General features: G+C 38.3%; 13 protein-coding genes and 4 long non-coding RNA genes across 35 annotated transcripts; 6 read left to right on the forward strand and 11 right to left on the reverse strand.

Annotated features, from left to right (window-relative positions):
- The first annotated feature begins 3,801 nt into the window (after window positions 1-3,801).
- Window positions 3,802-28,617, forward strand: LOC114151530 (NT-3 growth factor receptor-like). The gene is made up of 18 exons (XM_028028798.1): window positions 3,802-4,088; window positions 8,872-8,946; window positions 9,890-9,961; window positions 10,452-10,523; window positions 11,241-11,395; window positions 12,274-12,416; window positions 14,513-14,651; window positions 15,473-15,585; window positions 16,562-16,745; window positions 17,664-17,675; window positions 18,712-18,758; window positions 19,156-19,258; window positions 20,494-20,682; window positions 25,519-25,649; window positions 26,214-26,386; window positions 26,836-27,079; window positions 27,282-27,440; window positions 27,538-28,617. Exons 1-18 carry the CDS (start codon window positions 3,802-3,804, stop codon window positions 27,721-27,723), a joined length of 2,484 nt encoding a protein of 827 aa, XP_027884599.1. The 3' UTR covers window positions 27,724-28,617.
- Window positions 28,618-41,286: 12,669 nt separating this feature from the next.
- On the forward strand, window positions 41,287-46,516 carry ska1 (spindle and kinetochore associated complex subunit 1). Of its 2 annotated transcripts, XM_028033053.1 has the most exons (8): window positions 41,316-41,403; window positions 41,568-41,793; window positions 42,763-42,848; window positions 42,932-43,047; window positions 43,189-43,283; window positions 44,093-44,209; window positions 45,016-45,185; window positions 45,381-46,516. In XM_028033053.1, the coding sequence occupies exons 3-8, from the start codon at window positions 42,767-42,769 to the stop codon at window positions 45,527-45,529; spliced, it is 729 nt and encodes a 242-aa protein (XP_027888854.1). In that variant the 5' UTR covers window positions 41,316-41,403; window positions 41,568-41,793; window positions 42,763-42,766; the 3' UTR covers window positions 45,530-46,516. The 2 variants fall into 2 exon arrangements, with proteins under 2 accessions (XP_027888846.1, XP_027888854.1); XM_028033045.1 differs by lacking the exon at window positions 41,568-41,793 and having other exon boundaries at window positions 41,287-41,403.
- Window positions 46,517-47,702: 1,186 nt separating this feature from the next.
- On the reverse strand, window positions 47,703-64,854 carry LOC114154155 (zinc finger protein 609-like). Its single transcript, XM_028032985.1, has 10 exons — window positions 64,510-64,854; window positions 62,189-62,325; window positions 60,353-61,200; window positions 58,398-58,626; window positions 56,068-56,155; window positions 53,031-55,173; window positions 51,268-51,643; window positions 50,633-50,977; window positions 49,734-49,812; window positions 47,703-48,303 (listed from the first exon to the last, which is right to left on the reverse strand). The coding sequence occupies exons 3-9, from the start codon at window positions 61,070-61,072 to the stop codon at window positions 49,739-49,741; spliced, it is 3,975 nt and encodes a 1,324-aa protein (XP_027888786.1). The 5' UTR covers window positions 61,073-61,200; window positions 62,189-62,325; window positions 64,510-64,854; the 3' UTR covers window positions 47,703-48,303; window positions 49,734-49,738.
- A 2-nt stretch (window positions 64,855-64,856) lies between these two features.
- LOC114154195 (uncharacterized) lies at window positions 64,857-66,782 on the forward strand. Its single transcript, XR_003597517.1, has 2 exons — window positions 64,857-64,985; window positions 66,625-66,782. It is a non-coding gene; the product is annotated as an uncharacterized LOC114154195 (long non-coding RNA).
- Window positions 65,131-67,767, reverse strand: LOC114154200 (uncharacterized). The gene is made up of 3 exons (XR_003597518.1): window positions 67,655-67,767; window positions 65,564-65,661; window positions 65,131-65,296 (listed from the first exon to the last, which is right to left on the reverse strand). It is a non-coding gene; the product is annotated as an uncharacterized LOC114154200 (long non-coding RNA).
- Window positions 67,339-94,286, forward strand: LOC114154166 (uncharacterized). 5 transcript variants are annotated; one of them, XM_028032996.1, is made up of 11 exons: window positions 67,342-67,516; window positions 71,255-71,335; window positions 71,795-71,928; window positions 73,126-73,309; window positions 76,787-76,884; window positions 79,853-80,036; window positions 83,473-83,570; window positions 86,328-86,511; window positions 89,548-89,645; window positions 91,970-92,153; window positions 94,166-94,286. In XM_028032996.1, the coding sequence occupies exons 1-11, from the start codon at window positions 67,427-67,429 to the stop codon at window positions 94,265-94,267; spliced, it is 1,437 nt and encodes a 478-aa protein (XP_027888797.1). In that variant the 5' UTR covers window positions 67,342-67,426; the 3' UTR covers window positions 94,268-94,286. The 5 variants fall into 5 exon arrangements, with proteins under 5 accessions (XP_027888815.1, XP_027888824.1, XP_027888833.1 ...); XM_028033032.1 differs by lacking the exon at window positions 94,166-94,286 and having other exon boundaries at window positions 67,340-67,516; window positions 89,548-89,602; window positions 91,970-92,103; XM_028033014.1 differs by lacking the exons at window positions 79,853-80,036; window positions 83,473-83,570 and having other exon boundaries at window positions 67,339-67,516.
- Window positions 92,454-93,566, reverse strand: LOC114154206 (uncharacterized). The gene is made up of 2 exons (XR_003597521.1): window positions 92,934-93,566; window positions 92,454-92,864 (listed from the first exon to the last, which is right to left on the reverse strand). It is a non-coding gene; the product is annotated as an uncharacterized LOC114154206 (long non-coding RNA).
- Window positions 94,287-97,366: 3,080 nt separating the features above from the next.
- Window positions 97,367-152,952, forward strand: LOC114160013 (integrin alpha-11-like). 2 transcript variants are annotated; one of them, XM_028042353.1, is made up of 30 exons: window positions 97,367-97,514; window positions 112,909-113,020; window positions 123,363-123,472; window positions 125,397-125,488; window positions 127,250-127,364; window positions 127,462-127,589; window positions 127,867-128,015; window positions 128,894-129,038; window positions 131,239-131,404; window positions 131,507-131,577; window positions 132,803-132,947; window positions 133,412-133,560; window positions 134,663-134,806; window positions 135,155-135,358; window positions 136,394-136,524; window positions 136,956-137,128; window positions 137,632-137,771; window positions 137,865-137,975; window positions 139,016-139,098; window positions 139,180-139,384; window positions 139,461-139,559; window positions 141,556-141,632; window positions 142,623-142,706; window positions 142,968-143,067; window positions 143,953-144,066; window positions 144,825-144,911; window positions 145,014-145,124; window positions 148,246-148,341; window positions 151,311-151,424; window positions 151,977-152,952. In XM_028042353.1, exons 1-30 carry the CDS (start codon window positions 97,466-97,468, stop codon window positions 152,055-152,057), a joined length of 3,585 nt encoding a protein of 1,194 aa, XP_027898154.1. In that variant the 5' UTR covers window positions 97,367-97,465; the 3' UTR covers window positions 152,058-152,952. The 2 variants fall into 2 exon arrangements, with proteins under 2 accessions (XP_027898154.1, XP_027898161.1); XM_028042360.1 differs by having other exon boundaries at window positions 144,828-144,911.
- On the reverse strand, window positions 98,824-100,244 carry LOC114160087 (uncharacterized). Its single transcript, XM_028042510.1, has 3 exons — window positions 99,688-100,244; window positions 99,276-99,444; window positions 98,824-99,141 (listed from the first exon to the last, which is right to left on the reverse strand). Exons 1-3 carry the CDS (start codon window positions 100,160-100,162, stop codon window positions 99,012-99,014), a joined length of 774 nt encoding a protein of 257 aa, XP_027898311.1. The 5' UTR covers window positions 100,163-100,244; the 3' UTR covers window positions 98,824-99,011.
- Window positions 152,953-154,836: 1,884 nt separating the features above from the next.
- fem1b (fem-1 homolog b) lies at window positions 154,837-161,947 on the reverse strand. Its single transcript, XM_028042420.1, has 2 exons — window positions 161,217-161,947; window positions 154,837-157,654 (listed from the first exon to the last, which is right to left on the reverse strand). Exons 1-2 carry the CDS (start codon window positions 161,462-161,464, stop codon window positions 156,019-156,021), a joined length of 1,884 nt encoding a protein of 627 aa, XP_027898221.1. The 5' UTR covers window positions 161,465-161,947; the 3' UTR covers window positions 154,837-156,018.
- Window positions 161,948-165,585: 3,638 nt separating this feature from the next.
- rxfp3.3b (relaxin family peptide receptor 3.3b) lies at window positions 165,586-167,644 on the reverse strand. Its single transcript, XM_028042496.1, has one exon. The coding sequence runs from the start codon at window positions 167,274-167,276 to the stop codon at window positions 166,149-166,151; it is 1,128 nt and encodes a 375-aa protein (XP_027898297.1). The 5' UTR covers window positions 167,277-167,644; the 3' UTR covers window positions 165,586-166,148.
- Window positions 167,645-175,651: 8,007 nt separating this feature from the next.
- Window positions 175,652-185,472, reverse strand: LOC114160059 (mixed lineage kinase domain-like protein). 6 transcript variants are annotated; one of them, XR_003598708.1, is made up of 13 exons: window positions 183,781-184,288; window positions 183,000-183,086; window positions 181,894-182,068; window positions 181,300-181,400; window positions 181,093-181,228; window positions 179,976-180,060; window positions 179,746-179,900; window positions 179,348-179,397; window positions 178,769-178,915; window positions 178,265-178,649; window positions 178,108-178,150; window positions 177,425-177,521; window positions 175,652-176,953 (listed from the first exon to the last, which is right to left on the reverse strand). XR_003598708.1 is itself a non-coding variant. In XM_028042455.1 (11 exons), the coding sequence occupies exons 2-11, from the start codon at window positions 184,226-184,228 to the stop codon at window positions 178,600-178,602; spliced, it is 1,434 nt and encodes a 477-aa protein (XP_027898256.1). In that variant the 5' UTR covers window positions 184,229-184,234; window positions 185,339-185,472; the 3' UTR covers window positions 177,971-178,599. The 6 variants fall into 6 exon arrangements, 3 of the variants coding, with proteins under 3 accessions (XP_027898256.1, XP_027898267.1, XP_027898233.1); XR_003598706.1 differs by having other exon boundaries at window positions 178,108-178,649; XR_003598707.1 differs by lacking the exons at window positions 175,652-176,953; window positions 177,425-177,521 and having other exon boundaries at window positions 177,971-178,150.
- A 1,414-nt stretch (window positions 185,473-186,886) lies between these two features.
- On the reverse strand, window positions 186,887-191,003 carry LOC114160073 (vegetative cell wall protein gp1-like). 2 transcript variants are annotated; one of them, XM_028042476.1, is made up of 3 exons: window positions 190,908-191,003; window positions 189,123-189,200; window positions 186,887-188,580 (listed from the first exon to the last, which is right to left on the reverse strand). In XM_028042476.1, exon 3 carries the CDS (start codon window positions 188,572-188,574, stop codon window positions 187,261-187,263), a length of 1,314 nt encoding a protein of 437 aa, XP_027898277.1. In that variant the 5' UTR covers window positions 188,575-188,580; window positions 189,123-189,200; window positions 190,908-191,003; the 3' UTR covers window positions 186,887-187,260. The 2 variants fall into 2 exon arrangements, with proteins under 2 accessions (XP_027898277.1, XP_027898283.1); XM_028042482.1 differs by having other exon boundaries at window positions 189,119-189,200.
- A 1,159-nt stretch (window positions 191,004-192,162) lies between these two features.
- On the forward strand, window positions 192,163-200,337 carry tmed6 (transmembrane p24 trafficking protein 6). Its single transcript, XM_028042523.1, has 4 exons — window positions 192,163-192,487; window positions 192,752-192,878; window positions 196,553-196,710; window positions 197,472-200,337. The coding sequence occupies exons 1-4, from the start codon at window positions 192,275-192,277 to the stop codon at window positions 197,697-197,699; spliced, it is 726 nt and encodes a 241-aa protein (XP_027898324.1). The 5' UTR covers window positions 192,163-192,274; the 3' UTR covers window positions 197,700-200,337.
- On the reverse strand, window positions 192,889-195,273 carry LOC114160101 (uncharacterized). Its single transcript, XR_003598716.1, has 3 exons — window positions 195,177-195,273; window positions 195,011-195,095; window positions 192,889-193,546 (listed from the first exon to the last, which is right to left on the reverse strand). It is a non-coding gene; the product is annotated as an uncharacterized LOC114160101 (long non-coding RNA).
- ankrd27 (ankyrin repeat domain 27 (VPS9 domain)) lies at window positions 198,793-231,043 on the reverse strand. 5 transcript variants are annotated; one of them, XM_028042398.1, is made up of 28 exons: window positions 230,729-231,043; window positions 223,586-223,708; window positions 221,743-221,853; window positions 220,283-220,591; window positions 220,049-220,108; window positions 219,563-219,616; window positions 219,318-219,383; window positions 218,224-218,312; window positions 217,659-217,780; window positions 216,680-216,758; window positions 215,338-215,470; window positions 215,152-215,244; window positions 213,649-213,770; window positions 212,912-212,994; window positions 212,721-212,836; window positions 212,532-212,624; window positions 211,161-211,358; window positions 210,620-210,673; window positions 209,555-209,671; window positions 209,325-209,369; window positions 209,126-209,239; window positions 208,848-209,042; window positions 206,973-207,092; window positions 206,718-206,891; window positions 202,633-202,726; window positions 202,462-202,540; window positions 202,303-202,366; window positions 198,793-201,402 (listed from the first exon to the last, which is right to left on the reverse strand). In XM_028042398.1, exons 2-28 carry the CDS (start codon window positions 223,685-223,687, stop codon window positions 201,220-201,222), a joined length of 3,069 nt encoding a protein of 1,022 aa, XP_027898199.1. In that variant the 5' UTR covers window positions 223,688-223,708; window positions 230,729-231,043; the 3' UTR covers window positions 198,793-201,219. The 5 variants fall into 5 exon arrangements, with proteins under 5 accessions (XP_027898199.1, XP_027898191.1, XP_027898184.1 ...); XM_028042390.1 differs by lacking the exon at window positions 230,729-231,043 and adding an exon at window positions 227,060-227,178 and having other exon boundaries at window positions 218,236-218,312; XM_028042383.1 differs by lacking the exon at window positions 230,729-231,043 and adding an exon at window positions 227,060-227,178 and having other exon boundaries at window positions 198,793-201,399.
- A 681-nt stretch (window positions 231,044-231,724) lies between these two features.
- On the reverse strand, window positions 231,725-273,177 carry tdrd12 (tudor domain containing 12). 3 transcript variants are annotated; one of them, XM_028029110.1, is made up of 37 exons: window positions 272,768-273,177; window positions 272,453-272,495; window positions 271,188-271,352; window positions 270,367-270,503; window positions 270,141-270,260; window positions 269,982-270,037; window positions 269,806-269,891; window positions 268,823-268,997; window positions 264,000-264,064; window positions 263,389-263,504; window positions 262,950-263,015; window positions 262,809-262,854; window positions 260,445-260,516; window positions 259,528-259,634; window positions 258,116-258,184; window positions 257,924-257,986; window positions 257,322-257,379; window positions 255,627-255,734; window positions 254,430-254,615; window positions 254,203-254,356; window positions 253,974-254,101; window positions 252,851-253,042; window positions 252,015-252,143; window positions 250,632-250,749; window positions 250,172-250,311; window positions 248,413-248,630; window positions 246,943-247,024; window positions 246,635-246,816; window positions 244,869-245,076; window positions 243,740-243,832; window positions 242,837-243,000; window positions 241,368-241,432; window positions 237,940-238,006; window positions 237,509-237,622; window positions 235,804-235,957; window positions 235,496-235,556; window positions 231,725-235,390 (listed from the first exon to the last, which is right to left on the reverse strand). In XM_028029110.1, the coding sequence occupies exons 2-37, from the start codon at window positions 272,474-272,476 to the stop codon at window positions 235,320-235,322; spliced, it is 4,059 nt and encodes a 1,352-aa protein (XP_027884911.1). In that variant the 5' UTR covers window positions 272,477-272,495; window positions 272,768-273,177; the 3' UTR covers window positions 231,725-235,319. The 3 variants fall into 3 exon arrangements, with proteins under 3 accessions (XP_027884911.1, XP_027884895.1, XP_027884902.1); XM_028029094.1 differs by having other exon boundaries at window positions 257,319-257,379; XM_028029101.1 differs by lacking the exon at window positions 272,768-273,177 and having other exon boundaries at window positions 257,319-257,379; window positions 272,453-272,572.
- Between the last annotated feature and the right edge of the window lie 6,160 nt (window positions 273,178-279,337).

Raw genomic sequence — 279,337 nt, forward strand, 5'->3', positions numbered from 1 at the left:
TAGGTGAGACACATCTCAGTTATATACAGCAGACAGTAGCACATGCACATTGTGCTGCCCTTCCATTTTATTGATAGCTGCAAAAACATTTCTACAGACTGATGTATATCACTGATCTTAGTGGTATACAATCATTTTGTAATCATTACTTTGCGCCAGATTCAAGTCAATCAGTCAGATAGTAAAATGCATCTGTTAAAAAAAATGTTTCACTGATGTTTCTTCTGAGATGGACTAGTAGCCTGTCCAGTACACTACCTCTTACCCAATGACCACTGGAGACGCGGACCAGAACCTCTACAACCCTATGGATGAGTAGATATAGACGAAGGATGGATGGATGGATGGATGGATGCTCTGACATTTTTTAGAAACTATTTAAGAACTACAATGAAAATAGAAAGTCTTTGTTTTTTTTTTAGCTACCGTTTCCATTCTTTTGTTTCGCTGGTTAAAAAACAACAAACCAGCAGAGTGCTTGTGTGTCTTGCATGATGATGTACTGCGTATTAAACCAGTCATACATTAAATCCAGTAATGCTCCTGAGGTGCTCCTGGTGGTTTTAGATGCATGTGGTTTCAGGCTGTGTCCTGATGTGCTTAGCTGTTTAGCAGGCCACAACTCATCTACACAGACCCACAGGAGGCCCCGAGGACAAATGAAAGGCCCCAGACAGGCAGGAAACCTCCTGCTCCACCTATAATAGGAAATAAGGCTCCATTAGGGTGTGTAACTGTGGTTTTTGTGCCTCTGTGTTAGTTTTGCAGGACTAGATGTAATAAGCCATGGGCTTGTATTCTGAAAAAAACAATTAAGTCTTTTTATTTTAGTGTAGCTATCTACTGAATAAAAATCACCAAAATACAGTGATGTGAAAATTACACACTGTTCGAGCGAAATCTCTGTTAGAATCTCAAAACCATAGGATCTTAAAACCTTGATCTTATTTTTGGTTTCAGGTCAAAGCCCTAAACAAAGATGATAAGAACCAAACATGAAAGAGATGGATCAGAAATGGTTAATATTCCTTTTGATTCACAACCTCTGAGAAAAGCAAAGGGTGATTCTGACTCTAGACTGTATGAGGAGTTGATCGAGAAGCAGAAATAGACATGTGATCCGGTCAGACCTACAGAATTTCATACAATCCCCCCCAAAGAATAATCATTCATCTCAGGATTCATATGGGGCATTTTCTATAATACGCTGCATACAAAATAACAGAACACTGGGCTTACAAAATCATCAAGGAATATCTAATCAAGTTAATTGGTCACAATTACTGATCAGTGATTAAACACAAAGGGAGAGTATGTGTGTGGGGGTGTACATGTGTGTGTAGGGATAGAAATAAGCTACTCTTATCTATGTCTCATAAAACCATAGCCTAGTCAAAAAGCAGTGCATTAACCGGTCACTATGAATCAATAATTCTCCCATAATGCATTACTGTCATGGGTACATTATGAAGTCATGCCATCTGATTAGTATCCTCTAAATGACAGAGGGCCAAACCCCTTTGTTTATTGAAAAGCATGATAAGCTCTCTGGCCGCAGCACTGTAGTTATTTCCAATAATTTACTAAAAGAGAAAAATATGCCCATTTTCATGTAATAGGATTTTGTTATCTTTTATTATATTTTAATGCATTTAAAGAGAACTTGCACAGCAGCTCAGACGAGTTCTATCATTCTTCTCCATAGGATCTTTGTTTTTACTATAGAAGTTTATTTGTACAGCAACACTCAGAAACAAGGTCATTCAAGAAAGAGCTTCACAGTAATACAATGAAATCATATAATAAATATAAAATAAATTTGTCATGAAGAGGACCAAAAAGCAGCAGGCAAAAAAATGTGAGAATTTAATGTAACAAAGATGAACCCAACTTACAAAAAGGGATTTCAGGAGGACTCAAGGAGAGTGCCAAGCTGTGGCTAGGTAACAAAACGAACTGGCGACTACTAACAGAAAGAGAGGAGTTTAAATACTGGGAGATAGGGTGTGGAAGCAGTGGCCTGACTGATGAGTAAATTGAGAACAGGTGTGAGAGCAGGCGCTAACTGAGAGAGAAGGCGGCACAGGGGAACAGAAAATAATTCAAACACTAACTTAGACTAAAGAAAAGTGATACACAAGAACAAAAAATAACTAGAAACAAGAAAAACGTAACTAGAATCACTAAGAAAAACCAAAAGTGGAAAACAGGGCAAACTAAATAAAGAGATTTAAGGAACACCAAAACTGGCAAAAATAACAAAAATCCAAAACCAAACTGAAACAACCCCAGATCCCAACAAAATTAAAAACATTTGTAAATGCATCCTGATTAAGAGTTTTCAAGGCTTAATGAAAAAAATTCAAACAAATCAACAAAGAAATCAGGAAGATTTGTGCAGCTGCTCCAGTCTGGTTCGTCCTTAGGAACAATTTACTCATGCTTGAAGGTGCCGCATCATGCAAGTGCAGACATGATGGGAATGTCCAACCATCTTAATTCTCAGAAAGGAGACAGGTTCTGTGTCAAAGAGATGAACGGGTTCTGGTCTGAAAGGTGCAGATTGACACCAGAACAAAAGTCAAAGATCTGATGAAGATGCTGCTGAAGCTGGTAAGACAGAGTGAAACGTGACTGGTACCATCATGAGCTAAATGGTCACTCAGCAAGGAAGAAGCCATTACTTCAAAAGAAACATAAAACAACACACTGCAGTTTGTAATCGCACAGCAGGACAAAGATCTTCCTTTTTAGAGATACGTCCTGTGATCTGTGGCTGTCACAAAGTCCTGATCTCTATCACATAGAGAGTTTGTGGCAAGACCTGAAAAGGCCTGCCTACCAAATATACTCATTAGTTCCAGTCAGGAGGAATGGCCGGAACTCCAAGAAGTTACTGTGAGAAGCTTGTGGATGGAAACCCAAAAGGTTTGATCCAAGTCATACGTTTTAAAAGACCGTTACCTTTGATACTGATCAAATGTACGTACATTTCTGAACTCACTGACAGTTACAAAAATATTTCTAAAATATGTTCTCCCCATGTTTTCTGGCTTTAAGTAGGCAGAAATAATTTTGGTAATTCTAACTAAGCTAAAATAACAAAGGTCTGGTCTGATTTAACTTCAGACAGTGAGAACAAAATGTGTTTGTGTCTTCTGATTCAATATATGTAAATATCTGGTTTTAACTGTAAATGCATATCTAAGTAAAAGGAAAATCATGAAAATAATGTTAATTAAAAACATACATATCATGACCTGAAATATGTATATATGAGAGTCAATTAAATGATAAAATATAAGGTAAAGTAAGTTAATTTGCGTATTTTGAGTGTATTGAATTATTTATTGGGATGTTTATATACTTCTACTTTTTTAAAATTCTGTTCATTTCTGTCCTCTGTGCCTCATTGGTTGGAAAGCCATGGGCCTCGGTGTGTAGGTGGAGCTTAAAGTTCACCAGATGGTGACAACAGGGACTCACAGTGGGAATATCAGCTGAGGCAGAGAGGGAGGGGAGAAATGGAGATGCTAGGATGAATGACAGAAGAGAAAAGCAGAGGGATGGGGTCTGAACCCTTAGATCCCTTTCAGCCATGTAGCCAACCTGGAAGACTGTTCATGTTTGTTCTGCAGTCTTTGCATTCCTACAGATATGATCCACGCAGGACCCCTGGACGAGGAGAGGTTCTCTCTGCTGGCATTTGAACTGTGCTGAGAGAGGAAAGTACAGCTTCTACCAGATAAACTGAGGAAAAGTTCTTTTCATTGTTTCCACAGAGAGGAGCAGTGCAGGAAGATGAAGGATGTTAGTGATCCCGACACGGAGGTCCGGAGAACATCTTCCTTTGATCAGACTGTGAGGATCTGCAGCCGCTGGAAGGTTTTCCTTCTGCTGGTCTGTTTGTTCCACAGCAGCCTGAGCTCCCTGCTGGACTGTCCGCCTACCTGCACCTGCTCTTCCACCGAGATCTACTGCAACAAGTCGGACAACAGCAGCATTTCTCAGCTGCTGTCCTTCCACATGGCGGGCGCGGAGAATATGAGCGAGAGCATCGTGGACCTTTTCCAGAACATCACCAGCATGTAAGAGTTCTTTTAGACCCAATTCACCAGCAACAGATTGTGACTCTGTCTGTGTTTATTTACATCGTCATAAACAGTATAAAGAATGGAGAAAGAAAAGTTGAGTTTGTAGGAGTTTACTAAATCACATAAAATTGTTTCACATTTAATCAATTTGATCTAATTTAGGGTGAAATAAAAAGCTAATGTTGAGAAATCTTTTATTTCGAAATATCACTACATTTTTTAAGGACTCTGCTGATGGTGAGAAAAGCACCAACTAAAGGAAACCAAAGCCAGGATGCTATCCAATGTCTTCTCTGCTTATAAAGGAATTTTAGTATTAGCCCAACATGGCTCCTGTTAGTTTGCTAGTCTCTCATTTCATTTGGAGAAACATATTTAGGCTTTTAGTTCTTTTCATGTAAAGCTTAAAAAGAAACTAAAGTAAAGCCTTTGCTCCTATGTTGCAATTTATTATCACAACAGTTAAAAGAAGAGGGAACCAAACCAAAGACTTTCAGCTGTGCAGATAATCAAAGGATTATTTCCCAGTTTTGACCTCCATGTTTTCCACAAACTCTCCATTTCACTCAACTGGTATGCCCGTCTTTTATTTCTTTGGCTTTTTTAATATGGAATATTTCTTCCTAAAATGGCATCTTATTCACTGGGAAAGATCTACTCTGTTTTTGTTATGGCTGCCATTAAACAATCTTACAAAGGAGACCAATACAAGTCCAATAAGCACCAAACAATCAGACTTTTTAACTTTTTGTCGAAGAGTCATCACTAAATGATTGTTACAAGGGAACCAATATTTTTGCTTTTATATTAAAAAACGTTTAAAGTTTTAAAGTAAATGTCCTTCATGTCGTATAAAAAGTAAAACAAGATCCATTTAAAAAATATGATTTAAGGAATTATTTTACTGGCCAAATATTTTGGCTTTTTCTTTCGGTGCATTTTCTTTCTAGCTTTGCAGGAACCACAGACCATAGAACCGGGTCGGGCCGATGCAGAGTTCTGCTCAGCTGGAACCTCTCACCCTAATTTGAATCTCACCTCTGGACTGCTGTTTTCTATTGCACTGGACACTCACTTTGACTTTCTTATTAATTAAAAACAGTAAAAATTCAAAGAGGTTATGCTACCAATAATAAAGCTGACCAAAAGGATGCAACAGAGGAAGTGTTGAATCAGACTGTGGTGACAGCTGAAAATGTAAAGAATTTTATTTTATTGCAACAGATCTGGGGTAGGCAACTATAAATTCTATGAGATTATTTTCCTAAATGTATATATTACTTAATGTAAAGTCACAAAAAGCATTTTAAAATTGTTATTTTCTCTCTTTATTAAATCAATTTAATATAAAATGGTCGTTTAAATTTACATTAACACTGATGAAGTGAATCAAGCTTATTAAGTCATTTTCAAAAACCAACATCACACTTATATGATGCAAAAAAGCAATGACTGGATTGTGTTTTTGTTTATTGTTTTACCTAAACTCCTGAGTCTATGCATTCAAGCTCCAAAGTGTTTTAGCAACCTAGTCCAGCCGGAGCCGTCTCTGAATCGCAGAGCTGATAAGCCGGTTTGGATTTTTGGGTAGCCTCTGTCACTATGTTCTCCATCACGCTCCTCCAACAGTGAAACAAACTGTCTGCGATTCAGATCTTTTAGTTATAGCATCAACAGCGTGGTTCATTTAAAGACTCACATGCACAACATCTCTTGATAAATGATTCAGTGCAATCATAGGTTCTGCTCTTGGTTCATTTAAATTGACTTAAATTAATTGATCTAAAGTCCAGGATTTGCCCCCGTCCAATCTGCACAGCCATCATCTACCAGTTTGTCTCATTTTAGTCCCGGCGTCTCAATGGATACATTAACCACTGTGAACAAATCACTCCCTGTTGTAGAGCCTTTCATTGGTCACATAGCTGTCAGATGCTCTGCTAAGTGTTTAGTTAATAAACGAACAAAGATAAGTATATAACATCCTGACTGCTCCGTCATTGGATGACTGGAGCTTCATGAAAACATCTTCATTGTTTTCTCAGTAGCTAGCCACTCTTCTGATACTCAGGTATGCTCTATATCGCTCAACCCATGTACTTCCCTCTGTGTTTACTTTCATAATGGTAGTTGAAGTTGTAATCTTGAAATACCTCCAAGCTCAAGGACAGATTTCATCAAAAACAGATGTACAGTATATTAAAGTCCAGGCCTTGTTAAAAAGCTATGGAAGAGGATCAGGTCCACTTAAAAGTCTTCTTCTGTACAAAACTCTGCATTCCACGTCTAATATTTTTAGCTGACATATGTAGTTGCACAGGGCTAAGCTAACTTCTTGAAAGCGATTCAGCTCATTTGCTGGGCCACATAAGTCCACTGATGACATCAAGAAAGCAGGAGTAGTCTTCAAAATACAAGTACTTTTCACATTTTTATCAGATTATTAGGATTTACACTTTTCTGACAAACTCATGCCAAAGGTTGTCTGAGCTGACAACCTTTGGATGGATGGTGGCTGTAAAATGCTACAACAGATAATGTATGAAGTATACTTTGACATACCGTGAGGTTATTGCTGTGACCCATAATGAGCTGATCACAATGCCAAACACACACCAACTTATTTTAATGTTCACATAATTAATAGGGAAATAATACATGATAGATTAAAAACATGTCAAACTCACTACTGCTGTTCATATTTTGCTAAAGGACCATTGTCAGCTGCAGTATGAGAACGGTGCTTCTGTTCATTGTGCTGGACGCATACTGCAGTGTTTTATTGTTTAGGTTATTGTTAATTTGGAAAAAAGATATTAGAGGATGGATGGATCAGAAAGAGTTTTCATCATGGACACATGATGTGGTGAACAAATAACTTACAAACAGCCCTTCTTTTAGGCATCATATTCATTACTGATGTGTATGATCCTGTAGTCACAGAGGTCATCAACCTTTAACTTTATTTTTAACACATATATAAATTACTAATCAGACTGGCTGCTTTTGGTTGAAGGTTAAGTAGGAACGGTAACGTTATATGTTGGCAGAATAGATATCTTTCTGATAAATCAGTAGGTTGGCAGCATATTTAAGAGATTCCATATCTTAGTGTAGGGTCAGCAGTCCACTTTTCTATTTTCACACAACCTCTCCTTGAAAAAATAATTTTCTTTTTAAATTAATAAATTAGCTGGTAAAGATAATTATCAATTAAGCTTTAATCATTGTTGCTAAAATGTGAAAAAGAAATAAATACCAATAATCAATAATGATCACCTCTGCTACCTTATAAATGAAGTTACCATATAATTTTATCAGTAAGAACTTTTGTAAAGTACAGCCTCTGAACCTCATTTCACATGAAGAGCATTAGCTTCAGTAGAGCTCAGTTATACGTATGGTCAATTTAATGACTGTTTAGAAGTCATGAATTTATTGAACATTAATGCAGGTTTCCTGCAGAGGTGAGTATCTGTCTCTCATGCTCCCTCTCTCTCTCTTTCTCTGTGTCTCAGGTTGATTTTACACCAACACTGCACATCACAGGGAGGCATTTTACACTTACTGTTGTTGAATTAACCCTTATAGAGTTCACGTGCTCCGACACTGCTTATCTGACACTTTACTGGATTTTACTGTGTAACTGAAACACATTAATAATTCCACATATAATGTACAGATCCTACATTCCTGCTGGCCATAATGATTATCAGAGGAAACCTAGTTAAGTTTTACATATACTTTATTTTTGGCATTAAGAAAACTGCAATCTAACTGAACTGAGCTCAGCTGTAATTTTGGTTTTGCTCCCAGTCTAAAGTCATATGTGATTCTGCTGAACAGGTTAGTCCAACCCAAGGTCAATGCTGCCCTTTGACCTTCACTTGGCTGTGCTGCTAGTTGCTGCAAAAAATTTAATTACTTCATGTTTATTTTGATAGTATTTTTGGAACCAGTTTGACTAACCTTATTACCAAGCTTTTTGTAAGCAAGTCTGTCTACATGTGTGAACATGCAGTATAACTCCTGTTAATGCGTTTCTAACAGCTTTCAACCAAAGACATTATGACAAGAAATCAATATATGTGGATCAATCCTTTCCTAATGCCAAATTTAAAATGCTATCTATTATAAAAATGAAGAAAAAAATCTATATGTCCTGTCTTTAATGCATTAATTATGTCAGAGAACTTCAGTTATATATGAACTCATAGATTCCAGATAAATCTGGGCTGTTTAATGTATCAGTGATTGAGGCCTACAGCACTGTTAGCTTTTAATGTTGTACCTCCTTTATCACAGGAACAAACCTTGAATCAGGACAAAAAAGTATTATTTCTCTTGTTTGGGCGTTTGAGCAATTAATGACCTTATTTCATTTAGCAATTATCAGCAAGTTTATTTTAAAATTGATGAACGGTTAGCATAATTAACTACAGTACATCAGTCCTTTGGATAAAATTCTGTAATCTGATACACACCATGTTTGGGAATAATACCTAAAAGTATTTGTTTCTCCTTCTTCTTAGAGTCAGTTTTAGCCGCTTTTAATATTATGAATGTTTTAATTGTCTATATTATCTTGTGAATTTATGATGCATTTATTTCTAGCTCTGGTGCTGCCTCTCAGAACAAATTAAGACAAATATAATAATAATTAATACCTAGAATTAGTTTTCAGAATCTAGAAGTTTCTTCTATTTCTGGATTTTTAAGTGAAAGACAGGAAGTTTTTTACTTTCTCTTAGTTAAATTTTGTGGTTTTTCCCTGCAGATACCTTGAGAACTGGATAGGTCTGAAAGTACTGAAAGATGTGGATATGGAGCTGTACCCTGGCTTACAGAGACTGTGAGTACTAAAGTATTTCTACACATGTTTCCTTATGCAGAATTACATTGTTTGTGTTTTAAATAAATCCCCAGCTGGCCATAACATTTTTCTCATTTTTCTTTGCCTCCATTCATCTGGTTCATGGCCAGCAGTTGCAATGCATTTTACTGAAAGTGAGCTTGATGACTAGAAATACCCCACCCCCCTCCAAAAAATAAAAATAAATAAATAAAAAACTTCCAATATCGTCTTTATCTAGAATATTTTCATTAAATGTTAAACTATGTGACAACTAGCTACTTTTAAGAAATTATAGAGTTTGACAATTGTTGAGATTTTCTGCATAACTGGTAAATTACAGCATGGAAGCCTCTTTCAGAAGGAGGGTTTTACCTTTCAGAACAAACTAAAAATAACCTTTCAGGACCAAGTCAAAAGTATTGATTATTAATGTAAATCTTATATCTCTAGTGAAGGAAATTAGCCTCCTCTCATGGTTACATTCCATCCTGTCTGCCAAATTTACCAAACGTGATGTTAAGAAATTTTTCCTGCCAACTGCCATCACCATCTTCAATAACTCATTGAATAATCTAAATTAATGAATTACAGCAACATTTAATTTCTCTTTGGGATTAGAAAAGCATTTTTGAAAATGAATTTGAATTGAACTGAAGTAACTCGGCCATCTGCTCCTGTTAAAGAAGTCTTGAGGTTCATTCAAATGAACCTCCGAAAGCTGAACCTGTGCTGGTGTTTCTGTTTAGACAGAAGAGGCGTTCTCCAGGGAGCCTTAAAAAAGGAGGCATGATAGTTTAGGTTTTTAACATTACGTCATGATTTCTTACATTTACCATGCTAACTGAGGCCAATCAAGCCTGAGATAAACCCTTCGGAGTATTTATTGTATTAACACGCGCGTGATCTGTCTTCTCCCTTTTTTCAAATGTGTGTTGAACAGAACTATCACCCGAAGCAGCCTGCACACACTCCATCCTCGGGTTTTCTCCAAGAACCTCAACTTGCGCTTCATGTGAGTCCACAAAGTTCTGCTGAGCCTTCTGTCTGAACTTTGGAGCAACACAATGCTTTTGCTTCACTTAAACGAATGCTTTTGTTTCAGTGATGCTTCAGTATTTATGAGCTTTGCAAATGTGTTTCATTTCCTCAAACTTGTCCACATTTGCAAAATTTCCTCCACAAACGTATGAGCCAGACGAACACAACATACTGCTTTACTGTAAAGTGGAAAAAAGTGACTAACATCTAAAAATTCTGCCCCCTTTCTGTGAAACCATTAAATTACATTCAAGCCAACCATTTGCCTTCAGACTTACCCTGAGAGTAAACAGGAAATTACTGACCAATTCAATTGAAATAATTTTGACCACCCAACAGAGATCAAAGCAATATTCTGTTTTTATTTATGATATTTTTCTCTACTTGTTCTCTAAACGTTAATTTTTAAATTTCTGCCATGTACACCTTTCCAGTCTCTGCCTTTTTGTCGCTTTCTCCCTTAGAAACCTGTCTATGAACCCCATGTTGAAGACACTGTCCTGGCATGTCTTTGAACATCTGCAGCTCACAGCACTGTAAGTCAGCCCTGGATTTGTTTTTTTCACTGACCTGCTGTTAGTACACCTCTAGGTGTATCTACATGATAATAGCTTCTCCTTTACTCTGATTCAATCCTCCTGCCTTACATGCTATAACTAATGTCAGGCCCTGATCCAAACACAAAAGATATTTATTCAGTCACGTTCAGGATGAAACCAAGCTAGCATTTTGGGCTCACATTTCCAAAATATGTATTTGACACAAAGATAACACTGAGCATCACCCTAAGAATATGGTATCAACAATACCAGCATTAAACTTCCCCTAGTAGATCAAAGCAAATATGTTTTAAATTAATTTTATGCATAGAAAGTAATATGCATATTACTTTCCTGTGTCTATGAGAGATCATAAATCTCTCACAGGCATACAAATATTTAGTCAGATAAAATCTTTTCCCATTTTACTTCAGACAGACAGCTGATTCATCCTTGACAAAATATTTCAGAGACAGATCTTCCATTTATGGCTGAATTTAGAAACCCACATTAAGTCCCTTCAAATTTAATGTGCACCTGTCCATTTTCTACGTTTTAAGATAGCTTGATAAAGTCTTTCTTTACTGTAACCTTCTTGCCATCTTCAGTGAGTGCCCTATTACAAAACTGACTGAAAATCATTTGCAGGCTTCTTATTTTGTTTGGTAACATGTTTAGCTTTGTACTGATTTGCAGTGACTGCTGTATCTGCAGGCATCTGGAGGGAGTGGTGTTTTCCTGCGGGTGTGAGATCCGCTGGCTGCAGCTGTGGCAGCAGAGAGGAGAGGCGGGCCTGAGCAGCCAGCAGCTAACCTGCTCCACTGGACACACACACATCCTGCTGCTGGACATGAACGTCACCAACTGTGGTGAGAAAAGTCTCAAATCAAATAGAGTAAAATTTAAATAACAATGTCATAAATTCTAACTTTTCCATTCATCTTGATTGCAAATAAATGTAGTTCTTTGTTGGTAAACATAATGGTTTAGGATATATCAATGTTTTGAGATGTCCTTTTCTTTAAAGATTACACAACTATTTTAATTTGTGGATGAAATAAATATTTAGCTTTTTGTTGGATAAATAAGAAAAATTCCGTTTTTGTTACTCTGATGACTCACATTACTGGGAAAAACTTTCCAGTGATGTGAAAAACCTCTTCTTTTAAGCTAAAAGCTATGTTAGCTTAAAAAACATATGATCTAAAAAGGATTAGTGATGTTATGTTAGAGCAGATTGATAAACTGACAAGAAGACATACAGTAAGTGTGTCAGTAAAATTATGATCATGATTTTTACTCTGATTTACTCTCGTTTTACCGCAACTCAAATCTGTTTTTTTTATTAAGCTTCTAAATTACACATAGCCCTAAAACGTTATTAATGTACACAGCTTCTTTTTTAATTTCTGCATCTTTGACATCACAGGAAAGCTCAGAATCCAGACTTTCTGACATAAATCACATTTAGCTTTGTTGTAGCCAGTCACATTTACATGTAGCTAGTGTAGTTTCTTACTTATAAACTTGTATGCCGTTTAATAATTCCACTTAAGACATAGAGAATTTCAAATAAATGACTGAAATACCCAATTATTATGAATTTCAATGTCCATGATTTTAGTTTTGAAAAGACTTAAAAATGTGAAGGTAAGTTTTTGTTTGTGCACTAGAGCAAGAAATCCCAGTTTAATCCGGATCAGGTGTTTCATCATTTGTGAACTCAACCTCTGCTTTTCTGTTCCAGACCTGCCAGTGGTCAGCGTCAGTCACAGCAACCTGACAGTTGTGGAAGGTGATGAAGTAACAGTGATCTGCAATGGCTCTGCACTGCCAATACCTGAGGTGGACTGGGCTGTTAATGGCTTACACTCCATCACCACACAACAGGTATGCAGTAGAGAGTGCATTCATTACATAGGGGGAAATTATTTCATATACCGCTGATTTTTCTAGTTTCTCCACTTGCAAAGGATTGAGAGATCTGTGACTTCCATCATAGAAATACATCAACTGTGAGACAGAGTCAAAAACAAAAACAAAAAAATACAGAAAATCAAAAATCACACTGTATAAATTTATTAACTGATTAGCATTTTATTGCATAAAATAAACATTTGATACAATAGAAAAGTAGTTAGTTAATACATAATTATACCAGGTAAGACATTAAGGGCAATTTCTTAATGAACGTGCTAAAACATGCAAAAAGGAAAGGATAACATTTACATACATTGAGCAAAATGTTCGCTCTGCAAAACAATTACATGACTTCTTAAAAAGGTCCTTTAGTCTGTGTTTAAAAGCAAGAAATGAAATCAAAGGGTTGAGATGTTATTTTGATGAAAATTTGAATTATTTGCAGCAGCAACACAGAAAGACATGAGGCCTGAAGAATATTTGGCTTTAGGGATTTTCAGTTTAATACATTAGGAGTGAGTATTGTATCTAGAGGATTTTAGTAACTGGACTAAACAAGGTGGAAGACCCAGCAAGGTTTTATAAATGAACAGTGGATGTTATGACGAGGCCAATTAACCTGAGAGTACAACAGAGAGTGATGTGTTTTATAAGGGGCTCTAATAAATTTGGTAATAAATAAAACTTATTTGGTACATAAATCTTTGTTTCTCATAGGTTTTATGTAGATCCTGCATGGTCACTGCATGTGACCTTCATTATTCCGCTCCCTGTCTATGATACATAAAGCTATATACATGCTGGTTTCAAAGACAAAAGACAGAGATGATGATGACATGCCTGTAACTTGTTTTCTAGTGCATTCTGAGAAATGTGGTTAAAAAAAGACACATTCTGACCAAGAACGGCGCCTGCCTGCTCCAAGATCTGGCCAATAACATAATATATCAGTTTAAAAAAACTGTTGCTGACTATCTTTCTTCAGGCCCTGCTTGTGCTTTGTGTTCAGTCTTTTTTCCCTTTTATAATAAGCTCTTGTCTTGTAATTCCTAACACCGTTTCATTTTCTCTTGAGAGTATTCACTGGGATGCTTTTTTTTCCCACAATTTCTTATTTCAAAATGGAATACATTCATTTTTATTCTAAACACAATATTCTACACACACAATATTCACTAATGGCAAAGTGAAAAAAGTTGGAATGTTTGACCATCTATTACACAAAATAACATGTAAATAGTTATTTTGTGTTTTGTTGGATTAGATTCAAAGATTTACACATCAACACTAAAAACGACAGGAGGTTTGAATGTCCAGCTCTGCATTAGATATTTCATTTCTGTTTAAAGTAATTAAAACAGTAATGAAATGCCACCCCCCAAAAGATGCCACCTTGGAAGGTTGCCCATGTCGCCCATTACAGAAACACTTGCCACGTGGTTTAGTACTAGTCTTATTAGGGGTACCGATGGCGCAGGTGTGAATGTGACAAAATGTACAAAACAGGTTTGATTAACTTATAAAATAAAAAAATGTTTTAATATTAAAACTGTTGAGTTTTTTTTTATTTTCTTTGTAAAATGTAAGTACTGTTATTTATGTTAAAGAGCTTAAGTGTGTACTTCTGCCTATACATTTGGGCTCATAATCTCTATAACCATTACTGACCTTATACTTTTTTTCTCATCAATTAAAACAGAGTGCATTTCTGCAAACATCAATATTGTTCAAAGTATCGAAATATGATATGTGATTTGTAATATTTGATATTATATGATTACCACCATCCAGGATGAAATTCAACAGGAAAAGCATACAACTCACTTTGACTTTTCGACCTGTTTTCAGTAAAACATCTGATACACCAAACTCCTACCGGAACATCAGTCATTGAACCTCTCAGAACGTGTGCACTTTGATAACATTTACCCAGATATGATTTTATAGATATAGCTTTGATTCAGTCAGTGCTGCATGAATGTGAGCATGATGTGAATCCAGACTGTTTCAGAGGTCTGTTGCTTTTATCAACCTGCTGGTGTTCTTGTTTTCTGCTGTCCCTTCAGGATAAAGTATATAACAGTATTCACTCCATCACCATAATACTGGCCAATGTGAAAAGGGAGGACAACAATTTCTGGCTAAATTGCACCGCCAACAACATCGTAGGCTCCGCTAATGCTTCTGTTCACCTAATCGTTCACTGTAAGTTGACCCTATAAGACAGACACAGAGATCAGATTGAAGATCCAACACTGTTCAGAGTTATGTGAATAAGTCAATATGTATCAGAGTTGACTGGGGACAAACTATGCAACTGCTATGAGTAAGTGGAATTGTAAGTTCAAATTGCCACATGGGATAGACTGATAAAAGCATGTTTTTTGTATAATCTATTTATTAGTTTGCATTCAAAACTCACGTTTGAATTAGTATGTCATATTTTGACCAGAAGAAGTTCCAAGTCATATTACTGTATAGAATTTATTATGAGCAAATTCAAAGATTCTAGAAATTATTTCTGTAGTCTATTCCTGAAAATGAATGAAAGCATTTGCCTCAACAGCTTGGATTATATCAGGGAAAAGTTTGCAGTGAAAAACATTTGGGAAGAACCATAATTTATTTTTAATTATCTTGAGTGATTGGATGTCAAAAAAGATGAGCTTTCCAGTGGCTCAACTGAAAATCTTGCTTAATGGTTTCTTGCCTCATTAAGCAAGCTCTCATTGTGTGGAGTTTTAAAGATCGGAAGCATGTGTTTTTTTTTGTTTGTTTTTTTTTTTGCTTTGACAGGGTTTTCAGGACACACTGTCCAAAACAGTGACCAGAACAGGAACCTTTCAAATCAGTAGCAAGAACTGTTGTGTCCAGTGTATGATCCCTGCTCAAATCATTCATTCTTTACATTCATAAATAAATTAAGAAATGAAAGAAAGTGAATGTTTAATTAGGAGTGTAAATAACTTCAAAAGCTTTGTGTGAATTAAATTCAACACTGATCTTCTTTTCCTGTGTCCCTTCAGTTCCTCCGTCCATTGAGAAGCTTAAGGAGCCAGAACGCCGTCATGACACGTGTATAGAATTTACTGTTCGGGGTTCACCTCATCCAAGCTTAAGATGGTTTCATGAAGATAAGGTATGACAGATCTTATTGTAAAAGAGTTATCATCTACGTATCTATTAGAGCACTGGAATGATCTTACTAAGGATGTACACTGTGTGGTGGAATATCATTGGATAGAGGAATATCTGTGTTTACATCCATCTCAGATAAGTGGAAAAACTATCTGAAAAAAAACCCACTACTGTTGTGTTCATCCGGTTTAACTTCTTATCTAAGCAAAGATTCTGTCTAGAAATATGTTCAACAACAAGTATATGTGTCAACAAAGGCTGTTCATTTACATTACATTCCAATAACTCCACTCCCCACAGTTGACTGTCAACAGGAATATTTGAGAAGGTATGTAGACAAACACTGTCAAAAAAAGTCAAAAACAAGTCAAAAAAAGTATTTGTCTTGAGAGTTTTGTCTGGTTCATCTAGCAAGAAATATATAATTTTATATGATATTCTTGTCCATTTTTCTACAAGGTTGTGAGGGCCTGGCTTGTGAGCCTTTACCATGGAATCATCTGTGAACCTTGAACTTTACTGGAATAATTAGATAGTAAATAATATTTTAGGTGTTATAGCTACTAGATGCAGTTAGTCAGTGTGGCGCGCACCACTGGTCAGGCAAGGGCCACCCGGTCACGGTGTTATAGTGCACTCAGTGAAGTCATAACATATTTCCAGGACAGGTCACATGCAGGGTGCAGTGAACCAGACAAGGCTAATCAAATCCATCATATTACGATGCAAATCTTGAAGACATTTCATCAAAAATGACCTAGTGCAGTGTAGTGTATAACAATAAAAGTTCTGACACTCACCCCATGAGAAATTGAACAGTAATCCTGCAGACTTCAATGTATCCGATCATATAAGAGCTCCTGGCATATTTTTTCTCCACCAGTGACTTTATGGTGGATGTGGTCTTCTCTGGAGTAATTCTATTCTATTCTATTCTATTCTATTCTATTCTATTCTATTCTATTCTATTCTCTCAGGAGATTTCCCACAATGAGTACATCCGCCAAGATATGGATATTTACAACGACGACTTGGAGGGTTGCCTTCTTTTCAAAAACCCAACGCACTACAATAATGGCAACTACACTTTGAAAGCAACCAACTATCTGGGTGAGGTCAACAGGACAGTGTATGGACACTTCCTCGAAATGCCCCCTCCTGGTAAGCTGGTAACATCCAGAGCTTATGTCTGTTGTCATTATGGCAGGAAACTTAATACAATTTATATATTTGTATTCCTTTAACATTGATAAAATTAACCTGATTGTGTGTAACATCAGTTTGTTATGTAAATGTTATGTAAATGTAACAGTTACCAACGTAACTGAATTATAAAAGAATGCACACAATGGTGGATAACTGGGGTGACGGCAGTAGGAGTTTGTCTTGCTGTCGGTGGGCTGATGGTTCAATTCCCACTTCTCTCGCCTCTGTCGTTGTGTCCTTGGGCAAGACACCTGATCCACCTTGCCTGCTGGTGGTCAGAATGGCATGAAACTACAACCTTACCTTTGTCAAAGTGTCCCAGGGCAGATAAGGCTACAAACCAGTAACTTGCCATCATCAGTGGGTGAATGTGTGCATGAATGGAAATGTCTGATTTAATTGTAATTGGTAATTACTACTAAACCTTTAGAAGAGTAGTACTTCATAAAATTAACCTACGAAAAAGCATATGCTGTATTGCTACCATGTACTACGTGACCTACAGAAACACCAAAACATCCAGTCGATCCAGCTGATGGGATCTGATCCCTTTATTATAGAAGACCTCTTAACTCTCATACTTTTTGTTACTTCTGCAAGTTACTTCACTTTAGTCATCTGTCAACTTTACAGCTTCCATTACAAGCAGTGTGATGTTTCTCTTTAAAAGAAAATTAAAACTAATAACCCATGTGGGATCTTCACCTCCTTAAAGACTATATAACACGTAATTGCAATTATGTTCACTGATCAGGGTGGTATGAGAATTGTCTTAGAGCTCATGTTGTTGTCTTGATATAAATATTTGTAGAGTATGTACACTGCCTTACAGTTTGCATTTGTCTTATCTATTTGCTTCTTCAATGGATTCAGATTATGACTATGGTAAGTACCTTCTAATGTCAATCCTACTATATTATGTTTTTGGCACAAATTTCTAAGCCATGTCAAAACTAAGGGATGTTTATGCATGTCAGATAGTTTCAGTGGTGTAGTGGTCGACGTAGTAAGTTTTTTCCCCAACTGTTCTGTATGCCATCATTTTGGCATGGCAGATAAATTATTTTCTATACTGGCTCTCCTTATACATTTTTTGCTGATCTTTCTGATTAAGAATACATGTCTCATTTTATGTCAGACACTAAGTTATTTGTTTAAATGAAAACAAAACATCTAATTGTACCAGGTTTGTAAAACTGACCATAGGTGAACAGTCAGTTTGTCTGTTTTCAGCTTTTATTTCCTCTTCATTACCGTTGCTATTCTTTCTGGCCTATTGAATATGAAACTCAGGATGTACCTCTGACTGAACGGGACCTTTTTATTTTGACAGATAAGCAGATTAAAATCTCTTTGATTTCCAGCCACAGGTTCAAAATATTAATGTTCTGATTATTAAGCCACTTTGTTCTCACTTTTGCCTTGTGGCACAATGCTATGTCATGCTGGAAAATACACGTCATTACAACATTGTCCCTGGTTTGTTGAACGAAGTTGCTAAGGGAGGACATCTTAATCTTGTCCTTTATACATATCAGTATATAGGCCTGAGCCCCTCTGTCATAACATTGCTTACTTTTGAAAATGAAGCTGCCATCGACCATCTGTGGATGGATCACATCTAGCTGTATATTAAGAAGAAGTAATATTTAGACTCACTCATCAACCTAAACAGGATAAATAGAAAAGGCATCAAAATGTGGTTGAATGTTATCCAAGAGAGGCAACGTTATAATGTCTCAGTTTTGTCAGTGGCAAATTTGGATATGTATCAGATTCCAGAAACAACCTCTGAGGTCTCTGTAAAAAAGAGGTACTTTTCATGTATAAAGATAAATGCAGTTCTATCTTGGTCTAACACTGTTGGTTTATTAGTGTTCTTGTAGACGTTCTGAGCAGAAAACTTTGCCTTTTTTCCCAGGAACTCCAACTGCAGAGACTCACAAACCTTTGGAAGATCCTTTTGGGGTGAGTTACAGAAGTAAAACGTCGTTACCTCAAACTTTAAATGTGTTTTAAATAACCGCCACTAGGGAAAAAGTCAAGACTTCAAAATTTTGACATCGTAAAACATATTGATCAAGACAATTTTTAAAAAAATTAAATTTAGATATTAGGTGTCAGTTTCTTTACTACTACCTGTCATCACATACGTTGCAACTCACTTTAGCCAAGTTGCTGTATTAATAAAGCTGCAAAAACAAATGGATTTGGGAGAAATTACTCAAAGGAAGTGCAGACCCAGAACTTTAGACCCTGGACACTCACATCAGAACAGCAAAGTTTGTGTTCATAACTGAATTCTCACTTTACCATAAACTGTATGTTAGTGTGCGTGGATTTAGAACTGGCATTGTTCCCACAGGTCTCCATGGCCGTAGGTTTGGCAGTGTTTGCCTGTGTAATCCTCGTGGTTCTCTTTGTTCTGATCAACAAGTATGGACGACGTTCCAAATTTATCATTAAAGGTGAGTATTGTCCATTTCACGAGGAAGTCATCAATAATATGTGTTAATAGAAAAAATTGAAAATTGGTATTGAACTGTTAATAAAATGTTGCTTTCATTGTGACTTCACTATTAAACATTCTGAATTAAATGAATACTAAATAAATATGAATTTTATTTATTATTTATTTAGCTGTTTTAATATTTAAGCGTTTCTTTGGAAATGTCTTCTGTCAAGCAGCTAAAACACAATATTTACCTACACTGTATGAACATACTTTTTTTATTGTCTGCTGTTACATACAGTGGTGACTGCATGCATGTTTCTCTATTTCATGTTGCTGATGAGCTCCTGCTACATAAGCAGGCACAGCTGGTTCCTCTCTGCCTCAAGGAACACAGCAGAAAGCTGGGTGTGGAACTGACCTCAGGGCCTCTTGGGCAGCATGTGTGTTGCAGCTTTTTGGTGGTGGTTAGTGTGTTGCAGGAAACTGGATGAGCACATCTTCCCTTAATGCAGAGTGTGCTCCCCATGCCTTTGAGGAGTGAAGTCTAAGAGTTGTAGACAACTGGTTGTTCCAGCTGTAGCTGAGTGGGGCTGAGTGAACAGTCCAGTGTCACTCACCAGGTTACCTGTTGGAAGATCTTTTATTCGAAACCCTAGACTGTTATCACCAAGGACTCGTTTTCCTTCCACCCAACCCACTAACTACCATCAAAGCACCAAAAAGCTGCAACACACATGCTGCCCAATGGTGAAAAGGTCCAGAGATCAGTTGCACACCCAGCTTTCTACTCTGCTCATTAAGAGACAGAGTGAAACCAGCGGTGCCTGCTTAAGCTCCAAGAGCTCAGCAGCAGCTTGAACCACTGCATGCAACATCTGTCATTAAACCAGACCTCCATTTGAGTACATGACAGAGAATTTATTGCAACCTTTTTCAAATTCTATTTTTAGTTTTTGGTTAGCATTTGTTAGAATTGCTTTTTAAACTGAATTAGACAAGGGGAGAAAGATGAAAATTAGACATTCAATTGCTACAAACAGATTTAATGAACTTTTAAAGTTCTAAAATGTGTAATTTCTTGTGCCTCATTGTAGAAATTGTCAGCTGTTCATAGAATGCTTGGTTTTGCTGCCTGTCAGGTAAAACCAGGACCTGAAAAAGCATGGAAACCAGAGCTGGGCTAATATCTCAATAGGCTCATTATGCCTTGAATACCAAATGAAATCCTTCCTCTCTGTCTCTCTCCAGGCCCAGGAGCAGTGATGAGTGGGGAAGAAAACTCTGCCAGTCCGCTCCATCATGTAAATCATGGTGTTATAAGCCCCTGTGCTCTGGATGTTGGGTTAGATTCCGTGGTGATTGGCATGTCCAGGATCCCCATTATAGAGAATCCACAGTACTTCAGACACGGGCACAACGGCACCAAACCAACCACTTGTGAGTAAAGACCTCTCAAAGCATTTTTAATCAGAACACATGCAGCTTGAACAAGAAATTGATCTTGAGAGTTGAAAATTTGGACTTGGGTCATACTGTCACATAATCTTCGCACTTGATTCAGATTTGTGCATTAAAACTGGAGACTTAACTTGGACTTGTTCTGGGATTTGTGTCTTGTTGCCAGTCTTTATCTCATGTCATCAGGAGTGAAAGGAAGCTACTACTTCATACCAGCTGGTGGTTAGTAACAACATTTTACTGATAACTTTAGCTTAAGGACAAAATAAACATAATTTACAGTGACTTTTCCAAACAAATATATTTCATTGGAATTTTATGTGAAAGACCAACACAAAGTGGTATGCAACTGTGAAGTAGAAAGAAAATTAAACATAATTCAAAACATTTGTTTTTTACAAGTAATTTTTTAAGTGCTGGATGTGAAAGTATTTAGTCTCCCTGAGTCAATACTTTGTGAATCCACCTTTCGCTGCAACTCCAGGTGCAAGTCTTTAGGGTTTGTCTACCAGCTTTGCATGTCTAGTGACTGAAATTTCTGATCATTCTTCTTTACAAAACAGCTCAAGTTCAGTCCAATTAGCTGGAGAGCGTTTGTAAACTGCAGTTCTATTTCATCCCCGTTGACTGCTAGATCATTCTTGCGCATGCGCAGGTCGGGTGTTAATCACAACAAAGTCACCTGTAACCTGCCGGTGACCCAAGAGACTATATAGTCACATGACACCCGGCGCTCAGTCCCTTTCGTTCTTCAAGTGTGTTGAGTACAGTTGTGGTTTTTGCGAATCTGGTAGAGTCTGTGTTTACCACTGTTCTCCTATCTACAGTACTTGTTGATATTCACCCGATACATTGCAGCGACTCTCTCTCCTCTGCAGACACAAGGATTGAAGATCCTCCCATATCTGGAAGACTGGTTCATTTGTGCAGCAACACAGGACCAGGTGGTCCGAGACACTCGATTAGTGTCCCACATGAAGCCCAGGCGTCCCACATGACGCCTGGGCTTGCAGGTGAACATGGAGAAAAGCAGTCTGACTCCTTCACAGGAGACAATCTTGTTTTTCTGGCTTTTCTGAGTTTTCTTCCGGGCTTGAAAGACAAGCATGTGCTGGTCATGTGAGGTCAGACAACACCCCTGTCGTTTTTCTCATCAACCACCAGGGCTGGACCAGATCAAGAAAACTGTGCTTGACTCATCGGCTTCTGACCTGGGCAGCTCCATACGTTGCCTGCCTCAGGGCAGCCTACATCCGAGGGCCACAGAATATGCCAGAGGATTTTCTGTCTTGTTGGAAGCCGCTTCAGGGAGAGTGAAAGCTTTAGGTGGTGGAGTGTATCTGGAGGGTCTTTGGCAGAGTGTACATAGACCTCTTTGCCTCAAAGGACACAGGTCACTGTCCCCTTTGGTTCTCCTTGGACAATGCCAGCCCCAGTCGTGGGGTTGGAAGTGGACCCCAGCCACTTTCGACTCTCCTGAGGGTTCGTCAGGTGAGTCGAACCCTGACTCTCCTGACAGCCAAGGTTCCCTTGGTGGTCGTCTCCTTCTGGCCGGTGAGGACTTTTCTCTAATGTGCGAGCCAGCTTACCAAAGTGTCTGCCCTACAATAGGGATCTTCTTTCCCAGATGAGAGGCCGAATTTTCTGACCCCAGCTCTGGTTTGGCCCCTGCAAGGCCAGGGTCCACTTTCTCAAAGTATGCTGGGCCAGTAGGGCATGTGTAGAGCCCTGGAAATATGTTAAGAACGTGATAATGTTAAATTAATAGGTATAATTATCTTATTGACATCAGATAATGTCAATAAATAAGATGTCACTGGAGGCAGGCAGTACCCAGCCACTCCATCTTGCCTTGTTTGATGCGGGAGGCCTCTCTGAACCTCTATGCCCTGTTTGCGCTCTTGAGGCACATATCGATTCCATGGTGTCTTTCTCAAAGACATATGACAAATGCCTGCTACACAAAAAAGCAGCAACTTGCGCACTTGGATATGACCGCTAAGGCTTATGCCTTGCAGGTGGTCAGTAGGAATGAAATGTAAAGAAAATTATGACTGTAACTGCGGTTCTATGAATCTAAGGTTGATAGCCAGTGTGCGTGGTCTTTCAGAATCCTTGAGCTGAAAGAAGGTTAAGGGATTGAGCGCTGGGTGTCATGTGACTATATAGAGTTATGTGGGTCACAGGCAGGTTACAGGTGATTTTCTTATTAACACTTAATCTGCACATGTGCAAAAATGTTCATTCAGTGCTTGAAGCACAGCCTCTGGCAGTCATCCAGTCATCATGTTCCAAATTATTGTGCAATTGATATTTTCTCAGATTTTCCTAAATGGTCAATACAAATGATGGTCAGTATAATTTTCAAGTCCTGAACTATTACAGTATAAATCAAATTTTACTGAACAAAGCTCCCCATGAGAACAGTATTCTTTTCAAAAATAAAAAACTCAAAATGCTCTGTTCCAAATTATTATGCACAGCAGATTTTCCAAACATTTTATGGATTATAATGAACTGCAAAAGGTCATTCTTTCAATGTACAGCATTGGTCACATGTACTAAAATCAAAAGCTATTTCAATCAAAAACATCTCAACAGACCGAGTTACATGTTAACATAGAACCCCTTCTTTGATATCACAGCACAATTCTTGTTTCATTGAACTTGTGAGTTTGTGGAGTTTCTGCTTGAATTTCTTTGCAGGATGTCAGAATATCTTCCCAGAGCTGTTTTGATATGAACTGCATTAAACCCTCAGATCTTCTGCTTGAGGAAACTCCAAAGGTTCTCAATAGGGTTGAGGTCAGAGGTCAGAGGAGGATGATGACCACACCATGAGTTTCTGCCCTTTTATGCCCATAGCAGCCAATGACACAGTGGTATTCCTTGCAGCATGAGATGGTGCATTGTCATGCATGAAGATGATTTTGCTACTGAAGGTTCGGCTCTTCTTTTTGAACCATGAAAGAAAGTGATCAGTCAGAAAGTCCATCTACTTTGCTGAGGTCATTTTCACACCTTCATGGACTCTGAAGAGGCCGACCAGCTCTCTCTCTCTCTCTCTGTCTCTCTCTCTCTCTCCTCATGATTTCAGCCCAAAAAATGACTCCACCACCTCCTTGTTGATGTCACAGTCGTGTTGGGATGTGGTGGCCATCCACCACTAATCCACTACTGCGTCCATCTGGACCATCCAGGGTTGCACAGCAGTCATCAGTGAAGAAGTCTGTTTGAAAATGAATCTTCATGTACAGCTGGGCCCACTGTGACCGTTTCTGCTTGTGAGCTCTGGTTAGGGGAGGCTAATAGTAGGTTGATGCACCACAAGCCTCTGGAGGATCCTCCACCTTGAGGTTCCAGAGGCTCCAAATAACTGTTTGCTGTTTTGTAAGGGCATTTTAACAGCTGCTCTCTTAATCCGATGAATTTATCTAACAGAAACTTTCCTCATTCTGCCTTTATCTGTACAAACCCATCTTTGTTCTGAATCAGCCACAAATCTCTTCACAGTACGATAACGCTTCATTTGTCGTTACATATCTAATGTTTTCATACCTTGTCATACGGCACTACACTATCTGATGATTTTCATCAGCAGAGAGATCCTTTCTCTTTCCCATATTGCTTGAAACCTGTGGCCTGCTTAATAATGTGGAACATGAACATCCTTCTTAACTAGATTTGCTTTAATTGAGCTCACCAGACAAACTAATCAACCAGCTCTCTGAAATTAATTATAGTGATTGAAAGAGCCATGACACACTATACCATCTATGCATTTAATAGCACTACAAAATATTTAATCTTTACGACACTTAAATCCAATTTGCATAATAATTTGGAACACGGTGTAGAACCATAGTTACAGTCGGAACTTTTGTTTTCAGGTCTAGCCACAGATTTTCGAATGAGTTTATGTCTGGACTTTGACTGAGTCGCTGTAACACATGAATATGTTTTGTTTTAACCCATTCCACTGTAGCCCTGGCTTTATGTTGAAGGTGGTTGTCTTGCTGGAAGATTAACCTCAAAACAAGAAAAAGTTAAAGGAGTATGAATACTTTTGCAAGCTATTGTACTTTTACATCTTATTCTGTTTCTGGTAAGAAACAGAATAAGCTGAAAGTGTTTTTGCATCATTGCAAAAACACTTCCAGCTTATCAGAATAAAAGCAGTTCTCATTCTGTTCATTAAGAAGTTTGATATTATCTTACTCAATTGTTACTGGCTCATTATCTTGTTTGTAGCAATGTACATTTATAGCAAACATGCTTACTGTTTAGACTTGGCAGCCAATGTTTTCAATGTGGATTAAGAACAGTTTTAATCTCATTAAACATCCAACTTGGAGTAAAAAGTAAACTTTTCAAAACATATGCAGTGAAGTAAATAGTAGCCTCAAAAAAACAGCCCTTTGTTTTACGAGTCTGAGCCTTTGGATATTAAGCACTGATTTTATTCCACTTAAACATCTGATGCAAACATTTTTTTTTTCTTAAATGAATGTGCACTTAAGTTAAGTTCAAAATACCATTTAGTGGTTGTGCTTGAACATGTCAGTGTTCAACAAATGCCAAGTATACGGTATACACCAAATACCACCAAAAGACACACTGGTCACACCTGGAGTGAGTTATTCTACTGTATATTGTTTAGAATTTCATCTAGAGAGATGAGTGCTTGCATTTCAAAATGAGATGCATGGATGCTTTGCCAGTGCACAAATGAAAATATACAGCTAAAAGCATGCACTTAATATGTCAAAAAACATTTTATAAGCAGCATACTCAGTTACTTTCTATCATTCTCAGATGTTCAACACATTAAGCGTCGGGATATCATTTTGAAGAGGGAGCTTGGTGAAGGTGCCTTTGGAAAGGTCTTTCTGGCTGAATGTTATAACTTAAGTCCAACCAAGGATAAAATGCTGGTAGCTGTAAAGGTAAGACCAGTGTGTGTGTTGCAGCATCAGGGGAGTTTAACCTTCTGAAGCCAGGATAGTCTGGAGTGTTTTGGAAACAAACCTACAGATGTTTGCTCTCTGAACAATTAGCAAAGCTAGTCAAGATTACAATTGACATGTGAGCTCCATGTTCACAACTAGACAACTCCATTAAATTCTTTTTTTACTATTAATTATTATATATTGGAAATGTCTCAGATAAAAAAAATATCTAAGTGCAGTTTAAATTTACTTTTGTCTTTTAAGGTCTTGTACATTTCATGTGCAAAGCAATGTGATTGGACTTTTTTTTTTGTCTTTGACCAGGTTAATATGTCTGTTCTCTGGGTCATGGGTTGTTGATGTGCCAACAAGAACTCTGTCCATCTTTTTATTTCCACAGTGTCCTTTGGCTTTTTGTCGCATTTCTGATTTTCTTGCCAGAGAATTCTGTTTTAATCAGTGACCATATATTTATTTTTCAATGCTAAGTCTGCTCATAGTCAACACTGTGGTAAAACACACGGAATATTTTGGAAATGCTACATCTCTTGCTGTTTCCAGACTCTAAAGGACCCCACACTTGCAGCTAGGAAGGATTTCCAGCATGAGGCAGAACTGCTGACCAACCTGCAGCACGAACACATAGTCAAGTTCTATGGAGTGTGTGTGGATGGAGACCCTCTCATCATGGTTTTTGAATACATGAAGCATGGAGATCTCAACAAGTTTCTCAGGTCAGTGATGCAGTCTACTAAACTCTGAGCTGTAATGAGAATTCTTGTGAACATAATTATGTAGCTTATAGAAGTTGTTTATGCTACTATGCTAAAAAATTATAAGAACCATTTGCTTTTTCCTGATTTTGAAAGAAAGTGAAACATTTGGAAAACTAAAACTCCTTTTTGAGGCTGTGCAGCTACATCTTAATGTAATTATGTTTATATTATATTGTAAATTAATTAAAAACATTATTATTGCTGTTATTAATTTAAATATTTTTGTTATTTGATTATTGCATTTGAATGTATAAAAAAGTTTCTGTTCTTGGTATAAATCATTTGTATAGTATCTGATGCTTTTAGATTTGCATTATATTCTAAAAATGGTTCATAGTATAAGAAACACCAAATCTTAAGCCTGAGTAACAATGAAAAGAAATATAACGGTGAAACTGTCCCCTCAGAGCCCATGGACCAGATGCCACAATCCTAGTAGATGGGCAGCCTCTTCAGACCAACGGGGAGCTGGGTCTGTCCCAGATGCTTCACATAGCGAGTCAGATCGCAGGGGGGATGATCTACCTGGCATCCCAGCACTTTGTCCATCGTGATCTTGCAACAAGGAACTGTTTGGTGGGGAATGGCCTTCTGGTGAAAATAGGAGATTTTGGCATGTCCAGAGACATTTACAGTACAGATTACTACAGGGTAAGAACACACTTGAATATTCCCCACAACCTTTAGTCACTTTCATATATTTAATCAAATAACCTAAAATGAAAGAACCTATAAATAGTGTTGTTTTTTTTTAACTGGTCTTTTTAAACACACATCATACTGTATTAGTTAACTCAAATCATAATTTAATTTTTGCTTTACATTTCTCATGTTCATAAACCTACTTGTTTAGGTTGGAGGTCACACCATGCTTCCCATTCGTTGGATGCCCCCAGAGAGCATCATGTACAGGAAGTTCACCACAGAGAGCGATGTCTGGAGCTTTGGAGTTATTCTGTGGGAGATCTTCACATATGGCAAACAGCCGTGGTTTCAGCTCGCCAACAATGAGGTACCATACACACAGTTATATTAGATACATTTGGATTTGTTTTTTCTTTTCTTGCATTTTTCTTTGTATTTTCTAACCACCTTTTTGGCCTTTTCAGGTTATTGAATGCATTACCCAGGGCAGGGTACTAGAGCGCCCAAGAGTCTGTCCAAAGGAAGTCTATGACATCATGCTGGGCTGCTGGCAAAGGGAGCCACAGCAGCGCCTCATCATTAAAGACATTCAGAAGAAGCTTTTGGCCCTGATGAAATCCACACCAGTTTATCTGGACATATTGGGATGAGAAAAAGGTTCAAATGTAATCGTGGAGGCAAAGGAACAAAACTCTCATACAAGACCCCAATCAAATCAACATGTGCAGCAGGATAAAGACTCACATCTGCTCTACATCTGTTTTACTTAATAGAAGCCAAACTACCTTAAATAATCCTGGAAATTAGGTAGACCAAAAAGAACCTAACATTCATACAAAAGATATTGTAGATTGTTTTTTTACATGAACTCAAAGCATAAGACTCATTTAGAAGTACACATTGTATCAAACTGGAGGTAAGTTTGTCAACAATATTGCCCTAGTCTGGATTATTTTAACATCATTTTGAATAAATTGCTCCACCCACATGCATAGATTATTGCAGCATTGCTTTTTCAATCCTGACCTACAGTAGTCATTTTTGTAGTTTGGTGATTTGTGAGATATACTGCCATAGATGTCACTGTATGTGCATACATGTTAATCAGAATTAATTTTTCCACTCTCTGTTGTGTTCAGTACTCAATATTCCAGTACTTTGTCATTTTATATGCATAATAATAAAAAGATTACATACACTAAACTCAAATAACATTCGTCTTCAGTCTGGTGATTCTATAGCTTCATGAAGGACATTATCGAATGGTTCTTAAAGATGGCAGAAGGTTAGTCACTAAGTCTGCTAGTGCAATGTCTTAAAATAAAAACGTACTCTTTCTGTATAAAAATTTATTTTAAAAATGAAAGTGAGATCCTGATGAACTCAACGTTTTACCTTCATGACAGAAAAGTCTCAATACATATACTAACACTGAGAAACCATTAGTAAATATCAACTTTGCTGATTACATTGCATTTTGGCAATATGGCATTGGAGATGTTCAGGAAAGTAAAGTTTTTGCACACAAATGTACAAAGTTTCCATCTCCCCACTTGACCATGATATTACTATAATTTGAAGTAATCTTTTTGACATTAAACACATAATGTAAACATGTGCACAATGTATATACATGATAAACGATATGCATAATCTGTATACATAATGTGTATAATGTTGCACACATTATGAATAAACATAATGTGTATACATTGTCCAAATGTAAGAAACATTTGGACCATGATTCTTACATGAAGCTGATATGATAGACTCTTTGCATGTTGTTCGGTTTAGTGTCAATACATAACCACATTATGAATGTGTGCAGTTTGGCATTCCTGACTTAGTACAAAGCATTGTGTGTGACTCCAGATCCCACAAGTCATTACACATTACACTTTATATTTTACATTAAAAAGTGCGGAGCGCTGTACAGTATTCCCAAAACTGTCCTGAACGCTCTGACCGAGTGAATACCTTACGCCTCTTCAAAGAACTTCAGACCCGAACCATAGACCAGGATTTTGTGCAACTAGCAGCACTGACCACATACTGTCTTCCTGCTGCCATGGTAACAACCTTACCTGTAACCACAGATGGAGTACTGACCCAATCATTCAGTTCCAGCCAGCTGTTTTCTTAGTGTGTTCTGACCACCAATGTAGCAAGTGCACATATGAACATAAATAGGCGACACAGCAGGCTAATTTATCAGATTAAAGTTTTTTTTGTTTTGTTTTGGGGTTTTTTAATAAGGTACTTTTGATGAAGCAGACTGAACATTTAGATTCTTCTGTCACAAACACAGATCACAAGAATAATCTCATTTTACTGTAGGTACATGGTTAACACATATTTGTTGAAGATTTAAGTTAACTTTCAAGTGTAACAAGTATTGGTGTTTCACAGGGACATTTCTGTAAGTCTGTGGGATTATCAGAATAAACTGAAAGGAAAAATATTGGAAACCAATTGATTCAAAACTACAGCTTGTTGCATACAGCCAGGCATCAAAATACACCATTTTACTAGCTCTGCTAGCTTATAGCATCACTCAGATCTATTCTTTCTTTAGCACTTTGTTAATTTTGAGGACAATGATGTCTAATTTACATAATTAAACACAAATTTTACTGTTGGAAAACATATGTTCTGCTAGATATGAAGCTGAGAAATCCAGTCAATTTTATTAATTTGTCTTCATGTTCTTGTTCGACTGAGAACAAGACGATATTGTTTCAGAGGCGACCTTCACTGTACAGTCATATTCAATAAATTAGAATATGCACTCTAATGAGGGTTGTTAGATTAAAAGTACCCTTTGAAAATAATATCCTAAAAGCAGGTATGAAACATACTTTTCATTAAGCTCACATTTCTGTATTAAAAATATTTGTTGATTGGTCTGATGTAATATTCATACGTTAGATGTCTATTTGTATTAGCTTTAGATGGAAAATTGTTATTTTAACAGAAATAAAGGCTAATCTATGTCCATCTAATGTCCATCTATGTGTAATTAATCTATATTATGTTTGACTTTGTGATAAAGTTCTTAAAATAAATTGACTTTTCAATAATCTAATTTATTCAATGAGTCTGTATTTTTTTTAACTCTATAGATAATTTGCTGAGCCAGAAAAGCTTTCCAGTAACTATGGCAAATCGTTATTTACTTAGTTCCTAATACAACAAGTAAATATGTGTAATTTTTTAAAACGTTCTAAATGTGTGGAATAGGATTTCACCTGATCAGCAGTCTGGTGTCATTATCAAATTCTTCTCTTCTTAATGCACCACACATTTCCATTATGAGATTGATCTGAACCGTTGGCATGTACTCTACTCAAGCACACGCACTCTGCCTTGAATTAAGCCACACTATTGCAAGTCATGCAGAAGGTCTGGAACAATTATGTTAGAAAAGAAAAAACTTTAATTGTAGCATGACTTTCCAGTCATGCTACAATTATGTACGGCAAGAAAGTTACAGCTTTTAACATTACCGACTGTCTTTTTTTATCCTTATTTCGTAGAAGTTAAACAGTTTTTTTTTCTTTTTCAAGAAAAAATTGAACATGGAGTAAATGCTGCAAGTCAATGATTCGATTCAATCTGCTGGGTTTCCTTAAATAGAATAGAATAGAATACAATACAATACAATACAATACAATACAATACAATAGAATATACTTTATTGATCCTCAAGGGGAAATTGCTTATTTGTTCAAAGCTACTCTTCATCTTAGGTAATAAATACAAAGTTTGTTTTGTATTATATATATATATATATGAAATGTTTCTTATATACCTAAGAAACATTTTTAACTTTTTTGAATAATTTATTGACTTTCTTGATAACTAGGATCAGTTTGAATGTATTTTGATTAAATTTAAATTAGTATTAGTTTTTTTTTGGGGGGGGGGGGGGGGGGGGGGGGGGGGGGCAGAGTGCCTTGAGAAGACATTTGTTGTGAATTGGCACTGTATAAATAAACTGAGTTGAATTAAAACTGAATTAATTTTCTCCAAGTATTCCAGCTTTCTGCCACAACCCAGAAACATGATTGCTATGTTTACTGGGCTTTCTAAGCTGTCTGTGTGTGAGCAGGGCTGAGGTTAGTAATGAACTGGTAACCTGTCCAGCATGTACCCCGCCCGTCACCCAGTGACTTCCTGTCTCGGGTTCCTACAGGAAACCACTCCACATCATGATGCTGCCATCCCTGTACTTCTCAGATCGAATAGCTTTCTTAAGTTTTCAAGCTTTGCCCCTTTTCTTCAAATATAACAAATGTTGGGGTCATTATTTTACTTTCATCTGACAATAGGACATGTGTCTAAAATATATATCGTCTTGTATTTAAGTGGGTTTACAAACTGTAATTGAACATATTTTTATTGAACTCCAAAAGCAGCATCTCTGCGTGGCCTTTTAGCTCATTGTAGTATAAGACTGGTTTAGATGTGGTTGGCTTCTTACCAACTTCAGCCAGCATATTTACAAGGTCTATTTGGCTTTTGCTCTTTGGTTAATTCACACATTTTGCATAAAATCATGTTCATATCTGAGACACACAGAATCTGTTTCTTTCCTGGATCTGACTGCTGGACTCTCCCTTGCTGTTTATACTTACCTATTATTGTTTTGCACCTTCTGGAAATTTTGCTCAAGAATGAAACAACCTCAAGTTCAGCATTCTCTTCCTCTGACATTTATCCTGATTTCTTTAGAGGTATAATAATAAACATTTAAAATTTAAATCCAAAATAAATTTTTGGTGACACGAGATCAAACCCTGTCAATCTCACTATGGCACTAATCCAGAAAGTTTAAATTACAATGATTGTGCTGTTGTTAGCAAACTGTAAGGTTGTTTCTGCAAAGCTCATGAAGAAGAATTATACAAATAGTATTAATTTCCCCCTGAGTACTCAGTATTTGACAAAGATTAAAAAAGCTGGTCTGTAGTTTGTTCATAATTTGTTTTCAAGGCTTTTTTTTTAAATACCTCATGTTAAAGATTAGTAATATAAATATCCTGCTTTTGTTGTTGGGAGTGATGAATCAGACAATTTCTATGTGCATAAAAATGGATCTAAAGGTTAAAAAAAAGTATTTAATAAATAAAGATAAAATGCTAAATAGATTAGGGGGAAAAAAGAGTTGCTTTCAAACAATGCTGAAAATTATTTTACATACTGTAGGGCTCAAAGGATTCCTATTTCTAGATAGAAATAGACTCCTCACTGACTGGAAGTCAGAGTTGTACAGGCTGAAGAGAAATGGTGAAGGTCCCCTGTGGTAATCCAGAGCTGGTGACCACCCTCTCCGACACACAATCCCTCTGTCACACAAACTGCTATCAGTCAGCTGGTGAATAATTCAGGAGGTTTTGGTGGAATCCATCTGTATCTGTTGGACCTTCTCACATGGCGGTGCAGGCTGAGCTGTGTTCATAAAATCATGATACTAACACTGCTGCCTTCTTTGCATGAATAGGAGTGACAACAAATTATACTCTGAAGATCCTGAATCACGCAGATGAGATTAAAAAAAACTATCAGTTGCTCTCAGTTAATTCACTCATTTGCATATTTGAACTTGTGTAGATTTTTGAGTGGAAAATACAGATTACAAGACAATTCCTATTTTATCCTTAACAAAAATCAACCCACAAGCATTTTAAACATATATGATGTAATATTTACATGTTATTTATTAATTAATGGAATGTATATTGAAGTAACATGTGAAGGACATCAGTCAAGAAGTTAAATAGAGTGAAAATTAGTTTTCCAGATGGACAATTAGACACTTTGTAACTTTGTTACAGAGTGGCTGAAGGACAAGAAAGTCAATGTTTTGTTGAGGTCATCACAAAGCCATGATCCGAGTCCTGTCAGGAGAAATGGGCCAGAATTCCAGCAACCCAAAAGGTTTTATACAAGACAATGCTACAAAATACAGAGGAGATGTATGTAAACTTCTGATTTTGAAAACATTAATAATTACATTTCTGACATATTCACATTCTCATTATTGTTGAATTTAGCTAATTGAATTGATCTTGGTGTACTTCTTTTGGTTTCAACTGTAAAAATGGCTGAACCAGAGTGAAGTTGACAGAAATCAACATTTATTTGCATTTTGGATGATTTGTAGCTAATCACACCAATGACCCTGTTTGGGTAAAAGTTGCGTTATTGCTTTAAATAATGACAGAATAAGAAACATGTTTCAATGGGCTGGTCTTGCTAGTGATTGGTTAAACTGGTCTCTAAATAGACATGGCTAATTCTGCTAGTTTTGTGTTGCCCCGCCAGTTCTGACCCAAACGCAGCGCAGTCTGTTTTCCATCTGTTCTGGTTAATTGCTGCACAGCTTTTTCAACCTCTTTAATTCTAACAGAAGCTTATGCTTGTTGACTCCATTAATTTAGGTGTTTAAATGATCTTGGCTCAGAGATGAAAGGTCCTCCCCACACATTACAAATTAAGTTATGGCCCAAGTCATAAACACTACTGCATATTAACACCAACCAGAGTTTCTGTTAGTATAAGACAATATGTGGCATAAAAATGACTTCATTTAGGTCTTTGTAAAAGTGTCTGTCGCTAGGTGAGCTAGTATTCCATTTACATGACTCACAATTCCCTTCGGTCTTTAAGGAGCTTTCAGACTACTAAATAATTCACTCTTCACAAATCATAGAGCAGATTTCAGAGCAGATGCTCAAGTTTCATATTTTGTTTTGTAAAAACCTGATATAGGTTTTTTCCAACCTCAGAGGAACAGCCCTGTTCTCCTGCTCTCATCTGTCCTGTCCTCCTTATCGCGGCCTCCCAGTCCCTGCAGAAATGTTTCCAGTGGAACATGATGCGTGGAGTCGACTTCTCTGAGGGTTTGGTACAATTCTCCTACACTGCCTGTTTTCCTAATTCAACGCAATGGTCTGACACCTTATTTAAAAAGCCATGAGAATCAAGCTAACTTTGAAATTACCTGTGATACAGAGACAGTATATTGCAGTATTCCTATTTTTTATTGTCAAATTTTATCTATTTTTATTTTTGAAATCACTTGCAACTGTGTATTGATGAGGTTTTTTTCTTTTTTCTTTTCTCCATGTTTGCCTCTTCTTTTTTTGTTATTGCATTACTACTGCATTTTATTTTCTGAGGACCTTTTCTCTGTTTCTGCAGACCAAACTGTTTCTCATTGCAGATGTTGGTATCTCAGTCTGCTGATGTTTGTCTCAACCAGGGAATTTTTAATTCACCTAATACTGAGTGTTGAATACAGAGTATTTTCTTATTATTCTTTAAAAGAGACATCTTAAATACACGAAGGCTTATATGGCTAAATATTCTGGTTATAACTTTAGAGAAGACAGACGTTGTCATCTTTGAACCAGGAGATCTTAATAAATATTTGGCCTCCAGTAATATTGTAAAGACCTTCACAATATATTTTTTTACTGAACAGGTTTCCAGGATGTCCGATATTTACCTGCCCATATTCTCCAAATAAGAAATATCATGTCCTTGAGTGATTCATATAACTAGTCCATACATTTCTTATTTTTATTTTGATTCCTGATTATCAGGAATGTTAGTGAAAAGCTTCTAGCTCCCAAACACTGCAGTAGGAGTTCCTATAACATTTAAAAGGAGAAATCAAAATCTCCAATTTAACATCCCTTCATTTGCTCACTTTATGTTCACAGTAGAATTTCTCATTTGGTTTGGTTCACTTTCACTGTGAGCTCTTAAAACCAGACCAAGCTGACTGGACAACATCATGCACAATAGCTGCTTGTTAGTTCCACCTTCACAAGTTGCTCAGTTTGAGCAGCAGGCAAGTCAGCAAGCTGTTCTGTATACATGAGATGAATGCAGAGGTACAGAAAAATAAGGGAGAAAGCAACAGCAGGCATACTGCAGCACATCAGTCTGAAGCATGGCTGACCCTGCAGTCTGACTGAAAACATTTATTCATTTCTCTTTCTTTCTAATATCTCTCTCATACACACACACACATCCAATGGTCAGAATAAAATACAAAAATCAAATCAGCAGATACCCTAACAAGTTCACCTAAACAAGAGCACAATTCCAAATAGAGCATGAGACCGTTACCAGCTTGGTGATTGGGCCTGTGGGACACTTAAATGAGCATTTAACTGAGCCGATCAATATAGCTTCCTCCTGACAAACCTTATTAACTGCTACTGCAACAAGAGAGCTGACACACTCTGGGCATGTTTACACTAACACACAGATTCTGGGTGTGAGGAGATGGAAGGTTTATATTACTTCTGGGTGCTGACTTCAGCTGTGTGAGGATAAGAAGGAAAAGCTCATTTGATTTGTTCAGCTGTTCTGCACAGTGTATTTGTCAAATCTATTTAATTCACACAGCACTGTTTGTACGTATTGGTAATTTAAAGTTTGTTATATAAAAAGTAAAGATGGTAAAAGAAAAAAAAACACAGTGAGCAAAATAACATCATAACACAATGGGTATTATGGGTTTATTTATGAACATTTTGATGACTGGCTAAAAATAAAGAAAAGGTTCAATAAAACTAAGGCAACTAAAAATTTTGTGGCAAGCTATAATCAAATGCACAGATATAATTGGCTAATATTTATCACTGTGTTTAATAAAACAAAATAACATGAGTTTCCCTTGTCCAATTCAATTAATAAAAACCTATTATTTTATCTTCTAATGAATTCATATGGGCATGTATATATTATCAGACTTTCACAAAAGACTAAGACCTTACAAAGTTCCTAAATTATCTAGAAATGGCGTGTTTTAACACACCTGAAAAAATGCATATGAAGGAAGTTATGACATTACCACACTGTCAGCATTTACCAAATAATTTTCCCCTGCTGTTTCCCACTTCCTGGTGATCCTCATCTACACTCTCCATGCTCTCTGCATTAGCAGTGCCTGATCCTGCAGCAAAAGGCTACAATCAAACCAACCAGGACCCATGCTGGTCCTGGACCCATTAGAGTCAGGATGCAGCTACATGGCATGCTAGCATACTGAATCGACTGGAGAGTTGGGTCAGACTCTCCGGTCCAGTGCTTAACTGGTTTGAATCTTACATAAAGAACAGGGATTTCTTTGTTTCAATTGGAAACTTCTCATCAAAGAGGTCAAAGGTCACATGTGGGGTACCCCAAGGTTCAATCCTAGGACCCCTCTTATTCAATATTTATAGCTCAGGTTATAACAGAAATAATATTAGCTACCATAACTATGCAGATGACACAAAACTCTACATTACGATGTCACCAGGTGACTCAGAGCCCATCCAATCACTGAACAGATGCTTAGAACAGATAAATGTGTGGATGTGCCAAAACTTTCTCCAGCTGAACAGAAACAAAACTGAAGTTATTATTTTTGGACCTAAAAAGGAACAATCTAGAGTCAATGCACAGCTTCAGTTATTACAACTGAAAACCAGCAATCAGGCCCGAAACCTGGGAGTAGTGATGGACTCTGACCTGAACCTCCAGAGCCACATAAAGACAGTTACAAAGTCGGCCTTCTATCACCTGATGAACATTTCCAGGATTAAGGGACTAATGTCTCAGCCAGATCTAGAGAAACTCATTACTAATTCATGCGTTTATCTTCAGTAGCATTCATTATTGCAACAGCGTCTTCACAGGTCTCTCCAACAAATCAATCAAACAGCTGCAGCTGATCCAGAACGCTGCTGCTCACGTTCTCACTAAAACCAGAAAGATAGAGCACATAACACCAGTTTTAAAGTCCCTCCACTGACTCCCTGTAGCTCAAAGAATAGACTTTAAAATACTGTTGTTAGTTTATAAATCACTGAACGGCTTAGCATCCCAATACATTAAAGATCTGCTGTTGTTGTATCAACCTTCCAGACCTCTCAGATCTTCTGGTTCTGGTCTGCTCTTCATCCCCAGAACCAGAACCAAACGAGGAGAAGCAGCTTTCAGCATCTATGCACCACAAATTTGGAACAAACTTCCAGAAAACTGTAAAACAGCTGAAACACTGACTTCTTTTAAATCTAGACTAAAAACCCGCCTGTTAAGGATTGTATTTGAAATGTAATCAATTACACATTTAATGATGGAACTTGACTTAATGTCATGGTTTGACTGTTGATTCTATGTTGAAATTGCACAAAAATCCGTGAGGGACGACGGAGTCCCAGAGCAAAATTCAGTGAAAGAGGTGTACGGAGCCTAGTGCCGGAAGAAAAACAAAGAGTGACTGAGGGTCACTGCGTGTAACACAAACCCTGTAAATTCTAGACACTAACAGGTACCATAGAATTGCACAAAAATCCGTGAGGGACGGCGGAGTCCCTGCTCAAAATTCCGTGAAAGAGGTGTACGGAGCCTTGTGCCAGAAGCCCATTAAAATGCTGTCTACATCGTTTTAAACTGTGTGATTGTGAGAGTGAGTGGGAATAAAAATAGTAATAGGTATTTTGTTCCATATAACACAGTAGGAGTGTAACAGGTAAACCTTTTATGGATGCAAGCTCAACTAAAACCCACCTGTTTGGAATTGTATTTGAAACGTAATCAATTACAAATTTATTGATGGAACCTGACTTAATGTGTTTTGATTGTTGATTCTATGTTGCATTGTGTTTCTGTGTTTGATATGATGTAAAGCACTTTGAAATGCCTTGCTGCTGAAATGTGCTGTACAAATAAAATGTGATTTGATTTTTGATTTGATTTTTGCATCACACTAAGTCAAGCCAGTAGCCACTGCAGAAATGCTGCTATCACTAATCGCCACTTGCCACCTCAACCTCCCTCACTGCCTCATCTGTGCTTAAGCCAGAACTACAGTATATTTTAGCACTAAATGAGCCTTGAGAGGCAGCACTGAAGGATTCTTAGGAGGTAGCACTGAAGGAGTCTATTCAGTGCTAGAGGTGAAAAGAAAAATCCGCAATAGTTTTATTGGTGCATAGCAAAGACCCTCAACCTTCTTCTGCTGTGAGATTTTGCAGCAGATTCTGAGTTGAAGTTAGTGGCTCTACAGGAGAAAACCGCTAACTTCCTCAGGTGATGAGAGAGTTGATGTTGAATGTGCTGGTGATGAGTGGAAGGAGAAAGAGGAGGCATTGGTGTACAGGCATCAGGAAAGGCGGCAGGTGGTGCCTGGGTTCTGGATCTCAGAGGAAAGCCTTTGGCTTTAGAGTGCAGAGAAGAGGCTTGAGCTCTTCGGCGCAGTGGTAAGGAGCAGGCTGAGGCTGAGGCCTGAAATGAAGAACAGCCTGTGGAGTTGTTAGCCAGTTAGGAGCATAAATATAATCAGTCTGGCTACGATAAAGACAGCAGGACCTCATGGGAAGATGGGATTGTGAGCAATTAGACTCCATGTCAGCTGAGGCTGATTGAGGCTTTGAGGTACACAGAGCCTGGGGAGGCTCAGGGAAAGGTTTGATGAGGGCAGCTCTTTGGTCGTTCTCTATTTACCAACATTTCCCCCAGGAAACAGCAGAAGCATCGGAGCTCACCTCTGCAGCTCATCGGAGGAATGGCCTGATGCAGCCAGACGCCTCTGGGGGGAATAAAGATGAGCCACCGTGACAACCTATACCCTCACCACTGATTTTAATCTACTGAACTCCTCAGTGGTAAAGGCTTCTGCTGAGTCCTTTTGGCCAAATTCATCTTTCTGAGAATTGATGGATGTTGGGCCAAACTGTTGCAATATCAAAGGAAGTCTCATTTTGCAGATGGGACAAGATAAAAACACAAATACAAGTTTAAATACACATAAACAAGTGGCTACTGACTGGTTGAGCCATGCTGTTATCCTGCTCCTGGGCCAGAAGCTTTCTAGTATAAATTACCATGGTAACAGATGTGTGATTGCTTTTGTGAAACAGATAGAACAATAGGAAACCCTGACTTAACCCCAGATGTTTGCTTTGGGGCAATAAGGTAATAATATTTTTAATTATCACAAGGTTTTTACAGCAACAATGTGAGAAAAGAGAATCATTGGGCTTAAAAAGTTAAAATATGTTTTAACTATTACACATAACAAATGTAGTTTAAATGATTACTCTTCAATACAGTACTATTGTTGATATGGTTACTTGCATACTGGTCTTATGCAGACGCAAGATTTAAACATTGCAACACTGACATCAAGTGTCAACATTTGATAACTGCATGGCAACAAAAATATGTTTTATGACTTATTTATGTTTGTTTTAGAAAGTATAAATCACTTCTTTAATAATTCTGAAAACTCTGTCAATATGAGTTGAAGAGCTTCTCTTCCATTTGAGAGTCTTTCTGGAACAAAGCTGTATTTTCTACCAAACAAAAATGGATCATACAAACTTAAGGACCAACAAAAACACTTCTCTACACAGAACCCGATGTATATTTTTTGGGGTTGCATCTGTGGAAGACTCTGTAAGACTGACTTAAATGAGTAAAAACATTTATTAAGTAATTCGCGTATATTTACAGATTAGGCAAACCCAAACTTTAGAAATTGAGTGAGTCAAAACCTAGAGACTGATAAGAGGGACAAAGCCAAAAATTTCCCCTGCCCCTCTAACCTGTGCAGGCTGTGGTGGGTTGTGTGAAAGGGGACAGGAGGTGGAGTACAGGACATTGTTGGACAATTTTGTGACGTGGTACAGAGAGAGCAAACTTCTGCTTCTGCATGGTTGTCAGTGGTTCTGCAGTAATAAATCACATTTGCTCCTAATCTCCATCTCAGGGGCAGATGTGGAACAGGTTCAATCTTACAAGTACCTTGGTGTTACACTAGACTGGAAGTGAACACCCATGTGCTCTACAAAACGGCCATGAACAGACTCTATTTTCTGTGGAAGCTCAGGTCTTTTAACATATGCAGTAGGATGCTCTTCATGTTCTATCAGTCATCAGTGGCTAGTTCCATCTTCAATGCAATGGTGTGTTGGGGTGCTGCAATGAAGGTGAAAGTCTTAAACAGACTAAAACTGATAAGAAAGGCTGAGTCAGTTGTGGGAATCAAGCTGGCTCCACTGGAAGAGGTGATGAGAGACAGAATGCTGAAGAAGAGCAGAGCTATGAAGGATAATGCCTTTCACCCCCTCTACAGCCTGGTGGACAGCGTGAGGAGCAGACATAGCCAAAGATTACTGCAGCCCAGATGAACTAAAGAACGCTGCAGCAAGTCATTTCTGTCAGAGGCTATCAGACTTTATAATTCCTATATAGTCCTAGAGCTGTGCGTTTTAAATGTTGATTATATATTTAGTAATGTACTGAGCAGTATGTGTGTGTCCTTAGGATTATAACTGCACATTGTTATTTATTATTGTTTTGTGTTTATTTTTATTACTTTATTTATTTATTTTAATTTTTATTGTGTACTATGCAGGGACAAACAAAATGCCCCCTCTTTGGGGGCTCAATAAAGTATTATTATTATTATTATTATTATTATTATTATTATTATTATTATTATTATTATTATTATTATTATTATTGTTGTTGTTGTTGTTCTTGTTGTTCTTGTTACTTTTAACCCAGAAAAAGAATTAGAACAAACTTAGAATCCAGAAAAAAATTATTCCGGAACAGGAACATTTAGTTTTTTGGGCTTTTTTGTTGTATTTAGTTGTTTTTCTTTTAATTACTTAGAAACTGTGGAGTGCACATTACTTTTACAAATTTAGAGCAGACTTAGAAAGTCCAGAGAATACATATACTTATCTAGCAACCCAGAAGTCCAGAGGATACTTACTTACTTATGTTTATCTAACAACCCAGAACAGGGATTAGAACAAACTTAGAATCCAGAAAAACTACCTTTAGCTACTACTTTTTAGTCTCCTATCCTTCCAGTCCAGAAAAGGACTTAGACCAGAGGATGGACACTTATACTCTAGCAACCGTGCCTGAACAGTTTATATACTTTGGATCAACATTATTAGATCTTGTTTATATTTCCTTTAAATCCTGTAAAGCACTTTGAATTGCCTTGTTGCTGAAAATGTGCTATATAAATAAAATTACTTTTAACTTTAATACTACTAATAATAATAATAATAATAATAATAATAAACATTTTTGCTTTCTCGTCTGAAACATTTTTTATGTGTTGTAAAAATAAGCATTCGTAATATAATTTTACTGGTGTGATAATTTTACCCAGTGTCTTTGAACGCAACAGTACCACAGCGCATGCGCTAACATTTGACGTATCACCTGAGCTAGCTTTCAAATAAACCGGGAATATCTGTTTATGTCTATTTTATTTGGAAAAAAAGTGTGTGGTCTGTGTAAGTATGGGTTTTATTAGGATTCTTTTTACGTTTATTGACACACAGATAAACTTTATCGTTTTATGTCCGAAGATTTGCTTACTTTAGGTTCCGTTTAGAGCAGATTAATACATATATTTCTCCTTGAAAGGTCGAGTTCATTCTTTGTTTTCAATTTTCAGCTAGCTGGGGTTCAAATGAAATTAAAGCAAAGTTCTCCGGTGAGACTATACGGTCCTTAGAAGATGGTAGAATGCTCCTGAAGACGCCACAAAATCATCACTAGCAAAAGACCTTTTCACACATGTTCGCCTCGCATCTTGTTATTAATGAGTTTGAATGGAAACCTGTTAAGCCTGAAGGCCAGATATAATCTACGGTAATTGTATGTACTGCTTAATCGAAAAGGTAGTTTATTTCAATAATTCATCTTTCAAAGTCAATTTATTCCACACGAAACCGGAGTGTTTATTTCTATTGATTTTGATTATTACAGCTAATGGAAAACCCAAAATTTGGTTTCACGGGAAAGTTGAACAGTGCATCTGATTATTAAAAATGTATTTCTCTTTCAAAAATGTGAGGTTGTTGAAAGTATGATCATAGACTGAACAGCAACCTATCAGTGTTTGGTTGAGGCTCCTTTTGCATTAATTGCTACATCAGTGCGAGTTGGCATGGAGGCGATCAGGTTATTTTAAAGGCCCTCGGTTAAAACCAATGTTAGTTGAATTTTGTGCATTTATTTTTTTTAAAAAAAACAACACCTTGATAAACAATTATTAAATTACAATTCAGTATGCCATTAAAACTGTTTTTGTGTAGTGAGTTTTCAGACTACTGGATGAAAGGATCATAAGGCCAAAGAGCAGATGGTTCTTATAGCTATCTATACATGTTCAGCATATGTAAGCATCATATTTTGCTGCTTGCACCAAAGTTATAAGACAGGCCAGCACAATAGTCATACAGATGATGTGAACAGTCAGGCATGTTTGACCTCTACAAGCTTCACTACATCCTAACTCACCTAAGGCTTTTATGATGGGAAACTTTGCTTCCCTAAAATCTTAAGTATCCATATCTTTGTTTTTACCTCTTAAGAATATTTAATTTGTTGTTCAGAAAGCAATGATTATTTATTGGCCAATTAAATGTTGCCAGATCTGTCTTGTAGTGTAAAGTGCTTTGAGTGGTGAAGAACTGCTATTGCTGTTCAGTTACCATTAACTAGAAGAAAAATGTCTCTTATCATGCAATCTGTTTCTCAATAGGTTTTACAGTTTGGGCTTTTGTGCTGGCATTTGTTCACTGTACATTTTCCTTTGTTCTTTATTTTCATTGTGAATGAATGATTTTAAAATGTCTGTGTTCTAGGACAATGGCTGACCTGGAAGAAATCTGCCAACACTTTCAGAATAAACTGTCATCCTTACAGTGCATGCTGGATTTGTCTGCTGCTGGTAGGGCAGTGTGTTTTGGTTAGTAGTAACCATGTAAAACTATGTTTGAAATTATGACTGGGCTTTTTCTTCTCCACATTTAGACTTTCCCCAGCAGAAGATAAAGAAACTGGGACAAGAAGTATTGGGACTAGGAAGAATTCTGGAGGAGTTTGAAGAATGTGTCGATCAGCAGAAAGAGCAACTAAAGCAGCTAAAGGTGAAGTTTTTGCTGCTGTGGTTGATGAATGAACAGTGCTTGGTATTCAGAATTCACAGGACAGTTTCAGAAATAAGTCAGTAATTTTTTATTTTGTGCCTCTGCTATGTTGTAATTAAAAATATGCTTTTATGCTTTCAGGAACTTGAGAAGTTATTTCAAAATGATCTGGAGAGTGTTCAGCACATGAAGGACAACTTTCCTGCACACATTCCTAAAAGGAAAAGTCCTGTCAAGTAAGAAGATGATGAAATTCTTGTTTTGTTTATATGAAGAGCCATTAATATATTGGGTATGGGTTATTTTATCATTTTCATTGTTGCCATTTATCTGTATAGTTAGTTATTTGTTTTGTGACAATAAGAAAAAGAAGCAAATGTATCTACAGTCTAGAAAATGTTTTTTGTTTTTTCTTTAAAAAAACCCTTTTTATATTATTGAGGGCTTCAATATTTTAGAAACCTTAACAATGCAGTAATCATCAGTAGTAAAAATAGATACTGTCCTACTTTAACATCGTGACGGGGGACACTAACTCTTAATTGACCATAATATTCTGTATTTCATTACATTAATTCAACGTTTCAGGATTTCCCCAGAAAACTCTCTATGCTCTATGGTAGAGGCGCTAGTGCAGCTATCTAGCGGCCTACTGTTTATTTGAGTTAAAAATGTTCAAAGTTGACAGGAAATTTGAAAGTAATCTGACGTAATTATGTATTATTGGAAGACAAATATTAACAATACTTACACCAACTACAAAGTTTTAACTGTTTCACCAAAGAGACTCTTTAACCCGTCTTTGCCATCACTGGTACTGGTAAATAAAAAACCTATGATAAAAGAACAATGCTTAGCTTGCAAAGCCTGTAGGACTAATATCTGACGGCAGTGTTAATTTTCAAGGGTGTGCATTAGCCCTGATTTAACTGTGGCAGCCTCGTTGGCAGGACGGGGTGCCCACCTTGAATAATGGCAGGAGAAACACCATAAGGATCTATTGTGCGACTTTGAACGACTGAGAATTATTATATTTGGTTTGCAGGGACAACAAGCCAGCAGATGATCAGCCAGCCCAGGCAGAAAAGACTAAGAAGATCAGCAGGAACTTAGTGAAAGAGTTGGATTATATCACTGTGCAGGAATATGAGAGCATCCCTCAGTAAGTCGTTTTTTAAATTCTAGTTTTCCGTGACAAAATCTTATGATATAATTGTGGTGTAGTATTCTATCAAAATGAATATGAAAAAAAAAATTACTTGGAAAGTTATATAAATAAGGCTTTCTTCCAATACTTGGTTTAATGCAAACTAACTACATGGAGTTGAAGATGGCATCATATATCTGCTTCAACAAACTGTCATCTTGTCAAACCACTTTGAATATCATGTTCTTTATAGTGTATGTAACACTATTCAGCCTAATTTACTTTGCCAGAAATTCCAGAAGACACAGGTGGAGGCCTCAAGAATCACCTGGATCAGTGACTACCTGACAAACAGACCACAGTCTGAAACTGTAGGGTCTTTTGTGTAACCAAGTGGCCAGCAGCACAGGAGCACCACATGGGAATTACTCACTCTCTCTTTTTTGCACTGTACACACTTTGCAAACTTGCAGTACAATATAATCAGCAGAAATATTAGTCATCTGGTGTATAAGAAAAGGACAAGAACTTGTGTACTTGGAGGAGAGAGTGAACACCTCGGTGTTCATCTGGGCAGCTGACTGGACTGGAGACAAAAGAAGGGATGGAGCAGACTGTAGTTGAGGAAGCTGAGGTTCTCGTGTTAGCAAGAGATGAAATCAACTTCCATCTGTATTTTATGATACGTCATGTTAAAATCTCATTTGTCCCCAGAGCTGATTTTGTGTGTTCAACAATGTACTTCTGAGTTCATTTGTCCAGAACTGTTTCTTTAGGGGTTTTTTTCTTTTGCATGACTGATATGCATGTTTGTTTTTCAGGTACATGAAAGGACGTGTTTCATATGAGCAGCTCAATGCTGTGGTAGAAGGCATTAACACTACTGTAGCAGCCAAGTATAGGATCCTCTGTCAGCCACTGAAGGCTCTTAATAATCATTCACGCAAGTTGCAGCAGCTCTTCAAGGACCAGGAAACCAAAGATACAAAAGGTATGCTGCAGGCCATACGCCCCTAAGCAGCTGTGGATAAGAAAATCTGCATGCATTACCTCAGTTGATAAAATTGACTGAATTGTTTCTCTTTTGTTGTTTTCATGGAAACTCTCCAGATGAATCTGGGAAAGCTTGTGACGCCTCCATACAAAGACACTGATTAGTTTTCCTCTTTCTTTTCTGTACCTGCAGGACAGTTTTTTGTCGTGGAGGAGGACATGCGTGAATTCACCCAGATGAAAGTGGACAAACGCTTTCAGGGGATTCTGAACATGCTGCGACATTGTCAGCGTCTCCGTGAGGTCAGAGGGGGCGGACTGGTCCGTTACGTGCTGATGTGAAAGGACACATTTCCTTCTTAGACTTAACACCATGACAACACTGTAGGCTTTAATTATGTATGTTATAGTCAGGGAGACTGTTGTGGATTCTATTGAGCATTTGTCACATTACTTGTGTTAATGAGACAAATTTTGTTTTTGATTTGGATTGAATATTTGCTAAAATTGCGAAACCTTTGCAGTATTAAAGCATTTATTTTTTCTCTGCTGGGGTCAGTACAGTTTAGTGTCTGTGTACGTTGTAGCTAAATTATGTCTTTCAATGAACCAATGGGACGCAGTTAACAAGCCTTCATTTTGTCAGTGACCTTTGATGTAAATTGAGATGAAAAGAAATCTGTTGAACCAATATTTCGCTCCTGTTTCGAACATGGCTTTTGTTTTCGCTGAAAGTTGTTGTACTCTTAGGATCACATTTTTCTGCAATTCAGGTATTTACTAGCCATTGCCTTGCTGTGCAATTCCACTGGAAAAATGTTCTCTCTTTCAGCACTATACGAAGCAAAGTGTAGCACAAGGGGCTGGGTTTTTACCAGGCTAGGTATTTACTGACATATTCTAAATAATAATTTAACACACACTAGACTGAGACATGGCAGAGGGGTGAGAAGTCCAGAACTTTGCAGATATGTTATCTCTCCACAAATAACAGAAGACACGAAGGAAGCGTATGCACCAGCCTTGCCTCGGTGGGACTGCCTCGCTGTGTGAATGGGTGAATGACTGAACGCAGTGTGAAGCGCTTTGGGTCCTCTGGACTTAAGTCCAGTCCATTTACCATTTCCAAGCAAGTCCAGCTGGAAAACAAAATCAGCAACCGTTTGAAGTTTGTCAGCAGAAAAAGCATGAAGTGCTCTAAACTGTCCCAGTAGATACTGCACTGACTTTGATCTTATGTGACCAACCATGCACAGATGTTGATTTTCATCAGCTTTAAGCCAAATTTGTAGAAACCAGTTTTTGAAATACATCACTGTTGGAAAAAAGGATTCAGCCTCTCAGTTTTTGCTCAGATTGTAATTAACCTTCACACAACAATCTACACCTGCCTTCTCAAACTGTGGTCGGGACCACTAGTGGTTAATCAGGCGCCCCCTGCTGGTCTTTAAGGTACTACATGTTTATTCCACTTGACGTGAGCTCAAAAGTGAGAACCACACAGTTAACTTACCAAGGGATTGTTTAAAAATGTGACTTAAGACCTGGTCATTCAAAAGGATAACTTATATGATCAAATGAATTCATGTGGGCAAGAATGTTTTAGTTTCTTGGGCTAAGTTGCAGAACTTTCGCTTTTAGAACACAATTCTGATACATAACATGCTGCAATGAGTGCAGTATGATGGGAACAAGGCAGTGAATTGCAGGTATTATCAAACTTTAAAAAGTTACGTAGCTTTGCGTTAATATTAAATTACTCTATCGTTTGTTGTTAGTCTTAACTTTTATCATGTAATTGATCCTACAGTATTCCAGTAAGATGTCCGTATAGCACGCATGAACTTTACATTTGAAACATTCTGAGCCTTCGCTGGACAAAAGTCACACTGGGTTGATTGTTTTAGTCTTGACTGTTTAAAAATCACTCAAACCAGGCAGTTAATCACAGGGGTAAAAAAGGCTGCAACTTTATTTTTAAGGAAGCCAGATTGAAGCTGGGGACACAAAATACAACTACAGACGAAGACTATGAAGATGAGGCGTTCTCACAGATGGGTTCTTTGTCCCCGACTGAAAGCCTGGGAATCCTACTGAACAACTGGACCAGCAGAGGGATCACTCAAAAGAGGACGCTTCCGACCAACTACAGCCAACAGCGCATCAAATTCTCATGGGAGTCCAGTCTGAAATATCTGAATTGTGTTTTTTTTTGTCAGGATTGTAATTAGTTTGGTTATAGTTCTAATTAAGTCCACCACATTTATGTTCATTATGTTGTAGTTAAAATTAAAATAAAAAAAACAGTCATGACCAGACTTTGGTCAAATATGGCTGAAAAAATTCAAACATATTTGACTGCTCAGGTCAGTTTCCCTTCATCTCACACCAGCATTTCTGTTATGATTTGCTGTGCAGCAGGTCCAGACTAGCGCTGCTATGTTGCAGATTCAGGCATTAGAAAGGCGTCTTACTGTACCAGCGTTCTGGTGGAAGAAATGACGCCGAGGTCAGGCAGCTTTCCAACAGCTACAGGTTTAATATCAGATCAACAACAGTAGAAAAACAGAGGCTAACAGACAAAAAGAAGAGTAAGAAATTCAACATCATCCAACAGACTCTTTAAAATAATTCCTCTGTACAATATTTACACACACACATGCACACACCCGCACACACTACATTACATTTACACACGTCTCCTCAGCCAGCCTCTGGATGTCCTCAGTGAGTCCTTTTTTTTCAACGATGCATCCAGGTGAAGAAGTGATGACGGCGTTCTGAGTGGGGAGTGAGAGGACTTTGACATGTATGAGGATGAGAGGAAAACATGAACCGGTGAGACGACAGAACGACGCCGATCGCTCATCACACCACCTCCAGTCACGCTTCACCATCAGAGCGTCTCTGTTTCCACCTGGCAACTCCACAGCGCCCCCTGTCTGAGAACCAGTGTGGAGGCAGCTGAACCGCCCAGAACCAGCAGAACTGTTTTGGTCCGGTCCAGCAGGGAGTCTGCTGGATGTGGAACATGAAGTGATGTCACAACAGAAAGATGCTTTCATGTGATCCAGTCACATAACTAGGATGGGTGGAGTTCAGCCAATCAAAACTACCTGCAGAGAGTTAGCAAAAAAACAAAACAAGATAACCGCATGAAAAGAAATAAACACTAAAACGACTCATTTCAAAAAGTTATTGGTTTCTGAGGATCTCAGGTTTTCATTAGTCATTTCTATGATTGTCAAAATAGTTTTGATTCATCATTACAACAATAAAATCTATAATGGTTTTTACAAAACCCCAAAAAACAAATATTCTCAGGAATGAGACTTTCACCATTTTCTTCACTGTTGGTTCCATGAGAGTAGCAATGAATATGTTTAAAAAACTAAATACAGTTACTGTGTGCTGATTAAAGTTACACAGTAACTAGTGTCTTGTATCTGTTTAATGCAGGTAAGCTGCTTCATTTCTATGGGTTTAGTTTTTCTGTTTCTTTAAAGAGCATTATTTGCATTTGTGAGCCTTTGACTGCAGTGACAAAAAGCCCATAACGTGTAGTTAAAATAGATTAAATGGATTTTGAAAATATTTTACCACCACTTTATTATGTCTTGTATTTATTGCAATAAATACAAAATTGCTCATCTGGATTTTCTAGCAGTTAAATTGTTGGTTCCCCTCTGATGATGGCTTAAACCCCACAGTGGCACTGCGCTGGCTTCCTGTCTGTAAAATCATCTTTTGTAGACGTGTCAGCATTTTTCCTCATGCCTGTTTTAGTAGTTTGTTTTTTCTGTTGAGCCACAATTCAAAACCAATGTCCACTTTTCATTGGTTCATTTTCAGTAAAATTTTATTCATCATTACTTCTGCCAGTTTCAAGTTATTTTAGTGACCATTAACTGAGGGAACCAACAATGTAGTCCAGGGCTGTAGCTCTAGAGCTACAGTAACTGAACACAGTGATGACCTGACGAGTCTCCACCATCAACTCTGAAACGGATTTCAGTACACCATTCGGGGCCTAAAAGACTAGTAATATTTAACATTTTATAATTTTACAGACAGGAAGCCAGTGCAGTGATTTAGGAATAAATAATCAAAATACCAGGGAAAACCTGCGAAGACTTGTTCAGTTATTATCAAAAAAAGGGGTTGACTGGAGTAATGTCAGTAAAGATTATTCCACTGAAAACTAAGACATTTGTAGCATGCCATTTTAAGAAAATGTATATAAATTAGAAAAAAATAGCATTCGCTGCAAAATTTTTAAAAAGTAAATTATCACGAGGTACAAAAGCAGAACTGCAATTCTGCACTTTAGAAAACCAATTCCTGTCTAAAGGACGCAACTATAATATGCGAAACAAAATCTAAAATGAGCCATGCAGTTTAGAGGGATTCATTCAGAAACTCTGTGATTCCATTCATTTGTCTTTGTGAGGCGAAAGAATCTGTTACTGAAGACTGCCACAGAGCTGTGTTCCTGCTGCTGTGTGAATAAAATCAGGAACCTTATGGAGGCCAGTTTGGATCTCACCAGTTTCACCTCCGTGGAGGGGGGTACATGGATGGGGCCGACGCTTGCTGACTTGCAACGATGGCTGAAGAGGAGAGGCCTGGAAGGAAATACCAGAAACGTTCAGCATCAAACTCCTGAGCCAGTCACTGACGAAAGGTGAAGATGCCTGCAAATGGCTCCGATCAACCTGAGAATCAATGTCTGGTGATGTAGCGAAATGCTCTCAGGTGGAGGTGACCTTTAACCTCTTCTCTGAAGTTATAATGGGAAGAAATCTAACCCTAACCCTCTCATTCTTTCAGGAACTGTACTCACAGTTTGTCCTGATGTCACAGGGTACTTATAGTATTTACAAGGTTCAAATAGTGTCTGTATTATACTGGAAAAATGGCTGAAAAGTAGAACATCTGCCTTGCAGTCTGAATGGATCAATTCCAAAATAAAATCCAATCTGTGCCTCTTCCATATGTGGAACTAATTCTGACAGGCATCCAATAGTTCTCAAAGTGTCTGATAAAATGTCACATGAGCGTTCAGACTGCAGACTTTTACATCATTGATGTGAGACATGGATCATAATCCTGCACCAGAAGAAGTCAGACGGTAGATCTAGATGTAAACAGTGGCTGAAAATTATGAATAAGCATATGTATGCATGGATGGATATGGTGAAACCATTTATGTTTTACTAAAGGGTGGATGAGAGATTGGAACATATTTTAACTTCCTTGATTTTCAAAGAGATAATAGTTCCTATCAACAGATTTTTAAAGTGTAAAAGTCTTGAGCAAGCAGGTCTGCAAAGCATCAGGACAAGATAATCTCCCCTATTAGGAAGTAAATTCAAAACTTGATTATCAGGTTGTTGTGTAAAATGTTTGACATATTCGTACTGCGTGGCAGCATGAGGATCTCACCCGCAGCGTAGGACAGGTCATACTGTCCTGACAGCAGAGGGTATCCCAGGTGATGATGGGGAGGAATGACGCGATGTGAAGGAGAAGACCGAGGCCGAGCGCCCTCTCTCTCACGCTCCCTGTCCCGTTCCCAGTCTCGTTCTCGTTCCTGCGCCGTTTTGTTGTCTTGTACGGAGGGTGATTTGCTTTTGTACTGGCTAGCATGCTGTTGCAGCAGGTCCAGAGCTTTGGCCTCGCTGGGCGGCTTCACAGTTGGACTTGACCTGGAGGGTTTCTCCCCGTCCTCCCCTCCTGCCACTTTCCCTCCATACGAAGAAAAAGGGTAACCAGCCTTCAGGTATGAAGCTGAGGACAAAGTAAGCAAAGTCCCAGTGTGAGACTACTTTCTAACTACAGCAGGGAGAACAAGTATTTTATCAACTTCATAAAATAATGGCCAAAGTCATTTTTGTGCCAAAAGCGATTTTGGCAAAAAAAAAAGTTGCTATCTCAGAAAAAAAAAATCACTTTTGGCAAGAACTGATTTAGTGTTCTATTTTTATTATATTTTTCAGAAGCAAGTTAGAGGGTGAAAAACAAAAACGGTGCCAAAACGACGCTCCGTTATTCAGATAACTAACATTAACCAACATTACCTGGATAGTTCTGCATCATGACTGCAGGCATGCCTCTGTAGCCGGGGTGGCTGGGATCATAGCCCTGGCTGTAGCCATAAGGTCCCTGCATGTAGGACATGTAGCCCTGATGCTGGGCCAACGGGGAGGCGAACTGCATGTGGGGGACGCGGACCTCTTTCCCTCCACCTTGGTGCTCCTCTGGGGGCAGCAGCGTTCTGCCCTCCACCCCTTCTTTCACCTCATCCTTCTGAAGGCTCTCCTTTACCCGCGGCCTGTCCTCCTTGGCCTTCCTCTCTCGCTCCCTCTCATCTTTCCACCTTTCTTCTTCTTGCTGCCTTGCAGCTTCTGAGTATTTACTGGGATACACGTAGGGCCACAGGTGAGAGTCTGGCTCCTGGGAACAAAAAGAAAACCTGAGAAAAGTACTGTTTTTTGACAGTTGTATAAAGAACTACAGCTGCTATCTCTGAGGGCTAATTCTCATTTCTGGAGCTGCTGTCACTTTCTCTACTTGTCATGTGTGCCAGCAGTTTGAAAACCATGTTTCAGGTGGGTTTAATTGTGAATTTAAGCACTTTTTGTGGAACATTGATATAGAGGTTTGTGTTTCAAACATAATTTGCCTCCATTACTATATATGGTGTAGGTGTATTGGGTTAAAGGAGGTATAATCTACACTGCTGAACGGCAGCAAAATATCATGGTACCTTTGTTGTGATGTCAAAGTCTCACTTTATTTTTAGTCCATACTTTGTACTCACCTGATGAAAGATCAACAAGTGCCCCAAATGGTTACTGCGGGTTAGGGTTAGCCACACCCACAAAGGTCAGAACCTACTGTTGAGTGAGCTTCGCAATGTGCTAATTTCAATTAATTAATGACAAAGATTTAAACATGTTTAAAATGTGTGATTTAAAAAAATATATACATAGGTTCCAGCCACCATCTATAAATTTGATGCACAGGCACCACCTGCAAACATTACAGTGATGGATGATGAAGCTGCTTCTCGGTTAATTTTTGCTTCAAAAAGCGATCAGATGGGACGCTGGAAAAGACTGCTGTTCTGGTCATGTTGTGCTAAAAGACGTTAGCCTATCAGAGAAGCTATTCTAGCCTAAAGTAGCATCTCAATGCTAAACTTGAAGCAGCAGCACAGACGTCCCAATGCTGATGTCAGCATCAACAGACACATTCCTAAAGGATTTGTTCAGGAGTTCCTGGAATCCTTGAAACATGAATGGCTAGAATAGCACTTTGCAGCAATCTGATGGTTCAAGAACCTAAATAGCAAATTAATAACAATAATAATGTATGTATTTGTTGTTTAGCTCATATTCTACTCTATTTAAACCATTTTATTTGAAAATGTTCTGTTGACATATTGTTTTGATCAAAATGCGACTAAATACAGACACTGCAATTAATTCAATTGAAAATACTGCTAAAGTTAAACTATTAATATTAATATTTATAATGGTATGTTATATGTGAATCTAAAATTGACTTCAAGACATGACCTGTTCTGACATATGAAATTTTCTTAAAAATAACATCAAATTATACTCAAGTGAGGAAACATCAGTAATGTCAACTTCAAAGTTGCAAAACAATTAGAATGAAACAGTTTCTCCTAGCATTAAGGAAGCCTGCAGTTATTAAAATTAAATGATATAATTGTTACATTGCATTATATAAACAAGTACTGCAGCCTAACTTGTACAGTATTTCCTGAAACCTTCTTATAAAACTCAGAACACAACATGCAGAAATGCATTACCTGTCTGTACCACATGGTGGAGTCCACACCTGTTGGTCTGCCTAGTTCTATCCCTGGTTTGGCCTCTTCTTTCCCATGGTGACTCGTTTCATGAAGTTTCATCTTCAGCCCTTCAGCCTGGGTGCTGGGGAGCTTCATCTCCTCTCCTTTAGCCATAATGACCGACTTGGCCTGTTCTGAAGCTGCTGCAGGATCTTTAGATTTGGCCGGAGTGACCAATCCTTTAGACCCCAGGTCTGTGAGGCCGGGGGCGCCAGAGACTGAAGGGGGGCCTGAGGTCTTCTGCTTCCACTCATCTCTACCAATGGAGTCACGGTCTTTGCCTTCCAGCTTCTTGTCAGATTGCCGCTGCCTCTCCTCATATTGCTGACGGTAAGCTGGGTTAGAGGCCAGCAGGTGATTATGGTAGGCAGGATCAGAGGCATAGGAGTAGGGGGCCACATAGTACTGGTTGTAATACAGAGGTTGGGAGTACATGTTGGAGCGCGGTTGGATGACTGATGGCTGCTGAGGACCCAGTTCTGCCTTCCTCTCCTCCGGAGGCTCCACCTTAAGTTTGCCCTCCTCTACCACCTCTAAGTCTTCCTCCTTCTTCACCTTCACCTGTGTTGCCTCCATATGAGCAGTTGCTCCTGGTACTGCTCCTGGGCTGGGGTTTGGGTAGCTTGGAGAGTAGTAGGAGTCATAGTTGGGGTAGTATGGTGACTCCTTACTGGGAGCCTGAGAAGGGAACAGTGTTTTCTTGGCACCTTCGCGCGGCCCCTGATCAGGATCCGGTTTGACCTTCACGCCCTCTGCCTTCCCTTCTCCATCTTCGCCTGCATCAGAGATGTCAGAGTAAGCGGGGCTGCTGGTCTTCACAGACACATTGTCAGCACCGTTCTGGTTCTGGTGCAATGGTGTTGCTAAGCCAGCCTCTATCCTGCTTGCGACGCCGATGGACGGACTTGGAGCATTGTCGGAAAAACTGTAGACCTTGTCAGCCTCAGCTTTGATGCTTGCCAAACGGCTCTGGTGAGCTTCCATGCAGCCATTAAGCAAACTATCTGTTGTCTCGGAATACGGACTTTTTCCCTCCTCCAGCCGCCCTATCTTGTTCATTGCTACAGGACTATCCTCCTCCTTCCAACTGTCCCTCTTCTTCTTGTCTTTCTTTTTCTTGTCTTTCCCGAGGGTGGGGCTGCAGGAAGGGTCAGAGAGTGGAGAGGGTTTAGTTTGGCTGTTTTTCAGCTGGGGGCTGCTGGGTACAGACTGTACCACTGAGCTCAATGCCGGAGATGGTGCCTGGGGAGAGTATGATGATGCAACACCAAGGGGCAAAGGCCGGCCCATCTTCGCACTTTTCTGACTTGATTTATCAGGTTTGCTGTTTACTGACATTCTTCTGGCCTTTCTGTCATCCACTCCATCATTGCTGGCCTCATCGGTTAAACATCCCCCCTCCTCACCGCCGTCAGTGGCCTCAGGCTCCCCGTCCCCTGCCTTCTTTTTTCCCTTCAATGTCTGCTTTCCTGACGAGGGAGAAGGGGCATCGAAGCCTCGTCCTTTGGGAGTATTGGAGCGGGCAGGAGAGAACGCAGCACCATTACAGGAAGTTGGGTCATGCTGGAGTACAGAGTCATCCCCATATTCACTGTCCCCATCCTGGTCCAGTCGTACATCGTGGTCATTATGGGCACGAGCCTGGTGGTACTTCAGCCCGTTAATGTGTTTGTATTTCTTGTTGCAGTTGGGATAGGGGCAGTCGATAAGTACAGGAGAAGGACAAGTCCGCTCCAGTTGTGGGGGGGCCAGGGCTTCTGTTTTCCCAACAGGGACCAGGGTCCCCACACCAGAAGAGTTGGTTCTCATGCGCTTTGAGGCTTTAGAGTCCTCAGAGCTGGAGGTAGGTTCCATGTCAGACACAGGTTTAGTTTTCCTCTTGGCAGAGGATGGGCTGGCCTTTGCATCTTCACCACAACCCACCACCACACCCCGTCGCCCTTTGCTGGTTGCAGCAGCTCCACGAGTCTTGCTCCCACTGCCTTTGCTGTCTGATGAGTTGCTGTGGTCATTCAAAGGCGTGTTGGTGCTGGGACGCATCCTTTTTCCCCGCCCACGGCCACTTCGCATCTCCATGTCACTGGTGGGGGACTCACAAAACCTGTAGGCAAACAGTTAAAGCATTTAGACTCCATTCTCCATCATGTGTGGTCAACCTTTTCTTTACTTTATGAAGTTCAGTCTATGCGCCCATCTAAACCTCTCTCAGTTGCAGTTTAATGTAAAGTCATAGTAAAAAGTAGTTATCAGGATTCCTTCAGGTTTCACCAACTCAAATAACAATGACGTCTGAGCGTTATTCAAATTTTTGTGTGACAAAAGTCCAACAAAACCCCCCCCCAAAAAACAACTAAATATAAGGTATGAGATTAAACAGTACTGTCCTGCCACAACAAAATCTAAGACCTGAGATCGGAGTATTTTTGGCCAACCTACATTTTTTAGTAAATTTAAGACGTTTTAAGGATGTGTGTACACCATGTCCATCCATCCATCCATCCATTTTCTGTACACCCTTATCCCTAGTGGGGTCAGGAGGGGTGTGGGTCCCTATCTCCAGCGAACGTTTCGGGCGAGAGGCGTTTGTCCTGCCAGTCCTTTAACCTGACAGTCATGTTTTTGGACTGTGGAGTACCCAGTGAGAACCCATGCATGAACAGGGAGAACATGCAAACTCCATGCAGAAAGATCCCCAGCTTGAATCGAACCCAGGACCTTCTTGCTGCAAGGCAACAGTGCTACCTACAGCACAACTGTGCAGCCCTGCACGTACACTATGTTAATTTTGCAATCTAGGAAATTCCTTCTTTACTTTCAGAAACAAACTTTCTGATTAAATGAAAACTTAATCAGCCCAAAATTGATCCTACCCCTAGAAAATTTGTGTAGTCAGAAACGGTTAGTTTTTTAAATAGATCACCGCGGAAGGCAATATGCATCTCCTAATTCAGTAAGCTGCTAACCAGTGAACTGTAACTGGAATGTGTTTACATACCTCGGCGGGGCCCAGTCGTGTCTTGTGCAGTCCAGAAGGGTCCCAACATATGTCTTGTTCCTCCAGGTGATATTAACCACTAGCATCCCTGCAGAAAGGAGAACACAGTAACTAAAGTATCACAATGGAATCAATGCAGACAGTTTAAAGACTAGTAGCTATGACTTGTTTTAAGCGTTTAAAAAAAGAACAAAAATTTTCTTTTTGTTTTTTAAAAATAACAATTACATAAGTCTCTATCTTTCATAAAAACTATTTTTTTTACATATTTGTTGAAATTGTCACTATGTCGTGACAATTTGGTAGGAGACAAATAAGCTTCACTGCCTTCTCCCAGTGCTATCCAGAAAACAACCAATCAGAGCCAGGAGGCGGGTCTTATCATTCCACCCCTTTGTGTGATGTTGCATCCCCTCCCCTCTCTCTCTTTCTATGCAGCTAGCACAGCATGTCAGGAATGCATAGGTTACTAAGCATAGACACCACTGACGGCAAATAAACAGTTTCCCTGCAACAGTAAGTGGTTTCTCTGAAATTAATACAGAGCAGCAAGGACATAAGGTTGATTGACAGCGCCAAACCTTCCTCCTGGCTCTGATTGATTGTTTTTGGTTGGGACGACACAGAAGCGGTGCATTTCGTCAGACGGCAATACTCGCTCAGAGAGAAGCACCCCACTTAGAGGACCATTTCAACATGAAATACCTTTGACAATATGTCAATTGATTTATAAAGCAATTGAAAACAGAAATTAACTGCTCTTTCACTCTCTCTCTCCTACTGTTCGCTCCAAAACCGTGATGACACAGTTCCGTTAAAAATGCTGTTGTAGTCCAACCATTGCGCCACGCAATTCAGAAATGCTTATCTGCCCCCAAACTCTGACAAAACACCGAACAATTCAACATTATGCCGCTAGATAGATAGATAGATAGCATTTATTGTCATTGAACAGAATTCAACGAAATTTCCATTGCAGCTCCCGTGCAAAAGGTCAAATATATACAGTATAAATAAGCAAACACACAATAATAATAATAACAATATATACAACTAAATTAACTAAAGGCACTCAACCACACCAAAGAAGTAGCAGCAGGTCCAATTATGGCAAAGTACAGATAATGTGACAGTGCAAAGTGCAGAACAATATGGCTGTGTGGGGGTGGGGGATATGTATGTGTGACTGCGAGGTTATGATATGTGTGGGAGGGGGGGGCGGCAGGGAGTAAGAACTTCACAACAACTCATAGGCGGAAGTGAGAGTGCTGCCCACCACAAATAATGATCCGGGCGGAACACGGTGCACTACATAATAAAACATAATTTAACAAAGCTTCGGGGCAGATAAATTTTTCTTGAGGAATTGTAATAATCGAGGCACTCGAATCATTCGAGGAATCGTTTCAGCCCTAGCTAATTGAAACCAAAACCCCAGACTGAGAACTTTTGTCATCCAGTTTTTGGTGGGAAGAGAGAAACAATAAATTATGCAAATAGAAATTATTGAGCTTGCTTTAACTTCTCATGCAATTAATTGATTTATTGTTTATTGTGACATGCTTATTCACACAAACTTCAACATGACAATTAATAAAACAAAGATAAGAAAGTCCATCTGAGACAAATGTCAACAAATTAAATAAAACTAATAATACATAAAAAACATGAAACAGAATTGGGCTGCGATGATTCAATACCGACCTTAAGTCAGGGGATTAAAAAAAAAAAAACAATGACTTGTGTCTTTATTGTCCTATGAAATAGTCTTCCTCTTTCAGTTACCAACATGGTCAACATTAAGGCTTGTAAATCTTTTAATATTTGCTTGGCTTCCTATTTTCAATCTGCAGAAACTATGCATTAATGTTATACGACTGCAGTAATATCTTTACAATTAGAGTGCCATCTTTAAATATTCACAGTACAATTATTATGTAGAGTAAGTATTATACCAGAAACTAGAGACCCACCAAATTCTGGTTTTCTTGTAGATCTGATCTTCCTGTTCTAATTTCTTTAAAAGAACGCAATCTAAACTCTGCTGACACATCTATCATAGAAGGAGTAGTTGTGAATCCAACTGAAAATCCAGGAATTACAATATTATCCACAGTTACGTATCCAATGATCTATCCTTCTACCCTGTATCTGATTTTCATTCTTAAAAAGGTGCATCAGTGTAAGTGCTGTTGGGTGATGCACTTCTACACCAAACAATGGTGGTGCTCTTAATTTTGTGTTGTTTAATGTAATAACTCCACATGATTACTCGCTGTAAAGACAGCCATTGACAGAGTCATTTGTTTTATTCGTGTTAGGCTGCTCACCATCTTCGGTCTCCTGCCACACAATTCCTTCCAGGTTGACGCTTGTGCCAGGCTCACAGGGTCCCAGACATTCCGGCTCAGTGGCCAGAGCTGCTTCTGCTGTGTTCACTGCAACGGAGCGCGTGCGAACCATGATTTGCTCACAAGGGGACGAGATGTCGCTGCTGTTAGCAGGAGGACCGAGGAGGTGAAGAGGAGGAGGAGCACAGGTGGAAAAGGGAGATTCCATCTGTAGGAAGAAGCGGACAGAGAAGCCCTGCTGTCAGTCACATTCACAAACCGTGAGGTTTCAGGCCAAGAAACCCTGTCATCCCCCGTGTTCAGCAGATATGCAACCAGACTTTAAAAAAATAATAAAAAATATTTATACACACATCACCAAGTTGATTACTGCTGAACAAAGTAGAGCAGAAATAATACACCAGAAGTCCCATCTTACTCCTCTACAGCCCATGTCATTTTTTAGCTACCAACAAATGCAGATGCACTGCTTCTGTCCTGTTCCAATGGAATATAATGTAAAATGTCTGTGGGACCAAGACGTTTGTTTTTTGTTTTAAACCAAGGAGGGTATAAACGGGTTCATTTTTACTTCAAAAACTATCTGATAAAACACTGGAAACACTGCTGTTCTGTTCAAGTTGTGCTAAAAGGAGTTAGCTTATCAGAGAAGCTATTTTAGCCTAAAATAGCATCTCAATGCTAAACATGTAGCAGCAGCACAGATGTCCCAACACTAACATCAGCGTCAACAGTCACATTTCTAAAGAAGATGTAGGAATGTTCAGGCGTTGCTGGAACACTGGAAAGCTGAAGATGCATAATACTTTGCACCAATCTGACAGTTTAAGAACCTAAATAACAGATTAAAAACAATATATTTGATTTTGAGCTCATGTATATATATTTATTCAATAATTTAGCAGCAAAAAGCAGTTTTGAACTGAAAATGTTACTTATGTTGATATATGGCTGCAATTAATTCAATTATACATTTTAAGAGTCCCCCCTCTAAAGATGAGGACACGTTTTAGATTAAATATAAAAACTGCAGCATAATTTGAAGGGAAAAACTGATTTCACAAACTGAAATCCTACAAGAGTCTCCATGCAACTTTTTCACTTCTGATACAATATCGATATTGCACCTTTGAGTATTGGCCGATACCAATATTGACCCAATACAATATCAGCACAAATCATTATTACTTATTTTGTAGTGTGAAATGTTAAAATTGTGAAAAGTGATATTCAAACGGAGAACAATAGTCAACATCAATAGGTGTGACAACAACTGACACATTTATCATTAGCTAATGGGTTTGCATATAGGACATAAGAAATGCTGGAGCAGACTAAATGATGGGGAAGACTAATTGCTGGAGCGATGTGCTTCTATCAGCATGCCTACCTGAGATTTTAGATGTAGGCCGATGTAATCCAAAACTCGTTTTTTGCCTAATATCAGATGGGACACCATAAAGCTATTGTAAAGCAGAAGATATTAAAAAAATCACCACAGTACTAAAGTCTTTCCACTGAAGTTGAGAAAATATACTTTAAAATACTGTGGTTAGTTTATAAATCACTGAACCGCTTGGCACCACAAAATATTAAAGATCTGCTGTTGTTTTATCAACCTTCCGGACCTCTGAGGTCTTCTGGTTCTGCTTTGCATCCCAGAACCAGAACCAAACATGGAGAAGCAGCATGCTGGCTTTGGCTCCCAGTAACACAACCAATTTATTGCTTAGGTTGGTGTTTTCTGTTGCAATAGCTCAGAGAAACAGGGCAATAACCCTGACTATGTTAATATTGAGCAAATTCAGTCATCTGCTCTCTATTAACATTTTGTCCCCAAACAAAATGTAAGCAGTTTAGATACCAGAAACCACTTCATGTTTATTTGACAATATTACAACAGTTCCATAGGAAGAAACAGAATGTTGCATTACCTTCTCATTACTGGCAACTTTCTTCAGATTTCGGCAGTCTGCGTCATCTACCTCCTCCTGCTCTGTCATCATGGCGACAGCCTGGCCAATCCCTGCAGAGTCCAATGCCAGGTTCCCAAACTGGTCGGCAGGGTTTAACTCTGGGTTTTGTTGATTCTCGAAGGAGCTGTTACGAGGGGCTCCAAGAGGCAGAACACCAGACTCCTTCTCAGTGTTGACCATTCTTGTCGCTACAGCTTCTATTTTCTCCTTTTTAGTTTTTCCGCATGCCACATCTTTGTCCTTTTTTATAGCTGGGGGAATACGAGAGGCTTTACCAGACTTATCAGTCCCCTTAGTTAGGGTAGAGGTAGTGTTCTGGGGTGCCATGTCTCCCTGGGCCCTGCTTTGGGCCTCCTTCTTAGTTCCATCTGTAGTCTTTCCACTTTCTTTGGAGTTTTTACTGCGCTTCGATTTGCACTTGCCATCTTTGCTCTGCATGGCAGCAACAGGACTGACAAACTTTATGTTGTCAGGTAAAGCAGCTACAGCACCTGGAGGGGCAGCCATGCCCCCTCCTTCCTTACTGCTTGACATCTCTAACTTGTCCTTTTCTAAATCAGCATCCAGGTCAATGATCAGATTCCCAACACCAATATCCCATTCGTCACCACTGTCGTAAGTGTCCACCGCATTGGAGTCCACACCTTTCCCACCTGCAGGGCTGCTGCTGAGGGACATCTTAGTTCAAGCGTCCCAGAGGGCCACAGAGGGCCGCAGGGGGTGGGGGGCCGTGCTCCTCCCTACAGCAGTGCACCTGCTCAAGGCTGCAGCCTGTGTCTCCTCCACACCGTTTCCCACATCGCCTCCTGTAAAAGAACAAAAATCACAGATTGAAGGTTGGCATTTAACGTGATCAACTAGAGATTAATTCACCATTTCTCACCCACAGACTAGAATATCATAAGGTGACGAATGGAAGGAAAGTTTCCTCTGAGTATTAATATACAGTCTCCCCTGGATACTTTATAGTTTGGCAGTTTTCACAGAAAAGAAAAACTTTTTAATATTTCAGCCCTGGTAAAGATAAAATCCGCTTATACACTATGCGCCTTTTAGCAGTTTCTTTTACACCACTTAGCCAGGACAAAAATGCATGAATAGAGCAGCACGATATATCGGCACCGCAAGTAAAGGCTGGGGTATACACTGGGGTAAACCCTGCATCCATCAGGCAGGGTGAAATATTTCAAGTCCACTCCTGGTGAAGCTCCTCCGTGGATTTTCCTTGACAATCCTGTCAGCGGTGCAATTATTCATGGAGGATCGTAAGAAGGATTCAGTTTTAGTTAAACATGGCGTGAGAAATCTCAGACTCATTGCTTTCTTGTGTCAGCTGGTTGATAAGCATCATTTTCAGATAGCACAGAATGTTTATGTATTCTAATTTCATATTATTGTCTGAGTTATTTAGTCTATTTCATTGAATTAAAAGGTGTTGGGGGTGAGGCGCTGGGCGGCGTTAGTAGATAGGAGGCATCAGGGGAGCATGAAGAGTCAGATTTATAATGCATCATAACCTTAAAGATCATAACTCAATTATGAGTTAACTAAAAACTCTCACCCACCCTGGGTTAGTTTGCGTGGGAAGTTATTCTGAGATCAGTTTTGAGTTTAGTAAACTTGTTCTTCATTGTTATTACTAGCAGCAACTATTTACCGTGTTATACAAGGCAAATAAACCTTGTCCAGAATGCTTTGATAAAGATCATTTCTCAGAAACCAGGAGGAGTCATGTAAAAACATCTCGACTTGTTTCAGTCTCATCAGGTTCATAAACACTCAGGGAACTGATACCTTGACCTGAAGAGACTGGGGCTGACCCATCTCAGACCTCAGATGAGCGCCTCCTTAGAAAGCTCCAGTCTGCTGTTCATCCTCAGATCAGAATTAATGACCGCATCGTCCTCCTGCTTCAAAAAGCCCCTTTTCACCTGGAACAAGCAGAAAGCAGTTACAAAATAATTCTGGGATCGTCTCTCTTTGTGTTTAATAAGATCTGTTTGGCTTCAGACAGCCACTCTATTGTGAGGCGGCATAAGGATAGTTGCCTTTAAAGGTTCTTCTTCTGAATGGTTGATATTTTTATATAAATGTCACAAAAGATGTACCTGACAAGACGTCAATTTGATCAAATATTACATTAATGTCTCAGTGAGAAAAAGGCCTAAAACCAGAGCATAACAATATATGGACCTTTATTATCATTGTTCAATGTACAACATAACTGTGATCGGAGTGACTAATTAGCAGTCTGAATATAATAAGAATGTGTGAACACTGTACACAAGAAACAGAAATAGACACAGAAGTTAAATCAAGTTGAACATTTAAAATAGTTTTTAAATGTACAACTTCAATAGTAATTGAATTTGAAAAGAAAAAAAAACATTTAAAATAGTAAGAGTCAAGATGGTCATTACTAATAGACTGATGTAAAACATTTCTGGGTGCCATTTGATTCTTTGCCATCCTCTGTGCTGTGAGTGCAGTGTGTTCACAGCCTGTGTGTGTGGGTGCTCAGCATTCTGACTGCCTGACAGGGTGAAGAGGAAGAAGAGGATGAGGAGGTGGCTCCTAGGATGTGTGGGATCATGTCAAATTGTTGTGGCCCTTGTGAAGGGGTCACTTGAGTTTTCCTCATCAGGTTCTTCTTTTCTTAGTTTCTCCTGTTTCAAGTAAAATCAATGGATCCCCACATTTCTTTGCACTAATTCATAACTGTAAATTTGTAGTAAAATTTATGCAAAAACGGTCAAAAATATATTTATTTATGTGCTATAAACGAAAAACACAGTTGAAGATTAGTGCTGAAGTTTTGGTCAGACATAATCATTTAATAAAATTTGATTAGTTTGATAGTTCAGCTATTTGATATTTTATTTGTCTGCACAAGGTCCGACTAATAAGTGACAATTATTCTAACTACTAGAGACAGAGAGAGAGAGATATTAATATCGTGGTAATGTGCAATCACAGCATTATTAAAGTCAGAGGTAGAATGTCTGTGGCATGAATATTATGTCATTCACAACAGTGGCAATCTTTGAATAGTGGAATATTACTTCCTCTGCGAACTTAACTCATATTATTGATGTATCGAAACTTTGGAAATTAGGGGTAATGTAAATAAAACATTGTCATCACGTAGCGCTGAGAAAAGCAGCCTAGTTCCCGTTAGCCTGGTGCAGCTAAGTAGCTGCAGCTGACGCGTCGGCCCCACATCTTTACCGCATATTACCACAAAGCTAACGAGCTTTGAAATGTGACATCATAGCGGATTTATTACAACAACGTTAGCGTCAGTCACGCATAAACAACTAAGATCGACTGTTTGTACGGAGTCATGCGAACGTGTTCGTCAGAATTTCTGCAGCTAATATGAGGCCCATCATGGCCCACTACAGGGCTAACGGCATCCATTATCGGACGCAGCTTATTCAGATAGAGTGGCAGAATTTCCGTAACGACCGTCAGGTTTGACACAAATACCCTGCGCCTGGTAGATAAATCATTCTTTCAAGATGTCAAACTATATGTGATCCCATGAGTTCAATGTTGCAGACACGGGTAATATTCGCGTTAATGTAAATTGTTGTTTGTTGTGTATGATCAAAGAACCAAAGCAATAAATATCATTTGCAGACAAATGATTGTACAGTGTAAGCTGTTTTAGACTTTGTATTCCTTAGACCAATTAAAGAGCAGCCATACTTTAGATAAAGACCCTCTGAAGCAAACTAACATGACACACTGGAAGCTTGATAAATACTACAACAACCTGAAAACTTTAAAATACCTGCAACTCGAGCTTACTGATGCCAAGACTACTTTCTCAATCAAACAACAACAACACAAGTTACATGTCCACCTAAATACCCTCAGCGATTAATGAATAATTGAGTTGGAGTTAAAGATGCATGTAGGGTCAAAAGAAACAAGCGGGTCACAGGAAAACGTGTCCGATGACGGAATCCTGTCCCTTAGCTTCGAGGTCTCCAGACAAAGACAGCAGCTAGCCTGCTGAGCTAACTCCGGGGATACCAGCCTAGCATTCTCTAAAGGACAAAACTAAAGTTCCTCTAACAGAGACAGCGCAGTCTAACATTACCACTTACCAAGTTAAGGATCCCTTGCCAGTAAATATTCATGTACACTTCACAGGTTGATTTACTTCCAGAAATGATAATCAAGACAAGTTGCCCCAATGTTTAACTGAGGAGTCAACGTGCTCCCAGTTCAATGGACAGCAGCCATCACAGTCATATCCCGGAGAACGCTTCAAAACACCAGGGAACAGTCACAGCCAACAGTCAGCGCTGCGGACTGAACGGAAACAAAACAAACAGCAACAATTCCATGACCAAATGGGATAATCCAGCGATTCCAGGTCCAGGTATCCTAGTTAACAGTCAATGTAGACAGGAACACACCAGTAGCACTACGGAGCTAAATGGCTGTTGGCGACAACGCAACCAAACCCCGGAACAGTGGATCAGAGAAACGAGTGGAGCCGGAGTGACTGGATCAGTGGACTTGGAGTCAGTAATGCAGCTCTCTCATATCGACCTGAAATGCATTTAAAACACACTCAGTACGTATTTTGTGATTTAGTTTAGTGGCGTTTTCTTGAAGTATGTAACATATTTGTCTTTCCTATGAATAAGACTCGGTTCTGGGGCCCTGCTTTCCACACATTCTTCATTTCTACACAAGGTGTCAGCATAAATATGTTTACTTCTACAGCATTCCTCCATATTGAATCTTTAAGTTCTGCTCTTAACACATCTTGCTTTACAATGTCAGATAAATTGTTTTTTCTAAAATGATCCTGGGTTCAGTCAGCTGAGGATTTTATTCATCAATTCCATAGGATCCTCACAGCAGTTTGGCAACAGCTGGATCCTAACAGACAAAAGTAAAACAAACAAAAAGCAACAAAACATAAGCCATTTTACAGTTGCTGCTTAGGCAAAGTGACTTGTGCGTTATAACTTCTTATTTCTTTCTTAAAACAGCTTAGTTTTTTTCTTATGCTAATAACAATCAAACAGTTTGGCCAAAATCTATTTATCAATAGGCAAAAATAGTTAACAGTAATAGTTACTATCATTTTGAAAATCAATCTAAAATCAATTAAAAAAAAGAAAAGAAAATAGCTGCAACACCTACAGAAGTCCTGAAGAAAGCAGAATAATTTTCTTCCACTATGTCTGGCGGCCCGCTGGAGACAAAGACCCCTGACCTCCGTGAGCTCAGTGGTCTGAAATCTATCAAGAAAAGTTAAAACCTCTTAATATTTATGGAACAGATACGGAAACCTATACCCGATCAAAGTTCAAGTTTTTCAACTCTTTCTTAAAATGCATTTTTCAACTAATTCTTTTTGTTTTACATATTATCTGTCTCATACTATGCTGTCATGACAAAGTGACAATTTTAACAAATTTAAAAATAAATGTTAAAAAGTCAATTCAAACTACAGTGAAGGATAACAATGACCATAGACTATTTTCCATTGAAACAAGTATTTGGGAATCTACTTTTACAGCATAAAATGTATAAATGATGAGTATATGTGTTGTTTTTTTGTGAGCAATGCAAAGAGAATAGCACAGTAATAACTAGAAAATTTCTAAAGAAATTTAAACGGGGCCTGCCAAAGTGTGCCCGTCAGTTTAGACCCAGCGTTCTGATGCTAAAAATTAGCATCAATGCAAAAGAAAGCTGCAATGTACTTAAAACCATGTGGAGAATCACAAGCATGTTGAGTAACATGGACGTACTGTATGTCATTCAGTATGTTACAATTAGTGTATAAGCTAAAGTTAGAAAAAATGCTAATGTTAGCCTAAATGCTGTCAGTAGCATGTGGGGCGTCACTAGCATGTTGTCTGACATTTACTTCCTCCATTCAATATAGTAAACATGGCTAATAAGTAAGAAAAATAGCTAAAATCTTATTTTAGGTAACAGGCTAATGCACTGCCGGGACGAGCCGCATTAACGGTAACGAAAGAAAAATAAATTATTATAATAAAGAGACATTCTATTTAGTGTAGAACAATAGGTGCCTCCCTATGAATTTCTAAAGCAGGCCCCAGCAAATTGATCTGGAGGCCATTAATACATATCCCATAAGCCTTTAATTTGTCGTACCCATTGATGTGCCAGACATACTTTGGTCCCCGACTGACATATAAGCTTCATCTCAAGCGATTTTGTGCACACAGGTCAACCCCGTTGGGATCCAATAGGCGCATCAAAAGAAGTACTGTTTCCCTGTCTGTGACTATGCCAGCCATCCAACATTTCTGGTGCATCCTCCTGTAGCCGTGCTGTCTCCCAGACCCTTGTAGTTGTTGCTCAATAAAAGAGGCCACTTCTGCAACATCTGTCTTATTTTTTCTATGCCAAAGGCGCTTCTTTTGCAGTCTTCTCTCCAGTGTCCGGAGACTTAATTTAACATTATGGGTTTCTTCCAAAACTCGCAAGATTTCAAGATTAGTAAAACCACTTCTAAAGTATTGCTCAATGTTATTATCAATATCAATTTCTTTCTATCAAGTTGAGCATATCTCAAACTATAGAGCCAACTCAAGTTATCTCAATATAATGAGATAGTATCTCATTATTTTGAGATAGAGTTTCTCATTATAATGAGATAGTATCCATTATTTTGAGATAGTATCTCATTGTAATGAGATAGTATCCCATTATTTTGAGATAGTATCTCATTATTTTGAGATAGTATCTCATTATTTTTGAAATATTATCTCATTATAATGAGATAATTTATAAAAAAATTTTTACAGAATGGCGGAAACGGGCTTCCATAGATTTATTACCCCAGCACCTCGAGCATACTACTGTCTGCCACTGTATATTCTTTATTTGTAAATAAAGTTTATTAAAAATTTTTTTTAAAAAACTGATCTGGTGGTGCGGTGGGTGAATAACGTCTCTAGGCAACAATGTGTCAACACACAGCAAGTACAGACAGCTCCATCGATGAGAGGTTAAATTAACATCGACATGTACAAGAGCTACCAGCCCTTTAATCCTATCGCCAACCATTTGCAGCAGAAATGGCAATCCAGACGCTATTCAAACCACCTCGACAAGGTAGGATGATGGGAAAAGCCTGTAGCAAGAGGTTTAATTTGATGACTTTTTTATATTAAGGGTAATGTACCTCGGTGTATATTAATATTTATGCAATTACATCAAATGTGTTTCTTTAATGACGTTTATGTTGTGTACCTCTGTTTCTTTATTACTGGGGATTTGGTCCTCCAGTTCCGCCTCACTTTCCTCTTGTGTCCAGTGTCCTCCGTGACCGTTATAAATATCACGTTGTCCATTTCTTCTTCCCGTTGATTATTTGTTCCACTGGGAAGATGCAATCTACGGAGCCTCCTAGGGGACATAGAGAACATTTTTTTTCTTTTGCGTTACCTCACAATACTTTTGCGTTCCCTCGCAATAAGCGCCTGTATACAAAGTAGACCAGCTTGTCAAATTGACATTTGTGTATATAGTCAGAAATGTCAATTTCAAATTTCAAATATATACACATTTAAAGAGCCTCAGTGAAAACGTGTTTATATAACTCTTTGTTACAAAAACTGATTGAAAATCGATTAATTCGCTGCATGTTATTATGGAGGACCAAAACTGACAAAAATAAAAGGATAAATATATATTTATACTTTTATTTCTTATATTATTTCTTATGTCAGTTTTGGTCCTCCATAGTTTATTTCTGTTCAATGTGGAACTCTTACACATTGAGTTCCATCTCAGTGTGTAAAATTGAGATGGAACTACACATGAAAACGGCCCTTTATTAACCATTCAGACTACCAACACAAAAAAGACACAATCAAAACTGTCAGATGTGACTTTAGTACACCGTATACTGTACTAAGGAACTCAGTAACTCAGAAATAATCCAAATAGTTTGGATGTGTTCTTTTTTCTCTTTCCTTCTTTCTGAAAGTTTGTTTAATCTACAAATCCAAAGTTTGTAAGATCATAACCACAAGAAGAAGTTTTTGCGTTTCAGTCTGTGGTGTGAAACTATGGAACATGAATTAAAACAACATACGAATATTAAATACCGTATTTTCCGCACTATAAGGCGCACCTAAAAACCTTCAATTTTCTCAAAAGCCAACAATGCGCCTTACAATCCGGTACGCCTTATATATGGACCAATATTAAGCCACAACAGGTCTTGCAAATACGGTAAGCAGCTGCCGACTTCATTTTCCCCCGTAGAAGAAGAAGCGCGCGGTGCACGCTGGGTTTTGTGTAAAGACCCCAAAATGGCTTCTATTAAGAGACACGCTTACGACGCAGAGTTTAAACTCAAGGCGATCAGTCACACAGTAGAACACGGGAATAGAGCAGCAGCGTTAGAATTTAACATGAACAACTCAATGGTGCAGAAGTGGAGGAAGCAACAGCTGTTCATTTTGGGAATGAACAGAGTTTTCAGAACGCTGGTTTGTAATCTATTAATAAAGTTTTACTGACCTATCTGACTGTTTTGTTGACATTCCCTTTAGCGCAGTTCCATCTAATGGATGCATAACATAACCCCAGCCTCTACTGTAGCATCTATTCTATGCGCCTTATAATGCGGTGCGCCTTATATATGAAAAAAGTTTTTAAATAGGCCATTCATTGAAGGTGCGCCTTATAATGTGGTGCGCCTTATAGTGTGGTGCGCCTTATAGTGTGGAAAATACGGTAATTCAAACTTTTGTATAAGGAAACAGTTTGCACTAAATATGAGAAACTATCTTGATGTATTATGTTGTTATTACAGCGCATTGTACGGTGGCCCTGAGGTGCAAACCACTTCAGCAAATTGAAAGCACAATTACAAATTACAAAAGCACTACAACATTAACAAAACGGAAAGGGTATGTCCCAGTTGGAGACCTGAGAGATCGCTGATTGGACGACAGTGCTTTTGAACCGGAAGTTATCGCTTGAGCGTGTCGGCCCGTTGTTGCGATACGTTATAGCGTCCGCCATATTGAGAGTGGCTTATCTACCAGCAAGCTAATACAAGTTAATGGACCGAACTTCATAAGGTGCCGTTCTGCAAAGTATTTCAGGTTTATGAATGCCACTGATACAATCTCTCACACATTATTATATATAGGAATGAAAAAAACAAAAACAAAGGACAACATTTCGAACTTTTTGATGTGATTATTTAATTGTTTTGGGGCACAATAATTACATTTGATACAGCTGATTCTGATAAATTGTTTTTATTGATGAACCCACACACATACCTTTACAGTGATGTATTCATGAACATATTAACACTATTCTATAATTCAATGTGCATTTGCTATTTCAAGATATGAATTGAAAAACGTAACGTAAAGGCAGTGGGTCCACTTTGTACAGTAAAAACGTTGAAACTAGTCCACGTAGCACGTTTTCTCCACTGCCACTGTCAAGATGGCGGCGACGTAATAGGACTCTGCGTATAGTATTCATGCCTATTGTCCAACCAGCGATTTCTTAGGTCTCCAACTAGGACATACCCTTTCCATTTTGTTAATGTTGTAGTGCTTTCCTTAATGTTGTAGTGCTTTCGTAATTTGTAATTGTGCTTCGTTAATGTTGTAGTGCTTTTGTAATTTGTAATTGTGCTTTCAATTTGCTGAAGTGGTTTGCACCTCAGGGCCACCGTAGTAATTGTAAGAGTCAATATTGTCATTATTTTTGTAGTAAGAGTTGTTATTAGCGTATTATTGAATGAATCGTACTAAGCAGGAACCTGAAAGTAGAATGAAGGTATACTGATACAACACTTATAAACATGATGTTCCTGGAGAAGGGTTGCGTTTTAATAAGTTTATATTTCTACTCACTCCTTTGGCTGTTTATTGTTTATTGCATTGCTGTAATTTTATTGTAACTTGGCGCGTTCAATAAAATAAGAATAGACAGACAGACAGATAGATGTTATTTTTAGGCCTCTTGATGGGACCTGAGTCTGAATTTCGTACTGAGCTGGTATGACAATTTTTGAAACCTTGAATCCCCCATATAGATAGATTTAAAGTAAATTACATACATTTCAGTTTTTGCTAGATATTAAATGATCCCACAGTCAAGTTATGTATGTTATGTAAATTAGGAAAATCTTTTCTGTCTGGAAACCTAACCAACTACATTGAGTCATAGACTTTGAAGCAACCATTCTTCCAAACCTAGCACATACAGATAGTGGACAGTCAACTGCATTAATCACTAACTTTGCAACAATTTCTCCTGTAGTAATGGAAAAGAAAACTCTCCTTTAACAGAACAAAAAACTCCATCAGAACCTGGATCAGTGTGAGAAACAGTAGTTGTTAGTTTGAGCTACAAAAGCTAGAGAAAGTCTTGACATTTCATGCCCCTTAAGCAACACAAGACACAGTGGAGAAAAACCCTGCTATTAACGACTGTCAAACAAGGTTGCGCTAGCTGTTCAAAACTTAAATCCAAGCTGCAGTTAAGATGATTTTATTTTCCTCAATATCATCAAAAATCGAAGGCAGAACATAAGTGAATAACAGACATTCGTGTCCAAAAGCAGCATTAAAAACGGATCCGCAGGTTTAAACAGTGATCAAAGACGAAAAAACATACAACCTTTGGTTACAACCTGCATTGGTCAGCAAAAAGTAGACTTCCCCAATCACCCACTCACTAAAGTCACCAGGTGAGCAACATGTGATCTACTATACAATCACCACTAACACCACGTGATCCAGCGCTACATCTATCCGCAACACCTGCTACAAACCAAGTTCAAGTCGGTTTTCTTTGCTTCTACCTGCACAGGTGCAATTTGCCCACCCTGTAGTGGACACCAGGAGAAGGCGCAAATCAGCAAATTCCCAGTGTAAAATGAAGAGATTGCAGGTCAGTAAGCAGACACACAAACACAGATGCAACAAGTCATAAAGCCAGCTATATGCAACAGTTTCCTGACCAACTGTACAGTATTCTACAAATCATATATATACCAAAACAAAATCAATGTGCAGAATATTTGAAAGGCAAAGAGGGCAAATATTGACAAATGAAGGTTTGCATGTTGACAGACCAAGAAAACTGAGTGCTGTAAGGAAATGCAAAAGGTGTTTCTATAAAGTCTTTAGTCTGAGGTTTTATTGTAGGTTATTTTTAGCTCAGATGGCTATTTCTTCTAAAAACTGAAAAATAATTTGATAGGTTTTCCTCCTCTTTCTACATCGCAAATAACTGTCTTCAAATTGTGGAGACACATCAGTGTATGGACTGTAAAGACATTCTCTGAAAATTTAAAAATTGGTTTTAATATGTTTCCATGTTAAATTTCTGGTTTTTAACTTGGTGAAGGATCGACGACTGTCTGCTGCCAGGAGAGACAATTGTCTTTTGGCTTCCAGGATGAGAGACGATCGTCTTTTGGCTTCCAGGATGGCTAACATCAAAAGCACAGTGAATGACAGGAATGAATACTACTTTAAAAGGTTAGACATTTTGGGATTACTTTAATATAATATAAAAGAAACAAATTTATAAGTCACCTATATGTTTTGAGTCACTTGACAGTTGATGTCATGAAAGGCTTTGCTATTCTTTCATTTCATTCTTAACTAAATATTTATTTTACACAAGCACATCTAATATGTTAAGTAGAAATTGATATCAATGTAGCTACACTATATTGCCAAAAGTATTTGCTCACCTGTCGTGACTCACATGAGTTTAAATGACATCCCCTTCCTGAACCACAGGGTTCAATATGACGTTGGTCCACCCTTTGCTGCTAGATCAGCTTCAACTCTTCTGGGAAGGCTGTCCACAAGGTTTAGGAGTGTTAATGGGGATTTTTGACCATTCTATCAGAAACGCATAGTGAGGTCACATACTGATGTTGGACTAGAAGGCCTGGCTCTCACTCTCTGCTCTAATTCACCCGAAAGGTGTTTTATAGGGTTGAGGTCAGGACTCTTTGCGGGCCAGTCAAGTTCATCCACACCAGACTCTCCATCCATGTCTTTATGGACTTTGCTTTATGCTCTGGTGCACAGTCATGTTGGTAGAGAGGCAAAGCCCATGTCCTGAATAACAACCCCACACCATAATCCCCCGTCCACCAAACTTTACACTTGGCACAATGCAGACAGACAAGTACCACCAAGTCTAGCAGCCACCAAACTCAGACTCGTCTATCAGATTTCCAGAAGGAGAAGTGTGATTCGTCACTCCAAAGAATGCCTCCATTGCTCTAGAGTATAGTGCCTTTACACCACTGCATCCAACACTTGCACAGGGGGGGTCCCATCACAGTTCCACTCTCACTGAGCTCCTGAGAGCGACCCGTTATGTCACCAATGTTTGTAAAAACAGTCTGCATGCCTAGGTGCTTCATTTTATACACCTGTGGCCATGGAAGTGATTGGAACAGACTTTGATCATTTTGATGGGTGGGCAAATACTTGTGGCAATATGAAATATATATGAATACTGAATATGTAAAAAGTCCACTAATGGGTTATATAGAATCCAGAACAGGTTAATGATTTACTGTAAGTGAAATCTCTTCATAACCTTAGATACAGATGCTATGTGATGCATTTGTCTTTAGGTTAGATTTTTGGGGACATTAGAGGACAAATAGGAAACAAAAGAACACTTTTGTTTAAATTTTTCTGTATCCTCAGTATGAATACTAGAAAAAGGAAGCAGGATCTTATGGTTATCAGTGAGGAAAATCAGGCCATGTACCAACGAATCTTATCCCGAAAGTCGGTGTACTGCCGAGAGCATTTTCTGGGTGACTGGATGAAGACAAAGATCTTGCGACAACACCTCTCCCGGTATCCCAGGGAACAAGCAACTAAACAGGTGAGACCACACTATCATCATGTCTGAAAGTTTTACTCAGAAACAAAGAATTCTTAAAAGAATCCATGATTATTTGTAATAATATACTTTATTTGAGAAATATTTAGGTTGTTTAGTTTTTCTGAATTATAAAAAAATATTGTTACATGAACGTTGCCATGTTGGTCACACTGCAATGCATTCTTTGTAAATAACGTTTAGAGGTCCGATTGCTTTAGGTTCATCTAGCCAAAATAGCCATGGGCAATGTTTTCAAGCCTTTTCAGAATGAACCAGAGAGCATTGAAATCAATGGGAATGTAGAAAACACAAGGAGTAATGATGATGGAGCTGGTGTTTTGGTGCTGCTCCCACTTTCAACATCATAAATGAAACAATGAAAGACACATATCTGTGGTCAGACTGTGTGATCCGTAAGCAAGTAGCTCTCTAGCTCAGTGTCTGGTCCAGTTACAGCTGTTTAGGGTCCGGTGTCGGTTTGGTCGTACATATTCAGTACCAACGGCAGCAGCAATTAGCTCTGTTGGCATTTCAAAAAGTTTCCAGCGCTGCATGTCTGATCTTCCTTCCAGCATTTTTCTCTGTTTAGCCGGCGGCAATACTGTAATACTGTAAATCTTTATTGTCATTGTCACAAGGACAACAAAATTTAAAAGGTGCCATCAGTCAGTGAATATGCTTAAAAACAAAAAATAACTGTCTCACAATTCACACACAATGTAAGAATTAACAAATAACTGGTAAAAAATAAATTAATTAATTAAACAAACAAAAAAATAAGAATAGCCACATTCTCACATACATCAATCATGTTGATTAATGGTTGTTTTCGATTGCATTTAGTTTTGTTATTGCTATCGGGTAAAAACTGTCTCTGAGACGGTTGGTTCTTGTTCTGATTGCTCTGCATCTTCTGCCTGAAGGCAGCAGTGTGTACAGAGAATGTCCGGGGTGAGAAGTGTCCTTTGTGGTGTGTTGTGCTTTTCTTAGACAGCGGTCGCTGTGCAGGTCCTCCAGTGAGGGGATTTTTTGGGCTGTATTCACAACCCTTTGGAGAGCTTTCCTTTGAGCCATAGTGCTGCTGTTATACCATACGCAGATACAGTAGGTCAGTATGCTCTCTATGGAGCACTTGTAGAAGGACACCAGCAGCTTCTCCTTGATGTTGTTCCTCCTGAGAACCCTCAGGAAGTACAGTCTTTGCTGGGCCTTTTTTATCACCTCGAAGGTGTTCATGTTCCATGTGAGGCCCTGCTCAATGTGGACCCCCAGGAAACGGAAATCAGCTACCCTCTCCACACATTTTCCCCCAATGGTTAGTGGTGTAATGTCCGTTTTATACCTCCTGTAATCTATTATGAGTTCTTTTGTCTTTGAGTTGTTGAGGAGCAGATTGTTCTCCCTGCACCACTGCAACAGCCGCTCCACCTCACCCCTGTAGGCGCACTCGTCGCCTCCTGAGATGAGCCCCACCACTGTGGTGTCATCAGCAAACTTGATGATGGTGTTGCTGTGGTGGGCAGAGGTGCAGTCGTATGTGTACAGACAATAGAGCAGGAGGCTCAGCACACAGCCCTGTGGAGAGCCAGTACTAAGGCTGAGGGCAGTGGATGTATGTTTTCCCACCCTAACTCTCTGCTGTCGGTTGGTCAGTAAGCTCAGAATCCACATGCGGGTGGAGTGAGGGAGGCCCAGGTCCCCCAATTTGTCCACCAGTCTGTGAGGGAGGATGGTATTAAAAGCAGAGCTGTAGTCCACAAAGAGCATCCGCACATAGCTGCCCTGCTGCTCCAGATGTGACAGAGCAGCAGGGAGGGCCGTGATCACGGCGTCCTCTGTGGATCTGTTGGCTCTGTAGGCGAACTGGTGGTGGTCAAAGCCAGGAGGGAGAAGTACTGCGATGTGACCCCAGACCAGTTTTTCAAAACACTTTCTCACCACAGGGGTTAGTGCCACTGGCCGGTAGTCATTGAGGCAAGAGATGTGAGGTTTCTTGGGTTTAGGCACTTTGTGGATAAAAACTGTCACCTGTTAGACCCCTCGTCACTTTCGCTCGTACAAATGACTCAGTCGCCTGGAGTGAAATGTTGAGGGCACCATTTAAGGCCTTCGGAAGTTGTGTTTGGCTCTCTCGCGCTCCTCTTCTTCCCTCTGACTATTGACCCAATCTTTGTCCTTCCACTGTCAGGACATGCACTTTCCAGTTGAAGGTTCATACCTCTGAACTATTTCAGAAAACTGGTTGATCGCGCTTCTTTACTTTTTCAGTCTGGAAATGATCCAGTCTGACCTCACTGTTGTTTTATTTACAACCAACAGTGATACAATGTGGCATTATCTAAAATTACACCAGTCAAGCACAACATGATAAACAAATTAGGTAAAGTTAGCCTTCCTGTGTTTACTCTGTAGATTCTAGTACAGAACTGTCCCAGCAACGTCATTAACCCATCAGGTGAGAAAATGGCAAACTCCATGAATGAAAAATATGACAACAGATATGCATTTGAGTTTTAGCATATCACAAATTTTTTAGTTAATCGGAAAATTACAACATATTTAGGCCAATATGTTCAACTAATTTTGGATCAACTAAAATAAATTCATTGGCAAAACAGTAAGCATATTTCTCAAAATTATTAGTAAAGAAACAACATGGATTACCTGCAAAATCCAGTTTCTTAAAATTTGCAGTTTATCTCTCAATGGTAAAAATCTGTCAGTGAACATGTCAGTGCCTCAGAATGGCAAGTCCTTGTTTCTGTCATGAAGTGTGGTCATGAAGGTGGTGAGGCAGACTCGGCGGACCCAAGTTGGAGAGAATAAATGGTAATTTAATGGTGAAAATACAAATCCAAAGTCCAAAATCCAGGCAGCACAGAATGCGTGGAAGGTTAAGGCTCAAAACTGGTAGCAAATGGTAAACAACAGACATCTGGATGAACAGGACAGATAAGACAAGGACCAAGGAAAACAGGTGGGTTTAAATACACAGGGAGACAATCAAGAGAAACAAGGAACAGGTGTAACTAATCAAGGGGTAGATGGGACAACACAGAGATTCTACAGAACACAGAAACCTAAATAAACACACAGAAACAACCAAATCCTTACAGTTTCATTGTGTTCGAATAAGACAGTCAAATTGATTTGTCATGTTGACAATATAACAGTGTGCTTTGGAGGGATGTTCTGTTGTAAACCATGACTAAAGTTTACATGGCAGAAGGTATTGTGAATTGTAATTGTGGGCTATCAATTGCAAGAGATAGGACAAGATTCACATTCATGCTGCTATTGTAATGTGTTGACAGGTCATGTCATTTTGATTCCAAAAAGAAAAAAGATCAATGCAGAGCACAAAAAATCTTAGAATAGAAATGGGACATAAGACAATCACAAGGAAAAGTGTACATGCAGTGCCACAGAGTTCAGCTGTACATGTGTTTGTAGTCAGTTCTATGTTTGTGTTTGCAGAGACTGGAAAGGAAAGAGAAGATGGTGACCTTTGACAAACAAGACCAGTCTTCAAGCAAGTCAACCACTGGCAGAACCAAAGAAATTCCTAGAGACCAGTAAAGCTCACAACTTATATGGAGATGTTTTGCAAATTCTGCTTTGACATTTTAAACAAGCAACATGCTGCCACTAGGCCTCAGTGTCTAAAACCCTTAAGTGGCCTACATCATCTACATCAGTGTTTCCCAGTTCCGGTCCTCAGGCCTCCCTGGTCTGCATGTTTTAGGTGTTTCCCTTCTGCTACACACCTGGATTGAATATATGGGTGATCAACAGGTTTCTGCAGCACTTGATGGTCATGCAATCATTTGAATCAGCTGCTCTGGAATAGAGGCACATCTAAAACATGCAGAGCAGGGGGGCCTGAGGACTGGAATTGGGAAATGCTGATCTACATCACATGACATGCAGCAAATGAGACATCACAAGTGTTATTTACTTCATGGAAGCAAATAAGACATAAGACAAGAAATAATATTTTTTATTTATCATTATGTATCTAGAACAGGATGAATGCATGAACAAGAATATAAAAAAGATATGGGTACCACATACACTATATTGCCAAAAATATTCACTCACCTTCTTCAGTGTTTCCAGGTTATTTTCTATCATGCCACCCCTAGGGATAATAAAAAGATTTTACGCCAACTGACCCCTGTCCAAATTGAAATACTATTCAGAATCTGATAATATTTAATAATTTATCTGTACTACCCACTGGCTCCACCATTAAATGACCCAATTATCAAAACAACTGAAATGAGAGGTAGTCGCTAAATTTATTGTTTTAAGTTTATAAACAAGTTCCCAGTGCAGTTTATTAACTCAAGACTGCTCAGTCTGTGGGATTCTCAATAGAGAAAAAGTGCAAATGATCATCTTTGACGTACATTTTTACAATAAAATTTTATTATTTTTACAGCTTTTTCAGCTTGTAAAGTTATATAGTTTTAAAAAATGTTTGTGCAAAATTTGCAACAATACTGCTTATTACAGCTTGTCAGAAGAGATGAAAAGTGGATATTTTACGTTCAGAAAAAATAGGCCTTATCTATGTCTTGGGCTTTTTCTAAGAGCTGTTACATTCTTAATGCCGAGTTAGGGCCTGACTAAGAGTTTTTTTGTGTGTGTTTTTTTTTCTTTCTTTTTTTTTTTTTTTGCCTGTTTGCTTTAATTGACAACAAAGTTGTAATGATACGAGAATAAAGTAAAAAGAAAAGTTATGAAAATTTAACACCACACTGTTCTACAGTAAGGAACACTGAGGGTCTTGTACAGTTATAGTTGGTTTTGTCTTACAAATAAGGAAATATTTAATCTTAACAGATCAGAAACAAATCTGATCTATTAAGACGCTTGAAATAATCAACAACTATTGATAGAACTGTTATTTCAAAGAACGACTTGCTGAGATGGCCATGTCATATCTTAATCACACTAGCAAACTTTTTTCTTATTAAAATTAAGTTTTAATAAGAATCTCGTCTTTTAACAACTAGTAGTATCTATTCTCGTAATATGACTTTGTTCTCGTAATATTCAGACTTTTTTGTACAGTAGTTTAACAAAAAATCTTAGTCGGGCCCTAACAGTCCGTCATACTTGTTTTGCTAACCTCTGCTGCGGTTTTTTTTTCACTGTAATTTTTCCATCTCTCCTGTATGGCAGTAGAAATGTTTCTAAACGTCCAAGCTTGTATCCTCACTGAGGAACCACTGGTCTTAACAGAGCTCTTAGCTCAGTGTACAGTAGATTACCTCTTCTACTACCTCTTCTTCTACTAAACGGGAGCCTATTGATTAATTTGACAGGAGGTGTCTCTAGGTGGCAGACTGCTTCTTGTTTAGCAGTCAAGAATAAATAAAAATAATTATAAAGTCTTGATTTTCTCCACACCAGGCTCTCCATCCATTTCTTTGTGCACCACTGCACAGTCATGTTGGAAGAGAAAGGGTCCAGCTCCAAACTGTTCCCACAAAGTTGGGAGCATGGAGTTGTCGAAAATGTCTTGGTATGCTGAACTATTCAGAGTTCTTTCACTGGAACTAAGGGGCCAAGCCAAGCTCCCGGATAACAAACCCACACCTTAATTCCCCATCCACCAAACTTTACACTTGGCACAATGCAGTCAGACAAGTACCGCGGTCTAGCAACCACCAAACCCTGACTCGTCTATCAAATTTCCAGATGAAGAAGTGCGATTTGTCACTCCAGAAATGCCTCTACTGCTCTAGACTCCAGTGGCGGCATGCTTTACACCACTGCATCCAAAGGTTTTTCCAATGCATTGGTAATGTTAGGCTAGGATGCTCCTGCTCCACCAAGGAAACCCATTCCATAAAGCTCTCTGAACAGTGTTCCTGAGCTAATCTGAAGGTCACATGAAGTTTGGAGGTTTGTAGTGATTGAATCTGCAGAGAGTTGCAGACCTTGTCGCACTATGTGCTTCAGCATTCGCTGAACTCACTCTGTTAGTTTACACGGCCTACCACTTCATGGCTGAGTTGCTCTCTTTCCCAAACACTTCCATTTTCTCATAATACAGCTGACATTTGACTGTGGAATATTTAGGAAGGAAGAAATTTTACAACTGGATATGCTGCACAGGTGGTCTCCCATCACAATTCCACACTCACTGAGCTCCTGAGAGTGACAGCAACATGATTGGTGACCCGTTCTGCCACCAATGTTTGTAAAAACAGTCTGCATGCCTAGGTGCTTCATTTTATACACCTGTGGCCATGGAAGTTATTGGAACAGACTTTGATCATTTGGATGGGTGGGCAAATAATTTTGGCAATATAGTGTATAATATGAATTGCTGAATATGTAAAAAGTCCACTAATGGGCTATATGGACTCCAGAACAGGTTAATCATTTACTGTAAGTGAAATCTCTTCATAACCTTAGATACAGGTGCTACGTGATGCTTTTTTTCTGTAGGTTAGTTTTTTGGGGAGATCTTAGAGAACAAATTGGAAACAAAAGAACACTTTTGTTAAACTTTTTCTGTATCCTCAGTTTGAATGCTGGCAAAAGGAAGCAGGATATTGTGGCTATCGGTGGGCAAAATAAGGCCATGTACCAACGGCTCACACCCCAAAAGTCTGTGTTCTCCCGAGAGCTTTGGTTGGGTGAATGGAAAAAGACGGAGATCTTGCGACAACACCTCTCCCGGTATCCCAGGGAACAAGCAACTAAACAGGTGAGACCACACTATCATCATGTCTGAAAGTTTTACTCAGAAACAAAGAATTCTTAAAAGGATCCATGATTATTTGTAATAATATACTTTATTTGAGAAATATTTAGGTTGTTTAGTTTTTCTGAATTATAAATAAATATTGTTACATGAACGTTGCCATGTTGGTCACACTGCAATGCATTCTTTGTAAATAACGTTTAGAGGTCCGATTGCTTTAGGTTCATCTAGCCAAAATAGCCATGGGCAATGTTTTCAAGCCTTTTCAGAATGAACCAGAGAGCATTGAAATCAATGGGAATGTAGAAAACACAAGGAGTAATGATGATGGAGCTGGTGTTTTGGTGCTGCTCCCACTTTCAACATCATAAATGAAACAATGAAAGACACATATCTGTGGTCGGACTGTGTGATCCGTAAGCAAGTAGCTCTCTAGCTCAGTGTCTGGTCCAGTTACAGCTGTTTAGGGTCCGGTGTCGGTTTGGTCGTACATATTCAGTACCAGCGGCAGCAGCAATTAGCTCTGTTGGCATTTCAAAAAGTTTCCAGCGCTGCATGTCTGATTCCTTCCAGCATTTTTCGCTGTTTAGCCGGCGGCAATGGGGTTTAGGTGCTTTGTGGATAAAAACTGTAGATCACCTGTTAGACCCCTCATCAGTTTTGCTCGTACAAATGACTCACAGTCGCCTGGAGTGAAATATTGAGGACACAATGTAGGTCCTTCAGAAGTTGTGTTTGGCTCTTTCCCACTCCTCTTCCTCTTCTTCACTGACTATTGACCCCGACCCAATCTTTGTCCTTCCACTGTCAGGACAATTACTTTCCGCTTGAGGGTTAATACCTCTGAACTATTTCAGAAAACTGGTTGATCGTGCTTCTTTACTTTTTCAGTCTGGAAATGGTCCAGTCTGACCTCACTGTTGTTTTATTTACAACCAACAGTGATACAGTGTGGCATTATCTAAAATTACACCAGTCAAGCACAACATGATAAACACATTAGGTAAAGTTAGCCTTCTTATGTTTACTCTGTAGATTCTAATACAGAACTGTCCCAACAACATCATCAACCCATCAGGTGAAAAAAAGCCAACCCACATGGATGAAAAATATGACAACAGATATATATTTTTGAGTTTTGGCATATCACAAATTTTTTTGCTAATAGAAAAATGACAACATATTTAGGCCAATATGTTCAACTAATCTTAGATCAACTAAAATAAATACTTTGGTAAAACAGTAAGCATATTTCTCAAAATTATTAGTAAAGAAACAGCATGGACTACCTGCAAAATCCAGTTTCTTAAAATATGCAGTTTATCTCTCAATGGTAAAAATCTGTCAGTGAACATGTCAGTACCTCAGAATGGCAAGAACTTGTTTCATTGTGTTCGAATAAGACAGTCAAATTGATTAGTCATGTTGACAATATAACAGTGTGCTTTGGAGGGATGTTCTGTTGTAAACCATGACTAAAGTTTACATGGCTAAAGGTATTGTTAATTGTAATTGTGTAAAATCAATTGGAAGAGACAGGACAAGATTCACATTCCTGCTGTTATTGTAATGTGTTGACAGGTTATGTCATTTCTATTCAAAAAAAAAAAAAAAGAGCAATGCAGAGCCGAAATAATAATTAGAGTATGGAATAAATAAGACAATCACAAGGAAAAGTGTACATGCAGTGTGCAGCAGTCTCGCTCTTCTTCGTCTCTCTCAGTACTAACCCCGTTCCAATCTTTGTCCTTCCACTGTCAGGAATGTAACATTGTGTTGTGCTCTGGCTATATACACTATGTACTTGCCAGCTGATGGTTCATACCTCTGAACTATTTCAGAAAACTGGTTGATCTAATATTTCACATATTTACCGATGTAGGAGAAAGTCAGGATTCACCTGGCAGCAATTTACCAATACAGGACAGATTCAGAAAACACATTAAATAAAAATGTATAGAAAATATGCTTGGCATATTATCAAGAATACCTTTATTAGTCCCCCAGGAAGGAAACTGACATTCTTGTACAGGCCCATCCAAAAGAACAAACAAACACCATATGAGAAGAAGTGTCTGAGGCTGCAGCCGTGGAAGGTAATGCCCTTTCATTAGATGAGAAAAAAGAACACTTTTAAAGAGGAATGACCAAAATTGACAACTTGTTTAAGCATTTTGCATGTTAACATTTGTATGATGAACTTATGCCTAAATGTTTAGGATTTTGAAACTATGGACCTTACCAGAGGAGCTGTGTTTCATTGGCTGATGCCCATTTTATTTTTAGCACGGCTACCACGTGCGTGGCAGTCTCACAAACACACGCTTCCCGTTAGCTAAGTACAACATAATGGCAGTATTGATACAACTTCTACACCTTGAAGCCTGTCTGCTACACAGTCTTACGTTAGCAAAACAGATCAATATGCAATGTGTCTGTATCTGACATACACTAAAGATTTTATTTTAGCAGAAAAGGCTTTGGACTAAACTGTTACTCGTGTTAGCCACTCTAGCACCAAGTACAGTGTATCAGGCCTAGGCACACTTGAACATTTGCCAACAAACCACAGGAATCGCCCACTGATTTCAAAAGTAGCCTACAAAACAATGAATGCCCGACTTACTCAGCCTTGCAAGAACATTAGGCATCAGTGATCTTGTCCACAGCTATATTGATATGGAGGATGTGTGGATCTGCCATTTTCCTCATCGAGCGAAAGCATTTTGCTGTGACGTGCCCAATGTTGGAGGCATCGCGTGGCTCAAACCCCTTGATCCCATCCAAAAAAGGTGACATGAACTTGTTAGTTCCTCTGTCCATTGTAGTAGCTGATATATTGTGAAAATCCGGTAGAAATTATGCACTAAGTCAGAAATACACTGCAGAGAATCAGTCGAAGTGGAAGACGCCATGTTTACATAGAAACAACACGCCGCGAGGCTATGTTTGTGAGACTTGCGGCCATGTGGGATTTTCTAGGTCAGCTGTGGACGGAGCTTGGTGAGGTCCATTCAACAGAGACCCATATAATACATTTTGACCCACATGATATAAGTAATTAAAAACATGTAGGAAAGAGAAGGGAATTGTACATAATAACTTGCATTGATGTACAAAAGCATTTGCAACTTGTTCACAGAAACTGCTTTTTTTGATGTACACAAGTGAATTACAGATTGATCAAGTAGTTTTGAGAATTTAAATTCTGTTCTGAGAAAAGCACTGAGAAAACTGTAAATGTATCATAACATATGTCAGGCAGCATCATTGTGACCTGAGTGATGCCTGTTGAACTATGAAATGGTGGAAGTAATATGTAATTACTAAATACATTGTAAAAGTTTACAATAAACCAAATTATACATCTGTTAGCCACAGAGTTCAGTTTATAAGCTGTACATGTGTTTGTAGTCAGTTCTATGCTTTGTGTTTGCAGAGACTGGAAAGGAAAGAGAAGATGGTGACCTTTGACAAAAAAGACCAGTCTTCAAGCAAGTCAACCACTGGCAGAACCAAAGAAATTCCTAGAGACCAGTAAAGCTCACAACTTATATGGAGATGTTTTGCAAATTCTGCTTTGACATTTTAAACAAACAACATGCTGCCACTAGGCCTCAGTGTCTAAAACCCTTAAGTGGCCTACATCATCTACATCAGCGTTTCCCAGTTCCGGTCCTCAGGCCTCCCTGGTCTGCATGTTTTAGGTGTTTCCCTTCTGCTACACACCTGGATTGAATATATGGGTGATCAACAGGTTTCTGCAGCACTTGATGGTCATGCAATCATTTGAATCAGCTGCTCTGGAATAGAGGCACATCTAAAACATGCAGAGCAGGGGGGCCTGAGGACTGGAATTGGGAAACGCTGATCTACATCACATGACATGCAGCAAATGAGACATCACAAGTGTTATTTACTTCATGGAAGCAAATAAGACATAAGACAAGAAATAATATTTTTTATTTATCATTATGTATCTAGAACATAAAATTACGATGGTATGCTCAGTTATGAATGAATAAAGGATGAATGCATGAACAAGAATATAATAAAGATATGGGTACCACATACACTATATTGCCAAAAATGTTTCCAGGTTATTTTCTATCATGCCACCCCTAGGGATAATAAAAAGATTTTACGCCAACTGACCCCTGTCCAAATTGAAATACTATTCAGAATCTGATAATATTTAATAATTTATCTGTACTACCCACTGGCTCCACCATTAAATGACCCAATTATCAAAACAACTGAAATGAGAGGTAGTCGCTAAATTTATTGTTTTAAGTTTATAAACAATTTCCAAGTGCAGTTTATTAACTCAAGACTGCTCAGTCTGTGGGATTCTCAATAGAGAAAAAGTGCAAATGATCATCTTTGACGTACATTTTTACAATAAAATTTTATTATTTTTACAGCTTGTAAAGTTATATAGTTTTAAAAAATGTTTGTGCAAAATTTGCAACAATACTGCTTATTACAGCTTGTCAGAAGAGATGAAAAGTGGATATTTTACGTTCAGAAAAAATAGGCCTTATCTATGTCTTGGGCTTTTTCTAAGAGCTGTTACATTCTTAATGCCGAGTTAGGGCCTGACTAAGAGTTTTTTTGTGTGTTTTTTTCTTTCTTTCTTTTTTTTTTTGCTTGTTTGCTTTAATTGACAGCAAAGTTGTAATGATACGAGAATAAAGTAAAAAGAAAAGTTATGAAAATTTAACACCACACTGTTCTACAGTAAGGAACACTGAGGGTCTTGTACAGTTATAGTTGGTTTTGTCTTACAAATAAGGAAATATTTAATCTTAACAGATCAGAAACAAATCTGATCTATTAAGACGCTTGAAATAATCAACAACTATTTATAGAACTGTTATTTCAAAGAACGACTTGCTGAGATGGCCATGTCATATCTTAGTCACACTAGCAAACTTTTTTCTTATTAAAATTAAGTTTTAATAAGAATCTCGTCTTTTAACAACTAGTAGTATCTATTCTCGTAATATGACTTTGTTCTCGTAATATTCTGACTTTTTTTTTAGTTTAACAAAAAATCCGAGCTTGTATCCTCACTGAGGAAACATTGGTCTTAACGAAGCTCTCAGCTCAGTGTAAACTACCTCTTCTACTACCTCTTCTTCTACTAAACGGGCAGCCTATTTATTAATTTGAACACTGCTGCCACCTAGAGACAGGAGGCTTGTTTAGCAGTCAAGAATAAATAAAGACAAATTATAAAGTATTGATTCTCTCCACACCAGACTCTCCATCCATTTTTTGCGCACTCCAAACTGGTATGCTGAACTATTCAGAGTTCTTTCACTGGAACTAAGGGGCCAAGCCAAGCTCCTGAATAACAACCTCGCACCATAATCCCCCGTCCACCAAACTTTACACTTGGCACAATGCAGTCAGACAATTACTGTTGTCTAGCAACCACCAAACCCTGACTCATCCATCAAATTGCCAGATGAAGAAATGCGATTCGTCACTCCAGAAATGCCTCCACTGCTCTAGACTCCAGTGGCGGCATGCTTTACACCACTCCATCCAACGCTTTGCAATGCACTTGGTAATGTTAGGCTTGGATGCAGCTGTTCCACCAAGGAAACCCATTCCATGAAGCTCTCTGAACACAGTTCCTGAGCTAATCTGAAGATCACATGAAGTTTGGAGGTTTGTAGTGATTGAATCTGCAGAGAGTTGCCGACCTTGTCGCACTATGTGCTTCAGCATTCGCTGAACTCACTAGTTTACATGGCCTACCACTTCATGGCTGAGTTGCTCTTTTTCCCAAACACTTCCATTTTCTTATAATACGGCTGACATTTGACTGTGGAATATTTAGGAATGAGGAAATTTCACAACTGGATATGCTGCACAGGTGGCGTCCCATCACCGTTCCACACTCACTGAGCTCCTGAGAGCGACCCGTTATGTCACCAATGTTTGTAAAAACAGTCTGCATGCCTAGGTGCTTCATTTTATACACCTGTGGCCATGGAAGTTATTGGAACAGATTTTGATAATTTGGATGGGTGGGCAAATAATTTTGGCATTATAATGTATGATATACTGCATAATATAATATATGAATTACTTAATATGTAAAAAGTCCACTTATGGACTATATAGAATCCAGAACTGGTTAATGATTTACTGTAAGTGAATTGACTTCATAACCTTATGTTACCTGATGTTTTTTTCTTTAGGTTAGTTTTTCTGGGGACATCTTAGAGACCAAATACGAAACAAAAGAACACTTTTGTTAAACTTTTTCTTTATCTTCAGTTTGATTGCTGGCAAAAGGAATCAGGATCTTGTGGTTGTCGGTTGGCAAAATCAAGCCATGTACCAACGACGCCCAACCTACAAGTCTGAGTTCTCCCGAGAGCAGTTGTTGCGTGATTGGAAAAAGAAGCAGCTCTTGCGACAACACCTCTCCCGGTACGCCAGGGAACAAGCAACTAAACAGGTGAGACCACACTATATGTTGTGTGACAACGTTGAAATTTACACTTACTACACCTGTATGGACCTGAACAACTTAAAAGAAATTTAAAAAAATGTCATAGTTCTTTATTTTCTTCTGATACATCATGTCTGAAAGTTTTACTCAGAAACAAAGAATTCTTAATCGGATTCATGATTAGTTGTAGCAATAGACTTTATTTATTTTATATGTGAAACAATACAGTAATTATAATGCAGGCTGTTTAGTTTTTCTAAATTGTGATAAAATATTGTCACATGAATGTTGTCATGTTGTTCACGCTGCACTGCATTCTGGGTAAATTACATCTGTAGTTCCGACCATCCAGCCAAAAGAGCAATGAATAACATCTTTAAGCTTTTTCAAATTGAACAAGAGCATGTTGATTTCGATGGGAATCTAGAAATCACAAGTGGTAATGATGATGAGGACCAAACGGAGGAAGAGGACAGTTGGCCATAGGAGCTGGTGTTTTGCTGCTGCTGCTACCTTCAGCTTCATAAATGAAACTTTGGCAGCCTGGGATGGGTTTTCTCTAAGGTTATAAAAGATAGAGGATGTTAAAGTTGAAATGAGTGAAAGAAACCAGCCTGCAATAATACTCGAGGAAAACTGAATTATAATAAGGGCACATGAAAGTTCTACTGGAAGCAGGAGACAAGATTCAAAAGTTCTACATAATTTATTGTAGTTACTTCTGGTTGGACTGTGTGATCCGGTAAGTAGTTCTACCGTTCTATGTCTGGTCTGGTAACAGCTGTTTAGGGTCGGGTCTTGGTCTAGTTTGATTGGTGGTTTCATATTCAGTACTGGCAGCAGCAGCAATTAGCTCTGTTAGCTAAGACCAGCCAGCGAGCACTGTGAGAATTATGTTCTTTGACTTCTCGAGTGCATTCAACACCATCCATCCAGCTCTACTGGATGAGAAACTGACGCCGATGCAGGTGGATCCCCCATCTTGTGTCCTGGATTGTGGACTATCTAACTTGCAGACCACAGTTCTTGCACCTGCGACACTGGATGCACTGTCTTGTCAGACAGTGTTGTCAGCAACACAGGAGCTCCATAAGGAACTGTCCTCTTTCCCTTTCTCTTCACGCTCTATACATGCGACTTGAGCTATTGCACTGAGAAGTTCTCAGATGACTCAGCTGTGGTTGGTTGTATCAAGAGGGTGATGAGACTGAGTACAGAGCTGCTGTGGACAACTTTGTCACATGGTGTGAACTGAACCACCTGCGGCTCAATGTGGCAAAGACCAAGGAACTGGTGGTGGATCTGAGGAGGAGGATCAGGACACTGGTGACCCCTGTTACCATCCAGGGGCTTAGTGTGGACATTGTGGAGAACTATAAATATCTGGGTGTCCACATTGATAAAAAACTGGACTGGGTCAAGAACACTGATGCGGTGTACAGGAAGCCAAAGTTACCTCTACTTTCTGAGGCAGCTGAGGTCATTCAACATCTTCTGGATTTTGCTCAAGATGTTTTTGCACTCTGGTTGTCAGTGCCATCCTGTATGCTGTGGTGTGCTGGGGCAGCAGGCTGAAGGTGGAGGACACCAGCAGACTGAACAAACTGATCCGGAAGGCCGTTGGAGTGGAGCTGGACTCTCTGACAGTGGTATCAGAAAGAAGGATCCTGTCCAAGATGCAGGCCATCTTGGACATCAAGTCTCATCCAGTCCATGACTTGCTGGCTGGATACAGGAGCACCTCCAGCTAGAGACTCAGTTTGCCAAAGTGAACCACAGAACGCCACAGAAAGTCATTTCTGCCTGTTGCCATCAGGCTTTACAATGCCCAAGTCTGTGCTAATTGATTCAAATTTTTTCTGCGCTCATTTATAGGTTATTTATTGATTAATATATTGCATGTGATTGCTTGTTATTTATTTATTTACTTATTTATTTGTTTGTTTGTTTATATTTAGTCATTTTGAACTTATCATTCTTAGGTATATACTGTTTATCTATATATATTACAAACTTTGTAGTTATTACCTAAGATGGAGTAGCTTTCAACAAATAACAAATTTCCCCTTGGGGATCAATAAAGTACATTCTATTCTATTCTATTTCAAAGAGCTATTAGCATTTCAGTAATGAAACTTCTTTCTACTGGAAGGAGCTTAAAAATATCTGATTTGAGAGGATCAGATATTCAGTGAAAGGCAACTCTGCTAAATTCTATAACTTATGGCATCCTTTCATGATATTCTTTCACTCCCTTCAGTCTCTTTTTCTGGATTGAGTGATGCCTCCCACTGTCCCTGTCACTTTTTTCCACCTTTTCTAATTTATCATCTTTTCATTGGTTGTGTATTTGTTTTGTCCTATTCAGTTATGTAAGAAAAAGAAAAATACTCATAGAAGGTGAATCGTTTGCCTTTTTCCATCCGTATACTCGGTACCTCTTTTGTGCCAGTGTTTCCTCTTTTCTGTCAATGTCATGGAGAAACTGTGTACTATGTGGCATACTGTGTCATTGGTAGTTAACATTTCTCTTGTAATGTCTCCTTTCTTCATAATAAAAGTATTAATAATAAAAGTATTACCTACAGAATCCAGTTTTTTTCTCTCAAAATCCGTGGTTTATCTCTCAAAGGTAAATATTTGTCAGTGAACATGTCAGTGCCTTAGAAAGACAAGGAAACAGCAGGGAATTGAAATAATCACTTGCATGGATGTACAAAAGCATTTGCAACTTGTTCACAGAAATTGCTTTTTTTGATGTACACAAGTGATGCAATGAATTAAAGATTGATCAAGTAGTTTTGAGAATTTAAATTCTGTTCTGAGAAATGCACTGAGAAAACTAAATGTATCATAACATATGTCAGGCAGCATCATTGTGACCTGAGTGATGCCTGTTGAACTGTGAAATGGTGGAACTAATATGTAATTACTAAATAAGCTGTAAAAGTCTACATAAAGCCAAAATATACAGCTGTTAGCCAGAGTTCAGCTTGTAAGCTGTACATGTGTTTGGAATCAGTTCTATGTTTGTGTTTGCAGAGACTGGAAAGGAAAGAGAAGATGGTGACCTTTGACAAACAAGACCAGTCTTCAAGCAAGTCAACCACTGGCAGAAGCAAAGAAATTCCTAGAGACCAGTAAAGCTCACAACTTATGTGGAGATGTTTTGCAAATTCTGCTTTGACATTTTATACAAACAACATGCTGCCACTAGGCCTCATTGTCTAAAACCCTGAGTTTTAGACACAGAGTTTTAGACAAGTGGCCTACATCATCTACATCACATGACATGCAGCAAATGAGACATCACAAGTGTTATTTACTTCATGGAAGCAAAGAAGACATAAGACAAGAAATAATATTGTTTATTTATCATTATGTATCTAGAACATAAAATTACAGTGGTATGTTCAGTTATGAATGAATAAAGAATGAATGAATGAACAGGAATATAATAAAGATATGGGTACCACATACACTATATTGCCAAAAGTATTCACTCACTTTCTTCAGTGTTTCCCAGTTATTTTCTATCATGCCACCCCTAGGGATAACAAAAAATGTTTACGCCCCCCCCCCCCCTCCCCCCCCTCCCTGGCCCCTGTCCAAATTGAAATACTATTCAGTCGCTAAATTTATTATTTTAAGTTTATAAACAATTTCCAAGTGCAGTTTATTAACTCAAGACTGCTCAGTCTGTGGGATTCTCAATAGAGAAAAAGTGCAAATGATCATCTTTGATGTACATTTTTACAATAAAATTGTATTATTTTTACAGCTTTTTCAGCTTGTAAAGTTATATAGTTTTAAAACATTTTTGTGCAAAATTTGCAACAATACTGCTTATGTTTTCTTTTTTTTGCTTGTTTGCTTTAAATGACAGGAAAGTTGTAATGATACGTGAATAAAGTAAAACAAAAAAAACTTATGAAAATTCAACACCACACTGTTCTACAATAAGGAACACCGAGTGTCTTGTAAAGTTATAGTTGGTTTTGTCTTACAAATAAGGACATACTTAATCTTAACAGATCAGAAACAAATCTGATCTATTAAGACATTTAAATAATCAACAACTATTTATAGAACTGTTATTTCAAAGAACGACTTGCTGAGATGGCCATGCTATATGTTAATCACACTATCAAACTTTTTTCTTATTAAAATTAAGTTTTAATAAGAATCTCAACTTTTAACAACTAGTAGTATCTATAATCATAATATGACTTTGTTTTTGTAATATTCCGACTTTTTTTTAGTTTAACAAAAAATCCGAGCTTGTATCCTCACTGAGGAAACATTGGTCTTAACGGAGCTCTCAGCTCAGTGTAAACTACCTCTTCTACTACCTCTTCTTCTGCTAAACGGGCAGCCTATTGATTAATTTGAACACTGCTGCTACCTAGAGACAGGAGGCTTGCTTAGCAGTCAAGAATAAATAAAGACAAATTATAAGGTCTTGATTCTCTCCACACCAGACTCTCCATCCATTTTTTTGCGCACTCCAAACTGGTATGCTGAACTATTCAGAGTTCTTTCACTGGAACTAAGGGGCCAAGCCAAGCTCCTGAATAACAACCTCGCACCATAATCCCCCGTCCACCAAACTTTACACTTGGCACAATGCAGTCAGACAATTACTGTTGTCTAGCAACCACTAAACCCTGACTCATCCATCAAATTGCCAGATGAAGAAATGCGATTCATCACTCCAGAAATGCCTCCACTGCTCTAGACTCCAGTGGCGGCATGCTTTACACCACTGATCCAAAAGTTTTTCCAATGCACTTGGTAATGTTAGGCTAGGATGCTCCTGCTCCACCAAGGAAACCCATTCCATAAAGCTCTCTGAACACTGTTCCTGAGCTAATCTGAAGATCACATGAAGTTTGGAGGTCTGTAGTGATTGAATCTGCAGAGAGTTGCCGACCTTGTCGCACTATGTGCTTCAGCATTCGCTGAACTCACTCTGTTAGTTTACATGGCCTACCACTTTATGGCTGAGTTGCTCTCTTTCCCAAACACTTCCATTTTCTTATAAGACAGCTGACATTTGACTGTGGAATATTTATTAATGAGGAAATTTTACAACTGGATATGCTGCACAGGTGGCGTCCCATCACCGTTCCACACTCACTGAGCTCTTGAGAGCGACCCGTTATGTCACCAATGTTTGTGGCCATGGAAGTCATTTTAACAGATTTTGATAATTTGGATGGGTGTGCAAATTGTTTTGGCAATATAGTGTATAATATGAATTGCTGAATATGTAAAAAGTCCACTAATGGGCTATATAGAATCCTGAACAGGTTAATGATTTACTGTAAGTGAAATGACTTCATAACCTTAGATACAGGCGCTACCTGATGTTTTTTTCTTTAGGTTAATTTTTTTGGGGACATCTTAGAGAAAAAATAGGAAACAAAAGAACATTTTTGTTAAACTTTTTCTGTATCCTCAGTTTGAATGCTGGCAAAAGGAAGCAGGATCTTGTGTTTATCGGTGGGCAAAATAAGGCCATGTACCAACGACGCCCACCCTACAAGTCTGAGTTCTCCCGAGAGCATTGGTTGCCTGAATGGAAAAAGACGGAGCTCTTGCGACAACACCTCTCCCGGTACGCCAGGGAACAAGCAACTAAACAGGTGAGACCACACTATATGTTGTGTGACAACGTTGAAATTTACACTTACTACACATGTATAGAAATGAACAACTTAAAAGAAATTAATAAAAAATGTCATAGTTCTTAATTTTCTTCTGATACATCCTGTCATAATATCAGGCTTTACAATGCCCAAGTCTGTGCTAATTGATTCAAATTTTTTCTGCGCTCATTATAGGTTATTTATTGATTAATATATTGCATGTGATTGATTGTTATTTATTTGTTTGTTTGTTTATATTTAGTCATTTTGAACTTATCATTCTTAGGTATATACTGTTTATCTATATATACTACAAACTTTGTAGTTATTACCTAAGATGGAGTAGCTTTCAACAAATAACCAATTTCCCCTTGGGGATCAATAAAGTACATTCTATTCTATTCTATTTCAAAGAGCTATTAGTATTTCAGTAATGAAACTTCTTTCTACTGGAAGGAGCTTAAAAATATCTGATTTGAGAGGATCAGATATTCAGTGAAAGGCAACTCTGCTAAATTCTATAACTTATGGCATCCTTTCATGATATTCTTTCTGTCATAATGCGAGGTTTCTAGGACTCTTAAGGCAAGCAACAACTATGGACACCCAAACAGTTTTAACAGATTTATTTGGTAACTGAATGTGCTGGAGAGTGTGTGGAGGGTCGTCGATCAGCGGCAGCAGGGAGGAACTGGGCCAGCGGAGGAACTGCAAAGGGCGAGCGGTTAAAGTGGGAAGTAATGAAGGGAATGATGGCGTGACCTGATGGTGACTTACGGGCTGCGGGTTGAGGTAAGCAGAGGAGAGTACATGGGAGTCCGGCAGGGTTTTCCAGATGGGGGAAGTTCCAGCAGGCAATTGAGGGTGGACAGACAGCAGCTGAGTGGCGGGCGTCACGCACCCAGGTGCAAGGCCAAACAGAGCAGCTAGGATCCGATTCTTCAGGTGGGGCCGGTTCAGAGAGTGTACAGCTCGGGTTCACTGTAGAGGGAGGAGCAGACAAAAAGGAGTCAGAACAAGGAGAACACTGGGAATACAGCACTGACAGCTAGAGAGTACCACTGTAGAAGCGGAACCATCTGGCATCCGACTCTGGAAGCCGCTCCCCTTTGAGGACCTTGCAGATTGGAGGTGATGAGCAACAGCTGGATCCCATCAGCCTGCCACCCTGTGAAGGAGAAGGAACCACCCCCTGCCGAACCCAACACTTTCACTCCCTTCAGTCTCTTTTTCTGGATTGAGTGATGCCTCCCACCGCACCTGTCAATTTTTTCCACCTTTTTTAATTTATCATCTTTTCATTGGTTGTGTATTTGTTTTGTCCTATTCAGTTATGTAAGAAAAAGAAAAATACTCATAGAAGGTGAATCGTTTGCCTTTTTCCATCCGTATACTCGGTACCTCTTTTGTGCCAGTGCTTCCTCTTTTCTGTCAATGTCATGGAGAAACTGTGTACTATGTGGCATACTGTGTCATTGGTAGTTAACATTTCTCTTGTAATGTCTCCTTTCTTCATAATAAAAGTATTAATAATAAAAGTATTACCTACAAAATCCAGGTTTTTTCTCTCAAAATCCGTGGTTTATCTCTCAAAGGTAAATATTTGTCAGTGAACATGTCAGTGCCTTAGAAAGACAAGGAAACAGCAGGGAATTGAAATAATCACTTGCATGGATGTACAAAAGCATTTGCAACTTGTTCACAGAAATTGCTTTTTTGATGTACACAAGTGATGCAATGAATTAAAGATTGATCAAGTAGTTTTGAGAATTTAAATTCTGTTCTGAAAAATGCACTGAGAAAACTGTAAATGTATCATAACATATGTCAGGCAGCATCATTGTGACCTGAGTGATGCCTGTTGAACTGTGAAATGGTGGAACTAATATGTAATTACTAAATAAGCTGTAAAAGTCTACATAAAACCAAATTATACATCTGTTAGCCACAGAGTTCAGTTTATAAGCTGTACATGTGTTTGGAATCAGTTCTATGTTTTGTGTTTGCAGAGACTGGAAAGGAAAGAGAAGATGGTGACCTTTGACAAAAAAGACCAGTCTTCAAGCAAGTCAACCACTGGCAGAAGCAAAGGAATTTCTTCAGACCAGTAAAGCTCACAACTGATATTGAGATGTTTTGCAAATTCTGCTTTGACATTTTATACAAACAACATGCTGCCACTAGGCCTCATTGTCTAAAACTCTTAAGTGGCCTACATCATCTACATCACATGACATGCAGCACTCTGTGTTTTGGAAGCAAATAAGACAAGACATAATATTTTTTATTTATCATAATTTATCATAAGGAACATAAAATTACAGTGGTATCCTCAGTTATGAATAAATAATTTTTTACCAAAATATAATATTTATATAACAACAATATATTAAAGATGTGGATACTACTTACATTATGTCAGAATGTGCTGACATTTGACAAGCTAGGATGAAATGTGACATAAGTTTCTTTGGAAAAATATCAGGTGCTTATCCAATTTCAATTGAAATTATTTCTATAGCACCAATTCACAACAAATGCTGGCTTGAGGCACTTTCGTCAAGATGGCGCCGGCGCAGCTGGCTGCCTGCAGACGCAGCTCCCGTCGTGTGTGTTAATCTGTGTATATTTGCTGTAACCGATTAAGAATCCGTGCTTAAAGAACCCATAGATCATCAGTTAAGCTTTCCACAATGGCTGGATGTGGTTCTGTCGCTGTTCTCCGCGTTCTTCTGCTACTTTTTATACTCTTGGTTGCGGAGAACCTCGCGGAATGGAGTAGCGGCATTGTTTACTCGCGTGAACAGCTGATTGCGCTGTGTAAGCCTCTGCTGCTGCCCGGAGACAGGCCTGTGGTCCCAGAGGAGTTACGGAGGAGACGACGGGGCTGCAGGTCTGGAGTTAAACGGAGGGAGAAGAGGAGACGGCACAAACCAGCGGTACCGGCGATTATTGTGGGGAACGTGAGTTCTTTAGGAAATAGGACAGACGAACTCACGGCGCTGGTTAAGACCCAGAAGGAGTACTGGCAGTGCAGTATCTTCTGCTTCACGGAAACCTGGCTGCACTCGCTTATTCCGGACTACAGCGTGGAGGTCCCTGGATTTTCCTTGGTGCGGGGGACAGGGACTTTTCCAAGAGTCAGAAGAAGAGGGGCGGCGGGATTGCACTTTATGTGAGTGAGAGGTGGTGTAATCCCGGTCATGATAACGTGAAGGAACAGATTTGTAGCCGGGACATTGAACTTCTGGCTGTGGGAATGCAGCCGTATTATTTACCGAGGGAGTTTACATCCGCCATTTTGATCGCTGTTTACATTCCACCATCTGCTGATGCAGCGGTGGCCTGTGACGTCATCAGCTCCACCGCAGCCAAACTCCAGACTCAACACCCGGACGTTGTTATTGTGTCTTGTCTCTTGTCTTGTCTCTATGCTGTAACTGCGAAGTAATTTCCCTGCTGGGATGAATAAAGTACTTCTATTCTATTCTATTCTATTCTGTTCTATTTACAAGAAAATCTTTTCAATTCAGTGGTGTGTACATTCCAACTGATCCTATCGAGCAGTAAAGCAATTCCAGTTCATTACTGAAAGGAGTTTAAAAAGTTTTTATTTATTTGTTGTACAGGGGAAAATATGATTGTGTTTTTGTTTTTATTTTTGTTGTGCTTTGCATGCTTGGGGTTTGTTTTTCTTTTTTTCCCGTTAACAATCCAAACGCACTAGACTGAAGGTGCTTGTCTAGGGAGGCGGAGCGCACTAATTGGCCGCCGATACAGGTGTCAGCAGAGGCTGATTAAACCCAAAATAAAAGGAGCCTGGATGGAAGGAGGGGGAGAGAAAAAACAACCTGTTTCTGTAGGCTACAGAAACCGACACGCTGCGGAGCGAGGGGAAGACGGAGCGGGGATGCTGGCGTTTTCCTGCTCTTTCTTTTAGCTGGATCGGGCGGAAGAGGGGCGTTGCACGCCGAAGAGTGGAGCGGTGATGGAGCATCGTCCCGTCAGCTGGGGATTGGCAACGGAGTGCGCTGCAGACGGATTACCTCCACCAGAAGCAACCTAAGAAGCGGAGCCCAGCCCGTGGCCTTGGATTGGTGACTTTTAGACAATTACTGAGCCCTGGATTTTATTGAGGACAAGAGGGCGGTTTTATTGTGTCACTATTCGTGACTTTTATTTTTTTTGGTAATAAAATACCTTGCGCCTGATTGCTTTGCCGTTTGGGTTTTTGAGTTGTTTGCTCTCCCTTGTACCAAGGACAGAGTGTAGGGCCATATTGGCTGTCAACATATTTATCTAAGGAATCCCAGGAGAGCATCAAGTCATTGACTTACAAACATAGCAACAGTAGACAGTTGCTTGCTTTGTCTTGTTGACTTTTCAGCAATCCCTCATTCTGTGCGTTCATGTAGTGACAGTGGGGAGTAAAACCTCCTTTTTAACAGGAAGAAACCTCTAGGAGAACCAGAACCTGTCTCAGTCCATCTGCCACAACTGACCAGGCCGTGGCAGATGGAAACAGGTAATTTTGTAGACACCAGCAGAACATTTAGTAAATGGCTGGATTTTATTGTTTGTTTGTTTTTGTTTTTTTTTTGGCTCTTAGCTGTTTTAAGAAGCAGCAGATACTCAAAGGGAAGAACAGAAACATGCAAAAAGTGAATTTTACATAATAGTTGTCCAGTTCAGAAAAGACTCTAAGCCCACTTCTGCTGAGTGTATGGATTTCATTGCACATAAGAAATATTTCACACATTTCATTCAAGTACACCCCAAGGTTAACTGGCACAGTGATCTTTTGCAACGCACTGAACTTAAACATCTATTTATTTTACATGTCATTCAAAAAGGGGAAAAAATACAAACTGTATTTTTTGCAAATTGGGCTTTTAGGAAGTTGCTAAGAGAACCAGACCTTCAGAGTGTGTAGCCTACTGTTCACAGACTGAGCAAGAAAAAAAGTTCTTTAACAGGTTACATTAAAGCACATCTGGTCTTAAGCACAGTGAGCTGAATCACAGACAGTTGGAGGAGTTTCCTGTTTTTGCAGCACCACAGACATTAAAGCTAATTTTTGAAAGAGAGGAGATAAAGAGTAAGGCCATTTAGAGAACTTGTCTGTGTGAGCCCGGCAGACACATGAGTCAGGAGGAGGTCTGTTTACTACTTAGAGCGCCTCCTCCTTCTCTTCCTCTCTGTTCCGCCCCGTCTGTCCCACATCAGAGCAGCAGAGTGAACAACCCATTCTGGGATGAGACGTGCTTATTCTCACTCCGTTCTTCACTGTTTGTCTTTGACAGCAACTCATGGATTATCACCACATTCTTGTACTGTGGATGTGCACCCTGCAGCCAGGTGAGTGAACATGCAACACATGATACAGAGTTCATTTTAAACAAGAGCTGCAGGTGATTTTAAGGACATGTCAAATTGCAACATTTGAGGCATGTATTTGAAATCCCTCCAAGCTGTCAATGGAGGGACAGTATTTTAAAACATTTAGCAAATTGGCCAAGCTTCCTTTGATTTACTAAGTAATCTGCCTCAAATGTTCCACATTTCAAGGTGCAGCATTAATTAGAACTAAACAGACAGACTCCAGCTTATGAGACTGAAGAACTTGTGTCTGTAAGCAGGAGGTCAGCAGCACCGGAGCACCACAGGGAACGGTACACTGTAAAAAAAATTCTGTTGTTTTTACAAAAAAAAACTGGCAGCTGTGGTTGCCAGAATAATTCTGTAGAAAACACAGTGAACATGTAAACTGTTTTACTGACCAAACAGTAATTACAACAGTGTTAAATTGTGAAATGAACAGATTTTCCCATAGTTTTGCACAAATTTTTACTGTGATTTGAAAAGGGTTATTTTTGTAATAAAACAGTTTTATCAAGTAATTTTAACCAACTTTTTCTGATGAATTATCATAATAATGCTGTTATTTTACACTTTTTTCCAGTAAGATTTACCCAGTTTTTGTTTGTTGTACAAAAAAACTTCATTTAGTCCTACTGATAAAATACCTTTAAATAACAGATTAAAACTGTTAAAATGTCAATTTAAAACATTTTATTAATACTTTCTGAAAAACAGAAATTTGCTCTAAATTTTTTTCTTTTTACTAATAATTATATTTTTAAATATCTATAAGCATCAAATTTCAACAAACATTTCCCACTTAAAAGAAACTTTAAAACACAAGGAAGCCCAATATAAATTGTATCTATGATAATCTTAAAAAAATAAACATACACTTACATGCCTTTGAAATATTTATTTTCTCATTTGTCTTTTCTGAACATCATGAAGCACATGAAGCAAATGCACCTGCTGAATAGATATAAATTTCTTCAACCTTTTTAACTTTATCAGAAACAGTACGAGAACCAATGTTCACCCCCTTTTTTTGGAGGGGGGGCTTGAAGATTATAACATACAATACATTTCTATTTCCAGTATACATTTTAATAATAATGTTTGTTTGCTTCAAAAGTTTTTCTTTTTTAGAAACAATTCTATTTTCAAATATCTATAAACATCAAATTTCAAACATTTACCAGTTAAATGCAAATTTAAAACTCAAGGAAGCCCAATATAAATTGTATCTATAATGATAATTCAATTTTTTTTAGAAACAAATAAACATTTTAATTGAAAACATATTTTCAATGAAATTCTCATTTGTCCTTTCTGACATTGAGCAAAATTCAGCCACTGAACAAATATAAATATGTCTTTTCAACTTTTTTAACTTCAGCAGACACAGTGTGAGATGCAACATACATTTACAAATCTATTCAGCTCTGTTAAGATTAAACACTGTCTTGATAACTCACTGACTTTAGTCCTTTCTCAAACATCACGCCACTCATGATCCAAAAGTTTCTGGATCAAGGTGAGTACACGGGGGTTCACACGCAGTCTGGGTTTACGGGTTTCTTCCACCTTACTGCCCTTGTCTGGGTTGATTGAGAAGAAACACCTTAAGATAAAGAGGACAAACAGAAAACTACATCAAAATGTGCTTCACAAAAAAATAAACATTTTATTCAAGATATAAAAGTTGTCAAAAGTCAAATTTAACTCCCTACAATTAAAAAAAAAAACAACTCATACCTCTGCAGAAACTCCAGTGTAGACGCCAGCCCCGATGGATAATGTATGTTAAAACAATAATAGCTCCCAAACATCATGCAGAGGGCAGAAATAAAACAGGAGATGTTGTTGTTTCCAATCTGTTGATCCACACTCAGCATGAATCGTTTAGCATGGAAGCAGGATTGACCTAAGGAGAAAGAACAAATAAATTTAGACTCCTGATACAACAAAGCAATGACATTTATATGAAAAATAACAAATTCAGTAAAAAGTACAAAAAAAAATATTAGTATAGTAAAAGCATAAGAAAATAATTGAAAAAAAAAACACAAAAAAAACAATATTAAACAAAATGCCAGATGGACAAAAGGGCAAAGAAAGGGGACAAGACAACAGGTCAAAGAAACTGGAAAAACAAAAAGGAACTCACCACACACAATGATAGTGGGAGTCAAGGAGACATTCTCCATCTGTACTTCTTCAGCTAGGCATGTGTCCTCCACACAGAAGAACATTGCTTCTTCATTTTCATTGAAGTAGCAGAGAAGTAGGAGCATCAGCTCTTTAACATCTTCAGAGTAACCGTCCAGTTCTCCCCTTAACATCTTCAACTTTGTCGGAGCCTGGAAAAACCTTTTGTTTTTGTTCACACAAACAGTGTTCATGTAGTTCAGCAGTCTTTTTCCCTTCATATCCATGTTCCTCATGAAGGTTTCCTTCAATCCAAGTCCAGTAAGTTCCTTGTAGTGTACAGCCATCCCAATATCATGAAATAAAACAGGCCAGGCTTCCAAGACATCTTGAATGCTTTTCCCCTGGTTAATATCTTTGCGCTGTGAGTAGAAAGTTGTCCTCAGTAATTGTTTCATCTCCTCAGGATTGGCCTCCTTCTGCAGAGAGATCATCTTGAGCTTGTCCTTCTTCTGTTGCTGACTTTCAGCAGTTTCTCCAAGAGGAAGGAATTTTACATTCCAGTTGATACACCCATAGGTGACCTGAATTGCAGCTCTCTGTTCCTGAGGAATTTCATCTGTGTCAGAGTTTTCAGAGCAGCGCTTTTGCTTTCTTATTTTAGGCATTGTAGATCGCTTCACGTTGTCAATTCGATATTGAAGTTGTTTGACGAGTGAATGATAGCCAGGGCCAATGACATCTCCATCGATAACGTCTTGTAGAGATTTTGGATATTTTGCCACCATCTTCTTTGCAACCTCTGTAGAACTCCTTTTACCCAAGTAAGAACTTTTTTGCATCATTTCAGACACCACAATCCTGACAATCTCCTTCCTCATTTTTGGACTTGGCCGTTTACCTCTCTCTAATGCCTGCATCAGTTCTTCTGAGAACTTTTCCCATGGTATCTCAAAGGTGTCCACCCAGTCTGCTGCAGATGTCTGGTTGCTGCTGGAGGAGTTTGATGACACACTTAGCGGGGACAAAGACTGCTCTGATGGAGGAGTATCTGGTGATGCATTACTTGAGGACCTGCTGGTTTCAGGGGTCCGGCCTTCAAAAACACAAAAAAACAAATAAGTTATCAGAACTGAATATGAATATCAGTGTTTAATGGTTGATTTTTGCTTTTCTACAATTTTACTTACATCTGAATTTCCAAGCAGCAAGTGCCTTTCTGGCTTGAATTGGTCTTAATGCTGACAGCAAGTCTTCCTCAACAATGAACTGGAAGTCATCATACGTTTCTACTCCAATTGACTGTAAAGTCTCCTCGAGAATGTCTTTTGAAGCCTCTGCAAGATCGGGCAACACTTCACTGATAGCGCTGCATAAAAATGTTTGCTCAGCCATTTCTGGAATAAAATCAGACAAAATAATGGTAAAAGAACAAGATCACCGTAATATAACATGTATTCAACTATGTACAAATTAAAGAGACTCATACTTAGTGTCATACAAAATTTCGTGCCTGATTCACACTTTTTAGTCATGTACATCCTTAAATCTTTTACTGGACATGCTACAGGCCGCCCCTCCATTATATGCTCCTTTAAATGAGCAACGACTTCTTTCACAGTTTGGCTTCGGTGCCCACACAATGAAATGGTGCATTTCAATTTAGCAACAATGGCTTTGGCTGATTCGGGTTGTGAAGCCAAGTTGTGAACTCGGTAAAAATGAGTTTTGAACGCTGCATATGTACAAAATGTCCGCTTACATTCTGTGCCGAGGCATTTGAATACACAACTGGGCTCGTTTCTGTGCACAATGCAACACATAGCCCCTCAATGATTCTAGTGTTTTACAGCAAAACGTACATGTAATCATGTTTAAACAATTTCAGCCTACCCAACAAGTTACACGTGTTGCAGGTGTAGCAAAAAATGATTCGACTGCATATTGTTCCGAGAAGCAATATGACGCCTTAAAAACAAAATTTAATCTCTCCAGAAACACAAATTACCGTGCCTTTTACGTTTGAAGAAAATAAAGCTTAACTTACATTTGCTGAAAGCTGACGAGGTCCAAACAGCGTCGAGGTTTGAGTACAATTCAGCTTCTTCTGAGATGAGAACCGTTGAACGAACTTGTTCAAAACAGCTTTCAGGCGCCAGGTAAGCGGACCAATCAGAGAGCAGAACAGACCGCGCTGTCGAGCGAATGGGAGAAGTTGAGCACAAAGCGGTGATCTCTGTCTTTCTTAGTAGCCGAACTTTGAGCTTATAATGGCAACGGTGAAGGTAACAAATCGGTGAAGGTAACGGTGAAGGTAACAAATTTTTTTGCTAACACTGGTTAGCAAAAAAATAATTAAAAATAAAATACATGTATAAGCAAGTACATGACCTTCTTGTTGATTCAGGTGTTTCCTCCACGTTAGTCGTGAAATATGAAGAAATGATCCAATCAAAATTGACAAAGAATAAGTAAATGAATTAAAGAGGAAATGACAATCTAAAGAAGTGGGAAAACACAAGTGAATATAAATAGATAACTAGTAAACAAAATTGGAAGTAAACAATGTGGAATCATAATTACGCAATTCCACATTAATTTCCAAATCTATTAATTTATTCATTTATTTCATTGTCCATCCATCCATCCATCTTCCACTTATCTGGAGTTGGGGCAACAGCTTAAACAGGGAAGCCCAAACTTACTTCTCCCTAGCAAAAAAAAATGGTAAGCTTCCAATTCATTTGGATTTAATAATCACAGAATGTAAATGTTAGTTTTTCACTGCTGAAATGTAAAAATGTTGTGAAGGATACAACTTTTTCCATTAAACATACAAAATGTGTGTTTTTCACAACAAAATACAGTATTATTTGCAATTTTCTATTTTAAAATTTACAATAATTTTTGGTTCTACATTATACAACATCATACTGTTAAATGAACAAAATATCATTGTGTTTTTCTTTACAAAATTTTTCTGTCATGATTTCACAGATTTTTACTGTTTGTTTTACAGACTTTTTTTACAGTGTACTCTCACCATTCCTTTACACCCTGCTCACCTCAGATCTCCAACAGTCAGAGTCCTGACGTCTACAGAAATACTCAGATAATTCAGCAGCTGACAGGTTTATCAAAGATGAACAAGAAGCTGAGCACAGAGAGCTGGTGGACAGTTTTAACTCATGGTGTGGAAACAATTATCTCATCTTGAATATGAACAAAACACAGCAGATAATTGTAGGGGAAACCAGAATGTGTCAAACACTATTTTCATCGTGAAGAGCAGTTGATGGTCTAGAACACAGGTGTCAAACTCCAGTCCTCAAGGGCCGCTGTCCTGCAGTTTTTAGATGTGCCACAGGTACAAAATACTGGAATGAAATGGCTTAATTACCTCCTCCTTGTGTAGATCAGTTCTCCTAGCCTTGCTAATGACCTAATTATTCTATTCAGGTGTGGTGCAGCAGAGGCACATCTACAAGTTGCAGGACAGTGGCCCTTGAGGACTGGAGTATGACACCCCTGGTCTAGAATAAAAACATTCATTTGGACAGCAGACTGGGCTGGAGACATGACCATGAAGTCATTTACAAGAAGGGACAGGGCAGACTGTATCCCGAGGAACCTCGGCTTCTCCAGTGTTTGCAGCATGATGTTGTACATCTTCTCTAAGTGTGTTTTCCACACCATCTGTCCACTATTACAGCATCAGAGCGAAGGACTTAAAGAAAAGCTCAAACAGCTGATAAAGAATGCTAGTTCTGTACTGTAGACTGTTCTGGAGCCTCTGGAGATGATTGTTTAAAGAAAGATGTGTAACATATCAAGGAACACGGTGAACCACTTTGAGCATCCCCTTGATGAGACTCATACAACAAGAGATTCAGGGGCTTTTTTAGGCTTGCTGTAATACTGAGGGCTACAGGAGATCCTTCCTGCCCAGAGCCATCACCATCTGTAAGGAATCTATAAAGGAATTTTGAGAATTATAAAGTATTTTTTAATTGAATTGACCTCAACAGCACTTCTGTTTTTGTTTCTTCATTTTTTAATGTTTCAGAAAATAAAACAGGCCATTTCTATCAGGCAAAATATAATCCGATTATATCCAAACTTTTAAAATGATCAATTCATTTAACAAGAGAAAAAATCTATCCATGCCATCCTGACTGAAAAAGTAATTGCTCCCTTAACTTTAGAACTGGTTGTGCCCTATCCTACAGCACGAATGACCAATTTACTGCTGCACTACAGCCTCCTAACTGGATTTAAGTTAAGACTTTAACTAGGCCACTCCAAAATCCTGATTTAAGGTTTTTCTTCATTCAGTATTCGACTCTTTGATGTCAACATTGCAGTGGTTTTGGACTTGGTACTCTTCCATTCAGGTTATCTTTGTGCAGTTTTTTTTTCTTTTTGTTGAATCATGAACATGGAGCTGGAGTGCTCCAAATGTTGCCATTACACAACTCTTGGATTAATTTTTGAGGGTGGATTAGTCTGGAGATTAAAAAAACCCCACCAGATCAACTTAATAAGGTGGTCTGAAAAGTTTCTGTCCTTAAGTAATCTCAAGTTAATGAACTCTAATGATTAAAGTCAATTCAATTCATTTTATTGATACACAAGTAATTCACAACAAATGTCATCTTGAGGCACTTTACAAAAAAGTAATTTTAATTCAATCACACATAAATGGCTGCAAAAGTAGAGAAAGAAACGCGAATCAATCAGTCACATTTTATTTGTATAGCACATTTCAGCAACTAGGCAGTCAAAGTGCTTTACTTTATAAAAACAAAAATACAAAGTCGCAGAACACAGTCAACAACTGAAGCATTACATTTTGCCAAGTGCTATCATTACATATCAGATTATTGATTAATGTTTCATTGATTGTGTCTCAAAAGCAACTCGAAACGGGTGTGTTTTTAGTCTACATGAGTTTAATGTACATCTCAAATAACTTTTTCAACTCCTTTCAAGGAGTAAGGCATCTTTCAAAGAGAAGATCTTAAAGTGAAGGGCTCTCTGTCTTTAGATACTGTCAACTCATTTCCTATCAGGTCTACATTAGTATTTCTGGACCACGTCATACCTCTGGAAGTGCATTGGTAAATGGGCCCCTATCTGTCTTTACTATAAAATGAAATTAAACTATTTATTAGTATCTAAGCTCTTGACTATTAGGTTGTGTGTGCTTAATAAAGGAGTGAAGCAAACAATCTAGAACCAAAGAATAATCAGGTACAAAAACAGAAATGAGTGAGAAGATCCAGCAAACCTCTAGAAGATGACAGGAGAAGGTCCCTTCTATTTATGTATTCCTGAATAATTCACAAGTCAGAATCAAGAACAAAGAAACAATTGAGAAAACAAGTTAATAAACATAATATAAACATAAATAAAATCTGAAGCCAGTCTCCTTAATAAAATCAATTGGAGTACTTTATAAACCTCTCATTAGTCTGACATTTTAATTGGGCAGCATTCATCTGAGATAGAACAACTTTTGGGGATTATTTGTATTCAAATATCTTGAGGTCTTTTTGCTAACCACATGGAGCTTAGCATAGTGAGGTTCTAATCTGACAAAGTTTGAGGAAGTCAAGTCAGAGTTGGATTACTTTAAAAATGTATCCTTTCCATAATACATAAAAAGGATACAAAGCAGAAGAGTGGAACTCTTTGGTGGCATGAGATCTAAATAGGAAACTAACTAAATGAGGAGAGGAGACATTTATGAAACAGTCAATGAGCAACATTTCAGTAACTATAAGCAGCAGAAGTTATTTATAGTTGCTCTTACAGTTGCTAAAATAGCCACTTGTGTTTTGAAATGTCACATAATGCAGTAATTATTTCATTTAGAAAATTACTATTTTTTGGACTAGATCACTTAAGCTGCGTTAACAACATTCAGTCATTCAGAGGACACGCGCAACATGTTCCTTATTGTTTTGAGATTAAATTACTTAAAAACTAAACTACAAATGTGTGAAATTTAAACTATTTGTGGGCAGTCCCCGATATTTGTGGATCCAAACGTCGTCTCTGGATCAGGGCCTCTATGTGTAACTTTTTAAGATTAATTGATTCTGCAGATATGGCCTGAGTGAAATTGACTTCAGTTATTAAAGAATATAGTCAATACATAATTTACCACATTGGGGAAATTACTTTTGGATAGTAACTAAAACCAATGATTTGAAGCTTTCTGCTGTATTCACTTTAGTCTGAAATAAATGTTTGTTTCAGGATCTGAAACCTTTAACTGTGACCAAAAAAAGTAACAGTAACAGAAAAGTGTGAAGAGGGAAATACATTTTTACAGAACGATTCCGATTCCTGTAATCTTGTTATATCTTAAGAAATTAATGTTCTTGTGAGGCACATAATGGCCCATAAGGGGAAAAAAACAATTGAAGTAATTATCATTAAACATTTATTCATGTCTCATATATGGAGTTATATAACATTTCAGTCCCAACAGCATATTTCATAAATGTGCCTGGCCTACCCCAAATGTCCACTGAAACCATTCATATTTGGAACAGCTAATTTGTTTCTCAAGACATTAGCAGCACTTCCTGCAGTGCTGTGTTGTTTTAGTGGTTTCACTGGTTGTTCTGATATTTCAATCGATGTTCTCATGCAGGTAGGCCGTGAAATTCCCACTAAGGATCATTTCCTGTTTATCTTTTATTGCATCATGCTTTTAAACATTGAAGTGTGAAATATGACTCAGATGAATTAGTGTGGACTCAGTGATCTCCCCTGAGGGTCGTAGTGGCTTTCAGACTGATCAGTATACATGTGCACCGACACATCAACTGTTTGTGTTTATTGCCTGCTGATCCGCAGCTGGTAGGTAAACACAGAAAGCAGTTATTTGGAATCTGGACGTCATGTATAGTGATGTTTTAAATCCTTAGTGAAACTAAAGTGGAGTTTGTTGAATCTGTCAGATCATTTTTGTCACCTGGCTCTTCGTTTTTCAAACAAAGATAAATATTGTTTATACTTGGCAAACCCAAGTACTGGCTTGGTACTTAAGAAATACATTTATAGAAGTCAACATTGGTCAATATTCAAATAAAAAAATAAACACTGCTTTCAATTTGTAGCTTGTTTATCCTCAGACTTAAAAGCCAAATTGACCAATGTCTAAAAGTCTTTCATGCAACTATAAAAAACACAAATAAAATATTGTTCTAAAAAAGAAAAAGGAAAAAACTGTTACAAATGAAAGTTTTTGTTTTAGTGTTTGATTATTTGATTTTAGTTTAATTATTATTCTGTGTTCTTTACTCTCTTCAAGGCTAAACAAGGCTGAAACAAGATCAGCCTTGTTTCTGTCTTACCTTACTTCACTTCTTCTAAGTAATACTAGTTTATCATGTTTATTTCTTCTTTGTGCCTAGTTCTTTCTCGTTGCTCTTAGATTCATTTTCTTATTCCTGTGTATTCTCCCTCACCCCCTGTGCCACTTTCACTCTCTCTCTCTCCTCTCACACCTGCAGCCTGTTAGCCAATCAGCCCAGGTCTTTTGTTCCCTCATCCACCCTCACAGTATTTAAACCTTCCTCCTGCTTACTCTCCTTGCTGACTCGTCCTGTTAAACCCTGTTTAATCCCCTTATACTCTTTTATTTTCTTTGTGTTCCTTGCTGGCTTTTTCCTTGGATTTATGGTTTTTGTTCTGCTCTGGTTCCCTGTTGCACATTTTTCATTAAAATACAAAATCTACTTTCCCCCTCTGCCTTTCTGCATTTGGATCCACCAATATACACATCATAACAGTTTGATGGAAATAGCTGGAAAATGATCAAGACAGTCAATTGAAAGAAAAAACAAACTTTTTGTATCCTAAAGTTGGCTGTGCTATCTTTCACCCAACTCTGAGTTTCAGGCTTAAGTTCTGGCAGCTGTGAAGTTCAGCCTCAAGAACACTCCTTGCTGGCTCATGCTGAGAACTACAGAATGTGTGACAAGTGGAGAATATGGAAGGCAGTCTAACACTTCAGTGTCATTATGTTCCTCAAACAATATCATCTCTGAAACCCTTCTGTCTGTAGTGGGGCAAGAATTTTTATCCTGCAGAAAGAACTCAGGTTAGAATTCTGTTTCCATGGAGCGGTACACGGGGTCAGATGGAGGGGTGGGATTAAATGAGTTAGCAGTTCTAACTGATTCTTAGGACACTACCACTAATTTGTCTTCTTGTCTTAACACATTCCAGTTCCAGGACAACATTAAGCTACCTTTTTTTTTTTTTTGCTCCATTGCTTCCCTTTCGATGCTTCCATGCCCACTGAGAGCATTTCAAATAGTCAGAATGAACATCCGAACAATTTCCATTCTCTGTTGGCAAGAACTAAAACATGCTATGCTAAATCATATTCTCAAATAATCAAAAACAGATGGATGGAACTTTTTTCAAAAAATGTAAATACCTTTAGACTGGTCAACAGGTACATCTCTACTTGCTCCATGTGCCATTGAGCCCACAGGGAGACCCGGTCTATAACGGCTCTTCCCGCTGCCATTTTCAGTTTCCTGCCCATTGTAGAACAATGACATCTCCTGAGCTGCAGCTTTAAATATGTCATAAACTTTAAATATGTTGTTCAAACCCATAACTTATTATTTGTCATCAAATTTACTCAATTTGTAGTTTTTCTTACAAGAGCGTTTAAGGACCCCTGTTATAGAGAATACTGTAATTAGGCTTGAATCAAAGTGAAATTTGGATGGTAAGATAATCATAGATGTTGACTCTAGTGTCAACTCAGACTTAATTTTCACTTAGGTAAAAAAAACAACAACAAACCCCCCCCCCCCAAAAAACACTTAGTTGAATCCAGGTCAAGCTACAAAGCTTGAGACTTGATATAGATTGATATCAAGTCTCAAAGTTTGATTTTTTTAGTTGTCCTTTTTTTGCTGTAAACATCCATCATCTTTTATACTATTTAATCCTAGCAGGGCTCCCTGGTGAAACAGAAATATACTAAGTATGTTCAATTTTAGCATACTTGAGCATACTTGAAGCCAGACTAATCGTCAGTATACTTGTAGTGTGTTACCAAATGTACTATCACATATTATTTTGGAACAACTAAAGTTATAATTTGTTTAGCTTAAGTATATGACTTTTTATGTCATATAAACATGCTTTATTAGTATATCTTCAGTGTACTATTTTGTGATCGAATTACATTTAAAATAAATTTAGAATGCTTCTAAGTATATAAGCATTACATGTTTTATATATTAGTAGTGTGATCACAATACACTCCAATTACACTTTTGGTTTACTATAATTGCTAATGAAGTACACTTTTCAGTTACTTAATGTCTTTTATTCTTCTTCTTTGCCATAGTATATTACATGCTTCATACACACTACAGTACTGCAAACACATCAGGCTACCAGAACACAGAAGGACCAATTACAACACACTTTCCAGGTGAAAAAACTGACATTGTGCTTTCAATATATTCACATTTTTCAAGAGTACATTGACAATATGCTATCAGAGAATTGTACAGACATGCTTATGAAAATTAGCACAATAAAACAATAAGTACACTTTAGAGGAAATGTGAAAAATATTTCACCAAGAACAGAGTATTGTTTTAATACAATGTCACAGTATTCCAGTATTCTGCAGACAAACATGTCTCCTTCCTAAGAACAGTGAGAGGCGGGGTATACCATAGACAACGGGCAAGTTGAACAACTTGCATAATTTGCATTTGTATTTATTTATTTCAAACAGGTTTTACAAACAAGTGAACAAGCAATTGGTAAGATAGAGATAAACATGTGCATAAATAACCAAGAACAAAACAATTAGTTGAATACTACTTTTCTGTTAGAAAAAAGTAGGAAGAAGTGAACACTTAAGTGAACATTTAATTCTAGCTCTTATCTGAATTTAATGAAATATATTATCTACTCACTCAATAATGATCAAAAATTTGAAATTAAAACTATGTTATAATATTTGTGTGCATGTTCAATGCACTGTGCTGAAGAGCCAACAATAAATTATATTGCACAGACAAGATGGCTACACACCAACTCTCATGAGACAAGAACATGTATGGATAATACTGAGTAGAAATTCATCCATCCATCCATTTTCTAACACCCTTGCCCCAGTGGTGTCTGCAGGCTAGCTAAAGAATGGAGAATCTGTTTAGCCTGGTGCCTACCTCCAGCAAACGTTTCCTGCCAGTCTGTCGCAGGATAGTAGCAATGATGATTGTAAATAAGAACCTAACATACATCTAAGGTTCCCATAAAGATGCATGTTGCACAGAATATTGTTGTTTCTGCTGTTAAATCTCTGTAAAATAATTTTGGGCTCATTAAGCTCATGATAGTTGCTTAAATGGCAGATTATTTCTCCTGTTACAGAACCAAACCTCCAATAAACTGTTTATGTCAAAGACACAACTGCTAACTGAAAACAGCCTTTCCTTCTGAAAGGAAAGCATGGTGCATCTCTAATATTCAAATGTTTCTCGGGTGAATTTAACAAAGATTTTTAACAGATTCTCCATTCTTTAGCTAGCCAACTGACAGCAAACAGAGATGATTGGACCAGATGGAACATTAGCTACTGCTACTACATATCTAAAGGGAAAATCTGGCACTTTCTTCCTTTCAGAAGGAACTGTAGACAAAGAGACAATAAAGCAGAGCGTGTTAAAACTGTAGCTTCTTCAACTACAGATTTCAGAAACGTCAACCATCTTTAACTGTAATGAGAATAGAGTTTTCCATATCTTTCTATATTATAATGGTGTTATTGTTGAACACTTTGAACAGGAAATAAGAATGCCTGACAAATGGCCTTTGCCCTGTTCTACCTGCCAGGAAAGTGACATTAGCAGGAGCTGCAGTGGTCCTAAGCCAGCCATCTGTCTGCCTGCTGAAGAAGTGACTCACAAGGCCACGTCTGACAGTGTGCTCACTTCTTCTCATAATCACTTCCATCTTTGGCCTAATTGGAATCATACCTTGCAGACTTTCATTTGAGACACTGGAATTTTTGTACCTTAAAGTACAAACATTGTAAAGTCTACAAACATATTCTTGGTCTGCAATGGCCTCTAATCATTAATCTGTTTTCACTTATGACAGCAACAAAAATAAATATGAAGAAAAACAAAACAGCCAATGAACACTGTTCCACCAAGAGCAACATCTGACCGAAAGAAAGGTCTGCTCAGTTCTGTGAAAAATGTTAAGAATTTGCCATCAGTGCCAGAGGATCATCCAAGTTACTCAGATCGGTGGCAGCAAAACGAGACGCTCAGACATGGATCAGAATCTTGCATCCACACACTGGCAAGCACCTTGTGTCTCCTGCCAACAGATCTGATAAATCATTCTAGGTTCAGCTCACACAGAAACCGATTACTCTCAGCTGTGAGGAAACCATCCCTCTAAAGACTCTGACAGTTCTTCTCTTTTCCAGTGTCTTTTATTTCTCTCAGCAGTAGAAAAAAAATTATATCATTGCCATCTGTGCTGGCAAACAGTCTGACTGAGCACACTGTTTATTTTTTCAGCTGGAGGTGATGAACCACAGCACACATACTATATACTGCAATAGAAAGGTAGCAAAATTAAAGCTAAAAAATATATGGTGATGTGGTATTTTGTTGAATAGTGTATCAAATTCAAAAACAGGTACAAGAAAAGTTACATGAAGGGTAATAAAACCGCCTAAGTGCATTTCAAGAAGCTTTCCTTTTAAGAATGGGATTCATTTGCCAACTTCTGCACAGTAGAAGTTAGCATATGTATCTCTTATGTTTACAGAGAATCCAGAAAAATACAGGAGAATGTATCTTGTAGGTGTTGGTATAGAAACAAAAACACTTTGTCAGAGGCGAGCATGTCGATTTGAGATGATACAAAAGCAACAGCAGCACGAGTAACGACCCATTCCAACCAAGAAGAATTCCTTACCCATCATAAGATTACCTGGATCATCTACCAAACTCCAGTGTCTTTTATGACACTGAAAGATGAAATCAATACATCTCGTGTCTATGAAAAGCAAATGTCTTCAGCTGACCCATATTTGCAGTTCATCGGTTAATCAGCACACCCGTCAGCACCGTTTCTCTCCAGGTTTTGTTTGTTTATTGTCTGATGTCTGTATCCCTTCTGATCCCAGCCAGGTTGTCATTTATTTCTACCATCTCTGCTTTTTTGGATTTTTTTCTTTTTAGAATTTTTTTCTTGTTGTGTTTTGCAATGTAGTTTGGATTTTTTATTTTTTTATTTTTTTATTTTAGTTTATTTATAGTTTTATTGCATGGATCCCAGTCTTGTTTTCTGCAGTCATGTGATTATTTCCTGTTTCTTGCTCTTTAATCCCTATTAACACAGTTAAGTTTCTGTCTTTCTTTAGCATTAGTCCCTGCCAACAGCATACAATCAGCAATCCATTTCAATGTATTCAGTGTGCAGCCGTGACAAACCTGAGACCTGTGTCCATTAGACTAATACGAATTAAAATGAGATATTCCTCAGGATTCAGAATTTATTCCAAATTAACATAAAATGTGATGCTCAAACAAAAATGTAAAACTGATGAGAGCAGTTACAATAAAATTAAGAAACCAGGGCTTTTCAAAGTGTGGGGTGTACAGTAAAACATATTGATGGTAGTGTGATGGTCTGGGGCTGTTCTCCAATGTCTCAAAGCTCATGGTTGAACCATAGAGACATGTTATGCTTGGTTCTGCCAACACATTTTACAAAATATGGCAACTATTCTTATGCCATATTGAAAGACTCCCAGACATAAAGTCAACTAAGATTTGTTTGTTTCTTTGTTTGCTTTCTTTCTATATTTATGCAATAAATGTGAGGATTTGTGGGTTGATTTGAATGTGTTGGTAGGGGATTTATTTTGCTGAAAATTCTAATAAAAGTATTCAAATAAAAACCATCATATGTGGTTGAATTACAATTGTGTATTTCTGAAAAGTTGCCCTAACTTTTTAGGGTTTAAGGGGAAATCACTTTTTCACACAGGACCATGTAGGTTTGGATTTGTTTCACAATTAACTGGAACAAAGGGAAATATTTTTGACACAATGTAATCCCCAATTCTGTGTTGGAAACGTGTGTTGGTTAATTTATTTGTTGAGTGTGCAAAATATGACTGTGTTATAAAATCAGATATTTTCCTGTGTTTTAGATCTTCAGCTCTGCTTCAATTTTGATACAAAGAACTACAAGATCTTCCATGGTTCTATAGAGGCTCAGTTTGGATACACAGTTCAGCAGCATGAGGCAGGAGGGCGCCAATGGTAAGAGTCCCCCTAAATTTAAATATTCACAATCAAACAAAATGAGATTTCAAAGGCAATATTCTGACATGTTTCAAGTTTTACAAAGAGTCCTGGGCGCTTTTCCTATATTTCTTTTCATCCATCCATCCTGAAACACTACCAGTTTACCCATGTCTTTGTGCCTGTATTTACCTACAGAAATGTGGCTATTACAGAGTCCAGAGTCACACAATGAAGCTGCTGGAAAGAATAGCGGGAGATCGGTTTAGGTCAGAAGAGTGCATTCATGGTTTCATGTTAAGAGTATTAAAGATGCAAACTTTGCTATTAGGGTCTTGATGGAGAAGTACTGAGACCAGATGAAAATGCATTGATTGATTGAACACCTTTTTAGTTTTTAATTAAATCCTCTAGGCATGGTGGTGCCTTATCCATAAGACAGTCATTTCTAAATAATTGGAAATTGCATCTTTGTAGCTTTAAAGAAGGTGTATGACAGTGCAGAGAGGAGCTGTGGTATTACACGAGGAAGTCTGAAGCAGTACTTCACTGGCCAGTGACTTGTCAAAGTGGCACAATTCAGGCATGGATGGACGCTGATACTAAACAAGCTCCAGTTTATTGGACACTTGGTCAGACAGGCTGAGATAAGGTGTGTGGGTCCAATCTAACTGGTGGAGCAGTTCCAGTTCTCAGGTCAGATGGGAAGAGGGTCAAAGTCAGGAAATCAAAATCGAGTGAGTAATTATGTCCTAGTGAAAGACATAAAGGGACAGCAAATACAAGATCTTGGTGAAAAATGAATGCAGCCCTGAATGGAAATAAATTGTGTGACATTTCAATAACCTATTGAAACAATGCCACAGCGATTTTGTGCTGTAATCAAAGGCAAAGGTTGTCCCACAGAACAGTAGAACAGGGGTCCTGAAATCCAGGCCTTGAAGCCCAGTGACCTGAAACTCGGGTGTGTGCCTGGTTCAACATAACACAATCAATTGGCTTCTCTGAAAACAACCTCATTATTTGACCCAGGTGAGCTAAAACCTGCAGAACACCAATAGGCCTGGATCTGAGGGATCCTGCATTAGTGTGTGACCCTTTTTTGTGGCCACCAAACAATCTACTGACAAAGAATAAACCATCTCCTTCTACTAATCAACATGAAAAGTTCTGAAATAATCAGAAAATGTTCAGCAATCTTATTTGAATAATTGCTTACGTTTTATTTTATTCATTCATTTTATAAATTTCGTGTCAAAAACATCTCCACTTCTGATTTCTATCTCATCTCAGAGGAAAGGGAATGAAGTTCTGTCTTCCAACTCCAAATTAGAGTGACAACTTTCATACGTAAAAATACAATATAGGTTGAGGTTTGCAGTCAGCAAAGTGTTAGCAGTCCAGTCTTTTACCTTTCTCCCTCTGTTAAGAGAGCTTAGGCCTGTGCAGCTACCCAATATCTCCTCATATGGAATGTACTGATCCCAGCTGGGACCAGATATGAAAGTAATAGCTAATAACTAAAGATATTTCCATAATCTTCCAAGATCCTCCAGTTTCTTGGAAGAAGACAGAATGATCCAGATAAACCTGTTGGGTGAAAACAGGACAAACGGATAACAGACACTGTTGGGCCTGGAGATCAAACTGAACCATGTGAGCATCATACAGCTCACCTGTTCTGGTTCAGATTGTATACAAATTCTTCAGAACTACATTACAATCTTTAGCTTCTAAAGTCCCCCAACTTCCATTTTATGGATAGTTCCTATCTATTTAGTCATTAGCAGTCAGGCAACTTATGAAGGCAACTGGTTGCACTCAGAGAAAAAAGGGGGTTGAATACTTTTGCTCACCGCACTTTTCAGTTTATTTGTAAAAAAAAAAAATGTTTTGAATCATGTATAATACTTCACAATTGTATATCACTTTGTGTTGGTCTTTCACATAAAATCTACGTTTATGCTTGTAATGACAAAATATGGACAAGTTCAAGGGGTGTGAATACTTTTGCAAGCCATTGTATATTGGACAGTGTATATTAAAACCCTCAAATACCCATCCAGGGACATTTCTACACAAAACACTTTGAAATACCTCACACAAGAAAATTATCACTGTTACCATATCAATGATCAGTCATTACACTGTTATATTTCTCAGTTATTAAAGGAAAAGAGAATCACAGAATCTTGGGTGTATCAAACAAAGACTAAAGCAGCTCTCTTTAAAATAAAATTAAGGCCTTTGATGTGTTCCTCCACACAACTTGGAATCAAAACTAACATACCAAAGAGATCTGGAAACAAATAGAGAAAATGTTTATCAGCAAGTTGTGCAATACTGCCACATTTTTAGACAGAGCTGCAGTACTCCAGGCTTGCAACATCTTTATGCCTTTGAAATCTCAGGTAAACAAGTGGAAAGTATTAGTATGTCATGAGTTCAGCTAAGTCTTATGTCATGATGAAGTGCTGCATGTGGGAACGGTGAGCTCTAGCTTTTCCATCTGTTCCAGTCCCAGTTTCCTACTAAAATGAGCTACATTTGCATTCCAGCATCCAGCTATGATCTTATTCCTCCCTCCTCACACAGAAAATTGTCCTTTTTCCACTTCCTTTGTAATACACACGTTTGTTTTCAGCAAAAGGAGATTTTTATTTTTTTCAAAATCTCATATTGTTTTTTGATGTACAGTATTACTTTGAAGTATTTTTTAATGGTTAAAACTTGCATTGTACAGTAGGAACCTTGATTAATGTCTACAAACAATTTCTGCAGTACCATCAGGAACTGAGGACTTACATCTGATGTGAATAATTTGTGTCTGTGTGCTGGCGTAGACATTAGTCGCCTCCTTGTTCATTGCTTCTAACAACCTGCTTTGCTATTGCTAACTCATAGGTACTTTAACAGATCAATTCCTTCCTTCTAAGGTAATCCCTGCCTTAGCGAATCTTCCTGAAGCTTTCATAATCAGAACTTATGAACTTAGGTAGAATTTATTTCTTGCATCCCGTTTCTCCATGAGATAGCCAAAATCCAGAATTCACTTACTCAAGATAAAGCCGCAATAAAAATCTGTGTGGAAAAAGTTCAGCTGAAACCAGACATGCTACATACACTATTAGAAGATGCAACACATTTTCTCACTGTCAAACAATAAATCAGACCAAACTATTTTCTGTTGCCGTTTGGACCTGTGTGTGGACTGTGTTTTCTGTGTGCATGTGTCTAATCTCATCCTACATAGGATCTTTGTTGGAGGGCATGCTTCACCTGCCGGTTCTGGCATACCTGAAGGGCAATCAGCTGAAGCCCTGGCAGACAATACTTCAAAGTAGAAGCAGAAGTCAGATGCCAGATCATCACTCATGCCGAGTGGTAATCAGGCCTCAGTTTCTTTGTCTGCTCAAACTGTAGTTGTCCTGCCCTTTTCCACAGAAACTGGATGATAATCATTCAGAGAGATTCAAGATTCAAGAGATTCATTTCGGAAATGTCACAAGAAATCTGTGACTTTAGCCGAAGAGCTTTCGCCCCTGGCTGCTTTCGCGTGCTTTGCTGAATTCACGTGCACTTGCAGGTCGTTGGCACCTTTATTTGCCACAGACACATAAGTGCCTGCCTTACACGTCAAACACTCCGCCTCATAGGGATCACGACCTTGATGAAAGCACGGGAATCTTTTCTTTAATTCCTCCGTAAACGTACACTTTCGTTTAGGCATTTTTGCCGTAGAATCGGCGGACACACATGTGCTATCGCCTGTCACACTTAAGGTTTAACTAGTCTAGCGGCCGGTGTACAAGTCAACTCAGCTATCTTTACTTTTCCCACACACACTCGCACACATAATGCAACGTGATTGGATTTGGGGAGAAGGGCGTGACTAATTTGCCATACAAAGAAACCTGGAATGGAGTAGTGGAACGGAGTGGCAATGTAATCACAATGCACTGTAAGCTATGTAATGTGTTTTGAGGCAGTTGACCAAAATCCCGGACGATTTTTAAATTCCCCCCGGACATCTTTTTAGGTCTGAAAAGTAGGACATGTCCGGGAAAAAGAGGACGTCTGGTCACCCTAGGCTTACTGCCTCCACCTGGTCTAGTTGTCTGAGCAGAGCTCATTCTCCTGGATCGGCATATTATCATGTCTTAGGTAAGGTGTACACTTACCTGTTCCACCTTTCGCTTGTATGCCTGCACACTCTTCAGCAAAGCCACCTGCCATTGGATTCTACCTGAGGAAAAAGAGAAAGCACAGGCCATTAAACACCCAGCTGTAAACATCTGCCAATCTCAGATCAATGGAAAGACTCGCCTCCTCCTCCTTTACTTATCCATTTCATTAGAATCCCCAGCACATTGCAATAGCCTGCCTTTTCCTCCAGTGTCTGGGAACCTGGTCAGAGAAGCATCACTACACACTTCAACCCTGTAAAAATAAGCTTTATGAAACATCTCATTTCTCCCTGTACAACTGTTGCCACCCCATAGTTAAAACTAAACCTAAAAGAAGGATTTATTGTGTTCAAGAAGTCCAGTGAGTGATGCATTAATTTTTTAAAACAGTTTTTTATGATATGCTCCTTTAGGCCCTTGGTAAGACATTGCGTGTTAGTTTCTGATCACATCCCAGAACCTCCTTTAGATATGCTGTGAACCAGCATATCTAAAGGAGCCAACCACAATACAACTTAAACCCTTTGCAGCTAATTGTAACTAGAATGTCATTCTTGTGGTTGGAGTCTATGTCTATCTTTAAAATACAAGAAGTAATATAGCTTGCAAAATCATAAATGTAACTATACAATTGCCATAGCATACTTTTATCTTGTCGACACAGTTTTATATAATAGTGTTGGACAAATGCAGATCTTTTCACGTTCCTTGCAATACCATTGTTTTGTTCAGGGATATTTCAAAACTTAGCCTACCTAATAGTCCAACTGGATCAATTACAGGTACAAATATCATGTACTGGTAACAGATACAAATAATTTCAAAAATATGGTTCTCATTTAACAACTAGGGAAGAAATTAAGCACATAATTACCAAAATAGTTTAATAAAACAGATGAGGTAGGCCATGGGTTACCACACTGGCTTCCCAGAAAGCATTAGCTACTGACTGGGCACCCTCTATGCAAATCAGCAAACAATGCTACAGAATGTATAAAGAAACAAACTCTAGAATGTTTATCAGGTGTTTCAGTGGCTGAGCGGTGCCCACACTTGAATAGAATAGAATTACTTTATTCATCCCAGCAGGGAAATTACTTCGCAGTTACAGCAGCATACAGACAAGACACACAACAACCACCACTGAGTAGCAATTGTAGACAAAATAAAAAATAAAATAAAATATAACATGCTGTCAATATAAAAAGCAACTTAGAGCAGACCTTGCAAAGATTCAAAAAATGCAGATACAGTATGTATATGTAAATATATGTACAGCAAGTGTGCCACAGTGCAGTTGTGCAAAATTGGACTGATTAGTGCAGAACAATGATTTAGCTTTTATTGTATAGTGAGATGGCATGTGGCAGGAAGGATTTCCTGTATCTGTCCCTACGACAGCGGAGCTGGAGCAGCCTATGTGAGAAGGTGCTCTGCTGTCTGTCCACTATGTGGTGGAGAGGGAGCTGTTTATTGTCCATAATAGACAGAACCTTCTTCAGTGTCCTCCTCTCCACCACAGTTTCCAGGGACTCCAGCCTTAGTCCCAGTACAGAGCCAGCTTTCCTGATGATTTTGTCCAGTCTATTAGAGTCGCTGGCTCTGATGCTGCTTCCCCAACACACAGCAGCAAAGAAGATGGCACCGGCAACAACACTGTGATAAAAGGTCTCCAACATCTTGCTGCACACTTTGAAGGATCTCAGCTTCCTTAAAAAATAGAGTCTGCTCATCCCCTTCTTGCACACAGCGTCAGTGTTAGATGCCCAGTCCAGTCTGTTGGACCAGGTGATTCAGATGATACAGGTGAAAAATCTTCAAACAGAAAACACAGGTAAGTTCAATTAAATATGTTCCTACAAAAAAGGATAAATATTTCAACATGGCAATATTAGTCCACTTAATTTAGGTTAAGAGTGAGTATAATTTTAATGTACATTAAGTTAAAGATAAAACGTATTAATTTATAGTTAAAATGTATAATCCTAAGGTGAGTATATTTAATTAGACAAATCAATTTTAATATTAAGTAAATTTTTAACCCAGTTGTGTCTCATCAATTTTAAGCAAAGGTTCAAAGCAGAAATGTAAGTTATTCTTACTTTAATTTATTCAAAATAGGAGAGAAACCAAACAGTTATTTTTTTTATTATCTTAAATAGTTAAATGCCCAATTTAAGGCCAAATGGAGTGACAATGCAATATTCCAACTTCACCAAGAACAAAACATTGACACATTAAATGTTTACCTAACTGAACAGTACATCTTTTCTAGTGATGTGTCCAGTGTGTCCAGTAATCCAGGAGGATTTTTATAAAATGCTTATGGAGGCTTGTGTTGGAGCAGGTTGTGACGTCTGAACCCTCACAAACAGGCCTTACCATGTGACTGATTCAGGAAATGGGTTGTCAGTTTTCTTGTGGATCCAAATAAATGGAAGCAAAACGTTGTTTCACATCACATTTCATTGTTCAGGATTTTATTGTGTGTTTGTAATTTACTTGAGCATTATTTTTTGCAATGGACCCAATTTTCCATTGTCTGGCAACATTTTTCATCTTTCCTAACAAATAGTTTCACACAGTAATAATAAACCACCAGCTATAATGTCAAAATAAATAAATGAATAACATGCTCTCTGAGCATGAGTATTTTCTGTAGCAGACAGAATCATCTCACAACAGCAAAATCACCCAAAAGTTTTTATTTTTAAGTAATAAATAAATAATGTAATTTTGTCCCTAGTGACATAGCTTGGTTGCAGTAACACTCTCTCCCCCATTTGTTTCCAGTTTTCTTTTTGATCCAGCCATTGTTTCATATAAACAGATAAAGTTGACAGGCAGTCAATCAGAAAGATGAGCTTGTCAAATAACATTTGAATAAGTTACTTTACCTTATATTCTATAATAATGATTGAAACATTTTAGATTTTATACATAAAAAATATTTCTGATTTAAAAATTTATAATATTTATTTTTGCTTTTTTCCCCCTCAAGTTTTGATTCTCCCTTAGCGCCTCTGATGGCCTCCCCTTTAAAAACATTGAGCTAGGGTGAAACCTTTGCTGTTTGTATTGCTGCTGACTGTGAACTTGGTCTGCCTTTTGAGATGTGGTTTATTAACTCTGCCCTTTGATGTGGAAAGAAGACAAATTAGCAGGAAGGAGGTAAATTAGCAAAAACTGGCATACCATTTTCCTATGTCATCTCCTGTGGAATGTGACTCAGCCCTTTTCCCACAATAATCTTCAAAGACACATGTGGTGTTATGTCTAGTTAATAGTGATGTTGCTGGCTCTGTGACAGTACAGCAGAAGAATGTATGTTAGAGAGCAGAAAAGAAAAACAAGTCTTCCAGTAGTGTGTTAAAAGGCGGTACACTGCAAGATATCACTTATATGGGTATACTAGAACAATCGAAACTGAGGACCTGAAATTTCAGCCAAAACACAACAGTAAAGCAGTGAATGGTTTATTGAGAATAGAAATGTGTGGGGCAGGAGATAACCAACAGCAAGACCAGGAACCACTGAGGGCAGAAACTAACCAGTGGCTTGAATAAATCTTATGTAGTCAAGATCTCAAAAGGAAAGCCACTAACATTCTCAAAATCCACGAGGAACATATTCTCAGTTCCTCAGAGAGACTGGGGTGTCCAGGCAGTGGCTGGAGGACCTCGGGGGGCTTCTACTTACTGGTTCTTCTGCAGGATGGCAGAAAGTGGTTTAGAGCAAAAATGCTGGTAACACAGTGGGCTAACTTCAGGTCTACCAACCCAGGTAATAAACAGGACTCAGAGGTCAGGGAGCCAAAGCTGGGTCAGAACCAAGGCAGTAGAATTAGGCAATGTTATCCAAGGGTCAGGCGATACTCTGGGGTCAGACACAGAAAAAGGTCAGGAGCATGGCAGTAAACACAGGCTGACAGAGCCAGGGACAAGGCAGAAGTCCAGAGGCAGAAACAGAGTCATGTCCAGATGACAGATCAGTGGACTATCTAACATAGGCAAAGCAAGACAGTAGTGATTGGACATCTGAAGCCAGGCTTTGAGGCACATACCGAGTAAAAAGTGGGCATGTCAGATGAAGCTTGTTTGAATTGGAGCTAGCAAGAAAAAAATCTCTGACATCTGGGAATACTTTGAGATGATCGTTCACAATAATCTAAAATAAAAATAATTAACCTCTTGACCTCCAAAATTGGGCTGCACAGTGGCGCAGTTGGTAGCACTGTTGCCTTGAGGCAAGAAGGTCCTGGGTTCGATTTCTGGCCCGGGGTCTTTCTGCATGGAGTTTGCATGTTCTCCCTGTGCATGCGTGGGTTCTCTCCGGGTACTCTGGCTTCCTCCTACAGTCCAAAAACATGACTGTCAGGTAAAATTGGTCTCTAAAATTCTCCCTAGGTGTGAGTGTGTGTGTGCATGGTTGTTTGTCCTGTCTGTCTTTGTGTTGCCCTGCGACAGACTGTTGACCTGTCCAGGGTGACCTGGTTCCGCCTCTTGCGTTCCGGGCAAGAGATAGAGATAGAGATAGAGATAGGCACCAGCACCTCCTGACCCCACTAGGGACAAGGGTGTAAGAAAATGGATGGATAGATGAACCTCCAAAATTCTCACCTTTGGAAAATTTTCACTATTATTTTGAACAGCAAAGATATATCAGTCTTGCACAGCAGAAACAGACTTAAAGCTGTTGGAAGAGTAAAATTCAGACCTGATAAGTCCAATTTATTAACGGCAAATAATTGATAGCAATGTATTGGAACAACAGAGAAAATGTAACCACTTCAGTGGCGGACCACTGCCATGAGGTCTTACGGGACAAACACAGAGTGGCCCCAAACAATAAAATCTAATTCCTTTTTTAGGCCTGTAACTAAGCATCTAATTTGAAGTCATTTCCTTAACTTAACATGGGCATGTGTGTGCATGTGAGCAGCTAAAAGAGTTAGAGGAAAGACACAGAATCATATATCCAGAACACTCACCAGCAGTCATTCAGCTCTGGTTATGAGTGATTAATTTCTTTCAGGTGTATAGGAGCAGGGATGAATCTAAAAGTTGCAGAATGGTAGCTCCTGCAACAACCATCTTGGGCACCTTTTCAATAGAGTTTTTGGGAACATCAAGATGTTTGTAACAAATGTGAGACAGGCCTTTTCATTTATATATATTTTTGGGGGGGGTCAGCAGTAGTTTTGGCCTTAGAACTCTCCTATTGAGGCCATTTCTGTCCAATCTGTTTCTTATTGTTGAATCATGAACACAGACCTCAGGGCCCTAAACACACTAGATCTACTTTTGCTATCCAATCTGCTGGAAAATTGGGTAGGATGATGTACACAGAACACAGAACATGTTAAAGTCAGTGGGGTCTTGCATATCACAAATAAATCTGTGTGACTTTATCTCTGATTCTCCGGCCAATTCAAACATGAAGTCTATTTTGTTTGGAGCTACGCAGCAATTTGATGGAAATGTCACGGATGAGACAGGAAGTGAGACTCGGTGGCAAAGTGAAGCACATCTGCTTTGGAGGAAAATACAAACTAAACAATTTTAAAAATACTAAAAATACTACACTTACCTGTGGTGGGACCTCAGAAGTACAAAGAAAAGTGAAAGAGTGAAACAACAATCTTGCTGGAGCAACTTTCTGTTTACTCCTGGGCCGGCTTGAAATCCCGTCAATGTGAACACAAGCCATATCGTCTCGCTCTCACGAGTCCGGTAGTTCACAGAGGGATATGGAATGCCAGCGTTGTATACGCGTCAAAGTAACGCAAAGAAAAATCACATGTATATGATCCTGCTGGCGTCCCACAGAAAGACTGTCGTGTCAGAGACTGTGTGTCCTGTAGAAATTTGGTTGTTGAAAAGTCAGATGCAAGCAGTGTGTTTTAGGCCTAAATGTGGCTAGTGAGGCCTGCAATAATTTATTTGATGTTCTGGGTTCTTAAGTGACTTCCTGGATGAATTGTTGTGCTCCTGAAGAAATGGGTTTGTAATCTTTTCCAGATTAACAGAAATAAAAAACTTTGTTTCTCATATGTTCTGTAATTGCTTTAAACTGGGGCATTACATTTTATTCAGTAATTCTGTGTTGATAGACCGTGACTGAAGTTCTAATATGGCATGAGAGGCAAAAACGGTTCTGTGTGTGTTTTCCAGGTTGCTGGTCGGGGCTCCCTTTGAATACACAGGACAACTGCAAACGGGTGATGTTTATAAATGTCCACTGGATATCAAAAGCTCTTCAAACTGCAGCCGTCTTGACCTAGGTGAGCAAACGTCAAGTAGATCATCATCAGTAGATCATGATAATGTGTACGAAGTATAATGTGGCAGAGGTGTTTTCAAATAATTGCTGCATTATGAGCAAAGCTTGATGGTGTTTCATTGAAGTATAACTATGCATTGCTTGAGATGACATATGTAGGATATGAAGTATGCTCTTTACAACACAATGCAAAATGATATTCTTACATACCCATCAATCCCATTGTGGCATCAGTATAATGTATGGTGGTGCATTTATTGATGACAAAAGTGAAGAAAGAACAGATATGAGAGGAACCAGGAACAACAAGGAACCAGAGAACAAGGATTGGTACCACTGTAGAAACCAGAGGAGGATAGCAGAAACTGAGAGGCATAAATGCTGGAGAGGTTAATATGTCTAACTAACAGGATGAATGTCAGCTGCAAGGGAGACATGCAAAGATAACTCAATAAAATTACTTGAATAAACACAGAATTAATGTACAAAGTATTCAAACAGAGCATAAAATGGTCTACTCAAAAAAGCTAAAAATTACAACATAAATCTGAATGTAAATATAAAAAAACATTTGTGATTAAACAAAAGTACCAAAGATTATGACATTCACAGTCTGAGAAGATTAAGCAGGTGAGATATAAAATTATTGAGTCAAAATCTGAAATACTGTATTTGCTCACCTAGCAACAATGATATTACTCTGCCATTTTTGCTTTAAAAATAAAAGTATGGCCTGACTTAATGCAGATGTTATTGTATATTTTTAACATCAAGACCACACAACACTTCATTTTTGTGCTCTCTCAGATGTTGGGTATGTCCCTGTATCAATCTGTGATTTATGAATGGTCAGGAGTCCAGAGGCAGCTCATGTCTGTCGGATTATGATAGAAATTCCTAGTGAAAGAGTCCATTGGGATGAATGGAATGGGGAAAAAATCCTTATTTAGGCTAAACACTTAAATAAAATCCTTGTTCAAATTCTCCTAGTCATCATAATATTTCCACTCTGGCCATATATGTGCAATGTTCAACACAGTATTCTCACACTATATGCATACAATGTGCCAAACTCTGAGCAGACATATGTAATAGGTGATTTGTGTTTTTACAGTTATGATGTTGATTATTGCTATATTCTTTTCATACTTATATATGTATATATTTACCATGCAGGTTTGTTAGTGTGTGGGAAAATTGGTTATTCTACATTTTGTTGGAATTGTTGCAACAAAGCTCTAACATTGCAGGTGGGGGGGCACGGGAAGCGGTATGGATGAATTAAAAAAAAAACAGTCACACAAAAGTGTTCCACTGTAAAGATGGTTTGTAGTTTTGTTGCAACCTGAAGTGTGAAATAAACTTCAGTGGAGTTTGAAAACAAAATATGTGTATAGGTTTATGTCTGGTTGAACGATGTGTGTGCCCAGTTGATTTTTTTGGGGGGGAGGTTATTGTAATCGATAGGGGGCCCAGAAAATCTTTGGGAACCACTGCTCTAAAGGAACACAGTCAAAATGACAAATCTTTACTCCTTGTAAAATGTGACTCTTTGTATGCATATGATTCATGTTGATGTTTGATTCAAGCTGTGTATGCCCTACCATAACCACAATGCTGATAGAAACATGATTTTTTAAATTTTTGGAATAGCTAGAATTCCAGTCTGTGGACTGCCCAGCAGGGGGCCTCGTTAAAGTCTCCTTGCTGTCTGGCAGCACTCTACTTTAAATTGTTGTTTTTCCTACAGAGCTTTTAAGGGTGATGTTTTTGTCCGAAATGCGATTTTGTTCCACTCAAGATGGAAAAAAGGAAAGGACCTGATTAATCCAAAGAAAATCCTAATTGTCTTAACATAACTAAGGATAGCTGAATGTCGTGCTACATTTTATTTTTTACATCTAGATTGTTTTGATTCTGATCAGGAAAACTTTCTCTGGACAATGTGACAGAGAGGAAGGACAAAATGAGACTAGGAATGACACTGACCTCCAACTCCAAGGATAACAGCTTTGTGGTGAGTTATAAAAAAACATACTGAGTTTGAAATTAATTAATGTTAGCCAGAATTCACCAGAAGACATGGGGGCGGACTCTATGATGCTGTTTGGTCACAGCGTTCTGTCCCTAAAACACCTACCAATAGATATTGCTTTGCTATTGGAGGGATTTGGAACAATTACTGGCATGTGCTCATTCTGATCAGTCACTTTATTAGAAACAGCTTGCAGGTACAGTAGATTCAACAAGATGTTGGAACTAGTGGTGGGAATTAATTGCAGGGTTTCTAAATATTTGCACACACATTTTAATCGAAAACCATAGCTAAAATAAGCACCATTTTCAATTCAAAAACCTTTTCTTCTGCAAAATTCTCGAATAAATCGACCTGTTCAACAACAAAGATATTTATTGTTTTTAATCTGTTGTTTAGGTTCTTCAGCCATCAAATTGGTGTGAAGAGTTATACCCATTCAGCTTTCAATTGTTTCAGGAACCCCTGATCATTCAGATCATTCAGACTATTGTGTTCATTTGAATACAGCAATAGTGTTTTTCAGCATCCAATCAGATTGTTTCTTTTTTTTTTTTTTTTTTTTGAGCGAAAAATGATCTTCTAGGGCCTAGATTCTAGGCCCTAGAAGATAATTTGCCCGCTGGAAATTATCCAGTGGCATTTGTTTTGTGTATTTAAAAAAATACACAATAAAAGCAAAGAAACATGACTTTTGTGCCTGTTGTTTTTGTGCGTCACTTGGTTGTCAATTTTATGGGTGTACCAGAAACACAATAAAATGGTTCCGGCATAGGACTTTAATAGGTTAAAAAAAAAAAAAAACGTGATTAATTGAGTTAAAACTGGAGATGAATTAATATCCATATGATTAGTTAATTGAAATTAACACTTTTAAGTCCTGGCCCAAGTTGGAACATTTGGAGTTTTGTCCATCTCTAAAAAAACCACCACAGTTGGAACTTTCATCCCCCGTTTTATTACTGGTCTTCAGCAAGGTGTTATCACCACACATTAACTTTAAAGCAATGAGTTGCTGCCATGTGATTGGCTGATTTTCTGCTTAAGTTAGGAAGCTACTTTATCAATGTACCTCTAAGTGTTTGGTGAGAGTTCATACTGATTTGGTTTCATTTAAATAATACATTTTTGAACAACTTTTTTACACCAAACAAATTTTAAAACATACACAGTAAAGGTAGTAAAAAACAGTCTTGCTACCAACATAATAGAAAAATCTCTGGAAGGTAGAGACCTGTGGAAGTAATCAAGGATCGCTAACACAATGCTTGTCCAATTTGCTTACTCCAGATGTTATGACTACCTTAGCAGGCCCTTTGGCATTTGGTCAGGTTTAGTTCCTATCAGTGTTCAACATGTTAAATTATACAAAGGATTTTGTCAGAGAAATAAGAAATGATTACATTATTAGTTTAGATCTTTCTTTGCAGCTGATATTTAGAAAAAGATGGGTGTGTTTTGTAAACGTATAACATCTTTTGAAGCCGTATGTTTTCATAGTTCTTGAACTTTTTGTCATTTTATCACAACCACAAATTTATTTTGGGGTGTGTTGTGTCGTGGACCAATATAGATATTTTTTTTCATCATAGTCAGAAATTTAGAATTTCTTTTAAGCTAATTAACTTTAAAAAAAATCTAATTCACATCCACATATTTTGCGCATTTTGTCCCATTTTATATAACTTAATTTTTTCTGTGTGTATGTATGTATATATTTGATGCACATAAATGTGTCCCTAGACTTGTGGTCCTCTCTGGTCTCATGAATGTGGAAGTTCTCTGTACAGCACTGGAATCTGCACCAAAGCCAACCGGAACTTCAAACTCACCCAGACTATTGCACCGGCTCTACAGAGTAATGCATCCATACACACACATGCACCCACCCACACAAACACACCCCTACATACATATAATTAAAAATTTGCTGTCTGTCCATTTCAATCTTCTAGGGTGTGAAACATTTATGGACATTGTCATTGTTCTGGATGGGTCCAACTCCATTTACCCTTGGTATGAGGTGCAGAACTTTATCATGAACATCTTGCAGAAGTTCTACATTGGCCCAGGTCAGACACAGGTTTGTCTGTTGCACACCCAGACACAAAACAGAGACAAAACGAATTAGGTTCTACTTCAAAATAAGAATTAATAGCTTCACCATACCACATATGGCAATATATTTTAAGCACGTGTTCAGGCTTTAGTTGTATAAATTTATATTTTTGTCATTTAAAATGTTCTTAAGAGCAGATAAATTCATAACAGGAAAGCATGTTGTCCATTGGTTTGGGGTATACTACTGTGAGTAACACTTTATCTAAATGACAGTTCAGTGAAGTGTGATTTGATTGTAGGTGGGAGTTATTCAGTATGGCTCCACAGTCGTCCATGAGTTCAGTTTGGGTGAATACCACACAGTGGAGGATGTGCTGGATGCTGCCAGAAACATTGACCAACGAGGTGGAGAGGAGACCAGGACAGCACTAGGGATCAGTGTGGCACGGTATGACATAATGCTGATTAAATTAATGTGTATCACTACCTGTCACTGTCATTTCTGAATTTTAAGAGTTATTTTAAAACTTATGGGTAAACTCATGTATCTACTGTTCCTTGATGGAATATGACTGAATTTCATTCCTTTAAGTGGTATCCCTCTCCTGCTGTTAAATTGTTACTTTCTCTGTCTTACTCTGTCTTCTCAAGCCCCAGTTGGTTGTGGTAGATGGCCTCTTATACTGAACCAGGTTCTGGTTCTGTTGGAGGTTCATTCCTGTTAAAGGAGAGTGTTTCCTTTCCACTGTTGCTACATGCATGCTTAGTATGGGGCACTGCTGTAAGGTCAATGAGAGCAAGCAATTTCTACTGTCACTAAGTTCAGGTCTTAATGGAATTTGCTGGGATTCTTTACAAATAAACTTTTTAAATTAATTTCATTAATTAACTGATCTTACTCTACTGTTTTTTAACTGTAACATACTGTATGTATGATTGAACTGCAATTAGTTTTTGTTAACTGCCTCAAGACAATATTTGTTTTACAAATAAACTGAATTGAATTAAATTGAAATTGGAGAAGCACCTGATGTTTTTCAAAGGAACTTATGTCTGAACAACTAAGTTGCATATCATCCTAGCTAGTCACATGTCAGCACATTCTTAAATTATGTAGCATTTTAACTGAATTTAATTGGTCAGCCAAAATATAGCAAAAATGTGATATTTGTCAAAGTGCAACTTTTGACAAATACCTCTTGTTTACAATAAGTTAGAGATCACAAAAGGAAACTAGGTGGAACTAGAAGATGAATTAATGAATCCATCAATAGTTCAGTATTAGGATATACTGAAGCTATGATACATCTTTCCACTTCACTGCAGGTTGGAGGCATTCCAGCGTGGTGGCAGGCCGGGAGCTCAGAAGGTGATGATTGTTATCACAGATGGTGAATCACATGACAGTCATCAGCTGATGGAAGTTGTCAATCAAAGCAAGAAAGAAAACATCACTATGTACGCTATTGCAGTGAGTCCCATTTTTATCTTTAAAGCTGAAATTTGAATGATTCCCTACTCAAGTTTGAGATCATGATTTTCATCCAGCAGAAGGTGGACTGCTTCGTCCCTCATGGGATTAGTCTGTGCCCCAAGTGAAACATTTTAAGGATATTGTTCATGAATGATGTCAGGATGTCTGGGGAGATTTCTAGAAAGCCTGAAATGTGGTAATGTTGGCACTGTGCTGGTATTTGGGGTGAAAAAAAGCTGGGCCAAATCGCTGCCCATCTTTTCATCTTCCATGGCTTTTAGTCTTCAAGCTTGTTTACTTCTGGTGTTTAATCGGTTAATCTTTTTAATACACAATTCAGCCGGCCATTCTTAAGTTATATACTAAAATTAGCCTCACAATATACTAGATGCTCTTGGTTTTATATTCCATCCAGATAAGACAAGTTGGCATTTTTTTGTCAATGAAATTAAAATGTTTGTGTTCACTGTCTATTCCCTATGTGCAGTGATGTGTGGTGACATTTATAGCTGGTGAGACACTGACTTAATTATAATTAGATTTACAAATATAGAACCCTTGCCCCCTTGTTATTGTTTACATATGGAAATTTTGCACACAGCGTTGGATGGCAGACTATTCTTGTACATGCTATCCATAGCCGCTGCCACGGTAGAACAATTTCGTTAATTTGGTGCAACTTGGAAATGTAGGTATTATTAATTTAATGCTATGCTCCACGGCAAAGGGACCGAAGTACAACTCGAAACCACTTCTTTCTCACTCTCTGTATCGGCCAAGCTACACACAGACTCGCTGCCATAACAACTGACAGCGACGCCACTTTATGTTTCAGGGTTCCACACCAAAAAACACTTATATTTCCCACACAAAGAACAGAACATTCAGTCTGTTGCAGAAGTATGATTTTAGGCTTAATGTTTATTTTGAGATTATTAATAAGTGATTGCTGTGGTAGATTATAGCTACTATTAGCTAATTTAAGATAGCAGTTTGCAGGTTAGCTATGTTTCTTTTCTGCATTCTTTACAAACTGTAGCTCACAAAACATACATTTATTAATAAACTAAACAAAAATTTTTTACCTTTACTATAAATGTAGTCCATGTGCGGCTCATTCTGCACGAAAATATCAGTTTATCCAAAACCAAGTCTATCCTCGACACAAGTTGAGAAAAGAAGGCCAGGAAATCAGAAATGCCAGTTTCTAGCAGGACATCCACAAAGCCTGTCTTTTCTTTCCATATGAAAAGAGCGGGTACCCTTCTGTCTCATAGTTTGAAGCAAACCTTTCAGCTCCTGTGTTGGTCTTCCTCTAGTTATTATTCTATGGGAATAATAACTAGTATAGTTATTATTCTAAATAACTTAGTTATCCATTCTAAAGTTTATCTTCGATCGAAAATCCACTTTAGAAAACCATTCAAATGTAGAAATTTAGTCATCCATGTTGACGTCAGAATAGATATAGAAAACAATAAATATATTGCTGCACTTGACTTATTTACTGTATGGCTAGCTCGCTGTCTCTTACTCTGCAGACATGGAGTCACAAGACCAATGTCTGGGATCATGAGCGCCCCCTGCCATGAGGCAAGAAAACTGCTAGCCTCACCTCGAATCTGTTCTCTGCCGTTTATGATCATTCCTCAGAAAAAAAACACTGTACATTATATACATAAGCTAAATGATGGGAAATCAGTTCATATATTAAATGTTTTTTCATTTTATTGGCGACGTACAGACAGGAGTAACATGCTCCCATCGAATGACAGCCAGCACAGTTAGTGAGAGGTTGTGCAATCCCAGGTGGGGCTCAGCTCTCTGCTGCCTCACCAGCTTCACTTCTGAGCATTTGAATGGGAAATTGTGAAAATTCAGCCATTTTGAAGAAGAAAATCATCAAAATTAGTTAAGCTAAATGAAAAATAAATACTTTATAGTACAAACCACATGGTGAAAATCCATCCATCCATCCATTTTCTAACACCCTTGTCTCTAGTGGGGTAAGGAGGGGTGATAGTGCCTATCTCCAGCTAAAGTTCCGGGCAAGAGGTGGGGTACACCCTGGACAAGTCACCAGTCTGTCGCACATGGTGAAAATAGCAGTATAAATTCTCTTATTATATATTATTTTTCCATGATGAGCCTCACCTGCCTCCCCTGACCGCACTTCACTGCCTATGTGTGTGTTCAGGTTCTGGGTTATTACAATCGCCGTGGAATAAACCCTGAGGCATTTCTTAAAGAAATCAAGTTCATTGCCAGTGATCCTGATGAGGAGCACTTCTTCAAAGTCACAGATGAGTCTGCACTGAAGGATATTGTGGACGCTCTTGGAGAAAGAATTTTCTCGTTGGAAGGTAAGTTGGTGGGATAGTTTCTTTAGTTTAGATTTTACCTGAGGCAGTGTGGAGAATGTAACAATAACAGTCTTATCCCTCTGTTTTCTGATTGTTTTTTAGGCATTAGCAGTCAGGGTAAGGGGTTTGGTCTGCAGATGGCTCAAGCTGGTTTCTCTTCACATGTAGTCAATGTAAGTAGCTCATATTGTGACAAGCATTTTCTTGTTCAGTGTTTTATAAAGTAAAATATATGCAAATACATTTTTTATTCATCAAAACTCAGTTCATATATCTACCTTAAATCTGATAAAGACCATTATGTTTTAAATATCAGTCAAAGCATCTTAAAAAGAGGACCTGAATGTTTGTGCCAAAAAAAAAATAAAGTTAGCTAAAAGGAAAGTGTCTGCAATCTACAACTTGACATCAAAATAAATAAAAACAATAGATCAATGACTCTGGGGTCATGGAGCAACATGTGTCAATCCATGTAGCTAGGAAACACAAGATGAAAAAACAGATATATGAGCCATTTTTCTTGTATTGGAAAGCACTTTTATATTTATATGATACTGAATCAGAAACTGTGCAAAAAGTATTTTTGTCATCCATTTCATTGTCTCCTTTTCATGTTCCATGGCTTTTAGTCTTTAAGCTTGGTGTTTAATGGGGCTTAGTAGATAAATTATAAAGGTGCATTACTGCTTTCAACTGGACTGGAGTGGGAACTAACAGAAAAAACTGATTCTTTCTATAATACTTGCGTTTTTCAAAACTGGCATGATGTAGCAATCCCTGAGACCTATTGGTGGGGTTCATCAAATACAAAATGAAAACTAAAGAGAAAACATAAAATATTTGGTTTGAATAAAGGTACAGCAGCCTCTACTGTGTATGACTGATAGCAATATGGATTCAGCTCATAAACACAGAACATACATTTACACTTCCGAGCTCTGAGAAACAACCCAGGAAAACTGTTTATCCACCTCATTGGTGGCCTTCTTTCTCTCTCTGAAAGAAACTGTAGCGAAGCAGAGAACAGAGCAGAAAGTGTAAGTAGTGTGTACACAAGAATGATTGACAGCGCTAAAACCAACAGCACTAAGACCCTCCTCCTGTTTCTGATTGGTTGTTTCTGACCGAGTGATGTTTTTCTAATGTTGGCATTAGGAGAAGACAGCAGAGGTTGATTTTTTTTTTTTTTGCACAGATTATCTGTCTCATACCATACTGTCATGGAATAGTGACAAACATGTAAAAAAAACATATCTTCTATAAAAGTTACATAGTGCAGTTTTAAGGCCAAAATTAGAGTGAGAATATGACCATTTGTGTCGCATATTTTGTTTTTTAGTTTGGATTTATTTATGTTTGATGTGGTGCATGTTATCCTGTGTAAAATCATTTTTTTAGGATGGTGTTCTGCTTGGAGCAGTGGGTGCCTATGATTGGAATGGTGCAGTGCTAAAGGAAACTAAGCGTGGAAAAGTTGTTTCACCAAAATCCTCTTATAAAGATGAGTTTCCAGAAGCTCTGAAGAACCACGCTGCTTATTTGGGTAATTTTAATTATTCTTAATTGCTCTTAGTCAAGTTTATGGGCAAACTTCTATGCTGTTCAGGTTTTTGCACTAAACAAATTACAAAGATTTCTAAATAAAGTTAGTACGGGAAGTATTTATAGTAGTATACTACTGTGTACCATATTTGCAGCAGTTCATAACAGCAAAAGGCAGACCTAGTGAGGATTAAAGAAGCTTGTAAACTATGTGGTCTAATAATTTTGACTTTCTAGTCAAGATTACAGATTGCATGTTCAGTTGCATTTTGGGAAACACCTTGTAACATTAAACGTGTTGAGCTGCTTGTTTCAGTGGAATTTCATTAACCTTTAACATTTTGAACATATTGGATTTCAGAAGGGGTTGTGTTGGAATTCTTTTCAACTGGAATTGAATAGAATTGAAGTGCAAACTTTACTCTGTGGAGAATTAAAAAAAAACATTTTCAACTTTTATTTCAGGCTATTCGGTGGATGCAGTTACTTCATCTCGTGGCTCTCAGCTTTACATAGCTGGAGCACCAAGGTTCAACCACACTGGCAAGGTCATCATATTCACCTTGAAGAACAATGGAAATCTCACTATCCTGCAGGCACTTCTGGGACAACAGGTCTTCTGCACACACACATCATTTAATGTGCATGGCCATGATAATCACATTGACCTAAAATCTCATCACCAATAAAATACAAAAACCACACAGATAGAAATACTTCAAAGTCTTAAGATTAGTTTAAGACTAATTTAATGGCAAACTCATATACAATACAACCAGTTCACCATGCAAACCAGATATGAAAATAAAAATATTATTTTGATAAAGTAATATTTCATTCATTTGCTGAATATAAAATCAATTATCTTTGGACAATTGTTTCCTAATCCATTAAACAGTCATCGCTTGGATGATGGATCTAGATTTCTAAGATGTAGGTGCACTCACAAGATGACAGCTTATAACAGAAATAAAGAGATTAGCGTTCGGTGTTATTTAGCTCTCTGGATCCTCATACTCACAATTTAATATGCTTCCTGAGAGACATTTTATACACAATCTAGGTGTTTATTCCAAACTCTGAATAAGTGACAAGATATCCAAAAGAACCCCAGTTCAGCTTTTCACATGTGGTCTCAGCAGATACCCACAATCATCTGGACTGGCTGCTTTTTATTAGCTACCCACTCAACCAAACAGACCTACCAAATCAAGAATAACAAGGAAATACGTGTACTAAAAAATGAACAAGTTACCAAAAAAATATGTAATTACTCTGATCTATGTTATCTGGAATGGAAAAATAAATAAAATAAAATAAAGATATATACCATCCATCCATCCATCCATCTTCTTCCGCTTATCCGAGGTCGGGTCGCGGGGGTAGAAGCTTCAGAAGGGAGGCCCAGACTTCCCTCTCCCCGGCCACTTCTTCTAGCTCTTCCGGGGGATATATACTAGAACTAGAATACTAGAACATTGCAAGATCTAGTATTAAATCTACAGCATTAAATATCAAGTGCAAACTTTACTCTGTGAATTTTAATAATGAAACACTCAAACCAGTATGTGTAACAAGTACAACTAGTAAAGACATAGATTGCATGTTGATAGCCTGGCCTATAGACATTCCCTTAATTAATATGTTGTTGATATGTTGTAAATTCTAAACTCCAATTCCTTCATTTAATTTATTTCTTTTGTGTTCTATCAACAGATTGGTTCATATTTTGGCAGTGGGCTGTTATCAATGGATATTGATGGAAATGGCTACACTGACTTTCTTTTGGTTGCAGCACCTATGTATTACAATCAAGGCTGGGAAAGAGGAAGGGTTTACATATACGCTCTATCATCTGAGGTACAGGTCTCATCCTAAGAACTTGTTCAGAAAATGTTGTTTAAGTAGCTTAATGCTAACTGTTAATGATTACATTAGTGAAAGATGTGGTTTATAGATAGCTACCAGTTAACTAGTTTTTCAGGAAGACTTTTTAACACTGACAGCAAAAACAAATGACTGAACATTAATACAGCATTACAAACAATCATGGAAATAAGTAAATATGTGCAGCATATCTGTAATATGCTGCAGGAGTCCTTTGGCTTGTATCTATAATATGCTGCACGTATTTACTTATTTCTAGAACTTCCTTCTGATACATGTAAAGTTTCATCAGTTAAAACTAACAAACTGTCATGTCTTTAGGCATTCTTCACATTTCATGGAGTACTTGAAGTACCCCACCATTCTCAAAACTCTCGTCTGGGTTCAGCACTGGCACAAATAGCTGACATGAATGGAGATGGCTATAAGGAGCTTGTGGTGGGAGCTCCTCTAGAAGATCACCATCAGGGAGCTATTTATATATTTCATAGCCAGAACAAGATGATTGGACCATACTACAAACAGGTAATTAGCTTAAGAATTTTTTTTTTCATATATTGTATATCTTTAGATGTACAATCTCTAAATTGTTTGTAATTTACAGCAAAAGCAAACAGGAGTCATTTGGCTTATTTCCACTGAGCAGTACAGCAGGGCTCGGTTTGGTTTGATATTTCCTGGTCTGGGGTATTCAGGAGAACGTTTCAACCACCCATTGGACTCTGATTGGTCAGGCAGGGTTAACTCCAAACGGTTAATATGTCAAGTATGAAACATGCTAGTGCAGCACATTCCTCATTGCATTAATATGTCTGGTGCTTGTCACAAACAATTAAGATTTTCTGTCCCCCACTCAATCTTTCCCATGTCTGCTTCATGTGTATGACTCTATTTATGTTGTTAATCTCTGCTATGTTATACTACTATTTCATTTCTTAATAGTATCTTGGATTATAAAAGCCCAGACTGCTGTTTTGTTCAGTTTGTCGATGTTATTGTGTGTCTGTCCCTATCAAGTAAACTTAATAAATAAATGAATAATGGACTGTGTTGTGTGATGCCAGTAGCTCCACCCGAACCATACCGTTCCATTGACCTATGAACTTACAGCTGAAGGGTCCTGGATGTGGCAATATGGGTCGGTTGTACGGTCCGCTTTTACAATGGAAAATTTCCTAATAGCCAGTGAATTATGGATGATGTAGTGATCTTTAGTAAGACTAGGGAGGAGGTGTAAGACAGCTGATATTGGTATAAAGACACTGATACTGGTAAAAAGACAAAATCATTTTGTGTGAATGAGAGAAACAAAGGCAAAACACTAAATGAGGCTGATGGATATGCTTAAGTACCTGAACAGAGGCAGTTGTGGGTGACAAAAAAAAACTAACTCTGGTTCTTTACGTTGTTAGAACTAGGATTTTGAGAGAAAATAGTCATGTTGTCTTTGTGAAATTATCACTGACATGAGAACAAGAAACTAATATTTTTTGTCAGACATAAGAGCTCTGTGTCAATCATGTGTATGATCTATGATTTATCTTCATTTTGCTCTTCCAGCGTATTTCTGCAGCTGGTTTTTCTGCAGGTTTGCTGTACTTTGGTCAAAGTCTTCATGGAGTTTTGGATGTCAATGGAGATGGGCTTGTTGATTTGGCCGTGGGAGCTCTTGGAGCTGCCGTCATCATCTGGTAAGACTGAAGATTGTTTGTCTCAAGTGTTGGTAGTTTTTGATTCACCAGTTTAATGATGCAAACTCGTTTGTGACTGTTCTGAGAAGTGGGGCAATATAGGAAAAAGTTTAGAACTGTGGAGAGGGTTATCAGAAAGTGTTAAGACTCCTCCCCTGTCGACAAAGACATTAAGTTCTGGAGTTCTGGAGTTCTGCTATCTCTTCAGTTGCTCTCCTGGCCAGGGACACTAAATGTTTTCTTTGGTTGGTGTTTTTACGTCGTTTCATCACTGAATCTTTTTCCAAAGATGTGGTACTGCCTATATGGACTTTTTTCATCTCTATAATTTTTTCCATTATTTTTTGTTGTTTAAATAGCCTTTGAATAAAGAATTAATGCGAACATCCTGCCAGTATAAAATGTGGACACAGAGTGTTCTTTCTGTTCAGGTCCCGTGGCGTAGTGCGAATTGAAGCCAAAATGACTTTTGAACCGGAGAAGATCAACATCTTTAATAAGAATTGTCAGCGTGGTGGGAAGGAGGTCACTTGCATGTCAGTTGTTGTCTGTCTGAGATTGGACAGTATGACAAAAAACAAGAAAGATTACAGAAAGGAAGTTGGTGAGTGATACCTCCACATTTTCTGTTGGCTGACTTATTCTGCTGTAGGTAATTTTCAACTTATAGTTGTGGTCTGAACCAGGGGCTTGGTGGGTAAGTCTGGACAAGTTTGGTTTAGCCAGTACACTACTAAAAATCAACAAAATGTGCCTGTCTTCTGGTGTCTTTTTTGGGAGAGACCCAAGAGTAACAATGTAAACTGGCAACATGAACTACAGTGTTTTAGTCATTCCAGTTTTGATAAATGATTTCCCACATTATATTATTGTTCTAGTCTTGTAAAGCAGTTAGTAAAGGTGGCATTAATGAGAGCAGAAGGCTGACTTTTGTATCTCCTTAAAACATTTAATGGAATATAAAACATCTGTGTCAGGAGACAACAGTCTTTACAACCTGACTGTTGTGTATAGAACCTGGATATGAAATGACTAGTGATCATTACTATCACCACTATCTTTACAACTATCTTTACTACCTGTAACCTTTTCTTTATTTCTCTTAAGCTGTTTGGTACAGTCTGGTTTTTGATGAGAGGCGATTTTCCCCCTGGGCAGTTCTTGATGAATCATTCCGGCAGCAGCCCAGAACTCTTCTTCTACACACTGGCAATCAGGAATGTGAGCGCCTTGTCTTTTCTGTGCAGGTCAGAATACATCTTTTTGACATAACATACTCAACGTAATAAGTTTTGTTTGGTGTGAATCTATAAAAACAAAACCACCATTTGTGTAAACAGGACATAACAGATTACAGGTGGCCTATAGTGGTTGCTGTTGAGGCAGGACTTCAGAGCCAGGTCAAGGGGCCGGTGTTGGATCCAGACTGGCCAACCACCTTACGAACTGAGGTGAATGTCCCATATATTTGTGCAATGTGTGTGTGTTTGCGTTGTGCTGTGAAAAAGTATTTTCTCCTTTACAGATTTCTTGAGTTTGTTTTTGTCACCCCGAAATATTTCAGATAAGAAACTTCTGAAGGAGGATGTCTGACAATCAGTTTATGATGCTCTAAGTATTCTTAGGTTATATTCTTAGGTTAAAGACCAGCAGGTCTTTCAATGGATGACTCCAAAAATATAAATGAACAGAAGTTTTGGAGCTTTCTAGTCAAAACTTTTTAAATGCAATATGTAATGTTGCATGACCCAAAACAGGATTTTCATTCTCAAAGTCATGCAATCTACAGCTTTTCCTTAGACAGAGGACTTTTCATCCAATTTGAATAATATAATAAACTGAACTTGACTGCATTGTTTTGTACTCGTACTCGTTTGCCATCTGTTTATGAGGAACTGGGTCACGGTGGATCAGTCCTGTCGTGGCCCTACATGCACCAGGAACAGTCCCCTAATAAAGTTAAAGGCAGAACAAGTTCCCAACTGCCACACAGTGTTAAAGAGACATGTCATCCACAACAGCCCTACAACATCCAGAGACCTGAGGAACTAAGGGCGGATCTCACCCACTCCTGAGGCTCTGTCATCGTGTTAGATAGCATTGCTTTGGATAGCTTTCTTCACTTAATAAATTAACTTGTCTAAAATCTGCTTTTTGTGTTTACCCAGATTATCTTTGTTTCATTTTAAAATTTTATAAATGTTCCTAAACATTCAAATCTGTTTTACGGAAAAGTTAAACAGACAGAATCTGAAGGTGGGTAATACTTTTTCACAGCACTTTCTTACCAAGAAATGTAATTTGTTATTGGATATGTTTCCTCTAATCTTTCCACTGATTAATACATTTTTTGTGTCTTTATTCTTGCTTATGTGAAGTGTTCTTGAGCCTAATTATTATATTTTTTGTTTTATTATTTCTGATGGTTGTGTGCTTTGTTATTTTTCATATTAAATATTGTATGTAATGTTTGTCATTATCATTCCTGCAGCTTCCATTCTGGAATGGATGTGAGGAGGATACCTGCACTCCTGACCTCGTCCTCCACAGTCACACTGACCTGTTAAATGTTCTGTGTGTAGTTAACCCTGTTTTCAAAATGTAAACATACATCAAGATCTATTGGAAAAGAATATGTATTTGTTTCACCTGAAGGCAGTTCTGCAGCACAAGGAAACATGCCACCTCCTCACTCTGCAGCCATCGAAAGGAGCCTGAAGAGAAAATGTTTGTTGTTGAGACTGGACGGAGGAAGATGATTGTGTTTGCTGAGCTTCAGAACCAAGGAGAGAATGCATTCAGAACTTCACTCGACATCTCCACAACCCCTAACCTTCTCTTCTCAAGTCTCTTAGTCAAGGTACTCAAATGTCTTTCTGTGTATCGGAATTGAAGGCAGCTTTGTGACTCAGAATGACGTGCATCCTGTGCCACAGGACCAATCAGATATCCAGATTGAGTGTTCCACTGAGAACAGGATGGCCTCGCAGAGAAGCTGTAACATCAGTGCTCCATTCATGAGGTCATTGTCGCAGGTGGGTTAAATATAGAGGACTTTCATTGAAGCCTTTCTCATCAGAAAATCTTGTAATAAAAGTGCAACCTTTTTAGATTGGAGGGAAGCTTCCAGTACTGAACACTTTCTACTGGGAAACTTGATGTTATGGCCATTATATAATTCAAATAAATCTTACACTATATGGACATCTGCTTAATTTACTGAGCTTATGTTAGCATCCCCTGCCTGCTAGCATCAAGACTGTCGATCCTGGTTTTGTAGAAGCATGTTATGGTAACAGGTGATTTGTGAGATTCACATAGTGTATAACTTAAATATAACTTGTAACGTTTTTTTATCTAAATTTAACTGATACTTTTTAATAGAATTTGAATTTAATTTATATTTAAAAAAAAAAACTTTTTCTCAGGGGCATAAATTACATTCCATGTATATATTCAAGCTTTTTATTTATTTCAGAGAGATTAATATTTACTTTGAAATCTACTTAAGATGGATGTTCCATATTATTTAGCAGGCCACAGGTTTCAAGCAATATGAGAAAGAGAAAGGATCTCTCTGCTGACAAAAATCATCAGATAGTGTAGTGCCGTATGACAAGGTATGAAAACATTCGATATTTAACGAAAACTGAAGCGTTATCGTACTGTGAAGAGATTTGTGGCTGATTCAGAACAAAGATGGGTTTGTAAAGGCATTATGAGGAAGGTGAGGAAGGAAGGAAATTGCCCTTACAAAGCAGCAAACAGTTATTTGAAGCTGCTGGTGCTTCTGGAACCTCAAGGTGGAGGATCCTCCAGAGGCTTGTGGTGCATCAACCTACTATTAGCCTCCCCTAACCAGAGCTCACAAGCAGAAACGGTCACAGTGGGCCCAGCTGTACATGAAGATTCATTTTCAAACAGACTTCTTCACTGATGACTGCTGTGCAACCCTGGATGGTCCAGATGGACGCAGTAGAGGATTAGTGGTGGATGGCCACCACATCCCAACAAGACTGTGACGTCAGCAAGGAGGTGGTGGAGTCATTTTTTGGGCCAAAATCATGAGGAGAGAGAGAGAGAGGCAGAGAGGGAGAGAGAGAGAGCTGGTCGGCCTCTTCAGAGTCCATGAAGGTGTGAAAATGACCTCAGCAAAGTATCTGGACTTTCTGACTGATCACTTTCTTTCATGGTTCAAAAAGAAGAGCTGTACCTTCAGTAGCAAAATCATCTTCATGCATGACAATGCATCATCTCATGCTGCAAGGAATACCACTGTGTCATTGGCTGCTATGGGCATAAAAGGGAAAATTCATGGTGTGGTCACCATCCTCCTCTGACCTCTGACCTCAATCCTATTGAGAACCTTTGGAGTTTCCTCAAGCAGAAGATCTGAGGGTGGAATGGAGTTCATATCAAAACAGCTCTGGGAAGATATTCTGACATCCTGCAAAGAAATTCAAGCAGAAACTCCACAAACTCACAAGTTCAATGGATCAAGAATTGTGCTGTGATATCAAAGAAGGGGTTCTATGTTAACATGTAACTCGGTCTGTTGAGATGTTTTTGATTGAAATAGCTTTTGATTTTAGTACATGTGACCACTTAATGCTGCACATTGAAAGAATGACCTTTTGCAGTTCTTTATAATCCATAAAAATTTGGAACACGGTGTAAACACCTATCAACCTTATTATTTTGTCCAGGTGCCAATATATTAAGTCAGATATAAGGTGAAATATATTTGCAGAGATTGGATCGTTGTTGGGAAGGCCAGTGTAGAAGAATATTTGATGGACTTGTTACACCACCTTTTTCCATTGGTCTAGAGTAATAATATACAATCTACATATAAAGTCTGTATCTGGCCATTTTTTGGCCAGATACAGATGTTAATCAGATACAGATGTTAATTTGTATCTGGCCAAGCATCTAAGTCACCTTCACATGTTGGCTAAGCAAATGTCTGTAAGGGAGATGGGACGATGGGCTGTGCAGGTTGTGACAGTTTTTCTTTCTGCTCCAATCCAGGTAACTTTTCATCTGGAGTTGGAGTTCAGCCATTCCATCTTTCTTCATTCGGCACAAGTCACCATGGTAACAACTAGGTGAGAAACTTGTTATTTCTGATGTTTATCATTGTAACAATATGCTAGTTTGACTTATCAAAAGTACATTTGCATTATTTAAAGAATGCAATATTTATATTATAATTATAACAATAATTGTTAGTATTTTATTGAAAGCCTACATCCCATCATACAAATTTCTTTGTATTAGGTAGTTTTGGCTAAATAAAACAGTTTAAACATTTAGTGCTCTAGTTTTGCTAGAGAAACTATACACTAGGATTGATATAGAAATAGCTGAATGTTGCTCCATGCAGTGATGGAACTAGAGTTTAATTCAAAGGTGGCCAAATGATGATCAAGGCTGTAATAGGGTCCAATAAAGGAATATATTCAGTTGCTCTAACCTGCTAGTGATGTGCTAGTCCTGAATGAATTGCTCAAAACCATATTTCTGATTCCAGAACTATTGTATATTGTATTCATAAAAGAATTGCCCTGTAGTACAGCAACTTACACTCAGTATTCAGTCGCTCTGCTTACCTGACTTTATATTTTGTCTCTTAACTGCCTTCTTTCCCCATGTTCTGGTTCTTCCCATAAAGGGGAGTTTTTCCTCTCCACTGTCACCTGCATTCTTTGCACCAATGACTGATTGCTCTAAAGTCATCAACACAATTCAAGTGAATATCTGCAATCGCTATGTCCTCATCCAGGAAGAGTAAATGCTGCAGCCCAATGACTTGATGCAGTCTGCTGAACATCCTTAGATGGAAAACTTATTTTTTCCAGTTTGAATGTTAAACTGTACTTGACTGGATTTTTTGCTAACTAGGATTATTGTTGAATTGACTTGACTTTTTTTTTTTTTTTGGTGAAGTGCCTTGAGATGACATGTATTGTGAATTGGTGCTACATAAATAAGCTGAGTTTAATGAATAAACTGAAATTAATTACATAGACTTTTACACCACAATGTGAAGGCTAGCTCATCTCAAATGTTTTGAAATGTTTCCATGTATTAATCAGTGAGGGAGAGGATGGATACCCAGATGACAACACCAATAACATCATCCTCCCTTTAAAATATCAAGCTGACCTTCTCTTCACAAGGTGGGTCTTATAGAATTTAGCCATTTAAAAGTAAAAGAATGGCGAACCTGACATAAATGTTAGTTTATCAGGTAATTTATTTAAACAATATTTTTGAAAACACATACTACCCATTTGAAAATGTCATTTGGAAGCTCTTTCACTGGATGAAACTAAAGTTATGTGTGTTTGCGTGAGTGGGCGTGCAGGGGTGGGGGGGGGTGTACTGTACTGGCATAATAACACATTGTGAAAGCTGAATTACTTTGTTTCTACTCACAGAGACCCCGATCCTCACCGTTTTGAGATCAGATCTGGGTTTTACTCTTCTTCCAGAGAAGAACCAGACACCGCCTTCCCGACCTTCAACCTCACGTTTAATGCAAGTTAATGCTGATTAACGAGCTACAAAGAGAAAATATTTATGTAGTTGAACAAAGAGCTCTCATAGTTTTTTGTGTAAATTCATGAGGTTTGGATGTTTGCATTGTTCATATTAATTGTGGCTATGTGTCTAACACTAAATTATCCAGAATTACTATATGTTCAAATAAATGTTAAAATAAAATCAGTGACTTGTGAGCAACAGAACATTGAAATGGACACTAAAAACAGTAAAATCTGCTTCAAAGTTTCCAAATCTTTTTACTGTTGAGTCAGGCTGAGCCGGCATGTTCCCTAATCTATCATAATTGACTGAAGCTGGTAAGACGAAGCTTTTTGTTAATACCATATTAACAATCAACCATGGTGGTAGCACTATGTTGAATGTCTGTTTAAACATCAGTGTGACTGATAAATGGCAGTGTGGAATACTGAACAGAACTACCTTCAAAATCTTAAACATGAAAATTAATAAGAATAACAGCAAACACAACAAAAATTGCTTCCGAGTCCTCAAAAGCCAGGTATCTGAAAACAGACCAATCAGTTTAAATGAAAACTACAAGTTCTGCCAGCAATAGGCTGGCTAACATCATACAAGAAGCTTGTTTCATCATCGTCCGAGTTGCCAAAGAAAATTAAGTCAAATATTAGTAAGTGTGTCTGTCTTAACAGGCAAGCAGAAATTCACATAAAACTTATGCACCCAATATTTTTGAAGAATTTGAGTGCACTTTAGAGTTATTTGTTGTATAATTTAAAATAGTTCAAATAAATCACTAAAATTTTATATGACATTAATGCTCACATGTGGAATGACAACCTCTGACTGTGACTGTGTCTTATGTATAAATTTACATTATGTATAATTTACTCTTCTCAGGTTCAGAACCTGGGAATCTTCTTTGTAAAGGACATCATTTTAGAAGCTGATATCTGGGCTGTGACCAAGGAAGGCAACCAGCTGGTGGACATTACAGATTATAGCATCGAAGAGGTAATTTATGTTATATATTTAATATATATTTCACTGTTTTGTATCATTATAACACTTGCACTGCTAAAACACAAAAAGTGTAGTAAGTCTTAATACACTTGAAATAACACAAAGCTAACTTAAGAGTAATTTTTCAGCAAGACAAATGTTTTAAGTCAATAATTTCTGAATACAGATTTTTAAAAAAGTAGTAGTCCTTCTGGCAGACTTTTTCACATATAGGAAGACATTCTTCCTGTTCTACATGAAAAAAGAACTTTCAGTGCCAAAATCTTTTTCTCTTAGATCAAACACGTTTAGACAAAATAACAATCAGATGAGTGGATATCTTTTCATACAAGATTTCACAAAAGTCCAATGAAACCTGCCAGTGTTTATATCCTTCTGTTATGATGAAGTGTTTACATTCATTAAAGATTAACTTTTACAATAAATACAAAAATAAAGAGGTGTCAACATCAAGAAAGAATATAATTAAAAATGTCCGGAATGGGTGTCCGCAGGGCAGGGGTTAAGCACAATCCACACATGAGGCCTTAGTCCTTGACGCAGCTGTCGCAGGTTCGATTCCCAGCCTGGTGATATTTGCTGCATGTCTTCCCCCATTCTCTCATTATCCACTTTCCTGTCAATTCACCATCAAATAAAGGCCAGTAGAGCCAATAAAACCTTTAAAAAATTGTCCAGAATAGCAAATTTAGTTATAGTTGAAACACTGCATGCACTTTACTTTTGGCATTTGGTTTCTTTTTTCTCAGCAGGGAACTAATTCCAGCTGCATGATACCTCTTATTAAAACTACTTCTCTGAGTAAACCAGAGGATCTGACTCATCTGTCTCAGCTGGTAAGAGTAAACATTTCTTGTTTATTTTCTTATAAATGGAGAAACCACCCATAAAATAGTTTTTATTCTTTCTATATTTGCTTCTGTGTGCATTTTGTGCAGAACTCCAGTAACAGTGTGAGCATACCGCTTCACTGCATGCTCAGCCTGTCACCCTCCAAGGCGCTGAAGCTCACATTCAGAGGAAGACTTCAGCTACCAACTCTGCAGGCTGTAAGTTACCATGTTTGTTTTACTCTTATAAAACTGAAGTTAGTTCACTGCTTATTGAGGCAGAATAAATTAATGGAGATCAGTTGCCAGCCTGGCAGCTGTTAGGTAGTTCTAAAAACAAGTACAGTACAGACCAAAAGTTTGGACACACCTTCTAATTCATTGGGTTTTCTTTATTTTCATGACTATTTATAAGGCAAGAAATCCCACTTATTAACCTGACAGGGCAGGTTGACCTATGAAGTGAAAACCATTTCAGGTGACGACCTCTTGAAGCTCATCAAGAAAATGCAGAGTGTGTGCAAAGCAGTAATCACAGCAAAAGGTTGCTACTTTGAAGAAACTAGAATAAAAGGGGTATTTTCAGTTGTTGTACACTTTTTTGTTTAGTGCATATTTCCACATGTGTTATTCATAGTTTTGATGCCTTCAGTGTGAATCTACAATGTCAATAGTCATGAAAATAAAGGAAACTCATTGAATTAGAATAGAATAGAATAGAATAGAATTCAACTTTATTGTCATTGCACTGTCACAAGTACAAGCAACGAGATGTAGAATTAAAAGGTGTGTCCAAACTTTTGGTCTGTACTGTACTCGTTTTTAAAATTACCTACTGGTCCATCAAAACAAGTGATTTGAAAAATAACGAGACAAGGAACTTCTACATGCACTCTCAGCTATTAGTGCTGTACCTGGGTGGAGATTTCCTGCCAATGTTTGTGTGATGATTTTTAAGAATTCTGAATGAACTACAGTTCCCTAGAGTTATCAAGAGATGTCTCTCTAACCTTCAATTTAAAGTTAAGAAGGGTGATGCAGATATTCTAATGTACAACAGGACCTTCCATCAAGAACCCAAATTGTCAGAATTTTAATGTGCTGTGTACCGTGTGGGGGGTGAGGGGTTTTCAGAAAAAATACAAATATGGGAGCACAGCGGGAAACAGGGCTAAAAGACTGTACTTATCTGGCCAAAATGGGAAACTTCACAGGTATGAGTCAATTCTCCCATTTTATTATGGTGTGTGTGTGTGTGTATATATATATATATATACACTGCTCAAAAAAATAAAGGGAACACTCAAATAACACATCCTAGATCTGAATGAAAGAAATATTCTCATTGAATACTTTGTTCTGTACAAAGTTGAATGTGCTGACAACAAAATCACACAAAAATCATCAATGGAAATCAAATTTATTAACCAATGGAGGCCTGGATTTGGAGCCACACACAAAATTAAAGTGAAATAACACTACACGCTGATCCAACTTTAATGTAATGTCCTTAAACCAAGTCAAAATGAGGCTCAGTATTGTGTGTGGCCTCCATGTGCCTGTATGACCTCCCTACAACGCCTGGGCATGCTCCTGATGAGGTGGCAGATGGTCCCCTGAGGGATCTCCTCCCAGACCTGAACTAAAGCATCCGCCAACTCCTGGACAGTCTGTGGTGCAACGTGACGTTGGTGGATGGAGCGAGACATGATCTCCCGGATGTGCTCAATCGGATTCAGGTCTGGGGAACGGGCTGGCCAGGCCATAGCTTCAATGCCTTCATCTTGCAGGAACTGCTGACACACTCCAGCCACATGAGGTCTAGCATTGTCCTGCATTAGGAGGAACCCAGGGCCAACCACACCAGCATATGGTCTCACAAGGGGTCTGAGGATCTCATCTCGGTACCTAACGGCAGTCAGGCTACCTCTGGTGAGCACATGGTGGGCTGTGCGGCCCTCCAAAGAAATGCCACCCCACACCATTACTGACACACTGCCAAACCGGTCATGCTTCAGCATGACCGGTCTGCTGCCTGCAGCATCCTTCAGGATGTTGCAGACCGCTCTCCACGGCGTCTCCAGACTCTGTCAAGTCTGTCACATGTGCTCAGTGTGAACCTGCTTTCATCTGTGAAGAGCACAAGGCGCCAGTGGCGAATTTGCCAATCCTGGTGTTCTCTGGCAAATACCAAGCGTCCTGCATGGTGTTGGGCTGTGAGCACAACCCCCATCTGTGGATGTCGGGCCCTCATACCATCCTCATGGAGTCGGTTTCTAACCGTTTGTGCAGACACATGCACATTTGTGGCCTGCTGGAGGTCATTTTGCAGGGCTCTGGCAGTGCTCCTCCTGTTCCTTCTTGCACAAAGGCGGAGGTAATGGTCCTGCTGCTGGGTTGTTGCCCTCCTACGGCCTCCTCCACGTCTCCTGGTGTACTGGCCTGTCTCCTGGTAGCGCCTCCAGCCTCTGGACACTACGCTGACAGACACAGCAAACCTTCTTGCCACAGCTCGCATTGATGTGCCATCCTGGATGAGCTGCACTACCTGAGCCACTTGTGTGGGTTGTGGAGTCCGTCTCATGCTACCACGAGTGTGAAAACACCACCAACATTCAAAACTGACCAAAACATCAGCCAGACAGCATAGGTACTGAGAAGTGGTCTGTGGTCCCAACTGCAGAACCACTCCTTTATTGAGTGTGTCTTGCTCATTGCCAATAATTTCCACCTGTTGTCTATTCCATTTGCACAACAGCAGGTGAAATTGATTGTCAATCAGTGTTGCTTCCTAAGTGGACAGTTTGATTTCACAGAAGTTTGATTTACTTGGAGTTATATTGTGTTGTTTAAGTGTTCCCTTTATTTTTTTGAGCAGTATATATATATATATATATATATATATATATATATATATATATATATATATATATATATATATATATATACATATATATATATGTATATATATACATATATATATATGTATATATATACATATATATATATGTATATATATATGTATATATATATACGCTGCTCAAAAAAATAAAGGGAACACTTAAACAACACAATATAACTCCAAGTAAATCAAACTATATAGTCTGATGTCCTGCTCCTGTTGTCCATCTGCTCTGAGATTCAATGAGTTTTACAATTCAGAGATGAAATTCCTATTTGTGATAACAAGAAGCTTAGCAGGTGTACCACATGAAATGGTTGTTGGTTAGTGTGCATTTCCCCAAATGCCTGTATGGAAAAGTGTCAGGGATACTGGGGGACATAGGATTCATCTAGTAACAAACTAACTTTCTGTGTTTGACATCCACTTAAATTACAGATGAGTTTCAGGTCCTTAGAGCTGCTGACTGTTACCACAATACAGCTAGAGAAGACCAATCCGATGTTTCTTCAGGAGGATGTCCTTGTTCGACAGGTACAACACTGTGCTGACTTCTACCAACTAACTAGTTGACCTACATATCTATTTAAATCGTGCATGTTCTGTATCACCTATCAGTAAGAGTGCACTACAGGTTCAGAACACATGCAAAATGTTGTGTAACTAGGTGCATAATGCAATGTTCTGTAACACAACTTTAAAAAGTGAAAATCAAACTAACTGAGAGAACCCCCAGCTATCACCCAGCTCTGCTATTTGGCAACACTAAGGTTGCCGATAGTGATGTTACGTGATGTGCCAAGGCTTCGAGGCGTGTGTCGAGTAATGGAGGGGGCGTTTCCGTAAAGCGCTTATCGAAGCTTGCTTCATTTAGGGGAGGAGCCGAAAACGATGACGTCCGAAGCCTCGCTGCCCGGCTGTACCACGTGACTGCTTCGGGAAGTGGCTCAGAGTTTGGCGCGGGGTTTGACAGCTTTAAAAACCCCACAGGCTCCATTCAATATGTGGGTTGTTGTAGGCGAGTTGTGGTCAGTTGAGAGAGTGGATAGAGTTTTGATAGTTTGGATAGCAGAGTTTGGATAGTGGTTATTTAGTTTGAGACAGTTAGTTTGGTGTTTGGAGAGTTTAGGAGAGAGATAGACAGGAGATTTAGGAGCGCGAGGACAGGATAGGAGTAGGATGGAGCCGGCGAGAAAGAGGAGGATTTCCCCTATGTGGGAACATTTTGACTTGATAAGCCCTAACAAGGTAAGGTGAACTGAACATTTGCAGATGCATTAGGTTTGCTTATGAGGAACTGTATTTTTCACTGTTTCTTAATTTCTGTAAAGGTGAGGTGTTTATTGTGCTCCAAGGAGTTGGGGTATAATAATAACACCTCATCCATGTAGTGTCAAAAAAGAGAAATCGTTTGAAACCAAAAACTGTGGAGAAATTGTTGTTTCTTAATAAAAATGCATAAAATCATCCAAGTTACACAAGCATTAGCCTATTCACGACCCCCTCCCTAGTTCCACAAGCACTTTCACTGTCCTCTGCCTGATTAAGCCCATGCCATTTTTCTAGAGTCACAGAAAAACATTATTACACAACATGCCATATCACATGACACTACTATTTTGGGAATAATTACACACAGAGAATACATTCAAACAATATTTTATTATATACATATGTGTATACATAATTTATGTAGACAAATGATTTCGTCCTACACCTTTTGTGACGTCATTCCCAAGAGCCATAATAGACAAAAATTCAATGCATCACACGTGTTAAGATACAGCTGGCTGTGATTATACACCTGGCCAGTAGGTGGTTTCGTGTGCACATGAAGCTTCAAGAAATGAACCCTTTCTCGAACCAGTTGGCTCAAGTGGTTCAATGCCTCATGAGGCTTCATATCACCATCACTAGTTGCCGATACAGAATGAAAGATGGCCCAAACAAAACATTTTGTCAGCATATGCATTTTCCAACAGCAATAAACTACATAACCCTAATTGAATTGCTCACCTAAAAAGGCATCAAGATTTTTAGATGAGCCAGAGAAAAATCAGCTAAAGTCCAAACCCAGCTGCCTCCACCCAGCTGTACATGAAATGCTGCATTCAAGTACAGCTGGGAAAATGTAAAAAATAACTCCAATGTTGTTTTGGAGTAAAAACATGTTTTATTCTCCAATATGGGCACAGTTTTACTTTAAAACCCTTACTTTCTCTATTTCCAAGTGCTTATGTTGTTTTATAACCTATCCAGGCAATATGTCTGGATAGTTTGAGAAAATAAGAAAATCAATTGAATTTTAAAAAACTAAAACTGACCAAAATTCATCAATTTTATACAGTATTTCTTATTTAGTTTTCTTAATTGAAATGTACCAAAAATGTGCCAAACTCTGCCATTAAAACCAGAATGCATACTGAACAGTGACCTTTGCATAATTAGAATAATCAGTTTCCAAACCCACAAATCATATTTTGGGGTCTTTGAAATATTGACTGCTTTTAAAATGTACAGTAATTTTACTCAAAAATGTTTGAAGATTTTCACATGACCATAAAGGTGACGGAGACCACCTGTTCCCCAATACTGCTGCTTTGTACCTATTTGTTTGATTAATAATTTAATTGCTGAATGTTGAATTATCTCTCTTTTAGAGATAATAGTGATAACATCTGACAGTTAAACATAGTTTTATAGAATCAGTGTTGTGCCATTTATCAAGAATCACAGTTCTTGAACTAGTTCCAAAATTAATGAACTTATGTTCAAAGTTTAGCACCTAAACAATCTTATCTGAGCTCAGCACAACTATAAATTAGATCTCATTCATTCATCAAAACAATTTATGACATTAAAAACAATTGTCTGTGAATCATGAGATCATGCACTATGAATATGTGTTTATAAACATTTACTTTGCTGGGTTTTTCTCTGTTTAATTCTCTGTTCTGTCACAAACCTTTTCGTGGTCTAAACTCTCATAAAAGCTGCTTTCAAGCTAAACAATGTGAATGTGACAGAAACGTTTTCCACTAAGACAATGTTTATAAATGTTTTAAAATCTCGATTCTTTTTACACGTCAGCTGATAAAATTGCACTTAAATAATTGAATGGCACAATCTCTGCTGTTATTTCAACTATTTTGAGAACAAAGTTAGAAGTAACTGCACTAAACCGCATCTATTCCGTTATCTGTATCTGCTGTGTGTACAAACTTTTACTGATAACAGCAGCAAACAGGTATAGTTTAGATTCTTAGAGCATAAGGATTCAGCTTATGTTATATTTAAACTGGAGAGGAAGGTGTTATTATAGTCAAGTCTAAGATTAAAAGAAGTGCATGTTAGCTTCTCCTTCTGCAAAAACATCTGTTGTGTCTTAAGACACAATTTATGTATGTCTTAAGACACACATGCATGTGTGCCTCTTCAGATGCACAGCACAAGCAGGATCAGATTCAGCCAGGAAATGATCTGTGATTGTTGCTTTAATGCAGACCATCCTGGATCTGAGAAAAGAGGGACCCAGCTCCATCCCCATCTGGATCATCCTGGGCAGCTCCCTGGGAGGCCTGCTGCTGCTCTGCTTAGTCATTCTGGGCTTATGGAAGGTACACAAACCCACTGTCAGCCCACACCACTTTATCTGGGCTCTATAATAACAATATAGCAAATAAAATTACCTAAAGCATCTTTGAAATACTGCGACAGACTGGCGACCTGTCCAGGGTGTACCCCGCCTCTCGCCCGGAACGTAGCTGGAGATGGGCACCAGCACCTCCCGACCCCATTAGGGACAAGGGTGAACAGAAAATGGATGGATGGATGGATGGATCTTTGAAATATTAACAAAAAGTGAAAAATTACACATTTGCCAAATTTCACAAAGTTACGATTCTAAAGTTTTTATTATAGGGTGACTGGTAGAGTAGTCATTATGGAGGTTTTGATTCCAGTTTCTTCCTGTCACATGTTGATCAGTAGGCAACTTGGGGTTGCCTACTGATTAAGAGCATACTGGTGTTTATTAATCTGTGAGCATTTCACACTCATGGGTGAATGTGGCTCTAGTGTAAAGCGCCAGTAGGGCTGATCGCCCAAACAGGCTGCGACCGCCTGTGGTTAGGGTACACATTAACAACTTACCATGATTTTTTTGACAGCTTGGATTCTTCAAAAGACGGAGATGTCAGGAAGAGGAGGAGCAGCCCGTCACCAATGGGAACGCAGAGAAGCAGCTATAAGGCAGTTTGATGAGTTTCAATCTGCACTTCAAACCAAACTTTGACCTGTTACTGACAGACCTTGATGTTCTGTTCATCGCTGAAGAACGCTGCAAACTGTTTCCATCAAACTGAGGTGAAATAATTAAGATTCTGCTTGCAGTTGAAGACATAAAGTACTCAGTTCATATTGAGTATAACTATTCATTTACCAGCACCTCAGCCAGTCAATGGACATAGTGATGTATATTTCATAAGACTGATGCACTATTCTCATTTTGAGAGAAACTACTGCAGAGTTAGACAGAGGTATGCAGGTTTCTTTAAAACAGCTTGCATTATACATATGTAGAGTCAGTGACAGAGCTCAATATACAAGACATGTTCCTACTGATCTATATGTAAAACAAACTAAATTTACTCCTAAATTATGGTGACAGTCAACATATCATGGATAATTTGGACTTTATTCTCCATGTCAGGTCATCTCACACCACTCTGTATAACACTCTGTCCAGGTATTCTTTGTTGTTTATACATGGCTCTAAATCTAAATGAATGTCTAAAAGCATATTTATTTGTATTTTATTTAATAGCTGGCAGGAATGTGTAAAGAATTGTATCATATGAGCTAAACCCAAATCTATTTGACTACTTGTCATATTTGAATGGCTTGTTTGGATGTTGACTTGAGTTTTATTGGAAACTGAAGCACTCCCCTCCTAAAGTTAGGATTCCTGTCATTACTCACTACTTTTTAAACCAAAGCAAATCATCAAGGCATTAAAGATCAAATATTTTTTAGAACTATTTTTATTCATTTTATCTGTAAAAAGTATAAACTTTAATGAACAGTATGGATAGGGGCATTACTGCTGGATATAAAGCAGTTCATTGAATAAAAAAACATGTCAAAGTTGTGTGTTTATTTCTTCTCTTTTACGCTGAAGATTCTTAGTCTGTATAGCAGACATACACAAAACATTAAAACCATGATAGTCCTCAGTGTGATAGTGCACACCCCAACAAGTATCTAATCACTTCAGATGTTTGTTGTTTCACTTTGCAGGAAAATAATTTGTCAATAAAATATCAGTCTTATCAAACAGCATTGTATGTTGATGAGGCATAATTTTCTTTTAAAATATGATAGAATTACTAGAATCATAGTTGAGAATGTTTTTAACAAAACTTCCAGAAAAAAATAAAAAACAATTTCTCTGGCTTCTTTCACTGCTCATCTCATTCTGGGTTTCTAACCTTGTTTTACACAACAATAAGACAGAGACCCTCGTTATAGCAGCTCCTGCTTTATTTACAAAGTCAGTCTGGTTCTTGTTTGTTTTTGTCCACCTCCTGAGTCCAGCATTTGAAATTTTGGTTCAATATTTGATTCTTATATGGATTTTTGCTGTTTACTGATTTAATAACAATAATAATAACCTTTCTTCAACCAGGTTTGTCCCATTGAGATCAAAAGACCTCTTTTCAAAGAGAGACCTGTCCAAAACCAGCAGCATACAGAGAGAGGGAAAACATTTAAAAACAGTAACAACACATAGTCGCAATATAATAATGAATAATCGATACATCTGTCACTGTGTTTAGATTATTGCAATGCCATGTTTACTGGCTTGGATAAATCATCCCCTTCACACCTCCAAGCTATTCAAAATGCTTTGGCCAGACTACTTACATGTTCCAACAGTACTGACATATAGAGAAGTAAACAGTCAAGTCCCAAATTTTCTACCTAATCTCAAACAGCATACTGCCATCAGCTTACTAAGAATGTGATTCAGTTTTCCACCACAAGCTTTATACTGGACTACAAAGTAAAATCTATTGGCCCATCAGCTCCAATGAAGGCGATTCACAATGACCACCAAACGGCAGACAACAGCAGGAATAGCATGAGAGTTCATCCAAACAACAAAAGAAGTACACGTTGATTTTTTTTGTTTTTTTACCCTAACGTAAAATTGATCCCTCCAGTTGAGTCTTGGAATGCTACTGGATCGGAAATGTGTATATAAGCACCCCTTCCCAACCCAACTCTCTCCTTCCTTTTTACTTCAAAATAGGAGTCAAGTCTTTTCAAATTGTTTTAGTGATCAATACAACATGTAGAACATGTGGAATTTTTGTGCAACACTTGTAGAAAGTGCAAAAATAATAAATAATTGAATATATTTTTCATTAAACCTTAGAAAAAAATCTGCAAAGTACTCTTATAAAACCGTTTACAAAGTTGAACTTTTTTTGATGTTTTATGTCAGGGCTCCCAGGCTTAAAGCAACAAGAATTCCTCAACATGTAATCCATCTGGGAAGAAAAGCTTGACTGTATTAAACAGGATTTAACAGTTCTATAGCTGCCAAGAAGATATTTATTTCTTCATCATGATTCACTCTTGACTTTTGATCACTTTCAAGTAATACTATTCATTCACAGTGCAGCTAGGAAAATTTTCTTGTTTCTATCTTACAGTACACATGGAATTAACTTTTATCTCTGTTGAAGAAAATACAATAAGAATTACTTATTTGTTTTATTTTTAATCACTAAAGATATTATTCCATTAGACCTAAACCAAAGGTTGTCCCACCAAGGACAACGTTCTAGTTCTGAGCTATTGAAGAAACCAGGGGTTGATTGTTTCTTTGCTGTGTATCAATAACTTTTAGAAAACTTTGATGTTCATTTTGCTACATAATAAAGATTATAATAAATACACTCTCATTATGAAAGGAACCAGAACAAATCTAGTACCAAGAGTTAGACCATATTCAAAACATAATCAACTTAAACTGGTTTTTATTGATAATTTACCAATAATACCAAGGGAAAAAAATATTACAGCACCAATCATCAACCTCATGCAATAATTTACAAACATAAAAGTTAGCAAGATAAAAAAAATGGCCATAATTTGCCAAACATGCAGAGCAGCAAGTTAAGGATTTCATTTGCAAGGAGCTGCTAACTCTAAAATGGCCACCAGGGGGCATTTGGCCATTGCCAATAGTGTTATTAGCCAGTGGTTGGGAGTGTCCGACATTTTCAACACAGTCAAAACATTGAGAAAGTCTTCAGAGACAACATGCCTCATAAATGCATAACCAGGGCATATCCAGCAGCTGCATGGTGTGTGTGGATGGATTTACAGAGGTTACACACATCCACTCATGGAGCAGAATACAAAACACCCTCTGGGTCATAACCTGACCCCTGGCTCATGCCACCCCACAGAATGACCACTTAGAAATCTGTTGCTGGTAATTCTGATCAATGCATTGATGAGTCAGAGAAATAGAAAACCAAAAACTTTGTTTCAAATGACATTTAAATGAAATATCTAAAGTCGAACAAATAGGGAAAAAAACATGTTTTCTTGAACATGACCAATAGTCTGACCAAACGACCTAATTCTGTCCACGCTTCTTTTTTCTGAGCAGTTTAACAAAGTTCTTTAAATAAATCCAATAAAATTGTTTTAATTCTAAAAATACAATTCATGAGATGAATACAGGGAATCCAAGCTAGGCTGGCTGTGCATTTCTTCACAGGCACTTTTCACAGGTTGTCAGACCTGTGAAAAGGTCTGACAACCTTTTCACAGTAACATGGCATATATGACATAACACAAAGGATGAAAGGATATGACAGACTACCGCTGTCTTCTCTGTATTTGAAAAATACACATTCATTAAACCATCAGAAAATCTTTGCAGAACTTAAAGGGGATTTCTCTGTTTTATTGCAAAACAATGAGCCGTAGAAGCAATTCTACGCACATCAACCAGGTCAGCCTGTTTATGCAGGTGTTAGTCTGCAAAAGCATTTATAAAAAATAGTTTTTATCAACATACAAATGCTTAAAAACTCTTTACTGGTGAACTACTTTCAGCACCTTATGGACCAATTGTTTGAAAGAAACAACAGATGTGGCACTAACCCTATTGAGTTTTCTGATCTGAGTTCAGTGGAACTCCACAAACTCTTCCAGAGTTTTGGGAATCTGGTTGCGATAAGTGATCTGGTGCTGTCGCACAGCGCGCGCTGCCAGGCACTTCAGGCTCATTTTCATCTGGGTCTTCAGCAGAATCTCAGACACACCTGTGGTACTTTTGTCCAGCGGAGTCTTCTTCTGCTTATTGGTCATATCTGTGTGGGCCCCAGCCTCGACCAAGTTGATGATAATGGCATGTAGAGTGAGGAAGTCACTGATTGGTCGGTTGTACTGGACAATAACATGGAGGGGAGTGTTTCCTTCATGATCCACTGCATTTACCTGAGCACCACAGTCCAGCAGCAGCTTGGTCACCTTGGCATTAGGGAAGCTGCAGACGTCATTGGTGTGAAAATCATCAACAGGTGTGCTGGAGCTGATGGCCAGATGGAGCAGCGAGGAGCCTTCACGTGTCCTTGGATCCAACTGGATCAGGTCGTAAATGTGCTTGTTAATCTTGGCTTGCCCCTCATCACTGCAGTTAGTCTTAGTGGAGATGCAGGCCAAATAAAGAAAAGTAAAAATATTGGATTCATAATTGTCCATGGCCTGCGGCAGCTCAGATTCAGCCGCTGTGTCAACTCGAGCCATGCTGCGCTGAATCTCCAGAACACTACAGCTGAGGACCTGCTCCACTGCCGAGGCCAACACCGCCTCCTTCAGGTGCACCATCTGGGAGAATACCTGGGCGAAGCGCAGCAAATCTTTGTGCGTGTTGCGGTTCCCCTTTTGCCGGAGTCGAAGGGCATGAAGCCACAGTCTGATGCACTGCTCAAACTCCATGTTGTCTGCACAGACCGCTCCTCGATAAATGATAGGATGTGACAAGTCAATGTTGTCTGAGCCCATGATGCGTTCCCGAATCATGAGCCCCTCCATATGCAAGGCATCCCTGTCCACCCGGATGGCTTCCAGCTGCTGGAGCGTTCTACACTCACTACGCCCCCCATAAGCTTCAATGGGTGGCAGCAAGTCCTTCACAATGATGTTGTCAGGGTCATGATAGCGCTCTGTCATGGCCATGTGAAGGTACTGGTATGTTTTCTGGATGTCATAGTTCTCCCGGTCATTGGCAAAAGACGCCCCCAGCAGCTCCAAGGCTTCGATGCGACTGGGAGGGTCACAGTCATCATGAGCCATCAACAGCTCCACCACATCAGCTTTACAGCTCTCTGCAGCTACCTTTAATGGTGTCATGCCATGTCCATTCATTGCCATGGCAGCTTGGGAGTCCATCAGCTCTTTCACAATTTCCAGATGGCCTGCCTCTGCTGCGAAGTGCAGGGCCGTGGCCCCACAGTGAGCCTTAGCATTGACATCGGCACCCTGCTCCAACAAGAACTTAACCACGTCCACATGGCCCCTGTAGGCAGCGATCATCAAGCAGGTATTGTTGAACTTGTTGGTGATGCTGATATCGGCGTTGTGTTCCACCAGGTAGCGGACGATGTCCAGTCGGCCATCGAAGCAGGCAGCCCGGAGGGGAGTGGAATTGGTAATGGTTGTGTGGTTGACGTTAGCGCCATGGCTCACCAGGAGGTGAACCACCTCAAAGTGTCCGGCTCCAGCTGCACACCACAACGCTGTGGCCCCATCAATGATGTAACTGAAACACACAAGAGAATGGATTAAATATCATGACAGGCCTGGTCCCAGCAGAAGGCTTTCTGAGCTGCAACATTTAAAGGGGCAGTGTTATGTCTTTTCCAGGCATATTGTGCCATTTTATAGCACAATCCACTAACTATCAGGAGAAGAACAGTCTGGCAGGTATGAATTAACAGGTGGTTGATAAAACATGGCAGCATCTCCAAAAGCACAAAGTCTGATGAATTAAGACAAATCTGTGCAGACTCCTCAAATTAAAAGACTGGGTGATTTATTATCAAATAATATACAAGGAGTCTCAAATTAATACATATGCCAACATGTGATTAAATGTGAAAAGTCTTTTAGGAGCTGGACTAAAATATGAGTAAATTTGTTTGTTCAAAATAACTAATTCATGATTATTATTAATTCTTGTTATTTAATATTTACAATTAATTTAGTTTGTAAGTTAAGTTCATTTCTTTTTTTTCTTTTTAGTTTTTTTGGGGGGGTTGGCTCTAGTGGCCTTTATTTTACTGTAGATAGACAGAAAAGCGGGTTGTGACAGTGGGGGAAGACATGCAGCAAAAGTCATGGGGCTGGGACTGGAACCTGTGACGGTCACGTCCAGGACTCCGTACTTGGGCTGATCACTCTGCACCCTGTGCCATCGCCGCACCCACGTTCAGTTCTTTTTAGTATATATTTTAATATCTTTTGCTATATTTTTATTTTAGGATTTTGTTATTCAGAAATCGCTGAATACACTTTTCTACTGAATTTGTTTATTTTGTATCTAATATCTTACATTTTAATAAATACAGAGTTATGTTAAGAGAAGATTCAACAACAAAGTATCACAGGAAAATTCATGTCCATATCACATTTATTGTTCCTTCAACACAAAACATTGTTGATCTAGTAGCCAAAGTTATCAGCTGCTGTTAGCCATTTTTATCCTTGTATTTTTGTGCCTGCAGATGCCAATCCCAATTTCTGAGTCTAGAACAGTAAAAGATAGCTTTAACCTGACAGTCATGTTTTTGGACTCTGGGAGGAAGCGGGAGTACCCAGAGAGAACCCACGCATGCACAGGGAGAACAACCAAACACCATGCAGAAAGATCCCAGGCCGGGAATCGAACCCAGGACCTCCTGCTGCAAGGCAACAGTGCTACCAACTGCGCCACTGTGCAGCTCTTTCACAGTATTATTGTATTATATTATATTTATATCAAAGTGTCAAGCTGTAATAGTTTTAACAAATCTGTAAAAAATATATATTTTTTGCTACACACTGAAGCTTTAAATAAGATTTTGCTCTCGATCATGGATCCTTTTCCCATTTATGTTTACAGGCAGTCATGCATGTTGCTTAGAAATATTTTTTGATGAATGAACCAATGTATTAAAGAGGTGCAGATGTAAAATGGGAGCTTAAGGTTTTCCTTCCATTTTTTCATAGGAAAAAAAATCACATCTTATAAACAAAAAAAACTATTTGTTTGTCCTCAAAACCAACATTGTTGCTCAAACAGTTCAATGAAAAGAATCCTGTGGATATATGCATGTTATGTCTTAGTACGAATACAATGTAAGTCTATTTATGGTTTTAAATTTACCAACTTAGTACTGAATAAATTATCTGAATAATTTCCACAACAATTACATCAGAGAAACACAATCTTTTAGGTAGGTTTTATTTCCAGGTTCTTTCTTTAACTAGATAAAATATTAGTGCTCCAGACTTATATAGAAGCTTGGTCTAAATGTGTTTGGATTATCAATGCCGTACAGCTTGGACTTCTAACAACTTATCCCCTCAAACCTTCACAAACTCAGCATGTTGTTAATTTGACTGTACCCAGGCTTTTATGTGACCAGGCTTTTATGTTTCTTAGGCTGGACACCCATTTCCATTGCACACCGGCAATCATGCAGTATGTGAATTAGTTTAGTCAAACTGAAATTGACTAAACTAAATTGTTGAACATTTAAATTGTTGACCATTTAATATGCATTTTTGTCACCTTCCTAGTAAATTGGCTCACCATAAATAGAGTTAAAGGAAGTAGAAGATGTTGCATAATACATGACAGAGTCTTTGGCACCTGTGACATAGTGGGTGTGGTCAGCTGGATGAGCCAGCTCAGTTTCAGCTTCCAGAGAAGCAACAGTGGGTCTCAGTAGTGTAGTAATCTCAAACTAATCTTTAGATCAAAGCTTAGATGTATTTTATCTGATTTAGTGTTAAATATTAATAAGGCCATCACAGTGAGGTATTTTAACATTCATGTTGACACTGAGAGGGATAACCTAAATGTAGTTTTAAATGCTATTTTAGACTCAATTGGCTTTACTCAAATATTTATTGTCCAACCCACCACAGTGGCCTATTGCTCTAAACGTAGAGTGGAAGGCAGATCTTTTAGTTCTGAAGCTCCTTTCCTGTGAACCAGTTCCCAGTTTTACTCCATGTGGCAGAAAACCTGTCTACTTTTAAGACTACGCTTAAGACTTTCCTTTTTGATAAAGCAGAGATATTTGCCCAGTCACTGGACAAGTGGGGAGTAAGGAGAGGTAGACTGTACGGTCCGATCTGACGGGGAGGAAATGCAGTCCAAAAAAACTTTTTTTTCCTGGCTCTGCTTCGCTCAAACCTCATGCTAAAGGATTAGTTATCCTGCTGTAGGTTGTTGGAGGACAAACAGACTGCTTTTCCTCACTCTACTACTTTCTTCTTCTACTCTCCAATTTGCATTATTTGCTTATATTTCAACTGTTACCTTTATGATTTCTAAGTTTTGTTCTCTCAGTGGAATAAACGGTATTCCATTTTGCTGTAGGACCTTCCTGGAGGAGGACATCGGCTGAGATAATGGTGCCAGCAACTAATTGTTCCCCTCTCCTGCTATTAACTTTTTACTTTTCATTAATAAAAAGTTTTTCTACATCAGCTCCTCTATAACTTTTTTGTGTATCTGTTCTGTCTTCTCAAACCCCTAGACAGTCATGGCCTGCTAAAGGGCAGTTTTTCCTCTCCACTGTTGACAAATCCTTTGTCCTCCTGGTTTCTGTTCTGCCATTCAATGTCAACTTCGGGATCTTAAATGAAAATAAGGATGCTTTTAAAAAATCCCATCCAATCTTTCCTAACATAAAAAAATAGCATCAAAGCTACAACCTGTATAATGCATCAATGTAATGCATATATATTGTACATTGTCCCCGTTTTAAATAAATCGTAAATGTATTCCTGGTAATAACACAGTTTTGATCCACCATGTCAATGTCGATGTTTTTTAGTAAGGTTAAAGTTTCTTAACTTATGTATTTTTAATAGACTAAAATACATTAGTATGTGCATAATGAGCCCATATACGTGATTAGTTTCTTAGTTTAACTTCAAAAAGCAAATTTTCAATGATGTTCAAATGTATTGAGATGCACCTCAATATCTACCAGGTCTAAGCACATTGGTTTAGAAACAGGTAGGTCTAACGGACTAATATGCTCTACACGGACAGCATTATAGCTGGCTGAACTAAACCGGACAGAGGACATCTCTGAGGAACCTACCCGTCGAATCGGACCGTGCCGGTCTGTTCCGTGTCCACTTTGTAGTGGTCCAGGAGAAGACGCACCACATTGTCATGTCCGTTCCGTGCTGCAATGATAAGGGGAGTGGACCTTTGGCCGGCCAGATGAGTCACATAGCTCAGGAGGAACCGGGTCTCCACCTCAGAGTGGTTGAGTAGAAGTGCGGCCAGTGTCAGGACCCGACCCTCGCTGGCTGCCTTATAAACGGAGCCGGCCAAAGACTCCATGGGAGCCCAACAGACAGCGATGTTCGCCTTTCTCTTCTCAGCTCGCGCCCCTGGTGTGCAGTCCTCCAAAGAAAGCCGCCTCCCATTAAAATATCATAATAAACCAATGCGACAACATGGAATTGCTTGTTCCTTCTTTACAGAGAGACGTTTACTTAGTAAAGATTCTAAAACTTAAGTAGCCTACATAGAGCGAACCGCCACAGGGTTGGTGATTCTAGGCAACGAGTGTCTTAAATTGCTAGCTAACCGGTTAGCGCCTCTGTTTAATAATAGCCAACTGCTTAAAACCCCGTCCAGGATAGGGCTTTGGTTGTTTAAAGTTAGTTCCCGAGTTCTGCACTCCCAGAGGATCCATGTCATGCGGTGTCAGTCAGAAAATTTAAACAAAGAGAAAAAATTAAATAAGTAAAACTGTTACTTTCACCTTTGCGACTAAGTGATTTGCCGGAAGTAAGAGTTCGACACAAAAATAGGTCCGACAGGAACGGTTTTCCACCGTTGATTGTTCCGAGAGGAAGGAGGTGGAAATTGTGTGAAGCAGAACATTGTTCTGGTACATCTTTACTCTACTAACAGGGGCGTTACCTAATCTTCCAGCTTCTCAACATCTACAATGCTGCCTTGACTCGTCTCCCCTGGCAGTTTCACAGAAACTCACACCTAGAGACCTAAACAGTGTATGTTTACATTATTGGAGACTTGATAGGATTGCCAATGTCAGTAACAATTGCAGCGCAGGTAACTGAATAGACGGTAGGGCCAGAGTTTCATGTAACCTCAATGGCCTCATTAGTGACAACAATTTATTTGCTCTTCTATCAGTTTGATTATTTCTGATTACATCTTATAAGCTTGATACTTCCAACCCCAGTTTCAGAACCAAGTAAGCTTTTTGGGATGAGGTATTTATGAGATAACAGACTCAATTGCCTTCATTTAGAATAGAATAGAATTCAACTTTACTGTCATTGCACTGTCACAAGTACAAGCAACGAGATGTAGTTTGCATCTATCCAGAAGTGCTCTACAAGATATAAATATTTATTTACAGGTGTACAAGACTATGTATGTATGGACTATAAGGGGTTATAGCAAAGAGATATAGATATTGTGTATAAATATAAATATGGGAGCTATATGCACAGATTATACAGAATATACAAGAATGTTAGGAAATGGATTATATATGTATATAATATAATACAAGATAAATAATGGCAGATAAAATTTACAGATTTTATCCGTAAATTTATCCTTTTATCTGTAAACAGGAAAACAGTCCTGTTTTCTTCACACGGACTGTGTGAAGAAAACTGTCCGTGATGTGTGTGTGTGTGTGAGGATAGTCCATGTGTTATTGTTGTATGAGAGGATAGGGGAGTACAGTCCTTATAGTTTATGTTTTATGTCAGGAGGCATTCAAAAGCGGGACAGCTGTGAGAAAGAAGCTGTTCCGGTGCCTGGTGCCTAACTCCCTCTGGGAGGCGTTACAGAACGCTGCTTTATCATTTATAACTATTGGTAGTTACCTATTATTTTCTAGAATTGCGCCACTCATGTTGGAGTAGTTCTATTAAATTGCTTTTGATTTGTTCTTATTGTAGACTTTTGTTGTAGATCTTTTGGTTGTGTGTTTGAACAGTTATTACCTCTGGTTCTGGATGTTGTTCAGCTGGAAGGATATTTTCAGACAGCTTATGCATAATCATGGCGACAATAGTTGTTTTTACAACTAGGAGCAGCTGATTGGAATTTCAAGAGCTAAAATACTAGACCAAAGAGCAGTATATGGCAACAATCATCTCATCTTGAATGTGAACAAAACAAAGGAGAGTATTGCAGATTTCAGAAGGAATAGGATTAGATCAAATCCTATTTCCATCATGAGAGAAAAAGTAGAGGTGGTTGAGGAACATAAATGCTTTGGTGTTCATCTGGACAACAGACTGGAGATGCAACAGTGAAGCATCTATAAGAAGATTCAGAGCAGACTGGACTTCTTGCTAAGACCCTTAAATGTTTGCAGCAAGGTGATGCAGATCTTCCATCAGTCTGTTGTTGAGAGCAACATCTCTTCTGCTGTCATCTGTTTGGGAAGAAGCATCAGAACCAGGGAAATAAAAAGGCTCAACATCCTGATAAAGAAGGCTTGTTCTGGTTTTGTTCCGGAGATGACTGTAGAACCTCTGGAGATGACAATGCAAAGAAGGATTCTTCATAAAATCAAGAAAATTATGGACTTCTTCATGAGACTACCATAGGACAACAGAGCAGTGGCGGCTGGCCAGTAGGGGGCGCTTGGGCGCCGCCCCCTTTAAATTGTTTAGATAATAAATGATTTCTATTCTGAACTGCAAAATACTTAGAAATGTATTTATTCATACTGTGTGTCCAATAGACATGTTAGAATTTATTAAAATAGTAAATACATAATTCTAATTGCTCACATTGTGCACACTTCCTATGTGCAGGGCGCCGTCCTAATGAGTGTGTATGTAGGCGCATCAACTTTTGGCAAGCAGGTGATCTGAGGCTGACTTTTAATTGGTTGTTTAAGGTTTTCCACAGGGCGCAGCGCTCTGCGTCCCGGACACACCCATTCTGTTGTGTCATTACTGGTAGAGCGTCAGTACTGGCTAATTTTTTTTAAAACATTGTGTGATTGGACAATCCCCGATTCGACTCATTAGCGCAGCTGCAGTTCGTTAGGTCGATTCACGTTTACGTTTGCATTAAGCAATGCATTTTACTGCTTTCCGTGCTTGCTATTTCAAAGTTCTGGCACGGAGGCAATGTGGACAACAACTGGGGTAAGAGACTTAAAACATCTTTCAGAAAAATGCAAACGGCACGAAAACAGCCGCAGCCACCTAGACAATGCAATGAAGGTAAGTTTTTTGGGGAAACTTAGCATAGCTGAAAGGTGCTTTTCAACTCTGAAAAGAATCAAGACTTTTCTGAGAAACTCAATGACTCAGGACAGGCTGAATGCATTGGCCATGTTGTCAATGGAGAAAAGACTAGTCACAGAGATGACTGACTTTAACAAGAATGTAATTGAGAAATTTGCAGGGCATAAGGAAAGGAGGGCAAAATTCATGTTCAAATAGTGCTATTTTTTAAGATTTGTTTTGTTTGTTTTTCATTTGTTTGTTTGTGTGCGCCCGCCTCAGTTTTTTTAGCACCAGCCGCTACTGCAACAGAGTGTCTTCAGTCAGAGGCGTCTTCAAATTCACCATAATACAGACTGCTACAGGAGAGCTTTCCTGCCAACAGCCATCACTATCTACAATAACTCTTTGTAGAATTTGACTTATTAGGAGTTACTATGCCATTTAATTTCCTTTTGGGATCAATAAAGTATTTTTGAATTTAAATTTAGTTATGCGGCTGTCATGTACCAAAAATCTTCACTGTTTATTAACTGTCCCTCTCTGACAGGAAGCTATTGGCTGAGCATTTGATGTGACTAACTGCATGAGTTTTCTTTCATCCCATATCTCCAAGCTTCTCTGTAAAGAGATGTTGGACTACTTCAAAAAACTTTATTTTACCTGAAAAGTACTGCTGGCTCCGTGCTCCTGTTTTTTGGGTGTTTTATTTTAAGGGGTGGGGGGCTTTGATGCTCTTTATCCTCAAACCCCCAAGGCGGTCGCTGTTTGAACGGTTCCAGGTTCTGCTTAAAGGAGAGGTTTCCTTTCTGCTCTTGCTACATGCATGTTGGTCTGAGGGATTAAGCCGAGTTACACTTTTGTTTCTCCAAAGAGAAAAAGAAATTGCAATCATTGCTCTTCTTACCTAAGGAGAGAGATAAATCACAGGAGACAACTAAAGGATAAAAGTCAGGGAGGTTATTTCACCTAATCATATTGTTTCTGTTATGTGTTTTGTTTGCTATCTCAGACTAATGGGGTAAAGTTAATTATGTAACCCATAAATACCAGTTTAGCATGTGGAGGTGACAAGTTAACTTTATCTTAGTCATTAGATCAAAAAACGTATGGTAAATGCTGGATAACATTGTACAGGAGCAGAAGGATATGGAGATACTATAGATTTTAGATAAACCACATACAGAGAGAGAGAGAGCACGTGTGTGTACGTGGGCCTGTGTGTGATCACACGCGCACACGGTGTATGATCATTGACATCACCAGCCAGATCCTAATGACAAAATACAATTTATTCTTGACTATTTATAGATAATAAATTGTAGTTTATGAACTAGAACTTTTATATCTTCCGTTGTACTTAGGTTTTGTTACGTTGTATATTATAGATATAGATTTGTTGTGAATGCTGCAGAATGAATGTGGTTTTTCTAAGACAGAGCCTTAACTCATACAGCTCTTTAAAATCAGACAATATGAGCAACTCAATTCCATCAGTGGACCAGAGAAAACAAAGACAGGCGGTTAAAGAATCCTCTATATAATTAATCCAAGTTGGTGCAAATACACTGTGCAGAGTTACATTTACATTAGGAAGAGCACAGAAGCTTCAAACATAAGGACATTACAAAGTACAGCATTTATACATTTTGAGTTTGCTGAAACACACACTAATACTAGCAAAGAAATCAGAATCTCTACAAATTATGCTCGGTGAGGTGATTACTGAGTTGATAATCGGACAGTGAAAATAACGTCTGGTGCTGTTTTTCTGTTCCACTTCGGTCCTGCTACGTCTGGAACGCACTGGTGTCGCACGGGTCCGTAAAAGCCGTCTCTAAGTTGTTCAGCGGGATGGCAGTCTGTGTGTCGTCCGGCTCTCTGGTTGTTCTGGAGAACGGCTGCAGATGACATGTGTTCCTCCCCGAGGGAGAGGAAATTCTCCAGAACATATCTTTTATCTTCATCCTGAACTCCCTGCGCATGAGGCAGTACAAAACCGGGTTCAGGCAGCTGTTGGTGTGCGCCAGGCACACGGTGACCGGATGGAGGTACGTGTGCACCATATAATAGGCTTTATCCCAGTTGACCACATTCAGTTTCACCAGAACACCCCAGAAGGTGATGGCGTGGTTCGGCATCCAGCAGATGAAGAAGGAGAGGACCACGATGGTGACCGATCGGGTCACCTTGGCGCTCCGTTTCACCTGATTGTTGTTGTTCATGCTGCGCAGACGTAAGAAGCGCAGCAGCAACAGGTAGCACACCGTCACTATCAGCATTGGGAACACAAAACCTACCAAAACTTTTTGAAGGTGGTGAAGCAAAAGCCAAGGTTTGCCGTCCGGGAAGCCCATGAGACAGAGTCTCACCCCCGCCACCCTTCTTACCGTGGAGAACACTGCGGTTGGCAAAGAGGCCGTCATGGCGCAGAGCCACAGTCCGGGAATCACCCAGTGCACTGGGCACACCCGCTGCCGGGTCCTGTCCTTCAGGGCCGAAGCCACGGACCAGTACCGAGTGACGCTCATGGCTGTGAGGAAAAATACGCTGGCGTACATGTTCATCACCGTCACTGTGAGAATGATTTTGCACATGGCGTTTCCAAACGGCCAGCTGAAATCCAGAGCTATGTCCACCGCCCAGAACGGCAAAGTGAGCACAAACTGGAAGTCCGTCACCGCCAGGTTCAGGATGAACAGGTTGATACTGGGTCTCTTTCTCCGGCCGGTGCGCGCTTTCATCAGAAAGAACACCAGCACGTTCCCCAGGAGTCCCGCAGCGCACACTACCGAGTAGACGGTGGAGATGAGGATGCGCAAAGTCGGAGACCCATCCGCTGGCACGTCAACATCATTCGGCTCCACCGAGGATCCGTTCCACAAAGTCGTGCTGTTGTGATTTCGCAGCGCTGCCATTCTGTCCGCCGGTAACAGCTGTGAGCCTCACTTCCTGCGCCCCCACAGAGCACACTCTGTCTGCGTGGTCAAGTGAACAGAGACCTCAATGGCCATCACCCGCTGTCCTTAGGGTTCTCCACTCAGGAGGAGCTTCGCGGGTAGACACTTTGTTTCCAGTCTGTACCTGACTAATGAACCTGGACGCATGCACGCCTTGATCCAGGCGCTGCGCGTTCCCGAGGAGGCAAGTGCACGATGGGAGACTGACGTGTCTTTTTCAGGGCAAGACCAAGTTGGGTCTGAACTGAAAAACGTCTGTCTGCTCTGTGCTGTGCTGAGGAGTAATAATATGTTAAAGACATATATTCTGTAAACCTTCAAAACTACTGAGAAAAAAGATTCAACACAGTTGCTATCACACAAATATAACGCTAAATTTCATGTTAAAAAAGGTGTAAATAGCGTTCCTTACTTTGTTAAAAACAAAGAAAAAAACTGAGAATAAATCAGGCAAACTTTCAATAACTAATTTGTCTGAAACATGGCCTTCATTCATAGTTAACTGTTCTCTCCTCTTCTTACATTCCTGAAAGACTTACAGATGATTATAAATTCATTCACCCCATAGTTTCAGTATTTGATTACTCAATTTCTAAAAAAAAAAAATGTCTAAGACCTTTGTAGTTTAATTTTACAGCCTGTTTGAGAACATTTGTATAATCTCTACCCATGTTACATACATTACTCAGGATCCTCTCAGCTTAAAAAAATTAAAAGATATGGTCCAGTAAAAGATGGGCCGGATTATGTGACACTAATTTCTTATTAAGTAAAATGGTGCTTCAACTTAAAAAAAATTGAATTAATTTCACATCAAATTTGTCAAACTTAATCTATTTACTTTTATATAACACAACAACTTAATAAACTTTGTATATTTACTTTATATATTTAATTTGATTACTTGTAACAAATTAGCTCCATGTTTTAATTCGCTCACCTGGTTTCTTTTTAAGTGCATCACCAGAAAAGCTGATCACGTCCTGCTGCTGCTGTCACTGGGCCTCACAGAGACACAAAGGGCAAACAAGAACAGAGTCACTGCTAAGAGCCGTTGAGAATGATTAATTAACCCAAGTTTTTGGGCTGCCTGAGGTTGCCGGAGTACCCAATGAAAGCCCACATATGCTCTGAGAGAACAGGAAATTCCATGCAGAAATACATGGAAGGTACTGTTTCAAGATTTGAAGCAGGATCTTCTTGCTGCACAGTGAAGAACAGAGCTAGAAACTGCTCTATTCTCATAAATCATAAATGATGCAAACAGTATTTCTAAAACTCTAGCCTTTGTTGTCAATTCCTAAAAAGCAGGTGGAGCAACAGAATCCAACATCCTGGTAAGAACCAGACCTTGCCTTACACTATTTGCTTCAACCATAGCAGGGGTGTCAAACTCCAGTCCTTAAGGGTCGGTGTCCTGCAACTTTTAGATGTCTCTGCTGCACCACACCTGAATAGAATAATTAGGTCATTAGCAAGGCTTTGCAGAACTGATCTACACAAGGAGGAGATAATTAAGCCATTTCATTCCAGCGTTTTGTACCTGTGGCACATCTAAAAACTGCAGGACACTGGCCCTTGAGGACTGGAGTTTGACACCTGTGCCTGTGATCCAGAGGGTCTGGATTCTCAGCTGCTGAGAAATGATTGCTTCCTGAGGTGTGGACTCTGTTGAAGTATTACATTTTACCAAATCACTAACATTTGCCCGGGAATTGTGAAATGTGTCAGTTTTGGGAGGGGTTGTAAAAAGGTGCATTCCTGCCTGAACAGCTGATGCTGTGACCTTGCTGCCAGAAACTGACACCTGGTAAAAATCTTCTTCAGAATTAAAAGATAAACATTCAGAGCTCTGGAAAACTACTGAAACTTGTTGCTTTTTCCCCGCAGCAGTTTCCAACGTCAACAAACCTTTACATCTCAAAATAAAATCTTTAGTACATAAAGCTGCTTCCCCCCATCCTCCGACATTAAGGATGTTGGAGGATCTGACATCCTTAATGGTTTGGAGTTCTGGTTTGGGATGAGGACGCCAAACCACAATCTTGACTAGGGCACCAAAATGGCTAAAGTTCTGCACGGACCTCGCTAACTATGAAAGCAAGTAAGGTAAAGTCTCATTTTCAAGGATAAACTGCTTCTGAGAAACAGTGATAAGGTTAAAAGAATTACAGACTGGATGAGTGACTTTACTGCTCTGGAGCCATTTCACTGCTGTGTTGGAGAAGATAGATCACAACACCGGTCACACATACTGTACGTCTGTGTTGACACTACATAAAGTTGTAATTGACTAAATTTATGAATGCAAAACAACTCCTCTTCCCAGTGAGTCACAGCTGGCCTACATGTGTTTTACCAACATTAACTAGTGAACTGATTAACAGTTCAGGATTTTCTGCACTTTTTGTGATTTGTTGTGACTGCTGTTGACTTTACTGTAGATGTTTGGAGTTTGGAGGTTTGATTGATGTCACTACCAGCCTCAAGATACACCAGATAGATTGAGGGAAATAATATGGTGTATGCCAACAGTTTCATAGAAGTTATTCAACAATGCAGTAAAGCAGGCATTCAAACAGATATTAAAAAGATGGTAGACCATCAAAATGTCTGTCCTCAGCATTTTAAATTACATACAATACCAGAAATATGAAGAAAAAAAAAACAGCAGGGGCTGCTTCACAACGCTTCTGGAGTTCATTCTGTAGGGTCTCTTCTAATGGTGCAGCATCAAGGAAACAATGGCTACCAAAGGCTGCAGCTGCTTCTTATCAGGACTTCAAACATCTGTAGAGCTACCAACATTTCATTCATACATGGAAGTGCATTTAATTTATTTCTTATAGTGTGCAAATCTGAGCTGTAAAAAGTGCAAATGCTTAAATGGCTTGAACCAAAATAGAGGATGAGAAAAGCCTGAATGGAACATTCCCAAATGACACTGTAAATATTGACTCTTCATATCAATTTTATATTTTACAGATAACTGTGTTTTAAAAATACATAAAATATTGGGGTTTTTGGATAAGGGAAAAAGTTAAATACAAATCTATGTCACAGAACACATAATTTGTGTCAGTGAAAACGCTTTCAGCTGTAGCTGTAGGATACAAAAGACCTCCCAGGTTCCAGCTGTGGCTCTGTGCTCTCGGCATGATATGATGATCTAAATGTCCCTTTTCTAAATATTGGGACTGGTAGTTTATCTAAGTGTCATAATGAAATGAAAACAGAGAGGAGATAAAAGGAAGCAAAAGATAACTACTGCATCTCAGATAAGAGGACTTGGTTTATTGCAGTGTTTTACTAAGTGCTACTCTGAAAAAAGTCATGGCTTGGAATGGAAAAGTCCTTATAAATATTCTGACAAATAAAAATAGGATTATTCCAGACATATGTGATTAAATTATAATGTGTGTGCTTAACATAATACTTATATCATTGTACTCTCTCATTGTACCATGCATAATGATAGGGATATTTTCCAGATTGTTTCCATACGTATTACACAGATCATTAGGTGAACCTTCAGCAATACCCTCAATATTTGTAACCCATAATAAAACTCTTCTACTGCCTAACTTTTCTGAACAAACATTTTTATTGCTCACAAATAATAATAAGGTTTGAGGGAAACAATAAAGCAGGGGTGTCGAACTCCAGTCCTCAAGGGCCGGTGTCCTGCAACTTTTAGATGTGCCTCTGCTGCACCACACCTGAATAGAATAATTAGGTCATTAAGGCTCTGGAGAACTGATCTACACAAGGAGGAGGTAATTAAGCAATTTCATTCCAGTGTTTTGTACTTGTGGCACATCTAAAAACTGCAGGACAGCGGCCCTCGAGGACTGGAGTTTGACACCTGTGCAATAAAGTCAAGAGATTTACAGTGTTTTGAAAAAGTTCTTGCCCCTCTACAGCTTTTCTTCTGCTTTATTTTTAGTCAAACTTAAATTTTTCCCATTTACACATTTAACATCAAGCACTGACAACAAATATATGGTCAGTTGCCCTCTAATTTAATAAAGGTCCATCTGGGAACGAGTATTGTGAATTAACTATACACACTGTGATGCAGACATTAGGTTGTTTTGATCTATATTTTTGTATATGTTCATCTCAAATAAACAATAAATGAAATGAACTGCTCGTATCACCAGGAGTAAATTTCCATTTAGCATTTTAGATTGCTGATGATTAGTCTGCTCTATTGTTGTGTATTGTGGCTGTTAGGGTCTCTCTCTCTCTCCTCACACCTGCAACCTGTTAGCTCATCAGGTCAGGTCTATTGTTCTAACATTTACTCTCCCAGTATTTAATTACACCTCTTTCATTTACTTCTCACTGGATCCTTCCGTTACATTCCCATTTTAACAGGTACTCCTCATATTCCCTTATTGGCTATTTTGTTGCGGATTACTTTTTGTTCTGCCCTGGCTCCCTGTGGTTTTTGTAAGTTTTTTTTTTTTATAATTTCAAATTCTCTTGCCATCTCCTTCTCTCCATCATGACAGAAGGAACCAGCCAGCTGAACCCAGCAGAATCTCTCCAGGGTGAGAGCATAAGGAACTTCTTAAGAGCTTTCCATTTAAAACTGAACAATATTTCCACTCTCAGTCCACCTTTGAAACGAGTGACTATTGCTGTTCAACTTTAGGACATTTTACAAACTGAATCATCACCCCTATCATTCCTTGGATTAGTGGGCTTTTTTGAAGAGGTGGAATGGAACACATGAGCTGCTTTTGCTCAGCTTTTAACAAATCCACTCCACTTCAACAATTCAGCCTTGAACAAGATAATCTGCATTCAAGATAATCTATCTTCTTTCTTTCTTTCCTTCTTTATCTCTTACACACAAATCCATATATAAAGTACATATAAATGAATACATACAGTACCAGCACATACTGTATATCAGTACTCCTACAGATACATATCTTGCTCTTATAAAACACATAAGACCATAATAGACATGCATGGAGATTAATATAAATGAACAGATGAAATAACCTTTAGACAAACACAAAGTCAAATTCTTTACTCATGAATGTTGGAGTCCACCAAGCCTGCTTCCTGTTTGTGATGTTCATGGAAAAGGTTTGAAGTTGCAGTTGTGGAGAGCAGAATTGGTTGACTGTATGGATCATGTTGCTGAACTGTTTTGTTGCAGAGACGAAAGACAAAGTTCATCATTTGTCCAGCTGTCTTCCAACTCTTGCCTGTGGTAATAAACTATATCAGTGACAAAAAAATGGCTTTAAGTAAAAGACCAAATGTTGGTAAAATCCCTGTAGGAAAGCTTAGCTTTACTTTAGGTCAATCCAATTTGCTCTATTTCGTGGCAGGTGTAGACTGAAGAAGACTGAATAAACTTAACTTTGACAAACTACTATTTCAAAGCACATTAATGCAATTATATTATTACAGCTTTTATTTTTCATATAATAAATGTACTTGTGCCTTTCATTTGAAAATGGGAACAAAGGTGGAAAATGTTACGGAAATTATTTGTCATGAGAACGTTTTGTACATTACAAAAATGTGACAGGGATGTGCAAACCTTTGAGAGCTGCTGCAGCTGTGTGATCATTTGACTGTTTAAACTTGTTTTTATGGGGTTCTGTGCAGGGATAAATCACAACCCATGTTTGGAGGCCTCGGTCCTCCACACGGCTGTCACAGGTTTGAGTCCCGCCCCGATGACCTTCGCCACATGTTTTCTCCCTCTCTCATTACCCACGTTCCTGTTTGACCTCTCTCAAATAAAGGCCACTACAGTCAATAAAACCTTTTAAAAAATATGATTTTATAATATATTTGCAAGTATATCTCTGACATAAATTCTACAATAATCAAATCTGCAGATGTTTTTCATAGTAATAGTTCTCTGCATTTCTTAATTTTATCATTTGGTAATTTATTTATTTAGTGAATAGGCAGCCAGTGCTGCAGGATCCGTAGTTGTAATGCACCAGCAAACACCCTGCTTTATTGGCCCTCATTGAGGTTTGGCTGAAGGGGTTAATTTGCTGTGGATCTTCAGCCTGGCGGCCATGTTTTTATGGGCCACACTGAGCTCTGTCAAGTTCTTATCTAGGATTGAGTCAAATGCAGAGCAGATAAGAACAATTTCCAATGGCAGGTGTTAACAGGCCTGCTCTTGGTCTTATCTGTGTTTGTTAATTAATCCAGTGATGGATACTCGCTGCAGAGGGGCAAAACAACAAGGTAATAAAGAGAAAATAGGAAATGTCAAAGGATAATCAGGCACTTTGAGGTAACTTTAATGGGTTTTGTGAATTGCAGTGCTTATCTCCATCTCCATTGTTGAGCCACGTTGATATCATTCTGTCTAGATAGCTAATCTCGATCCTAAGTATGACAGTTACTACATGTATTCTGAATTTATATTATAACTCTCAGGAAAGCTGAGCCAACAATGGCAAATGTATGATTAATATTTTGCGGATCTCTTATTAATATGTTGCTCTTGTCAGCTTGCATTTTAAGTTATTCATTGAGGTCTGTGCTTTACTCTGTATTAAATTTGTGAAGTGTCTTTAATCAGAGAACATGCAAACTTCAAGCAAAAACAAACCTGCCAGGGTTTTGAATTCAGGAGCGTCTTGCTGCATGGCAACAGTGCAATCACCTACGGCACCATGCAGCCCATTAGGACATTAAAAATGTTGCTGTTTTTCTGAGCATTGCACTCTGATCTCAGGGTGAACTTGGTAGAAAGCAAATTTCTGGGGAAACAGATACTTGTGTTTTAGTTTTCAGCTTCTGAATTATGGCTAATAAGACTATATTACATCATATCCATACAAACAGTGAGCACTACTAAAGGTTCCAATTCACTTTATATGTTTATAAATCTGTTTTTTAAAGATTGACAGAAATAATTTGATAGAGTAAATTACTCTTTATCAGAAAGAGTAATTTTCTTTGCACAAGTTTTGCATAGGTGAATTCCTCTACATTAGCCACACCAAGACCTGTTCACTGGTATTGTCTGACCTGTGGAATCAAGAAATACAGAATATACAGAACATGACTGATAACATCAAGTAGGATTGTGTCTCAAAAAATAACATGACAGTTGAACAGAACAGAATAGAATAGAATAGAATAGAATGTGACTGTTTTTCCATAATTCTAAATTGGTATGTTCCTCATTTTGACACTGATATGTAGATGAGAAAATTTTACATGCTTTATAACTTGTTTGCTGCATTAATGACACTGTAGGATGCAGAGCACAGCAATAACATAATGAATGGTGTTTGTGTCTTACAACAGTGATAAAAAAAATGGGACTGGCAAATGTTGTTGAGAAAACCATGTTAGTATTGTTTCCTGAGAGCGGTGAGAACTGAAGGTGAGGCCTGAAAATGAACCTGCTTCAGACTGATTACATAAGCCAGTCCCTATTTTTACATTTAAAATCAATTTACTGAATCATTTCCGAGGAACTATTTATATGAGATGCAAATCAAATGATGGAATATTGTGTCCTGTTTTCATGTTGCGCAGCAAATTAGAAAAAACTCATTTGCACCACCGTAGTTCTGTGGTTCACTTCTGTAATCCTTCTTAACTTTGTTTGATATCAGTTCACAGTATTTCCTTTTTATTGACTTACCTACAGACACTTACACCTGTGCTTCTGTTCACTGTAGATCACATGTTTCAAACTCAAGATCTGTGGGCCAAATCTAACTTTGGTATAGCTAGATCTAGTATAGCTTTTTATGAGGCCCTCTAGATTCTAGACTAAACACTAACTGTGCTTAAATATGTTATCAATCAAATCAATGCAATTTTTATCTATTTACTGCCAAATTATAGCAATCAGTCCCCCCAGTTTCTTGAGAATTACTGTGGAAATTCATGCAAAATCATCAAATCCCCACACTTTTTTGCACTAATAATTGGGAGTTTATTGCAGATTTTTATCAAAAATTGTCAAAAAGTTTCTTACTTGTACTAAACAGCTGCTTCAGTCTTAATTGATGAAAGATTATAATCCATGATCTATATAGCGAGTAATAAAAAGTTGCATTTACTGTCATAAATAAGCAGAAATATCACAAATATTTCCAAATTAGTACCACAATCACTTTGATTTTTATTGGAAAAAAATCACTAAAAGAATCACAAAATCCAGGAGGAACTGAAAAGATGTTCATTAATATTATTTAATTTTAAGAATTCATTGATACTTTAACAGATGGTGAACAGGTTTTATCATCCTGGTGCAACTGGCCCTTTAAGAGAAATTATGATCTTGATTTGGCCCAAAACAAAAATAAGTGTGACACTCCTGGTGTAGATGGAGTTTATTCCACAACAACTTCACAGAACCACATTTCAAAAATGCCAAACTGAGTTTTAACCAGTTATACAGCATGGGTGTTAAATCATGCATGCTTTGCACTGAAATGACTGAAGTACTTTAATGGAGCATTCACTTGAAGTAACAGTGGCATCCTCATTAATGTGAAGCTCTAAGTAACATCAGCAGATTGTTATGAGTCACATATCACTGGCTAATAAGTCAACCTCATCCTTTCAGAGTAAAGCTCAACATATCACCTGTCAAAGATACTATCTGCAGCTTACACTCAAGTCTTAAGAGTCCAAGAATTTTTTTAAAAAATTCAAAATAATTATACATTTTTTAAATATATTTTTTCAACATAAATCACAGTACAAACAAACCCAACATTAAAAAGAAATTTGGCAGGTAAACACAATTAAATAAATGCATTGATAACATAAATCAGCAGGTATCTAGTGGATCACCATGTAGGGCAGCAACCACGATATCTTCACTTTTTGCTTTTTCCTCCTAATACATACAAAACATTAGGTAATGTTGACATTAAGAGGGCCAGATAGAGGGTGTGATGCTCATGCCGCCCCCCACAAGATGCCACCTGGGGCAGTTGCCTGTGTCACCCATATCAGAAACCACCACTGATTGTGGCAATAGCATAACCTACCAGCATGCTATTTTACTAATAAACCTCCAAAGAATGCCAAGGGAGAAGACTGGCACACAAATCCAGTCTTCACATTCTTGTCACATAGCAAGGTCAACTACCATGAAAAATAAAGACTGAATGTCTGAATACCTTTTATGAACCATAACTAAATATGTCCTAGATTTTTGTCTTTGACCGAAAAGACCAGAGACTAAACAGCTGCATAATAATTAGTCATTCATAATTCAATGTCTACCCAGCTGCCTTGACTCTACTTCTTGAGGGATAAGAATATTGTCATCTCTAGAGAAAATGTAATTGCTAAAATAAATGATGCAGATGCGTTGAAACCTGCAGCCATATAATTCATTTAAGTCTGTGGAGGAAATTAGGTCTTCCTGTCCAGAGAATTTGTTCAGTCCACCAGTGGCTCTAAACCAGGTGAAAACATTCAAGCTGCTTATAATTAGAACAAATCTAATGCCGAAGTAACAAAAGACAAACAGGACAAAAAAAGTCAGTTTTCTCTTCAGTAACCACATATACAGTAAGATGCATCCAGAGGGAAGATACCTGAAGCAGAAAGAGTTTTGCTCCTTCCGCATGCTTTTCAGTTCCACCTCTGTTTGTCTTTGAAATCTGCATTAGAAAGAATGAGATGCTTTTCACTGTGATGGACTGGTGACCTGTCCAGGGTCACCAGTCAAAACACAAAAGTTAACAGCAATCAAAAGACAGAGGATAGACTATAACTGAGCTTATAAAATGATAGAGACAAATCATACGTTTATGATGTAAATAAGAACTTGTTTTAATTGTTGTGTGATTGGAACTGTGCATTTCTTAATTATATGCCAAAAATAAAGTTAATTTACATTGTGAACGTTATTTTAAGTTAAGTTAAAATTCATCCATAAAGTAAGTAAAGTATGCTACCTGCATGGCTTGACTTGATTGTGCTACCTTTGTTTCCTTAAGACCCATTTGTCTAATCCCCTGAACATATGGGGGCATATTAAGGAACAGATTATGGGGTTGGAAGCTAACCCCCACAATATCCTGCCCTGGGTTTTGGCCCATGTCCCCCTTATCAGAAACCACATAACCTACCATCATGCTATTTTTCCAATAAAACTCCAAAGAAGACCAGGGGTGAAGATTGGAACACAAATCCAGTCTTCAAATTATTGTCACATAGCATGGTCAGCTAAAAAAAAAAGAAATAAAGAATGATGCAGAAAATTAAGACTGAACATCTGAATGTTTTTTATGAACCACAACTAAGCATGTTCTACAAATCACTGACTAAAATCAACGTCATCCTTTCATAATAAAGCTGGTCTGGAGCAGGCTAACTACCTAGCCTGGTCTGGAGCAGGTGTACAGCTAGCAGGCTTGCTGCACAGGATAAATCGCCATGGTAACTTATTTGTTACCGTTTTTGTGAAACTGAATCAAGGATTAAATCGACCAAGATATCTGGAAAATCTTAACTTAATCCACTATCCTGGTTTTGTGAAGCAGTCTTCTGATCCTTGTCTACACTTTGAAATATTTTTTTATGAATTACATCTATGTTTAGAATAAAATAATCTTTTATTTGTTCATTAGTGAGACAATTTAGTACAGAGACACAAAAATGGAAGAACACATGAACACACTACAGATAAAAAAAAAAATTATTACAACTGAATCCAAGGTACAGTACATACTTCCACAAAGTACATAAACAACTTCTAAGTTTAACCTCTTCTACTGTTTTGCAATCAAGGGAAGCTACACATTTTAAATACCTTTTTTCTAATGAGTGCTGCACTTCTGCTTCTCAGTTGTGGCCTAAATAGCACAGTGGAAATAGTTATATTTTAATAATGTTTGAAATGTCTGTAAAGAGCAACAAATTTCAGTCTTGATCTGCAAATACAGAAATATCATAATGTAACTCTTTACCTTAAAGAAAGGTTACTGTAGTATCATAGTGTTTTTCTTTGCATGAGTATCGAGTTAGCTTTAGTATTGTATTGTATTGTCAACCTCAGAACCAAAGACTATTTAAAGTGACCAGTTACTTAGTTACAATGACATGCTCATGTTGGGGCTGTGGAAGAAAGAAAAACATTTGACTGAGAATTACAAGACAAAATAAACAAAATTACTAAAAACTACAGGGAAAGCAGGGGGGGAAAAAGAACAAAATTACAGTCAAAATAGAAATAGAAGAATATCATTATGAGACAACTCATGAACAAAATTGTAGAAGATATTGTGATCAGTGTTGAAGGCTTTCACTGTTTCTCGAACTGTACCAGCACACTTCGCAGTTTATCCACCAACACTGCAGAGGACAAGAGAGACAAAGACAGAGACGTTCAAGGCTAATTCTGCTCTGTTTTAAATGTTCAGCTGTAAAAGTTGGCTCCACAGTGGAACTGAGCAAAAACAGCAGCTCCGTACCGCCAGCAGATGGCCTGTGATAGCTTTCATAAGCCCTGCAGGCATTGATCATCTCCCCCAGGGATTCAGGACAATCAGCAGGGAGCGGCTCTTGATATTTCTCCTCACACACTTTTTTAGAAATAATTTTGTCATCGCCACCGCAGTCTAGAAGAAGAAAGAGAAACTTTTCAATAAAGACCAAGGAATGACTCAGCCATGGCTCAGATCTGTTTGAGAACCTGTAATGTTTGTCCTTCCAAACTCAAAGACAGATGATTTGTTAAAAATACCAGAGGAAACATGCCAGACGTTTCTCAGCAATTATATATAAAAAAGGCTAGACTACCATGATTTCAGTAAGGGCTTTTCTACTGGATATTGAAGATATTGAAGGTATAAATACTATATAAATACTTTTCAAAAGTTAAAATGTAAGTAAAACAACAAAAATCTGTATTTCTAAAAAAAAATTAACCTTTTTACATGGTCTTGTCTTTTCTAGTGAACAAAACTGAAACAAACTTCTTGGTTGATGAAAATACAAGTAAATCTAAATCTAACAGATTTAACGAAGATTATTTGCAAAGAGATATACACCTTCAAAAGGCTTCTTACGAGTGGCAATTTCCCACAGAACGATTCCCAAGCTGAAAAAGAACAAGATAATACGTCATTGAATGGGATTTTTCTATTATTAGTTCATTTGTGACATACGGTATTTCCACCCAATCATTCTGATAAAATTTTTACTAATGCAAAGAATAATAGCCATATGAAAAACACAGCTGACTTTCTGACTGTTCTGTTACTTTCTTTCAAACACTTGGAATAAATCTGCCTTGCTAATATAGCACATAAAATCTTTAGTACCGGTATTTTAAATATTAACACTGTAAACACTAAGTTGGGAAACCACCGCAAATCAAAAGCGATTTCTCAAAAGAAATCATGTAAAAGCAAACACTGACTGGATGGTGACCCCTGGCGATACCTACCTGTAGATTTCACACTCTTTGGTGTATGCGTGGTTGATGTTGCTGAGCTGCTGGGGAGAGGAGTAGCACAGCGAGCTGATGGTTTTGTAATGCTCTTTACCCTTAGTTGTTCTTTTCAGTGATGTCTCTGTTTTTGCTAGTTCTAACCCTCCCAGCTGAAAACAGAAAGAGGGTAAGAATTGAAAAAACTGTTGCCAGCATCTCATTCCAGTGTGTTTTGACTTTTTTACCTTCACTCTGTAGTTCTCATCCACGAGGAACTTAGTGCTTGTGATGCTCATGTGAAGCTTACTTATTTCCTCAGTTAGATGGAGTCTAGAAGACATTATTACACATTATTTTTATTTGTTTATGCATATATGAAACTATCCTGAACTCAGATGCTTTTGTCAAACGTATAATACTGCTCATCTCAATTTGCTAGCTTTAAGTTACTACACCCTATGTATTGGGGGGAAGTAGGTGGAGATCTAAACATCTCTACCTCAGCTCCTCATGGTACTAACTTCAGCTCACAAACTTTAAGTTTTTACTATAGCTGGTGAAACATGTCAAAATCCACTTGCTGCTGCTCTGCTTTGTTTCACATCTCAAGAAACCCAAATCTTTCCTTTCTCCATGTAAGCCCATAAATCTGTTGGAGGGATATTTCTTGATCTGAATTTGAGTATGGTTGGACAAGGTGGGTTACGATTTCCGAATTTGAAAAATTAAGTTCTACACAACTTGAGATTAATTGTACCTTTTGGGAAAGTGCTTTGTATCGACATTGGTAGGAATTTGCTGCAATATGAATAACTCAGAGTTTAAAGAAGACAGTGATGCTGTCTGAACCTTTAAAAACAGTAAAAATTATGACTGGGTTTAGAAGGAAATTCTGTTTGTTTGAATAAAATTAAACAGAGTTGCTTCCACAGAATCATACGCATATAATAAATAAGTCTATACTGCCAGCAGTGATCAGATATCAGATTCATAGCAGGAGGCTCATTATCTCCAACCCCACTATGGACCATTGGGGACATTAAGAACTTCCCTAACAGGCTGCAAACACAGAGCTGTTGGACAAACTTGAACACAGAACAAAACATTCCTGTCTGAAATCTCCGATCTCTGCCTCTTCTACTGAGGGCAGGTCAGAGGCCTGGAGCAGATCGTCTGTTGATTGTTTTCTTCCACAAAAAGAAAAATGTCAATAAGAATTACTTCCATCTCATGAAGATTTCCAAAATGTTTCAACTACTTTGGTTTTAGTTCTCTTAAGCTAATATTCACAAACACATTTTCTAATTCCTCTTTTAATCTTTAAATTGGAGTTTCACAGACAGTCAACTTTAGCCAACTTACCGATAAAGTCCCTGTGCTGCATCCAAACACATGGATGCTTTCCTGGTCCATAACAGTTCATGTTTGGAGTTCAGAACATCTCGTAGGCTTCCTTTTTCACAATACTCCATGATGACGAGGAACTCAGGATTTGGAGCTGCAGAATTAAGCATGACATAATTCTTTGCTATTTGAACTATCTTGAGCATTGTGTGCATCACTACTCACTGTTCTCTTCTCGGATGCAGATGCCAAACATTCGCAGGATGTTGGGAGACTCAAAGCGTTTCATGGTGTCTACTTCCTTATTGAAGACAGACTTTACCATCCTGCATGTAGAGACGGTGTTTATGGTTACAGTGCATATGTTACGAAAAGTTGTATTTCTGAGAATTAGGTTATGTTTGATAGTTTTATTCAATGTCTAGAGCAGACATGAATTTAATAAATAATAATCATAAAATGATTGCGCTCAACCCAGTGAAACATCTGTCCCCCTGGTTAGAGTCCTAATCTACAGCACTGCAGAAACTATGAACAGCACTGAACTTGTTCATCTGTGTTTTGCAGAAACACTTGGACGTTGTTTGAAATGAAACAGTCATTTAAAGGACTTCTTTGATAAAGAAGTTCTCTAATAATTGATATCAATCTGGTTATATTATTTCCAGAGCAGCTGGAAATAAAAAAAATTTATTAGAATTTTTTTTGGATTACACCAAGTGATTGTCTTAGATCCTCCAAACATATAAACTGTGCTTCTCAATTTGCTCTTCAATTTCTGAAACAAAATTCACACATGACTTTAAATAGGCCACAGACCCTGGTTTGGCATTTAAAGCTCCTGTGTATTTCTTGATGGCCACTGTGAAGCCACCAAATTCTCCTTTGTAGACCTCAGAGGTTGGTGTGGTCATAAAGGGCTTTTCTTCAACATTCTTCAGTTCATCTGGTTTAATCATTCGGATGTCCATATTTATGATTCTGGGTTTATTCACTGTGAAAATAAAAGGCAAATACTATTTTAAAATTTACCAAAAGGGTTATGATTTTACTCGACTTGGACAGCACTACTCCAGTATTGCCATGCCATTGATTTGACTAACAAACATTATAGCTTAATAAAGTTCTAATAATTCAAAAATATATTTCATCTGTCAATTGTTCCATGAACAAGTTTGCTACCTGTATGTATCATAGAGTAAGTTTCCCTGGTTGCTGTTGAGTACTAGGAGACTGTTACTGGGCTTGCCCAGGCCACAGTTTCTGCAAGAAGCTCAGCTGTGTACATATTTATACTTCAAGCATAGAAACGTAGGCATTGTGATTAATCGTGATTAATCACAGCGCTACAGCTAGATTAATTGGTTTAATTTTTTAATGAAGTGACAGCACCACAATATATGTAGACATATAAAATGTTTTTTATATATATAAACGTTGTAACTAGTGTGGTAGCTGACTGTTAATTTAATGTTTTATATTGTTAGATATTATTTTATAAATATCCTCAGAACATATATCCTCTGCTTTACAGTTAGGTGGTGTCACTGTTTGCACATCTGAATCTAACATGTTGCATTTCATGTCACCTTCCACTGTATGACTGAACTGCTGCCTTCGTTGCTGTAATATTCCTGATGACGATGAAGTGTGCATAGTGACCATATTTCAATACTGTACTACACCTGAATGGATGAGTGAATATTTTTGGCAAAAATAAGGTATCAAAAATAATAATAAGAAAAATCAAGTGACAAAATACTAAACCACTGGAATTGCAATCAGTCATTTTATCATAGCTGAGGTTTGTTAAAGTTTTTTTTTCCAAACACCAAAATGGAAACAGTAACAAAAGAGTAATACCTCAGAAAACTACAGAGTGTCAGGAGTTTCAACAGAGTGAAGTTACTGTACTGTATACTCACACATCTCCACAATTTTTACTACATTGGATTTAATGTCTTCAAGATCCCTTTGCATGGTTTCCACATATTCCCCGTATTCCATGAGCACTGAGGAACAAAAACACTGATGTGACAAAGTAGGCAACAATCTGAACAGCAAGCTGATACTAAAAGGTTTAAATTTGAACTGTTAGTGTTACATCTGATTACATAAACTGTCTCCTGAAAGTTTAATTGACCTGAATTGCTTTTTTGGCCCACTTTAACAAGGGGACATCAGATAAACTGATTATTTATACTTTAAAATAAAATTTAAGAATAAAAACAGATATCCCACAAGTGAGATTCTCTTAATTATCTTAAGCTTGAATCTTTCAATCTTTCTTTTTTGTTTGGGCTTTGGGTTAATGAAATGTGTTTTCACAGTAATTATGCTATGGGAGCCAATCCTCACTTTGTATCCTGTCTGCTGCTATGCTTGTTCTCTTCTCTGCAGTTGTATAAATAATTACAGAAATACTGGAGTTGCTATAGCAAAACAAATTCTTTCTTTTAATTTATTACTAGCTGCTGACAACCAACTTTGCTTTTAAGATGCAATCTATAATGGAATGTTAATGCAGAGATTATCTTTTTTAAAAGGCAGCCATTTTGTTCTGCCGTGGCTTAAACTAATTTTATGTGATTTGTCAAACATGTATTGGATTTATTTTTCAGATAACTACTGTATACATCTGCAGTTTCATTTAACTAAAATGTACAATTTAATCTACCAAGTGAAACCAAAGTCAGTTTTTCTTACTTCTTTTCAATTCTGCATCATCTTCCCTGCTGTCAGCTTCATCTTCCTTCTGCCTGGAGATCTGCTCAAAAACCCTGAACACCTGATTTCCATGCTCTAGCTGCAGAGCTAAAGCTAGGCATTGGAAGGCATCATTGAGCCGTTCATTCACACTGTTGAATTCATCTCCATGACTGCTGGACTTCAGGATGCGCTTCACCAAGTTTGACAAAGTGTATTTCTCAATGAGCTCCTTAGCTGATCTGAGAGTGATTGAGAGTCCCTTCAGGGAATTCTCCACCTCAGCAGAGAGCTCGACTGCATCCCTCCGTTTGATTGACTTCACCAAGTCCTCCAAGGCTTTTACTCGCTCCACAACACGACAGCAGCGCTTTTTATTGGCCTTAACATTCTCAACCAGAGTGTAGATCTGTGAAGCAATAGACAGAATGGGCTCTACATAATCCATGCTCAGCTGAAAGGGAGAGAGAGCATAAAGTTTACAACAGAACATTAGAACATAAGTTAAAGTAAATTCTGTGAGACACTGTCAAAAAAAAACTACCATAAATATCAAATAACACAGAAATACATCTGTATTTGTTATGTTTTATTTTAGTTAGCTTTGCAGTTTTTTGAAATATACATATGTTTTATTACACTGTATACATACATACAGAAATAGTTTTGACAGTGGTTTATTTATTATTATCAGAATACATTTTCATTTTACCTTGTGCAACCCCTGAACTCCTCTAATACAATTAAGGTCAAAACAATGTATAAAAACAATGCGTGCTTATTAGCATTAAACAATACATTTTCATTAAATATCTCAAATATAACTCTTGGTAAAATGTAATGTTTCAATTGTTGAAACATTTGTTGTGTTTTTATTATGTAAAGCACATTGAAATGCCTTATTAATGAAAAGTGCTATGCAAATAAACTTGTATGATTGGAATTAAACATGTTGAAACTGTCACTGATTTGACAGTGACCGCTTGCAAAATATAAGTGAAGGCATGGCTTGACATTATGAATCATATTTTGACTTTCAGCTTTAACTTTGCTTGGTCTGCTTTTTGACTCGTGTGCAGCTCTTTCAAAAACAAAAAAAAAATATTTGATTCAAATTACCTCCCTGTGAACAAACTTTTCCTGACAAACGGTATTAACATAAAGTTCATTCCAAAGAAAACGTTTTATTTGTGAAGCTGTTTAGCTGTATGTTGTCCTTGTCTCTTGCTGTGCATGTGGCCAGACATTCTTGTGACGCTTGAAGACTTCCTGGTCTGGGAGTGCATTTTTCACCTCTGAAAAATGCTCTTTTGATTTGAGCAGTTGTCAAGATGGAAAAGGGGTTCCATTCACAATGGATTTTTAACAGTGGCCTTGAATGTAACATTAGGAATACTAGGTTGCTGCAATGAGCCAGCTTAGGGAGTTTTAGAGCTTCTTTTGGGAGTATCACACTGATGAAGAGAATTTGCTTGTATTTGGTGACTCTACAACACAGTAACCTGGTAAGCAGAGCTTTCTATGTTACAGAGGATCAAAGGTAAAAAATATAATTTACCTGCAAGAGGTAGTCAGTAGCTAATGCGCCTGCTTTCCAAGTGCTGTGCTATGTTAGCATGGAGTGAAAGTGAAACCTGGTAGTTTAGAGGTTCACGGTTCTTCCTGTTTGTTTCTGAAAGTTGCTGCACTGTGGGAGTGTCCTGTGTTCCTATAGCCTGACATCTATACAAAGCAGAAACATGACTCACTGAAACAGGAAGGGTGTGTTAAAGAGTTATCCTGCAGACTGCCTCTCTAATTTGTTGGGTTTCTGGGGATTGATTACAATTGCTTCGAGTAATATGTTTTAATGTTTTATTTTCAATGAATTAAGGAAAACAGACTGAGCAACAATGCACTAACTCAATTTTGCACAATTTGAATATTATTGTGGTCCACCAGATGGAGGTGCTGTTTGTAAATATAACGACTCAATTCTTCCACACAAGGAAGCTGGGCGTGGAGGTGTTGGGGGATTTGACAATAGAAGGAAGGGAGGGGGCGCTCTGCTCCCCACAAGATGCCACCCTGGGTGGTTGCCTATCTGGGAGGCATTTTCAGAAAAGAATGAGAAACGCATAAAACAAACAGATTTTGAGAACCACAGTTCAACATTTCTGTTTGTAACAACTCCAGTAATAAAATAAGATTGCTGGACTAATAATAGTCTAATAATAGTCTAAAACTATTATTAGTCTAATAGTTTTAGACTAATAGTCTAAAACAATTACTTTTAGACTCTTAGTCTAAAACTAATATTAGTTTTAAACTAATAGTCTAAAACTAAACTATTAGTTTTAGAGAGGATGACTATTCAGCACATAGTTCAACACAGTTCTTTTTTACTGACATAATATAAAAAAATGATAACGTTATAAAACAGCAGAGAATTATATGGAAGCCATTGGTGCAGGTCAAAAAATGACTTGCATTTTTTAATTCGTTCATTTTTCCATTATTCATCACAGTACAAGATACATAGTAACAGTACATTAGTGAAAAAGAAAAGAAGTATTGTGGGTTAGTAATGGAACATGCATGACCATGTGTGTGTAAGCAATGATAGTGAACTGAATTAAATAACACTGACATTATCATCAGTGGATTAAGAAATTAAAACAATTGAATAATAACAATAATAATAATGATAATATAAAATCAGTAAGTTATCTGGAAAAGACAGCAGCATATACACATATAATGGATCCATTAATAGAGTTAAAAAGTTACTTCTACTAGGTTGAGTTTGTTAGAGTATATACAGAATTACATAGAATGGAGGGGGGATGGTGCTGCTCTGAGACAGAAGCTCAGATGCTTGGAAACTGAAGCTCCTAGGACGGGGTGGGCAATCCTGGTCCTCGAGGGCCGGTGTCCTGCTACTCTTAGATGTCTCCCTTGAAACACTCTTGGATCCAACAGCTGACTCACCTCCTAAGTGCAGTCAAGTTCTCCAGAGTCCTGCTAATGACCTCATTATTTGACTCAGGTGTGTTGAAGTAGAGATACATCTAAAAGTTGCAGGAGACCGGCCCTCGAGGCCTGGAGTTGCCCACCCCTGTCCTAGGAGGAGCTGTGTCTCGAAGGCGGTGGTAAGTCCAACTTCACCATCATATAACAGGCGTTTGGCACCTCTAAATGTTTGCCACAAGAGACTAAAATATTTCTCAAACATGCATGAAAGAATCAATTCAACACTCCAAGTATGTTTTTGATGAGAAAATAATATTAATAACATTATAATGTGACGTAAAGCTCAAAAATGTTCATTTTATATAACACTGCCCCTTTCATACAACAGAGGCAAGGCACTGAAATTCAAGTTACCAACCGATTCTGTGCATGAATGTATAAATGTGAACATAAGTGTGACTCATAGTGTAAAAGTGCATCAAGGGGCTGGTACGCAAGTTGTGTCCATTTAGTATTTCGGACTGCAAATTACTGAAAACCAGGGTTGTTGCCTGAATAATGTGTCACAACTGTGGTGCTTTGTATGGTAATGTTCATTACAGCAGGGCCAGACATTGATGCAACATTGCCAGGATTAAGGAGATGGGCTGGAACTGAAGCAGGGAAATGGTGAGGGACCGTAGAGATGGGCCCTGACATGGGAGACAGGATGCGTGGGGCTGGCACAGCAGTTGTAGGGTTAGACCTTTGAATGGTGGGAGGAACAGTGGGTGTTGTGGGTATGAAAGGTGCTGGAGGCCTGAATTGTGGTGTCTGGGGAGGCAAAGGTGCTGGAGGTCTACACTGTGGTGTCTGGGGAGGCAAAGGTGCTGGAGGTCTGAACTGTTGTGTTTGGGGAGGCAAAGGTGCTGGAGGTCTGAACTGTTGTGTTTGGGGAGGCAAAGGTGCTGGAGGTCTGAACTGTTGTGTTTGGGGAGGCAAAGGTGCTGGAGGTCTGAACTGTTGTGTTTGGGGAGGCAAAGGTGCTGGAGGTCTGAACTGTTGTGTTTGGGGAGGCAAAGGTGCTGGAGGTCTGAACTGTTGTGTTTGGGGAGGCAAAGGTGCTGGAGGTCTGAACTGTTGTGTCTGGGAAGGCAAAGGTGCTGGAGGTCTGAACTGTTGTGTTTGGGGAGGCAAACGTGCTGGAGGTCTGAACTGTTGTGTTTGGGGAGGCAAAGGTGCTGGAGGTCTGAACTGTTGTGTTTGGGGAGGCAAAGGTGCTGGAGATCTGAACTGTGGTGTTTGGAGAGGACACGGTGCTGTGGGGCTGAATGGTGGTGATTGAGGAGACATTGGTACTGTATGATGTGGCTGAGCAACAGGAGAAAACACTGATGTTGCATGCCAGGGCTCTGGCATTGGGAATGGCAATGGAGATGTCTGTGCAGGGCCATTACCTTCATTAACACTCCTCTTGCTTGAGCAGAGCGAAATTAACATATCCCTCTGCTCAATCTGCAGTGCTCCTGACAGGACCTGGAAATTGTCATTTAGTTTATCATTAATCTTACTGAACTTATCCTCATTAGAGCTAGACTTAACAAAGCCTTCAATAGCATTGGATTTGTAGAATTTTCTCATTAGTTGCTCTGCAGACACCAGTGTAACGCAGAGTTCATTCAGAGATTGTTGAACTGCAGAAGAGATTTGACCAGGTCCCTTTTCTTCAATGGCTTTAACAAGTCTCTCCAGGGCTTGAACTCTTTGGGCGACTCGTTGACAGCGATCTTTGTTGGCCTTTGCATTTTCGGCCCTCTCGTAGATGGTTTTGCATAGGCCAAAGATACGTTGTAGAGTGTCCATTATTACCTGTTAAGACAAACAGGCAAAGATGTAATTATGTCATAACATAAGATAAAGTTCATAACTCACTAGTTAAATAAACTGGGGAGAAACAAACTTAATAGCAGTCAACTTTATTTTATTTTCGGAATAAGTTTTTTAAAACAGATTCTGGCAGTTTGGTATGCAGCTCACCCAAATAATTTTGACCATAGTCCAATCAAATTTCATTACATGGATTGTGAAGTCATATGTTAAGGATAAATTGGTCTCCCAACATTGAAGGTATGAAAATAGGTTCAGATTTAACAAGCTTTATTTTTCTTTAGTACATTTTTTTATAAACTTGTATTGACAAATGAGATTCAGATATAGTTACTTTAAAATACATATCAATAAAAACACAGAAATTACTTGTAAATATGCCAGATTATAACCCAAGGCAAATTTGTTAGGTTGACGTCAACACATGACATATTTACATAAGGCAACAGGTACAACAAGACTCCACTGAAAAGTGGATACACAAAAATTCAACACCCATCAGTCCACTGATTCTCTTTACCTACTTATTTTGCTGGGTTATGGAGGGGTGCTGCCTGTCTCCAGCGTTGAGTGAGAGGCAGGGCACACCCTGAGCAGGTCACCTGTCCAAAGGTCAAAATAAAACAATAAAACACACGGAGAAACAAAGCTGGCATGTACTGTAGTTTTGGAATGTGAAGGCAAGGAAGGTAAGAGTAAAAGTATTGAACATGATTGATGAATGTTTGTCCATAGAGATTTCATATTTTAAGCCATATCTCCAATTGTTTTGGTGTAAAACACAAAATGTAGTTCTTCCATAATTCTACTTTTAAGGAAAACACTTTTGGCAACAGAAGGTTGCTTGTGAAGTTGACCTCAAATCCCTCTTTGCTGGGGATTTTGTTCTGAATGTTTTTGTTCTGGTCATTCATACTGACCTCTCAGAAGTGCTTTACAAATTTACCCAATCGCACTCATTAATATGCATAAATTCATATTCAAACACACACATACTGTAGGTAGACTGTCTTGGGATATTATGTAAGTACTTTTGGTTAATTATTTTGTTGTAATTTATCCATGAAACTTAACGTGTATGTACTTAATGTTACTGCTGTCTTGTTCTTTGAACAGTTTTGATTTGGTAAAATTAGCTTCTTTTGCACAATTTTGCAAGCAGCTGTTGAATAAATTGGGCATAATGTAACAGAGCTACTCCAACAGGCTACCTCCATGGGCGGCGCAATTCTTGAATCTTTTGCTTCTCCAGGATTAAGTCTGAAGCTGTCCAGATTTTCATCTTGTCTTTAACCAAAATAACATGGCTCATATCCACGGCAAATGAAACAAGGCAATCAGGAACCTGAAGGCCAACATGCCTTTAGACGATGACAAACATCGCTCCTCCTCCAGTTGTTTAGACAACATGAACAAACAGAAATAACCAACAAAATCTAAATTGAGATGAATTCAGATGAATGTCATTTTGCAATTGACATTTGCCAGGTCAATTGAATTCAATTGAACATGTGTGTAAAAATATTATCCCAAAGTGAAAGCAATGTAATTCTAATGTAATTATTATTAATGCAATTATTACTTGCACAACTTGCACAATTTAGTTCATGCAGTTTTGTGTCCTACCTGTTAAAGCTCTTCCACAATAATCAAGAGGTCTTGGGTTCAGTTTTCTCATAGTCAGATTTTTAGTGCATATTAAAACAAGTCTACATTTAGACTTGAACTAAACTTAAACTATATATGGGGGGGAAAAGCCTTTCACTTGTGACAATGTACCAAATTCTTGTCATATGTCTGAGAACCTTTAAAGGCTTTTAGTTTTCAGACATATTTGTACATAAATAGCTGGATTGGCTATATCATAAAATGCAATAAAAATGGCTTTTAGCAGTGTAAAGCATGTCGCCCACACCAGCACCCCTCTCGACACCACTAGCTACAAAGGTGTTCGAAAATGGATGGATGGATTCTCCACACTTAGTCCTCCCGTGGAGGAAATATCCTTTTAATACTAAAATGTTTTCTCCTAAAAAATCCAGATCATTGGAATAATATAAGTTACTGTGCTTTAGAAAAGAGCAGAATAAAATATATAATTAGAAGGCAAAAGACTGACATTAGACAGATAATTAAACATACAGAAGCAGGAAGCCCAAGAGTTACAAAGAGGAGGAAAAGTTCTTCTTTCTTTCTTCTGTACCCGCTTACAGGAACATACATCGTCTGATGACAAATAGTCTCAATATCCCTCCAGATATAGTCACCATTGGGCCATTCTCAATTCTTAGAAATACTCGATTATTTACCTTTTGGTAGATTGTCAGAAGCTGCCTGTGTTCATGTCCAACGGCTCGTACTGAAACCAAACCGGCTAAACTCTCAGCTGTAAAGACTGTCTTTACTGTCTTTACTGGCAGTAAAGACAGCATGTCTTTACTGTTTTTTCTGTTTGGCACATATTCAGAACCAAATGCCACAAATATTTCTGTTAAAGAGGCACCAAAGATGTATGTCTAGGTTGAACCTGAATTTCCAGTTGAACCTCTGTCATGCCCCAACTGTCAGTTCCACCGTAATTGACTGGCAGCTGTGCTGTGGGCATCCACATGAAAGAGGTTCTGAAATGCTAACAACAGGAATAAACATTACACAGCATTCTGACGAATAAAAGAAGACATGTTTGTCTGTTGTGATATTTTCAGGAATTGGACCCACGTCCAGAGAAGAGCAGTTGTTATCATAATGAACTGAATTTTTAATGAACAAGCGAAACAGTAAACAGGCTTACAAAACTGCAGACTACATGTAAGAGAAAAAAACAGAACCCAGCAGGACAAGAGGTCAGAATCATGAAAACCCATACCAGGTCCAACATAAACACAATGAGGGGGTGATTACTGGACCAAGAAGCAGGTGGTAATAGGTCAGCAAAGCTCTGTTTCTGCAGCAATGGAGTAACATACTTAATGGATGACATCGTGACCTAGTGATGTACAGTATGACCTCAGTCCAGTGTGTCTGCTTCCTCATACCTGTGAAATGATATCAGATACAAATGGTCAACTGACATTTGCATTACCTTTCACTACTCTTCTGTTAAGCAGTGAAGTAATGAGCAGCAAAAGTGGCTGAAAATAAAGCAATAAAACAAAACAGCATATATGGAGCCAGACTCTGGTCTGAACCAGACTAGTTTCTGCTTTGGCTTTAGATTTTTTTTCCCAAATTAAAACCAAACCAGGCACTTAGGAATCTTTGGTCTTACAGGTTTAGTGGCCAAACTGAGAATATCCTGAAATTATTTTGATGCTCATGAAGTTATAATTTATATGTGTGCATTAATACAGCAGATATTAATTGAAAGATTTTCTGTGAACTAAATAATTGCTTTTTCCTAACCCCCCCCCCTCAAAAAAAACGTTTTTAAAACATTAATGCGTTAAACAGATAAAATGATTGGGACAGAGTTATAAATGAATGGAGATAGAGTGAAAGCAGCCATGTACGAACTGTAAAAGTGACATATTTTCAAGTTATCTCCATCTGCCCAGGCAGCCCAGTATTCCCACTGCTGGAGCATTCTGGTCCAGTTAATCATTCACAGTTTGTCTTGTATACCACACACTCTGCCTCTACCAATCATTTAGATTAGTTGTGTCCAATTTTTTCAACCATGTCGTTACGGACGTCTACGTTTTTTATTGTTTTGTGGTTTTGGGAATTTTCTCACTGCAGCCTCCAGACAAAGCCTGATTCCAGCAGGACAGACCAGAAGCTGTTCTGGGGCGCTGACCAGTATGATTTCTCAGTGGTGCTCCCAGCAGCTGCCACAGAATGTTTCTGGCACTTTGCTCACCATGGAGAGAAATTTTACCTAAGCTTCATGGTGAGTGCTGAGCACACTAAGCCATTGTAGTTTTTATGCATTTTCTTCATTTTGTGGCTCTACTACATTTTATAAATTGCACACTTAGGTAAAAGATTCCTTCGTGTTTTTGTACTTCATTAACTTTTAGAATTTCCCACTATAAAGACACCCAAAATTTTACAAAGTCAGAGTGAACCTGTGGTACAAAAATGTCAGAATGTCCCATGTTGACACCATTCCTGTGTAGCAGTCCTAAAATAATTAGTTTTCTTCCATTTCTAGGTCCAGTGGGTGACGGGAGTCGGCCTCGACAGGGACCTATCAGTCACTGTTAACGCTCCCAGCAGTTTGTTAATATCCACTGTTGACGATGCAAAGGGTCAGATCAACTTTGAGGTCAAGGAAACAGGTATCTCAGTTTACTGCTGCTGTCATCTACACATTTTTTCTACACATAACGTAATTTGAACAATGAAGTATCAGCACATTAAATTATTAATGACTTGCTAAATACTAAACAGACTGTCACACATTTTTGCTGGAAACCTTATTAAAACAGCTATTATAGCTACATATATAAGGACATTTATTTTTTTTACGTATTTTTGAATTGGACTGATGCATAGTTCAGCTATTTAAATATTCTTAGTGGGGAAAACAGAATAAAATAGGAATAGAATATTCTGATTTGACATACGAGTATTTTACAAAGCACACAGACACTCAGATTTTTTTTGTCATCGAGTAACATACATATTTATATAAATATACAAACACAAAATAATACAAAAACATTACAGAGAAACAAAGATGATTCAATAATGATTAATACTGAATAATTTATATTAGTCTATTTATATTCATATGCACATGTAAATACATGTGCATGTATTTACATGATATCTATGTACAGATATCACGTAAATACATGATATCTGTACATAGGGCTTTTTCATGTTTTCCAGCTGAGAAGTTCTGTTTTAAGAGATTCAGCAGCTGAGTTTCATCCTGTGCAGTGAATCCGTCTCTCTTTAAAGACATTTCCCACTCCTTCCTCACATTGTGTCTTTAGGAAACCTTCAAAACAAAAATGGGAGACACCTTACTTTTTATAGAGTGAAACAATTACATATAAATAATAGCCTTTGCCATCTGTGTATACTAGTGAATGTGGTAATATAATAATATATATATTATTGTTTTATCTTTAAGGTAGGCTCTTTTGTCAGATAATCTAAATCATTGTTGGTGAATAATGAAAAGATTTTAAGATTTAGAAAACCTTAGTTGGTCTTCATAGCAGAGGGGGAGGGGAGGGGAAGGGGGAAGGGGGGGCTGAACCCCGGTATTACACAAGCACTACAGCTAATATTAGCTGATATTTCACCGGTGGACATCAATACAGCATCTATTTACCCTCATGTCACTAGTCCGTCAATTTGAACAGGGATATCTCGCAGGCGGAGGAATCTTCTGCAGTTTTATTTTAGCCAAGTAGGAGAGAGGACAACTCCAAGATGTCTACGGTCAGGAGCTTTACTATTTGGGTCCAAATAGCCCGTCATCAGCCCCGCCCCCGGCCCGGCTCTGATTTGTTCCGCTAGTGGCACCAGTATGTAGTTAGGATGGTTTGGAAGCTTTTTTCCCCCTTAATAAATAAAATCAATATTTGAAACCAGAGTTGGGTAAAAACTAGTTACATTTACTGATTTACTTGAAAACCGTTTGCAAAAAAAATTTACTTTCAGAAGTATTTTTAACATGCTGTTGTAACACTTATGGGCTAGGCAGCTAACTGCGGCTACAAACGCAGCATCAGAAGGGTGTCTTTTTAAGGAGCCTGAGGTGTGAAAAAAACAGTAGGCAGTGCTTTTAGTTGTTGTGCACATAAGTGATTTGAATAAAAACAGGCAATTACAGCAGCACGATGAGAGACAAGACAATTGACTCAGAATAGATTAATTTAAAAAATCATAAAGTCCATAGTCCTTTTCTAGCTCGCCATCTTCAGATCCTGTTGAAGATTTGATCTCATTGGGGGGAAGAGGGGTCGGTGGGGGACGCCGATCTAAAAGGTCAGAAAACCCATTAAGTGTTTTATCAAAACAAAAATTGTGTACAAATATAATACAAAGGAAATAATTATTAAATTTAATAATTTAGTTTATGCATATTAAATGCAAATGCAATAATTAGATTCCTAATAATTAGACAAACATTTCAATCAGGTTAAATTAACCATAATTTAAATAAAGTAAAACAAAAAAGTATCATATTTCAAGCTAATCAATTGAAAGTTAAAGTGCACTTCCAAAATATCAATCAAGAAAAATAAAATAAATGAATTGTCAAATACTCAAGCAGAGTGAGAGAAAGAAAAAAAATTACTTAAATAAATATACTGCGCAATATCATACTTAAGTGTAGCTACATTCTGTTCTGATCAATTTTATTTTAAAAATTGATCAGATGCTGAGCATCACTGCCTCAGCATCAATGTAAACGTGTCAGCACACGCACAAAATTCACTAAACAAATTACCTTCTAAAAGAGAGTGGGGCGTACTTCGCCACAATCAGCTCTGACAGAATCCCGGTGACGGTCCAGGTAAGCAGCGCCAATAATTCTAATAAAACAACGCTCCAATGAGCGATCGAGCAGACGTTCCACATGCAAAATTAATACTATTATCAAATAACAAACTCACCAGACAATCAAATCAATAGGTTCAAAGATTTTGGATGAATTCGTGAGGAAGACGCCAACTCTTCCACAAGTCACAATCACAGTGGAAACAGGTGAGAATCTTTAAACTGCGCGCTGGAGGCGTGGCTTTAAAGAAGCGAGCAGAGTTTGGGGCAACACAGGAAGTGGGCTCGCAAAAATAAAAGTCCTTGACTAATTGCGAGTAACACTGTACTTTTTAGTTTAACTTGAATATTTTTATTATGAAGAAATTTTCATAATGAAATTACTCAGGAATTTAACTTTCTGGATTCTCTACCCACTGTGAGTAACTTCACTGAATGAAGAACAAACATTTTTTAACTCAAAATTCACCAGACTCAGACACACCAGCAAGTTTCATTAGTTTTTTTATTGAAAGAACTTATTTTGAAAAAAATTATTTTGCCTGACTTTATTTATTATGTTACTTATATGAATTATTGTCATTTTCTTTGTTAAAATACCAAAATTTCCACTTAACTTTATATTTTGGTCTGTTTGATTATGTAATCTTTTTAAAAATGAAATGACTGATTATTGATCAATTACTCAGTACTTGAGTAGATGTTTTATTTGAGAAATTTCTTCAATGACTACTTTCTACTTTTGAGTAAAAATGTGTTGAAGTAGAGCTAGTTTTACTCAAGTACAATTTTAGGTATACTCTGCCCACCTCTGTTGAAAATCATACTTTTATATTTATTTATGTTATCTGCATATATAAAACATTAAGTGAACCAAAGAAAAAAAATCAAACAAAAGAAACCTAGATCTGTAAAGGCCAAATGGATGAAGAAAAACATAAATCAAATCCATCCATCTATTTTCTTACACCCTTCTCCCCTGTGGGGTCAGGAGGGGTCAGCTGGTGCCTATCTCCAGCTAACGTTTCAGGCGAGAGGCAGGGTACACCCTGGACAGGTCGCCGGTCTGTCACAGGGTAACACAAAGACAGACAGGACAAATAACCATGCACACACACACTCACACCTAGGGAGAATTTAGAGAGACCAATTAACCTGACAGTCATGTTTTTGGACTGTGGGAGTACCTGGAGAGAACAGGTACATGAACATGCACAGAGAGAACATGTAAACTCCATGCAGACAGACCGGGAATCAAACCCAGGGCCTTCTTGCTGCAAGGCAACAGTGCTACCAACTGCACCAATGTGCAGCCCATAAGTCAAATCAAATTAACTAAATCACAAAGTTTAGCTTGTTCAGGTTTCCCTTTCATTTTTCTATAATCCTGCAATAAATCAAACAAAGAAATAAAACTAACCTTGTACAATCTGCTACTTAGGCCGCCGAAGTGACAGTGTCTGAACTTTTAACTTGATGTTTAATTACACAGGTTTCTATCAGATGTGTTTGAGCAACTTCCACAACCGCTTCAGCACAATGCAGGTCTTCCTCAGCTTTGGCGTTTATTATGACAACCAGAACTCTTCCAAGGACATGGAGAGGGACATGAAGGAGAAGGAGCTGAACAACACACTGAGCTTCATTCAGGTCTCTTCAATTCCTCTAAGAAATTTACTTTACTGCAAATAAACATATTTTCTGTTCAGATGTGAACAGAACATATATTTGCATATAGACACTGTTATAAATGTATTTTCATTCACCTGAAAAAGTAAAAAATCATGTGTTCAAAAATATGCTTTGCTTGTAGAGCAAATATAACTTTTCAAGAATTAATCTGTGAGTATTTACAAATATTTGTAAGCACATTTTACACATTTATTACATGACTAGTTAAACTGTTTGGTTTGTTTATAAATGTGCCTGTTTATATAAAGGAGCTGTCCGCTGAAAAGACACTGGGACAAAAACTAGAATCATATCTGATCAGAGGCAGCCAGCACTTTTTTGTTTAAGATTTTGAGATACATCAAAGTCTATTCCAACGTTCTACAAGTGTAATGTTTTCTAATGGAAAAAAAGGAAAAACAACAAAGATGTGTAGATGGTCTAGCTGCACAGAAGTCTCTGTTCAGTTTGTGTATACAACATGACATGTCATCTCGGCGTCCTACAAAATAAAACCAAGCAGTTCCAAGTCTGATGCTAACCAACTAAATACTCAGATGTGCTGCATTAGGCCTTTAAAATTCTGTGAAGAAATTCCCAAAATAATTTAAGCATGAGCACGCAACTGGATTACACATTTAATAAAATTATATATTACATGATATCATTAATTATCTACTTCCAAACACAGAAGTCTTTTTTTTATTGGAAGTGTTTTTTATTTGTTCTGACATTTTTAGGCTGCCACCAGTAAAGTGGAGCGCCACGTCTTCCACATGTTCCGCTACTACAGCTTCAGCCGCATGAGGAGGAGCGCAGACCACTTCCTGCTGCAGTCCAACTCCCGCTACATCACATGGTGGTCGATGGCCCTCAGCCTGTTGATCGTCACCTCTGGGTACCTGCAGCTCCTCTTCCTCAAAAGTCTCTTTGTGAGCAACGCTGAGGCTGAAAAGCCTCGATGCTGACAGGCAGCGAACAAACCAAGAAACATCCTGAGCAGACTCCAAGCTCCTTCTGGTTCTGGGTCTGTGTGAAACATTAAAGAAATGTTCCAAAAACCTCTGATTAGAATTATTTTTAATTGACAATTATATCCGTTTTTGTCTAACTGGTAGACTTCTTTTATTACTTTTTTTTTTTTTTTTTTCTTTCAACGATCTGGAAGAGCTTCACAAAGATTGGCCTGAGGCTCGAGTCGGCTCATCAGAGCCGCAGCTCAGACAAATCCTACTCAACAAACGTCACGTTCCTGACCCAGAGACGTCTCACACATCCCTGCTGTTTCCAGAGGATCTATCAGAGAACATAACATCCAGCTGCTGCCAATTGAAGATCATAATTAGGTAAAGCAGGGAGTGGCCGTCTGCTGGTCGGGAGGAAACAGGCGTGTCCCAACACAAAGCCAAGACGGAAAGACATCAGCAATGGTGTAATGCACCACACTGGTGAAATACAAACAGGTGATTGGCCGAACACTAAGAGCAAATTAAAGTATGGAGGTCTGGAGACATTTTGAAGCTTGTTATGCACCAAGGCATTCTGAAGTCTTCAACACAACGGCAGGAACGCTGAACTGGGACCCAAAAGAGCTGAGCAGATAGAAAACTGTGCAGAAATAGACGTTACCTAGCCTGAATAAGTTTGGATGAAGTGTCGACAACGTCATCCAAACATAGGGAGCCTTAACTGAAGCTACCTACAGTTTATTTGGGGCCCGTGTTTAGATAATTCCCCCAGAAACAAATTCTCAATTTGCCTTCATCTTTCTAAAACAATAGAAGGGGAAAAAAACAACTTTTTCATGGTTTGTACACCTGAAATTAGGTTGAACTTTTCTTAGATTTTGAAAGAGACCAGAATGTTTTTATTGTGTCCTGATACACGAAACTATAGAATTAAAGGAGGGTTGATTTTCTCTCTAAAGCTACTAAAACATCTGCAGAGAGCGGCGTGCAACAACTGTAGACAAACAGGCTCACTTTTAACACAAACCAGGTTTCTTACTTCAAAAAACATTAAAATATCAAGCTGACAAATTAAATTGATAAAAAAAATGGATTTCATCAAAATGTATTTTATTGAATATTTTGGGTGTAAATAAATAAGGCACATTTAGCAGTTTTAACTTTCAGACCTGAAATGAAAACAGTGCATTAGAATAATTAAAACACGACCAGCAGGCTTTCACACCAGAAAAAAGGTTTGGCTCTGTAGGATTCCCTACAGGTTTGGAGAAAAACTCACAGGAGGAACAGGAACAAACATGATGGACGTCCTGCGTGAGGCTGACTGCAGAGTTCAGCATCAGGCAGTAAAACAGGAACACATACAGTACTGAGGCCGTCATCATGCTGGAACACAGCTGAGGATAAACATGGTTGACATGCAAACAGATCCCTCCACGACAGAGCTGCCTGCAGCAGCATCCTATCAGACATCAGCTCCATCTCCAGATTAAAGCCTGAGTTTCCAGCAGCAGATATCAACATGTTTTCTGATTGATCATGAGAACCCCTTTATGTATTTTACCGTGTCGTGTTTTGGTGCCTCGGGTCTCTGAGATGCACATCAGGAGCTTTGCAAGGATGACACATTTATTAAAACACTGCATAACTGAGTTCCAGTAAAAAGGAAGTAAACTCCCTTTGAAATCCAGGGGCGTATGTATTTTGATCATATCTAGAGTTTCGGAAGCGAACTTTCAATGAGCTTTTCTGCAAATTGTCAAATAAGTAGTGACTTAGTATGAATGGTTTTTGTACAGTTTTGGACATTTAAACTTCAACATTTCTAAATGTGAACCCTGGAAAAGAGAGGATGTACTTCCTTTTCCCTATGAATGTGTTGCTGCTGAGCTGGAGCAGCGGCTCTCATCAGCTGACAGAAAACTCTCTGTCCCTCTGACGCTGTGGACTGGAAGACAGCTGCAGTCATGTGCCTAACGTCCTCACAGCGTGCCGTGTCAGCACAGGAAGTCATGGAGAAGCTGCAAACTGCAATGAAGACTCATCAGTGCATCTGAGCAGACTGAAACCGATTGATGCTCATGAACAATATAGTTAACATCTTGTAGTCAATTACATCTGGTCTTGAGGACAAATAAAACACTAAGCACCGTTTTGAAATAAAGTTTGGTGTTCGGTTTTAAACTGAAACTATTCAGACAGTGTGAAGCCAACATGAGGAAATGGGCTGCATCCCTTTTTCCCATTAGAGGTTCTATGGGTCAGACATGGTTACAGGGTTCAGATGTAGCAGCTTGATTCAAACACACACAATCCAAAAGTTTTAGTTATCTGACTAGGATGTGTTAATCAGGATATTTGAAGAAAATTGCATCCCTTCTCTCATTCCTTTACTTTTTAGTTCTGGTATTTTCATACAGGCTTCCTGGTGCAACATGGCGCCACCTCCTGCTGGATGTTTTGTCAATTTGTGACATTGGGGGAATGTTTTATACCTGCCTTTATAACTGAAAATTTAAGTTAATTTCCCACGTCTGACTCAGACTAGTTGTAGAAAATGTGGTTATTTCAGATTAACCAGGAGTGAAATATCTGTTATACTTTAGAAGAGTCAAGTGGCTAAAAAGTTTTAGCCACTAAAACGTAAGAGCAGGAATAGCACAATCCCCAGATATTAATAAACAATTGAATAAATTATATGCAAACCTTTGATCATTCTCCTAACCACTCAACTCCATAATCTATGAAAACACCAAACTCAGAAGAGAAAAGTACAGGAAGGGGAAGAGCTGAGACTAATATGACAGCTGGATTTAATTTAGTAACATGGTGTAAGAATGATCTATCAGCATTTCATCCTGGATTATTTCATGTTTCATGATATTAAAGGTAAGTTAATAAAAAAAATTGGAGATATTGTGTTTCCACTAGACTTCCACACACAACGTTACATCAAGCTGCAGGAAGTCAAGTGGGAGAGAATCGTAGGATGGATTCCACCATTTGACTTGAAATGTTCCTTTTTTCAAATTGGGAAGCTTTCCTATGTTGATGAAGTAAATTCAGACCAAATCAGAATGGAAACAGAAGGAATAAGGTGGAGCTTTGTGGGCAGAACCAGCCTCTTCGTATATCCACCTCTGAAATCTAGTAAAATATTGCATATGTGTAAAAAGGCCCAACAGTGCATCCACGAAACAATCAGCCAAAGAAAGTGACCTAAATCTAAAAGCTGGGGCAAATAAAACCAGATCACACGCTGTGACCCAACACATTGTGCTTTAAACTGGTAGAGTGGTGTGAGAAATCCCCTTTTCCTCCTGCTGTGATGCAGATTTGTGCTGAAGAATTGTCGTGTCAGGAACCTGCCTGTAGGTCACCCTGCAGAGACCGGCCGGGGTTCTGCTGTGCAGTGAGCTTGTGGTGAAAATTTAGAGGAGGGGGTAATGATTGTGCTGTCACATCGCCTGGCTGCACTGCCCCAACAGCTGCTGTCACAGCACTGACTTATAATAAGTGGTCAGTCAGTTTCAGAGTGGGCTGGGGGCTGAGCTGGCTCTGGGGGCAGTACCCCACCGTCCAGGGTGTGACAACGAACAAGGGGCCGCTCCTTTAGACAAGGTGAGAAGTCAAGGCTTCCTAAGTGGCTGTTGACCTCGAGGGTCTCCCCTCGTCTCAGCCTCCTCCGCTCTGGGTTCACCTGCTGGACAAACACACACTTCCTGTCAGAGCAGCAGATTATCTGTTATAGATAAACGGTTAATACATACAAATTGTACTTGATTGGTGAATTGGTAAATAAAAGCCTACATACTTCTAGGTCCATTACTTTTGATCAGCATTGTCCAAATGTAAGCACCCAGCAGCAGAGACAAGATGATGTTTTAATCTGGATCAAATCTCTTGAATTGGTTTACAGCTTTAATTTAATTTAATGACCCTGTTATGCACTGAGAAGTAGATTGTTTAATGAGCTCAGCATATGTGCACTTCCAGATGTGCACTTGCTAGGTTAGCCACCTGCTAGGTTAGCTACCTAGCTAACTGCTGCTGCTAGTCTGAAGGAGCTGAGTGGAAGAGTGGTGCTATGTGAGGAAGAAGGTTGGCTGGAGACTGCAGCTCCACGGAGCAACTGTACGTTAAAGGCCGAGATCTGTTAGCCTGAGTGGTTGCCATGGAAATAAAAGGATTCTCAAACATGCATGAAGGAATCAAAGTAACACTACAGGTTTGTTTTTTATGAGGCCAAAACATAACATGATATAAAGCTAAAAGAAAAAAATGATTTCACATAATACTGCACTTTTAGTAAATTATGCCATCTTGCATAAATACAAACATTTGTGTTTGTATTTATGCAAGTGATTTATGCAATTGATTTAACAATTTTAATAAAGTTAATTGCAGAATCTCTAATTAATGAACTTAATTCATTCAAAACTATATTATATATATATTAGTCAATATGTTTATTTATATTGACTAAATAAAAAATTTTCTTCAATCCTCAGATTGCTGTGAAAGTCATTCAGCTTTATAGTGTTTCATGATCCTGATCTTTCATGATCAGTCAGTCTTCATTACAGAAGGAAGTAGGATGTACCTGGTTAAGAAATGGTGGACTCCTGGGGGGAGAACCAGATGAACCTTTTCTCATGTGCTGCATCCTAAAGCAAAAAAAAAAAAAACATACAAAAATATTAATGATAATGTGTATCCTTCTTGATCTTATTAAAATGCTTCTGAATGTGTTGGGATCCACCTGCTGGCAGACTGAGCCAGTTTGTGTCTCCGGCCATTGGAGTTATCCTGCAGCTTCAGGCGCTGCACCAATGAATGAGCTGCAACACAGGAGAAGCAGGCCACAGCTGCAGCAGTGTCCTAACACATCTGAACAGTTAAACAGTTTAGGTGGTCAGAAGGCTAATATTACCCAGAGCCCCTTTGGGCACAGATAGGAGTTTGATTGGTTCAGCCTCTGGTGAAAGTCCTGATGCCTTCTGCAGAGCTCTTAAAGTTTCAGTGTTCTGTTGAAGGAGGAAACAGGAAAGCAGGATGTAATGTGCCAAGTAACAGGAAACTGATGACACTCTGGAGAAATGTGACCAATGCATGGGCCACAAACACACACAAAGGTTTGGACTTCTACTGGTAGTGGGACTCGATTAAAAGTCTCAATAAGGTTAATTGCAGATTCTATAATTAATAAATTATATATATATACACTGCCTGGCCAAAAAAAAAAAGTCGCCACCAAAAAATGGTCACACTCTCTAATATTTTGTTGGACCGCCTTTAGCTTTGATTACAGCCTGCATTCGCTGTGGCATTGTTTCAATAAGCTTCTGCAGTGTCACAAGATTTATTTCCATCCAATGTTGCATTAATCTTTCACCAAGATCTTGTATTGATGATGGGAGAGTCTGACCACTGTGCAAAGCCTTCTCCAGCACATCCCAAAGATTCTCAATGGGGGTCTGGACTCTGTGGTGGCCAATCCATGTGTGAAAAAGATGTCTCATGCTCCCTGAACCACTCTTTCACAATGTGAGCCCGATGAATCCTGGCATTGTCATCTTGGAATATGCCCGTTCCATTTGGGAAGACAAAATCCATTGATGGAATAACCTGGTCATTCAGTATATTCAGGTAGTCAGCTGACCTCATTCTTTGGGCACACAATGTTGCTGAACCTAGACCTGACCAACTGCAGCAACCCCAGGTCATAGCACTGCCCCCACAGGCTTGTACAGTAGGCACTAGGCATGATGGGTGCATCACTTCACCTGCCTCTCTTCTTACCCTGATGAGCCCATCACTCTGGAACAGGGTAAATCTGGACTCATCAGACCACATGACCCTCTTCCATTCCTCCAGAGTCCAATCTTTATGCTCCCTAGCAAACTGAAGCCTTTTTTTCTGGTTAGCCTTACTGATTAGAGGTTTTCTTACAGCTACACAGCTGGCCAAAAAAAAAGCCAGGCAGTGTATATATATATATAGGTATATAAATATATATATATATATATACACTGCTCAAAAAAATAAAGGGAACACTCAAATAACACATCCTAGATCTGAATGAAAGAAATATTCTCATTGAATACTTTGTTCTGTACAAAGTTGAATGTGCTGACAACAAAATCACACAAAAATCATCAATGGAAATCAAATTTATTAACCAATGGAGGCCTGAATTTGGAGCCACACACAAAATTAAAGTGAAATAACACTACACGCTGATCCAACTTTAATGTAATGTCCTTAAAACAAGTCAAAATGAGGCTCAGTATTGTGTGTGGCCTCCACGTGCCTGTATGACCTCCCTACAACGCCTGGGCATGCTCCTGATGAGGTGGCAGATGGTCCCCTGAGGGATCTCCTCCCAGACCTGAACTAAAGCATCCGCCAACTCCTGGACAGTCTGTTGTGCAACGTGACGTTGGTGGATGGAGCGAGACATGATGTCCCAGATGTGCTCAATCGGATTCAGGTCTGGGGAACGGGCTGGCCAGGCCATAGCTTCAATGCCTTCATCTTGCAGGAACTGCTGACACACTCCAGCCACATGAGGTCTAGCATTGTCCTGCATTAGGAGGAACCCAGGGCCAACCGCACCAGCATATGGTCTCACAAGGGGTCTGAGGATCTCATCTCGGTACCTAACGGCAGTCAGGCTACCTCTGGTGAGCACATGGTGGGCTGTGCGGCCCTCCAAAGAAATGCCACCCCACACCATTACTGACCCACTGCCAAACCGGTCATGCTGAAGGATGTTGCAGGCAGCAGACCGCTCTCCACGGCGTCTCCAGACTCTGTCAAGTCTGTCACATGTGCTCAGTGTGAACCTGCTTTCATCTGTGAAGAGCACAAGGCGCCAGTGGCGAATTTGCCAATCCTGGTGTTCTCTGGCAAATGCCAAGCGTCCTGCACGGTGTTGGGCTGTGAGCACAACCCCCATCTGTGGACGTTGGGCCCTCATACCATCCTCATGGAGTCGGTTTCTAACCGTTTGTGCAGACACATGCACATTTGTGGCCTGCTGGAGGTCATTTTGCAGAGCTCTGGCAGTGCTCCTCCTGTTCCTTCTTGCACAAAGGCGGAGGTAATGGTCCTGCTGCTGGGTTGTTGCCCTCCTACGGCCTCCTCCACGTCTCCTGGTGTACTGGCCTGTCTCCTGGTAGCGCCTCCAGCCTCTGGACACTACGCTGACAGACACAGCAAACCTTCTTGCCACAGCTCGCATTGATGTGCCATCCTGGATGAGCTGCACTACCTGAGCCACTTGTGTGGGTTGTGGAGTCCGTCTCATGCTACCGCGAGTGTGAAAACACCACCAACATTCAAAACTGACCAAAACATCAGCCAGACAGCATAGGTACTGAGAAGTGGTCTGTGGTCCCAACTGCAGAACCACTCCTTTATTGAGTGTGTCTTGCTAATTGCCAATAATTTCCACCTGTTGTCTATTCCATTTGCACAACAGCAGGTGAAATTGATTGTCAATCAGTGTTGCTTCCTAAGTGGACAGTTTGATTTCACAGAAGTTTGATTTACTTGGAGTTATATTGTGTTGTTTAAGTGTTCCCTTTATTTTTTTGAGCAGTATATATATATATATATATATATATATATATATATATATACATACAGTATACATATACATACATATATACATACACATATACTGTATATATACAGTGAACCCCCACTGTATCGCGGTTCACCTTTTACGGTCTCGCTGCCTCACGGATTTGCATCGTGCATTCTGTTCTGCATTCTGATTGGCTAAACAGTTTCTCCGCTTCTTCTCTACCTGTGTGTCAATAACGTTGCGGTTTAATATGTACGCGTAGGTAAAACAGCTTGCCAAATTTAAGTTTGCAAATTCTCTTGCAATTTCAAGAATCTTTTTGCCCAGAAGAAAAAAAAGTGACATCTACCGATAACTATGTTTTTCTCTCGAAAAAACACACCTGCACCGCAGGCTTTAGAAGAAAAAAACGCTACAGAGCGGAGTCAGGATGTAGCAGCTCAGTCAGAAGAGCAGTGAAATACACATGAGTCACTATTTGTCCTACTTTACTTTGTATTTTTTTTCATAATCATTTTTCATTGTCTCCCATTCTAATCCAATGACTCGGGTCGCGGTGAGGGGGGGGCTGATCTCCGCAATTTGAAGCCTTCAGTTCATATTGATGATTAAAATTATTATTTTACAGAACAGTAGTTATTTGTAAAAAAAAAAAAAACAACATGTTTATACAGTACTTTTATTTGTTAAACAAATATTTGGGCCTGTAAAAAGGTTTTGTTCTTTGGTTTCAATGTATTATGGAGTATTTCATTGTATAATAATTGTAAAAAAAAAAATAAAGGTTACTACTTCACGGATTTCGCCTATCACGGGTTCTTTTTGGAACGTAACCCCAGCAAAAAACGAGGGTTCACTGTATATACATATATACTGTATATAGAAAATTTTTGATTTATTAATTTGATCATTCCTGAATCTCCTGAAATGTGACAGTGGTCGCTGATGTTGGCATTGGGGATGTGTGTGCTGCTGCTACATGTTTAGCATTGAGATGCTACTTTAGGCTGGAATAGCTTCTCTGATAGGCTAACTCCTTTTAGCACAACATGAACAGAACAGCAGTCTTTTCCAGTGTCCCATCTGATCGCATTTTGAAGCGAAACTTAACCTTTGGAACTGATCTCAGTAATGCGGACTCTTTGCCACATTTGAAATCCAAACTCAAGACTCATCTATTTCAAGAAGCCTCCTTTGATTTGCAATTGCACCGTCTTTTTAAATCTTATTTCGTACTTGATTCTACTGTGTATTTCAATATTGTGTCTGTTTTTATGTTTAACTATGTAAGGTAACCTTGAGTGTTGAAAAAGGCACACAAGATACAAATAAAATGTATTATTATGTGACCTTAAAGTCAGTGTGGCTCTGATCTTCTGTCTTGGGTTCATGTTTATCTGTGTGTTGTGTGTGTGAGGAACAACCTTGCCACCAAACTCATAAGCGCAGTCCAGCGGCGTCCTCTGCCTCTTGTTTCTGAGGCTGGGCGAGGCCCCAGACCTCAGCAGCAGCTCCACCACAGCCTGGTGCCCCCCCCGCACCGCCTCATGCAGAGCCGTGTTGCCTTGCATATTTGCTACGTTCACCAAAGCATTACTCTGCACACAAATGTATTTTTGTCAGAATATTAGTAAATAATTGTTATCCAGAAAGCCCTCTCTGTTAGTTTGAGCATGTACCTGCAGCAGAATGCTGACGGTTTCCAGGTTACCAGAGAGACACGCATGGATCAGAGGGGTGTTTCCATAGTGATCCTTTTTGTTCAGCTTGGCATTGCACTCCAGCAGAAACCTCACAACCTAACAGTAACAGACACAAATTCAGGGATCATGAAATGGTGTGTATATTTTCCTTTGGACATCCTAATCAGAGAGGAATTGAATATAAACACTGGAATACCAGACACCCTGATTCTTATACAGCAAAACACAGAAATATGTCAGAAATATGTTTAATTGACCTTTGGCCTTAATTTGAAAGAGGTCAGACAGGAAAGTGGATAATGAGAGGGAGGGAAACCATGCAGCGAAGGGCATCAGGCCGGGAATCAAGCCTGTGACAACGTGGGTTGTGCTTTATGCCTGCACCACAACACCACCTCCATGGCAGGGTTTGTCTGTTTCATGGAGCTCCTGCACTGTGACAAGAGTTATTTCTATCCAGTGCAGCATTCACTTTTCACCCATATCTGCCACTGTCCAAAGCATTCTGAAGAACACCTCATAGACTTCCACTGGGGTTAAAGTTCAGACTCTACTGTACCCACTGTCACAATATCAGCCCAATGATCCCTGGCATTGTCAACTTCGAATATGGCAGTGCCATCAGGGAAAACAAAAATCCATTGATAAAATTATCTGGTCATTGAGTATTCAGGTAGTCAGTCGACCTCATAACTTTGACCTGACCAGGGTCCCTGGTCCCTAACCCTTCATGATACTATACATGAAGGGTCCATCGGGGAACAGGGAACATATCTGAACTCATCAGATCACCACCTTCCATTTAATCGTTTAAATCCAGGTGGAGCCTTTTCTTCTGGCCAGACAGTTTGTATAATGTCAACACCACACAGACCATCATAAAATGGATGCTCACTTGCATTCAGGAAAACATTTCCATCACCAGTTGGATCCTCACTGGGCAGGCAGGGTTAAACCCAAAGCCTTACTATAAATCTTTAAATTACAGACTGGATATAGAGGTTCACTTCCAACATGCATAATGCATGGCATGTGTAGCATTAGGAAATGCACAAAAATGCATCTTAAGCATACTTATTCACAAACAGATGTCAGCACTTAAACGAAAAGCTTTCTATTCCACAGACGGTGCATGTGCAATAAAACAGTGCATCTTGTCATTACAATAATTTTTCTGCTAGATTGAGATTAGAGCTAAGGAACACAATAATTGTAGTTTGTATCTCCGAACATAAAATGACAACAACAATAATAAAGTTAGTCTGCAAAACTTCATAACACAAACAATATGCATAGCCTAAGCCAGGGGTGCTCAATGCGTCGATCACAATTGACCGGTCGATTGCGGGAAGGTTTTGAGTCGATCTCGGCAGTAAGTGACAAACTGAATGCCGCCAGGACGCTGAGACCAGCACTTCCTCTTCTGACAGGCTTATCCTAAATGTTTATAGCTTCATTAAAGAATAATATATATTTTTTTAAATCAACAAAACCTGTTAAAATTTATATTCTCAGTAATTATTGTTTCAACAAGGTGTTGCGCAATTCAGTGCCTTTCAGTTCCATTAACAATAAAAAAGGCGACTCAAAGACCGACTGACTAGCAGAGCAGGTGTTTAAATTAGCTAATCAACCACCGCTGTGTTCAGGGGAGCACTTATTAATAATCGAGAAATAAATATCAATCGCGGACAGTCATAACGGACGGAATGTTATGCTTTTCACATAATCTTTGCTCCTTTGTCTCTCTGTCAGCTGAGAGACAAAGGATCTGCTGTTTATGGGATCTGCTGTTTATGGGACTCATCCCCTGCTGAAGCATTGTCCCCAGCTGTACTGGGCCCTTCCTACCTGAACATGGCTGTTTTGGCTGGCTAGGTGAAGCGGGGTGGCGCTCTGGATGGTGCGGACGTTGACGTTCGCCCCGTGGCGGATCAGCAGCGCTGCCAGGGATGAGTGGCCGTGCAGGGCGGCCACATGGAGAGGCGTGAAGCCATCTGCATTGCAGCTGTTGATGCCCAGCGCGCCAGCCAGCTGCAGAGGCAGCTGCAGGGCACCAGAGACGCCATTAAACAAAACGGTCTGTCTTCTGACTGGAGAAAGTTTTATTCAGACAAACCCTGTCAAACCTTTTGAGCAGGAGCACAGTTTGGACACTGACAGAGTGGATGACAGAGGTGTGACTCAGACTGCAGCTCTCCTTCATCCTCCTCTTGATCTGTCCACTCCAACAGGTAGCGCATCTGAAACCCAGACACACAAAATGGTTCACAAACCGCCCTTAACTGAAAAGAGCTCAGATCAGCTCACTTTGTTTAAACAACTCACCATCTCCACATCACCATCAGCAACGGCTCGCAGCAACTTCTCCACCTGGAAAACAAGCACGTAGCAGCAGACAGCACGGCTGGAGGTCAGGTTCCTACTGCAGCATCTCTCTGTTCAGCAGCATTAAGCCATAAAACTGTTGGGATCCCAGGTTCTGCTTCTGGCGTTTAGATATGGGTTTGGCAGACTCTGCTCTGTGTGTGTGTGTGTTAGTGTGTGTTTTTGTTCACCTCTCGGTGTCGAACACGCTCAGCCTCAGGCTTGGCTTCAGAGCTCATGGAAGACGTGCTGGAGACAGAGGAGCGGCGGCTGCTGCAGTCTGAGGCCAGAGGGGAGCAACCTGCAGACTGAGGGCAGAAAAGGAAACCAAAAAAGTCCAACAAGATGTTAGAATGAAAACTCACCGACTGTAAACAAACCTGTTTGCACACAAAGGTTCTGTTTTGGTACTGGATCAAACTTGTTGCAAAACGTGAGCCAAAGGTTTATCAAATCAATCAATCCCGATGGTTTTGTAATTTTTCCCTCTAATCAAAATCACAGATTTTTGTGGTGCAACTTATAGGAATGTCTACAAGGACATTTGGGACATTTCTTCCTCTTAATGCCCCTCCATTATTTACATATAGACAAAAAAGTTGAGAAAAAAAAAGAACAACAAGGAGACAGGCTCGATATAACTTGACATCAAGTAAGGTTGAGGCAGCAGTGTGAGAAAGTGTACAAAATACTGCCGCCTGCAGGTGGGAGTGAGCAGGTTTTAACAGAGTAACAGTTTGGTGACAATATCATTCAGATAAAAAGTTCCTATGATTCAGAATAAATAACTGGATCATTACAACAAGACTCCTTGAGACCTGATTTCTTTGTGTGAAGCTGATTTGGATAAAAAGATTTACACTCAAAAAGGTTTTGGATCAGCTGAATTTGTTTTTCTATGTTCAATTTTCTGCAAAAATAATGCTTTATCTGCTTTACAGGTTAAGAACAAAATAGAGAATAATATTCAGTAGAACAATAATGGAGCTGAGAAATGTGGATTTCTTGAAGAATTTCTGTGTTTATTAATACTAAGACTGTAATTAAACACTCAATCTAAGTGTAGGTCATTCATTACTGCTATCAATCAGTTTTTACATACTAAAAGTCTGACAGGTATCAGTTGAACAAGCAAAGCACAAACTTCTCTGTTTCTCTGGATCTTCTCAGTAATAACACCTCTATCTGCTGTAACATTTAGACACCGTTTATTGAAGAACTTAGAACAGGAAGATTTAGAAGTAGTGGAGACTCACATCATTTCTGCTGTGCTGATGGTTGTTCTGTGTCAACTTCAACAGCATGAGGATCTGCAGGGAAATGAAATGATATGGACTAAACAGCTGGGCAAAAAGCCAAAATACATTATCCCAGTTAATGAACAAATAGCTTCAACTGATCATTTTTGTCCTCTCCCAATAACACATTTCACATATGAATCCAAATCATTAAGCTCTATGATAAATTAATTGTAGAAGAGGGTTTATTACAAAACAGTGAATAATAATAATGAATAATTGGTTAGTCCCCTAATCCTCTAATGATTAAGGGAACAATCAAAATAGTTCCCCTTATTATTGGTAGGTACTAATTTAAAACAGTTTGTTTTGTTGGTCTCATTCATTTTGTCTTGCTTTTTATTCTTATATTTTAGAGACAAAGAAATGATGCCAGATGTTGTCACCTTCACCTTTTCTAAGCTCCAGCATTTGTTCAAAACCATTGAAGTGAGACCTTCATTCTGAAGATTATGCAACACGTTCTCCTGCAGTTAAGTCCTTTGAGTATATGGCTCACCTTAGAGTTGAGTGCACACTGCAGGGGAGTCTCTCTATTCTTGTTGAGGATGTGTGTGCTTGCTCCGTTCTCCAGCAGAACCTGGATGATTCCCTCATATCCCCATCTAGCTGCTATATGCAATGCAGTGTCACCTTTATCGTTCTGCAGGTCCAGACGGCACGTTTGGACATCGTAGTACACCAAGGCCTTCACACACTGACGCCAGGCACAGAAAGAAACGTGGCTCTCAAAACTCTCAGCAGGTTTTCAACAGAAAAATATCTACTTTCTAGTTTTCAGGGCAGTAGAACTTCAGACTCCATGACCTTTAACCTCGTGTTGCATTTACTGCACTTCCAAAGAGAGAAGATGATGCTCTTATAAATGTTAGTGTTATACTGGGGAGACTAAGGTAAGATGAGCCATTTTTCACAGGATCGCTGCATCATGGCAACCTTAGTTTGGTCGCACAGAATGTTTTGTTTAGTGGCCCTGGAAAGCAAACATCAACATGTGGAAAGAACACTAGAACTCAATCTTTGTTCAAGAATCATAGTTTCTTGAACAAACTAATATGTTTGGAAGTTTGAGACTCTGTTGAAAAGGCTTTTCTGTGGCATCAAAGAAAAGCCTTTTAGCCTCTGCTGCTCCACCAGAGCCTGTCTTTTTCAAAAGTACATTTTTCTCTTTTGTACCTCTTCAGTGTCATTCAGTGTCTATTTTTGCATCCTTTGCTGCTGTTCAAATACACTTCACTGATGGCTCTTTCAAAAACTTCTGAAATGGCTGCCCTACTTGTTTGGTGCTTCTATACGTGAGACATGATGTCCACTCTGAACATATAAATGCAGAACATGTAGCCTCCAGCTAAAATACATGCACTATGTGTTTGGGGATGTTGAGCCGGTAGCATATACGTTGGGCCACATACTGTATGTAGATCTCCTAATTAGTTCAGAATCAGACGACTTTAATGCTCATCTACATCACTAGGAAATGATTAAATGTGCTGCTAAGTCTTACATAAAATTTTCCCAGGACTTCTCAGATATTGTAAACATCAGAATTATATTATTTTGAATCACATGTGGTATCCAATTCACCATTAATACTAACTGACTAGAACACAAAAACCTATGAACTGAATGTGATGTTTCTTTAAAGTTTGTAAAACAAAAAAAACGTGTGTTTTTTTCCAACTTGATACAGGTTGCTGCTGAACAAGTGATTAAACTGTCCTTGAAAGAATATTATGTTGCCAAAACTCCTTGTACACGATTTGAGAATACATTTAGTGTCAGGTATTTTCTTTTTGTTCTGTGTGTGCTGTGATTTAAAAAATGAATACTTAGATTTGTTAACAGGGTAAAAGGTCAGCGGTTGACATACGTCCTCATGTCCATACATGCAGGCCAGGTGCAGAGGTGTGTTTCCGTTGTTGTCCTGGGCTTCCGTGTTGGCCTTGTAGTGCAAAAGCAGCAGCTGGAAGAGAGATGGACAGCAGACCAGAGGGGTGAGTCTTAGCCTCAACAGATCAAAGAAGTGCATTTGTGCATATTCCTGTGTCTTTACACTCACTGAGACGCCCTGGTATCCTCGCTGGCAGGCCAGGTGCAGTGGTGTGAGGGCGTGGTAGTCTGTGGCATTAACTAGAGCTCCTTTATGCACCAGCAAGTCGATCAACTGGGCCTGACCTGCAATATCAAAAACATTAAGTCTTCTTTTGCTTGTTCAGTGCTTGAACCGTTTTTATTTCAGCAGCAGCTCACCGCACATTGCAGCGGCGTGCAGTGGAGTATGTCCTCTGTCATCTCTGGAGAACGGTGTGATGATGGAGAGATCGTTCAAGCGGCTGAAACAAAAAGTTACCCTGTACGTTTAAACAGCTGCGCTGCCTGCTCTATCTGAGGCTCTCACTTCACAGAGAACAATGACAGGATAACAAATGTAGACTCAGATCATCTTAATGAGACTTTTATCTTAATGCTGCTGCTGTCCTGACCTAACTCAGAAAGTGAGAAGATGTAGATATGAACCTGATAGGAACAGCTGTGACATCAGGTAAACAATGTCTGGTTGAGGCCATCAGGGCACTGAATGAAGAACAAGTTGCCCTTTGTGGACAACCTGGAAAATGTAGATGTCTGGCTACATGTGCGTTGGTTCCTTAAGAAACACACGTGATGCTTTAGGCAAAGTTTTGCCAGTAAACCTTTGGTTGGACCATCTGTATGAACGTCACATATCATGTACACTAACAGACAGTATTTCTGGTGGTTGTTTCAAAGTACCAATGGTTCAGGAATGATTTGAGGCATTCACTTGACCCCCTTGACGAACCAAATCTCCACTCAGTCATACATCTATATATGCACAGACATGTCATATTATTCCTGATTGGTGTGATGCAGAAATGATTTAGTCTCGTCGTCACAGATGTGGTAAATGATGTGGGATGCCTACTTTTCCAATCTAGGGGTGTGAATACTGTATGACACACACTGACCCTGACAGATGGCCGTCACAGAGGTCACAGGAACAAAGAGGATGACACATCCCGACATCTTCATCAGCTTCACTTTCACTCAGCAGACGTTCCACTTCAGCTTCATTTCCATTAGCAATGTGCTAAAAAATACAGACAGAAAACAGGATTGAACTGAGCTACTGGTCCAAAGGACAGCAGGACATGCACAGATTAAGAATATCAGAATAGATACTTTTATAAAGAGAACGGCTCTGGAGGAATACTGAGGGAATACCAACTACACCACAATGAAACAAATATTCAGATTAAATTCTGAGACTTTGTGACATTACACTTCATCACTTCTTTGGAAGAATCCCTTTACAATGCAACTACATCTAAAGTTTAGTTATGTAAATAAAACATCACACAGTTAAAACCAAAATTGTTCATACCACTGGCAGATTTGGATATTAAATTACTGTCTTTCAACCAAAAACTTTGTTTCTGAAAGGAAAGGAGGCAGGTGCATCTCAGAAGACAACAAAAAAAGTCAAAAACAGTGCCAGCTTGGCAAAATCACATCTTTATATTTTATTTACAAATGGCATTTCAAAAAGGATCTTTATCTTTTTTAATAATTAGAGAGAGCATCTTCATCGACATTACAGTACTCAAGCCTTTTTCGTAATGCCTTTTAAAAGCTTTTTGCCTGTTTCAACCAGGGTTTTGAAAATGGATCTCCAAGTTGAAAACCTCTTTAGTTTGTCCAGAGTTTCTCCCATATTCCAGTTGGGAATGTGGCTGAGCCACAATGTCATACCTCCATTTACAAAAAGAAACATGAGCTTAAAATCAAGACACATTTAGAACATAAACCTGACAGAGGTAGTAGGAATAACTTTGGGCTTAACTATAAATGTCAAAGGTCACAGATCAGTGATCTCAGAAAACGAGCCAGGTACATAGACAGGACAACTGTTTGTACATGGTAAGTGTGTCACAAGCTTCCATCTGAATGTGTCCAATCACATCCTACTTATTTAAAACTATTGAAATCAAATTTATAAAACCTTTATTTAGCATTTATAGTGTCAATAATAAAAAGTTAATGAGTGGTTTGAATTGTTTATATGTTTGTACTTTTGTCATGCAGAGATCACCTCAAAAACTGTCTTAATTCAGGTGTATATTTGTTTTCTGTAACTTTTTTTTTCTTTTTTCGACTTTTTTAAAGGATTTTGGGGGCTAAAGGCTTATATTATATAGTAGTTATATAGTATATAGTAGTTGGATGTTAATTAGTAGGTTGTGTTAATCAGTTGACTGTACAAAAGCTACATTACTAGAACCAGTGGCTGATGAGACCTTGAGTTTAGCTCAAGTCCAGTAAGTCTCTAGAAAAAAACATCTGTGTTTTTTCTAGAGACTTTGTCAGGCTGCATTCCGGATGCAGCCTGACAAAACAGAAACAGGTTTCTGTGGCCCTGCAGAAAGGACAGGTGGGTTCAGGGAAGCAGCAGCCTGGCTGTTCCAGCTCACCTCAAACAGGCGGAGGACAGGAGCAGCCATGTTCTGAGTCAGCAGACTCATCCTTTCCTTGAATAGAGCTTTGTCTCTAAGCTCACCCGTGACCTGAGAGCAAGAGACAAAAAAAATAACTGCAACCCTCTCAGAACCGTCTCACATCTGCTGAGATCCAACATGAAGTTTCAGAGTGTGTCTCACAGAGCACGTGTTCTGCAGCTTCCCCAGATTGATGTACTCCACTGCTGCCTCGAACGTGCTCAGGCAGTAGCTCAGCTCATCTTTGCTGGAGTTACTGAAGCAGAAGTTCCTCATGTAGCTAAGGTTGGCCATCCTGAAACACACAGCAGTTTAACAATCAGCCTGCAGAGCTACAAAACACATTATCTGTATGACATGCAAGTTTAAATGATGCTCAAACAATGCAGTTTTATAATCTTTACTAATATAATAAATGAGGTTACTATCTGCACATACAGTAGGACTCCAGAGAAGAGGAACTGAAAACCCAATTTAAACCCAATACTAACATCAAATCTACAAGTTTGACAGTCTCCATTTAAGAGCTACTATTATGTGTTTTCCAGCCACATAATGTCATTTTATAGTACAATCAAGTAACTATGCTATTTTCAGTTGTAAAAATGTGATATCAAATATTACTTGAAAGAAATTTGATGTCATAATTTAACACCTTGAAATTGGGCTTCTGTTTCTTGAAGAAACTCTTGCTCTTTCCAACAATGCACCTCCAGGAAGTCACCAAAACATCAGGGTTTATTAACCTTTTAACAAGTTTTTTTTACCAGCGTTGCATTGAGAAGTGGCTTCTATAATGAGCTCAGCTGATGTGCAGTTTGATCAGCTGTTTGCTAATTGCTGCTGGCAATTAGCAAACAGATGGTGGGAATGAGGTGTGAGGGGTGCTCTGTAATGTAGAAGCTTGGAAACTGTAGCTCTGAGGATGAGCTTTGTCCCTGAATGCATCGCTGGATACCCTCCAAATGTTCTGCACAGCCAAATGGTTGCCATGGAGAATAAAGGATTGCTCAAACATGCAAGAAAGAATCAAGAATCCAGGTATGTTTGAGGGAATATTATTGAAACATAATGTAAAGCTCAGAGAAGTCAACTTTACATAATGATGACCCTTTAAAGTGACGGCGTAAGACAACCACCTCCAGCACACTTGAAGAAATATATCTGGATAACTGCATCCGGACGGCCAGTTCCCAAGGAAACCACAATCTTCTGTGAATCTAAACACTGCAAAACTTGTTATTTCTGAATAGAATCCGTTTCATTAATTTCAGTCTTTAATAAAATAACTCAAAGTCTTCCTGGGTATGTGAATTTCCTCTTTTTCTTTTAGCAATCTGAGAGGCTTAAAAGTTAACAAACATGTTTGTTTTTCAGAATGAATTAACCTGTAGCACAAGTTCACCCTTGAAAGGGCGTTTCCTGCCTGTCTGGGTTATTTCAGTTTTTTTTTTTTTTTTTTAATGCAGGGAAAACATTCCCACTGGATCTTCTCCATGCTCACCAGTTGGGGATTTCAGTCTTGACCAAAAGGTAAAGGACAACAGACAGGAGATCATCTGCACTCACGGCTTCGATACTCACTGGAGGAAAAAAGCAACACAATTCATTAAATCAACTTCCTTCTCTAAAGAAAAAAAAAACAATGATTTTATCCATTCAGACTGGTTTTAAATCGCTGCATTCCTGACACCAACAGCTCCTTCTCCCAGTGTCCAAAGCAAATGCCTAAATTGGCCTTTTGACAAACACAAATTAGGAATGATCATGCCATTCTGAACATAAACAGTAGTGCTGCTGTGCGTCAAAACAAACTGAACAAACAAATTGGTAGCTGACACAGGGGGCACTGTGCTGCCTGCTGATCTGATTACAGAGAGGTCAGGCTGCTGCTGAGAAAGGTTCCAGACTAATTCACTCAGACTGCACACACAGCTCCTTTCAAGGGTAATTTTTTCTTGATTAGATCTTTAATAATAGCAGTTTCCTTACACTAATAACCTTTTGTAAAACAAAGCGCATAAATATGATTCGTTTAAACCGCCATGCTTGAAATCAGGTTTTTCTCCTCCAAGTTTTGGATTAGTTCCTCTAAAAGACATAAGAAAACGCAGCAGAATCTATTTTTAAATAGATTCAATGGATGAATAAAATAATTAGTCTTAGTTAGACTTTTATTTTGGACAAAATGTTCTATTTTACCACTGGGACTGCACACTTTGCATCACCTCCCATACTGAGTGAACTTTAGTCTGATTTAGGATTGCAAATGCTGTGATGTGATTATGTTCTTGCATGTAACCTTTAAAATATTACATTTTTTACCCTGCTATTCTAAAACTGGCACAATTGGACCTCTAGGTAGATTGCTCCAATATCTTATGAGACTGGATTAGTACCATTTTTCATCTAAAGTAAGTCCTTGCATGGACACATAAGCATCTCCAGTAGAAGTCTAAACACACGCTCACCTTCATGCTTACCTGTACGTCTGGGTGTCTGAGTGGCAGTGAGAACAACTCTGCGCAGACACAACACTTTGAGGAGGGGGGATGTCTGCTGGTTGAGCTGACTCAGCTCTCTCTTTGCCCGAGACAAGTTCATACTGGAGGAAAACAGGGCAGCAGCGGAGAACGTGGAGAATCTCAGACAGACGCTTCACTGTGTGAACTGAGCACTTCATGTCCGCATGTTCATCATCTATACTTTTTCTTGCATTATTTATTCCAAATATGTAAATAAATGACAAATCTCACAATATGAAATAAAATTTAAGGAAGCACAGTTAGTGTAGAACACTTACAACCAAAGAATATACAGTAGCTTGCATATTTAAAAAGGAGCAGAAGAATAGCTTACTGTCTTCACCACTTTGTTCTGACTTGTGATGCAAAATTTAAACTAAAACTTTAAGTTCGTCTGCAGTTTACCAAAACTATTCTGCAGCTGCGATCAGAATCAGTTTGCCTTGCCAACATATGGATCTCAGTTCTGACATGTTTCTTAACTATGTCATCATGTGAATACTGTGTTACACCAGTGGCTGACCAGCTAGCCGACCTGAACTCTGGTTTCACTCCCAGGTCCTTCTGCTGCAAGTCCTGAAGGCTCCTGGTGATTTTGTTAAAAGAAGCATCCTGTTGATGAGCAGAGAATCAGAAGAGCCTTCAGAGAATCGTCACAATCCCAACATTATGAAAAACCTACAGCTGCAAAAAAATACTGACTCTCAGTAATTTCAGTGAGCAGTATGGAAATGAAATTATTCTTTTGATTAAAAAAAATGTTGTGCGCGAAACTATTTCAGGTTTCATAAAATGGATAATCATAGCCCAATAAACATGACACTGAAATATGTCGTTATTATCTGTCTTTGCAAAAGATTGGGTATATAGAATGTCTGGTTGCAAAGATAGCCTTGGTCAATGGTGCAAAAAGATGCAAGTAGTAGCTGTAATAGTGCTGGATTATATAAATGCAGAACAAAGTTTTTCAGGGTGGACATTTAGCCCTAATCCCACAGATTTCCCCTTAATCTTAACCAAAACTCTAGATTTGAAACATCTATGCTGAGGTTCTGGATTTTGGTTGTTTCTGGGATGCAGGGGGAGCAGGAAGTGGAAAATATTTAGAAAATGAAAGTTAAAAAGATTTTCACAGGCACACTTGTAAGTTAGGGTACTTAAAAATATAAACTTTTCCTTAATTATCATATTTTTTATTATAAGATAGCAAAAATAACATATATAAAATATAAAATGGAAATAACATATTTACAATAAAGCGTATTTTATCATCAAATTAATTTAGTTTTCCTCACCCTGTATTTTGCTTAGCAATATTCTCAATTTATCTTTTTTTTAGTTAGCAACATCAGTTTCTAACTGAAAATAGAAAAATACTAAAACACAAAAATTAATATAATTATCAGAATAAATATTTTAAAATAGCTGAAAAACAAATAGATTTCCATTTAAAAAGCCAAAGGGAAATGATGTTCCAGTAAGCTGAAGAAAATCAATCATTTGAGATAGCTTCCAGCAGGAAAATTTGTTTTGGTTTTTTCAAATGTGTGTTTTATATTTAGGGAAAACAAACCAAGAAGAAATAATAGAAAATGTTGCTAAGTGGGATTTATTTACCTGACAAGCTTCAAGAGTCCCCACAAGGTTAAAGATTAAATCATGGATACCATGATGGATATATATCTGAAAAAAGAAGAGGAAGTTAGCATTCCTTAGATATACACTAATAGTACGACCTCAACTGTAACTCTAGTTATCCTGTGATGTTGGTATCAGGTAGGTTGCTTATAAGATTCACACATTTGTTGTGGCAGACACATGCACATTTGCATTTGAAAAAAAGTCAAACTTGATGAGGTTACCCCGACAGCTTGTTTGAGAAGAGTCATCTGAAGCTCCTGTTTTGCCAGGAGTTTCTATAAAACACAAGGACAGAAAAGTAAATGATTTGCTGAAACTTTTTGTCTTAACACAACAATCTGCTGAGGATGAGGATCCTGTGCTGTGACTATAAAACCAGACAGAACATGGATGGTCTGAGCCAGGTAAGGGTTAGCAGGTTCAGTCCTGGAGACCAGAGCAGTCCCTCTTTTTCATGTGATAAATTGTGAGAGTTCAACTGTTTTGAGCAGGTCTGAAACTTGTGCAATAAGGTAAGTTGGTGCTATCATGACGGCATCATACCAGGGTCCTGGAGCGAGTGGTGGCAGGATTAACTCTGCACCACTGGCAATGCTTGTGGTTTAAAGGAGGACTCATCACCCTATGACCTCCTCCTGCACTTGTCCACTGGCTTCAGAGCCTAAATGTCCAGCCTATCACACAGACAGCTTCTGGTCTCTACTCACCAGACGAGAGTCTCTCAGCAGGCACTGAAGAGATTTAGTGTAAAGTCCATTTACAGAGTCCTGATGGGACGGTAAAACACAGAGAGAACACTTAGAACCTCTTTCATGTGACGTGTGACATGTGATGTCCTCTGCTGTAAAGCAGAAACGTGGAAACTAAGAGAATAGTGAATTTGAAGTCCAAAGAACAAGAATAAATCATTCACATGTTTAGGCAAACAGACTGTCCCTTACAATGTGGTATCGGAGGCCTTTCCTCTCCTGCTCTCTGAAAGCCTGACAGAAGCTGTGGATGAACCTGTCCAGTTTGTGGGAGTGATGACCTAGGAAATCCCTGACATCCTCCAGGCTCCTCAGACAGTATGCTGGCGGTGGACTGACCTCAGCCGGGCTCAGCTCCACCTCCAGTGGTCTGGAGATGCACAGGATGCTGTAGCTCTGCTCCTGATCGTTGTAGAAGGTTTCCTCAAACAGAATGGGCACCACAGACGGAGCTGGGGAGCCGAGGCCCAGCACCACCTGCCTGTCCTGGATTTTGACATCCTGTGAGCAAAGTCATCAGGTCAACAGTATTATGCGTTACAAAAAGATTTTCAAAATTCTTTTGCTCCAAAATGGTCACAGTGTTAACCAAGGGAGAGCAGCATCTAGGCTGGTTTACAATTACACAGTCACACAGTTTAAAGGGATTTTTTTCCTTTGATAAAGTAACCTTTTAAAGATGGGGTGTGTAACTTTAGTAAGAAAAAAAATGTTTTTTAGATATTTGTTAAAACTGTCACTGTGTCATGACTGTAAAGGATGAGACAGATAATCTATGAGAAAATGGAGCTCCTTTGCCATCACCAGTGCTCCCAGTTCTAACTGCAGAAACACACTGCAGTCAGAAACAGAGCCAGGAGGAGAGACTTAATGCTGTAAATTATGTTTGTGTATGCGCTGACGCCACCAATGACATCAATTAAATTGTTTTCTTCTAAGAGCGAGTTGTTTCTCTGCAATTATCACATTGAGCAGTACATTCATGAGAGTGACTGACAGCACTGAGACCCTCCCCCTGTCCTGGCTCTGATTGGTTGTTTTTGACCAGGAATGGTGCATTTCTTCAGATGGTAACAGTAGCACTGGGAGGAAATGGAAGAGCTTGATTTTTTTCAGATTATCTGTTTCGTACCATACTGTCACAACATGGTGACAGATTTAACAAATATACAAAAAGCAGCACTGAAAAAGGAGGAAGTACATTTTTGAATTTGAAGAAAATCACAAATATTCAACAATCTTTCGGACGTTTAGCAAATAGAAATAGTTTAGTAATTATACCTAACCTACATTGGTAACAGGTTAGTAAGATTTAATATCTGCTAGAGTGGAAACAATGCTTATTTGTTGTTTTATGCAGTGTATGCAAACATCTGGCTTCACGATTCCTAACAGTAAAAATTATTTAAACCCTCTGTAAAATACTTGGGTTTGATACACAAGTGATTTGGTTTTTACAAGTGTTAAGAACTACACAGATTCCATATAAAGATTACCAGAATAGACATGAAGCTAAAATAAAAAAGCCTGTGAAAAACATTTAGATTTAAAATCTAATGTAATGTAAAATCTTCAAATCTAAAGGGAGTATCCTGGTTTTCCCAGAGACTGCAGGCATTAGGTTTGATAGACTATTATAGAAAAGGACAAACCTTTCCATTCACAGTCTTGTATCCTTCCTCCACAGGCTGCAGGATGTAGCTGTCGAAGTGAGAGTCTGAGTAGTTGCTCACACTCAAACTTCCACAACACGGAACCAGAACCTGCAGGTTTTCAATGAGGCGAGACGGAAAAAGGGTTCTGTTATCAAATCGAGCTCCCCACATGCAGTTCAGTTACCATGACTAACAGCAGTGCTATCCAACTGAAGATGAAGATGCCCGAAATAATATGAATGAACAGAAATGGAATAATTGTATTTTGTGTGATTACAGTTATAAGAACTTCATGAATGGGTTGCTAACCAAATACAATCAAAACCAGTCAATTAGAACTACATTACTCACAATTCATCTTTTGTAAGAGTGGATGTGGCTGATATATTTAGATGGCGTTTCCTGGATTGAAGATTACAGTTCAATTGGTGTGCAACTATGAATACTATACATTTTCCCTTACGCAGTATCAGCCAATAGAAAGCAGGCAGAGACTCCACCAGTCACCTCTGGCAGAAGCTGAGCAGCTGGCCATCAGACTCAACCGTCTTGTCTGAGCCACAAGAGACCATGTAATAGTTAAGTGTAACTGTGCACAAATACACAGACATGCACATACATATATCTGTTTATACAAAAATCTGTTTTCCCAGCAGCAGCTGTAGTGAGCCAGCAGGCACACTTCCTGTCACACAGACAGGTTTAAAGCGTTCTGCAGGTTAAACTGTACAAAGAAAATGTCACCCAAATGTCCCCAGAAGAGTTGAGTAGTAACTGGCTACATTTGCTCAATTACATTTACTTGAGTAGCTTTTTTGAAAAAAAAATAAAAATAAAAAAATTATTAAAAAATTTCAGGAGTATTTTTACTGTGTTGTACTTTTTATGTTTACTTGAGTAGTTGTATTGTGAAATATTGCTACTTTTACTTGAGTAACAATCCTGGGTTCTCTACCCACTGTGAGTAAATTCACTGAATGAAGAACAAACGGGTTTTAACCAAAACTTCATCAGACACAGACACACCTTCAGCTTTTCTTAAAGTTTCGTAAGTTTATTTTGAAAGAAACTGATCTGGAAACATGCTTTTTGGGGGAGGGGTTGTGCCCGATTTTGTTAATTTTTGTTACCTTTGTGAACTATTGCCATTTTCGTCCTTAAAATACCAAAATTTCAACTTAACTTTTGGTAATTTGGTAAAAATTACATAATTTCTACATAAAAATTATGTAATTTTAAAAATATTAATTGGTTGATAATTTGATCAATTACTCAGTACTTGAGTAGAGTAGTCTTACCAAATACCTTTTTACAAGTAATTTGTTCGATGGCTACTTTTTACATTTACTCGAGTAAAAATATGTTAAAGTATCGCTACTCTTACTTTCGTTCAATTTTTTTACCCTCTGCCCTCCTCTGATCCTCAATTACCAGGAGCGGAGTTGTACAAAAAGCATTTGGCTGAGCTTATTTTAAAAACAAACTTAGAAAAGTATTTTTTGATCTACAAACTCCTGTTATTGGACCTCAATTAATGTAGGTGAATGGTAGTACAGGCAAATGGATCTATACAAGAAATTCCAACGGTAGCAGTCGTGCTTTTAATGAATAAAAAAATCTCAAATGTAAATTCTTTTTATTTTTGTTTATTGTAACATTTTCCTGAAAGAATTTTAAAATAAGAGAATAATTTCTCTAACACCTGTCCCAACCTTCAGTTCTGAACATCCATGATCAATGTTCAGAGGAAGTGATTGCTGTAAAGTCGTCAACTTGATGCAAACAGTAACAAGTTGTAAACAGAAGGAACTTTTAGAGAAAGACAGCACGTATGACTCACAATGCCGTGGAAGTCTGCCACGCGGCTGCAGAGGTCAGGTCTCTGCTTCTCCAAGGCCAAGTAAAAAGGATTCTTCAGGATGTTCTCATCATACACAGCCATATGGAGCTGAAGGTCTGGGTCCTGCACAGGAAATCAACAGTACACATCAATGTCACTGAAAAAAAAATAAAAAATTACAGTTTACAGCATCTGTAGGGACAAGAGCTCAGCAGGACAAAGTTTAAGTTTTGGTTTGCTAGTGAGATAAAAACTGGTATTCTTCATTTGATGCTGCAGACACTCAGAAAATCATATGACTGTTTCAAAGAGTTTACAGCATCAAATAAGAAAATGTTCAATTTACAAAAAACACATTTACATAAATTACATATGTGATGCCTGAGAAAATGAAAGCTTGAAATCTGGCTTCCACAATGCCTCAAACTAAAAAAACAATGTTTATTTTGCAGTAGTAGAGGGTGAACAGTTTTTCTTTTCACATTATCATGATCGCGATGTTTTCCATATTTTTGCCAATCAGTGAAGTTTCCTCTCTTCCAGAGCTACAGGCTTGGATCTCTGCTGCAGATGAGGAACATTCCAGCCAGAGCGCCAACCGGCCAATTTAAGCCACACAAGGTGAAGCACTGCGCCATGGAAACAAAGCAACTTTAGGAATATGAATGAATAAGACTCAACTCAACTGACAATGTTAGTCTGTTAATCAGGTGACTACACAAGGTTTGAATGTATCAACACTTTATTGTTCAAATTTCCAACCAGGGTTATCTTGGGGCTTTATTATAGAGGAAACAAATTAGGCAAAATCTACTAAATCTACTTAATTTATTAGAATCTTCACAATTGTTTATGTAGTTGACTCATGTTCAGGGTCACAGCGGGCAGCTGGAGCCAACAGACAAGAGGCAGGGTTCTTCAGACAAGTCACCACAGGGTCAACCCAAACAACAGAGACAAGTAAGCTCACTCACTCAAATTATTACAATCCTCATTTTATTATGTTGTTCTTTTACTGTGCATTTATGGACAAAATGCCAAGCATAATCAGAGGCCTGCAAAGCCAAAATCTAAACCTTCTAAATCTTCATTAGTCAGTCATAGAAAAACAGTCTTCAGTAGGAGGATTGAAGCTATAACACAGACTGCTACAGGAGATCCTTCCTGCCACAGCCATCACCATCTACAACGACTCTTTGAGGAATCTTGAATAATTTGAGTCACAACAATCCCTTTGGGACCAATAAAGTATTTCTGAATTTTAAAATGAATTCAACCCTGGATTCAACCCTTTTTGGTGTAAAGCAACAATACTGAATGTTACATCACTTCACCAGACACCCTATCAGGAGTAGTTTGCTAGACCGGGGCTGAAACCACTTCTCCTTTCAGGACAGTTTATTCTTCATCTAGATGTCAGAAAGCTCATTCAGAGATCTGAGTCTTGCTGACATGATAGAATAGAAGAGTCCCTCATTAATGTCACAATGAAGAAATTCTATCGACAACAAGTGCAGCAGAAAATATTGCGCAACATTGACGCTTAGGAACTTAATTTTTATAACTTTGGCCAAAAAATGATAAAAACCTGAGTATGTTTTTAAATATGATAGTGTAATAAATATAGAATTGCATTTTTGTCATATAATTTCCACAACATAATGGCACTAATGACTTACATTTTTTTTTTGTCGTAGGCCACATTTATTTATTTTCCGTAATTTGTCCATAAACATTTCACTCGATATATTCCTTTAGTCTTCTTGTAAAGGTTTGATCATTTTCTTTGTTCTGAAACCTGGACAGAACGCCAGTCCATCGCAGGGCAACACAAAGACAAACAGGACAAACCATCATGCACACACACATACACGCACGCACTCACCCACACACCTAAGGAGAATGTAGACAGACCAATTGACCTGACAGTCTAATGAGGAAGCTGGAGTACCTGGAGAGAACCCGTGCATGATCAGAGAGAACATGGAAACTCCATGCAGAAAAACCCCGGGTCGGGAATCGAACCCAGTACCTGCGCTACCAACAGTGCTACCAACTGCCACCCTGTGCAGCAAACAAGATTATTATTATTAAATTCTGATTGTTACTTTTTTACTAGCTTTCAATGGCCTTACTTTGAGTTCTTTATTTACTACCATTCACTACCCTGTGGAAACCCTGCATTAAGCAAATTTATTTTTGATACATCAACCTGAGCAATTATATGGTTAATGGAAACATAGCTATTAAGTCTTGTAGGTTTAGAGTTTCCCTTAATGGGTTGATTAACCTGAAACCTTCAGGACTGTTGTCCTCGCAGCGGTCAGATTCTCTGCTCACAAATCTGTGCAAGGTACTTCCACTGCTGCATGGCTGTACTTACTGCTCTCAGCAGGGTGTTCATAAGGATTATTACAGAATTAAAAATGAGAAAACAGCACATAACTGTCAAAAAGATAAAGAAGAAAATAATTGCATTTAACACAGCTGTCTTATCAATGTTAGTACAACATTGTTAGCAACACTGTGGTGTTGCAGACAGGTCAATTGAGCGTTTCTTCAGCCTTTACATACAGACGTAATTTCAGGAATGTGCATACCCTACATCAGGATATGATAAATAATGCTACTTAAAATAAGACCAACTGAGTTTAATGTCTTAGAGTATCAAAGCAGGTCACTGTCAACACTAATAAACTCTACAAAGAAGTAGACTACAACATGCTGAAACGTAGCAATAGCACTTGACCGAGAAACTCAACAGATGTATGGATTAAAAAAAAAAAGTTTCTGTTCAAACAAAAACTAAGTGCTTCAGTAAAAACATCCACACGTAGGCACAAAGACCTGTAGTAGGATCCAAACACAGAGCAGTAGGAAGCAGTGTGACACCATGTTGAGTGTTGGATCAAAGAGAGGCTCTGAGTGGTTCCCAACCCTGGACCTCAGGCCCCACTGTCTGCATGTAAAACATATGTCTCTATTCCACTAGACATGTTTCAATACCTGCACGGCTGCCTCTGCATACCATCCAGTGCTGCAAAAGCCTGTTAATCACACATTCATTTAAGTCAGTTGTGTGACAACAAGGAAACAAGACTTACATCAACTTTCACCTGTCTGCCCATCTATTCATCCCCAAGATGGCTAACAGGATGTTTCTTTTGATAATAGTTTAAAGTGAATATCATTCCTCAAGTTGGTCAACTTTTCGATCTAGTTTGTCATTCAAATTAATTTTTTCCCGTTTGTCTCTTTCTCTGAAGTTAACTTCACTGCAAACACCACATCAACATTTTACAGCCAAATCTCAATACGAAAGATCTCAGCATTAACAGGCAAAAATGTTAACATGCTGACATAAAACACAAACAGCCCTTTGAAGGATCCTTACAGAGATCAGATGACTGACCCGAATGGCCTCCACACCCAGTTCATCTGAGTCTCTGCAGCAATAACACATCAGCAGCTCACCTCATCACTCTGCTCCCAGATCAGCTTCATCCTCACTCAGCTCCAGGACACACCGGCTAACTGGGAGCCACCACAGACAGTCTCCCCATCTGATCAGCCCCCTGTCAGGCGGCTCAGTGAGGACGAAGCAGAGGACTGAGTCACATGACCACCGAGGTCCTCGTGACCTCATGGACTCCTAGCAAACAGCGTCGAGTGGTGCGCAGGAATGTCCATGCCCTCGGGCTCCATACCAAGCTTATTACACACTTCAAAAGCGGCTCTCTTGGACGGAGCCTGGTTGTTGTTACAGCAGCAGAACTAAAGTGGCGATTATGGGTAATCAACAATATGCTATGTTGACATCACAGCTGATAAGATAAGCAGTCAGGGTTCTAAAGAGCTGTGAAAACGATTTGCCTCATACAGATTCTCTTGTCACACTTAAATGTTTGAGATCAATTTATTCATTTCTGTAAAGCAACTGAAATAAATAAAGAAGTTTCCAAATGATGGTTTCATTTAATAATCATCATTTGGATTATTGAAGCCTGGGCCTACATGAAAAAGTTATTGCTTCTCTTGTTAAATCTTGAATTACCCGAGATAACCCACATGATTTATCAGCAACAAAACATTCAAGACACTTCCTGTCAACACATCAAGCAGCTAAAGCACTGAAGATCTACACTGTCTCACTAATAGGCCTGTCACAATAGCAAATTTTGCTCTACGATTAATTGTCTCAAAAATTATTGCGATAAACGATAATATTGTTTGAAGAGCTTTTTACACTGATTTAATGGAAATGATGTAATAATGCATGCAATTTCCTGCCAAAGATAGATACACTTTATTTTCAAAAGAACATTTAACACTTGAGCTGATAAACAAAATAAACAAAACAACCAAAAACAAAATTAAAATGGATTCTCAGTCTCCATTAACAAAAAACTCACTTGGAAAAAAAAAACTAAACAACATAAAACCAAAGTGGAAATAAATACTGCATTCAACCAAAAGAGTGCAGATTATGAAGTCTGTATATTATGTTGCCCTTCAGTAATAATTAGATTTAAATAGAGAAGATGGGCACATCCACTACCTGATGCAATAGTTCACACTACATGATTTTTTGCTCCTATTTTTCCCCTTACAACAATCTTAAAACGTTGGTCTTCCTAAGATTGTGTGGTGTGTTACGGTAGATCGTCGTTGCCGCTCTGATCTAAATCAGGGGTTTTCCCGACTGGGAGCTTAACGCAGCCTGTTGAATGTGACAGGTAGCCAATCAGAAACCGAGGATTCTCCTCCGCGCTTTCTGAGGGGAAATTACGTCGGGGAATCTCTAACAGCTGACACGGCGCAAACCGAAGTCCAGCGGACATTGGAGATGATATGTGGAAACAACATTAATGTTTATTCAACATGCAAAGAATATAGAAATGACAAGGGGTGGAGTTGGCGCGAAATTGTTACCGCAGTTGATAAACCCGGTAACTTTTCAGCTGTTCTTTGTTAACGTGACGTAAACAGGTTATAATGATTTTCATTCGGTCAGGACTTTACGCTGACACTAGCTACATGCATCGCAGGTAGATTGTAGTAAAGCATTGATTAATGCCTGGTTTTAAAATTACGGTAGTTCACTGGACTTGTAGCCATTATTTTGTGCCCATTGTTTGACACCACACGGCAGGAACGAACCCAATCGAACCGTTATACCTAGGATTTCTGTCGGCTAATGTGTGATCTATCAGGTTTTGAAAATGGGCCGACAATCAGCGGACAGCTCCTGTGCGCTGGGCTATACACGAAGTAAAATGAGGAAAGGGGGGTAAGTGGAGAGCACCGGAGTTGAGCCTTTTTTCATTCGGTGTCATCAACAGAAAGAGAAAAAGGCCGGAAGAGACGATAATGCCGATAATTAAAATTATCGGCATTATTATCGGCATTATAATGCCGATTATCAATTATCGTAGGATTAATTGATTTACCGTTTATCGCGACAGGCCTACTAAGATCAGTACTTGTGATTCAGAGATAAAAATATAATAAAATGACATCAATGAGAGCATTCCAAGGCCAACAGTACTGCTAACAAAGAAAGGTCTGTTCTGTATCTACTTGATCCATAAGGCAGCAATAAATAACATAAGGAGAAAAAGGAAGGAAGAATAGAAAAATATATGGAGGTAGAAACCAAGGGGAAAAAAGCAGAGAAATAGGTCATGAGAATAGAAAGAGAAAGAAGAGAAGAAAAATGGAAGTGCAGAAAGTAACAACATGGGACTGTAAAGAAAAGAAATCAAGAAGTCATGGAGGAAGGCGCTAATGAAACAAGGAAGAGAGAAGATGGTGGAGAGGGTAAAATGTAAAATAAATTCTCCCCATGCTATTATTTACATACTTATCACACCCTGGAAAGGTAGGAAGTATAGATTGCGACTTAAAACTATTTCTCAAAGTGTGCTGAATTTCCTCCACATTGACAGAAATGTTTAATGACAGCCTACCAGTTATTAAATTTAGGAGTCGGTTACCTTCTCACATACAAGCAGGTTGGTTTAGATAAAAAAAATTTCTCTCAATAAATGGAATCATCATTTCAAAAATGTTTTTCATACTCCGGTTAAACTGATGTAACATGTGTTTGATGATCTGAGACATAAACGTGTGGGGAGGGGGGAAGCAAAAAGAGATGCAATGTGGAAAATTCTTTTTCACAGCATTGTATCTGTTCAAACATTCAGTTGAAAATAAAACAAGCCCATCTAAAACGTGTTTGGTACTGATATATTAAAGTAGCAAACATAGAAAGTATTTCTCCATGAGTTATTCTGATTTTTGTGTCCGTCTTCTCAAACTCTCAGTCAGTCGTGGCAGATGGCTGCTCGTACTGGTTCTGCTAGAGGCTTTTTCTTGTTAAAGGGGAGTTTTTTCTTTCCACTGTTGCTGCATGTATGCTTGGTGTGAGGGTTTTACTAAATATGCATCCACCATTATGCAGTAGCTGTTCCTCGGGTTGTACAAAGAAGGGATCTCTTCATTTAAAGAGATCCGTTTAGTAGAATGTGTCTTGAAAAGATGCTGGGTGATTCTTCAGGAAGCATCAGGTGTTAAAATGAATTTCTGTGCTGAAACCGCAGTCCAGACACAGATTGGTCAAAAACAAGAAACCTAATTCCTCGAGGCAGACAGTGAGACGGATCAGATGAACAGCAGGAGGCCCTATAGAACCTTCTCTGATCCTCGATTCCCACCTTTAACCTGCATCTGTTAAAGGCAGTCAACTATTGAAGGCAGCTCAACTTCCGCCGGAAAAAAAACCTAACTGTAACATGCAAACCAAAAAATGATTATAATTGCATTACATTTCAAAAATCCAAACCAACCTGTAGTATCGTCGTGTTTTAAGTTTGATCTGAGACAAAAATTAACATAGCCATTACTTTAAAAACCTTTAATTACAGAGGAAATCCCACCGATGTAAATCAGCTCCGTTGTGTCCGATTTAAATGCGATCAGAAGCAGTAAACAAAAGGCAACATAAATCCAGCAATCAGAAACTAGTCCGTTAGCATTAGCTCTGCACAACTGTTAGCTTCCCTAACACGCTAGCGTAAAAAACTAGCTATCCCATTGTGAAAGGTCCGCCAGTAAGGAGGATCCCGCCCTGAGTGTGTTTACCTGTAGTGATGAAGTCCCTCAGGTTAGCAACACGTCCGCATGTTGGAGCCAAAGCCCCACAGCAGCCTCCCAAGAGCCACGGCCACCTGGATGCTAAACAGCTGTCTAGCTCAGGCTGCCTCCTCTTCCCCGGAACGAAACCAGAACCGAGCACATGAAGCTGGCAGAGCTGTTTGGGTTTACAGTGTGTTCAATACGTTTCAGGTCATCTAGCAGACTCATAAACCCACAGCCCATAGAAATAGCGCACACGGTCTTGAGAATAGCAGTAATCCGCAGCGCTTCCCTTTTATTTTAACTAGTGTGTGTACATACCTAATTTACAAAGGTTTATAGTGACCTCTACTGGTCACCCGATGCAATCAGTTAGTGGAATCTATATTTTTCATAATACGGTAATCCTGGTGAATAATCAGAATTGCTTAGACTCCCCTCATTTCACTATATAGTCACTGCATTCAAATGGAAATACAGTTTATTACCTCATCCCAAGCCTGAATATTGCATAAAGTAAAAACAGAACAGCTTTCTGGATGAATAAAATGTTTGTTTAGCACCTGTTTTTCCAGTTACTTCATTAGGGGTAAATATTCACTCTACCACAAATATTAAAATAGATCCACCCATCCTCTCCATGTTCATCCAGTTGGTCTCTGGCAGGAGATTCTGTAGCATCCGCTGCAGAACAGCCAGACACAAGAATAGTTACTTCCCATTGGCCATTAGATTGCGCAACACCAATAATCCCCAGCTATATACTGTATATAGCTACTGTATATATTATTTGTAAATTAATTTCAGGCACACTTGTGATTTTTTGCTGTGTTTTCTGTGTGCTTTGGTGGCCACACAGAAAAATGACTTTGCAAATCTAAATATGTTCTGGTGTTGGGACTAGATGCTCTTTTGTAATAATTATCTGTTAAAAAAAAAAAACAGGTGCAGGAGCAGATCAATTCCTTGTTTTATGAGATATAGAAAAGAAAGTGCATGTACTAATAATTCAAACAACATCCAACAAACAATGTAAAACTGCAGAATCCAAACAAATGTTCAAAAAGAAAAAGTACATAAAGTTCTTCAACTGATACATTTCTTTTCAGTCGTCAACAGATACAGAATATTAACAAAATAAGTCGATACAACTTCATTTTAAGGATTAATCAACAAAGCCGTACATATTCTACTTACAGGACATAGTGACAGTTTTAACAAATATGCAAAAAACATTTTTTAAATAAAAGTTACTATCTGCAGCTTTAACCTAAACTCCTTTTACACAGGCACTTACGTCCACAACTATTCATACCCCTGGCAAATATACATTAAACTTTTTCTCTTAAGCCTGCTTTATGGAACTGTTATAGAAAATATATTTGTGTATATTTGTTAAAACTGTGTCTATTAAGCTCTTCTGCATTTTCCCAATGCTAGCTGCAGAAATTAGGGATGCACCGATAAATCGGCCCCAATTTCCTTTCCAATTTTGGGAGACCGGTTATCAGCTGATACCTACATGTGAAGCCAAGCTTATCCACCGATCTTATCAACCTCGGAAAAGGTCTAAAAATCAACCACTGTCCTCTGTTGCTCTGCCATGGTCATGTCTGCATGTTTGCACTAATCAATAGCTGAGTTGGCAATCCCACTATTGCCAACTTTCTTATTATATTTAGCAACATTTCAGACAAAAAAAAAAAAGGAAAAAAAAACAAATTTTTTGCCAAAATTGGAATCGGCAGGTCAGGTTTTTTAAAGATCGGTAATCAGCCAAAAAAAAAAAGAGAAAGAAATCCGTGCACCCTTAGCCGAAATACAATGCTCTGTCAAAAACACTGTCAATCATTCTTGTGTACATGCTGCTTACCCCCCTTGCTCTCTGCTGTGCTACAGCTTCTTCCCCATAACACAGCCTGTCACAAATGCTCAGGCTAGTTAGCACGGTCACCAATGACAGCAGGTAAACAGTTTTCCTGGAACCGTAAGTTGTTTCTCCACCATTAGCACATTGAGCAGCACATACATAAGTGTAATTTATAGTGCTATGATTCTCCTGACTGGCTGTTTTTGACTGGGAGCAGCACATTTCTGCAGATCGCAATAGTAGCACTGGGAGGAGGTGGAGAAGCTTGATTCTGTTCACAGATTATCTGTCTCGTACCATTCATTGAGGACATAGTAACAATTTTAATATGTAAAAAAAAAAAAAAACACATTTTTTTTTAGAGTTACCTACTGCAGCTTTAACCACCAATTTTTTTTTCTGATTGGAAAATGTAAGGCATCTCCCAGAAACTAGGACCATACAAGATATATATAGTTTTCATTTTTATCCAAAAACAAAATGTACATGCAAAGAATTATTCACTAAAGTCAATGGAAAAGGAACGACAGCAACCAAATCTTTCCTGTAACTCCTCATGCACTTTTTGCCATCTCCATTACTATTTTTGGACACTCTTCTTCAAGGCCTTACAGTTTGGAAGTCCTTTTTACATTCTCCTAATACTAAACTCCCTAAGCTCCCAGGACTGTCACTGGATGGGCCACTTCAAACTGTTACCATTACTCCCAGTCATAAGAAGCATGTTGGTCAAACTAAAAAGATGATTTTAAATATAAATGTGAAGAACTGTGTAAATAATTTTAATGCAAGTCTAATGCAGCACTGCAACAACAAAGTAACAGTAATATACCAGTTGCCACAAGGCAGCTGAGGAGGTATGCTTGTCTTACTTGCAGATTTAAATAAAGCTTTATAATGCCTCAGTTTTACTTGGTAAAGCTGCAAACAAAACAGACCGTTGTTCCTCTAAGAGCTCTCCCATGGTTGTGAACAGTAGTCAAGAAGGCAATCAACAACGTGTACTTATATACATGCCTTGTCATAAAAAAGTAACAACACTAGTAGTCAACCCAAATCATAACTTGTGTCGGTTATACTTCATACTTACAAACTCAAGGCAATGACACAAACACCCACCAAATACTCTGAAGATATCAGTAAAGTTTTTCCTTGTCCGTTTCTGTTTGGTATAAAGTAAAACAGAGAAAATGATTGCTGAAAAGTCAATGGCTTGATGTACTGGGTTGGCCTTCTTTATAGTAGACAATTACCAATTGGCACTGTATTATTAATTTAATTTGTAAATTTCAATTACATTGACTATGAACGTGGATCTTAACCAGTTGGATTATTGTGAATTTGAGCAAAATTAGATTTTATGTAGCTAGAAATGATTAGAGGCCATTTGTTTTGTAAAATACCTTGAGGTGACATTTGTTATAAATAGGTGTTCATTACATCAACAGAAGTGACTGAACAATAGTGCTGCATATTTTGCTTAGGACTGCACCAATCTTGGCAAATCTCACGCTAGCACCAGCGGGGTAATTTTAATTCCCAATTTCATGCTGTCCTTATATGTTTAGAAAAGAATCCTAACAAAATTGTGAATAAACAGAGAAAGTAATAAGTGGCTTGATAAAGTAATTCATGTGCCAAATATAACATCCAAAAATATATATTTTTACAATTTAATTATACAATTTAACATCCATATTTGTTGATAATTTTTAACAGAATTAATTTACCGTATCACTATTTTGAATAGAACAGACAAGTAATCTCTAAGGAGAAATTGCTTAAATTTAATTCTCCATTTTAGTTATATTATTTTATTAGTATAATTTTCATTTAATTTTCTTATTTTTTGATAAGCCTCACACAGTAGTAGCCTGACTCTCAGGAAGAGCGCAGCAGATGTCACTGTCGGACAGCAGAAAAGTGATGGGGGAGTCCTGTCAGTTTCCAAAACCATGAAGGAAAAAACCAGATCAGTACGGCGCCAGCGGGACCGCGCACAGGGTAAAAAGCTCACACAGGGTCTACTCCACCCCTCTTAGGACTGCAGGCGGGATAAATGATAGTGATGTTAAATTAGTATTGCTGAAAATTCTAAATTAATTAATGCTCCATTTCATAATCAAAGAAGTTGGCAAAGTTCTTATTTTTTGACACATTTATTACTTTATCAACCCATTAATTTATTTTCATATTTATTTTTAACTTTGTCAGGATTCTGCCTCCATACATAATACACAACAAGATGCACAGAGCCTACCTAGATCCCAACTTGAAACAGCTCAAAGGTAATGAAATTATTTATCACATTTCCAAGCAATTATTTGAACAAAAGATGGGGGAACAATTCAATTCTGTTTAATTTTTACACGTTAATAGTAACAGAATTCGGTTTCTCAATTGCCCACGCTGTCACAAGCTATCATTAAATGTGATTATGAATTGTTTTTAAAGGAAGAAAACAGTCATGTGTGTTGACCTATATCCCCAGAACTAAATTCAAAGTACATGAATGAAAATGAATGTTTTAGTATTTGCTCATCTGCGAAACAATAGATTAAAAAAAGATGACAATTTCCAAACAACTAGATTTCAGATTCTGAATGTTGGCCTCTTAAGGGCAACCATCTAAACTCCACATATGAGAACAATAAAACCAACTGCAAAAGGAATCTGAAATATATCTTAAAGGGAAGAGGTGAAGATGTAAACAAGAACATTTTGGGTTCAGTCACTTTCGCTGCCGCTCTCTGAGTTCAGATAGCAGCTATCCTCTCCTGTATTCTCCACAAACAGACCTAAAAAAAACAAAAACAAACAAAAAAAAACACAATGAGCATCTGCATGAGCTCCAACATTTTACTTTTTTTATTTTTCAAATGCTTTGACGGATTTTGTCTTACAACTTGATGATCTGTCTTCGTCGTCATCAACATGGTCCATGTCGTAACTCACAAAAATATTCTGTGGAATGAAACCACTTTTTAAAGTCACCATTTTCTCTTAACACCAACGTTTGTTTCAGTTTCTCACTGGATAGATTTATTCTGGTCTGGATTACAACCTTTCATTTCGTCTGTTTATTCTGCCACTGTAACAAAATGTTTTTTTCTGTGTTGTCTGTTAACTGTGTTATGTTTCCACCATGTATCACACTTTGTACCACCTTACTGTTGAAATAATCTTGACAGAGTCAGCATAATTTCGGTACCTTACTCCTGATGAGTCTCTCCCAGTGTCCTTGCTGCTGTTTTACCAGTTTAAGAACAGGCTGATTGGACTTCATTTCCCAGTGGCAAATGTCGGCTTCTATTTTCTGGTGAAGCTCCAGATCAGCCCTGTAGGAACGACCGTTCACTCTGCCACTGAACACAAGAGAAAGCCTTTTACAGTTTTATTTCAGTGAAAACAGAAGCAGAGCGTTTCAGTCTAAAATCAGCAGCTTCAATGGAGGCAGAGTTTAGTACCACACTATGGCAACCACTGAAAGGGGAATCTTTTAGAGGTGTTCAGAACTTGAGCTGCCACAATGTTCTACAGAAACCTGTACAAGTTTTGATTTGGATCCTCTGTGTATCCACAGATACAGCTAAATCCACTTTTATTCAAATGCCTGGCAGATTTAGATTCTGAATTATTTTTCATTCAACCAATAACTTCGTTGCTGATAGGAAATAAGACAGGCATGATTAAATAAATAAATAAATAATTGTGATCACTACAATGTATAGATATCTGTATCGTTATTGGAAGTGAAATAAGAGGATCATCCCTAACATTTGGCCGGGATGTATGTGATGCACCAGCTCCATCATGAAAGAAGCTACGCTATGAGGTTTAACAGGCCTCTAGAATAACTTTTGTACTGGTTGAACTGTTGAATTTCTTTTCTTTAGGTGCACCAGCACAAAACGTAAGTGCACCCACGTTTTTGACAGCATTGCATTTAACACTGCAGTTTTACAGTTCACTTTTTTTTTAATCACTGCCAAATTAAGGTGATATTGACCTGTAAATGATTATTTAACAATTTAGTCAACAAATTCTTTGACTGAAGCAGAATTACTGAGATGGTGTTTAAAGAGTGCCTATAAGCTGAAATTTAAACATCCAAACGTAAGATAAATGGAATAAAACGAAGCCTACATAATGTTTTAAGGGCAAAACATCTTATGAGCATTTCAAACAAAACATTTCATAACATTCAAGTAATGAATTAGCAAATTCAGGATCTGCTAATTTAGATGGCTCTGGCTGAGGAGGACTTGGGCTCAACTGGTTACAGCCACTCTAGTGGAGAAGCGACTTTAGTGTCACTTACAAAAATGAGCAAATGCATCACGAGGTTAACACACATCTTTCATATCAGACAAAAACCTGTAAGAGCAGAACGAGAGAACAACATTCATCTGGTAAAAGATGAAAATTACTTAACGGTCCAAGCCAACCTGGGCAACACAAGAGTTTACCTGAGAAAAACTGAGGTGACTTTTAGTGCATTAAACAATTAAAATAAGTAACAACTATAATGGCCAATCTGAGTTGATCCTCAGATATTGAAAAGGCTGAATGTGGCCACAGTGTGAATAAACATATGACAGTGTGTCGACCAGTAAAAGGTGAATAAACAATCAGACAAGACACCTGCAGACAAGCACTGGCCGAAAGGAGTCATCAGGAGATTGCACACAATATAACTGAAGTAACACATTGTCCGAACAATGAAACGTGGATGTGTTACAAATTTACATTAAAGGAAAAACATAACACTACACTTATTTGCGTGTGTTCAAACTGCACAGGCAGGCTGTGTTCATTGCATGTACCCACTATTAATACTGTGGGAAATAAAGGTTAAACTGAATATTGAGCAGAATGACAATAAGTGAGCTCTTAGGTTTGTGATCATGACCGACCTGTAGACAACTCTGTCTGTGTAGAAATCACAGCGTTGACTCTCTGGGTTCATCAACTTCACTGTTACAATTACAGAGTCACAGGTCTGGTACCAAACAACCTGAGGGTATAAACTGAAATGCAACCAGACAGAACACAAGAAAGGTTCGAAATGCAATTTCACTTTTAATTAGCCCTATAAGTTTTCAAAACTCATTTTCAAATCAGCAATGTTACTAGTCACTTTTCTGTCGTAAAAGACATTCTTATATTTAATAAAATAGAACTGGAACAACTTCTGCTTAAGAAGTTCCCACAAAATAAGATCACTTAAAGTTAATCATGACATTTATATACATCCTCTTTCCTAGTATTAAAAGTAGGTCGTGCTAATTCCAAACCACTTGATAATGTTCTAAAGATCATCTAACAGAAAAAAATTATTTTGCACCTCTTTGACGGATCATTGCAGACTGTTTCATCTCTAGACACAACTTGCTCATCACCATCAGGATCGCCTGTAAACACAAAAACTGATTACCCCAGGAAAACTAACCACCAGGTTGAACTGATAAATATATTTATGGTTTTGTTTAGGGATGCACCAATTGCAGTTTTCTAACCAATCGCTGATTACCGATCTTTAAAAAGCCTGACCTGCTGATTCCTATTTTGGCCAATACCAATTTTTTTGTCTGAAATGTTGCTAAATACAGCAAGAAAGTTGCCGAGTTGGTAACAGTGGAATGGCTACTGTTTACTGTAAATGGGCAGAAATGACCAGAGCCTCATGTAGAAAAGAATGTGCAGCTTTCACATTAAAAATTAGTGTAGGGACAAATTTGAACAACAAAAAAATCTTATGTATAAAATTATGGGCACGCACATAGCTGTGCACCTTTCCTTCATATATATCCCAATCTGCGAGAAATGGAGCTGAGCTGCTGATCCGCCCTGTCGCCACTGTCAAGAAAATCCGAGCTCATCCCACTTCCCCATGCTGGAGATTTTAGTTTAACAGTAATAATAAATAAAGTTATCTTTAAAATGAATCACTCAAGTGACATCAAGGCCCAACAGTAGACTTAAGTGTCAATAAAATAAATCTGGTTGTGTGTGTTGTTTTTGTCTCATGCAAACTTTGCTTTAATTCTACTTTTTTCTATCTAATCATAAGAAATCATAGTCAGTCAGAGAGAGTCATGAGACAGGAAAAGCAGGTTTCCTGGAAAAAGAGGAAGTAAGTTTCCAGCCTGCAGATTTATAAAAATAGCTGAGACTATTCCTTATTTTAAAGCATGAAAGTTTTAAAGAATGAAATCTAAACATTTTGAGTAATTTGATAAGATTCAAAGTAAAATACTTATATTAATATTGATTTACTTATAATAATACTTACACTTACATTTGTGGGAACACTTACAAGAAAAACAAGCAACTGTAACTTTGGTATCAAATAATTAGAATCATGGATTATTCTTGGTTTCTTTTCAGAAAACATATGTAATAACTCACATAATAATAAGAGTAATGATTATGAGTATGGTTATAAAATTACAAATGAATGCTAAATCAGAGAAGCTAAAGAAGTTATAAATGTGATTTTGACATTGAACTTGAAATGGTGTAAAAAGGTGTAACTGCAATTAAACATCACTGATATGTTGGAGGTAGATGGTAGGTGAAAGGTGAAAGGTTACGGGAAAAAGGGGAACTAACAGGAGAGCAGAGATGATCAGCGCCTTATTTAGAAACAGATTGAACAACGTAAACGTTTCAGAGAAAAGGTCGTGCAGGCAAGGGACATAGGAGGTTGATCAACCCTAAGACATTAGCACAGACATCAGGAAATGTCTCTAAGACCGTGATGGATATGAGATCATCTGTCTAAGCAGTCAGCCAATGAAACAAGCACAGCATCAGTGCTAGCCAATGCAAACGCACCAAAAGGGTGGATAAACCCTATAAAAGGTGGGTGCAAAAGAGGATCCTTTGGTTGGATCCTCCAGGCAGCTTCGAGCCAAGATCGAGATGGACAAAGAACTCTGCAGCTGAAGAAGAGCCGGGGCCACAGAGCCGAAGACTGTCCTGCTCATGGAGACCAACCCGTCAGGCCCACAACCTGTGGCTTCAAATCGCACTTCTCTCATCAGCTGGGTTCAGACCCCAAAGACAAAGATGAAGACAAAGACAAAGAACAAAGGCAAAGAAGAAGAACTGGTGCCTTCCTTCCTGCAAGTCCTGTGTGACCTCACCATCCATGCGGAGAAGAAGCTCATCAGACCTACAGAGATCCCTGCCTTCGCCAATCAACTTCCTCCTCCTGCTGCAACACCTTCTTCATCATCAGGCCAGGTCTGGGGTTCAAAACGAGAAACTCCGTCCGTCTCTCTCAAAGGTTCCCTTTTTAGTTCTCAGTGTCAGCAGTAGGGAAAGATAGACTAGATGATTGATTTGACTTATTTGATCATTTCTGCTACTGAATTAAGCTGTACTGACCCTTGCAAAAATGCCTTACTAATAAAATATTTAGCATAAAGAAAATCTAAAAGATGTTGTGGACATTCAGTTAATGAGTCACCTTAAAGTTCTTTGATGGTTGTAAAATAGCTATGATGTTTGATTCTGGAGAGGAAAAAGTGGAAAATGTTTTTAGGTTGCTGGTAGCCCATATGTAAAACATCATCCTTGGGACTCGCCCGAGTCACTAAAACCAACCTGGTTGTAGGCCGTCAGAAACCAGGCGAATCGTTTCTCGAAACCAGCTTAAACAGAGTTTACTTCAGTTCTGGACAGGGTAAATCCCAGCAGATTTAGGAAACTCAATTAACCCATTAGAAGGAGAGCTGGTAGCACATCTCCCCTCTCAGAAGAGGAAGTACGAGAGTGAGAGAGTAGAGAAAGAATGGGGGAGGGGGTGTTGCGCAACAACACCACCCATAAGTACATATCTAAATTAGTATAAATACCTGGAAAACTGGCACTACGTGTCCCAATAACCATAGCAATGGTTCTTGCTTGTAGTAGTTAAAGTAGTTCTAATGATAATAACTATATATATTTTGTTATATAAAAGGTGTATTTCAGGGAACATCACTTCACAAAAAACAAAACCAATACATTTTACAGAAAAAACCCCATAAAATAAGAAAGGCAGTGTTGATTAATCCAAGTGGTAATACTTGTTGGAACAGCAGGGCAAAGATTAAAGACAGGCAGTGCGTTACAGTCCTTTAGTGTGAGTGGCAAATGTAGAAGTTTATTCCAAATGGCTGAATGGTGTGTTGAAGCAGGTCAATGGACTTCTATATTTATTAGGACTTTTCTGGATACAAGTTGCATATTTAAAGAATAGAAAGGCTTTCTATTCAAAGACACATTTAGAAAACTGGCATGACTTGACTGAGGGATGACTGTTTTGACCTGTCAGCAGCTCCAGCTGAACCATTAAAGCACAGCTCTTTCTGTAAGGCTGGGACAAGATCTGTGCAGAGCCCCAGGATGATCACTCTGGGAAATCTAAACTCTAATCATCAACATTTCCCAGCAGATCAATATGGTTTCTGAAAATATGTTCCCTCCAAATCCTTTTATTGGGGATGAGATTCATCAATGCCAATTAAAGCATTCCACAATTACACAGCACACCTTTGTGCAGCTGCTTATGTAAGTGTGATTATCTACACATCTTGTCCATACTGACCTGTTTGGAGTTAATCTGCTGATCTGACCCCATTTTCTTTTTCAGTGGAAATGAAAGTGCTTCGGCGCACAGACCAATGCGCAGTTACGTCTTTATGGGATGTCACCTTTAGAGGTTGTGATGCTTTCAACAGAGCATATATGAAAAGTTCATGTGGAGTTAGAACTCCATTTTACCGTTTTCATGAAGGCTCAAGGAGGCAGCAGGATGACTTTCGTAAATTCCTCTTCTGTCTTTGTCGCTGTAGACATAAATCACAGTTTCTGTTTAAAACACCAGTTACATCAACAAAATACAGATACATCTTAGTTTGAACATTTACCACATCACCACAACCCCCTGTTCTCCTCTTTTAGAAACACAAACAAGATGAAAATCAGTATCGGTTGTTCATATTGGCTCAGTTTTACTTATCAGACTGAAACCAATATGTTAAAAACTAACCAACATCGGGCGCTACCAATGTTACACAGAGCTTCTCTCACCCAGTACTGATAGCTGAGTCAGTGAAAAAAGGATGGAGAGGCAGGTGGACAACAGTGCACTGACCACAAAACCCACAGAACCACAAAGCTTTTCCCAAAAATGATAGTTTAATCATTGAGCAAGATGGTACTCTGATCACATTTTTGACCTGATGATATCCAATGCTGAAGAGCCTTCCAGGCAAGAGGAACAGAGCTAAGAGAATCCAAAGACGACCCAACATGGAACTGAAAAGGTAATAAGCATCTGACTGACCTGCCATATGATCAGTCTACTTTCAGGCATCACAACTGGTGAGACCTTAAATGCCTATCTCTGCTGAATTTCCCAATTCTTTCCAAATCGTCACATAATTAATGTTTACATGAGCATTTAGCTTCTAGTTGTTGGATCTGCATTGCCACACATTTTATGATCATTCTAACACATTTTAAAATCCAATTTAATAAGGAAATAAGAAAAAACTCCCCAGATTACAGGAAATGCAGTTTTATTTTGTTTAGACACAGACCCAACGGCGGAGGAGACCAGAGTCTAGGGTCCATTGGTGGAGGAGCAAGGACCTGAAGTCCAGAGGTCAGCCGTGGGGCCGTAGGGACCCACAAACATCCTGTGGCAGGTCCTAACATTACTATCATACACAATAAATGCATTTTTATCCTTTGTTTTATTATGCTATTATTTAGAGGAACATTTTAATAAAATGAAGACAATAGGCATGAGGACCTACAAGGACCTGTACCTTGAAGTTTTTTCATAGTTTTCTTTTAAAATTTGACCACATTTCTTTTATTATGCGTTTTAATCTTATTGTTTCGTTTTAAGTTTGTATTTCCAAGATTTGTTTTCATTTACTGACATTACTCTGTCATTTGTTTTTAATTGCTCTACTATAAGTACATTTCTTTTGGGGTTTCGTGATTAAGATTAATCAAAAGAGCGGAATGATGAAACTACATTACAAAACTAGAACTTTTACAACACAACAATAACTATCAACTGAGTCAAGCAATGCTTTAGCAAACAGACAGCATTTCTCCAAGCAGCAAACTCCCATTCTGTAAATTACAGTAAAAATGTTGTACTTACTGTCATCAGGAAAGTAAATATAGATTTGTACCCACCAGCTTACTTTCAGAACGTAGCTTTTATTTCTAACCTTGATGCGTGACCTCCGTCTTTGCTGCTGTTATCTTGAACCGCTGCTCTGAAGAAGTCCAGATGCTCGGGATTATTGACTCCCATCCCCGTCTTTAGGATCTCAGTCTGCACATTGTACTCATTTATAAATGTTTTTGTGCCTGGCATCTGAGTAACTCGTACCTAATGAAGGACAGATTGAAAAAATAAATTAAAAAATAGAAGTGAAATTCTTACATATAATTTAATCACATACAATAGCTGTATAGTACTTCATCCTGAGATAGCCCTCCAGTGCTTTAACCATAGGGCTCCCTCGGCGCAGCAATTTTTATTAAATAGATGTAACTTTGATTGAAAGACGAGGTTAAAAAAAGAAATTGACATAGGTAAATAGTTCCAGCTGACCCCCTCCTTCTGTCTTTTTAGTCATGCTCCAGACATTCTATTTAATGCAGATCTTTGCTTGTAATCCTCTTATTTCTGGCCAAGAAACATATACTACCAAGATGGTCAGCACATCGGGCCCGTACAGCTGACATGTGGATATCACAAATCTCTGCCATTATCAAGGTTGAAAAACTGACTCCTGATCTTCATCAAAAGTCTGACAAATGTTGGAGAATCTGTAAACCATTGCAATCTTTCTTACATAAGCTGCGATATCACCCGAAGATGTGGACTGACTACTTTTTTTTTTTTACCTTCAATGTATTATTTACGTTGCTTCCCTTTGACAGCTTGCTGGCATTCTACTTTAAATCACATCAGTGAACGTCCGTATTTTGTGTATTTTTTCATGCAGACACTACGTGTTAATTTGAGATGGGTTGTTTTTGTGTGTTTGCTTTTGTATTCTTGTTCACATAAAGTTCTGAAAATCAATAAAATAAAATAAAATAGAAAAAAAAAAGAAATTCACCATAGGATCGACAAAAACTGTATTCCCCAGGCACAGAACGGCTCTGGCTCGATGCTGCAGACCTCGGATCTTCTGGCTGATTGCTCTGGTGACCTGCAACCAGGAAAAAGAGAATCTTGTTTCTTGAACCACTTTTTAAAGTCTCCACATTTCCACAATGTTTCTGAAGAAACATTGTGGAAATGTTTTTTCAGAAACATTTCCACAACCTCACAAATAATTGAAACTCCCAAAATGAATTGTTTGGGAATGTTGTCAACACAATTAATAGGGCATCGAAACAATTAAACTTTTTAGTCTGGTTAACCACAGGATTGCTGTGACTATCGCAATCAACTGTTTAAAAAAAAAGAGCTGAGTTAGTAAATGAGTTCTGCCACCCAAAGTGGATCCTTATTTTAGGATTGTGACAAGGGTGCACAGAAAATGGATGGATGGATGGATGATGATGCTGAGACCACAAATCTCATGCTGAGATGTTTAATTTATGGACAAACTTCACACTGTCAACACTTGTGTTAAGGTATTATTTTTCTTTAATCATAGCTTAACCGCATTTTCTATAACTATCCAAATAAACACCTTTGTTTACTAATAAAAATACAAATTTACCTTTGGTAGTAGTATGTAAAAATATATTGCTTTTTATTGTGTAAGGTTTTACACAATAAAGCCTTACACAAAAAAGTAAGGCTTTTTTCTTCTCTGCTCCTTTGACCTTACTTGTGTTTTTTTCTGCCTGCTGTGCATTTGGAGCCGTCCTTTGAATGAGTTCATGTTGATATGCAAAGTCAGTGCCATTAAAAAAAACTTTAAAAATCTGAGCTGTTTGCAAACGTCTGTGGGGAATTCCTGAAAGACACTTATTGGTAGGCATCAATGAAGAAATTTAAGACACATAGACCTCACTATCAAGGATCTGGTAAACTGCTGTAAACTGTCCAAAATGACACCAACTGTTTTGCTATTTCCACCTATCATCACATATTAAGATACCCCAGTCTATTGAATAAATGCAGAGAAAATTTTTTAAAGTACTAAAAAAAAAAGTAGAAAAGAAGTAATCATTAGCAATGATTATCTAAGTGATGAGATTATGCATTAATGCGATGTGAGAAAGTGGAAAGACCTTTGGATGCCACTCAATCTCAGCATCAGCTGGCTTCACCCTGCAGACCACCATCTCAACGGCTTGGTTAGGCAGAGAATGAAACTGTGGCGGCAGCTCAAGGATCTGATGGGATTTGACATCACTCTCCTTTCCAATATCAATGAACTGAACCAAGACATTGTAAAAGATGCTTTCACCATGGTCAGGTAGCGCCAGGATCTTCACTCTGCCAGGAAGCACACAGTAACATTACATAAATCTCACAAATATATTTCCCCCAGAAAACTCAGTGGCAGGGGCGCTACGGCAACAATCCAGCAGCCTGTTTTTGAGTAAAAAAATCAAGTTAAAAGTTGACAGGAAATTTGAAAATATCACTAGCTATATATGTGTTATTGCAATACATTTTAACTATACCTAAACATCAACTATAAAGTCTAAAAAATGGAACATAATAGAAAAAAATAAAATTAAAGTAAATAGAAATTTTTTGCACTTCTGTCATTTCATTTAAATTAAGGTGTCCAAATTATTTTTTTTGTTTGTTTTTTTTGTGACTTATTACTTCATTGATTGAAGTTGTTAGCAGACTGATGAAGTCAGACAGTGGTTATGGAGTTCCACTGAATAAAAAGAACCCTGACCTCAGTCTCCCTATGTGTTCACATACTGATCACACTACGTTGGTATTGTGCTTCCATTTGTTTCACCAAAGAGATTATTTAACTCATCTTTGCTATCACTGGTACTGGTGAATAAAAAACTATTATAAATAAATGAACATTGCTTAGGCCGGTGGAAAGCGTAACGCGTGGTGGCACAGCAGCAAAATGTTTCACAGCAACTTATGCAGGATTTATTCACAGCAAATAGTAGCAAAATACAGTTTAGACAAAAGTCTATAATGTAGAATGAAAAAAACAAAAAACAAACATTATCCCAAACCTCTTCAGCAGCAGCAAAGATATTCTATCACTGTGGACCAAAACGTTGCACAAAGTCGAGTCTGATTTTTTTTTTTCCCTATACACTCTCTGGTACTGATGATCGGTCTGCTCATCTTGGACAGATCCACATAAGGAGTCATATGACGTTGACCACAATTGTGCATGTTAATAGTGGTGACGCTTATCAATTGAAAAAAAAAAAAACAAAAAAAAAAAAACAGACATCATGCCCCATTACCGCACATTATTTATTATTTTTTGTAGCCCTTATAAAGAGCTACACAAAAATCAGTCGCATTATTTTGACAGTAATGCGACTGGAAAGGGACAAACAGGGGATGGAGGGAGAAATGCGGCAATGGGAATGAGGATGGGAGTCAATCTTGGGTCGGCCGCAATGAGATCTAACCTCTTTATATGGGGGCGCCAGGCAATTCCTCATCTGGTAGCCTTTGGAGCCTCTGGAGTTTGCTGTACCCCTTTGGTAAATTACTTTATACTTTTATACAATTCAAACTAATCTAACAAACTCACCTAGTTCCTCATTTCCTTAGAAATATTAGTTTTGCCACGTAATTGCAACTTTGGAAACACTTCCGTAATGAATGAAAATAAAGGGTGTGTGAAACTCTCTGACGTTCACTGAAATTTAAGTCAATCAAGATTTGTGTGTATTGAACAGTCTAATAAATATCAAGCTGGACAAACTGAAAACAAGGTAGTTAAGTGCAGTCCTTGTAACAATCCTGAAACAACCTCGGTAATAAACAATGTCAATGCATTTTTTGTATGAATAAGAACACTTATGAAAAATGCATGGCTGCCACTATCACAAACCTGTGGAAGATCTCGTCCTCTTGAACTGCATATAAAGCTCCTTCCAGCAGCTCCTTGGCTCCAGGTTTCTTGTCAGCATAATAAGACATCATCTCAGAGGCCATTTTATCAAACTCCTTGTCATTCTGTCTGACCAAACGACCATAGAAGACAGATGCTGTCTTAATGTAGAGCGGTAAGACCTAGAAGTACATCAGAAGAACATTTTACAAAACTGATCTTGCCAAATATTTTGAAAATGATCCATTTAATGTTTTCATGTATAACCAGAGTAGAGTAAAAGGCTTAAAAAAAACAAACTCTCTCACTTCAATGACTCCAGAGGAAGGAAGAGCAGACTGATCTGACTGACGGTTGATTCTGTGACGATCAGGACACACACTCCTGTCTCTGCAGGGACAGAATTTAAACGTGGCAACATCTTTTCACTTGCTGATCATCTTTTCTAATACCTAAATTAGAAGAAAACAGCTTTTACACCAAACTCACACGACTTGTTGGAAATGTCCCTTTGATTTTTATTTAGTCAACTCCTCAAGCTTATTGTTTTTAGAAAGCAACATGTAACACAGTGCAGAAATGTAAACTTCTCCTTCTGCTGATATTGATTGACCCGGTCATAAATTGACCGTAGAGAATCCAAGTCAAGAGGAGTCTGTGTTGGATATGAGAACTTTTTTCCAGTGGAATTGCACAGGAGGGCAATGGCCAGGCTAGCAGAATTTAGAAATATTTTAATTTTGTTAATTTTCTTATTCAATTACTTGATTAACCATCAGAATAATAAATAGATTACTACGTAACTAAAATAAATAACAGCCCTCGTCCTACGTGGCGGCTTTTTTCAGCCATTTGTAGCCTTGGTTTACCATGCTGAGCCGTCGCTGTTTTTCCTGACGAGTCTTCTAGTATGATGTGATGATCAAATGCATTTTCGCTTTGATTGACATTAACGCAAATGACAAGCTTCTGCTTCGTCGTCCTCTATTCCAGCAGGGTGTATGCTGTGGGGTGTAAGCTTTATTGTGGATATTTGGATTGTAAAGATCCATAAAAACTATTATACATTAATAACATAAATAAATGTACTTTGACTCTATTTTGAACATGCATTTTTTCCATTCACTTAGTATTTATTTTGATTTCCAGATCAGTTCTAGAGGCCTTTATTTTTTTACATCATTAAGTATTGCTACTTATTTGAATAGATGTTCATTTGAGAAATGGTTTTGTTTGATATTTTTGGCAAATGTTGGTTTAATAATTTCTTTCCAAAACTATTGGTTATCGGTATCCACTTTAAAAAAAAGTTACCATGCATCTTTACTTGTTTTAATGTGAATTTCCTCTGGGATTATTAATGTATATTCATTCATTCATTCATTTGTTGTCATTTCTTTTTGTAGTTAGTACACACAAACAGAAATTAGTTTGATTAATAAATATACACTTCAATTCAAGTTGATGATGGAAATTCAATGGAAATACTCTAACTCAACAGTTTTTGCATGTATCAGTAAGCTTAGAGCATTGGTGGATAAGATTTTATCGATTTTTGTTTTTGTTTCACACTCATTGTTGAAGAGTACGTATGATGAAGACTAAAGACATGATTTACAAATAGGAAAACCTGCAAAATCAGCAGTGTATCAAATACTTATTCTTCCCATTGTAAGACTCTTTAAATAAACTTGGGTAATAGCAGTAACTACAACATCAATTTAACTTTGTGAGATGTAAAAGTATGACTTATCTGAACTAAATGAACTAAACCATACCTGCAGAATCCAAACCTCTTCAGATAGCTGCAAAAAGGTCGATCTGTCTTCTGGTCTTCGCGGGCCACATGTACCCCCTCAGCAAAGGAGAACAGTACAGGTGAAAGTGGCGCATCAGTTCGTTCCAGATAACGGAGAACTCCCACAACGTGGCGAGCATTTCTTTCTGAGATCAGCAGCACTGATCTGCTGACTGGAGAACCACTGTCTGTTTGATCCTGAGGGAAAACCACAAACCAAAAAACTTTAACAGTTGGTGTCCAAAAAACATCAATAGATGCATATTTTTGCAACAAGTTCAGATAGCTATTTAATTTACATTTGTGATAAATGCTACTTTCTGATAAATGTATAAATGTTAAGGTGGGAGTGAGCCAGTAAACATTAAGCTGAGGAGTCCAAGCTAGGTTTCTTGAGAATAGAATAAACATCATGTTGGGACACATAGTAACAGATTAGATGTCGACCGGAACATTGGTGAATAAGTGCATGCATACATTAGTGCACTCAGCAGCTCCCTCCCTGGTAGAGAGTGGCTGGTAATTTTGTAAGACTCTCAGCCAACAAGGTACATATTCAACAATGATGAATTTATAACTGTCTAATTGTGTCTGTTTCCCCTTGAGAATGGGTTCAGGGCCTGAAATTTATTGTGGAATTGCAGGTGTTGCGCATTTTGTAGTCAATTCCCTCAAATCTATAGTTTCTATAATGCAGAACACTTCTGCATATAACTACAGCGGTGTATGATAATGTGACGTTTGCATCGGACCTTTGAACTAGAACATTTCTAGAGCTCTTCTCTTTAGTATAAGTTCCCTCCGCTGTCCAACTGTATCCTTTGCCATCAAAAAAACAGCTGTTGGATTCTTTTAACTGTGAGCTAATCAAAACATGGAGCTTGTTAAAACGTAAAATTATCAGCTTGAAGAAGAATTGGGGAACTACAGAAAAAAAAAGCACTGGAGGTGGCACTGATGCCAGTAATGTTGGCAACAACTCAACAAATCCTTGTTTCCTCCACCCGGTGGTGATTACCAAGCTGCCCAAAGAGAAAAGTGTCAAGAAAAAAATTAATGGCTTGATAAGGTAATTAATGTGGCAAAAGTTGCATTAAAAATAAAAGAACTTTCAAACTCCTTTGATAATGCCATGTGACAAAAGTAATATTTGTTAATTTTTAACACTATTGATGTAACACTATCACTACTCTTTCATTTCCCCCCACCCCATTTGTTTTTCTTTTTCCATATTTATTGCATTTATTTAATCCAATACTTATTATTTATTTTGACATTTCATTATTTTTCTATATTATATATTTATTTATTTATATATTTACTTACTGTTTTTAAAATCACACATTGACTTATTTTGCTCCTTTTAAATTTCCTCTTTCCATTTTCTTCCTTCCCTTTTTAAATTGATACTTGTGTAACATTTGTTATCATGGTGTCATTTTATTCATGTAAATAGAGGAAGAAAAAACAACTTTAGTTTCAAGAATTATCCCCAAAATAATTGGTAGCACATGCTGGAGATTGGTTTGACTGATGTCAAAATAGATATATTGGTATCTGCCTCAAAAACCTGTGTTGGTCAATCGCTAGACAGATCAATATTATCCTCTTTCCCCAATTGATGTCTGTGCCCCACCTGACCCCATCTCCTCGCCAAGTGATAAATTTACATAAATCAGACCATGTATTTTTACAAAAAAAGGAAAAAAAGATTCTGTGCAAGTAATTTATTAACCTACTTGTTTAGGTAGATTTCGAAAGTGTTCAGCCATGCAAAAGAGTCTGTAGCCAAACACTTTAGGAGAAGGCGGAAATCCATAGTGGACAACACAAGCTGCATCTCTGATGCCAAGGCCCCTCAAGCACTCACTGGTGCTCACTGAAGGATGAAGGAAAAACAAATGCAAAACAGCAGCAATATTACAATTCTGTAACATTTTAGGTGAATTATTGAAAGTACTTTTACAATCATCTATGACAACAGTAGTGCTGGGTAATGTAATGAACTTCACAGTTCAATTTCAATTCTTCAGGTCACAATTTGACTCGATTTCAATTTAATATTGCCTTAAATACTTTTGATATTTAATTGACTAGATTTTATTTAAGAGGGACAGTGCATTTAGAAACAATAACTGCATTGCATGGATGATTATACCCACCCCTAAACAGGAGCAACAATTGTTGTAATAAATTTACCCAGGATAACATGAGTGCCAGGGCCAATGTTTTTCCTCCACTGCTGGATGACAAAGTCAAGCTGGTCCAGTAATCCCTTGTGGATCTTGAGACAGAATGCCGATTTGTTGCTGACAGCCTGCAATACAGAATCATGTAAATCTATCTAGTCTATGCATCCTTTATACACACTCATCTATGCACAAACATTGGTAGCATCAACTCTACCTGTTTAATACACGCTCAAACAAATTTTGTTAAGAGACATCTTATTGGTACGACTTCTGTCCCTATCCCTTATGTCCAGCAGTAATTAAGCAAGAGGTTATGTTTATTGGATAGGTCACTAACAAAACGTTGTACTCCTGAGTGCCTGAGTAAATGTAGGTGTGGGGCTCATGTGTCACCAGTAAAAATGAGCTACACAACAATTTAAAAAAAAGGCTGACACCACAAAGCAAAGAGCAGACGTTTGAATATTTTAAAGTGCTAAAGAAATAGCATTCCCAGCTAAAACTGAAACTGTATTTAAATTTTTTTCAAGGAGTGCCACAGGATTTTAGACTTTTGTAGATGTCTCAGACCTGGTCTGAATCCTTGCATTACACCATACACCCCTCTATGAAGTGTGAACTCGTCAAAGTGAACATAAGGGTTTGAGTGCACAGATTACAAGTGTGCAAAAACTGAATTGAATTGGGACAGTATGCCTTTGCGATGCAGCTTTGACATTCAAAATGGCGGACAGGTCACCCTTTAGGCATTTGTGCTGCCAAAAAGTACAACTACAACAAACAAGTGATTTTAAATTATTTTAAAAGTACAATACAGGTATTTTTGCTTTACAAAGTCATTGCTGGAGATATTTGGCTCTTCAAATGCATTTTGTTCATACTTGTTGAATACAGAGCAATATGAGATAGTATTCACAAATATTCAGTAGAGTGTAACGAGTGGCAGAATGTATTGATAAAACTACCTATTAAACTGTAAAGGACATTATAGCTTTCTATGCATTCAGTGAGTACTTCTAAAAATTAAATAACATAATATCCTTTCATACTGAAGTAGTAAAATAAATTAAGTAAATTATCTTGAAGTTCTTTAGTTCAAAGTTCAAATAGTTATTTGGTTACTGAAAGCGGTACAGCTTGGTACAACTACATCACAGTGCCATGGTCAGGCTTAGACATGTTAAAACGTGATCAACACTACATTTAACTACACTATACTATTATATTCAATCTGAATATAAAAAATGCCATAAAAATAATCAACCTGCTTTGCTGAATTAATCAATAAAAGACACATATAAAAGCAGAAACTGAAATAAAAAATAAACTAACAAAAAATTACTATAGTGCAACGTCAAACATCATCATGATGAGTTCAAATTTTTGTCACCTTAAACACATCTTCAACCTCCTCAGCAGAGTTTGCTACAATCAGTGTCTTTTGGCCAACTTCAGAACTGAAATCCAACACTCCCAGAAGTTCAGATATCTTGTTGCTCTCAACAGTCATCAGGATAACCTGTACAAACCAAAAGTCAGAAAAATTTACATTTTAGTGTACATATTTAGACTGTATATTTCATTCCAAACTGTATTTCTTCTTTTTCTTTTACTTGAAACAGAAACATGGTTCCTTGGGTTTAATGGATTTTTGTTGACCTTCAGAAGTTTCCTATATTTTGGTTCCACAATAATTCTGGTCCTAAAGGACCACTGCCTGCATATTTTAGATGTAACAAGACAGGTGTGCAGCAGAAGGAAACTCCTAAAATATGCAGGGCAGTGGACCTTACGGCAGACATTGAGAAACACTGGTACAGGTGGAAAATACCATATCTGACTTGGGGTATGCAAACCATGTTCCACCTCCCAAAGCCTCCACTTTGATTCCTTTGGCTTAAGCAATAGGGAAAGAAAAGTTAGATTAAAATGATTGATTTTTCTTACATGATTATTTCTGCTACTGAACTAAGCTCTTACTGACCCCCGCAAAGCGCTACTAATTAAAGAAGCATACAAGATTTTTGAGGAGTTGTGGACATTCAATTATTGTGTCACTGTAATCTCAAGTTCTTCAATAGCAGTAAAACATTCTCAATGCATGGTTTGCAAATTTATGGTAAGCCTTTGTAGGTTGCCTTAGCCTACAAAGGCAACCTACAAGTCCACAGTCCAGTTTAATACGGACTGTGTTAAACACCACAGTCCGTATTATATTTGACCAACCTGCTGGATGTTACCATAAAGTGCAGCCTCCTCAGGGACAGTTATAATGATGGAGGGATAGGGCATATGATTAGAGATTAGATCCTCCATGTGACTGGTCCATCTTTTGGCCACAGCAACCAGTTGCCGAGGACAGGATGCTTTCTCTTCACTGGAAGTCACCTTCTGAAAATGTTGTAGGATGGTTGCCATCTGGGACAGAAAAAGAAAAAAAAAAAGAGTATCAATACTTACACAGAAACAAAAATTAAAACACACAATCCCACTTCTTTAAGTACAATATTTCTTTGTTATCCGTTTCTGTCACACATGGTTAACAAAACAAATGGTTGCTTGACAATGATTCAAACTGACAGATTAGTTCGGAAAAGAATAAAGTTGATAGGTCCGTGGTTCACTGATGCACATGTGACTCCAACTACTAAACAACTAAGTGAGGGTGCCCACGACAGACTTGTAAAATGCCATTTACAGTCAGACCTCTTTGGGTTAGGAGCTAAATTACAATTGATTTAGCCTTTAGATCAGTGGCTGTCAAAGTGGCAGTCACCAGGTCGCAAGTTCACCCCAGAAAGTTGAATGCAATTTGAGAAAAAATTCAAAAATGAAAAAATGTAATCATTTTTTTTAAGTGCATTTATTTTTCAATCATAAAATCTAGTCTGTTTTTCAATCATGTCAGAATAAGTTAAAATAATTTCTTGCTTTGCCTCTCAAGCTAGCGCAGCAAATGCAAGAAGTTTCTTACAGGAAAAAGACAGAAGGAACTGTCCAGCAGTCAGGCTGTAGGACTCTACTGCAAAAAACCCAAAGAACTCATGGCTCACTAAAATCAGAAGATATGAGACAGCCTTTGTGCTAGATGAATGTAACAATTATTTAATAGCGAACAAAAGTGAGAAAAAAAAATTCTAAAAGTCAATATTTCTTTACATATTTTGTAGCATTGTCTGTGGGTTTGCAAAGGAGGGCAATTTTTCAAATAGGGCAATAATTTCAAAGAGTTTGAAATCCATGACCCAGACAATAGCATGCAGCAGCAGACAAACTCCTAAAAGTGTTAGTTTGCTGCCATTTTTTAAAGTTCATTGTAATGGCTCCTATTGATAACAAAAACAGTTACCTCATCAGGTGCAAAAGTGAAGAGCTGGTCAGCCTCATCTAATACTAGATGGTACAGTCGCAGGAAAAGAAAGCAGTGACAAGACAGCAAACGGACAAGAGTAAATGGCGTGGTCACCAACAGCAGGCCTGTTGTAAAGAGAATAAAACATTTAAACTTAGAAATAACTAAAATAAAATATAGTCAGGAACTGAATGGTTTGACAAAGCCTCGTTTCTGTTTTGCTCACAGTTTTTGGGGAATTTTACAGCCTTGGCTTCATCCTTGCCAATGCCCACCAAGACAATAATTGGGTGGAGGGTTTGAGAAACCTTGCTTTCCTCCAGTAGGTTGTATATAATCTGAGCCTTTTCCCAGCCCGGACACAGCAGCACTGCTATGGGCTGCATGCAAACACAATATTAGAAAGCATGCACAAATACAAGTGGCTTTGCATTTTACTAAATATTTACTCACCCCTGAACTGGAGAGGTGGGATAAGAGGAGGGAGTTCAAAAGAATGTGGGTGAGCAGAGGAATAAGGTAGCCAAGTGGCTGGTCAGCATTCTGGGAGATAACGAAAGTGTTGCAGCCACGAGCTACAGCTGGCCAACTGTAACGGTCAGCTGGAGAAAGAGTGCGATAGTTTTTCCGAAGCAAGACCTGCAAGACAAACCAGTTATATGGAATTTAGATCATTTAGAGGAAACGGATCTTAATGGTGGCGACAGTGGGAGAAGTTCATCCCACAATCAGTGGGTTACTGGCTCAATCGCTTCTTCCCCCGCCTCTGTTTCCTTGGGACAGACACCCACCTTGCCTGCCGAAGTACGGCAGCCTTGAAACCTGTCAGACTATTTACCTAATCTAGTAAACCGAGTTCTTTATTTGAAGCAGAATTGTAATTTGATGAAAAAGTGTTTAGAGTGATTTGATAAGCTGAAATTTTAATTTAGATACAACTTATAGAAAAAAAAAACAATTGAATGAAATTATCTTATGAAATAAAAGAAAATCTAAATTCTGAGTACAAATGCTAACATTGCTCAACAGCTCAAGAAAATCTCAAACTGAACATTTCACTTTGTTTAAACCATTTTACTTATGAATAAGTATTTCAAACTTGAACTTGGTGAAGGGAAGTTCTTTTTATTGTTGATCATTTCTCTCTGATGATCTATTTACTGCTTCCTGCAACACATGGAGAGAACATTCATTACAGAATGCAATGTGTTTTAATACTGTGGTGTTTGAGTGGTTCATTTACATCCAATTTGTTAACTTGTGAAAGCAGGTAAAGGACGCAACGAGGAATCGGCGTCTGACCAACTGATTCTGATTTTGACCAATACATATTTTTTTCTGTACTGCATATAACAAAAAAGTTTAGTTTGAAAATGTTGTGTCCAGGATTAGATTGGAAGAGAAAAAAAAATGTGGATCTGTGCGTCTCTGCACCTTACACATGAGCACGACTTACATTTTTTCAGAAAAGTAAAATCTAGATAAAGAAAAAAATACTGTCAATTTCTGGGGCACTACTGAAGTAGAACACTTCAAGCAGGTTAAAAACAGTCAATACTTCCATCTCTGAACACATACATTTTTTATATTAAAGTTTTTTGGAATTGATCTTTAATGCGAAACAGCCTAAGAACTTAAATCATTGTTTACCTGACGAAGAGAATCTGTGATGGGAGCATCTTCTAATGTGTTGCATGGTTCCATGGAATGGGTTGAATGCACTAGAATCCCCTCCACCCAGGGATCACCGGGTGAAACCTAACAAAGGTGAATGAGAAGAAATGGCCAGACTAGTCAGGAAAGAGAGAAAGATGAATGCAGCAATGTTCATGCGCAGTCTCACAACTTCCTCCTGGTTTGCTTAGAGGAGAGGAGAAATTTGTGCTAATATTTAGATCGAGCCTAAAAAGCCCAACCTGACCCGGACCGAGACCATAGACATTATGTCCGAGTCCGGTCCAACCAAACTGATTAACTTTAATTAGAGACTTGAGCCTGAAGTAAACCCAAAATATTATTTTAATTAAGATTTTACTTCTTTTGTTTTCAAATCACTATTTGAAAAAGCACCATATTTTCTCCCAGCTTTCGTTTAACATCTTCCAGCTCTATTTTTGTCTTTTATTCTAATGCAGGATAAGTTGGATGACTAAATGAAAGCATTTTATCTCCGCAGCTCGGGCAGAGCTGGGCGGAGCCGCGTGTAGTTGTGCAGTGCACTGTGCTCGTTACAGTCTAATTAACTCATTGCTTTCTTTGTTTAACAATGTAAACTGTCTACTCCATTTAAACAATATATTAACACAACATCTTTAGTTTTCTCTGTTCTCTATGTACTGTAGGATTGCTAACAAGCCACTTCAGCCAAAGTTTGGAATGCCCTTTTTAAACAGACGCACTCAATACTTTCATACCCATAACTCTTCAACGCGCTGTAAGCTCCCGGTCAGCAAGATGCATTTAGTTCAGTGTCCATGTCGGAGATAATATTCAGAAGGGATGTTTTTTTGTTTTTTTATGGTTGATTGTTTTAGTTACCTCCACAATACTTAAAGTTGCAAGTGTCTTGTGCGTCTACACCAAGTATAGTCAGGGGTGTATATTGCAATCTGTCAAAATGACGTACAGGCTACAGATTTTTCGGTCGATTTAAAAAAAACACCTTGTGAAATATGGAAAATATTCTGTTATTCTTTCCCTTTCTGTTCATCCAAAAACATCCAGGATGAAAACCTCTTCCAGAGCATTCTGATCTCAGACTGCAGCCAACGTTAATGTTTTTAGCAGGACAACAACCCAAAGCACCAGTGAAAGTACGGTCCTTCAAAACCACCATCACAATAAAACCTAACTTGCATACAAACATGCTTAACCAGTTACATTATGTCCAGCTGAGAATTAGAATGATTGTTTTTAGACATATCGAGGGGTGTACTCTGCCCCTGACCACAAGCCATCATGTAACCCTGACCAGGATACTGCAGGTGTGAAGGATAGAAAGATAATTTTTTTAAATTTAGGCATACATAAACTAGTGGTCTCAAATTCTAGTCCTCATTGGCCAGTGTCCTGCAACTTTTTGAGGTCTCTCTGCTTCAGTAAACAGCTTGACTGGATGCTACAGCTTGACTTTCATTCATATGTTTATGACAAAAGATACATTTAAAAGTTGCAGGACTCTGGTACTCGAGGACAGCAGTTTGAGACCACTGGCATAAACAGTACAATCAAACCCCAACATAAAACACAATCTTACTGAGGCCTTCAATAAGTTATCGCAATTTTAAGTGGAAGCCTTTGCAAAGAATTCTGTTTCAAATACGTAAAGTCAAGAAAACATACCACCTCATCTACAGCATCAGGATCAGAGTTGAAAGGCTCTGGGTTCAGCCACTCTAAAAGACTACAGTAGGCAGGGGGAAAAAAATCAGAAGTCATAATTTAAGTCACAGCATTGCAAAGCACCAATACACTGAAAGAAAAAGATAAAAGGATGAAACCTCAATGTGATTTACAAATATTGTCACAAAGGATTTCTATAGGCAGGGAATACGTTCCTGTCAGTGGAGATTCAATGAGTATTCACTTCAAAACATACATTTTCAATATTTTTAAAATAATATTTGATCTTTTTTATGCTCAATAGTGATTAAAACTAGAAGCAGCCTTGTTATAGAAGAATATAAAAAATACAGACTCTAAATTAGATAAGATACACTGGATAAACAAAAAAACCCCAAAAAACTTGGTTTTTACTGGTGATAGCACAACTGTATAAAATAACTCAGGTGACTGTGTTCACAACAAATTTTTGTAGTTGTTGATCTCCATTAGTGGCTCATTTAATAGCACAGTCTTTTTAGGGATGTGAATGTTTCTTTTCACTAGAAATTAAAATAATTGCGGCTAAGCAATAGTCTAATACTAGGAGAAGATCTTGGGCCCACCGTGAGCAGACTCTGTCCTCTTCACTCCTCCTCATTCCACACTCCACTGACGTACTTAAATCACTACAATGACAGATAAAATCAGTTAAAGGGAGCTTTTTATATGGTACCACATTGCAAACAATATGCGGTCACATTATTAATTAAACTACATAAATATTTTATTTATGTAGTTTTATAAAGCACATTCACCTTGCTTCCACATGCCCAGGTCTGTCAACTAGAATAGTTTGAGAAACATCTCCAGTTTTACTTTGCAGGCTGTTGAAAAATAAGTTCAAGTAAAATTAGTTGCCAGAAATTACTCTTCAAGGGAGTAATATCTCAAGTGGAACAAAACTGGGACTGAAAAATTAAGCATAAAATCTGCTGCAAATGTGCTTTGTCACATTTGTGTGTTTTGTGCGCTTTGTGTGTTCAGATCTCTATGACAGCATAAGTACTGCCAGAGAAATGAGGCAGCATAAAGGTGGGATTGTAGTAGGGTGTGGGGTGGAGAAAACACCCCTTTGATGGATTTAATTTACTACTGAATTTGTGTAGTGATAATCGATGGGGCAAATCAAACACAGTATAGTATGCACAGTAGCATGGGTGCATAGGGACCTGAAATACATGAGTGATTTCTTCAAGTTCAATCAGGAGTTCAAAACTAGTCATTGCTGGCTCTTGCTGCGACTAAATAAAAATTACTGTCTCTTGTGTTACTTTTTAACTGAAAGGCATAAATATAAGGAGGATCAATCTTGCCTTAATTAAGGGCAGATACAGAGATAGTTTGATAAATGAAATGTTCACACAATATATAGTTTAGCAAATAAATGTGACTGGTCATGGCAAAAGTGTGAAGTCTTCTCAGGGGTGTTTTGAGTTATTTACAGATTGTGAAAGTGTGGATTGTGAGCTTTCCAATGATGTCAAACACATGGAAATCAATACAGAAATGAACAAAATATGGCCATTTGAATGTTGGCACTCAGAAAACAAGACTTCAGACAAATGAGTTCTGAAAGTTTCTCCCCAAACCTGCTGAGCAACCTGGCGTTGTTAGCAAAGACTGTTCATTTACATTACCACCCTGAAGCTAACGGTGGGACTTATGGCCGAATCTTCAGGATCCATTAACTTTAAAAGTTCCTAAAAAGATCAGTTTCTGAACATGTACATTTTTCTAAGAACAAGTCTATTTATCTCTAATCTTTTGAAATAAAAACAAAAGTTGAATCATCTCCATTAAGTAACAGTAAAATTTGTTCAAAGTACAATAATTGATAAATATCAATTACCTATGTTATTCTTTACTGTAAGTGTTATGTGCATTAATATCTTTTTAGGATTATTTGTAATTTAGAAGCATGATACAAGAAAAATGAACTTGAGCTGCTTTGGCAGAAAGAAAGACTGCAACAAATATGCAGAAAATATTTTCAAAAATTACCCAACCATTTCTATCAATTGTGTTTATCTATTGTATTATTAAATAACCTTCAATTAAGTAAAAATAACAGCTACTGACGTGTGCAGAGCGTTATAAGTAAGCTAGGCTGTAAAAAAAAAACAAAGAACAGCTCTCACTAACTGATAAGAACAGTAATAATGGCTACTTGGTCTCTGAGAACATGCTGGCAGCATCCTGCTCTTGTTCAGTGCCAGCTTCAGACAGTTCAGTCATCTCAGGTTGACAGTTGTTTAGGTCATCATTCTGCCCCACCTGCAAGATAGACAAACCAACCAAACCTAACTCTTCTAACAGCATGAACTTTGAGTAAATATGATTCAACATATTAATGTGTGAAATTTTAAACTGCACTTCCAAAGACAAACTCTCAGAGCTGCCAAAACTAAGAAGGATAAAAAAATTTAAAAAATCTATCCTAGTGGTATGGTGTTCTTGAGTCAGTACCTGGGTCAACTTCAATGAGGTTTGCATTAGTAAATCTAAGTTTGAACATGCAGGATGCTGGTGCAAAAAGATAATTGCTGGTTTTACTACATTCAGTGCCAGTTTTAAATTTATTGGGGGAAAATGCTTAAAGGGGCATTATTATTTAAAATTGACTTTTTGGAGCTTTGCATGTCATGTTATTCCCTCATCAAAAATATATCTGCAGTGTTCCCTTGATTCTTTCATGCATGTTTGAGAAATCTTTTAATCACCCATGGCAACCATTCTGCTGTGCAAAATGCCTGGTTGGATCTAGCTCCACTTTGAAGCTGCTTCCTCCTTGGAGCTGCAGTGTCCAAGCTACTGAGCTTCTGCCTCACAGAGCAGCCCTCGCCTCTGACTCCCAACCTCTGTTCCTTCAGACTCACTAGCAGCAAATAGTAAACATCTGGTGGAAGTGTTCAAAAATAAATAAAAATGTCTAAATGCAAACTACACATGGCCTTCTGCCTGTGCTACCTATAATACAGAGAAGAAATATATGAGTGTGAAAGAGTACTTCTGAAATATCTGTAAAAACTCTTTTTTTAATCAGGACAGATATCTTTTTCTCAGTAAGTTATAATCTCCCCTTACCCGAGAAGAACCTGCGTCATCATCTCTGCAGCTGGCCTCTGGTCTGACGTCTCCTTCCTGGCTTTGCTCTTTCTATTGAGGCAACAAAGATTTATTTTAAATATGTGGGAAGAACAGCAATCCCAACTTCGGCACTGAAATTAAAGATGGTTTATTCCTGGCATTAACTAACTAGCAAAGGATATTAGGCAACAACAACATTACTCTTCTTGTTAGTCTTAACATAATATACTAGGATAGAATTACTACTGACCATTTAGCTAACATTATCGGCCTGCAAAGGCCTTACTCAACTTACAGAATTTGTTGGGGGGAAAAACTGAGAAGGTTTTTTTTTGCCTTTTGCTGGCTCTGGCAGGTTGTTGAACAGGACACACACCATGTTCAGCATTCACATCTGGATCTGTACAAATCTGTATGTCCACTAACCACATCAAAACTTAAGTTTTCTCTTGATGCTCGCTGTTTACAATTGCTTTGCTCACTGTTTTGTCTTTGCAAATCAGAATTTCCAACTGGGACTTAGGATATAAACAATGTTGAAATACTTCACAGTTTTAAAATTAGACTTTTGAAAGAACTTTCTGTTTTGGTTAAATCTTTTAATCCATTTTTATTAAATTCATACTTAGTCATATGAAAAAGTTTGGGCACCCCTATTAATCTTCATTATTTTTATTTCTAAATATTTGGGTGTTTGCAACAGCTACTTCAGTTTGATATATCGAATAACTGATGGACACAGTAATATTTCAGTACCGAATTGAGGTTTATTGTACTAACAGAAAATGTGCAGTACGCATTAAAACAGAATTTGACAGGTGCAAAAAATTGGGTACCCTTATCATTTTATTGATTTGAAAACTCCTAACTACTTTTCACTGACTTACTGAAACATAAAATTGGTTTGGTAACTTCATTAAGCTTTGAACTTCATAGACAAGTGTATCTAATCATGAGAAAAGGTATTTAAGGTGACCAGTTGCAAGTTGTTCTCCTATTTGAATCTCCTCTGAAGACTGGCATCACGGGCACCTCAAAACAACTCTCAAATGATCTGAAAACAAAGATTGTTCAACATAGTTGTTCAGGAGAAGGATGCAAAAAGTTGTCTCAGAGATTTAAACTGTCAGTTTCCACTGTGAGGAACATAGTAAGGAAATGGAAGACCACAGGGACAGTTCTTGAAGTGGCAGGCCAAGACAAATATCAGAGGCAGAGAAGAAGAATGGTGAGAACAGTCAAGGACAACCCACAGACCACCTCCAAAGACCTGCAGCATCATCTTGCTGCAGATGGTGTCACTGTGCATTGTTCAACAATTCAGCGCACTTTGCATGAGGAGAAGCTGTATGGGAAAGTGATGCGACAGAAGCCTTTTCTGCAAGCACGCTACAAACAGAGTCGCTTGAGGTAAGCAAAAGCACATTTGGGCAAGCCAGCTTCATTTTGGAATAAGGTCCTGTGGCCTGATGAAACAAAACTTTGGTCATAAAAAAGGCGTTGTGCATGGCAGCAAAAAAAAACAAACAGCGTTCCAAGAAAAACACTTGCTACTTGGTGGAGGTTAAATCATGCTTTGGGGCTGCGTGGCCAATGCCGGAACTGGGAATCTTGTTAAAGTTGAGGGTTGCATGGATTCCATTCAATATCAGCAGATTCTTGAAAATAATGTTCAAGAACCAGTTACGAAGTTGAAGTTACGCCGGGGATGGATATTTCAGCAAGACAATGATCCAAAACACCGCTCCAAATCTACTCAAGCATTCATGCAGAGGAACAATTTCAATGTTCTGGAATGGCCATCTCAGCCCCCAGACCTGAATATCATTGAACATCTGTGGGATGATTTGAAGCAGGCTTGTCCATGCTCGGCGACCATCAAACTTAACTGAACTGGAATTGTTTTGCAAAGAAGAATGGTCAAAAATACCTTCATCCAGGATCCAGAAACTCATTAAAAGCTACAGGAAGTGACTATAGGCTGTTTTTTGCAAAAGGAGGATCTACTAAATATTAATGTCACTTTTTTGCTGAGGTGCCCATATTTTTGCACCTCTCAAATTTTGTGTTAATGCGTACTGCACATTTTCTTTTAGTCCAATAAGCCTCATTTCAATACTGAAATATTACTGTGTCCATAAATTATTGGTTGTATCAAACTGAAATAGTTGTTGCAAACATACAAATATTTAGAGATAAAAATAATTAAGATTAATAGGGGTGCCCAAACTTTTTCATATAACTGTAATTATCCAGATATCTTTTAATTACAACTGTAGAATGCCTCAAGGAAAGTTAACATCTTGATCAATTCCTAAAATTAAATATAAATAATAATTGAGATTTTTTAAGTAATCTCACGTCTTCCAGTTGATTGCCTCTGCCAGGATTTAGAAACTTCAAGAACCTGCACAAGAGAAAGGTTCTTACCAACAAGTCAGGAAAGAATCTGCTGTCATGTTCAGCAAATGACATATGCATGTGTAAAATGCCCAACCTCACCTGAACAGACCAAGGCTTTTGGTTAGCGCTGAAGCAAGAGAGAAGTCTGTTTCCTCCGAGGAGTCACTGAAAAGCGAGGTCAGTTTATGTCGTTATTTTTTAACTCATAGAATTTTAAGTTTTTTAAGTTCTAATTCTTCTGTTACAAAATTATGTTGTCAACAGATTCAATAACTAAGATAATACAAAGCTGGTGGAACAGCTTAGAAAAACTATCATCAAATAAACATCCAGATCCACAACAACGAAGACACACACAACCACATTAAAACACGAGAAAAGGAGCATCAGTCGTCAGTGAGTCAAACAGGGAAAGTGGTCTCCTTCTCACCATCCATATTAACTCAGTTCTTCCAACACACATTTCAGTGTACCAGATGAATCCCAACTCTCTTTATCAGAAATATTAGTTCAACTTTAACTTGCACAAATTACTTACCTCTCTGCCCCTGAAGCTTTTGGGCCATGCTTGGTTTGGCTGTTAAAAAACATTGGTTCTTTAGTATCCTCTGATCTGCTGCCTTCCTCACAAGTAACCAGCTCAGGGACTTGACTCTAAGCAGATTAAAACATTTGAAATCAGCAGCTGACTGACTGCTAAATAGCAGTCAGACAGGAAGTTCAGATGACCACAATTCTTTACTTAAAGTCAGTCACTAAATCAAACAGGATGGGGAGCTCCTCTTTTTCTTAAACTGGAAAACAAATATAAGGTCAACTTAGTGATTTGTTTTAAAGTGTCTTTGGGAAAAAACATGTTTCACAAAACATGTATTGTTTTGTTTTCCACTCCTTGAGGGCTTGCATAGGGTATGTGCTGGAAATGGTGCTTTGGATGGGGCTGAGTGGTTGAGGTGTTTAGATCTCAACCACCCACACCCAATATTTCCGCTAGCTTTACATTATCTGTGATGTACTGTATGTACTACTGCAAGTAATGTGTGATGAGACCGTTCACAAGATGAACATTTCTTTAAAATAAGATATAATAGTAGGCATCACTTGGTAGGAGTTGCTACTTCAAAGCAGAAAGTGCACAGAGCTGCAAACCTGAGGTAGAGAGGGAGTTGTCAGCCAGTCCCCTGCTTCTGAAGTACCAGGACTCTCTGATGACCCTGAGGGTAAGAACAGATCAGTGTGAGTGACATTTACTGGAATACTAAACTATTTTACTTAATTATCTTTAAAACAGATATTTTAAAGCTGTCTCTCTAAATTCTCCCTAGGTGTGAGTGTGCATGGTTGTGTGTCCTGTCTGTTTCTGTGTTGCCCTGAGACAGACTAGCAACCTGTCCAGGGTGTACCCCACCTCTCGCCCGGAACGTTAGCTGGAGGTAGGCACCAGCACCTCCCAAACCCACTAGGGACAAGGGTGTAAGAAAATGGATGGACTTTAAAGCTGCAGTAGATATCTTATGTAAAAATATGTTTTTTAAATATTTGTTAACTGTCACTATGTACTCCCAGTATAATATAATAAAAATCAAGCTCCTTTGCTTCCTCTCTGTGGCCCTACTGCCATCTGCAGAAATAATAATAATAATAATAATAATACATTTTATTTCAAAGGCGCCTTTCTGGCACTCAAGGACACCGTACAAAGAGCAAAAGTAACAGAAACAATAAAATGTAGCAATTAAAAATAGATAAAATAAATACACAACAATGTATCTATATAGAATCTATATATAAATCTATATAAAAATCAAGCAAACCAATTGTGTCATATTGAAAAGGCAGATCTAAAAAGGTGTGTTTTAAGTTCGGTTTTAAATTTAGGGAATGACTTTATGTTTCTAAGGTGAGGTGGTAATGAGTTCCAGAGTTGGGGAGCAGAGCGACTGAAAGCTCTGCTCCCCATGGTAGTAAGAGGGGACAGACAAATGGATGGAGGAGGATGATCTGAGGGAACGAGAGGGAGTTGCAATATGAATAAGATTGGAAAGATATAGTGGGGAAATATTGTAAAGAGCCTTAAAAGTATACAGAAGAATTTTGTATTCTATGCGGAACTTGATAGGCAGCCAATGAAGTCTTTGCAAGATAGGAGTGATGTGGTGCATGGATGGGGTTTTAGTAATGATACGGGCAGCTGAGTTCTGGACCAGTTGAAGCTTATGAAGAGATTTCTGGGTGAGACCAAACAGAAGGGAATTGCAATAGTCCAGGCGTGATGTCACAAGACAGTGAACAAGAATGGCTGCGGAATGGGAAGTAAGGCGAGGGGCGAAGACGGTTGATGTTGCATAGATGAAAATAAGCTGAGCGGGTAATATTGTTAATATGAGACTGGAAAGAAAGGGTGCTGTCAAGAAATACACTGCTTCGGCTCAGAAACAACCAATCACAGCCAGGAAGAAGGTTTTAGCACATTCAGTTATACTCATGTATGTGCTGCTCACACCCTTTCCTGCACAGTAAGCAAGCTCAAGATTGGTGGTTTACTACAGTTGTGCCACAGGCAGAGAAACAACCTAAAGTTACAGGAATACTGTTCATCCACCGTCATCGATGGCCATGCTAACTAGTCTGTGCATTCACAACCGGCTGCACTGTGGAGGAGCTGTAGTGCAGCAGACAGCACTCAATTTATTCACTCAATTTAACAAAGCATATTCTATTATGAAAAGGGAGCAGGAAGGAGAAAATAAACGATAAATCAATTAATCGTACGATAAATTAAAACTATCGGCGTCATTTTAATTATCGACTTTATCGTCTCTTCCGGCCTTTTCCTCTTTCTGCTAATGACACTGAATGAAAAAAGGCTCAACTCCGGTGCTCTCCACTGAACCTCCCTTCCTCATATCCTTAGTGTAATGCCCAGCGCACACGACACGATCTTAGAGTTGTCGGCCGATTGTCGGCCCATTTTCAAAACCTGAGAGACCACATGTTAGCTGACAGAAATCCTAGGTATAACCGTTCGATCGGGTTTGATCGTGCCGTGTGGTGTCCAACAATGGGCACAAAATAATGGCTATAAGTCCAGTTAACTGATTTTAAAACAAGGCATTAATCAATGCTTTACTACAATCTACCTGCAATGCATGTGGCTAGTGTCAGCGTAAAGTCCTGACCGAATGAAAATTATTATAACCTATTTATGTCACGTTAACGAAGAACAGCTGAAAAGTTACCGGGTTTATCAACTGCGATAGCAATTTCGCTCCAACTCCTCCCCTTGTCATTTCTATATTCTTTGCACAAAATGTTGAATAAATATTAATGTTGTTTCCACATATCATCTCCAATGTCTGCTGGACTTCAGGTTGCACAGGGTCAGCTGTTAGGGATTCCCCTCTGTAATTTCCCCTCAGAAAGCAGGGAGGAGAATCCACGCTTTCTGATTGGCTACCTATCACATTCAACAGGCTGCATTAACTCTCCCTGTCGGGGAAAACCCCTGATTTAGATCGGAGCTGCCACTAGATCTACCGTAACACACCACACACTACAGGATGATCGGTTATGAAATCGCAAGCGACAATCTCAGAACGCCCAACGTTCTAAGATTGTCATAAGGGGAAAATCGGGGCAAAAAAACTCAGCAAAATTTGTTATTGTGACAGGCCTAGAAACCTTCCCTTTTCTCAATAATTATTCTTTCTTTCATGGCCCCGCACTGTACCTTTTAGTTGTGCAGCAGTAGCATTGATGATATGGTTGTATGCTTCCCAGACATTAGACGTCTTATAACACTGGCTTACACAAAAATATTTTTTGGAAGTTGTCTGTTTTTTCAACTGAATTAGGATTATTTTGCATTGCTGAATTCAAAAATGACATCCATTTTTCTCAATCAGGATTTTATTCCAATTGGTTTTAGAGAAATTCGATCTTCTGACTAAATTGAGGACATTTCTGTGACATTATCAGTTAATTTCCGTTAATATTTCTCATCCAAAAATGTTTTAGGAGACAAAAAAGGTTTTCTAACAGAGTGTATTAATTAAATGTTACAAACTTGGATTTCTGTAAATTGAATAATAAACACTACTAATGGTAAGTACATGTGAATTGAACATTACTTCATTGTGTAAAATTTTCTGTCTCTTTTCTGTCCTGATGGAATCTCTCCTCCTGCTCATCACTTTTTAATCCAGATTCTCAGAAAACCGATCCAGATGTGAGAGCAAGTCATGCATTTGATGCTCATGTTGCATCCATAGTTGACCTGATTGAGCAAAACCAGTATGATTTTTGGATTCAGCTCATCAAAAATGACCCTAAAACAGTTGAAAAACCCCAGACAATGTTTTGGCTGTTGACCAGTGGAATCACCCCAGTGGACTTTTCATCAAATGATTCGCCAAATCAGCTGAAAAGGTAAACTGATACCACCAGATATCAGGTTCTGCTGATATTACTCAGCAGAACATAACAACAAACATAACATCTTTTCTGTGAAATTGTAGACTTTCAATATCCTCTAAAATTGCACCATATCCTGCTGATATCACTTTCAATTCTAGTTTTTCTAAACTATTAAAATAAGTTTAGAAAAACCTAAATAGGTTCCACTTGTCTAGACTAGCTATTACCCCTTATCAATTCTATGAGTCATTTTCATATTTTTCTAGTAAGCTTACTCTGACATGAAATCTTCATACCAGTAAAAGAGATGAAAGAAGAGGCCAACTTGCACATACTTGGTTTCCTCAAAAACCCAGGGTTCCAGGATGTAACCAAGTACTGAGTGCATAGAAATTAACATGCTTTCCAAAAGCTTGACAATACTGTTTAAAATATGTTTTTTATTGTCCTTATGTTATATTATAATTTTCTGAGACACTATATATTGTGTTTTCATTACATGTAAGCCAGAAATAGTCATAATTCAAGAAATAAAGACTTCAATATTTCAATCTGTGTAATTAATGTATATAACATAAATTTCATTTTCTGAAACCAGTGACAAAAATATTTAACTTTTTCACATTTTTCTAGTATTCTGAGCTGTCCTCATAGATGGAAAAACTATCTAATCTTCTGTCAGGTGGCGGCTCTACAACAACTTGGTGACTATTGTTGACTACAAACATGCGGGCATGACCAGGGTGGGTCTATCACTCAAGCCCCTCTCATGGCAGAGCAAGAGGGGACAGTGGTAGATTTTTAGACCTTTGCTGAGATCAATAAGATCGGTGGATAAGATCGGGTTCACATATCAGTATCGACTAACCACAGTATCGACTAATCCCAAAATTAAGGAAATTTGGGCCAATTTATTGGTATACCCCTATTTCTACATAAATACTATTTAGCCAGCAAATAAGGTAAAACAAAAGACTGTAAAAAAGTATGAAAGACCATTAAAATTCTGCCACTGAGTTTTTTAACTCATTTAAACTGAGAAAACTGTCATCACACTGAACACATGTCGAGAGAGCAGGACCCTGATGAGAATAGCAATGTGCACTGAAAATGCTAGAAGAAATGGATCTATAACTTGCATAATTGGCAAAGAAAAATTTTTAGCTAACCCAAAAATCCTGTTGCACCAGACAGAGGAGTTTCAACAGTGTGGCTTTAGACAAATGAACAGGCCAGTTGTCTTCATCTCAACCATATGGACTTATTTTTAAAAAAATGAGATTCCCAAGCAGGTGCTGACATCACACTGTATTAAGATGATGTTTATGGTGTATTTAAATCATGTTTAAACTGCGATAGTCGATTAGAAATTGTATTGCATTTTGTCTCCTTAAATGTAACAGAATAAACAGTGGAGTCATTTTTAAATTCAGAATTAGTGTCATCTTTTTGATTAGCCTATCTTTTAGTAAATGGGAAGCCTCTGAGAATTATTAATAATTCTGGTCTGTGCTGGCATGTGTTAACTTACAGAACTGGGAATAGAAGGGTCATACCTCCATGTTCACTGGGCGAATGCAGGTTTTCCTCCATCTGCTTGTCAGAGCATTTTAAAGCAGTCTGAGTTAGGATGCTGGGGGACAACACGAGAGGAAATCTGTCACAGGCGTCCAGGCCACTGCTGCTGTAACATGCAAACCTATTGGCTACCAGGTCATCATTCACACAGATCTGTAAAAGAAATAAATATTATAAACTTCTTACCCCCAAGACAGGCTTATAATGAATATTAAAAACAACAACTACAAGGTGGATATGAAATGAAAAATACTAAGGCCAGGACTTTAACGTGTTAATTTTTATTAATTGTTTACATAGATTTTAAAGTGTTACAAAAGTTAACGCATTTAATCAACTATTTTTTACAAACCAGTTCCAGTCAGAATTTTGTATTCATGAATTTTTGGTACACCCATAAATCTGACACACAAGTGACGGTCTCCAAAACAGCAATAGATGACAAAGTCAGTTCTCTTGGTCCACTGAGGATTCATTTTTGCTTCAAAAGAACAATTTGACAGGACTCTGGAAAAGACTGTTCACTTGGCTTGTGTTCAAGTTGTGCAAAAAGGAGTTGGCCCATCAGCGAAGCTACTCAAGCCTAAAATAGCATCTAAATGCACAACATGTTGCAGCAGCACAGACGTCCCCAACGCTAACGTCAGCGTTAACAGTCACATTTCTAAAGAAGATCTGTGACTGATCAGGGCTTCCGGAAATACTTGAAAGCCAAATAGGTATAACAGCACTTCACACATGGTCGAATAACCTAATAGATTGAAAACAATTAAATGTCTTTGTTGTTAAACTTATACATTTATTATTCAAAAATTAAGGAGCGAGTTTTTGAATTGAGAATGTAGCTTATTTTGTTGATATGTAGTTTTCAATCAAAATGCATTGTGATTCATTACAGATGTTGCAATTAACACGTCCCACCACCAAAAAACAAAATACATGTACTTATGACAAAGTTCACCTTGATGTTGCTGATGGTAAGATAGAGCTCAATGGAGGTAGAGTCCGACTCCAACTGATGCCACACAGCTTCTGTTTGGGTGGATGCTATGAGGAAAAATCAAACAATTGACAAAAATATTTTAGTACAAATATTAACATCTTATTATAATCATACTAAATATTAATTATTTTAACCTCGAAGCAAGTTGTGCAGGTAAAGTGTAGCCGAAAAGTCCCACTGTCTAGTAGGTCTGCAGGAAATAGCAATAGTAATTGTAATATAGGTTAAGTAAAACGGTCAACAATGAAGTGTCAAAAGTTTAAGTATTAAATGAAAACAACTCATTTTCTCACTCAAGTTCTACTTTTTCTTCTAGTACAGATACTCGAAGGGTTATTGGTTGGATTCGTGCCAGGTGGAACCTCCTCACCCAGAAAGGAAGCTGAAGGAACTTCTGTAACGACACTCGTATCCTTGGTAGGAGACAAGAAACAAAAAAATACAATTTAACTATCAGCACAGCCCTTACACATCTGAGATTGCAACTTGAGCTGGGAACCAGAGCTATATTTGACTTACTTGTCTAAGGAGACCACAATCATTTCTCCATGGTCAACCAGGAAGCAGAAAGCTCGACAGCATGTGGGGTCGGTGATGACGGACCGCACCACGGCACGACACCATGACTTCTTCACAGCCCAGTATACCACATACACCTGAGAGGTGTAAAACAGCAACACAAAATCACTACGAGTCATAGTTGAGCTGTTATGCAAGACTAAAACTTTGTTATATTGGAAAATCATAAAAACACCAAGACAAATAACTTCTTTACTGACAGTCCGTGTGGATTCACGTCAAACAATGCAACATCAAGAATTCTATTGTTAATTATTAGCCAAGCAAGTCTTTTTGATCTGCAAATTAATTACTTAAAAAACTATACAATGTGATTTTCTGGAATTTTGTTTTAGATTTGATCACTCACAGTTGAAGAGTATCTATGATATAAATTCAAGACTTCTAAAAGTGAGAAGGTCTGCAAAATCGGCAGTGTATTTCCCCACTTTAGTGATATTGATACTTAATACTGTTATTCTGCTAAAATTATATACTAACACAGTCCTGGTCTGACCCTTTGCATGAACATGCTTACAATATCACATTGCATGCACATTTTATTGTGATTATAGAGTTTTTGAGTGTTTTTAGATTGTTTTTAAGGTGTTGAAGAGTCAAAAAGATTTAAAAAGGTTTATATGAGAGATCATATCAGCAGAAATTTCTAATCTTGAATTTTAACAGAAAACATGTTTAGCTGGAAGAATTTACGATCAAAAATACCCAAGTCATAGCCAGCTCTAAATGTATCTGACAACAAACTGTTAGGGTTTCAATACCTGTCCTTCCTCTAATGAAGTGGGTTTCAGTTGATTTAGATCTTGAGTTGCATCTTGGTAGAAAAGGTTCATCTGAGCCTGGAGAGTAGTGTAATGTTCTGTGGTCTCCACACTGCCATCGGCACCGCAAACAACCCGACCCCAGAGGCATGATGGATTCTCAACCTTAGAAGTCAGAAGAAACGAACACACAAATCATCTTTCAAACTCATACTTAGATACTTTAAATGACCACAAGCTCTGTTAAATTGATAAATGCTAGAAGAGAAGTGGTTCTATGTTGATGGAACAGTATATTAGGCAGAGAAATTAATCAATACAGTTAATTTAAATTCTATTTATTTACATACTGCCAAATACCAACGAATATCTCTACACACTTTACAAAAAAAAGTCTAAGGGGAGAAGAACTACAGCTGAAACCAGATGTTTAAACACGCCAAAAGGAGGAGACATTTTTCAATGTCTCAAGTTAAATCAGAACAACAACAAAAATAATAAATAAAATTTTTCTTGTTCTATGTGTTCTATTTCCAAAATTATTTCGATGTGCTAGATGCCACAATAATGAAAGATTGTGTCAAATTTATTTGTTAATGTCTTTGATACAGAATGCTTACCATCTTTTTAAACAATAAGGGAAAGCTCAGATGATGAGGGTGTGGCTTTGAAAACTTCTGATAGGCTAACACATTGGAGTTAATTGGAGGCACATTTGTGGATGCATTTGTGGAGGCCTCAGCTGGAACACACTGCTTTCTGACACAGGACATCAGAAAAAAAATCAGGCAGAGAACAGTAAGCTCCAGCCTTCAAAGCTGATCAAATCTATGCCCGTTCTGTTGGGAGGAATGGGCCAGAATTCCATCAAGCTATTGTGAGAAGTTTGAGGAAGGAAACCCAAAACCTCTGACCCAAGCCATATACAGTACTGTAGTTCAAAGGCAATGTTACCATACTCAGGAAATTTATGTAAACAAATATAGTGGGCCACTGCTAATGTCGGTTTTATACCAAAGAAGCTCAAAAGTCTTGAGTCTTCACAAATCATAAAATGGATTTTCTGCAATTTGCCATAAATGTAGACTACTTCTGTGGTATTTGAATGCTTTTTATAAATGTAGCCTCGTCCTTTAAAAAATGTAAAACTTCCCTCTTCTGAGATACACAAGTAAAGGGTTAAAATAAAAAAGAAAATCAAGCGCCAAAAACGGCAGCTGCGTTATCTGACGCATACTTCAGTACCGTGACGGAATGCTTCTTACCTTCAAAATGAATATTTCCAACATTTTGTGAATGAACCGGAAGCTGAGAAACAAGAAAATATAAACCGCAAGTGTTAAAGAGTTTATCTGGGACGGAAGAAAAGCCACACTCTAACCGTGCCTAACTTGTCAGCTAGCTTTACTTGCTAGCTAAACTAGCTGACTTTAAGCAAATGGGGTTTCTCTAATTTACAATAAAATAAAGTTCATACATCCTTAACACGCCAACTAATGTCCTTGTAAAGCACATTTTAAAATCACCTTCTCTGTTGTTCGTCGGGTTATGTACAACATACTCAATGCAACAAAGCATACCTTTCTCAGAGGTTCACCAATTACCGCTGACTAATTCAAAGAAAGGTGGCAGCTATTCTCACACTGCCCGCTAGAGGTAGTGGTATTTTTTTTCCAAATTGAATTATATCAGCTATATCTTTACATGGTAGCTTGAGAAGTGAGGGTAAGCAATGTTAAAATTCGGTGGGTATTTGTCAGATTTCCGCGCCACTAGATTTCAGAAGTTAGAACTTTAAAACAGATGTTACGTTTCCCAATCAGATACTGGTCCTGTCCGAATAGTCGCACTTGAACCCTTGTTCCGCCTTTGGCCGTTTCTCAATATGCCTACTTATCTGTTCTAGGGTACTTGTGAAATGTCATCGACAGTGGCCAAAGTACTGTTCCATTTCTAAGTACGCATCTAGGCAAGAACGCTCAACGTACCCGGATGTATTCTTGCTCCGCCCATTTTATCGAGGATGCATACTTGCAAGTACACCTCAAGTCAAGTACACGAACAGCGGGTTTTCAGAACCCGGAAGGCGTCGAGGGTGCAGCAGGCGTTTTCGAGCAGCGAGAGTTTTTGAAACAACTTTACAAAGGGTTTTGTTATTTTGGCGGTTGGCATAAACTGGAGTGTGACTGGATTGGGATGACCACAAAGGTAGATGGGGGTGGTGATGAAGATGATATGGATTTTGATGAATGGACTACGGTAGGTAGAGGAAGGGGTAGAGGGAAGGAAAAAGTTTCGAAAGATGATAGAGAGATTGGTAACCTAAATAGTAAGAGAAGTTTAGAAGAATATAGTTCAGATGAAGAAAACAGAGTGGTTAGGAGGAAAATGGTAAATGAGGAGTTTAAGGTAATACTTAAATTCAGGAAGGAAGATATGAACATAAACCTCAGTCCGATAGCAGTGTCTAGAGAAATAAAAAAGAAAATAGGGGAGGTTGAGTTTGTAAAAATCTTGCGAGATGGTAATATGTTGATAAAATGTAAGTCTGAAGAACAAAAGAATAAAAGCATGCAGATTGATAACATTTGTAAAAAGGTTGTGAGTGAAAAGAAAATTGTTGGAGAAAACAGAGTATCACGTGGTGTAATCACAGGTATTCCGCTTGAGGAAGATTTAGAAAAACTTAAAAGAAATATACATGGTGGTGAAGTGCGGAGATTGAAAAGATTGTTAAAATCTGTGGATGGGGAGAAAATAGAAAGTTTTTCAATACTTCTGGAGTTTCAAGGTGATGTTCTTCCTGATAAAGTGAAAATTGGGTTCTTGAGTTTTCCTGTTAGACCTTATATTCCTCCTCCCTTGCGCTGTTACAAATGTCAAAGGTATGGTCACATTGCATCAGTGTGTAAAGGGAAGCAAAGATGTGCTAAATGTGGTGAAGATCATCGATATGATGAATGTGGAGCAGATGTACAGTTGAAATGTTGTAACTGTGGTGGTCAGCATAATGTAGCATATGGAGGGTGTGAAGCAAGGAAAAAGGCAGCAGAAATTCAACAGCTGAAAGTAGTTAAAAACATTTCTTATGCAGAGGCAGAAAAAAGTGTTCAAGAAGAAAGAATAGTTCAGAAAAATCAGCAAGTGTCTTCTAGTCCAAATCGTGGACCAAGTCAAAAAACAATGTCAGGAATGGAAATTACAATGGATAAATTAATTTTATTCATGGCTTATGTTATTAATTGTACTGATCAAGTGAAACAGAAAACTGAAAAAATCAAGATTATAGTGAAAGGTGCAGAAAAATTTCTAGCTGTGAAGGATTTATCTTGGGAGTTGATAAATAAAAGGCTTGAAATAGATGGGAAGCAAGGTGGAGGAAGAATTTAATGCTTATTTTACAATGGAATGCAAGAAGTTTGTTAGCAAATGGACAAGAATTTAAAGGATATTTAAACTATTTGAAAAATAAACCAGATATTATTTGTATTCAAGAAACATGGCTTAAACCAGAGTTAGATTTTGTCATAAGAGGGTATAATAGTATTAGAAGAGATAGGGAACAAGAAAGTGGAGGAGGATGTGTAATATTTATAAAACAAGGAATACAGTTTAGATTTTTAGGAAAAGGAGCTTCACTAGAATGGTTATCTGTGGAAATTTGGATTAATAAAGAAAGTATTAATATATTAAATTTTTATAATCCGTGTAAAAAATTGGATTTAGATGAAATGGAGGAAATGTTTAAAAATATAGGAAGAAAGTTCATTTGTTGTGGAGATTTCAATGCTTATAGTACTTTGTGGGGTAATAGGAATGATGCAAATGGAGAAGTGGTGGAAGAAATAATGGATAGAAAACATTTGGTTTGTCTTAATAATGGAGAAGGGACGAGAATTAATATTAGAAATGGATCAGAATCAGCGTTAGATTTAACTTTAGTTTCAAAGAATTTGGCTGGGATTAGTAAGTGGAAAATATTAAGAGAATCAACTATAGGTAGTGATCACTACCCTATACTTATTGAAATTGGTAAAGAAATAGGAAAAATTGTTAATGAGAACTTAGAAAGATGGATATTTGGAAATGTTGATTGGGAAAAATATAAAATAATAAATGATGAAGAGATGCAAAAAGTTAATATAGATTTGGATGTTGATATGGTAAATTCTTCTATTTGTGAGGCCATTTTAGGGGCTGCTCGAGAAACAATCCAAAGGAAAAAAGGAATATATAAGAAGAAAATTGTTCCATGGTGGACGAAGGAATGTGATGGTGCAATTAAATATCGAAATAAAGCTTTTAGATTGTTAAAGAGAAATCAGAATTTTCAGAATTTTATTGAATATAAAAGGTCACAAGCTCTGGTTAAACGAACGGTGAAAAATGCTAAAAAGGTTTATTGGAGTAATTTTTGTGATTCTGTAGGTAGGGAAACAAAGATTTCAAAAGTCTGGGGAATGATAAAGAGAATGAATGGAATTAGAAGGGAATATGGATATCCAGTTCTGAAAGATGGAAATGATATTGCTGTGACTGAGGAGGAGAAAGCAAATATGTTAGTTAAAAAATTTGTTAAAGTTCATAGTTGTAATAATTTAAGCGCAGAAGAAAACCGCAGAAGAAATTGTACAATTAATGAAAATGTAAATTTATTAGAAGAAAATGTAAGAAATAATGATTTATTGAATAGTCCCTTTTCTTTATTTGAATTAAACAATGCCTTAGGAAAATCAAAAAATTCATCTCCAGGAAAAGATAATATTTCTTATATTATGGTTAATAAGCTTAGCAATTCATCTAAGAAGGTTTTATTGGAATTCTATAATAAGATATGGGAAGTGGGTATTTTACCTCTGGCATGGAAAGAAGCAATCATAGTTCCAATCTTAAAACCAGGTAAAGATCAGTCAAATCCAGCAAGTTACAGACCCATTGCTTTAACTTCTCATATTTGTAAAATAATGGAGAGAATGGTAAATGAAAGATTGAGCTATTTTGTTGAAAAGAGGGGATATTTATCAAAATGTCAAAGTGGATTTAGAAAAGGGAGAAGCACTATGGATCCTTTATTATGTTTAGAACATGAAATCAGAAAAGGGCACGTTAACAAGGAGAGTGTAGTGGCTGTTTTCTTTGATATAGAGAAAGCTTATGATATGATGTGGAAAGATGGATTTTTAATTAAATTGAAAAAAATGGGAATTAATGGATCAATGTTTTATTGGATAAAAGATTTTTTACAAGATAGATCAATACAAGTAAGAATAGGACAACAATTGTCAGAAAAGGTTTTTGTTGAGAATGGTACACCTCAGGGAAGTATAGTGAGTCCCTTGTTTTTTTCTATTATGATTAATGATATGTTTGACAATTTGGAAAGTGGAATGGGGTGTTCTTTATTTGCTGATGATGGAGCAATATGGAAGAGGGGGAAAAATTTAAAGTTTATTGTTAAAAAGATACAAGAAGCAATTAGTATTATAGAAGACTGGTCATTTAAATGGGGATTTAAAATTTCTATAGACAAAACAAAGACTTTATTTTTTACAAGGAAGAAAGCATCTGAAAATTTAAAACTGCAACTATATAATCATGAATTAGAAAGGGTAAGGGAATTTAAGTTTTTGGGTTTATGGTTGGATGAAAAACTTACTTGGAAAAATCATATTCAAAAAGTAGTGAATAAATGTAAGAGAGTTTTAAATGTAATGAGGTGTTTGGTGGGAAGTGAATGGGGTGCTGAGAGGAAGGCATTGAAATCAATATATACTGGGTTAATAAGGTCTGTATTTGATTATGGAAGTATTGTATTTGGGTCAGCATCAGAAACACTATTAAAAAAATTAGATAGTATTCAGTATCAAGCCTTGAGGTTATGTACAGGAGCAGTTAGAACAACTCCAACGTCAGCTTTGCTAATAGAAATGGGAGAGATGCCACTTAATTTAAGAAGATTACAGTTAAAGTCCAATTATTGGTGTAATTTAAAGGGCCATGATGGAAATCATCCATGTCAAGACATTTTAAAATCTAGTTGGGAAAAAGAAAAGAAGAAATTAAATTCTTTTGGATGGGAGATAGAAAATGTTATAAAAGATTTTGGTTTATCTGATATAAACATTAGTCAAACAGTTCCTCTTTCACCAGTTTATCCGTCTCTATTTCATAATAATGTTGTTGATTTAACTTTGTTGGAGAAAAGGAAAGGAGAAAACATTTCAGATCCATATTTGGTTCAATCATATTTAGACAGTAAGTACTATGGATATGTCCAAGTTTTTACAGATGCGTCTAAAAACTCAAATAGCAGTAATGGGGTATCTTTCATTGTTCCAGAATTCAAAGTTAAAACATGTAAAAGAATTACTGATGGAGTATCAGTTTATACTGGAGAGATGATGGGAATTATTTTAGCTTTAGGATGGATTGAGGAAGTCCGTCCATTAAGAAGCATAGTATGCTCTGATTCAAGTTCTTCATTATATTCATTAAAAAATAATCATGCTAATAGTAGACCGGATCTTTTATTAGAAATTCAGTTAATAACATATAGAATTCAAGCAATGGGGTTATTAGTTATATTTACATGGATACCATCACATATAGGAATAAGAGGGAATGAGTTGGCTGATAAATATGCGAAACTAGCTTCAAAATATAGTGATATTGATATATTAGTTCCATTTAGTAGAGAAGAAATCAAATCTATTATTAAACAAAAGGTTAAGGAAAGATGGCAGAGACAGTGGGAGGAAGATAGAACTGGTAGATGGATGTACAGTATTCAAAGAAAAGTTGGTGCAATGAGGAGAACGGGACGAAATAGAAAAGAGGAAACAGTTATATCTAGGTTGCGTTTTGGACATACAAGGTTAAACAGTAATTTATTTAAAATAGGAAAGCATCGAACTGGAAGTTGTGATTTTTGTGGTCAAGAAGAGACAGTAAAACATGTTTTGTTGTTCTGTACCAAATATTCTGTTGAGAGAAGGAAATTAGTTAGCCGGTTACAAGAAAATAAATTACAGTTAAATTTACAAGATATTTTGGGAAAAATTTCTAATTCTAAAGATATAAGTTATTTAATTAATTATCTTAAGAAAACAAAATTGATAGAAAAGATTTAAGTGTTGTTATTTTATTATTATTATTATTTTTATTTTTATTTTTTTATTATTATTATTATTTTTTATTATTATTTTTATTTTATTTTATTGTTTTGTTTTGTTTTGAGGGGGGTGTATATAGTTAGCGTCCCGATCCACACTCCATTCCAGTAGATGGCGGTAATGCACATCTAAAAGTTGTTTGCCAACCGCCATAAAAAAGGAAAAGAAGAAGAAGAAGTCAAGTACACATCCCTGCAGTCTTCTTCGTGTTAGAGGAGGGTGTGTGCTGAAGAAGAGAGAGTGAGAGAGCGAGTGTTTGGATCTTTTCCATCTTTGGTTTTTTCTTACTGTTTTTCACTGGGTGTTTGTATTACTTGTTTAATTGTGATTTTGTGTTAGTTTGTCACTTTTTAAGGGTTTTTTGGGTTCGGGTGTGGCCGTCAGGCCGGCGTCTCAGGACGCCATGGCTGACACGGAAGAACGGCATCAAGGTGGGTGCTGGTTCTCCGTGCAGCGTGGAGGAAGTTTGTTTGGCTGTGGGTATAGTGATTAGGCACGGGAATAGAAGGTCGGCTGCACGAATGAAGGGAGCGGTGGTGTTGTTTGTCGAGAGTGGAGCAAGCTCAACAGCTGGTGGAGAAGGGCGTTTCTGTGGGTGATTTGTTTTTACAGATTTTGCCGCTTCCGCTACCGGCCACTAAAGTAACTTTATCTAACGTGCCTCCTTTCATCAGCGATGATTTTTTTTTTTTGATAAAAGAACTATCTAGACACGGTAAGGTGGTGTCACCACTTAAAAAAAGTTCCACCTGGGTGTAAATCACCGTTGTTAAAACATGTCGTTTCTCACCGGAGACAGTTGTATATGATATTAAATCGAGGAGATGAGGACTTAAATCTGCGTTTTCATGTTATAGATTAGATTTTGATTATGTGTTATTTGCTACGTCTTCTAACATGAAGTGCTTTGGTTGCGATCAAGAGGGTCACATTATAAAAATGTGTCCAGACAGGGCCGGACTCGCCTCGCGTTTCGGC

The sequence above is a fragment of the Xiphophorus couchianus genome, chromosome 2, assembly GCF_001444195.1.
Source record: "Xiphophorus couchianus chromosome 2, X_couchianus-1.0, whole genome shotgun sequence".
NCBI classification, from domain to species: Eukaryota; Metazoa; Chordata; class Actinopteri; order Cyprinodontiformes; family Poeciliidae; genus Xiphophorus; species Xiphophorus couchianus.

Excerpts from the sequence above, each read along its gene's own strand:
- LOC114151530 (XM_028028798.1), top strand. The coding sequence starts at position 3,802 with ATGAAGGATGTTAGTGATCCCGACACGGAGGTCCGGAGAACATCTTCC. Across the intron at positions 10,524-11,240 it reads CATCTGCAGCTCACAGCACT|GCATCTGGAGGGAGTGGTGT; the intron begins GTAAGTCAGCCC and ends CTGTATCTGCAG. Across the intron at positions 27,441-27,537 it reads TTCAGCTCGCCAACAATGAG|GTTATTGAATGCATTACCCA; the intron begins GTACCATACACA and ends TGGCCTTTTCAG.
- ska1 (XM_028033045.1), top strand. The coding sequence starts at position 42,767 with ATGGCTGACCTGGAAGAAATCTGCCAACACTTTCAGAATAAACTGTCA. Across the intron at positions 43,048-43,188 it reads AGCAACTAAAGCAGCTAAAG|GAACTTGAGAAGTTATTTCA; the intron begins GTGAAGTTTTTG and ends TTATGCTTTCAG. Across the intron at positions 45,186-45,380 it reads GGAAACCAAAGATACAAAAG|GACAGTTTTTTGTCGTGGAG; the intron begins GTATGCTGCAGG and ends CTGTACCTGCAG.
- LOC114154155 (XM_028032985.1), bottom strand. The coding sequence starts at position 61,072 with ATGTCCCTCAGCAGCAGCCCTGCAGGTGGGAAAGGTGTGGACTCCAAT. Across the intron at positions 56,156-58,397 it reads GTGGCAGGAGACCGAAGATG|GGATGCTAGTGGTTAATATC; the intron begins GTGAGCAGCCTA and ends TCCTTTCTGCAG. Across the intron at positions 51,644-53,030 it reads CCACCATGTGGTACAGACAG|GAGCCAGACTCTCACCTGTG; the intron begins GTAATGCATTTC and ends TTTTGTTCCCAG.
- LOC114154166 (XM_028032996.1), top strand. The coding sequence starts at position 67,427 with ATGTACAAGAGCTACCAGCCCTTTAATCCTATCGCCAACCATTTGCAG. Across the intron at positions 71,929-73,125 it reads AATGAATACTACTTTAAAAG|TATGAATACTAGAAAAAGGA; the intron begins GTTAGACATTTT and ends CTGTATCCTCAG. Across the intron at positions 89,646-91,969 it reads AAAGAAATTCCTAGAGACCA|TTTGAATGCTGGCAAAAGGA; the intron begins GTAAAGCTCACA and ends CTGTATCCTCAG.
- LOC114160013 (XM_028042353.1), top strand. The coding sequence starts at position 97,466 with ATGGATTATCACCACATTCTTGTACTGTGGATGTGCACCCTGCAGCCA. Across the intron at positions 113,021-123,362 it reads GAGGCAGGAGGGCGCCAATG|GTTGCTGGTCGGGGCTCCCT; the intron begins GTAAGAGTCCCC and ends TGTGTTTTCCAG. Across the intron at positions 144,912-145,013 it reads TGACTCATCTGTCTCAGCTG|AACTCCAGTAACAGTGTGAG; the intron begins GTAAGAGTAAAC and ends CATTTTGTGCAG.
- LOC114160087 (XM_028042510.1), bottom strand. The coding sequence starts at position 100,162 with ATGATCTCTCTGCAGAAGGAGGCCAATCCTGAGGAGATGAAACAATTA. Across the intron at positions 99,445-99,687 it reads TCCCACTATCATTGTGTGTG|GTCAATCCTGCTTCCATGCT; the intron begins GTGAGTTCCTTT and ends CTTTCTCCTTAG. Across the intron at positions 99,142-99,275 it reads ACACTGGAGTTTCTGCAGAG|GTGTTTCTTCTCAATCAACC; the intron begins GTATGAGTTGTT and ends CTTTATCTTAAG.
- fem1b (XM_028042420.1), bottom strand. The coding sequence starts at position 161,464 with ATGGAGTCTTTGGCCGGCTCCGTTTATAAGGCAGCCAGCGAGGGTCGG. Across the intron at positions 157,655-161,216 it reads GGCACGGTCCGATTCGACGG|TTACATCATTGATGGGGCCA; the intron begins GTAGGTTCCTCA and ends TGTGTGTTTCAG.
- rxfp3.3b (XM_028042496.1), bottom strand. The coding sequence starts at position 167,276 with ATGGCAGCGCTGCGAAATCACAACAGCACGACTTTGTGGAACGGATCC.
- LOC114160059 (XM_028042432.1), bottom strand. The coding sequence starts at position 184,273 with ATGTTCTGTTGTAAACTTTATGCTCTCTCTCCCTTTCAGCTGAGCATG. Across the intron at positions 182,069-182,999 it reads AGTAAAAATTGTGGAGATGT|TGAATAAACCCAGAATCATA; the intron begins GTGAGTATACAG and ends TTATTTTCACAG. Across the intron at positions 178,916-179,347 it reads TCGTAAGAAGCCTTTTGAAG|ACTGCGGTGGCGATGACAAA; the intron begins GTGTATATCTCT and ends TTCTTCTTCTAG.
- LOC114160073 (XM_028042476.1), bottom strand. The coding sequence starts at position 188,574 with ATGGACACTCTACAACGTATCTTTGGCCTATGCAAAACCATCTACGAG.
- tmed6 (XM_028042523.1), top strand. The coding sequence starts at position 192,275 with ATGTCGTTACGGACGTCTACGTTTTTTATTGTTTTGTGGTTTTGGGAA. Across the intron at positions 192,488-192,751 it reads AATTTTACCTAAGCTTCATG|GTCCAGTGGGTGACGGGAGT; the intron begins GTGAGTGCTGAG and ends TTCCATTTCTAG. Across the intron at positions 196,711-197,471 it reads ACACACTGAGCTTCATTCAG|GCTGCCACCAGTAAAGTGGA; the intron begins GTCTCTTCAATT and ends TGACATTTTTAG.
- ankrd27 (XM_028042374.1), bottom strand. The coding sequence starts at position 227,089 with ATGAAGCTGATCTGGGAGCAGAGTGATGAG. Across the intron at positions 221,854-223,585 it reads TGGCAGACTTCCACGGCATT|GTTCTGGTTCCGTGTTGTGG; the intron begins GTGAGTCATACG and ends GAAAACCTGCAG. Across the intron at positions 209,240-209,324 it reads CTGATGGTGATGTGGAGATG|ATGCGCTACCTGTTGGAGTG; the intron begins GTGAGTTGTTTA and ends TCTGGGTTTCAG.
- tdrd12 (XM_028029094.1), bottom strand. The coding sequence starts at position 272,476 with ATGTTGGAAATATTCATTTTGAAG. Across the intron at positions 248,631-250,171 it reads TTCGAAATCTACCTAAACAA|GATCAAACAGACAGTGGTTC; the intron begins GTAGGTTAATAA and ends GTTTTCCCTCAG. Across the intron at positions 238,007-241,367 it reads CTTGAGCCTTCATGAAAACG|GCGATCCTGATGGTGATGAG; the intron begins GTAAAATGGAGT and ends TTGTGTTTACAG.